The 210192-nt window shown below is 43.8% G+C and overlaps 2 protein-coding genes and 4 non-coding genes across 7 annotated transcripts; 5 read left to right on the top strand and 1 right to left on the bottom strand.

The window, feature by feature from the left end:
* Positions 1 to 4670: 4670 nt before the first annotated feature.
* Positions 4671 to 8381, bottom strand: LOC142741323 (uncharacterized). The gene is made up of 3 exons (XM_075850699.1): positions 8219 to 8381; positions 5636 to 5789; positions 4671 to 5523 (listed from the first exon to the last, which is right to left on the bottom strand). Exons 1-3 carry the CDS (start codon positions 8247 to 8249, stop codon positions 4821 to 4823), a joined length of 888 nt encoding a protein of 295 aa, XP_075706814.1. The 5' UTR covers positions 8250 to 8381; the 3' UTR covers positions 4671 to 4820.
* A 7114-nt stretch (positions 8382 to 15495) lies between these two features.
* Positions 15496 to 138348, top strand: ETNK2 (ethanolamine kinase 2). 2 transcript variants are annotated; one of them, XM_075853729.1, is made up of 8 exons: positions 15498 to 15783; positions 73804 to 74063; positions 90625 to 90756; positions 109268 to 109410; positions 109700 to 109783; positions 117297 to 117457; positions 132515 to 132588; positions 134706 to 138348. In XM_075853729.1, exons 1-8 carry the CDS (start codon positions 15619 to 15621, stop codon positions 134776 to 134778), a joined length of 1092 nt encoding a protein of 363 aa, XP_075709844.1. In that variant the 5' UTR covers positions 15498 to 15618; the 3' UTR covers positions 134779 to 138348. The 2 variants fall into 2 exon arrangements, with proteins under 2 accessions (XP_075709845.1, XP_075709844.1); XM_075853730.1 differs by lacking the exon at positions 90625 to 90756 and having other exon boundaries at positions 15496 to 15783.
* Positions 138349 to 177206: 38858 nt separating this feature from the next.
* LOC142747561 (U2 spliceosomal RNA) lies at positions 177207 to 177391 on the top strand. The gene has a single exon (XR_012881859.1). It is a non-coding gene; the product is annotated as a U2 spliceosomal RNA (small nuclear RNA).
* A 5661-nt stretch (positions 177392 to 183052) lies between these two features.
* LOC142747548 (U2 spliceosomal RNA) lies at positions 183053 to 183243 on the top strand. Its single transcript, XR_012881850.1, has one exon. It is a non-coding gene; the product is annotated as a U2 spliceosomal RNA (small nuclear RNA).
* Positions 183244 to 194163: 10920 nt separating this feature from the next.
* LOC142747549 (U2 spliceosomal RNA) lies at positions 194164 to 194354 on the top strand. Its single transcript, XR_012881851.1, has one exon. It is a non-coding gene; the product is annotated as a U2 spliceosomal RNA (small nuclear RNA).
* Positions 194355 to 209740: 15386 nt separating this feature from the next.
* LOC142747550 (U2 spliceosomal RNA) lies at positions 209741 to 209931 on the top strand. The gene has a single exon (XR_012881852.1). It is a non-coding gene; the product is annotated as a U2 spliceosomal RNA (small nuclear RNA).
* The last annotated feature ends 261 nt before the right edge of the window (positions 209932 to 210192 follow it).

Below are 210192 nucleotides of genomic sequence, written 5' to 3'. Positions count from 1 at the left end.
ACACATGTAAATGCCATCTTCCATAACTAGTATTATAGTAACTCTTATTTTCTAGTGTTTTGCAAATTTACCTATGTCAAAGATTTACAGGTGTCTTTTGCAATAAAGGACAGAGTGCTCTATTTTTCTTATTCTTCTTCTAAACTGTCATGTTTCTAAAACATAGATCCAGGATAGATGTGTCTCCCTTGCTCAGTTCCTAAAGTGTCACAAAACCCAATTCTTATGATTTCTTATTTAAAGAGCATCTGTCATCAAAATGCTGTGTTAGCAGAAATCATATGGAATTATTTAATAAATATATTTTACACTATATGAAGGTTATTTTTGTTAAATGTCTTGCTTTCTGATACCCTACAAATTTGGTGGTGTTTCTTAATCAAAATGGCTGCTTGTGAATATTAAGTAGGGTTTCTATTCCTGCTCAACCCCTGTAAAATAATTTAAGTGCTTCCTCTACAGCTCCTGACTGCCTCGTCAAAATGACAAAACATATATAGCTGAGCTTAAAGTGGCTCTGTCACCAGATTTTCAAACCCCTATCTCGTATTGCAGCAGATCGGCGCTGCAATGTAGATAACAGTAACGTTTTGTTTGGTGACAGAGCCTCTTTAAAGATTCTCTGTCACAACATTATAAGTGCCCTGTCTCCTACATACGGAGATCGCCGCTATAATGTAGGTGACAGTAATGCTTTTTATTTAGAAAAACGATCTATTTTAACCCCTTAAGGACACGGCCAATTTTGGCTTTGAGGACAGAGCAATTTTTTTACATTTCCTCTCTTCGCATCCCGACGCTCATAATTCTTTTATTTTTTGTACGACGTAGTTGTATGAGACTTTGTTTTTTGCAGGACGAGTTGTACTTTATGTAGGTACCATTTTTTGGTACAAATACATTATCGTTTAATTTCTAAAAAAATTTATTTTGGCGAAAATGCAGAAAAAAAGCAGTTGCGCAGCAGTTTTAATATTTTTTTTTTTACACCATACACCGATCATCATAAATAATGTTATACATTTGTTGTACAAGTTGTTACGGTCGTGGCGATACCAAATATGTCTATATTATTTCATGTTTTGGGACGTATATTTTAAAAAGTTTATTTATTATAAAAAATGTTTGTGTATTTTTTTTACTTTTTATTTATTTATTTTTTTATCATTATTTTTTTTTTACATTCATTTAACTTTTTTTTTTAATCCCATAAAGGGATTTATCATTTTGATTTTGTAACTGTAATGTACTGGCATAGATCTATATGCCAGTACATTAGCCTGTGCACTGATAGTACACAGGCAGTTGTTAGGGCATACCTCAGTATGCCCTAACAACAGGAAATATGTTCAGACAGCCCTGGGGTCCTTCAATGGACCCTGGGCTGTCTGGCCATATGAGGCTTGGGCTTTGATCGTGTCACAGTTATATTCTGTGACGCGATCAATGTGCAGTCCCCCCTCTTTGAAAGCCGCAAAGATGTTTCTCTTCTCTCCGCTGTCAGAGCGGGGCCGTGGCTGTGGATTACAGCAGATGCCCCGCTCTCGATCGCGCGCACAGACGCGCGCAGGTACGGCTGTCACACAGGACGAGTATGCTCGTCCTAATGCGCGAAGTGCTCGCCGCTCAGGACGAGCATACTCGTCCTGTGTCGGCAACCAGTTAAACCTCTTTATTAGCGATTTTTAGCTTTATGCAAATGAGCTTTATACACTCCTCTGTACAATGCCCACTTGGTCTAAAGTAAAAATACGCCCACTTGGGCATTAAGCAACTCATTAGCATAAATCTAAAATCACTAATAAAGTGGTCAAAATAGATCGTTTTTTTAAATAAAAAGAATTACTGTCACCTACATTGTAGCGCCCCTCTCCTTATATAGGAGATAGGGCACTTATAATGTGGTGACAGAGCCTCTTCAATATTACTGTTTAAACTCTCAAAAAGGCCATATTCACACGAACGTGTCTGGATCGCGTCCGCAAAAAAACTGACTGTTTTTCATCCGTATGAATGTCCATTTTTTTCTTTCATATATCATACGTTTTTCCCGTCCACAAAAAAACGGAAGTAGGTCTAGTTTTGTCATAACTTTGTCCCAACCCACTATAAACACAGACAGAAAGGTCACATAATTGCTCAGACACCATTTTCTATTACTTTTAGGCCGGATTCACACAAGCGTTTTGCGCACGCAAAAAACGCGGCGTTTTGCGTGTGCAAAAGGCACTTAACAGCTCCATGTGTCAGCCCCGTATGATGCGCGGCTGCGTGATTTTCACGAGGCCGCCATCATTATAACACTCCGTTTGGATGTTCGTAAACATAATTTGACAGCTGTTGCGCGAATCACGCTCGTACCACGGAAGTGCTTCCGTGTGGCATGCGTGATTTTCACGCACCCATTGACTTCAATGGGTGCGTGATGTGCGAAATACGCACAAAGAACAGACATGTCGTGAGTTTTTCGCAGCGGACTCACGCTGCGTAAAAATCACGCAACTGTCTGCACGGCCCCATAGACTAATATAGGTCCGTGCGACGCGCGTGAAAATCACGCGCGTTGCACGGACGTATATCCTGTTCGTCTGAATAAGCCCTTACAGCATAAGGCCGGATTCACACGAGCGTGTGCGTTTAGCGCGCGCAAAAAAAGTGACGTTTTGCGCGCGTTGTAGGTGCGTGTGGCATGCGTTTATGCTGCGTTTCTGCGTTTTTTATGCGCGAATGCCATGCTTTTTTCACGCGTGTTAAAAAAACGGAGGGTGGAGTAATGGAGAGGCCAGCCTACAAAAAGGCACTCTTCACAAACATATGCTTGATGTGAGCACATGTTCTCATCCGTTTTGCACGTTGCAAAATACTTTGGGTCGTTTACAGTGTTTCTTGCCTTGTTGACGTCTAAGCCAAATTATGCCGTTGACTCCGCTGGGACGTGTGCTGCTATCGTGGATAGTTTCTCTGCGATTTGGCGAGCGCCGTCCCATGCTACAGGATGGAACACGGAGAAGAAGGAGGATTTGGGTTCATCCTCTTGTGGCACAGCGCACCTCCAAAGGCCACTTTCATACCCTCTATGATGACCTCCGCCGTCACCCAGAGAAATTTAGGTCGTTTTGCCGCATGTCTGTGGCCACGTTTGATATTCTGCTGGAGCAGATTCGTACAGGAATCATCTACCAGGACACAAACATGCGGCGCTGCATTTCCCCCGAGGAGCGACTCCTTGTGACCTTGAGGTATGTGTGTTTTATACAATGAGTGCTTACAGGATGGTGTATGGGTGTCATGTCCTACAGAAAGTGTATATTTGTTTGTGTGCTTTTTCCTCACCCATGTAGATTTCTTGCTACAGGAAATAGCTACCATTCTTTACATTTTGAATTCCTTCTGGGAGTGAGCACAATTTCTGGCTTTGTGACAGGCACATGTGTCGTGCTGTGGCAGAGATTAAAGCCCACAGTGATGCCTCAGCCCACGGCAGAGCACTGGCTTACTATTTCCGAAGATTTTCTGACCGCCACACAATTTCCTCATTGTATTGGTGCTCTAGATGGGAAGCACATTCGTATGAAGAAGCCCCCCCACTCTGGCTCAAGATACTATAATTACAAACAGTATTTTCCATCGTCTTGTTGGCCTTGGCCGACAGTAATTATTGTTTTACAATAGTATATATTGGGTCATATGGAAGCTCTGTTAATTCACGCATATTTTGCTCATCCTGAATGGGCCATCGTCTTATCAGCAATCAACTTTCTGTGCCGGTACCGAGCATCCTCCCTGGCTCGCGAGGACCACCAGTCCCATATGTCATCGTTGCAGATGAGGGTTTTGGCCTCACAAGCCAAGTAATGCGTCCATTTGCAAGAAGGGGCTTGGATCACCGTAGGCGCATCTTCGATTACCAGCTAAGCCGAGCTCGAAGATGTGTTGAATGTGCGTTTGGCATTATGGCAAACAAATGGCGGGTGTTTCTCACAACAAAGCAACTGAAGGCGCAGAATGTGACCCGTGTCATACAAGCGTCTGTCGTTCTTTATAACTTTAGCCGCATACATGGCGCAAGTTTTGATGCTGAATATATTCGAAGAAATGCTACCACATCAACCATTCTGCAACAAATTCCACTAGGAAGGGCACAAACATCTGGTATCCGAGTACGCAACATTTTTGCCGAATATTTTGACAGCCCCGATGGAGCACTGCCATGGCAGGATGATTCTCTGTGAAGGGTGGCATCGTGGAGATTATTGCCACAATTTATCATTAGTGAGGGCAATGTTAGTAATTTTGGGGGGGATTTTAGTATTAGGGACTCGCAAGACATGAGGACCTTTGACGTGGGTTGCGAGCTTATATCTTTTGGGGTTTCGCCATATTGTTTTGCTGCCAAACACGTAATTGTATGTGAAGCACATTGGCAAATCCAATGTTCGCAAATACAATCACAAATGTCCTTAGTGCGTCCATTATCATAGCACTGCATGGCCGCAGAGAAGTCTATTTGGATTAGAGCAAAAGCGCAAAAGATACACTAATACCTCAATTATGGCATGCAACTATCTTGAGCCCTGGCCAGCATGTTGCAACGTTACCTAAGGACATGTTTGGGAAAGATTGTTACACCACATATATGTAGGAAAACACACACACTTTTGTTGCTCCACAAAACAACACTTTATGTGTAATGGCACAACAAAACAGTACATACATATACAAAAGTCCGCCAAAACATCACACCAACATGATGCACAATCGGGATACATAACCAAAATTAGGGCTAAATTCGCAACACAAACTATGCTGCGGCCACAGCACTACAACTGCTGATATCGGTGGGGTGGGGAGTTGTAGCTGCCCATTTCAGCACCACTATGCTGTCCATGGGCCTGCAGAGGATGTTCCTCAACAGCATAGTGGTGCTGATGCTGAGTGTGGTAGCCGTGAGGTGGGACGTGTGGAAAGGTTTCCTCGGGTCGGCTGTAGGCAGGTAAAGGACGGTCACGCACCTGCACAGGAACAGGTGACATGCGGGACGGCATTGGGCGGTGGTAATGTTGGCGTGGCAAGGGGGTGGCAGGCTGGGAAGGGCCAGCTGCAGTGAAGGGCACCGACAATCCCCGCCAATACTCCATTGCCTGGAAGCACTGGCATGGATTGTTTGGAGGTGTGGCAGAGTCTATCAGGCTGATTATCGAGCCTTGGAGGCGCGCCATACGGTGGTCGGGTACTCGCCGGAGTAGCGGGGCAATGCTGCGGCCAAAGGCGTCACAGCCGTCCTCCTCGGCGCAGCGCCGCAGGTACTCGATTACCCTGGAGTCCACCTGGGCACATGCGGAACCCATGTGGCTGCGCCTGCGCCTGGCTGCTGCGGTCGTTTCAGGCATTTCAGACGCCTGTGGGGATGGTTCGGGAGCAGTCGCCTCTGGGGTTAAGGGCAGCAGGGGATTTTGCTCTTGAGGCGCGTGCGCCTCTTCATGGCCAGCCTCCTCTTCAGTGTCGAGAAGATTGTCGCTGCATCTGTAATAAAAATGTACAGTTATTCGTAACATTGCCACAAGGGACAAACAAACTTTTTTGGTTGAATGACATGTGAGCACAGACATTTATTCAAGGTACAGTCATTACTTACGGCCGCATCTCCATAATGTCCTTGAGGAACATCAGCTGCTGGGTGTAGATATATTTGCGCTTTTTGGAGGCACCGTCACCACTTCGCCCTCTGGCCCCATATTCCCGCCGGAATTGATCCCGGCAGCTCCTCCACCGGGTTTTGACATCATCAACTGTACAAAGGAACAAAAAAACTAAATTACTGTCACCAGGTGACATACCCGAAATCTGCACTTGTTGGAAACGTTGCCATTCCCTTACACACCAAGATACATTATACACAAGCTGAATGATGCTGTGACACACCCGCTACATTTTGAACATGTTAACACAAGGATACACTACAGCATGTGTGTTTTACATGACATATATAAAGCAATGTACTTACCAATGCTCTTTCTGTCTCGTGTGCTGCCTTTAGCCCACTCATGGCTGAAGAGGGTCTGCGCAACTTCATCCCAAGCGACCTCCTTGCCCGTGGGGTCGTGGTAGGCCTCTGCCCGCGTGTCCCACAACTGTGGCCTCTCCTGGACCAGGCAGATGAGCTTCTCCACGTCACAAGCGCGAGGCATTCCAGCAGTTGTCGGTGTCCAGCTCAAGCATGTGCCCAACAAGTGCAAAGCAACTTCCTGGTTTTCTCAACTCATTTACATAGACTTAACAAGTCTTGCGTGAAAAACGCAGGTCCCACGGAAGTGCATGAGTGCTTTTCACGCACCCATTGACTTCAATGGGTGCGTGAAGCGCGAAATACGCCCAGAAAACTGACATGTCGTGACTTTTTTGCAGCGGACTCACGCTGCGTAAAAATCACACAACTGTCTGCACTGCCCCATAGACTAATATAGGTCCGTGCGACGCGCGTGAAAATCACGCGCGTTGCATGGACGTATATCCCGTTCGTCTGAATAAGCCCTAAAGAGCTTTTTTTTCTGCATCACTTAGCAAAGGATTTGTGAAAAATGGACACTGACACATTCATTTCTATTGGGCCATGCACACTTCCGTTGTTTTAACGGAACCGTGTGGCCGTACCGACAAAAATAGAACAGGTCCTACTCCTGTCTGTTTTTGACGGAATAGTCTCATCCATTCAATTAATTTGGTCCGTTGAAACAACCGACTGCACGCGGAAGCCATCCCTGTGCGGTCCGTGTTTTACGGATCCGTCATTAGCAGTCGTACGATGGGCAACGGATGTGTGCATGAGGCCTAACCTGTATATCCCCCTTTAGCAGCAATTACCTCCACCAAATGTTTCCTGCAGCTGTAAATAAGAATTCTGGAACATTCCTCTCTGCACATGTGTTTCAGTTCATCAATATTACTGGATTGCCTTGTGTGCACAGCCCTCTTCAGGTCATGCCAGTGGCGTAACTACCGCTGTAGCAGGGGCCCGCGGCTTGAGGGGGCCCATGCCGCTCGCTGACACGCCCCCCCATATGCTCGGTGGCCACTAACATGTATGTGTTGGGTGATACGGGCCCTCTCTTGCCCGGGGCCGTTACTAGCACCGGAGGGGGCCCCGGTGCTAGCGACAGCCACCCCCTCTTCAAGTAATTGTACCTGCGTCTATAGCACGCAGGTACAAATACATGCATTAGCACTGAATGGCCGGGCACGCTCCATGCCCGACCATTCAGCGCCTTACAATGACGCTGATTGGCAGGGCAAAATTACTTCCCCCGCCAATCAGCGATGACGTCATCGCGCCACTTCCGTGCTTGAAAGGGCTGATTAACGGGGCAAGTCATTCTTCCCTGCCAATCAGCGCATTTGAATGACGCGCCGCAGAGAGCAGATCCGCATTGCCACTGGACGGCATGGGAATGGGATCAGGGTGAGTATGTAATTTTGTAATTTTTTTTCTACTAAAACTGTGAGTGGCATTATCTACAGTGGGGGTCTATATGTGGGGATGTGGGGCACTATATACAGGGGGGGTTTATATGTGGGGATGGGGGGCACTATCTACAGGGGGATCTGTATGTGTGGATGTGGGGCACTATATACAGGGGGAGCAATATGTGGGACACTATATACAGGGGTGGGCTATATGTAGAGCACTAGATTTAAACAAAAAGAACAATGATCTCTGGACTAAAGAGCTCAGTATATGTAAATATATATATATATATATATACGGTGCCAACCAGACATGGAAATGTGAGGAAAAGAAAAAACAAAAACCTGGTAAAAAAGGCACTCGGCTCAATAAAGTCGCAATTTAATTATCAAAAGTTTATTAATATATATTTAAAATTATGCAATCTTGCACAAAAACCTACAAACAGACATCACAAACCCGGCCGGGTAATGAATGGCAAATAAATCAGTTTTAAGAATAATTCTCATTTAGCATGGCCATATAACAAATAGTATCAAGTAATAAGTTACTTCAATACAGGCCACACAAGTGGATGAATCAGATACAATGTAGTAAGTGGAGGCAACATACTAGCCAAGGTAATTTACAAATGACATAACATCCATGGATATAAGCGATCCTGCTGATCAGATAGCAGTATACAGATGGGCTTACTAGCAAGGATATACATGCAATGAACCCATAGAGCACATGAATAGATGCAAGAGTATATACTTATCAGTAGGTAGTATATGTGGAAGTCCATAGGGTTCTCTACAGATGAAAACGACCAGGTCACTCCATGAGAAGATAAAGCTCTGGTGTCTCCTCAAAGCTCCAGTGTAAAGTAACTGCAGGCAGCAGATAGAGATCTGTCCACTCCGTGTCGTTCCTCTGTAACCTCCCAGCACTGGGAAAGATAATCATGCAGCAGGTGTGTCGACACTCCAACATGCGAGAGTCCACAGGACCGAATCCCCTCCTGGGATAAGCAAAAGCAGGGAGTGGCAAGTCAGAGCCGTATCCTCCACAGCAGGGCAAGTGCTAGCAATGCGTTTCCCAGCTTTGACAGCTTGTATTGCCAGTAAGGTTCACACTTAGGTGAAATATCCTTGTGTCCTTGTATCCAGCTCAAAGGAGTCTTAACTCCAAATAGGAGGGCAGGAGTGCGCAGCTTCCCAGCTTTCCGTCCATTCATCATGTGCTACGTCCAAGTCTCATGCATAGTATCCATGTGGGTTAGTTACCTCCAAGTTGCCATTCACCGGTATGTGACGTCACAGAATTGCCAACATGTTTCGTCACAGACATGACTTCCTCAGGGCGTGTATTACAACATCAGAACCAACCCTCTATATGTAGAGCACTATCTATAGGGGGAGCTATTTGTAGGGCACTATCTATAGGGGTAGGCTATATGTGGAACACTATATACAGGGGTGGGTTACCTGTGGGGTACTATCTACAGGGGGGCTATATGTAGGGCACTGTCTACAGGGGTGGGCTATATGTGGGACACTATATACAGGGGGAGCTATATGTGAGGTACTATCTACAGAGGTGGGCTATATGTCGAGCACTATCTATAGGGGGAGCTATTTGTAGGGCGCTATCTACAGGGGTGGGCTATAGGTGGGACACTATATACAGGGTGGGTTACCTGTTGGGCACTATCTACAGGGGGGCTATATGTAGGGCACTGTCTACAGGGGTGGGCTATATGTGAGGCACTATCTACAGAGGTGGGCTATATGTGGAGCACTATCTATTGGGGAAGCTATATGTAGGGCAGCACGGTGGCTCTGTCGTTAGCACTATTTCCTTGCAGCTCTGAAGTCCATATGTGGGCAGTGTCTACAGAGGGCTGTATGTGGGGCACTATCTACGGTGGCTTCTATGTCGGGCACTATCTACAGAGGCCCTATGGGGGTCACTATCTACAGGGGGCTATGGGGGCACTATCTACAGAGGGCACGGTGTATGTGAGACACAGTATATGGTACTATTATAATCAGGGACACAGTGTAGTGGTGCAGTGTATGGCGCTTTATTATAGGTGTTGAGAATTTTAACTTCGTTTATAGGTGCAGAAATGTTTTAAAAGTGAGAAGCTGAAGACATTGAGCGGAAAACTGCAGAAATGGGTTGTGGCCGGGAGAAATCTATCATAGAGGTTTGGACCGGATGGTGAAGAAAAGAACTAGAATCTGAGATATCACCGGTGAGTCACTTAATGTAAATATTTATTCTGCCTCTAATCAGTAGTGTAGTCACTGTATGATCTGCAGCGAGATGATGGGTGGTATGATTGTTTTTTTGTGAAACAGCATCTCCAGGTATATCCTTACCATTGTTCGGGCCATGCTGGGAGCTGTAGTTTTACTACGTACAAACCTATACGGCAGGGGTTGCAATCAATTGAGCTGTATTTGTTCTGGTGCTGTATATATATGTACAGATCTTGGTTCTGATGCTGTATTTAAGTACTGAGATTTGTTCTGGTGCTGTATATATGTATTGAGCTCTGCTCTCGTTCCGTATATATCTACTGAGCTTGGTTGTGGTACTGTGTATATGTTAGAGCTTGGTTCTGGTGCTGTATATATGTCAGAGCTTGGTTCTAGTGCTGTATTCATGTACTGAGCTTTGTTCTGGTACTGTACATATGTACTGAGCTTGGTTCTGGAGCTGTAATTATAAAGGATATATTTATAATAACAAAATTACAAGGCAGATGGAATTGTTCTCAATTGTTCATTGTATATTTAATGGGAACCTGTCTGGTAGTTTTAATGCCTTGAACCGCCACGATGCGGTGATACATGACCTGACAATATTTCCAAATGTAAGTTTTTTTCAGATGCAGCAAAAGCTTTAAATTTAACTTTTAAAATGGAGCACACTATATGCTAATTACTCATTAAAGGGTCATTGGGCGGTGCCGCTATGCTGAAGAGTCACATAGTCCTGCCTCCAAACCCACCTTTCCATGTTTGATTGACATCCCCCTGGCTGATACAACTTTCTCGGATGCGCCATTGCCTTGTACTACTTGGGGGGCTGTGTAGCACTATATACAAGGGGGGCTGTGTGGCACTATACACAAGGGGGGCTGTGTGCCACTATACACAAGGGGAGCTCTGTGGCACTATACACAAGGGGAAGCTGTGTGGCACTATATACAAGGGGCTGTGTGGCACTACTAAGTGGGGGCTGTGTGGCAATATCTACTAGGGGAGCTGTATGGCACTATTTACAAGGGGGAGGGCTGTGGCTCTATCTACAGGGGGCTGTGTGTGGCGCAATCTACAGGGATCTGTGTGTGGCACTATTTACTAGGGGGGCTGTGTGGCACTATATAAAGTGGGAGCTGTATAGCGCTATATACAGGGGGGGGGGCTTTATGGAGATATCTACAGGTGGCTGTATGGCACTATCTACAAGGTGGAGGTGGGAGGCGCTATTTACAATTGGAGTGTGACACGGTCTATAGGCGGGGCTGTAAAGCACAATCTACAGGGGACACTATCTAGAAAGGTGGGCTGGGTGTGCCACCTGGGGGGACCCAGTCAAGAGTTTGCTATGGGGCCCAACCTTTCCTGGTTACGCCCCTGGGTCATGCCACTGTATTCCGATAGGGTTAAGTTCAGGGACTCTGACTTGGCCATTCCAGAACACAAATCTTCTTTTTCAATCATTCTTTAGTTAATTTATTTGTGTTCCATCACCAATAACTCTCAGTTTGAGATCATACACTGCTGCTAAGGCTGGGCAATTAGTCGAAAAATAATCAAAATCAAAATTCAGCGCAATGAATCGATGTCATCTTGCGAATTTCGGTTTTATCAATTATTTTCTCCCGGTTTAAACTGTATCTGCATCTTCAGGATGCAGATACAGTTGAATCCAAAAGGTAGTGCAGGGGACGTAAGGTCCCTGCTCTACCATTCAGAGCGTATTGCTGTATGCGAGGCGGTGACATCATCGCGCCTGTCTGGGCCAAGCTGCACAGACCAGAGGAGCACAGGGATCTCCTCCACTCGTCATTGGAACGGGATTAGGTCAGTATGTATATTATTATTTTTTGGGGGCAGCTGTGGGGGCATTAAACAGCGTGGGGGTAGCTATGGGGGACTTTATACTGTGTGGGGGGCAGCTATGGGGGCAGTAATAACGGCATTATACTGTGTGAGGGCAGCTATAAGGGCATTATACTGCATGGAAGTCAATTATGGGGGCATTATACTGTAGGGAGGGCAGTTATGGGGTATTATACGGTGTGGAGGACAGTTATGGGGGCATTATACGGTGTGGAGGCAACTATGGGGGTTAGTATACTGTGAGGGCAGCTATGGAGGAATTATATTGTGGGGGGCAGCTATGGGGCATTATACTGTGTGGAGGGCATCTATTGGAGCATTATACTGTGTGGAGGCAGTTATAGGGGCATTGTAATGTGCGAGAGCAGCTATGGGTCATTATAATGTGTGGGGAGCACTATGGGGCAATATACTCTGTGGGGGCAGTGTCGGGGTATATTATATACAGTAATATACAGCAGGCTCAGGGGATAGATATTAATTAAATGGCGTAGCATGCAAATAGGGGGTGTGGCATGTAAAAAGGGGTGTGGTCTAAATAATTGGTCAATCATCCTAATCGAGGTTATATCTTCAATTACTCGTGATTTTCGTATAGGTCATAATTGCCCAGCCCTAACTGCTGCCCTTACATTCTACTGTATATTTTTATGATACACCATTTAAGTTAATTGTTCCCTCAGTGTTAGCCAGGCGCAAAGCAGCCCCAAACCATTTTAGTCCCTCCACCATGCTTCAAAATTGTGATGAGGTTTTAGGCCTAGTTCACACTGAGTATTTTGCAGGCAGATTTTGACCTGCAGGCAAAATACACTTTTTGCGGGCCAAAACCGTAGCCAAAAACGCGATTTCTGCTTCTGCTTCAATGGTAGGTCAGAGAGGGAAACGCCCGAGGAACGGGCATTGGGAAAAGAATGCCTCTGCCTCCCATTGAAATCAAAGGGAGGTGATTTCAGGCATTTTTTGGCCAAAATACTTTGTGTGAACTAGGCCTTAGTGTTGGTGTAAAGTATCTTTTTATTTCTAAATAGCGTGCATTTGTCGTAAATAGTTCCACGTTTATCTCATCTGTCCATAGGACAGAGGCTTTTGCAGTTTGTAGAGTATTCAGTAGGTCTTTCTGCTGTTACCCTCTCTTAATAAGGCCTCATTCACACGGCAGGGTTTCCTGGCCGGGTGCCGGCCGTTCATAAATCGGCCGGCACCCGGCTGCATCAGGAATAATAGACCCCTAATGGGGCTATTCACACGACCGATTTTTTGACGGCCGGAAAAACCGGCCGTCAAAAAATAGGACATGCTCTATCTTCGCCCGGGTACCCGGCCGCCCGGCTCCCATAGAAGTCTATGGGGCCGGGTAATACACGGCCATCACCGGGATGTGTCCCGAGTGATGGCCGGGTTTTCCGGAGCCTGCGCTCTATCTCCTCCTCCTCACAGCGCAGAGTTCATGTGAGGAGGAGGAGTTGATGCCATTCTGACGAATGGCTGTACGCTGTACACTGTGTGGCAGGGCTGGGGTGTACAGCAGGTGGAAGGGAGCGCTGCGCTGGCTCCCTTCCCCTGCTTGAAAAGCACCCTGGCCCGGCGACACCTTCGATGGCGCCGCTAGCAGCTGCAGCTGCGGCTGCTACTACTGCAGCGACGCCACTATAGCAGAGCAGGGAGGTATCTCCCCGCTCTGCTATGTGCTAGCCGCACTTTAGCTCCTTGAAGGAGCGGAATCCCCGTGTTTTCGGGGATTCCGCTCCTGGACAGAGCGCTTGATGTCTCTGTCCATATCTGGGCAGTGACATCAGGGGAAACTCCTGAAGCAGAATCCCCGAACACATGGGGATTCCCCTTCAGGAGTTGCCGCTGATGTCACTGTCCGGATCTGCCCGGCCCGGCACGGATGCAAAACTGAATGCAAACCTGCCGGGCAAAATGGCCGATTTTACCGGCCGACACTCGGGCTCGGGAACGACCCGGTCGTGTGAATCCCGCCTAAGACACCCACTCCTAGGAAGAGTAGCAACAGTCCCTTTTGTAGCCTTTTCCAGCTTCATGCATCTACAGTATAATAGGTTTTGCGGAGCTTTTCTGAAAGTTGTTTGTCTCGAGGCATGGTTCAAACTAACCAATCTTTCTTGAGAGGATTTGTCAGTAACCAGACTTTGTGTGCCTTTAGTCAATGGGCAAAGCACCTGTGAAACCCACACTTCCAATGTGATATTAATTGAGTTACCTTGCTCTTTGAGAAGTCAATAACACAGAGGTTTACGTACATTTTCTCCCTGCACTGTGAATGTTTATTCAATGTGCTAAAAAAAAAAAGACATGAACAGTACAATCGTTCGTGTGTTATTTGTTTAGTTAGATTGTATTTGTCTATAATTGTGACTTAGATAACAGACCACATGTTATTAGTAGTCAATGCAGAAATCCAGGGTGTCCAAAAGGACACTAAGTCTGGATTCACACGAGCACATTACGTCCGTAAAGGACGGAACGTATTTCGGCCACAAGTCCCGGACCGAACACACTGCAGGGAGCCGGGCTCCTAGCATCATAGTTATGTACGATGCTAGGAGTCCCTGCCTCTCCATGGAACTACTGTCCCGTACTGAAAACATGACTACAGCATGGGACAGTTGCCCCGCAGCGAGGCAGAGACTCCTAGCGTCGTACATAACTATGATGCTAGGAGCCCGGCTCCCTGCAGTGTGTTCGGTCCGGAACTTGCGGCCGAAATACGTTCCGTCTATTACGGACGTAATTTGCTCGTGTGAATCCAGCCTTACTTTTTCTTGCAACTGTAGTGATATTAGTTATGTGCACTGTATGGCATCATAAGTAACGCACAATGTATGGTGACATTTATTCTGTTTTTAATGAGGGCCATGACCTTGTCTACCAAGTGTGTATGTATCTGTGTGTGTGTTTCTGTTTTTATCTCTTTGTGCATATAACCATAACCGTGAAATTACCCCTTTACAAAATTCTGTGTATGGCCCCTGTAGATGATCACAGTGATGCAGGTTTTGTGCATGTTGTTATACTCACTAGGTCAGCAATATTTGCTTTGGGGTACGCAGGACTCTAGTACCAACCTTGGTGTAATAGCCCCACTGAAGGGTCATTTTAAAAACAACAGAGAAAGAAAAATTTGGGAATTCAAGATGATGATAAAATTCCAGTCATTGACACAAGGCCTCAATCTAACACCAGGATTTATGAGCCACTACATGGACACACGTCACGTCCCCCATCAGACTGACTCCAGATGCCTTAACTCCTAAGTCATCACCCCTATAACCTCAGTTTTATTGCCCCGGCTTATCTTAATGATGTATCACCTCATGTACTAATTGTCTTTGTGTAACATCTAAATGTTGTGCTTTTTTCTAAGTCATTCATTTGTAAATTGCCTGAAGAAGGGGCCTCTGTGCTCTGAAAGCTTGCATATAGAACTTTTATGGTTAGCCAATAAAGGTATCATACCTATTATACTTTTGTCTTTTTTGACACAAAAGTATTTAACATTTCATATTGTCTCTGGCTAACACGGTACTACACAATTTTTTACTGTACCAGGATGGAGGCTAGTAATGTAAGGGCCCCAGATGGATGATTACTTTGGCACCCCTCCATGTCTCCAACCACAATTAAAAAAAATTATATTACACTCATATGAACCAGATATACACAGGAATATAAATATAATGTTTTACACAGACAGATAGTCCCTGAGGTGCCATATATCTCTGTCTGTCAGGCAGGAGACAATCTTTGTCCTGTACTTGTAAACTCAGTAAACTGTATTGCACATAGCTGCCAGCAGGGGGAGCTCTCTCGTCTGTGCTGCCGGAGTCGTTCTGGTAGTGCGCTCTTCTACGTAGTTCTTCACACCGTGCTCTCCTCCTCCCTCAGACAGCCCTCTCATTGCACTCTGACAGGGAAGGGTGACACTGTGTGGCAAGTGCCTGCCCACTCCCCCCTCCAGTGGGTATTTCCCACCTTAGGAGGGGGCCCAGGTCTCAGAACGAGCAGGGAATGGGTGAGCAGCAGTGTCATAGCCGGTCGCTGCACTCTCACAGTGACAGCCCTACAGTGCGCTCTCTCAGCATTTCTGTGGATGAACAGAACGTCATTCCAGGCGCCCTGAGTCTTATCCGGGAGCTGAGACCTGACTGGGACCTCCGTCATGTGCAGACTAAGGTAAAACAATAATAAAGGTGACTCATGAGGCACGTCTATCATGTGCTGTAATGTGACAGGACTACTAATCTCAGCAGGCCTATTGTGTACGGAGGACTCCACATGTCAGGACCGGAGCTGCTCTCCTGTAGGACGGCTTCCATTGACAGTCATAGAGTAACGTAGTAAGTGCACAGCGCTGACACAAGTGTCACTGGAAGCGTGGCCCCTCACCCCTCCCATCTGTCAGAGCCCTGCCAGTCTTACTCTGGCACCACCCACTCATGGATTCCTTACATCTGCCACTCTGCCTTCACATAGCGCCTGTAGTTTATATACAATATATAGGAGAATCGCTCATATGCCTTGACATATACCTCCAGGAATCGCTGCTTTTTGGATAGTGTAGCAGAGGAGGTGCAGTTCATTTAAGAAGTTGTCTGGGATTTTTACATCTGGGAACCTGTAAAAAGTCTCCCTCTCCCCAATAAAAACCTTGTAATATACTTACCATACTTATTCTGGTCACCAAATTGTCTATGGCTGTCATTGGGACGTTACTTCATTGTGGATAAAACATGACAGTCATTGCACAATATGGTCATGGGTTTAACGTGGCTGCGATCTAGTCATCATACAAGATATGGGGATATCAGTTGCCAGAACGCCAACAGTAAAAACATCTGAATATTTTTTTCCATATGTTTAAGACAACCCCTCTTAAAAGACCAGCCAGCCCGATGATCATTTGTTTTGCTTTAGAAACCCAGGGAGATCAGCAGTTCTCATCAGCGGTGGCCACGTCTCGCCATATCGACTAGTAATACATACCTGTCATATAATAATACATGGACGGGCCAGCTCTGACGCTGGGTCCAATTATCACTAAAGTTGTTAGTAGATAAAAATACTGTAAGTGTCTTACCTAAGTAACTAGAGAAGTAAGAATGAAAGCATGATCGAAGTGTAAACCTGGAGAGGCCATAGTAACTATGTGAAGTAGTAGTAATGGATAGTAATAGATCCTCTTTGGATCAGGATCCTGGAGTCCTCGAGAGTCCAAATGTCCTATTCTGAATTGTACTCTACGTTTTTTTTAAATAATGGTCTTGTGTAGTGATGGAGGTCCCGGCAGCCATAAGAAAGTGACAGATGATCTCATCATAAATAGATGCAGGTATCCCAGAAAATGCCTCTTAATAAGTCCACCGCTTTCCTGTCAGCCCGTCATTAGACACGGGGCACACATATAAATGTCCTGTCTGAGGGAATTCTGACAAGTAAAGGATTGACTTGCCGGACTTCTACAAGCTCTTGCGGAATCTTTCTCTCATTTTGCAGCTGGTGGGAGTTTGATCCTGGTTGGGGGTGTAGCAGGACATGGGCAAACATATTGCATATGTCTCACCCTATTTATAACATTAACATTTGTTTTAAGATACATATGTTACATCTGTCATTCAATGGTGGACAGGAAGGGCCACCTTAGGACTCATGTACGATGCCGTATCTTGGCTTCGCTTTTCATGACGCTGTAATATGGCTGCAAGAGCCCTTTACAAAACCTCCGTATGTCTTAATTTACAAGTTACCCTAACATTTTCAGTAAGCCCTAAATGCTAAATCTGCATCCGTAGGTTGATCTATACACCGGTCAGCCATAAAATTAACACTTTTAAGACAGAGGATGTTTTCAGGTTGATGCCCAGAGCAAAATGTCAAATGCTGCAATATAAAGGTGATTTTTTTTTTAATTAGGATACCCGAATTATTTTTTTTTCAGGATACATAAGGTTTTTCAATATTTTCAAAAAAATTTTTCTATTAAAAGTTTTATTTAGGTCAAATAAATCTCAATTATTGTCATATACTGTTTCCTTGGTAGTGGGTTCAATCAACATTATTTACAAATATCTGTCCCCTAATTTTGCTGTGAAAATGATGCCAAATATAGGTTCATTGTCTAACATATGACGCCGCTATAGTGCTACAAGATTTGTCTCAATGAGCTTTAAAGACAATAAAATTATACTTCAGGTCACTATCACAGCATAAGGCCCCATGCACACGGCCGTAACAATCATCCGTAATTGCGGACTGCAATTACGGTCCGCAATTACGGACCCATTTACTTCTATTGTCCACGGACACCTTCCCGTTTATTTATGGGATGTCAAAATGACAGTCTGAACCAGTTCGAGCAGTGCCGTCAAACAGAGCCCGTAAAATGGCATAGTACTTAAAATTAAGTGTAGCAGGCAGAAAGGGGTTAATAGCTAATTAGCTTCAGCCATATATATATGACTGTTCTATGTAACAATTTCCCTACTCTGACAGGAGACGTAAAGAAAGTGAGGTTTTTATATGGCACAGACCCTTAAACAGTGTTTTTCTGTTGGTGCCATGATCATGGTGATCATGTGATTGGGACTTCAACACTATTGTGTCACCAGGACCAGAGGCTGCTAGTAACATCCAGAATAGGGTGTTAGAGCTGCTGTGGGGGACGTAATCAAAAAGAAAATTAATGGACGTCACTGTAAATCGGTTCAGCAAAACTTCCAGCAAATGTGGATGTATATTTACAGTGGGTGGTCCAAAAGTGGTAAAATGCCTAATATTGTGCAGGCCTCCCTCGTGCTGCCAACACAGCTCCTACCCCTTTGAGGCATGGACTCCACAAGATCTCTGAAGGCGTCCCCTGGTATCAGGCACCAAGACGTTATCAGCAGATCCTTAAAGTCCCATAAGTTGTGAGGTGGGGCCCTCATGGATTGGTCTTGTTTTTTCAGCACATCCCACAGATGCTCGTTCTGACTGAGATCTGGGGAATTTGGAGGCCAAGTGAAGAACTTTAACTTTTTGCCATGTTCCTCAAACCATTCCTGAACAATTCTTGCAGAGTGTCAGGGCGCATTATCCTGCTGAATGAGGTCGCTGCCATTAGGGAATATTGTTGCCATGAAGGGGTGTATTCTGTTTGCAACAATGTTTAGGCTGGGGGTACATGTCAAAGTAACATCCACAAGTATACCAAGACAAATGTTTCCTAGCGGAACATTATCAAGAGCATCACATTGCCTCCGTCGGCTTGTCTACTTTCGTCTGCATCCTGGTGCCATTTCTTCCCCATAGTAGGCGCTTTCTGCAGTGGACCCTGTGTCAGATTACCCAATGCACATTGTGATTCTGTAGTCCGAGACACTCTCCCCACCTATCTGATTGGCTAGCACTGCTCACGTGAGCAGCGCTAGCCAAATGGATAGCACATAATTTGTATTTTTGCAATAATAGAGACCCATAGAATAAAGTTAAAGGGGTATTCCCAGATACAAAAATGATCACCTAGCCACAGGACAGTTGATAATTGTCTGATCGCTGGGGCCCCACCGCTAAGACCAACACCGATTTAAAAAATGGGGTTCCTGGACCCCCTGTTCCCCCTTAATGCTCAAACGCAGTGAGGAGGAGATTAAATGTAGCGGTGGTAGAGCATGCACCTGCCACTCCATTCATTGTCTATAAGAATTACTGAAACAGCCGAGCTCCGTAATAGACTGTAAATAAAGAGGCAGCGCACATTCTCGACCGACGCTGCATTTAATGTATTTTTTATTAAGGTCGAGCAGTGAGGGGGAACAGGGGATCCAGAACCCCTGTTTTATCGATCAGTGAAGGTCCCAGTGGTGGGGCTCCCAGGGATCCAACAATTATCCACAGGATAGGTGATAATTTTTGATTCTGGAATTACCCCTCTAACTTTATTCTATGAGTTTTTACGATTGTGGAAGCACCAAATATGTATATTTTTTTCTATTTCATTTTTTTATTTAAAAAAACCCACATTTTTGTGTTTGCACATATTGGGAACCAAAATGTTTTTATTTTTCTGTTGACGTAGCCGGATTAGGGCTTGTTTTTGGCGGGATGAGTTCTAGTTTAATTGGCATAATTTTTGGGCGCATAAAAATTATTGATTTACTTTTAATACAATTTTTTAGGAGGAATGAGAAAAAAAAGTAAATCCACAATAGTTTTTTTTGTATAAATGATGTGTTATCTTTATTTTACAGTTCGTTACGATTACGGTGATACATTTTGTTAATTTTTTCTTAGTTTACTATTTTTACTAAAAATAAAATAATTTTGAATGTAATAAAGGGGGTTATTTTATTTTATTTATTTAACATAAATTATTATAATTTTTTTTACACTTTGTAACTTTTTTATTAGTCCCACTTTCTGGGCAAAAAAGGATAAAAACAGCAATTCTGCAATTTTTTTTGCTTCTTCAATTTGTGCTATTCCATGTGCAGTGTAAATAACATGTTACCTTTATTCTATGGGTCTATACGATTACGGGAATACCAGATATGTATAGGTTTTTTTGTGTTTTACTACTTTTGCACAATAAAAACACTTTTTTCTTTAAATAATTTGTTTTTGTATTGCCATATCCCAAGAACTTTAGCTTTTTATTTTCTGTCGATGCAGCCATATGAGGGCTTGTTTTTTGGTACCATTTTGGGGTACATGGGACTTGTTGATTAACTTTTATTATTATTTGGGAGGGTAAAAAAAAACACAAAAACTCTGCCTTTGTTTTTTTGCATTTTTTTTAATTACGGCGTTCATCTTACATTTTAAATAACATTTTAACTGTGGCATAGCCTAATAGGCATATAGCATTTAAGGGGTTAAACGTCTGAGATCATAGTTATCCCCGGCTACTGCAGTTGGAGCCAGGCTGTCAGTCAACTCTGGGCTCCCGCGGTTATCGCTCAGGCACTACTGTGCCCACGCAATCGCCATAAAATAACTAAACATAATACCAGACAAATGACGACCTAGCCACCGGACAGGTCACCAGTATACGTTCGGTGGGGGTCCGACACCTGGACCCCGCACCGATCAGCTGCATCGGCTGCCTCTGGACACTGGACGTTCATGCCGAAAGCAGATGGCTCCGGCCATATTCAAGTGAATAGGAACAGAGCTGCAGTTCGGCAGCACAGCCGATATGCAATGTACGGAGCCAACTGCTTCCGGCTTTGTACATTGCATACTTCGAAATGACATCAGGTGCGGGGTCCGGGTGTTGGACCTGCAGCGATGATATACTGCGCTATTGATTTCGTCACAAAAACTGAAACTTTACGGAACGGAGACAAGCGGAAATCATTAGCAAAGGAAGCATTACCATTGAAATCAACGGTTATGCTAACGCAAAGCTATGGTTTCCGTTTGCCTTTCCATTGATGGGTTCCCCGGACAAAAAGGTCTGACAGAACCCATCAACGGAAACTAACGCTGATGTGAACAGGCCCTTACTATGATTGACAAGTTTCTTTCTATTTACGTATAGGGAGAAACCTGTTTATTGTGAATACAGCCTGAAAAAGAACATTGAATGTGCAACGATAATAGTTTTCTGCCATTCCAGAAACCATATACCAGAGTAGAAAGAGAAGTGGGAGGCCCCGCTGCACAACTGAGCAACAAAACAAGTACATTAGAGTCTCTAGTTTGAGAAATAGACGCCTCACAGGTCCTCAACTGGCAGCTTCATTAAATAGTACCCGCAAAACGCCAGTGTCAGCGTCTACAGTGAAGAGGCGACTCCGGGATGAGTGGAATAAAGTACTTGATCATGTAGTGTGTGCTCGTTTGAGTGGAGATATAATACAGCAATGGCCGCCATGAGATGGAATCAAAGACATGTAACCGCCCATGTGAGAATGCCATAGTAACCTGTACGTCATGACGTAGTGGGCGTGTATTAGCGGACCCACAAGTGAGGGGTGCAGAGATTCTGTACATCCATAATGCACAGGCATCAAAGGTGCAGAATGCGCACGCGCCAACTCAAAGTGACGCCGGGAGCTGTGACATTGTCTATATATATACAGGGTGGGCCATTTATATGGATACACCTAAATAAAATGGGAATGGTTGGTGATATTAACTTCCTGTTTGTGGCACATTAGTATATGGGAGGGGGGGAAACTTTTCAAGCTGGGTGTGGACCATGGCGGCCATTTTGAAGTTGGCCATTTTGTATCCAACTTTAGTTTTTTCAATGGGAAGAGGGTCTTGTGACACATCAAACTTATCGAGAATTTCACAAGAAAAACAATGGTGTGCTTGGTTTTAACGTTACTTTATTCTTTCATGAATTATTTATGTCATTATTGGTGTCAGGCCCGAGCATTCCTAGATGAACAGTTTCCTGGAAAGTGGATTGGTCGTCGTGGGCCAGTTGAATGGCCCCCTAGGTTTCCCGATCTGACCCCCTTAGACTTTTATCTTTGGGGTCATCTGAAGGCAATTGTCTATGCTGTGAAGATAAGAGATGTGCAGCAACTGAAACTACAGATACTGGAAGCCTGTGCTAGCATTTCTTCTGCAGTGTTGCTATCAGTGTGTGAAGAGTGGGAGAAGAGTGTTGCATTGACAATCCAACACAATGGGCAGCACTTTGAACACATTTTATAAGTGGTCAGAAACTTGTAAATAACTCGTGAAAGAATAAAGTAACGTTAAAACCAAGCACACCATTGTTTTTCTTGTGACATTCTCGATAAGTTTGATGTGTCACATGACCCTCTTCCCATTGAAAAAACTAAAGTTGGATACAAAATGGCCAACTTCAAAATGGCTGCCATGGTCAACACCCAGCTTGAAAAGTTTCCCCCCTCCCATATACTAATGTGCCATAAACAGGAAGTTAACATCACCAACCATTCCCATTTTATTTAGGTGTATCCATATAAATGGCCCACCCTGTATACATATATGTATTTTTTCACACACACATTCATAGTGCACACACTACATAATCAAGGACTTTATTAAAATCAGATGGAATGGTCTTCTGTGACTGGCTGAGTTCTATGTAAATATTAGGTGATCCTCCATCTTGGTATCCCCTGGACAAAGCTTTGGGCGAAACGTACGTTGGGGCCAGGTGGTGGGCCGTGTATGTTATGCATCTTCTTGTCTTATGATGTTGCTACATTATCCCTATTCTGATAGATATTTGTACTAAGCCAAACCTACTGTCACAAACAAATACACGGTAAACAGTGAGGTCCCTGTTCTTCCCAAACCTCTCTCCCTACCTACTTGTACGACCCGACCTAAACGACGGCGCACAACTGGGTGGTGTTCCCTAAACTAGTACAAGTGGAACTGACAAACGCAAATCCGGGCGCAAAATTGCGGAGGCAGGCAGGGTCAAACCGGGAGAGTTCGGAAAAACAAAAGGTCAGAAGGCAAAGAAAAGTCAGGAGTCTAGCCGGGTCAGGGTACATAAAGGAGTCAAAATGCAAGTCGCTCTGGGGAGTCTGAAACAAAGGAAAGCACCAGGCAAGGTAACTCTAATTACAGGCAAAGGCCTAATCCCCCAGGCTGAACTAAATAAGGAGAAAGCGGGAGCTCAGGAACATCAGCCAAGCTTTGATTGGCCTGACGTTCTTGACCTCCTATCGGCTGCAGACTGCCTCCAGTCTGCCAGGCCGGGCGACGCCCGAGCGAGTAACTCTCGAACGTCCTGGAGACCCAGGAAGCCGCAGGAGGGGAGTACGTGACAGTACCTCCCCTTTTACGAGGGGCCACTCGACCCTCCACCCCCGAACCAGGTTTATTCAGAAATTTTTTATGAAAGTTTTTTTATAAGGGTCCGAGCATGGATATCTCGGACTGGGACCCAAGTCCTTTCCTCTGGACTATATGCTTTCCAATGGACCAGGTACTGTACAGACCCCTGAACCTTACTAATCTCCAGCAACCTGGCCACCTCGAACTCCTGTCCCTTGGGTGTCAATACTGGGACGGGAGGTTTCCCTATGGGAAGTATGTGGGGAACAAATCTCTTCAGAAGGGAGGAATAAAAAACACATCATGGATGCGGAAGGAGGGGGGCAATTTTAAGCGGAAGGAGACCGGGTTGAACCTTTCCATGACCTCATAAGGACCAATGTACCTGGGGGCGAACCTTATGGAGGGTACCCTCAGGCGGAGGTTCTTGGAAGATAACCAAACCTGATCTCCTACCAAGAAATCAGGATTGGCCGAACGACTTTTATTGGCTTGAAGCCACTGGCGGTCCTGGGCTGCCCTGAGATTACTCTGGACCTGGTCCCAGATGACCCTCAAGTTCCCAGTAAGAAGCTCCACTTCAGGGTTATCTGATACACATGGGGAAAATGAAGAAAACCGGGGATTAAAACCATAATTAGCAAAGAATGTAGAAACTCCTGACGATGTGCTGATGTGATTATTGAGGGCAAATTCCGCAAGCACCAGAAACCTGAACCATTTATCCTGAGCGTCGGCCACGAAGCATCTGAGATACTGTTCCAGAGACTGATTGGTCCTCTCAGTCTGTCCATTAGTTTCTGGATGGAAGGCCGATGAAAAGGACAAGTCTAGTCCTAACTGCTTGCAGAATACCCTCCAAAACAACAATACAAATTGGACCCCCCTGTCAGAGACGATGTTAACAGGTACCCCGTGCAAACGTAAAATATGTTTAATAAAGAGGTTAACTAGCTCTTTAGCATTGGGCAATTTCTTCAGGGGAATGAAGTGGGCCATTTTACTAAACCGGCCTACCGCTACCCAGATCACCAACCTGACCTGGGACGAAGGGAGATCGGTGATAAAATCCACGGCTAGAGGCTAGATGGGTTCAGGGTCCTTTGGGCACCGGCAAAGGACACCGCAAGCCTGCAGGTCAGGATCTGAGAATTTTAGAGCGGGACGCAGGTCTCACATGAGACCACATAGGCTCGGATATTCCGTAGCAGCCCTGGCCACCAGAAACCACGGGTAACAAGGTCCCTGGTACCAGAGATGCCTGGGTGACCTGACAGGACCGAGTCCTGACACTCCTGGAGAAGCCTCAGCCGGAGGTGTAAGGGTACAAACAGTTTGCCCTCTGGAAGGGCTTCAGGGGCAGAGTCCTGGCTGGCAGTGACCTCTGTGGTCAGGTCAGAGTCTATGGTTGACACTACCACACCAGGAAGCAATACTCCTTCGGTTTTGGTCTCAGGCGGAGGGGTGGCCAGAAAACTACGGGACAGAGCATCCGCTTTAATATTCTTTGAACCAGGCCTGTAGGTAACAACAAAACCTGGTAAAAAATAGAGCCCCTCTAGACTGTCTAGGATTGAGTCTCCTGGCTGATTCAAATAATATATACAAAGAATATCCAAATAGGAACCTCTGACTAATGTAGCGAAAAAATAGTACACGGTGATGTCACAGAGAAATACAACTGGAAAAAAAAAAAGAAAAAATGCATCCGGGACATATCCAGCACTCATCAGAGTTAGTAAAAAATTATATAAATGTTTAATTGATGTAAATATATGAAATAAGGTAAAAATTCATTACCGAACAAAGTACAATTTGGATAAATATAATTTTAAAATACAACCTGGCCAGATGTATATGTAAAGTACCAGAAACAAATTTAGGCAATGTTCATACAGAGTTCCTGTAGGAAAATATCCCCACATACACATACACTAATATCATCAAACAATGTGTACAAATAAACAGGATTGATTTACTGGGTATAAGAAATGTAGTGGTATAGAAGCCCTACAATGTACAACATGAAATCATTCAGATGTAGTCTATCCACATAAAGATGTGGAGATAAAGTAGTCGAGGAACCACAAATTCCGTAGGATTATATAAGACAAATTTGACGATCCACTTTGTTTGAATTTCAAGGTGCATTTGTTTCACAAACAATCCTATTTCAAGAGGTGAATCCTATTACATCCACAATGTTTAAAGGGGACAATATACAAACACCCTTATCGGCCATAAATTCCTGCAAAGAATGAATGCTCAGCAGTGGAGGGTTAACGAATACTCATCTGTCGATGTTGTCCATTCAGCTCAGGACAGAGCGGGACACAGCTCCTATGTTTGGCTATTAGTTACATAGCTATGTTCGTCCAAGCGTATCGTTAAATCTTCCACTTAAGTAACCTTCATGCCCTTTGAAATAAATTCCTTCTGTTGAAGGTAGCAAGGCACTATATATCTTGGTGTGGTCCCGAACATATGGTGATTCTAAAAAGACCAAATTTTTATGGTCAATGAGGACCGTGACCCGCGTTCTTGCCCCTTCGAGAAAATGGCGCCATTCCTCCAAAGCCCATTTGATGGCCAGCAGTTCCCGATTACCCACATCGTAATTTTGCTCAGTGGGAGAGAACTTACAGGAAAAGAAGGCACAGGGTCGGAGGTGAATGTGAGAAGTGGGACCCTGAGACAATACTGCTCCCACACCCACCTCGGAAGCATCCACCTACACAATAAAGGGTTGAGTTTGATCCGGTTGGATTAGTACCGGGGCGGAGGAAAATCACCCCTTAAGGAGCTCGAAGGCTCGTACCGCCTCCAGAGACTAGTGGAGGAGATCCGCACCTTTGCGGGTGAGGTCGGTAAGGGGTTTGGCGATTAATTTAATTTTTTGGATAAAACGTCTGTAGTAATTTGCGAACCCTAAAAACCTTTGGAGGGCTTTCAGGGAAGCAGGCCGGACCCATTCAGATACCGCCTGGACCTTGGCAGGATCCATGCGGAAATCCTCAGGGGTAAGGATGTGTCCCAAGAAAGGCATCTAATTTTTCAAATTTAGCGAACAAATTATTCTCCCTGAGAATGTGGAGGACAGTCCTGACATGTTTGACGTGTGAGTCCCAGTCTTTGGGAAACACCAAAATGTCATCCAAGTATACCACCAAGAAGAGCCCCAGATAGTCTCTAAAAATATCATTTACGAAAGTCTGGAACACAGCTGGCGCATTACATAGACTGAAGGGCATCACCAGGTACGCAAAGTGCCCTTCGAGGGTGTTAAAGGCAGTTTTCCACTCATCCACCTTACGAACTCTAATCAGGTTATAGGCCCCCCGCAGGTCAAACTTAGAGAACAATTGGGCCCTCTGAACCTGATTAAAGAGATCGGGGATGAGCCAAGTAACCAGTTCCCCCATCACCCAATCTAAGATGGAGTTATGCTTGCGCAACCAGGGGAGACCTAATAAAATCTCGGTGGGTAGCCCCTTAAGGACAAACATAGTACATTCCTCAAAGTGAATTTAACCAATCTTTAAGCAAAACACGGGTAGACTGGAAAACGTGCCCGTAAGCTAACGGGAAGGAGTCTACCCCTGCCAGGGGAATAGGAGCAGACATCAATAAGGGGTAAACCAATCAACAAAGCAAAACTGTGGGAAATAAAATTGGCAATGGACCCTGAGTCCACAAACGCAGAACCTATCCCAAACTTTCCCAAAAATGACACCTGGGCTGGCAACAAGACCTTATTAAAACGAACGGGAAATACCTGTGCGCCTAAGTGACCTCCCCGATGACCACTTAGGCGCGGATGTTTTCCGGAGTCTTCTTTTTGCGTTTGGGACAGGCGCTGAGTAGATGCTCCGCGTCTCCACAGTAGAAGCATAAGGCATTTTTGCGGCGGAACTCTCTGCGAACTTTCGGATCTCCATCTGTTTCTCCTGGCAGTCATCTGAAGAGAAAGATGGCAGTGGGACAGCTCGAGGCCTTGGAAGAGCGACTGGAGTAGGAGGACTGGACCATTCCTGCCGACGCTCCTGGATGCGTCGGTTGAGAAAGGAAAGCGAGATTCATGAGCTGATCTAAGGAGTCGGGAGGGGGTAACCTACTAGCAGGTCTTTCAGGGCGTCAATCAGTCCTAGCCTGAAGTGGTACTTCAGGGCTGAGTCACCCCAGGTAGATTCCACTGACCACTTCCTAAACTCAGAACAGTACTCCTCTACCGGCCTCTTACCCTGACGAAGTCCCCCTAACGGAGTTTCAGCGAACGTTGTCCTGTCGGATTCGTCATAGAGATGTCCCAGGGCGGAAAAGAAAATGTAGACAGAGGAGCTTTGGGGACTAGTGGGAGATAAGGAAAATGTCCAATCCTGAGGATCCCCCAGCAGACGGGATATGATGATCCCCACACGTTGAAACTCAGAGCCAGAAGAATGGGCCGTAACTGAAAATAAAGCATGCAGCTCTCACGAAAAGATGCAAACAAATTTTGATTGCCAGAGAAACGATCAGGTAACTGGATTTGGGGTTCCAGCACAGGTGCGGGAGGGTAGGCTGCCACGGGTAACACAGGGGAGGCCACCTGCGGGGCATGCTCCTGCTGGTAGACTCTCTGGGCCAGATCCTGCACCGATTGGGTTAGACCCTGCATTTGCTCTGTTAATACTACCAAGGGGTCCATGGCAAACAAAGCCAGACAACAGGGAAGAGCAGGTAATAGGCCAGTAATTCTGTCACAAACAAATACACGGTAAACAGTGAGGTCCCTGTTCTTCCCAAATCTCTGTCCCTACCTACTTGTACGATCCGACCTAAACGACGGTGCACAACTGGGCGGCGTTCCCTATACTAGTACAAGTGGAACTGACAAACGGATAAGACAGAGACAGTACGAAATAACAAAGGGTCACCTGGGAAGTACATGGAGGGAGAGGCAGGGTAATTGCGCCACGGACAAATCCGGGCACAAAAGGCAGAGTCAGGCAGGCAGGGTCAAACCGGGAGTGTGCAGAAAAACAAAAGGTCAGAAGGCAAAGAAAAGTCAGGAGTCCAGCCGGAGTCCGGGTACAAAAAGGAGTCAAAATGCAAGTCGCTCTGGGGAGTCTGAAACAAAGGAAAGCACCAGGCTAGGTAACTCTAATTACAGGCAAAAGCCTATTACCCCAGGCTGAACTAAATAAGGAGAGGGCGGGAGCTCAGGAACATCAGCCAAGCTTTGATTGGCCTGACGTTCCTGAGCTCCTATTGGCTGCAGACTGGCTCAGTCTGCCAGGCCGGGCGACGCCCGAGCGAGTAACTCTCGACGTCCTGGAGACCGAGGGAGCCGCAGGAAGGGAGTACATGACACATACATTTTGTAGCTGTTAACTCCGTATTAGCGGGGGGTTGTGAGCAAATGTATACCAGTACTTGGGAAAAAGGATATCTGTTCCCTAATACATTTATATGTTGTCGTACTCTTGCATATCATCCCAATCCTACCACGCTCTATTGGGGTTTATTCCTTTCTATACGGGAGGGGGCTGAATGGCGTTATCTACAGGGGGGCTGTATGGTGTTTTCTTCAGGGGAGGGGGCTGTATGGCGCTTCACCGTCAAAGAATCTATTCTGTGCAAGGCGCGAGACCATGGGGACATTATACTAGATGGTGCCAGGATCCAATTGCTCTCAGATCTATCCAGAATGAGTTTGGATAAATGCAAAGTTTTGCGTCCCTTGTTGGGGTTATTAAGAGAACTGGAGATTCCCTACTCGTGGGGCCATCCATTTCAGCTCCAGGTCCGTAAAGAAGGTGCCTTGTTGTTCATTAGAGATCCAGACGATATACCTAGCTTTTGTGCTGATCTCGATTTGCCGAGGGTCACGATTTTGGATTGGCCTTATGTTCCACCTCCTCCTCAACGCGCACAGTTGCGCCATCATGATCGCTCTCCAGTGGCTCATGGAGGATCCGGAATGATTACCTGAATTGATCTGCTCTTCTGATATTCCCAAGCATCGTCTCTCATAGTACTGAGATTACATACTTGCCTGTTCTATTGCTATATTTTCTTCTTTATACTTAGATGTTTCTCAGATGTGATTGACTATGATTTCTGTATACTCTGAGAATGGTATCCTTTTTTACGAATTGCTTATGATCGTTTATGCTTAACCCCTTCCCGACATTTGCTGTATCCATACGCCAAAGTCTGGTAGGGGAAGTATGGAGCGGGCTCACGGAGTGAACACGCTCCATACGATGCGGGTGTGGGCTGTTTGTTAAAACGATCCCACTCGTTTAACTCGTTAAATGCTGCGGTCAATAGCGACCGCAGCATTTAAATCGTTAGAAAGAGGGTGACAGCAAGCGTGATCTCGCGAGAGTAACTCCCACACAAGCATTACCGTAGTGTCGGGATTGTGAATAGACATCACATCCTGGCTGAAAGCGATGTCTATTCACTCTCAAGACACTTCAGTAACGTTAATGTGTAAGTAAGTGACAGCACATCATGATCTAGAAAGATCACTATGTGCTGAGTACCTGAATGGAGAAAAGTGTATGATGCTGATTGGTCAGCGTCATACACTTCTCTTTACAACGCCCATTTGGTCAAAAGCTAAAAAACGCCCAGTTGTCTATTAAGAAAGTCATTAGCATAAATCTAAAATCGGTCATAACTCCGTCAAAATTGATTGTTTTTCTAAATAAAAAACACTGCTGTAATCTACATTACAGCGCCAATCACTTTATGTAGAAGATAGGACACTTATAATGTGGTGACAGAGCCTCTATAACGACATGCCAGTTCCTGCTCAGGAGGAGAAAATTGGTCAATAGATTCATAAGACGGCATCGCCGACTTTGTTGGCAGAGGACGTGTCAAACTTGGATTCTGATTTCTGAGATACAATATGTAGTTAAGGATTTTCCATTAAGCAAAATTCCTTGTCCGAATGGTTTTAACAACCGCTTTTACAAGATTTTTGGAGAGCACCTAGCTCCGTTTCTAGTCAAAGTATTTAACTCCATCTCACGCCCTTTTGCTTCTCAATCCTTGGTAGCTCACATACCACTCCTTCTGAAACCTGCTAAGGAACCCACAGCATGCCCTAATTTTCGCTCTATTTCTTTAATTAATATGGACCTCAAGATGTATACCAAAATAATTGCCTCTCGCCTTTCTCCTTTACTACCCTTTCTGGTACATGAGACAATACCAACTAGTCCCTTCTTCTGATGTACTATGCTCAGAAGCGTAGAGTGCCAGCTGGTTTATTGTCCATAGATGCTGAAAAGGCATTTGACCTTTCTTCGCAGTGCTTTAGCACAGATAACTCTTGGACCTAATTTGTTTGGGAAGGTTATGGCTCTTTACAACAAACGTCAGGCTCGTGTACGGGTCAATGGCATCCTCTCTGATTCAGTGGGGATAGCGAATGGCACTAGACAGGGATGCCCCTTGTCACCCTTGTTATATGCACTTACTATGGAACACTTGGCTGCGGCACTTAGGGGGAATCCCAATATTCGTGGCATAGAGGTCGGTCCCCATTCTCACAATCTGGCACTCTACGCAGATGATCTCCTGTTATATTCTACGGATTCCTTGATTTCACTGCCATCATTGATGAGGGAGTTTGAGCGGTTTGGTCAGCTTAGTAACTTCATGGTTAACTGTTCCAAATCGGAGGACTTGAACGTCTTTTTGCCGGATGCTGTGGCTGAGCATGTCGCTCGAACATTCTCTTTCAAATGGCGTACTACTACTTCTCTTAAATACTTGGGAATAGAAATTCCTAAACAACATGTTGACTTATTTTCTCTAAACTATGCCCCTATCCTTAAATGTACTCTCAAGTATTTGGAAACTTATAGCTGCAAACGTATGTACCGGTTTCGCTGAATTAACGCCATAAAAATTTACGTTTTACCTAAATTTTTGCACATATTTCAGACTGTTCCTATTATGATTCCCACTTTGGTTTTTTTGCAAACTTAGCAGAGCCATTAGTAAATTTGTTTTGGGAGTTCATCCAGACCAGGCATTAGATTCTCGGTTCCCTGTCGACCTAAATTGGATGGGGGTACTGGATTACCTGATTTTGCACAATTTCACCGTGCAGCGATTCTTATGAGGGTGGCAGACTGGTTTAGATCGTCGGTCGATAAGCAATGGGTCAGGATCGAGAAAGAAATGTCGTCCCTGGCCCTAACTCCGCTTTCGTGGTTAAATAATTCACATAGATGGGCTGATTCACTTCCTTTGTTAACTCATCAATTTTTGTTGGCATAGGATCGCATGCTTAAAACTACAGACCTTTCTCATAGACCAGGCCCTCTCACTCCACTTTTTGACAACCCTGCCTTTGTTTTTATGTTGGAGCGGAGGATTTTCTGAGTTGACGGAGATCCGACAATGTCTGCTTAGCAAAAACTATATCTTTAACTGCGGAGCTCCCTTCTCTTAGTGTTTTGGTGACTGACTGCCCAGAGAGGAGATTGGGGTGGTTACCATATTTACAACTAACGTCATGCATATCTTCTATGAAGGACTGTACTGTCCTCACTCAGGATAAGACTCACATGGAGTGCTTTCTACATCAGTTTTCTTCTCCGTCTCATTTGCTCTCTTCATTCCGCACTTTCCTCCAGCCCTCTTTTTCTCTAACACAACTCACTTATACGAAGTCCTGGGAAAAAGAACTTGGACTTCTGATTTCGGATGAAGATTGGTGAAAGGCATTCATACTTACACATAAACTTCCTTGCACAAGAGAAGAATTATAAAATTCTCACCAGGTGGTACAGGTATCCATCTTTTGCATAGGATTTTCCCCTCTGTGTCAGATCTTTGTTGGCGTTGCGGGATGGCCCCCGGGACTATGCTACATATTTGGTGGGACTGCCCATTATTGCATCTGTTCTGGATAAGAATATTTGACCTCTAACAAACTTACAGCATCTACAGTTCCTGCTACTCCTGTAGCATGTCTATCAACTATTATACCTAGGACACTTTTTGGCCTTAAAAATGGTCTTCTTAGACATTTCCTGACTGCAGCCCGAACTGTAATTCCTCACCATTGGAAATCTACTCAGGTTCCTTCTCTAGGTGAGTGGTCCATAGAGATGAACCTTCTTATGAGAATGGAAGAACTTATGTCGGATGATCATGGCAGTTCTGCGAGATTTCTCCAAACCTGGGCCCTATTGGTTTATTTCCGGGACGGTGATGGCCTCAATGGTTACCAGGTGTTGATTGAATTATTTTCTGTTACAGTACATAATAACCCACAGTGACTGCTGAAGTGCATTCAGTTGATCCCTTATTCCTCTCCTTCCCCATCCTTTATTATTGTCTGTCTCCCCTGTCTGTGAATTGTCTTTTCTTTTTATTTCAATTTTATTCTGTAATTTTGGATTATTGCACTGACACTTGTATTATGGAATATTTGCCATACGTATCTTGTATTACAAATACATTGTTCTTGTTCTTCCTCTACCTTCATTACTTCGCATATGCTGCTACCGCATATTTTGTATGCCTGTGCTGATACCGCATATCTTTGTACTTTTTGTATTTACTTGTTTTAAAAATAACAAACCCAATAATGAAAAAAAGGGGTGCCAGTACTCTGCTCTTGCTCCTCAGTGCTAGTACTAGGCTGACTCTTCAAATTTTGGTCACTGGCTTTGACTCTTTTTGCACTGGTTCAAAGGCAATATCTCTCTCTGAACTTTACATACTTTTCGTGCACAAGACTGCATATGCCTGTTCTACAGAATACATTTTGCATGCCATTTTTATTGATGTACAGATTTTTTTATGTGTATTACATTTTTTCATGGAAAAATAGAATAGAAGCTTTAGGCTAGGCTCACATGGGGTGGATACACTTCGTAATTGCTCGCAGAGTATCCGCCCTGTGCGCCGCAGGGAATTCTGGGTGAAAAACCCCACCAAACTGGTGCAGATTTTCGCGCGGAATGTCCGCTGCGGAAAACTGCTGCATGAACCGGCTTGCTAGCAGCCCGGCCTCCAGGTATTACATTTCATCCCAGGAGACAGCTGCAGCCTATGGTTGGCTGCAGCGGCGGCCACATGGGATGAAGTGTCATCCCAGGAGGCCGGCACTCTGTCGTCATCCAGGCAGGCCTCTTGGGATGTCGTTTCATCCCATGTGACCACAGCTACAGCCTGTGATTGGCTGTAGTGGTCATGTGATGAAACGTCATCCCAGGAGGCCGGCCTGGAGGAAGAAACACAGACTCCTAGGTAAGTTTTTTTCCAGAGTTGATTTTTTTTGCGACAGATTCGCTGCTATTTGTTGCGGGTTTTACTTCCCCATTGAATTTGCAACTCTGAAAAATATGCAGTGTTTACGCAAATACAATTGACATGCTGTGGAATAAAATTCCGCACCGCAGGTCCATTTCTGACTGGTTTTTTTCCGCCCTGTATTTACACATCGTGTGGATGAGATTTGTTCAATCTCATCCACTTTGCTTCTACTGTATTCTGCATTTTTTTCGTCCGCAATTCCGGACAGAAGAAACGCAGCAATTCCGCTACGTGTGGACAAGCCCTTAAAGTGCCAGTATAGGGTACTGCCCTGTGGCGGTAAAGGCTGATTAATTATAAACTTATAAAAAAGGATGGTTAATTATAAACTTGTATATATTATCAACTTTTTTTGTAGTTTTTATATATATATATATATATATATATATATATATATATATATATAGCAACAATTCCAAAAGACAAGACAGCACTCCAAATTCAGTGATAAATAGGATCACTTTTAATCACCTGGAGTAGGGTTGAAACGTTGCAAGAGGTGATTAAAAGTGATCCTATTTATCACTGAATTTGGAGTGCTGTCTTGTCTTTTGGAATTGTTGCTGGCTATTTGGGACACTGGTCGAGTGTCTGAACAGGAACCTGTTCACCAGATACTTCAAATTACGGTGCTGCTTCTATTTTTCTTTTTAATATATATATATATATATATATATATATATATATATATATATAATTTATATTTAATAATTTATATAAATATACTCATGTATAATCAAATGCGATTTACTCGCAAAACCGCACCAGAGGATCTCTACTCAAACCACCTTAGAGCAATTGGAAAAAAAAAAAAATTTGCGAAGAAAAATAATTAATAACCGAAATAGTTGATGTAACTGTTAAGGATCTGCCAGGCTGTGATCTGTAGGTAATCAGTCTGCACCTGCTTCTATGTCTGTGAGACTGACTCCATCTTCCACCACTCAGGATGGCAGGCTTAGGAGTGGGAGAGCCTATCACAGCCTGGCCAGACGGAGCTAGCTCCCGCCCTCTGTCTATTTATACCTGCCTTTCCTGTTCCTCCTTGCTTGTGATTCTTCTCTGTTGGTTTCCTGGCCCTGTTGCAGCTTCTTGAACTACTTGTCCCTGCTTCGTATTGACCCTGGCTTACTGACTACTCTTCTGCTCTGCGTTTGGTACCTCGTACACTCCTGGTTTGACTTGGCTTGTTCACTACTCTCCTGCCCTGCGTTTGGCACCTCGTACTCTCCTGGTTTGACTTGGCTCGTTTACTACTCTTGTTGCTCACGGTGTTGCCGTGGGCAACTGCCCCGTTTCCCTTTGTTCTGTGTTTCCTTGTCTGGTTGTCTGTCGTGCACTTACTGAGTGTAGGGACCGTCGCCCAGTTGTACCCCGTCGCCTAGGGCGGGTCGTTGCAAGTAGGCAGGGACTGAGTGGCGGGTAGATTAGGGCTCACTTGTCTGTTTCCCTATCCCTGTCATTACAGTAACACTAATCTAATTCCTGCCTGCCTATTATAATACTAAGAAGCACAAGGAAAACAAAGTATATACTCAGATTCACTTCCCATCTGCATGTGAATCTACAGATTAGTGGCGAGTAGGGGTTAAGAAATGGATACACTGTGATCAGTCAAAGTGAGATTTTGACTGCTGTGTGAGACTTCCTGCTTCTGAGCTATCAGTATTAGGTTTAGGTGATGTCCCAGGAGTCGCTTTCAACCAATCCTTCAGTCAGTGATACAATGAAGAAGCGGAAATGTACCGGAGAAAAATTTTAAATAAAAGTATATTTCAAAAGTTATTTTTATGCTAAAACACTTCCATTTTATAAATATATATAAACCGCATCAATTCTTCTAGGTACGCTTGCACAAAGTCATGGATTCTGTAGGATTATAGTCGGGTGTATGATTAACCAATTATACCAAACAGATGATAATTATCATTCTCATATGTAGGTTGAAACACAGTCGTTAACTGTAACAGAAACAGCTGTGTAGGAGGCTTAAAACTGGATGTGAAACAGCCAAACTCTGCTACAAAGGTGAGGTTGTGGAAGACAGTTTCATGTCACAGGTCCACCATGGCAAGACTGAGCACAGCATCAAGACACAAGCTAGTTGTACTGCATCAGCAGGGGCTCTTCCAGGCAAAGATTTCAAAGCAGACTGGGGTTTCAAGATGTGCTGTTCAAGCTCTTTTGAAGAAGCACAAAGAAACTGGCAACGTTGAGGACCATAGATTCAGTGGTCGGCTAAGGAAACTTTGTGCAGCAGATCAAAGACACATCATTCTTACTTCCCTTCAAAATTGGAAGATGTCAGCAGTGCCATTCGCTCAAAACTGGCAGAAACCAGTGGGCCCCAGGTACTCCCATCTACTGTTTGGGGAAGTCTGGCCCGACGTGGTCTTCATAGAAGAATTGCGCCCAAAAAGCCATACTCTTGATGTGGAAACAAGGTCAAGCGACTCAACTATGCATGAAAACATATGAACTGTGTTGCAGAATAATGGCAGCAGGTGCTCTGGACTAATAAGTCAAAATGTGAAATATTTGACTGTAACAGAAGGCAGTTGGTTCGACCAAGGGCTGGAGAGCAGTACATCAATGAATGTGTGCAGGCAACAGTGAAGCCTGGTGAAAGTTCCTTGCAAGTTTGGGGCTGTATTTCTTCAATTGGAGTTGGGGATTTGGTCCGGATTAATGGTATTCTCAATGCTGATAAATATAGGCAGAGACTTATCCATCATGCAATACTATCAGGGATTTATTCTGCAGTAGGACAACCACCCCAAACATACAGCCAATGCCATTAAGTACTATCTTCAGCATAGAGAAGACCAAGGAGTCCTAAAAGTGATGATATGGCCCCCACAGAGCCCTGATCTCAACATCATCGAGTCTGTCTGGGATTACATGAAGAGACAGAAGGATTTGAGGAAGCCTACATCCACAAAAGATCTGTGGTTAGTTCTCCAAGATGTTTGAAACAACCTCTCTATTGAGTTCCTTCAAATACTGCGTACCAGTGTACCTAGAAGAATTGATGCTGTTTTCAAGGCAAAGGATGGTCACACTAAATATTGATTGATTTAGATTTCTCTTCTGTTCATTCACTTTGTATTTTGTTAAAGGGGATGTCCAGGCACAGACAACTGATGACTTATCCACATGATATGTCATCAGTATATGACCGATCAGCTGCTCAGGCTGCCTCCGGGCGCCCGATGTTACGCAGGCTATGCAGTATTCAGAGTCGGAAGCAGATGGCTCTGAGCACTGCATAGCGGCTGTGCTGCAGAACAGCACCTTTGCTCCTATTCACTTGAATAGGAGCAGAGTTGCAGCACTGCAGCTCGGTCGTTATTCTGTGACCAGAGCCATCTGCTTTCGGCATGGACATCTGGTACCGGGAGGCAAACGGAGAAGCTGATCGATGCAGGGTCCAGGATAGGTCATTAGTTGTCTGTTTCTGGACAACCCCTATAATTGATATAAAAAAAACGACAACTATTTAACACTTTTATTTTTGAGAGCATTCTTACTTTGCAGCATTTTTCCACAACTGCCTACAATTTTTGCACAGTACTGTGTATATATATATATATAAGCCACCAAAGTTTCCATAGCCTTAAAAGCTCTGGACACCAACCTCTGTTCGTAGTGGAAGCAGAAACTCAAGCCAAGGAGGGTCATGCTACATTTATTAATGCTTTGGAAGCATTAGTATTTCAGAAAATAAAAAACTGATTGGAAGATATTTTTTTTCAGTACATATTTTCAATTAGTAAAACAAAATAATAATGTGATACATTCACTTTCAATTCAGAAGAAAGCAGCAACATGAATGTAGCTCTGAGCTGTCCATCTATAAATCAGGAAAAGTACAAGATACAAGATAAGCATTAAAGTTGTCCGGGACAGTTAAAAGACTGTCAGCAGGCAGGGGCTTCGATAAAATAACAAAATAAGTATACTCACCTGGTAAATGCTCCAACGCTCTAGCGTCCCCACGCCTGTGGTTTCCACCAGTCGGTTTACTTTTACAGGAAGTGATGACATCCCGTTCCATCCATGTAACTGCTGCCTCAGCGGTAACGTACTATTCTTGCCACCCTCATCACTGACGCCAGTGATTGGCTACAGCAGTCACATGGACGGAACACAACATCATCACTTCCTGTGAAAGTAAACAGATTAGCGGAGACAACCAGGGCAGTGGGACATTTACCAGGTGAGTATTATTTATTTTGTCATTTTATCACATTCTCTGCCTGCAGCCTGCCTTTTTAAAGTCCCAGACAACGCCTTTAACCGGTTCAGGATTGGGCTATTTTGAGCCTTCAGGACCAGATACCGTTTAGCCATTTTTAGTACGCGTTAGTCAAACAGCTATGACTTTTTTGATTTGTTTGGCTAGCGACGTGATTTTTGCATTGTTTTTTTCCATAGACAATGCAGGTTTCATTTTTTATACACACCCTTTTTTGCTATTTTAGAATTTTTAGGCTTAAAGTTTGAAAATAATAGTAAAAAAAATAAGCTTTTTTACTTTTAGCTATTTTTTTTCTGTTAATAACATAGTTTTACCCTAAAATAGACCTTTTATTTGTGATCATCCTTGTCTACTGTAAATTTTAATATATTACATGTCTATATTAGGGTAATTGGGTCAGGGCTAGCGTTACGACAATGATTGGAGGGAAATAAGCCCTCTAAGGGTATGTGCAAACACTAAATTAAAAACGTCTGAAAATACGGAGCTGAATCGCGTTTTTTACGGCCGTTTTTTGGAGCTGTTTTTCTATGAAAAATGGCACCAAAAACGGCTCAAGAAGTGACATGCACTTCTTTTTCGCGGGCGTTTTTTTAAGCGGACGTTTTTTAAAACGGCCGCGTGAAAAACGCCCCGTCAAAACAGAACGCCGTGTTTCCCTTTGAAATCAATGGGCAGATGTTTGTAGGCATTCTGCTTCAGATTTTTCAGCCGTTTTCCGGGACGTTTACGGCTTGAAAAGTGGCTGAAAACACTACATGTGCACATACCCTTATAGTGACTATTGTCACTAATAGGGCAGGGCTGGGTCTAGTAAGACCCAGCAGCAGCCTGCCACTAACAGCACCTGGCAATCATGTGACTGCTTTTTCTATTCATATACACAGAGCTCATTGACTGCTGTGTAGAAGAGATCAGAGAAGATAGAAGCAGCGAAAGCGCTCTATACGCTGCGGGTGTTAGATGTGTTTTACTAATGGCCATGAACAGTGGTCGCACTGTTCCTGGCCGTTTAAACCCTCAAATGCTGCGGTCAATCGTTACTGCAGCATCTGAGGCGATAGAAAGAGGGGGGGAACCCCCACCTCCAACAGTTCATCACCACCCCCTGCAACGCAATTAAGGGGTTTAGATAGTTGTCATGGCAGCCCAGGGGCCTACTGCAAACCCCCAGGACTGCCTCCCTTAAAGTGTAGCTAAACGTTTAACAAACTTCTGACATGTCATAGTGACATGTCAGAGTTTTGATTGGTGGGGGTCCGAGCACTGACACCATCACCAATCGCTATAACGAAGCATCTGAATCGCTTGTGTGAGTGCTCAGCCGCTTAGTTTCTTTTTGGCTTTTTCCGGAAATCAATGTATCGGAGGACGGACTCAATAGATAGTCTATGAGCCCGTACTCCGTTACATCGGCTTTCCGGAAAAAGCCGAACAGAAACTAAGCAGCTGAGCGCTCACACGAGTTCTTCAGCTGCTTCGTTTTAGCGATTGGTGGGGGTCTCAATGCTCGGACCCCCACCAATCAAACTTCTGACATGTCACCATGACATTTCGGAAGTTTGTTAAACATTTAGCTACACTTTATGCCCTTAACAGAAGCCTGTAAAAATGACAATATACTGCAATACATTAGTATTGTACCAGCGATCTAACGACCGCTGGTTCAAGTCCCCTTGGGGGACTAATAAATTGTCTAAAAAAAAAAAGTGAAATAAAGTTTTTAGTAGTGAAAAAATTTTTTTTTCACATTTTAAAAAACAAACATTTTCCTCTAAAGTAATGTAAAAAATAAAAAAAGTAAACAAAATTGGTATCGCTACGTCCGTAAAAGTCTGAACTATTACAATATAGTGTTATTTAAAGCGCATGGTGAACGCCGTTAAAAAATAAATTTAAAATGCCCAAATCACTATTTTTTGGTCAACTTATGTAGCTGTAAAAGAACATGTAATAAAAAGTGGTCAAAAAGTCTTATGTACCAATAAAAACTACAGCTCGTCCTGCAAAAAATAAGCCCTCACATCGCTCAATCCATGGAAAAATAAAAAAGTTATGGCTCTCAGAATGTGGTGAAACAAAACAATTTATTTGTAAAATTTTTTTTTTAAAGTAGCAAAATATTAAAAAAAACTATATAAATTTGGTATCACCGTAATTGTATTGAGCCACAGAATAAAGTTAAGTCTTTAGCACACAGTGAAAGGCGTAAAATGAAACCCAAAAAACAATGGAGGAATTGCAGTTTTTTCCAATTTGAGCCCGCAAAGAAATTTTTGGGGGTTTCTCAGTACATTATATGCTACTTTAAATGCTACTAATCGAAACTACAATTCCTCCCGCAAAAAATAAGCCCTCACACCACAAAAAAATGGCCGTGCTTAAAAACACTAAATACATACATATAATAACACCCCACCCCCCCCCCCCAAAAAAAAATAACAAAACAAAACAGGTGTACATAGCCTTTAACAACTTTTATCCATAAACTTTTAACATCATTTTACCATTGACAAATATTGCAAGAGGCTTTTGTTAGCTGAACAAAGATAACAAAAGGCCTTGGTTTTACCTGCATTTTACTATTAATGACAATCTGTTGTTTGTTCAGTGTGATCTATGCATTCATTCACTCCTCCAAGTACCTCCACCTAAACTGCACTTTAGTGTTTCATGGAAATGAATAAAAACATAAATGAATACTTGCTTCTCTCCACTTGTCTGATTGGTTTGTCCATATGTTCACAGCTCTCTGAAGCATTCTGGATACATAGGCAGATCAATCAGACAGAAAGAAGAGGCATCTTCGGAGGCTTGTGTTCAACTCTAAAATGAAAACTGGCCTTGTTGCCTATCAATGCAGCTTTAATTTTTCCACAGAAAATTGCTGCGTATTTTTCGTTGCATTTTTCAGAGGAAATGTCACCATCTCCCAACATTGAGGAAAACGCCGGAAAATTCACACCATTTTCTGCAGTAAAAAACGCAGGAAATGGTGTGGTTTTTCCGCTGCGGAAATCCTGCTAGTTTTTGCGGAATTGCAATAGCAATTCCGATATGTGTGGACAAGCCCTAAATGTTACAGCATACAAAGACATTTTAAAATATTATCTGCTTTGTGGCAACAGCTTGGGGAAGGCCTTTTCCTATTCCAGCACGACTGTGCCCCAGTGCACAAAGCAAGGTTCATAAAGATATGGTTTGATGAGAAGGAACTAGAGTAATCCGCACAGTAGTGAGATTACGCTGTGCTGTAAATCGAGCTGGGCTGGAATAAAGAGAAGTGTATGGCGCTGATTGGTCAACGTCATACACTTTTCTATACAACGCCGACTTGGTGAATAGAAAAAAGACGCTCATTTGGGCATTTATCAAAAAATGTTCATACCTTTGTCAATAATAAACATTTTAAAAACGCAACAGTAGTTATCTACATCAGAACGCCTAGTAGATTAGGTAGGAGATAGGGACGTTATAAACTGGTGACAGAGCCTCTTTAAATCCTCTGTGAGATATCATTGTATCAGAGAAAATGATCTAATGATCTAATAGCATGCTCTAAATCTGAAACATAGAAGTGGTGGGTAAGGTACAATTTCCACTTCCAAAATATTTTTTTAGCATGAGATTCTTTAGTTTTAAATATCTCTGTCCGCTCATGGTAATATAACGTTTTGAGTTGTTGGATCAAGACCGGTTTTACCGGTATGTTCGCTGTCAACCATTCATTTAGCAGGCATTTTTTCCACTACCATCTATATTGTATGAGCTATAGTGGGAAGATAAGTTATTACAGTATTACATTTAGCATTGCGGTGTTTCGAATGGAATAAAACCTTCATTGGGCCTAGATTTAATTTAAAGTTACTTGTCTGAACAGTGGCCAGTATGTCTGAACATTTGTACAAGTCCATATGCCATGGAACAAATCTGACCTTGGATCATCACATCTTCATGTCATCTTCCTATCTCGTTTTGTGTCTGTCTGTCAGTCTCTCTACATTTTTCGCCATTATGTTTACGAAAGTAAATTACTCCATTCATGGTATACTTAATAACCTCGGAACTCCCCAAAATCTTCTTCGCTTTAAAGGTTAATCTCATCTCCCCAATTACTTTTTTTCCCCCTCAGATCACTTATTTATATAAAAATAAACATAGTGCATGCTTATAAATGAATTCTTTAGCCCATCTCTGTATTTTTTCTCCTTATGCTCTGCTCTTCTTTCCCGGGCTTCCCCAGCTAGTTGGGCGGTACTAAACCCTTCCCTCACATGACAACTTCTCAACAATACTTGCCTATGCAAGCGTGCTCCCATTTTTGCCTTGCAATATTACTATTAGCATTGGGAGTATAAGACATTAGCCTTTTCCCTGCAGTAACAATGTGAGATTGCCCCGTTACCCCTAACATTCACCCTCTGTCTTTGTCGGCACATTTTTGCAGAGCCCAGTGTAAATGCCTCCCATTGATTTCAATGGGAAGCGGAGGCGTTTTTTTCAGCAGAGGCAGCGTAATCTCGCGAGATTACGCTGTAGATGACAGGTTACAACGAGATTACGCTTGTTCTGCTGTAACTACCACAGAAACAGTAACGAAGTGCAGAGATTATGAATAGACATCCCGTGGAATGTCTATTCACTGTCTAAACACATCAGTATCGTAAATGTGTTAGTATAAGACAGCACATAGCGATCTAAAAGGATTCCTATGCGCTGCCTAAATGAATGGAGAGGAGTGAATGATGCTGATTGGTCACTGATTGGTCAGCGTCATACACTCCTCTGTACAACGCCCACTTGGTTTACAGTAAAAACAAGCCCATTTGGGCTTTAACAACTCATTAGCATAATTCTAAAATCGCTAATAAAGTGGTGAAAACAGATCGTTTTTTTTTAAATAAAAAGCACTGCTGTCATCTACATTATAGTGCCGATCTCCTTATGTAAGTGATAGGGCACTTATAATGTGGTGACAGAGCCTCTTTAAATCTACTGGGGCCATTAGATTCCAAGGGTAAGCTAGTTGCTGTTCTAGAGAGGTATTAGAATGGTATGAAGCATCATGCATGCAGTCTAAGGTCTCCTTAAACATGCTAGATTATATCCACGGATAGGATAGGAAAATTATGCCCCATTTCCCAAGGGAATGGTTTGTAGGGAGTATAATAATTTTGAAACACAGGACATTTTTACCAAACCTCTACCAACGACAAATAAGGGCAAACTCTACCATTTTTAGAGATCAGTTTCCATAGGAGAAATGAAAGGGGGGTAATTAAGATCATATGTAGTTTTAGGAATCCAGACAATTTTGATCCCCTTGGGATCGTAAAGTATTCACCCTACCAGACCCAGTTATTAAAAGGTCTAGCAGTAGTCACATTTACCCAATAATCACAATATATTCCAAACTATTTTATCTGGAATATCTGGTGTTCTGGATTAGATAAAAATGATATGATCGGCGAATAGAGCTATTTTTACCTCTGTATCTCCAACTGATATTCCTTTAAGTAAATTAGAGAAGGTAAGGTATCGTGCCAAGGGCTTCAACGCTAGGTTGAATAATAAGAGAGACAATGGACAACCTTGCCTTGTTCCCTTTTAAAGATCAAATTGATGGGATAAGAAACCCACTGTATATATCCTGGCGTTCGGTGCAGCATATATCTGGCTAGAAGTTTTCTGAATGCCCTCGTCACCCACATTTTGTCCAGCAGTGACCCCAAACACCCCCCAGCACTGTCCTAATATTTGTAACCGCTATTCATCCCTTTAACCCCTTTAGGACGCGGCCTAGTTTTGGCCTTAAGGCTCAGAGGGCATTTTTCAAATCTGACATGTCTCACTTTATGTGGTAATAACTCTGGAATGCTTATACCTATCTAAGCGATTCTGAGGTTGTTTTCTCGTGATACATTGGGCTTTATGTTAGTGGTAAAATTTGGTCGATATATTCAATGTTTATTTGTGAAAAATTGCAAACTTTAGAGAAAATGTGGAAAAAAAATAGAATTTTTCTGAATTTAAATGTATCTGCTTGTAAGACAGATAGTAATACCACACTAAATAGTAACTAGTTCACATTTCCCATATGTGTACTATATGTTGGCATCATCTTTTATTTTTCTAGGATGTTACAAGGCTTAGAACATAAGCAGCAATTTCTCATATTTTAAAGAAAATTTCAAAAGCCTCTTTTTTTTAGGTACCTGTCCAGTTCTGAAGTGGTTTTGAAGGCCTTCTTAATTCGAAACCCACATAAAACACCCCATTTTAAAAACTAGACCCCTCAAATTATTCAAAACAGCATTTAGAAAGTTTCTTAAAGGCCGAGTGTGGCGAAAAAATTTTTTTATATCAATTTGCTTTTAGTGTTTTATTTTAAAAAAAATTATTTATTTGTGTGTTTGTGTTTTACTTTTTTTTATTTTTTTCACTTTTTCTTGTCCATGGGGGCTGCCATTTTTTTTCCATCTCTGTATGTGTCGATTAACGACACATACAGACATGGAATACGGCACATACAGTCCCATAGTGAATGCGAACGGGGCCCGTTCCATCCACTATGCTGTACGCCGTCTGTGTGGGAACGCCGCTCCCACACAGTCCAAATTGAAGGTCTTCGGCCGAGCGACGTCCGGCGCCATTTTCTTGTGGACCGGAAGCCGCGGCCGGACAGTAAGATTACTACTTCCGGTCGCGGCTTCCGGACTTTTGCACTTGGAGCGGAGGTAGCAGACGGAGCGGACGGACCGGAGGGAGCGGCGGCGGCAGGAGCAGGTAAGTTAGGTCTGTGTATGTACGTGTTTTACTGTGTGTTTACTACTGTACGTTAACCTACTACACTGTGTGTTCGCTCAAAAAATGGCGACACACAGTGTAGGAGGTTTGACTGTTCAATCCCCTCCTTTCTCCTGGCACTAGCCAGGATAAAGGAGGGGGGATTCTGTGAGCTCACTAGAGCGAGTGAGTATTCTCAAATTTTGCAGCATAAAGCAATGTGGTTGCTTTACCACGTGCCAATGCAGCAATTTTGGGAATTGCTCCATCTAGTGACCAGCACTGGGAAATGTTATAAATTATAATCTAATTTATAATATTTCCTAACTCGTGAAAAAATTTAAAAAATTAGAACAATGTTTAATCTCTTATACACTAACTGTTTAACAAAAAAAAAATGCGACACATTCCCTTTAACCCTTTAGGCGTTTCACAGGAATTTAAAGCAAAGTAGAGGTGAAATTTAAAAATTTCTTTTTTTGTCAGAAAATCATTTTTATTCAATATTTCTCTGTAAAACAAAAGGTTTTACCAGAAAAACGCAGCTCGTTATTTATTGCCCAGATTCTGCAGTTTTTAGAAATATCCCACATGTGGCCCTAGTGTGCTAATGGACTGAAGCACCGGCCTCAGAAGCAAAGGAGCAACTAGTGGATTTTGAGGCCTCCTTAAGCACCATGTCCGGTTTGATGAGATCTTGTGGTGCCAAAACAGTGGAAACCCCCCAAAAGTGACCCTATTTGGCAAACTACACGCCTCAAGGTTCTTATCGAGGGGTATAGTGAGCATTTAGACCCCACAGGTTTTTTGCTGCATTTTGTGCAAATTAGGCTGTGCAATTGAAAATCAAATTTTTCTGATAAAAGGTACAAATTTGTATTTTTTACAAGGAATAAAGGAGAAAAAGTACCCCAACATTTGTAAAGCAATTTCTCCCGATTACGGCAATACCCCATATGTGGTCATAAACTGCTGGTTGGACAAACGGCAGGGCTTAGAAAGGCAGGAGAACTACTTGGCATGTAGATTTGCTGGATTGGTTTCTGGGCGCCATGTTGCATTTGCTCTGAGGTACCAGTACAGGGGAAACCCCTTAAAAGTGACCCCATTTTGGAAACTAGACCCCTTGAGGAATTCATTGTAGTATTCATGGGGTGCATGCGACTTTTTTTAATCAGTTTTTATTCTATGTTTTAAGAGGCGTGGTGACTAAAATACAGCAACTCTACTATTGTTTTTTTATTCTTTTTTTTACAGCGTTTACCGTGTGCTATAAATGACATATTGAATTTATTTTGCCTGGCGATATGATTACGGCGATACCATATGTTTATAGTTTTTTTTTAGTCTTATGGCGTTTGCACAATAAAATACTTTTTATAAAAAATCTTTTACTTTTTGTGTTGCCATATTCTAAGTGCCATAACTTTTTTATTTTTCCATCAAGTGTGAGGGCTTGTTTTTTCGTGTAACAAACTAGTTTCGATCAGTACCATTATAGGGTACATGCAACTTTTTGATCACTTTTTATTCAATTTTTTGCACGGTGAAGTGACAAAAAAATTGTGATTCGGGTATGGTTTATTATTTTCTTTTATGGAGTTCACCGCCCCGGATAAATAATTAAATACTTCGATAGCTCAGGCCGTCACAGACGCGTCGATATCAATTATATTTAGTTTATTTATTTATTTTAATAACAAAGGACTGATAATTGAAAAAGGGAGATGTTTACTTTTATTACTGTAAAATTTTAACTTTGTTATTTTGTCCCACTAGGGGACTTGAAGGCAGGAGGCCATGATCACAATTCTAATGCACTGCACTACATGCATAGTGCAGTGGATTAGAGCTGTCAGCTACTCGCTGACAGCAAGCATAGTGGAGTCAGGACCCACTAGACTTCCGTAGGTGGCATAGCCAGAGGACATTTTTATGCCTCCGGTTGCCATAGCAACCATCGCCGCCCGCTATCATGTAGCGGGACGTCGATGGTGGTTTAACCCTTAAGAAGCCGTGATCGCTATAGAACACGGCTTCTAAGGGGTTAATCAGCGGGGACATCGCGATTGGTCCCGCTGACGGAACTGTGGCAACTGCTGTACGAGACAGCAGCTTTCACAGCTCCTGTATGTGCCAGAACGATGGCCAAAATTGCCGATCCCCCCGTGACGTACTATTAGGTCATGGAGCACGAATGATGCACTTACCATGGCCTAATAGTACGTCCAGGAGCGGGAAGGGCTTGAAAAATGTAACCTGTTCTGGGGCAATCAAGCTTGGCATAATGTTTGATACGCAATCAGCCATTGTCTTAGAGAGGAGTTTTGCATGTACATTCATAAGTGAAACATGCCTATATGACCCAGATGATGTAGGATCCCTGTATCATCGAATAATTGCACAATAGACTTTCTTTATGTTAAATTTTGCGTTCTTTATATATTATATTGCAAAACATAAGAAAAGGGCCAGTCTCATTGTCACCCTTCCATAAGAACAATGTCCTTGTATTATAAAACACTTATCCGTGGTTCCATATAGTTCACTTTCCTGCGGAGATGCTGCTAGGAGATGAATAGGTGTAGCACCACACCTGTGCGATGTTTGAGGGACCTCCCCTTTAAACCCCTTAATGACCAAGCTTGTTTGGACCTTCATGACCAAGCCAGATTTGTCAAATCTGGTATGTCCGACTTTGTCAGAGAATAACTCTGCAATAGTTTTGCATATCCAAGTAATTCTGGCATTGTTTTTTCGTCACATGTTGTACTTTATTTTAGTGGTTAAAGTAGACTGATACGATTTGCAGAAAGTAATCCAAAAATTTAAAAAATTATGAAATTTAGTAAAAATTAACATTTTTCCCTATTTGGAACTGCAATATGTCACATATGTACATACATACTGTACATTTTTTTAATTAAATATATATTTCCATCTCTTTTACTCTATTTTGGCAGCACTTTTGAAAAAATAAAATAAATTTTGAGCACATTAGAAGATTTACAAATGTAATAATATTTTATACATTTTGAAGTACATTTTGTTTTCCTGCACCAAGCCAGGTTTTCAGGACCTTGTGGGTGTCAGAATTATGTAAACCCCCACAAATTACCCCATTTTGAAAACGACGCCTCTTAAGGTATTTATCTAGGGGTGTAGTGGGTATTTTGACACCACAGTTTTTTTGTAAGAATTCATGCAAAGCACGTGAAAAAAAAAATTATTTAGCTTTTTTCACAAATGTGTCATTGTAAAGACAGATTTCTTTGTAAAGCCAACATAAGAATGAAGAAACGCACCCCAAAATCTATCACCCTGTTTCTCCTGTTTTTAAAAATACCCTGCTTGTGGCCCTAATACGCTGCCTGGACACATGGTAGGGCCCAAAAGGAAGGGAGCACCTGGAGGCTTTCAGGACACATATTTTGCTTGAAAATGTTTTAGGCCCCACTGCACATTTGGAGAGGCTTTAAGCTGCCAGAACGATAGAATCTCTCGACAAATAATTCCATTTTGAAAACTAGACCCCTTAAGGTATTTATCTAGGGGAGTAGTGACTATTTTGACCCCACAGTTTTTTGCTAAATTTAATGCAAATCAGGTGGAAAAAAATCTAATTCCACTTTTTTCACAAATGTGTTATTGTAAAGACAGATTTCTTTGTAAAGTGAACATAAGAATGAAGAAACACACCCCAAAATCTATCACCCTGTTTTGCCTGTGTTAAAAAATACCCCCATTGTGGCCTTGATCTTGTTACTAGATGTGTGGCTGGGCCAAAAAGAGAGGGAGCACCCTTTGTCTTTCAGGGCGCAATTGAATAAATTCTGTCCTAATATAAAATCAGTCAGAGAGGAAAAAATAAACTGTACTGGAGTGATGAGCAATATTGTAAAAAAATAAAATGGAGGAAAATGTATGCAACTATGTTGCAAACGCAAGTCTGTTCACTAGATAGAAGAACACCTGCAGGGCTGCCATGACAAGCTTCTTTTTTTTTTTCAGTGACTGGTTGTACAACGTCTCTTTAGCTCCATCAATCCCTATATGAGGGACGAACGTGCCAAGTGACGCGGTACACCATAACAAGCCCCTGCCCGGCAAGGTAGGAACCGCTATGTGCACAAAACAACCAATTGGTTAAAGAGGCTCTGTCACCACATTATAAGTGTCCTATCTCCTATATAAGGAGATGGGCGCTGTAATGTAGATGACAGTAATGCTTTTTATTTTAAAAAACGATCTATTTTCACAACGTTCGGAGCGATTTTGGTTTATGCTAATGAGTTGCTTAATGCCCAAGTGGGCGTATTTTTACTTTCGACCAAGTGGGCGTTGTACAGAGGAGTGTATGACGCTGACCAATCGGCATCATGCACTCCTCTCCATTCATTTAGACAGCAGAATCGCGTTCTTACTAGAACATGATCTGCAGCCACATACACAGCGATTCTGCTTGATTAACATTAATCCAGTGTCCTGATAATGAATACACATGACCATCCAGCCTGGACGTCATGTGTATTCAGAATCCTGATACTTCTGAATCTTTTCTGTGAGATTCCAGCAACGGATACGAAATCTCGCGAGATTACGGAGGTAAACGAGATTTCGTTTCCCTTGCTGTAAATCTCACAGAAAAGATTCAGAAGTGTCAGGATTCTGAATACACATGACGTCCAGGCTGGATGGTCATGTGTATTAATTATCAGGACACTGGATTAATGTTAATCAAGCAGAATCGCTGTGTATGTGGCTGCAGATCATGTTCTAGTAAGAACGCGATTCTGCTGTCTAAATGAATGGAGAGGAGTGCATGATGCCGTTTGGTCAGCGTCATACACTCCTCTGTACAACGCCCACTTGGTCGAAAGTAAAAATATGCCCACTTGGGCATTAAGCAACTCATTAGCATAAACCAAAATCGCTCCTAACGTTGTGAAAATAGATCGTTTTTTTTAATAAAAAGCACTGCTGTCATCTACATTATAGCACCGATCTCCTTATGTAGGAGATAGGACACTTATAATGTGGTGACAGAGCCTCTTTAAAGTTTATATAGAGGGGCAGTGTCCAAAACCAACTATAGGAACAGTAAAGGATCACTAATCCCCAAAATTATGTCAGTATTTCCAGAAGCATTGTCGGGTGCAAGAGGTCCTGCGAAAACCAGAATGTAGTAATGCCGATAAGTGTATTGATTAGGAACAGCTCGATTATTAGTGATCCTTCAAATGAAAAAAAAAAGATCATGCCTGTATCACCATACAGAAATATTAATAAAAATAATAGCTTTATTCAGCAGGACGTAGTCATAAAAACAGCCAAAAGAAACAAAATGATGAAAGGGGTAAAATATTTTCTGAAAAAAATTAACTCTACTACCTCTCCCAAAATAATTCCTCCCCACTTGGAAAGCCCACAAACTAAAATGAAAATATATATTAAAATTGACTCCCTAAAAAAAACCCCCCCTCCCCTATTTTGGCATTTCCTAAATAAGATTAATAATTGTAAACTGTGTGGTACGTTTCAAAACAGGGGTAGTTGCAGAGTCTTGATTGAGATGGGCACATCGGGCAGTAGAAGCGACTATCCCTCCTCCTTCCATGCTTACTGCAAACCCGGCACCTTTTTTGCGGATATATTTGCATCTCGGTGGAAGGGACAGGGTGAAGAAAGTTGCGCTCTGAAAGTCTTCGCACATCCTCAGGCTCGTAGGGTTGTGCAGGGGCATTGGAGTCAAGTAGGAGACGCTCAATAACCTCCTCCTGGAACTGGAGGAAGGTGAGCGTTCCTTGTTTTTTTTTATACAGTACAAACCTATTATAGGTAGCAATCTGAAGTAGGTAGATTTCTTACTTTTTTGTACCAGGCCCTAGTCTTCCGCTTCACCAAATATGGTTGAAGCACCTGGTCCGACAGATCTACACCCCCCATAAACTTATTGTAGTCTGTCACACAGACAGGTTTATGCTTTTCCACGGTGGTCCCCCTCTTTCTAATTGCCACCGTGGCGGTTGGATGCAGAGTGGACATCATATAGACGTCCTTCTTGTCATTCCACGTTACTGCAAGTAACTGCACGCTTGCCAGTGTGAATGACGCCCCCCTTTCCCTGTCCTTTTTCTGGACACCAATTGCTTTGGGAATCCCACCCTGTTTTCACGGACTGTCCCGCAGGCCCCTCTATTTGCAGCATGGAGGGATTTAAAAAGGGGGACACTGTTATAAAATTTATCAGTGTAAGGCTGGATTCACACGAACGTGGCATTTTTGCGGATGCAAAAACCACTTGACTGCTCCGTGTGTCATCTGTGTATGATGAGCGGCTGCGTGATTTTCGCGCAGCCGCCATCATAGAGATGAGTCTAGTCGACGTCAGTCACTGTCCAGGGTGCTGAAAGCGTTAACTGATCGGCAGTTAACTCTTTCAGCACCCTCGACAGTGAATGCCGATCACAGTATCGAGCAACCTGTTAAAAAAAAAAGAAAAAGTTCGTACTTACCGAGAACTTCCCTCCCGGCCGTTGCCTTGGTGACGCGCCTCTCTTGGCATCTAACCCCACCTCCCTGGATGACGCCGCAGTCCATGTGACCGCTGCAGCCTGTGCTTGGCCTGTGATTGGCTGGAGCTGTCACTTGGACTGAATTGTCATCCCGGGAGGTCAGACTGGAGGAAGAAGCAGGCAGTTATCGGTAAGTCAGAACTTCTTTTTTTTTACACGTTCATGTATATTGGGATCGGAAGTCACTGTCCAGGGTGCTGAAACAGTTTAACTCTTTCAGCACCCTGGACAGTGACTATCTCCTGACGTCGCGTACCGGAATTTTTTTTGCCGGGTTCGGCCAAAACGAGTACGGCCGATCCCGGTGAAGTTCGGTTCGGTTGTCCGGGTTCGCTCATCTCAAAGACACTCCGTTTGGATGTTTGTAAACAGAAAAGCACGTGGTGCTTTTCTGTTTACATTCATCCTTTTGACAGCTCTTGCGCGAATCACGCAGTTCGCACGGAAGTGCTTCCGTGCGGCATGCGTGGTTTTCACGCACCCATTGACTTCAATGGGTGCGTGATTCGTGCAAAACGCCGAAAGAACGGACATGTCGTGCCTTTTTTTCAGCCGACTCACGCTGATGCAAAATCACGGACATGTCTGCACGGCCCCATAGACACATATAGGTACGCGCAACGCGCGTGCAAATCACGCGCGTTGCACGGACGTTTTTCCCGTTCGTCTGAATAAAGCCTAAATGTGGTACCCTTGGTGCAGGAATGACACCATTAGGTCCCGCACAATTTTGCCGGATGTGGCAATTGTGTCTGGGCAGCCTGGGGGGATTAATTTGGCGGTCTTTGCCTTCATAAATTAATAAACCGCAGGTGTACCCTGTTGTGCTCTCGCACACTTTATATAATTTAATGCCATATTTTGCACTTTTGGATGGGATGAACTGCCGGAATAAAAGACAGCCTTTGTAGCATCTAATCAGGGATTCATCCACCGATAAATTTTGATCTGGGGTGTAGGATTTGAGGAAAGATTCTTATAGGAGGGAGATTAACGGTCTCAATTTATTAAGGCAATCGTAGCCTGGGTCATTTCTTTGGGGGACTTGGGAGTGATTTGTATAATGCATGAAGCGCATTATAGATTCATATCGGTGTCGGGACATAACTGCTGCAAATACACGGGTAGCGTGGATAGCTCTTGATACCCAGTAGGAGCGGATAGTTGATTATTTGACCAACCCCATATTTAGCGTTAGGTCTAAAAAAAATTAAGCTCAGGGACACTAGTGGGGGTCTATGATGAGTAGGCGGATGTGGGTTTCTGTGCAATGAATTGTCTTGCATATATATTTGTCTGTTGGACAATTAACTCCAGTACTTGGTCAGTGACAAATATGTGGAAGAAGTCCAAAGGGGTAAAATTGGCAATATCCACTTTTATTCCTGAGGTTGCTGACAGTTTCGGGGCCTGGGGGGAAAATTAAATTGCAGGATCCCAGAACACTGGAGGGACTGCACCACTAGGCCATGCAACTCTAGCCCCTGCACCACTATGCCCTACACCTGGGGATTTGACAGCGACGACTGACTCCACCACCATAGGGATATGGGGTCCAGAGGTAGAAGTAGAACTTGAGTTGTCACTGTCTGAATAAAGTTCTACCTCTGAAGCAGAGTCGGTGTCACTACCTGAACTGCCGGAGCATAGCAAAGTGTACGCTTGCTCCGCAGTAAACATTCTCCGAGCCATTATTTAAGTAGAAATGTAACCGCACATGCGTGCGCCATTTTGATTATCAGGGGTTGGGGGGTGATCGGCGGTCTAATTTCTGTGAGAGAAGAGAGAGAACTAACCGCCGCTGTTTTTACAGTGATCGCCGTTATTTGGTGAAGAACGGCGATCATGTGACCGGGGACCGGATAAAACGGTCCTCAGTCTGTGCTCCGAGGCCTCAGCTACTTCCGTAGCCGAGTACACAGAGTTTAAGCGCCTCCTGGGGGCGCTATCTTATGCCAAAGCACTGCCATAAAAAGGCGGTACTCTGGGATAAGTACCCTTAATGGTCGCCGTGAAAACGTATAGGTGGTCATTAAGGGGTTAATAAAGTATGGGTACTGCACAATCTAGGTGGAACAAATACCGACCTCCATGTGATAGATAAAACCTATCAAACACAAGTGAAAACCAACATATAGAGATATTGCATTAGAAAAGAAGATAGATTAGTAGCAATCAGTTCATTAAACATACATCAATATTTCCAGTATACATGAGTAGTTTACGTCAACATTATATTTAGAATTTTAATATTCTAATTATATTTGACATACCGATAAGTTAATAACATCTCTCCGTCCATGTGTGGATCGCGAATAGCATAACTCCACAGCTATGAAAACACGCTGAAACAGCAGGTTTTGTTTAGCCCCTTTGGGCTTAATTTACTTATAGTGTATATCCAAAATACTTCATGTTGGAGCAGCCGTATCCTAGTTTATTTATCATCAGTGCCCTCTATCTGTTGGAGTAGGCACCATTTTAAATCGAAGACTTTAACGCGGTTTAACGGCCGGGATCTCTGATTCTGGCCGTTAGTGTGAGGTGTTAGCTGTAATATACAGCTAACACACGCTGCATATGGAGCCGACTTAGCATTATAGTCCGTACCATACTCCACCGCACCAACTGTTACATAAATTTACGTCAAATGCTAGTAAGAGGTTAATAACCAGATGGAGCAGTCACCCTTCATCATCAGTGTCTGAGTTACTTCATGTGCATAGGAGAATGGAGCCCTTTACATTCCGTGAGGTTAACTTCATAATGACATGTTTATTATAGTAACATGAGATATAACAATCGTTAGGTGTATATGTAGCTCAAAATTTTCCTGTAGGACATCATTGATGCCATTGCAACTGCTCCATTGCGAAAAAACTTAAAGGGTAAGTAAACTTTTAAAAATCTTATGACATGTCATAGCGACATGTCAGAAGTTTTGATAGGTAGGAGCCTGAGCACTGAGAACCCACCGATCGCTAAAACGAAGAGGCAGAAGTGCTCGGTTGAGCGCTGTGCCAATTAGTTTCTGATTAGCCCTCTTCGGAAAGCAGAGCGAGCAGTGTACGGGCTCAGAATAAAAGGAAAGAGTAAGAAAAGGTGCCGGGTTTACCACACCAATTTCCAGCTCCTTTCTGAGCGGATACGCTGCGTAAAAGCACCCAGCATATCTGCCCTGTGCGCCGCAGGGAATTCCGGGCGAAATACCGCACGAAATTGGTGCCATTTTTCCGCATGATGTCCGCTGTGGAAAACTGCAGCACTTAACCAGCCTGCTAGCAAGCCAGCCTTCTTGAGACAGCTGCAGCGGCGGTCACATGGGATGAAGGAGCCCGGCCCTCTGACGTCACCCAGGCCGGCCTCCTGGGATGACTTTTTTGTGATTGGCTGTAGCGGTCACATGGGATGAAATGTCATCCCAGGAGGCCGGCCTGGAGGAAGATACAGAGACTCCTGGGTAAGCATAATATTTTTTTCTCTTTTTTTTTTTGCAGAGTTGCGTTTATTGCGGCGGAATCGCTGCGAACCCGCTGCAAAAAATGCAACAAGGTTTCACCTCCCCATTGAATTCAATTAGAATAGCGATCAGGGCCTCCTGCTCTCATGTCCCCTAGTGGGACAAAGTAATAAAGTAAAAAAAAAGTTAAAAAAAGATGTGTAAATAAAAGATTTAAAAGTATTAAAAGTATTAAAAGTATTAAAAGTAAAAATCCCCCTTTTTCCCTTATCAGTCCTTTATTATTAATAAAAATATATAAACAAACAAATAAACTATACATAATTGGTATCGCCGCATCCGTAATGGCCTGAACTACAAAATTATTTCATTATTTATCCCGCACGGTGAACGCCGTAAAATAAAATAATAATAAACCGAACCACAATCACAATTCTTTGGTCACTTCACCTCCCAAAAAATGGAATAAAAAGAGATCAAAAAGTCGCATGTACCTAAAAATGGTACTGATCGAAACTACAGTTCGTTACGCAAAAAATAAGTCCTCGCACGGCTTTATTGATTGAAAAATAAAAAAGTTCTGGCTCTTAGAATAAGGTAACACAAAAAGTGAATGATTGTTTACAAAACGTATTTTATTGTGCAAACGCCATAAGACATAAAAAAAAACTATACAAATCTGGTATCGCCGTAATCGTATCGCCCCGCAGAATAAAGTGAATATGTCATTTATAGCGCACGGTGAACGCTGTAAAAAAAACCGAAAAAAAAACCAATCATACAATTGCTGTTTTTTAGTCACCACGCCACCTAAAAATAGAATAAAAACTGATCAAAAAGCCGCATGCACCCCAAGAAAACTACAATGGATTCCTCAAGGGGTCTAGTTTCCAAATTGGGGTCACTTTTGGGGGGTTCCCAATGTTTTGGCACCACAAGACCTCTTCAAACCGGACATGGTGCCTAATAAAAAAGAGGCTTCAAAATCCACTAAGTGCTCCTTTGCTTCGGAGGCCGGCGCTTCAGTCCATTACTGCACTAGGGCCACGTGTGGGATATTTCTCAAAACTGCAGAATCTGGGCAATACGTATTAAGTTGCGTTTCTCTGATAAATCCTTTTGTGTTATAAAAAAAATGGTATAAAGAGGATTTTATGACAAAAAAAAAATGTAAATTTCACCTCTACTTTGCTCTAAATTTTTGTGAAACACCTAAAGTGTTCATAAACTTTCTAAATGCTGTTGTGAATACTTTGAGGGGTCTAGTTTCTAAAATGGGGTATTTGATAGGGGTTTCTAATATATGGGCCCCTCAAAGCAACTTCAGAACTGAACTGGAACCTAAAAAAATTAATAAATGAGGCAATACTTAGCTTCTTACATTATACTGATAATAAGCCGTGCCCACCCCGAGATGACCCCAGTTTTGACCGTTTGTATAAACGGAGACCCCTATTAGACCGTTCCAGTGCCCGGTTTTCCCAAGCATACACCCCCGAGAGTGTATTTCTATTGATGAGTCCCTGGTACATTTTAAAGGGAGGGTTCAATTCCGCGAGTACCTGCCGGGTAAGAGGGCAAGGTATGGCGTGAAGATGTATAAGCTGTGAGAGTGCATCAGGGTATACCTACAGGTTTAGGATATATGAAGGAAAGGCCACCCCCAAACCAGACTGCATCCTGGACTACAATAGGTACATGGGAGGGATGGACTTGTAAGATCAAGCCCTGAAGCCCTACAGCGCCATACGGTGTGGTATAAGAAGCTGGCCGGGCACATCATACAGATGGCATTGTACAATGCGTACATGCTACGTCGATGTGCAGGCCAGACGGGAACTTTCCTGGAATTTCAAGAGGTGATTATCAAGAACCTAATCTTTAGGGACCAAGAAGGGGGCACCCAGTACTTCTGGAAGCGAGCCCACACGCATCGTACCAGGGCAACACTTTCCAGGAGAAGTTCCCCAAACTGGCAAGAAGGGAAAAAGTCAAAAGAGGTGCAAAGTCTGCTATAAGAGGGCGATAATGGATGACACAATATATCAATGTGACACGTGTCCCGAATAACCAGAGCTCTGTATGAAAGTGTTTTAAAATTTATCATACATCCCTTGGTTTATAATTTACCCCAATTTTATTTACCCTGATGCACTCCACACAGCTTATCCCCCCTTGTCTTTCCCCTCTGGGCCCTGCTGTGTGTCCAGGCAGCTGATAACAGCCACATGTAGGGTATTGCCATACCCGGGAGAACCCACATTACAGTTTATGGGGTGTAGGTCTCCGGTCAAAATGCTCACTACACCTCTAGATGAATGCCTTAAGGGTGTAGTTTTTAAAACGGGGTCACTTCTTGCGGGTTTCAACTGTACTGGTACCTCAGGGGCTTCTGCATACATGACTTCGCACTAGAAAATCCCCAGTAGGCCAAATGGTGGTCCTTTCCTTCTGAGTCCTCCCATGGGCCCAAACGGCAGTTTATCACAACAAATGGGGTATTGCGGCACTCAGAACAAATTACGCAACAAAATGGGGTATTTCGTTTCTTGTGAAAATAAGAAATTTTCAGCCAAAACGACATATTATTTGAAAAAAATAATTTTGTTTTCATTCCCAGCCCAATTCAAATAAGTTCTGTGAAAAAACTATGGGGTCAAAATGGTCACAACACCGATAAATGAATTCCTTGAGGGGTGTAGTTTCCAAAATGGGGTCATTTGTGGTGGGTTTCTATTGCTTTGATACCTCTGGGGCTCTGCAAATGCGACATGGCACCCGAAAACCAATCCAGCAAAATCTGTACTCCAAAGAACACACAGCACTCCTTTCCTTCTGAGCCCTCCCATGGGCCCAAACGGCAGTTTATCACCACAAATGGGGTATTGCCGCACTCAGGACAAATTGGGCAACAAAATGGAGTATTTTATTTCTTGTGAAAATAAGAATTTTTTAGCTAAAATGACATATTATTGGAAAAAATATATTTTTTTTTAATTCCCAGCCCAATTCAAATAAGTTCTGTGAAGAAACTATGGAGTCTAAATGGTCACATTACCCATAAATGAATTCCTTGAGGGGTGTAGTTTCCAAAATGGGGTCACTTTTGGTGGGTTTCCATTGCTTTGATACCTCTGAGGCTCTGCAAATGCGACATGGCACCCGAAAACCAATCCAGCAAAATCTGGACTCCAACAAACACATAGCGCTCCTTTCCTTCTGAGCCCTCCCATGGGCCCAAACGGCAGTTTATCACCACAAATGGGGTATTGCCACACTAAGGACAAATTGGGCAACAAAATGGGGTATTTTGTTCCCTGTGAAAATAAGAAATTTTGATCACAAATGACATTTTATTGGAAAAAATGACATTTTTTTCATTTCAGAGCCCAATTCAAATACGTGCTGTGAAAAAACTGTGATGTCAAAATGGTAACAACAACCCTAAATGAATTCCTTGAGGGGTGTAGTTTCCAAAATGGGGTCAATATTGGGGGATTCCTACTGTTTTGACACCTCAACACCTCTTCAAACCTGGCATGCTGCCTAAAATATATTCTAATAAAAAAGAGGACTCAAAATGCACTAGGTGCTTCTTTGCTTCTAGGGCTTGTGTTTTAGTCCACGAGCGCAGTAGGGCCACATGTGGGACATTTCTAAAAACTGCAGAATCTGGACAATACATATTTAGTAGTGTTTCTCTGGTAAAACCTTCTGTGTTACAGAAAAAAAATGAATAAAATTGAAATTCAGCAAGAAAAATGAAATTTGCAAATTTCACCTCCACTTTGCTTTAATTCCTGTGAAATGCCTGAAGGGTTAAAAAACTTTCTAACTGCTGTTTTGAATACTTTGAGGGGTCTAGTTTTTAAAATGGGGTGTTTTATCAGGGTTTATAATACATAGGCCCCACAAAGCCACTTCAGAACTCAAGAGGTACCTTAAAAAAAAGGCTTTTGAAATTTTCTTAAAAATATGAGAAATTGGTGTTTATGTTCTAAGCCTTGTAACGTCCAAGAAAAAGAAAATAATGTTCAAAAAACGATGCCAATCTAAAGTAGACATATGGGAAATGTGAACTAGTAACTATTTTGGGTGGTATAACCGTCTGTTTTACAAGCAGATGCATTTAAATTCTGAAAAATGCAATTTTTTCAAAATTTTCTCTACATTTTGCAATGTTTCACCAATAAACACTGAATATATCGACCAAATTTTACCACGAACATGAAGCCCAATGTGTCACGAGAAAACAATCTCAGAATCGCTTGGGTAGGTTTAAGCATTCCGACGTTATTACCACATAAAGTGAAATATGTCAGATTTGAAAAATGGGCTCTGAGCCTTAAGGCCAAAACTAGGCTGCGTCCTTAAGGGGTTAATAGCTGCAAAAATTTCTGTTCCTTTGTTTTCATTATAAACATGCAGTGGAATGGCTGTGTTCACATCATCTGAGGTGTTCTGTCTGAGGTTTCCATCAAGTTAACCCCTCCGTTTCCCTCACCATTGAACTTTTGATGGAATCAATAGTGCAGTCGACTGCGCTATTGGGTTCATCAAGAACAACGGAACCCTGTCACAATGGTGACAAATGGAAACCATTAGCTAGGTTTCCGTCACCATTGAGTTCACGTTACGTGTGGACAAGCCCTTATGCTTTATTTAGGAGAACAAGTGTAAACTTGGACGTGAAAAACTGTAGTTTTTCACGTCCGAGTCGCACCTGTGCGGGACCCTTTATCACGGATCCCTCATAGACTTGAGTCTATTGAGCAATCCGTGAAAACAGCCGAAAGTAGTATATGTCTTATTTTTTCACAGGCCCTTCACACAGTCTGTTAAAACAACGGCCGTGTGAACAGCCCCATTGAAATACATGCGCTTCTATGACGGCCATTAAAAAAATGTCCATCACACAGTCGAGATTTTAATGAAGCCTTAGAGCAGGGGTCAGGAACCTTTTTGGCTAAGAGAGCCGTAAACGCCACATATTTTGAAATATAATTCCGCGAGAGCCGTACAATATGTTTAAAGGGCCATTGACAGATCAATCGCTCCAATGTTCACTTAGTACAGCAAGGAATACTCCTCCCTGCTGTATAAAGCCACAACTGGACTGAAACAATGGTAATTAGCAGTAAAAAAATTAAATAAATAACTTACATTGTGAGCTTGCGATGCATGACATCAGTCCAGCAGTCTGGCTTCTTCTTTTTCCTGCGCATGACTGGAAGCTGGCATTCTTCCCACCTGATGTTGAGAGAATGCCAGCTTTGAGGCATTCGCAGAAGAAAGAAGCTGGAATGTTGGACATGTCACACAACGCATTGTCAGTTATGTCAATTATCTATTTTATTATTTTACAGCGAATTATTGTTTAGGTCCAGCGGTGGCTTAGTGCAGCAGAGAGGAACACTCCTTTGTGTACTAAGTGACCGCTGGAGCAATTGTATCTGTCAGTGGCCCTTTTAAAAGTGTTGGTCTTACAGAAAATGAACAAAAAAGAGAGGCTCAGACCCATAGGGAACTAAAGCATTTACTACTTAAAGTGGTACATACAAGCAGGCACACCCAGCGTAATAAATAATTGAACTTTATTAAATAGTCTCACTGTACATAAAGTGCACACATTGACTTGTATTTAATTTTAAAGAACAACAAATCTCCGAACTCTTTTTTTTATAACATAATAACGTTTTAATGCTGTTGCTAACCAACGATGAATAGAATACTTCCTACCATTAATGTGACTTCTGGTGCTGCATGGATTTGCTGATGGCTTTGTAATCTGGTTCATACGTGGTGAGGTTTAGCTTCATGCAGGCGTTGAGACTTCCATCCGTTAAACGTGAACCTCCAGAGCTGTAAAGAAGCGCTCAGAACAGATTTTTGCCCTGATAGTAGTCCTTTAAATCAGTTTCTTATGCCCACAAGAGATTAATTTAAAGCCCCCAAGAGTGTAATATGGGTGGCAGATGTTTTTTAAGGCCATATTTTTATTTTTTTGGGGGGGGGCTATATAATGGATTATGTGGGATTATTTTCAGGGTGAAGTGGGAAGGGGGGGTTGGTGGGACACACTGTATTACACAGCCCCTTTATTGATGCAGCTCACTGCTGCTGACCATGAGGCTGTGTAACAATTTCCATGTTATAATGTTCACCTTCAAAGCAGCAGCACAGCCAGGGGTTTCTGGAACGTCCAAGGGAAACACAAGGGAGGAGGCAGATGCCGCTTCACTAGGGGACGCAGGTGCGTGCTTGCAGATGGTGCGGCTATGCAGGGAGTTATGGGAAATGTAGTCCATGCTCCCTGCCGCTCACCACTGCCGCCAATGCTTATCAGGCCATCAAAGAACTAGGGATGTCACGATACCAAAATTTGGACTTCGATACCGATACTTCGTTTAGTATTGCGATTTCGATACCAATTTCGATACTTTTGCCAACAGTAATAAAAAAAAAAATCTTCAGTTTTCTGATGTGAGGTGCGACGTGTGATGAATTTTGAACGCGCCTCACATTAATAGTAATTAATCCCATCATGTTTCTCAGTCATAATGGGTTAATGTGTAAGGTACATGATGGGGTTAATTACTATTAATGTGAGGCACGTGTAGGTGAAATTCATTGCACCTCGCGCCTCACATTAATAAGTGATAGAGAGCAGTGTTTATTTTATTTTTTTACAGCGCACACATCATAAATGATGCAAAAAAATTCTTGTGTGCGCCATTACTGAATGTATATTTTATGTATTGAGACTTATTTTAATGTTTATTGTAAAAAAGGTGTATGTGTATTTTTTTAAATTGATACTTTGTTTTTACTTTATTTTTAAACTTTAATGTACTGACATATATCAGATATGTGCCAGTACATTAGCCTGTGGACGGATAATACACAGGCAGTTGTTAGGACATACTTGGGTATGTCCTAACAACATGAAATATGGTAAGACAGCCCTGGGGTCCGTCAATAGACCCTGGGCTGTCTGCCCATATATGGTATGGCCCTCGATCGCGTCACAGGAATTCCCTGTGACGCGATCCAGGGGCATCCCCCCTGCTCATTTTCTCCTGAATGCTGCAGTCAGCTGTGATCGCAGCATTCAGGGGAATAACGGCGGAGATGAGCGGTTTCTCTGATCTCCGCCGTTATAGAGCGGGGCTGCGGCTGTGTAATACAGCCATTGCCCCGCTCCTGACAGGAAGTGCACGCGCGGTCAGCATAAGGAGGTGCGGCCGGCGCTGCACTAATGAGCGGCGGTTCAGGCACTGGGGACAGAACATGGGGGTGTTTTGTAGCGCGCCCGCCATGTTCTGTCTCCAGTGCCGCCGCTCATTAGTGCAGCGCCGGCCGCATCGCATCATCCTGACCCCGCGAACTTATCATGACTCAGGAGCGGGGCTGTGGCTGAATTACACAGCCGCAGCCGCGCTCCCATACATTCATGTATTACTATACTGAGCTGTGCGGCTGCGCAGCCAAGTATCGAAATACAGGAAATAGCGGTATCGAACCGTTTAGGGATGCACAGTATCGAAACAGTATCGAAGTTTCGATGCACCGTGCATCCCTACAAAGAACTACCAATATCAGCGTGCACCGCGGCCTGATGGAGCGCGGTGCATGCATCCTTCCCATAGACAGGTAGGAGCCCTGTCTGCGAGCCAGATACGGCCATCAAAAGAGCCATATCTGGCTCGCGAGCCATAGGTTCCCGACCCCTGCCTTAGAGCATAGACACACGTAGCAGTTGAGGTGCAGTTAAAAACCACATCAAAAACGTATATGCGGTTATGTGCTCCACCCTGCGGGGTTATGTTAACTATATTGATTTTAATGTTTCTCTTGCTTATTATGTGAATGTATTTCGCATTTTCTTCAATAAAAACAATTGGCACAAAAAAATAAAAGATGTAACTTTAATGAACAAGGTGCATTTTTACCACAACCGCTTCGAAAATCGCGCCAAATCGTAGTAAAAAGGGTGTACAAATATGACTTGGACAAAAAGAAAGTGGTTGACATTGCAGGGGTCAGATCCACGTATGAGATGTGCATTCCTTGTTCTTTCCTACCCTCAAAGAAATAGAAGAGACTTGAAGGATTTTAAGTGTATACATTTTTCTGTTATTTCTCCCTTTTTGTTTTGTAACTGTTTCGCTTGTTTTGTATGTCATTTTATCTTGTCAACTTTATAAAACTTTTTATAATAAAGCTTAAAACTTTAATAAGTTTCATTCTTGTATGCTTTGAAGAATCCATAACCGTGTGCGCCGGCCGAGTCCCGCCTGTGATCCGAGGAAATATAGAACATGTCCTATCTTTTCTCGAATCGGAGACTCGGATCATTTTTCATGGACCCGATTCACCCGCTAAAGTGAATAGGTCCGTAAAGACTATCGGGTGCCACTCGGATGCCGTCAAAAACGGCCCGAGTGGCACAACGATCGTGTGCATGAGGCGTTAGCAATGTGTCTGTGTTGGGTATCTGTCAGCCCAGAACTCAATAGGTGGTGTTCGTTGTATACCTGGGGCATGAGTACTGTGTTGGAGTGTTATTTATGTTCCATTTGCAACCTGAGTGGAAGGTGAGTGTAAGATTGAGTGAGTTCAAATAAATTGACCGCTTACAGTCACACTCACGTCACGTGCTGTGAAGGTGTGTACGTGACAGGACACTATTATTATCTTATGGACACTGTTGTGTGACAGCTGTATTATACAGGGAATACTATGAGACTTATTGCATAGGAATTACTATTTGCTTGGCTACTGCTCTTGGGTCACTGCCATTTCTGTTTTGGCATAGCTCTGCAAATGCACTACGATGATTAAGGTGTATTGCTATGTCTAGTCACCTGGGCTAAGAAATAGTATTGTCCTGAAGGTAAATAATATAAAGCAATTCCAAGACACTTAAAGGGGTTCTCCACGCACAGACAACTGATGACCTGATATATCATCAGTACATGATCGGTGGGGGTCCGACACCCGGATCCTGTACCGATCAGCTGCTCCCGCACTGGATGTTCATGCCAGAAGCAGATGGCTCTGGTCACAGAATAGCGGCCGAGTTGCTATACTGCAGCTCTGCTGTTGTTCTGCAGTATGGTCACTATGCAGTGTACAGAGCCATCTGCTTCCGGCTCCGAATACTGCATACCCTGCATAACATCCGGTGCCCGGAGGCAGCCGGAGCAGTTGACTGCTGCAGGGTCCGGGTGTCGGACCCCCACCGATCATATACTGATGTCCTATCCTGTGGATAGTTCATCAGTTGTCCGTGTCTGGACAACCACTACATTTCTACCCCAGTACATGAGTCAATAGTCTGCAACCAATTGGTAGACTGCTGTAAACTGATGTGCATCCTAATTTTGTCCTTTGTCAGCTAAATCCCTCTATCACTAAGGGTCTATTCATACTGCAGTTTACGTTTGTCGTATGTGCTGGGAAATGCTGGAGGCGCATATGCCGAAGGCGTACATAGAACCGTACGGGCCTGACATATGCCAAAAGTGTGTCCATTTGGCATCCGTCAAGCTGGTATATTTTGGTATATATTTTGTTTTGCAATACAGGAAAGCGGAAAACGTGGTAAACCATTTTTTCTTTCTTTTTTCAGTTAGTGTCTATGGGCAATGTATGCAACTGTATGGCATACAGTTGCATACGTCATAGGCATCCATCAGAGGTCTACGCTATGAATATTTCTCTGCATATACGTTAAACTGATGCCCCAAATGCAATGTAAATTCTGCCATTGACTTAGGCTTCGTTCACATGTGCGCCATGACTAACAACATGGCGTATTTTGACGGAATCAACTACGCTATTGATTCCGTCAAAACGACAGAACCCTTGCACAACTGAGACAAACGGAAACCATTGGCACCGGATCCGTCACCATTGAAATCAATGGTGATGGAAACGGAAACCTTTGGTTTCCGTTTGTGTCAGTCAGGGTCACGTTCCGACGGAAAGCTCAGACAGAACTTCGGAACGGGACCCTGACACAGATGTGAACGAAGCCTTAACAGTACATTTATTCTGCTGGCTGTTTTCTTAGACAGTTAGGGTATGTTCACATGCTTAACCAAAAACGTCTGAAAATACGGAGCTGTTTTCAAGGGAAAATAGCTCCTGATTTTCAGACTTTTTTTGAGCAACTCTCGTTTTTCGCGGCGTTTTTACATCCTTTTTTGGAGCTGTTTTCAATAGAGTCTATGAAAAACCGCTCCAAAAATGTCCCAAGAAGTGTCCTGCACTTCTTTTGACGAGCTGTCATTTTACGCTCTGTATTTTGACAGCGACGCGTAAAATTACACCTTGTCTGAACAGAACATCGTAAAACCCATTCCAAGCAATGGGTAGATGTTTGTAGGCGTAATAGAGCCGGTTTTTCAGGCGTATTTCGAGGCGTAAAACGCCTGAATTACGTCTGAAAATAGGTTGTGTGAACATACCCTTACCTGTCAGTGGGTGCAGCAACACAACTATGCAGAATATAGGTCTAAAACGCCTGAATTACGTCTGAAAATAGGTTGTGTAAACATACCCTTACCTGTCAGTGGGTGCAGCAACACAACTATGCAGAATATAGGTCTATGTTGTGAACATGACACTGAATAGACCTTTCAACCCTCTGCTGACACAGTAGATAATGTTACAGTGAAGCGAGCACAAAGGTCTATTAAAAAAAAGTTATTTGGCATTTCTCCAGAATTCCTGTACACGGTGTCCCCAATCATAGGCACACTCATACAGTTCAAGGCAACTGTGCTTTAGCTGACCTGTTTGGAGCATCCTGCCACTGATGAATATAACTGGGTGGAACCGACAGCAGCCAATCAGATCATATTATGGTGGGGAGTACTAGTGTTCACCTATCACAGAAGTGAGATTAAAATAACAGAGAGATGGAAGGACTGGCGATATAATGTCAGACCTGAGAACAGTATACAATGTCAATATGCACATTTTTTTAAACGTCAGCATGTTTATACTTTACAAAATACAAATCGAAATACAAAATATTTATTACAACTATGTATTACTGCATAGGTCCTACAGGTACAAAGCATGCCGTTTATATCTTATATATGGAAATAAACTGTCATGTAGTTTGTATCTCCACATTTAGGTAACTGGCTACATAGTAATGAAATGTAGAATCAAACATCTTTGTAATATGTCTCCATTATATTTTCACAAATTTTTCTGTTTGATTTTACGCTATGCATTAACTGGTAGCCATGATGCACCCAGTGTCAGGCATTTATTTATGTATTTCCCTATCAGTCCCGGTCCCCAATGTGACTCACAATCTAATTTTACTATCTTACAGTCTTAATGCCTTCAGTCCGCCACACTGCCCCCAGCTAGCCACTATGACCCAGTGAGCCACAGACTAGCGTAGAACTCCTCCTGTCTTCTGCAGCAAGCAGGGACTTTAGAAGGACTTATCTGCGGACTTATAATTTAAGGCCCTTTTACACCGGCTGATAAACAGCCATTGCAGTGAGCGCTGATCAGCTAGACATCATTGATTGGCGTTCGTTTGCTCCGGTCACAAGGAGCTATGGAGACGAGCGGTCGTTACTCCGATCTCTCATCCCCATACATTATTATCATGTCGGCAGCGTGTCTGCCTGTTTACACAGGGAGATGTGTTGCCGACAACGATAATATTTAACTTTTTTTTTTAAATTATACGACCAGCAGATGATCGAGCGTTTCTCGTTCATCTTCAATTATCGGCAACGAGTGTTATAGAAACGCTCGCCGATGATCGCACAGTGTAAAACCCCGTTTACTGTTCCAATGTCCATCTGCACATCAGGTCTGTCTGGTTTAAAGAGACTCTGTCACCACATTATAAGTGCCCTGTCTCCTACATAAGGACATGGGCGCTGTAATGTAGGTGACAGTAATGCTTTTTATTTAAAAAAACTATCTATTTTCACAACGTTAGGAGCGATTTAAGTTTATGCTAATGAGCTTTTTTAATGCCCAAGTGGGCGTACTTTTACTTTCGACCAAGTGGGCGTTGTACAGAGGAGTGCATGACGCTGACCAATCAGCATCATGCACTCCTCTCCATTCATTTAAACTGCACTAGCGATATAGATATATCACTATGTGCAGCCTCATACACAAGCCCTAACATTACTACAGTGTCCTGATAATGAATACACATGAAATCCAGCCTGGACGTCATGTGTACTCAGAATCCTGACACTTCTGAATCTTTTTTTGTGAGATTCCGGCAAGTGAAACCAAATCTCGTTTAGCTACGAGATCTCGCGAGATTTCGTATCCGTTGCTGGAATCTCACAAAAAAGAGTCAGAAGTGTCAGGATTCTGAGTACACATGACGTCCAGTCTGGATTTCATGTGTATTCATTATCAGGACACTGTAGTAATGTTAGGGCTTGTGTATGAGGCTGCACATAGCGATATAACTATATCGCTAGTGCAGTGTAAATGAATGGAGAGGAGTGCATGATGCCGATTGGTCAGCGTCATGCACTCCTCTGTACACCGCCCACTTGGTCGAAAGTAAAAGTACGCCCACTTGGGCATTAAGAAAGCTCATTAGCATAAACTTAAATCGCTCCTAACTTTGTGAAAAAAGATCGTTTTTTTAAATAAAAAGCATTACTGTCACCTACATTACAGCGCCGATCTCCTTATGTAGGAGATAGGGCACTTATAATGTGGTGACAGAGTCTCTTTAAGCAATCCTGGTAGATTGATTCTGCCCGGACACAAGTGTGGCAACATGGCACAGCAGGAAAGTGCTTGTAATCCGGGACTGATGAACTTGAAACTATTGTTTGTAAGAGATTGGTCTGACTAACACCTGGTTAACACCTTAACCCCTTAAGGACGCAGCCTAGTTTCGGCCTTAAGGCTCAGAGCCCATTTTTCAAATCTGACATATTTCACTTTATGTGGTAATAACGTCGGAATGCTTAAACCTACCCAAGCGATACTGAGATTCTTTTCTTGTGACACATTGGGCTTCATGTTCGTGGTAAAATTTGGTCGATATATTCAGTGTTTATTGGTGAAAAATTGCAAAATTTAGAGAAATTGTTGAAAAAATAGAATTTTTCAGAATTTAAATGCATCTTCTTGTAAAACAGACGGTTATACCACTCAAAATAGTTACTAGTTCACATTTCCCATATGTCTACTTTAGATTGGCATCGTTTTTTGAACATTCTTTTATTTTTCTTGGACGTTACAAGGCTTAGAACATAAACAGCAATTTCTCATATTTTTAAGAAAATTTCAAAAGCCTTTTTTTCAAGGTACCTCTTGAGTTCTGAAGTGGCTTTGAGGGGCCTATGTATTAGAAACCCTGATAAAACACCCCATTTTAAAAACTAGACCCCTCAAAGTATTCAAAACAGCATTTAGAAAGTTTTTTTTTACCCTTCAGGCATTTCACAGGAATTAAAGCAAAGTGGAGGTGAAATTTGCAAATTTCATTTTTCTTGCTGAATTTCAATTTTATAATTTTTTTTTCTGTAACACAGAAGGTTTTACCAGAGAAACACTACTAAATATGTATTGTCCAGATTCTGCAGTTTTTAGAAATGTCCCACATGTGGCTCTACTACGCTCGTGGAATAAAACACAAGCCCTAGAAGCAAAGAAGTACCTAGTGCATTTTGAGTCCTCTTTTTTTATTGGAATATATTTTAGGCAGCATTCCAGGTTTGAAGAAGCGTTGAGGTGCCAAAACAGTAGGAATCCCCCAATAGTGACCCCATTTTGGAAACTACACCCCTCAAGGAATTCATTTATGGTTGTTGTTATAATTTTGACCGCACAGTTTTTTCACAGCACGTATTTGAATTGGGCTGTGAAATGAAAAAAATGTCATTTTTTCCAACAAAATGTCATTTGTGATCAAAATTTCTTATTTTCACAGGAAACAAAATACCCCATTTTGTTGCCCAATTTGTCCTTAGTGTGGCAATACCCCATTTGTGGTGATAAACTGCCGTTTGGGCCCATGGGAGGGCTCAGAAGGAAAGGAGCGCTATGTGTTTGTTGGAGTCCAGATTTTGCTGGATTGGTTTTCGGGTGCCATGTCGCATTTGCAGAGCCTCAGAGGTATCAAAGCAATGGAAACCCACCAGAAGTGACCCCATTTTGGAAACTACACCCCTCAAGGAATTCATTTATGGTTGTTGTTAGCATTTTGACCGCACAGTTTTTTCACAGCACCTATTTCAATTGGGCTGTGACATTAAAAAAATGAAATTTTTTCCAATAAGATGTAATTTTTGATCAAAATTTCTTATTTTCACAGGGAACAAAATGCTCAATTTTGTTGCCCAATTTCTCCTGAGTGCGGCAATACCCCATTTGTGGTGATAAACTGCCGTTTGGGCCCATGGGAAGGCTCAGAAGGAAAGGAGCGCTATTTGTTCTTTGGAGTGCAGATTTTGCTGGTTTGGTTTTCGGGTGCCATGTCGCATTTGCAGAGCCCCAGAGGTATCAAAGCAATAGAAACCACCCACAAATGACCCCATTTTGGAAACTACACCCCTCAAGGAATTCATTTATGGGTGTTGTGACCATTTTGACCCCATAGTTTTTTCACAGAACTTATTTGAATTGGGCTGGGAATGAGAACAAAATTATTTTTTTCAAATAATATGTAGTTTTGGCTGAAAATTTCTTATTTTCACAAGAAACAAAATACCCCATTCGGTTGCCCAATTTGTCCTGAGTACCCCAGTACCCCATTTGTGGTGATAAACTGCCGTTTGGGCCCATGGGAGGGCTCAGAAGGAAAGGACCACCATTTGGCCTACTGGGGATTTTCTAGTGCGAAGTCATGTATGCAGAAGCCCCTGAGGTACCAGTACAGTTGAAACCCGCAAGAAGTGACCCCGTTTTCAAAACGACACCCTTAAGGCATTCATCTAGAGGTGTAGTGAGCATTTTGACCGGAGACCTACACCCCATAAACTGTAATGTGGGTTCTCCCGGGTATGGCAATACCCTCAATGTGGCTGTTATCAGCTGCCTGTGCACTCAGCAGGGCCCAGAGGGGAAAGACTAGGGGGGGATAAGCTGTGCGGAGTGCATCAGGGTAAGTCAAATTGGGGTAAATTATAAACCAAGTGATGTATGATAAATTTTAATACACTCTTTCATACTCTTTCATACAGGTTCCAGAAGTACTGGGTGCCCCCCCTTCTTGGTCCCTAAAGATTAGGTTCTTAATAATCACCTCTTGAAATTCCAGGAAAGTTCCCCTCTGGCCTGCACATCGATGTAGCACGTACACATTGTACAATGCCATCTGTATGATGTGCCCGGCCAGCTTCTTATACCACACCGCATGGCGCTGTAGGGCTTCAGGATTTGATCTGACAAGTCCATCCCTCCCATGTACCTATTGTAGTCCAGGATGCAGTCTGGTTTGGGGGTGGCCTTTCCTTCATATATCCTAAACCTGTAAGTATACCCTGATGCACTCTCGCACAGCTTATACATCTTCACGCCATACCTTGCCCTCTTACCCGGCAGGTACTCGCGGAATTGAACCCTCCCTTTAAAATGTACCAGGGACTCATCAATAGAAATACACTTCTCGGGGGTGTATGCTTGGGAAAACCGGGCACTGAAACGGTGTAATAGGGGTCTCCGTTTATACAAACGGTCAAAACTGGGGTCATCTCGGGGTGGGCACGGCTCATTATCAGTATAATGTAAGAAGCGAAGTATTGCCTCATTTATTTATTTTTTTAGGTTACAGTTCAGTTCTGAAGTGGCTTTGAGGGGCCCATATATTAGAAACCCCTATGAAACACCCTATTTTAGAAACTTAGACCCCTCAAAGTATTCACAACAGCATTTAGAAAGTTTATGAACCCTTTAGGTGTTTCACAGAAATTTAGAGCAAAGTAGAGGTGAAATTTACATATTTTATTTTTTGTCAGAAAATCCTCTTTATACCATTTTTTTTTATAACACAAAAGGTTTTACCAGAGAAACGCAACTTAATATTTATTGCCCAGATTCTGCAGTTTTGAGAAATATCCCACATGTGGCCCTAGTGCGGTAATGGACTCAAGCACCGGCCTCCGAAGCAAAAGAGGACCTAGTGGATTTTGAGGCCTCTTTTTTATTAGGCACCATGTCCGGTTTGAAGAGGTCTTGTGGTGCCAAAACAGTGGAAAACCCCCAAAAGTGACCCCCAATTTGGAAACTAGACCCCTTAAGGAATTCATTGTAGTTTTCATGGGGTGCATGCGACTTTTTGATCAGTTTTTATTCTATTTTTAGGTGGCGTGGTGACTAATAAACAGCAATTCTACTATTGTGTTACCTTTATTCTAAGTGCCAGAACTTTTTTTTTTTTCAATCAATAAAGCCGTGCGAGGACTTATTTTTTGCGTAACGAACTGTAGTTTAGATCAGTACCATTTTTAGGTACATGCGACTTTTTGATCTCTTTTTATTCCCTTTTGTGGGAGGTGAAGTGACCAAACAATTGTGATTGTGGTACGGTTTATTATTATTTTCTTTTGCGGCGTTCACCGTGCGGGATAAATAACGAAATAATTTTGTCGTTCAGGCCGTTACGGACGCGGCGATATCAATTATGTATAGTTTATTTGTTTTTTTATATATTTTTATTAATAATAAAGGACTGATAAGGGAAAAGGGGGGATTTTTACTTTTAATACTTTTAAAACTTTTATTTTCTTATTTTTACACATCTTTTTTTAACTTTTTTTTTACTTTATTACTTTGTCCCACTAGGGGACTTGAGGGCAGGAGGCCCTGATCGCTATTCTAATACACTGCACTACATGCGTAGTGCAGTGTATTAGAACTGTCAGCTACTCACTGACAGCAAGCATAGTGGCTTCCGTCTATGGCATAGCCGGACGCCATTGTTTGGTGTCCGGTTGCCATAGTCTCCATCGCCGGCCGCTATCGCGTAGCAGGCCGGCGATGGCAGCTTAACCCCTAAAAAGCCGCGATCTCTATAGAACGCGGCTTTTAAGGGGTTAATCAGCGGGGACACCGCGATCGGTCCCCGCTGTAGGAGCTGTGACAGCTGCTGTACGAGACAGCAGCTGTCACAGCTCCTGTATGTGTTGGTAGGACGGCCGAAACTGCCGTTACTCCCGAGACGTACTATTAGGTCATGGAGCGCGAACGATACAGCTGCCATGACCTAATAGTACGTCCAGGAGCGGGAAGGGGTTAATGACGGCTGCTCACAAGCACGTTAAGTCCATAATCACACGCACAGTTTTGATGCAGTTTTTGTGGCAGTTTTTTACTCAGTATTTTGAACCAAAGCCAGAAGTGGATTCAAGAGGAAAGGAAGGTATAAAGTAGAGACTGATGCATCGCCTTTCTTTTGTGTCTACTTCTGTGTTTTATTCAAAATACTGAGACAAAAACTGCCACAAAAACTGCATCAAAACTTTGTGTGATCTTGGCCTAATTTTTAAATCAGCCCTATTCATTATCTCCTGAATATACAAATAGCCAGATTAACACATGTATATGTATAACATTCATTGTGTGGTAACTAGCTTGGTTCCAGCTGGTAAAAGGATATGAATGAGGCGATCAGACTCAGGCCTTATTTACACGAACGTGTTTAACGTCTGTGATACGCGCGTGAAAATCACGCGTGTCGCACGGACCTATGTTAGTCAATGGGGCCGTTCAGACAGTCCGTGATTTTCATGCAGCGTAAGTCCGGTGCGTAAAACTCACGACATGTCCTATACTTGGACGTTTTTCACGCATCACGCACCCATTGAAGTCAATAAGTGCGTGAAAATCGCGCATGGCACACGGAAGCACTTCCGTGTGTCGCGCGTGATTCGCGCAACAGTAGATAAAGAAATGAAGGAAAAAATAAAAGCACTTCCTTAATTTCTTTTTCTAAACAGCAAAACCGCGTGTCATAAGGATGGCATATGTGTGAAAATCACGCAGCAACGCACCATTCGCTGATGACACACGGAACTGCAACGCGTGCAAATGCAGCGTTTCTTTGCGCGTGCAAAACGCACACGCTCGTGTGAATACGGCCTCACAGCCATTCAGAACAGTTTACCAAATAGAGTCGCACGCAACAAAAATAAATTCCAACAACAGCAACCAACCTCCATGTTGATGGTTTCCATGTAGCACCAAGGGGTTCTTTTATATATGCACAAATAAAATAAAAAATAAGCAGATGATGTAGAATGTTATGTGGGATAACATATGATGTTCTATAGGGGGCACTCCCTCCGTCTGGAGAAAAAGGTTCAATAACCAAAGGCGACAAGCGTTCTTTACTGTGAGAACTGTAAGGGTATGGTCACATGGCTTTCCGATAAACGGCCGAAAAATTGGAAGCCGGACGCCTCCAAACATCTGCCCATTGATTTCAATGAGAAAATGTTCCGATGGGGCGTTTTTTGTTACGCAGCCGTTTTGAAAAAGAAGTGCATGTGACTTCTTGAGCTGTTTTTCATTTACTCTATAGAAAAACAACTCTATAAATGGCCGTAAAAAACGCTGCGAAAAACGCGAGTTGCTAAAAAAAAACGGCTGAAAATCAGGAGCTGTTTTCCCTTGAAAACAGCTCTGTATTTTCAGACATTTTTAGATAGGCGTGTGAACGTAGCCTGAATCTATGCAATAGCCTACCGCAGGAGCTGGTCACAGCAGGGACAGTAGATGGCTTTAAAAAAGGCTTAGATAATTTCCTAGAACGAAAAAATATTAGCTCCTATGTGAATGTGTAGAAATTTGTGTTTCATCCCTTCCCTTTTTCCCATCCCTTAGTTGAACTTGATGGACATGTGTCTTTTTTCAACCGAACTAACTATGTAACTATGTAACTATAGCTGACTAAACAATTATTCATAAGGTACGGTAGTTTGTTTATTGTTTTTTATAAATAGATTCATGACTTGTATTGATCACCAAAACTTTTATTTCTATTTTTTTTTCTATATCCACAGTTGTTTACTGATGGCATCACAAACAAGCTACTTGCCTGCTATTTGGATACGTCTATGAAAGATGCAGTACTTGTGCGAGTCTATGGCAAAAGGACTGAGCTGTTTGTGGACCGTAAAGATGAGGTGACAAGTTTCGAGATGTTGCGAGCTCATGGTTGTGCCCCAGAGCTATATTGTACTTTTCAAAATGGACTTTGCTATGAGTTCATGCGTGGCTTGGCACTGGGACCAGAGCATGTGTGCCAACCTCATATATTACGGTAACATTTAGCATTCATAAAGCATTGACTATTTATTAGAGCAGGACTATGAATTATAGGTTTAAAGGGGTTTTCCGAGTTTCTGCTTTTTGGGGTCGCTATATCTAGGCTCTCCTCCATACTTACTCTTTAACAACATACGATTTCAAAAGTGCCCTGTTCCTCTGCTCTTGCCGTTCGTCTTGTAACCTCTGATGTCACGTTTCCTTCAATTCTCTAGTGAGGTCCCGTATACCGATCCATGCTGATAGTCCTTGCCCAGTATACGGCACGGCACTAGTGAGGGGCCGTGCACTTTCACAGCAGGGGAACGCGCATACGCGGTCCCCACTGTACTCTTCATGGGGCAGGATTTTGGGCGGTGACAAGCGGGAGGCTACACAGGAACAATAATGAATGCTGCTCAGAGAATGCAAGGAAGCAGAAGTAAACAAAATGCCCTCAAAGCCATGTCAACAAACGGTGTGCGACGGGAACACGAGTCATTGTAAGTAATTTTTTTCATAGAAATATGGTCAAGTTGCCTACAGTTGGGGAAATTTATTTTTATAGGTTTTTATTTTTAAGGGATCTTGGAAAACCCCTTGTAATACGATTGTTGTTTTGAACTTTATTTCAGTTCACTGATTTTCATGCATAAACCCCATTATATACAGGGGTCAACATATTAACAACATTCCACAGTTTATATCTATGTGACGAAGTGTTGAATATATTTGCCAATAATTTGATTAATTAAATAAGGTTTTTTTCTGCATTCAGCTAGAACGCTAAATTTAAAATTCTACTGGATTCCTATTACCAGAGAGCAGTGCATTGTAGGCGTTTTTTGTATGACAGTGAGGGTATGTTCACACGGAGTGTTTTCAGCCGTTTTTCGGGCCATAAACATCGCAAAAAACGGCTGGAAAATCGGAAGCAGAATGCCTCCAAACATCTGCCCACTGATTTCAACGGGAAAAAACAGCGTTCTGTTCCGATGGGCCGTTTTTTTCATGGCCGTTGTAAAAAACGGCCGCGTAAAAAAATGGCCGCGAAAGAGAAGTGCATGTCACTTCTTCAGCCGTTTTTGGAGCCGTTTTTCATAGACTCTATAGAAAAACAGCTCCAAAAACGGCCGTAAAAAACGCAGTGAAAATCGTGAATGGCTTAAAAAATGTCTGAAAATCAGGAACTGTTTTCCCTTGAAAACAGCTCCGTATTTTCTGACGTTTTTAATTTTGTGTGTGCACATACCCTTACCCAGTTAGAGCACAATAATGTATGCAGACTGCAGATGACCTATATAGATTCCAAGAAGGGCATGGTCAGATGTGGCGTATTTCTGCCGGCACTGTCCGCATCAATGCCGCACATAATCTGTGTTGCAGATTCTGTTGCGGCTCTGCCTAAAGTGTACATTAAATTGATGCGGATTAGCCATTTCGTATTCAGGTGAAGAGTACTTCCCTTCTCTCTATCAGTGCAGGATAAAGAGAAGGGGCAGCCCTATCCCAAGTAAAAGTAAAAGAAATTCATACTTACCCGGCCGTTATCTTGGTGACGCGTCCCTCTTTCGACATCCAGGCCGACCTCCCTGGATGACGCGGCAGTCCATGTGACCGCTGCAGCCTGTGATTGGCTGCAGCCGTCACATGGACTGAAACGTCATCCCGGGAGGTCGGACTGGAGGAAGAAGCAGGGAGTTCTCGGTAAGTAGGAACTTCTATTTTTTTTTTACAGGTTGATCTGTATTGTGATCGGAAGTCACTGTCCAGGGTGCTGAAACAGGTACTGCCGATCGTTTAACTCTTTCAGCACCCTGGACAGTGACTATCTCCTGACGTCTCCAAGCAACGCTCCCGTAATTACAGCACGGTGGCTCATTGGTTAGCACTGTTACCTTGCAGCGCTGGGGTCCTAGGTTCAAATCCAACCAAGGACAACATCTGCATGGAGTTTGTATGTTCTCCCTGTGTTTGCGTGAGTTTCCTCCGGGTACTCCGGTTTCCTCCCACACCCCGAAATCATGCCAATAGGGAATTTAGATTGTGAGCCCCAATTGGGGACAGTAAAAGAGGACCTCTGTACAGCGCTGCGTAATATGTTGGCGCTATATAAGTAACTGAAATAAATAAATAAATAATACAGGTGCACACACGTAGTCACCCGTAATTACGAAAGCCCCATTGACTTCTATGGGCCTGCCCGTGCCGCGATAACGGCCCGTGATTATGTTCGTGTGCATGTTGCCTCAGTCTGGCTATAGACCTAGAAATACATAGGTCCAGCCAGAATGAAGAAATATCATGTTCGCAAAACCAATACGCAACGCAACACACATAACATCTGCGGATTTCATTGCGGAATTTTGAATCTCCATTGAAGTCAATGGAGTGAGTCCGCAGCAAGTCCGCTACACGTCCGCAACAGCCAAATTCCGCACCGCAGCCTATGGTCCGGACTGGCCGCAGCGGACTGGCCGCAGCGGAATTCCAGAGCAATTATGCCACGTCTGGCCATGCCCGAAGGCACGTGCACCTGATTTTACTTTAGGTGTATATAGTGAAGAAAATTACATGTACATCAAAATCAGTGACGGAAAGTATTTATTTAACCTTTTCTGGTGATTTCAACTGTGAAATATTGTACTTAAAAGGGCTTTCTGTGTGACGGTCAGCAACAGAAATATTGACGCTTTGTCTGTCCTTTAGGACAGTGTCACGCAAGTGTTATATGAATGCATTTTTACGTCCATATTACAGCTGCAAATTCTGGCCCGACTGCGGATCTTATGACCCGAACTAACAGCATTATAGCTTGTGTGAAACTGGCCTTATACAAATTAACAGTAAGGGTATGTTCACACGAGGTCATTACGTCCGTAATTGACGGACGTATTTCGGCCGCAAGTACCGGACCGAACACAGTGCAGGGAGCCGGGCTCCTAGCATCATAGTTATGTACGATGCTAGGAGTCCCTGCCTCGCTGCAGGACAACTGTCCCGTACTGAAAACATGATTACAGTATGGGACAGTTGTCCCGCAGCGAGGCAGGGACCCCTAGCGTCATACATAACTATGATGCTAGGAGCCCGGCTCTCTGCAGTGTGTTCGGTCCGGGACTTCCGGCCGAAATACGTCCGTCAATTACGGACGTAATGACCTCGTGTGAACATACCCTAATAGAGATGATAATTTAACCCCTTCCCGTCGTAAACAACTTTCAGATTTTCATTTTCGTTTTTTCCTCCCCACATTCCAGAAGCCATAGCGTCTTTATTTTTCCGTCGATATAGTCCTATGAGGGCTTGATTTTTGCGGGACGAGTTGTAGTTTTTCGTAGCACCATTTATTTTCCCGTATAATGTACTAGGAAACGGGAAAAAAAATATTTGTGGGGTAGAAAATGAAACAAACAGCGAATTCTCCATGGTTTTTTGCGTGCCGTTTTTACGGAATTCACAGTGCAATTAAAACAACATGTTAACTTTATTCTGCGGGTCAATACGATTACGGCGATACCAAATATGTATAGTTTTTTCTATATTTTACTATATTTTACTACTTTTACAAGTAAAAAACTAAGTGTAAAAAAGAAAAATTATTTTGCGTCGCCAAATTCCGATAGCTATAACTTTTTTATTTTTTGGTCGATTAAGTGGTATGAGGGCTTATTTTTTGCGGGATAAGCTGTCGTTTTTAATACTACCATTTTGCGACGGTTTGATCACTTTTTATTTCATTTTTTGTGGGAGATTAGGTGACCAAAAAATAAAGATTCTGGCGTTTACAATTTTTTTTTTTTACAGCTTTCACCGTGCGGGTTAAATAATGATAAATTGTAATAGTTCAGACTTTTGCGGACGTGGCGATACCAATGGGAAAAGGGCGGTTTTTGAACTTTTAATATTTATTTATTTTTTTTGACCCAAAAAAAAACGTTAACTAATTTTTACTTTTTTTATTAGTCACCCTAGGGGACTTCAACCAGCGATTGTTAGATCGCTTGCACGATATACTGCAATACTAATGTATTGCAGTATATCGTGATTCTGAAATATTAAGCCTTGAGGCAGGGCTTAATAGGTGTACAAAGATGGCGGACCTGGGGGTCTTCATTAGGCCCCAGGCAGCCATATCAACCATCGCCCCCCCCGCGCGATTGTGTTGCGGGGGCGCGATGAGCTGTTAGAGGGGGTCGCCCCCCTCTTTCTCACGATTTAAATGCAGCGGTCAGTATTGACCGCGGCATTTAAATAGTTAAAATAGCGGGATCGCGCTCGAGCGCGATGCCGCTAGTTACTCTGAAGTGTCGGCTGTAACATACAGCCGACACCGGCATCGTATGGAGCGAGCACACTGCGTGAGCCCGCTCCATACTTCCCCTTCCCGGCTATGACGTAATTGTATGTCATATGTCGGAAAGGGGTTAAATTGATATTAGCATTCTCTAAGTTACCTATGTTATTTTTATATCTAATTAAGTCTATAAATTCTGTGCTGATTAATATATATCTTTATAGGGATCAGAGCTCCAATATTCTTATACAGAGATCCAAATTCCCTGCTTCCTACAAAGCCATAGAGCTAAATGTTAAACTTCTACTAGAACATCTTACTAAAGCAGGCAGCCATCATTTTTATTATTTAACACTGGCTGTCTCAAGGGAAGCAGGCGATTTGGAGTTCTATATTAGATAACAGAGGGGTGGCTAGGTTCTCCAGCACCCGGGGCAAAGATTCAGTTTGCCCCTCCCCCGAACCTCTTTCCCAACATCTCCTTCCCCCTCGCCAGGTTTGCTTTCTCTACCAATCAATGAGATGTCATTTTTTTTTCATCTTTTTTTTTTTTTTTTTTTTATGTAACTCGAGCATAAAATCATTTGTACATTTTGCAAGCAATATAGTTATATAAGAGAGTTAACATAACAATAAATTAAAAGAAAATAAATAAAGAGGTCAGTGTGCCTGACTAAAACAAATTGCATAACTGAGGCTAGTGAGACTATATGGTGACATAATGAACAGCCCCCCCCCTTGTAGATAGTGCCACGCACAGCACACGGTAGATAGTGCCACCCCTCCCCATGTATTTAGTGCCACACACCTCCTCTTGTAGATAGTGTGACACAGCCCTCCCGGTAGATAATGCCAAATAGCCCCCCTGTAGATAGTACCACACAGTCCCCCTGTAGATAGTGCCACAGTGCCCTCTATAGATAGCCATCCCCCTTTGTAGATGGTGCCGCACATCCGCCCTGTAGATAGTGCCATACAGCCTCCCTGTAGATAGTGCCACATCCCCCTTGTACATAGTGCCAAACCCCCATAGTGCCACACACACTCCCCTTGTAGCTGCCACCATACAGTATAATGCCCCCATAGATGCACCCATACAGTATAAAGCCCACACAGATGCCCCCATACAGTATAATGCCCACACAGATGCCCCCAAACAGCATAATGCCCACACAGATGCCCCCATACAGTATAATGCCCACACAGATACCTCCATGCAGTATAATGCCCAATCAAATTGCATAATGCCCCTATAGCTTCCCCGTTACAGTAGAATGCCCCCGTAGCTGACCCATACAGTATATTGCCCATAGTTGCCTGCATACAACTTAATTCCCCCAAAGCTGCCCCATACAGCTTAATGCCCCTATAGCTGCCCCCATACAGTAGAATGCCCCCACAGCTGCCCCATACAGTATAATGCCCCTTTAGCTACCCCATACAGTATAATGCCCCCATAGCTGCCCCATACAGTATAATGCCACCTTAGATGCCCCATACAGTAAATGTCCCTGTAACTTCCCCATACAGTATAATGCCCCCTAGATGCCCCTAGTGCCAGTGCCCACGTAGATAGTGCCACAGTACCCATGTAGATAGCATCAGTGTCCCCTTTAGATAGTGCCCCTGTGTAGTGCCACAGTTCCCATGTAGATAGTACCACACCCCCTTGAAGATAGCACCACAGTCCCTGTAGATAGTGCTACCCCTCCCCCCTTTAGATAGAGCCATTGTGACTTCCTCTAGGATCGGAATCCCCAGCCAGAGTATAGGCTTGCGATTCCGCTCCTAGATGCTACTGTTCATATATGGACAGTGACGTCACTGTCCGTATATGGACAGTAACGTCAGGGGCTACTCCTGGAGTGGAATACCCTTCCATAGAGTCGGCAACGGGGATTCCGCTTCAGAGGAGTCACTGACGTCACTAACCATGTTTGGACAGTGACGTCAGTGGCTCCTCTGAAGCGGAATCCCCATTGGCGAAGCTATGGCGGGGGATTCCACTCCAGGAGTAGTGATGTCAGTGGCTCCTCTGAAGCGGAATCCCCGTTGCCGACGCTATGGCATGGGATTCCGCTCCATGAGTAGCCCCTGACGTTACTGTCCTGGAACGGAATCCCCTGCCATAGCGTCGGCAACGGGGATTCCGCTTCAGAGGAGCTACTGACGTCGCTGTCCATATGTGGAGAATATTGTCAGGGGCTACTCCTGGAGTGGAATCCCCTGCCATAGCGTTGGCATCGGGGATTTCGCTTCAGAGGAGCCACTGACGTCACTGTCCATATATAGACAGTGACATCAAGGTCTTCCTGGGGCAGAGTTCTCTAAGTAGCGCTGTGCTCGGGGAGCCCTCGGCGAGCGGAGGAGCTCCTTCTGCTCCTCCGCTCTAAATTAATGCTGAAGCAGGGAGCTTACTGTTCCTTGCTTCAGCATTAAGTTCAACTGTATCTGCGTCCTGAGGACTGTACCTGTGCACGGCCCGGCGCCCCCCCCCCCTTACTGTCTCTCCCAGTTGCGCCCCCGGCACATGCCCCGCCTGCCTGCCTGCCTAGATTTAAAAAAGCAGAGGAGCACTTTAACCCCTTATTGACCAGCCTATTTTAAACCTTGATAACCAAGCTATTTTTTCAATTTTTCTATCATCGCATTCCAAGAGCTATAACTTTTTTTTGGGTCGTAATAGAAAAAAAACAAGCTATTTCACCACTCTCTTTTTTTGTGTCTTTAATTTATACCAAATTTATATCGTTTTCTTGTGTTTTACTACTTTTACACAGTAAAAAAAACTGTTTTTTCAAAATTGTGTTTTTGTGTCTCCATATTTGAAGAGCCATACCTATTTTATTTTTCCGCCAATGCAGCTGTATGAGGGCTTTTTTTTGCAGGACGACTTGTAGTTTCTATCGGTACCATTTTGGAGTACATGCGACTTTTTGATCACTTTTTATCACTTTTTTTAAGGCAGGATGAACAGAAAACAGCAATTCTGGCATTGTTTAATTTAATTTTTTATAGCGTTCGTCATGCGGGTTAAATAATATAATAGCTTTATAGTTTGGGTCGTTACGGACGCGGCGATACCAAATATGTGTAACTTTTTTTTTTTCATAATAAAGCATTTTGTAAGGGGAAAAAGTGGGTTTTTTATTCTTTTTCCCATTTATTTATTTATTTATTTATTAATAACTTCATTAAACTTTTTTTTTAAACTTTTTTACTAGTCCCACTAGGGGACTTCACTATGCGATAGTCTGATCGCTTTTATAATACACTGCAATACTTCTGTATTACAGTGTATTACTCCTGTCCGTTTACAACGAACAGGCATCTACTAGGCCATGCAGGCTTCCACTACAGGCAGACCTGGGGGCCTTTATTAGGCCCCCAGCTGCCATAGAAGACATTGGCACCCTGCGATCTCATAGCAGGGTGCCAGTGGGGTGAGAGAGGGAGCTCCCTCCCTCTCTCCAAAACCACTTAGATGTGGCGCTCGCTATTGAAAGCCGCATCTAAGGGGTTAAACGGGCAGAATTCAATCCACCCGCTCGGGCTGCGCTGCCCCAAGTTCTCAGCTACCAGAGGTAGCTGAGAACAGGGAGCTTTAACTGCTCCAGGCGCCGCAGAATTATTCTGATGCAGCCGCGTGAAAAGACGTATGCATCAGAATAAAGCACATTAGTGGCCGCTGTGAAAAGGCAGATTGGCGGTCACTAACGGATTAAGTAATTTTCTTGTTCTACTTAAAGGGGTTTTCCCACCATTAAATATCGTATTCATTGTATAGATAATAAAAAATTAACAGTGTTTGCTATTATCCAGTGAAGAGTTATGACATTTACTTACATAGTATGGTGCCACCTGGTGTTCAAAGTGTATAGCAATGTGCATGTCCACTTACTCTGCCGAGTTCTGATAGACACGCATACAGTACTCAGTCACTTTTCCCACAACCAGTTCTCTGCAAAGTAATCTTCTGTTCACTGTAGAGCAGCCAATAGAAAAAGGTTTCTTCTCTGCTTGTCAGGGAAGGAGCGGAACCTCTGCAATAGCATGGCAGTATAGCTGAGGAGACTCCTTCTGCAGGGAAATCAAGAAGGGACTATATCATCAGCTGCCAGAGGATGGAGAAGACTGATTGTTCTCAGAGCCCCTTCACCAGCAGCACAGATTAGCAGCTGCATTAAGAGGGACACATGGAAGAAAAGAAGGTGATTTTTGTTTTTATTTTTTTTTATACTAGAAACCCTGCAAATTACTTTAAAACAGCCATTATCAACATTTCAGGACTTTTGGTATGAAAATGATTCATGGAATAACCCCTTTAAAAGGGTATTTCCCATTGCATACTGTTATGGCATTGAATAAGAGCCCTTTTTCTGCACAGCGGCGCTTCCGACCTTCTACTGTGTAGGTACTGCAATATAGTTCCATTTAAGTGAATAAGGCCGAGCATGCTGAGCACATGGCTGAAAGAGCAGTAGCGCTAAGACCTTATTCACACGAACATGTTTAACGTCGCACGGACCTATGTTAGTGAATGGGGCCGTTCAGACAGTCCATGATTTTCACGCAGCGTACGTCCGCTGCGTAAAACTCACGACATGTCCAATACTTGGCTGTTTTTCGCGCATCACGCACCCATTGAAGTCAATGGGTGCGTGAAAATCATGTACCGCGCACGGAAGCACTTCCGTGTGTCGCACGTGATTCGCGTAGATAAAGAAATGAAGGAAAAAATAAAAGCACTTCTTTTCTTTTTCTAAACATCAAAACCGTGTGTCATAAGCATGGCATATGCGTGAAAATCACGCAGCCACGCAGCAAACACTGAGGACACACGGAACTGCAACGCGCAAAAAACGCAGTGGTTTTTCCGCGCGCAAAACGCACAGGTTCGTGTGAATAAGGCCTTACTAGCGTTGTGGCCCCTTGATTCTGAGGATTGGTGGGTGTTCCAACAGCCTGATCCCCACAGATCAACAAAGGGCATATCCTAGCGATCAGTGAATGCCCTAACAGATGCCTGTGCATTTCTATATGCACAGGCAACAATGTACTGTCGTATATGTACCGCTTTATTTTCATGCATTCTGCCATTATAATAAAATTCATATAAATTATATTCTACAATATATATAAATATGTGATTGAGCCTTAAAAAAAAAGTTATGGCTGATGGAATGCGGGTAGGCAAAACCAAAATATTGGCATGGAATTTAAGTGGTTAATGACTGTGACCTGCTAGAGCAAAAGCTGCTGTGTGTAGCACTATGTCATATGATAAGTGATGAAGTGATTATTTACACCCAGTTCATCCACCTGTTAACTACAGCAACCAAGATCAGAATAAAGACTGCATGTGTGCACTAGCCCAAAGAATTAATAGCATCTCTTTTTATATATGCCTTCTGCCTTATCAAACGTGGTACACTATAGTTTTTATAGCATCTGTGTTTGATAATATCCTAGAACTGATGTATATCATTGGATTATATCTCCCTGGGCTTCATTTATCTGTAATTGCCTTTCACTACATGAGTAAATTACATCTTTATCTTTTAACGTTCTACAGTTTTGCTTTCCAAGGCTAATTGTTCTTTAGGTCCTTGACCTATCAAAGGGCGGCAACTAAAAAAAATAAATCTATATTTTGTCCTTTAGGCTACAGTGTCCCACAACAGGTTGTATCCTGTCTTAGGCTATGTTCACATCTGCGTCAGGGCTCCGTTCCATCTGATCTTTCCGTCAGAACGGAGCCCTGACTGACACAAACTGAAACCATAGGTTTCCGTTTCCATCACCATTGATTTCAATGGTGACGGATCCGGTGCCAATGGTTTCAGTTTGTCTCCGTTGTGCAAGGGTCCTGTCGTTTTGATGGGATGAATACCGTATAATAAAGTATAATAAGAAATTTTAATTAATATAGTTCCTTAAAATTTGAGCTTGAATAACTTAAAGAGGCTCTGTCACCCGATTATAGGTGCCCTATATCCTACATAATCTGATCGGTGCTGTAATGTAGATAATACACAGCACAATCACGCTGGGCTGGAACAATGAAAAGTGTATGACGCTGATTGGTCACTGATTGGTCAGCGTCATACACTTCTCTTCACAACGCCCAGTTGGTAAAAAGTAAAAACACGCCCAGTTGGCTATTAAGAAACTAATTAGCATAAATCTAAAATTGCTGATAACTTGCTAAAAAATGATCGTTTTTCAAAATAAAAACCCCTGTTGTTATCTACATTACAGCGCCGATCAGATTATGTAGGAGATAGGGCACTTATAAACTGGTGACCGAGCCTCTTTAATTGAAAAGATATTCTTTTAATTCTTAAAAGTAATTTTGAAATGTGTGTTCAGTTCATCATCTGACATCATAAGCATGCTGCAAAAAAATTAAGCTTGCAAGGGAATCTCATGCAATTTAGGGAGGATTTAGGGTATCCCCTTCAGGACCAAGCTCATTTTGGCCTTCAGGACCAGACCCATTTTTTAAAATCTGACATATTTCACTTTATGTGGTAATAACTCCGGAATGCTTTTACCTATCAAAGCGATTCTGAGATTGTTTTCTCGTGAGACATTGGACTTTATGATAGTGGAAAAATTTGGTCGATAAATTCAATATTTATCAGTGAAAAACACCAAAATTTTGTGAAAAATTGCAAAAATTAGCATTTTTCTAAATGTAAATGTATCTGCTTGTAAGACAGGCAGTTATACCACACAAAATTGTTGCTAATTAACATCCCCCATATGTCTACTTTATATTTGCATCGTTTTTTGAACGTCCTTTTATTTTTCTATGACATCACAAGGCTTAGAACTTTAGCAGCAATTTCTTACATTTTCAAGAAAATTTCAAAAGGCTATTTTTACAGGGGCCAGTTCAGTTGTGAAGCGGCTTTTAGGGCCTTATATATTAGAAACCGCCAAAAAGTCACCCCATTTTAAAATCTTCACCCCTCAAAGTATTCAAAACAGCATTTAGAAAGTTTCTTAACCCTTTAAATGTTTCACAGAAATTAAATCAACGTGGAGGTGAAATTTTCAAATTTCATTTTTTTTTTGCAGAAATTCATTTTTAATCTATTTTTTTTGTAACACAGAAGTTTTTACCAGAGAAACGCAACTCAATATCTATTGCCCAGATTCTGCAGTTTTTAGAAATACCCCACATGTGGCCCTAGTGCGGTAATGGACTGAAACACAGGCCTCAGAAGCAAAGGAGCACATAGTGGATTTTCGGCCTCCTTTTTATTAGAAAATATTTTAGGCATCATGTCAGGTTTGAAAGGCTCTTTCGGTGCTAAAACAGTGGAAATCCACCAAAAGTGACCCCATTTGGGAAACTACACCCCTTGAGGAAATTATCTAGGGGTCTAGTGAGCATTTTGACCCCGCAGGTTTTTTGCAGAAATTATTGGAAGTAGGCCATGAAAATTAAAATCTACATTCTTTCAAAGAAAGGTTTAGCTAATTTTTTCTAATTTCCACAAGGACTGAAGGAGAAAAAGCACCGCAAAATTTGTAAAGCAATTTCTCCCGAGTAAAACAATACCCCACATGTGGTCATAAATGGCTGTTTGGACCCACGGCAAGGCTTAGAAGGGAAAGAGCTCCATTTGGCTTTTGGAGCTCAAATTCAGCAGGAATGGTTTGCGCAGGCCATGTCGCATTTGCAAAGCCCCTGAGGGACCAAAACAGTGAAAACGCCAAAAAAGTGACTCCATTGAGAAAACTACACCCCTTGAGGAATCCATCTAGGGGTGTAGTGAGCATTTTGACCCCGCAGGTTTTTTGCAGAAATTATTGAAAATGGGCCATGAAAATGAAAATCTACATTCTTTCAAAGAAAATGTAGGTTTAGCTAATTTTTTCTAATTTCCACAAGGACTAAAGGAGAAAAAGCACCGCAACATTTGTAAAGAAATTTCTCCCGAGTAAAACAATACCCCACATGTGGTAATAAACAGCTGTTTGGACACACGGCAGGGCTTAAAAGGAAAAGAGCGCCATTTGGCTTTTGGAGCTCAAATTTAGCAGGAATGATTTGCGGAGGCCATGTCGCATTTGCAAAGCCCCTAAGGGACCAAAACAGTGAAAACGCCAAAAAAATGACTCCATTGAGAAAACTACACCCCTTAAGGAATCAATCTAGGGGTGTAGTGAGCATTTTGACCCCACAGGTGTTTCATAGATTTTATTAGAATTGGGCAGTGAAAATAAAAAAAATCCTTTTTCTTCAATAAGACGTAGCTTTAGCTCAAAATTTTTAATTTTCTCAACAAATAAAGGAAAAATAGAACCCCAACATTTGTAAAGCAACTTCTCTGGAGTACGGCAATACCCCACGCGTGGTCATAAACTGCTGTTTAGACACACGGCAGGGCTCAGAAGGGAAGGAGCGCCATTTGCTTTTGGTGTACAGATTTTGCTGCATTTGGTTTCTGGTCGCTATGTTGCATTTGCAAAGTCCCTGTGGAACCAAAACAGTCCCCCCCAGAAGTGACCCCATTTTGGAAACAACACCCTCAAGGTATTCACCTAGGGGTGTAGTGAGCATGTTAACCCCACATGTGTTTTGCAGAAATTCGTGTGCACACGATGTGGGAGAGTGAAAATGGGAATTTTTCCTTAGATACGCCAATATGTGGTGCCCGGCTTGTGCCACCATAACAAGACAGCTCTCAATTTTTATGCGGTGTTTCCCGGTTTTAGAACCACCCTACGTGTGGCCCTAATCTTTTGCCTGGACATTCGACAGGGCTCAGGAGTGAAAGAGTACCATGTAAAATTGAGGCCTAATTTGGCGACATATAAAGTATTGGTTCACAATTGCAGAGGCTCAGATGTGAAATAAAATAAACCCCTGAGAAGTGACCCCATTTTGTAAACTACACCTCTCAAGGCATTTATTAAGGGGTGTAGTGAGCATTTTCACCCCACGTGTCTTTTCCATAAATGATTGCGCTGCCGAAGGTACAAATTAAAATTTTGCCCTAGATATGCCAATTCATTGTCAAATATGTCGTGCCCAGCTTGGGCCACTGGGGACACACACCTCAAAAATTGTTAAAAGGGTTCTCCCGGGTATGGCGATGCCATATATGTGGACATAAACAGCTGTTTGGGCATGCTGTAGGGCTCAGATCGGTGGGAGCGCCATTTGGCTTTTGGAGCGTGGAATTTGCTTGGTAATAGTTTTGTTTGGAGTATCACTGTTGTTTCCGTTTATAATGTGGGGCATATGTGAGCTGGGCAGAGTACATCAGGGGCATAGTCAGGTGGTATAATAATAAGGTAAAAAATATAATAAAATGATCCATAGACGAGTGTTACGCTGTGACACAATTCTTTCTGCACAGGCCGGTGTCGCACTGATAACTGCCGTCCTTCCTTATCCCCCTTTTGGTCCACACTCTGCACCTTTGCAGTTTGGGGAATTTTGCCGGGAAAGTGTTGTCCTGGTATAATACGGGCACCCTCGCTTCCAGCAGATATGTTTGGGCCCTCCCCTTCCTGGTTCCCTAATTTTAGTGCCTTCATACATCGCCTTTTGAAACAGAAGAATTGTTCCCCTCGGGCCGGCACAACTGGATATTTTTCTTTCCTGAATTATTGGAGCCTTAACTTATTTTATTTTTTCATAGACGTAGTGGTATGAGGGCTTTTTTTTACGGGACGAGCTGTAGCTTTTATTGGTACCATATTGGGGTACATGCGACTTTTTGATCACTTGTTATCCTTTTTTTGGGAGGCAAGGTGACAAAAAAACAGCAATTCTGCCATAGCTTGTTTTTTTTATATACAGCGTTCACCGTACATTATAAACTACATGTTACCTTTATTCTGCGGGTCAGTACGATTCCGGCGATACCTAATTTATAGAACTTTTTTATAACTTTTTGCACAATAAAATTACTTTTGGAAAGAGAATGTATTTCTTCTGTCGCGATGTTGTGAGAGCCATAACTTTTACATTTTTTTCGTCGATGGAGTGGTGTGAGTGTTTGTTTTTTGCGAGACGAGGTATAGATTTTATAGGTACCGTTTTTGGATACATGCGACTTTTTGATCACTTTTTATTTCAATTTTTGGAAGACGGTGACCAAAAAAACAGTAATTATGGCAGTGTTTTTGAGGTTTTTTTTTACGGCGTTCACTGCGCTGGATAAATAACATAATATTTTTATAGTTAAGGTCTTTACGGTCGCAGCGATACCAAATATGTATGGCTTTATTATTTTTTTCAATAATAAATGACTTGATAAGTGAAAAAGGGTGATTGTGTTTTATTTTATTACTTGAAACTTTTATTGTATGTTTTACAACTTTTATTTTTCCTTTTTTTACACTTTTTTTTAGTCCCACTAGGGGACATGAATGTCCAAATGTTTGTTTGATGTTCTAATACATTGCACTACCTATGTAGTGCAATGTATTGGAACTGTCAGTTGTTCACTGACAGCAAGCCGATCAGGCTCCGCCTCTGGGCGGGGCCTAATCAGCTTACGTAATGGCAGACAGGAGTCCATTGTTAGGGCTCCTGTTGCCATAGTAGCAGTCGCCAGCCTTGCCATCGCGTGGCAAGGCTGCCGATTCGCTACAAACCTCTAGGATGCAGCGATCACAATGGATCGCTGCATCGAAGGGGTTAATGCCAGGAATCGGAGCTAGCTCCGGTTCCTGGCGATAGATCGGGGTGTCCGCTGTAACATACAGCGGACACCCACTGCTGATGACGCCGGCTCAGCTTCTGAGCCGGAAGCTGAGCCGGCGCCATCTTGCCGATGGTACCGGAAGCCTCCTGGGCCCCGCCGACGACGGGGCATAGGAGGATTCCGTTACAGGCTGATCGGGAGGTAAGTATTAGCCCTCCGATCGCATTTGCAGCCACCGGCAACCCAGCGATCACGTTGCTGGGGTGCCGGTGGCTATAAACTCCTCACATGCTGCGATCTCTATTGAACGCAGCATGTGAGGGGTTAATCGGCCGGATCGGATGCTAGTTCCGGTCCTGACCGATACCTCAGGGTGACAGCTGTATGTTACTACTGTCACCCGGCGGTGATGTCGCTGGCTCAGCTCCTGAGCCAGCTTCATCTCCATGACGTACAGTTACGTGAAAAGGCGGTAAGCCACCGGCTTTAATCACGTAAATGTACGTGATTGGGCGGGAAGGGGTTAAAGTACACAGGGCGTTTACAAAGTGACACGTCCCTCTGTTCCCCGTGCATCCTGGCCTCCTGGGATGACGCAGCCCATGTGACCGGTGCAATCTGTGATTGACTGCAGCAGTCACATTGGATGAAACGGCATTTAGTTATTTTTTCTGATTTTTGCGGCGGAATCACAGCTTTTCAGCTGAAAGAACATGCAACATGTGCTATTTGTTTTGCATGTTTTAGCTCACCATTCAATTCAATGGGCAAAACCTGCAACAAAGTAGCAGTGATTCCATGGATTAAAATACACACCGCAGGCCAAAATATGAACGGTTTCTCAAAGGATTCTGTCCGCAGCATGTGAATGAGATTTGTTCAAATCTCATCCACTCTGCTGCTACTGTAACATTATGCAGATTTTGCTCAATAAAAACCGTTGCGGAAAATCCGCCCTGTGTGACCATACCCTTGCACAGTTTTTGGCTTTTTTGGTATGGTTTTTTTCAAATTTTAGATCAAACTCGTGATCTCATGCACACAAGCAGACTGCAGCTCCTTACGACCTCTGCTCCGAGTTCTATGAAGTTGTAAAATAGCACTGTTTTAGACTTCTTTGGGGCACTACAAAGGCAAACAGATTATTTTTTCTGCTGGATTCTGTATATGAATTACGGATACCCCATTTCATAACTCTTTTACCCTAGATGCATTGATTCTAGGGTGGGATATCTCCATAATAAGGCATTGTACGGAGCACCATATTGCGACATTGAGCGGTACCTGCGGGTGTGTAGTATGGTACCACAGGGGCTCCATGTGCCTTTGTACACCCTCCTTACACACAGTTCTTCTGTGTGCATAAGGCCTTTATTATACATGTGTTGGCAAATCCTAATATTCATCCTTAGATCATGCAGAAAGTCTCCTGCATGAACAGAAGTAAGAGTAAATAAAATATGAAAAATGACAATACAATAATTGTACTAAACCTGCATGTTACAAACAGATAGTAGATATACTATGATATGAATCCATGGGAAGTATATAGTAACTATTTAATTATCTGTCATCTAAGATTGGATTCTCTTGTTTTTTGACAGCTTGATTGCATATGAGATGGCCAAATATCATTGTATCCCAGCCCATAATGGCTGCCTTCCAAAGGCAGTTCTGTGGCAGAAATTGAACAAGTACCTATCCATCCTGCATACTGAAGAAGGAATTGAGGACAGGTATGACTGCATATAGTTCAAGTGAAAATAACAAATGATGGTCATAGCAAAGTGAGCCCCGGGTAGAACACAGGAAGTTCTGTAATGTCCTACAATTAGGAAGTTAAAGATTGGAAAGCATTGCCTAGTCTGATAAATTTAGATTCTGTTGCACCATTTTTATTGTAAGGTCAGTATTTGGCTGAATGTGAACCATATAAATCAGTTTACTATCCCAGCTTATGTTAAAAGGGTTAAACAACTATAAGAAGTGAAGGCATATCATTAGGATTCATGTCGGCCCAACTGTAGGTACCCCTACGGATCTTCAGAGTGAAGTGTTTGCCGCACTAGTTAAACGCTGCGGCACATTCACAGTTTTTCCCTGCAGGGTGGGGAAATGCAACATAACCACATTCCCGCCTATCAGGTCCTAGAGGTTGGACCACCACTGATCCTAATACTGATAACAATATTCTTGCAATATACCATATCATAAGATGGGAATCTCCTTTTTAAGGATGATGACAATATAATGGTGTGGGTAATGTTGTATTGGCCCTTTAATACCAAATGAGCATCCTTTAAATGGCACAGCCTACTTGAGTATTGTTGCTGACCACGTGAATCAACTTTTACCTTCTGTCTGCACATCTTCTAAGACCTAATTTCAATAGAATAACGCGCCATATGACAAACTACTTGTCATCGCAAGCTTGTTTAGCAAACATAATGATTCAGTGTAGACTGAATGGTCTGAATAGTTAGGGTCCTATTACACGGCCTGATATGGGCAGCTCGTTGGTCGGCGCTAATTTGTTCTTTTCACAAGGAGCTATGACCAGTAATGTATGGGGACGAGTTCTCGTTACTATGACCGGTCATCTCCATGCATTTCCATCATCTCGGCAGCACATCTCCATGTGTACTTTTGTGGTACGTAAATGATATGATCAGGCGATGAATGAGCATTTACGCGTTTTTCGGCTGATCGTTGCCCTGTTAACACAGGGCAATGATCGGCAACGAGGGTTCATATGAAGTTTAGGTGTGAGGTGGAGTGTTGGTGCCAAGAGTCTCTTCTGCCATCTATGTGAGAAGGGAATAAGCATTATCTTAGTTGACCCTGCCTCAGAATAGAGCATGTAAACTTTTCCATTATCTAATCTTCATACAGTCCATATAGAAATCTACATAAAATTTTGTTATTTGTCAAAGGTTCAAATCTCAACACTGTAGACCTTGTGTGTAGCTACTAGAACAGACAAAGATATGAGCTGTCGTCCATGGCAACTTATCAGTCCATTTTCTAACCTAGGTAAAAATAAGAACTGTAACTTGATTGGTTGCTATGGGCAACAACTCACAAGTTTTTATATATTAGGCTATTACTGGTGATAATCATTTGTGTTACATTTTATTAAATTTGTCCAATGTCGTCCATCATTTTAAATAAAAAAAATATTTATTGATATATAAGCAAAAAGATGGCGATTACATTCGCAACAATGAGCTCTTCGCAGGGGGAGCTAGAACAACAAAAAGTCTATGACTTTGTAACAAATAAAGAACAGGTAGGAATACAGAACTTGGAAGTAATAATTTTCACAATGACAAATACACAGCTGAAGGTTCAAGTCTAAGAAACCGAAAAGGATACTTCATGTGTAGGCAGGAAAGGGACCTTAAGGGCACGTTCGGACGTGGCAGAGTTTTTCCGCTGCAAATGTTGGTGCAGATTCGGGGCAATTACGCAACGAATCTGCACCAACATTTGCATATTTGACAGGTAATAAAGACATTTCAGAAATTCCGCTTCTTCTCCGCAACAGACAGTGCATGCTGCGGACTGAAAATTCCGCACCGCAGCCTATGGTCCGCAGCGGAGTTTTCCGCAACGTCTGAACTAAGTTTCTTAAAAATGTATAGAAACAAATGTAAAAAACAGCCGCTGGATAATTCCACTGCGGACTGTCCACAGCAGAATTCCACAGCAATTCCGCCACGTCTGAACCTGCCCTTAAGGTTCTATGAAGAACCTTCAGGGAGGTTTCAGCTAAGGTAGCCTGCCAGCTGCCTTTGCGAATGAATTCATAGCAATGTTCCCATTTTGGAAGTAATAGTTGACACAGAGAGACAATATACAAATTAGAAATTAACCCAACCATCTGCATTAAATAAAGAATACATCTTTCTAGAGAAGTATACACGTAGGCGAAAGCGGATCATCGGACACTTTGGTGGGCGGTGGACTTTAGTTTTAAAATAGGAGACTTCCATTAATTTGTTATTATAGAGGAAATCATTAAGATGTTTGAGTTTGACAGTCAGCCACCAAGCAAATAAGAGAATGTCCAACCCAGGGAAGAATGACAGATTAGAAAATAGGGGGTTGAGCGGGGAAACAACTGATTACAATCTGACCACCCTCCATACAAGTATAGAGTAATAAGTAAGAATTAATTAGTGCTAAACGTTTTTCGGAATTAGATCCGTATTCCAGAGGATTGAAATCTAAGAGAGGAACTCAGACTCCACTGTAACCCACAATTGTGTGTAGCAGAATCGTGGAACAACATCAGTTGTGCTAATCTGGTAATATTTGATAAAGTTGGGTAAGCAATGTTTGAAGGCTTTAATGCGCGGGGTGGGGGTGAGGGTAGTTTTCCAGCCCCTATAAGGTGGTAGCAACTCTTTTGAAAATTTCGTAGTTCAGATAGGAGTACCAGTATGGGTAATGTTCTGAACAAATATAGTAGTTGGAAAAGAACTTCCATTTTAGTTGTGTGTACTCTACCCAACCAGAAAAGAAATGTGGAGTCCAATCTTTTCAGGTCATTTTTTATAGATTTAAACATCTGCGAGTAATTTGGAGAATAATGGCTGTCAATTAGTGGGAAGTGGGATTCTTGCAAGCAGATTATATCTTCCAAGTGCTTTAAATAATCAATAAATGCTTTCTTGCGTTTTTGAGAGGCGTCAAAGCCCTGTACAGTGTGCAATAATACTCTACACAATTATCCGAGGTATCAAATACGTGTAGGCGAAAGCGGATCATCAGAAACTGTGGTAACAGATGAAAAAGTCCCTTAATTCTAGGATTGCCATCCTGGAAGAGAAAAAACATGGTTAGCAAGATAACCTAGCCAGGTGGGGCATTAGGGGCCTAATAAAGGGTTCTCTGTAGTGAGGGCACTGAAGCCACATATTCCTTACCTCATCCCGGATCTAGTAGTGGTAGTGAGGACAGCAAATCTCCATTTAGGAGGCTGGTGCATTGGTGGTCTGGTTGTCCAAATTCTGTACTAGGTTGTAGGTCGATAGAAACCCCACCTCTACAGAGTGCTTCTTTACCATCTTTCAGTGACCTTATCATATAGGGGTTGGAGCCCACTTGGAAAGCAAGAGAGAATGAAAAACTCAAGGTGTACCGCAAATGTGCACTTTAAAGTGCTGCATTTATGGGTCTCATCTTTCAGCAGCAGCCCAATATGCAAGGTATTAATTCGGTAAATAATTTGACGGTAGGCTGTACTCCTAGTAGGACTTATAAATTCCATGGTAGCTCCTAAAATTTGATCTCGCACCTCCAGGTAGTGGAGTTTAAGGAAAATGACCCTAGTAATCGATCCACTAGTATCTGGACAACAGCACACATCTCCAGCATAGTCTAAATTATATTTATTAGTGAAACATCAATAGCAAAACAACAAAGTTTCGACCCATCGGCATTTTATAGTCTTTCTTAAGAATAACGTTATGTTCAAAACAAACTAGGGTGCATTGCAACTTACAATAAGAAACATCCGATTCTGGCAGCAGGGCTTTGAATAAGTCAGTGGCCATTTTTGTGCAGCAATTTAAAATGACTATATAAACTAACTCATTTATAGTCCCCAAAGGAATGGTTACAGAATATTCAATAAGATTATTCGCCTGGCTTATTGGTTACCTGAGAAACTGAATTGTCTTTATCCAGATTATCCTAATGAGTGTTAGAGATTTGGTATGGACATGTTAGATAATATAATACTAAACTAAGCCGTGCGAGGTATATGCTGCAAAGCGGAGGCAAACGTAAAAAAGCAAGATTATTGAAATCGAAGTCATCTATAATTTATTGTAATATTTAAATGGTCCAAGCTAGATTAAATAAAATAAATGTGCACAAGGCCCCGGGACCAGATGGGTTACACCCTAGAATTCTTAAAGAGCTTAGTTCAGTTATTTCTGTCCCCCTTTTCATAATATTCAGAGAATCTCTAGGGACTGGTATAGTGCCAAGGGACTGGCGCAGCGCAAATGTGGTGCCTATTTTCAAAAAGGGCTCTAGGTCTTCCCCGGGTAATTATAGACCAGTAAGCTTAACATCCATCGTGGGGAAAATGTTTGAGGGGCTATTGAGGGACTATATACAGGATTATGTGACAATAAATAGCATTATAAGTGACAGCCAGCACGGTTTTACTAAGGACAGAAGTTGTCAAACTAACCTAATCTGTTTTTATGAAGAGGTGAGCAGAAGTCTAGACAGAGGGGCCGCTGTGGATTTAGTGTTTTTGGACTTTGCAAAGGCATTTGACACTGTCCCCCATAGACGCCTAATGGGTAAATTAAGGACTATAGGTTTAGAAAATATAGTTTGTAATTGGATTGAGAATTGGCTCAAGGACCGTATCCAGAGGGTTGTGGTCAATGATTCCTACTCTGAATGGTCCCCAGTTATAAGTGGTGTACCCCAGGGTTCAGTGCTGGGACCACTATTATTAAACTTATTTATTAATGATATAGAAGATGGGATTAATAGCACTATTTCTATTTTTGCAGATGACACCAAGCTATGTAATATAGTTCAGACTATGGAAGATGTTCATGAATTGCAGGCAGATTTAAACAAACTAAGTGTTTGGGCGTCCACTTGGCAGATGAAGTTTAATGTAGATAAATGTAAAGTTATGCATCTGGGTACCAACAACCTGCATGCATCATATGTCCTAGGGGGAGCTACACTGGCGGATTCACTTGTTGAGAAGGATCTGAGTGTACTTGTAAATCATAAACTCAATAACAGCATGCAGTGTCAATCAGCTGCTTCAAAGGCCAGCAGGATATTGTCGTGTATTAAAAGAGGCATGGACTCGCGGGACAGGGATGTAATATTACCACTTTACAAAGCATTAGTGAGGCCTCATCTAGAATATGCAGTTCAGTTCTGGGCTCCAGTTCATAGAAAGGATGCCCTGGAGTTGGAAAAAATACAAAGAAGAGCAACGAAGCTAATTAGGGGCATGGAGAATTTAAGTTATGAGGAAAGATTGAAAGAATTAAACCTATTTAGCCTTGAAAAAAGACGACTAAGGGGGGACATGATTAACTTATATAAATATATTAATGGCACATACAAAAAATATCGTGAAATCCTGTTCCTTGTAAAACCACTTCAAAAAACAAGGGGGCACTCCCTCCGTCTGGAGAAAAAAAGGTTCAAGCTGCAGAGACGACAAGGCTTCTTTACAGTGAGAACTGTGAATCTATGGAATAGTCTACCGCAGGAGCTGGTCGCAGCAGGGACAGTAGATGGCTTTAAAAAAGGCTTAGATAATTTCCTAGAACAAAAAAATATTAGCTCCTATATGTAGAAATTTTTCCTTCCCTTTTCCCGTCCCTTGGTTGAACTTGATGGACATGTGTCTTTTTTCAGCCGTACTAACTATGTAACTATGTAAGTATAGTAGATATAACTACCACTATCTCCTCTACATAGTGCATCAGTAGAATGGCACATAGTCTCTCTGTAAAGTAGAGGGAGGCATAGACACTGAAGGACCTTTTACACTGGCCGATTATCGTGCAGACGAGCGTTCATATAACGCACAGTTGCCAATAATTGCCCTTTGTAAAGAGGGCAGCGATCAGCAGATGAACGAGCAAACGCTCGATCATATACTGGTCGTATCGTTTTAAAAAACTAAAAGATTATCGTTGTCTGCAGCACATCTCCCTGTGTAAACAGGGAGACGCGCTGCCGACATGATAATAATGGATGGGGATGAGCGATCGGAGTAACAACCGCTCGTCCCCATCCATAGCTCTGTGGACAGGAGCAAATGAGCGCCGATCAACGATGTCTCGTTGATCGGCGCTCGCTGCATCGGCCTATTGTCGGCCGGTGTAAAAGGGCCTTAAAAATAACCTTTTAGCAGATATCCCAGAAAAAAAAACCCACCTTCTCTTTGTTATGAACTATGGCAGAATATGCATGTACGATAATTTTTGTGTATGTTTTTGATACATCTACACCAATCCCAACAAATGTGAATATAACCATAACTGGGGAGTTTTGTCAAAACTAGTGCAAGGTTGAGTGGATCAGTTCACTATAGCAACCAATCAGGTCATGGCTTTCATTTTCCAAAAGGCCATTGAAAAAGAGAACTGGAAGCCTATTGGTTACTATAAGGAACTGCTCCACTTTTTCTTTGCACTAAATTTGATAAGGCTCACATCTTTTCCTGTCCTGCTCTCTTCTTTTTCCTCTCACAACCATCAGACAGCAGCAGAGCACATGGCAGCAAAGCATATAACGGAAACACTGCTCTAGGGTATTTTCACACAGTGCAGTTTTGGAGGAGTTTTCAAAGCTACAACCAGGAGTGGATTCAAAACAGGAGGAGAAGTAGAATCTTTCCTATATATTTCCCTCCCTTTGCATCCACTTCTGGTTGTGGCTTCAAAAACTGCACCAAAACTGCAATGTGTGAAAATCCTAAGGCTGTGTTCACACAGAGTTTTTTGCAGGAGGAAAATTCCTCCTGCAAAAACTGCTCCAGTAGGTTTTTGCACAGTGGTTTGACAAAAACTCGTCAAAACACTCGTCGAGGTTTTTTTTTCCTCTTTCTGACTGATTGAAATGGGGTTTTGCAGGCGGAAACCGCCTCAAGATGGGTCATGACGCTTTTTACCGCGACGCGTTTTTTTTACTCGCGGTAAAAAACTCGTCCAACTCCCATTGAAATCAATGGGAGGCATTTTCGGGCGGTTTTTGAGGAGTTTTTTGGCGCGGTTTCCGCGTCAAAAAACTCTGTGTGAACAGGGCCTAATAAAGCTGAAATGACACATGCCGTTTTTGATGCAGCTTTTGCTGTAGCTTTTAAGGCTGGGTTCACACAGAGTTTTTTACAGGAGGAAAATCTTCCTCAAAATTCTATTTGTAATTTTGAGGCAGATTTTACTCTGCCTGCATGCCTATTTTCACTGTGTTTTTCACCTGCGGCCATTGAGTGCCGCGGGCAAAAAACGCTGCAAAATACGCTTTCTCTGCCTCCCATTGATGTCAATGGGAGGTCAGAGGTGTAAACGCCCAAAGATAGGGCATGTCCCTTCTTTTTCCCGCAAGCCAGTTTTTCCGCTCGCGGGTAAAAAACGCCTCCGCCTCCTATTGAAATCAATGGGAGGCATTTTCGGCCGTTTTTTTGGCGCGTTTTGCGGCGCGGTTTCCGCGTCAAAAAACTCAGTATGAACTGGCCTTTACCCTGTGGAAACCCATTCAAAAGAACACATCGATAATTGAATGTAACCGTTTTGTTACTGGTGTGTTTTGGGCCTTGACGTCCAGAGCAAAATGTGATCTTTTGAAATGCTGTATTCTAAAAGTATTTTTTTTTTACTTTCTTAACAGGACACATAGGGCTTTCTTTTTTTAAAACTTCAGCTGATATCTTTGCATTTTGTTGGCCTTATTCAGGGAAAATATTTGTTTGGCATGGGTACCATTCATTAACATGGGGCACAGGAAGGAGTTAAAGAAGTATTCCAGGAAGTTTTTTTGGAGGACATATGATACTAACTCACCAGCAATATTCTAGAAGTGTAATTTGTTTTATTCCAGTTACATCCATACATTTTGAACCATTCCATTATTGCCAGCTGTGTCATGTGATCCCCAGTCTGACTACTAGTCCAGATCTTGCTTTCCTATGTAGACGGGATGTCAGTCTCCCCTGTGTGTGGGACTGCCTGTGAATTACAGGATTACATTATCACCTATGAAACCCCTTCAATCAGTTCTCTTCTTCTGTGGGAGAGTTTTCTAGGCATGCTCTTTGAACTGTGCAGAGGTCTTTGTGCAGGAAGGGATAGGAGGTGAGCTGTGTCCATCATCTTTTGTGAATGGTGGATCCTATGTTATCTTTATATAGTCATACCTCACTCCACTGCATTTTTTTTTAATGTTAAGCCATGCCTCTAACCCCGCCCAATTCCTGTCCATGCATGCATAGTCCCCTTTGTAGCCCCACTCACAGTAAAAGTGCCCTTCTTTGTATAACAAACAGTAAAAGTGCTTCTTTGGGCCCCACACACTTTCATAGCACCCTCTTTGTGTGGCACACTGTAATAGTGTCCCCACACAATGATTATACCTTCTTAGTGCCGTCTCAAAGAAATGATACCCCTTCACTGACCCACACACAGTATAATGCCACCACAGTGTCACCCACACATTATGATGCTGCCATAGTGCCCCCACACAGTATGATCCTCCCATAGTGCCCCGCACACAGGATAATGCCCCTAAAGTTCCCGCGGACAGTAACATGCCCCAAAATGCCCCCACAGTATCATGTGCCTGTAGCCCCCCACATAGTATAATGCCCCTATAGTGCCCCCTACATTGTATCATTTCCCCATCACTATCATGCCCCCACACTGAATCATGGCCCCATTGTGCCCTCTACAGAGTACAATGCCTCAACAGTGCTCCATACACAGTATTATGCCCCCATACATTATCATGCCCCATACAGAAAAATGCTTTCATAGTGCCCTTACCCAGTGATGAAACCTCCTTATTGCCAACTTACAGTAATGATCCTCTTTTAGTGCCCTTAGGACTGGGCGATTTTGCAAAAAAATAAATTCACCCCTATGGCTGATTTATGATTTGAATCTCGATTTTCTTATGGTTAGGAGTAATTAACCCTTTCATGACCAAGGGTCATTGATGCCCCTGTGTCCAGGTCAAATTTTCCATTTTTGATATGCGCTTCTTTAAACAATAATATCTTTGCAACCGCTTCGAATATCACAGCTATTTTTGCTTTTTTACTAGTTTTGCTTTTTAGAAGACTTATGAGGCGTTTTTATTTTCTAGATTAGGTTATTTAATTCAATTTTTTTAATTTTTATAATGAGCAGACAATCACTAAAAATGTGAAAACGAACACACTGTTGTAATTTATATATATATATATATATATATATATATATATATATATATATAGAGAAAAATGTAGAGCGTAGTAACGGCACCAGGACTTCAAGATGGATGAAAGCAAAAGTGGATTTATTTCACCTCAACACAGCAACGTTTCGGTTCAACAGGAACCTTTCTCAAGCCATCCTTGAGAACCGAAACGTTGCTGTGTTGAGGTGAAATAAATCCACTTTTGCTTTCATCCATCTTGAAGTCCTGGTGCCGTTACTACGCTCTACATTTCTCTCTATCTGGATATTGGGGAATTGATTCACCCCCAGGTAACGAGCACATGGCCTGATTTGTTGCATTTGGAGTGCTGTGTTCATCCACCCTGGACTGTGTATATATATATATATATATATATATATATATATATATATATACACACATATTTATCTATATTATATGTTTATAGATATATACGCTGTTGCAGCTCTGTAACAATTAGTCTTCTTCTCTCTCCATCAGCCTAAATCACTGTGAGGGGAGAGTGAAGAGGGCTATAAGGCTATATTCACAAGACAATTAACAATGGATCAACTGTCGGTTTTTCATGGCTGTTTTGCATCAGTGTGTCTCAAATTTTTAATCTACTTCCTGGCCGTTTGACCGTTTTTAACCACGATTTTCCATCCATTTTTCATGGCCATTAAAAAAATAGATGAATTTTATTTGTTAGTTTTTTTTTGTACCAACCCCCTGAAAACACCACAGTGCCCATGTAGATAGTGCCACAATACCCCTGTAGATAGTGCCATATTCCCCACTGTAGATAGTGCCAACTGTAGATAGTGGCCACATAGTGCCACAGTTCCCATTGTAGATAGTGCCCACATAGTGCCACAGTTCCCACTGTAGATAGTACCCACATAGTTCCCTACACAGTGCCCATGTAGATAGCGCCACAGTGTCCCCTATAGGTAGTTCCCATATAGTGCCACAGTAACCATGCATGTAGATAGTGTTACACCCCCTGTATATAGCACCCCCTGTAGATAGCACCACGCCCCCTATAGATAGTGCCACTACCTGCAGATAGTGCCACCCCCCTGTAGATAGCACTATCCCCTGTAGATAGCACCATCCCCCTGTATTTAGCGCCTTCCCCCTGCAGATAGTGCCACCCCCCCACCCCCATGTATGGGCAGTGACATCAGGGGCTCCCTCTAGGAAAAGAGTCCCCGGCAGAGTGTTGCCGATGCTCTGGCCAGGGATTCCGCTCCTAGAGGGAGCCCCTGATGTCACTGTCCATATATCGACATAGATGTCAGGGGCTTCCTCTAGAAGCGGAATCCCCGGCCAGAGCGATCTGACTGGGGATTCCGCTCCTAGAGGGAGCTTAGATGGAAATATCTACAGGGGGTTCGTGCCATCTACGGGGTGGTTGTGTGTAGCACTATCTGCTTGAAAATGCCTTCATTAAAGAAGGTGAAACGTTGCAGACTTTGTTTAGTGAATAAACCACTTCATTTTGAGTGCTGCGTCGCTGTCTTTTTTTGATCTACGGGGGGGGGGGGGTGTATTGCGGGGCACTCCAAGCCCTGGCAGACATGAGAGTGCAGCGCTGCTTACACTAGAGCAGCACTGCACTCGTTAAACCCCGTTCCAGGCTGCCAATGTTTATATACGTGACAACTGCATGGGGCATCGTGAAGGGGTTAAGGCAGGGGTGCGGAACCTTTTTTCTGTCAAGGGCCATTTGGCTATTTATAACATCATCCGCAGGCCATACAAAATTATCAACTTAAAAATTACCCTGCTACAGTGAAAGAAATAAGTATTTGATCCCTTGCTGATTTTGTAAGTTTGCCCACTGTCAAAGTCATGAACAGTCTAGAATTTTTAGGCTAGGTTAATTTTACCAGTGAGAGATAGATTATATAAAAAAAAATATAGAAAATCACATAGTCAAAATTATATATATTTATTTGCATTGTGCACAGAGAAATAAGTATTTGATCCCCTACCAAGCATTAAGAGTTCAGCCTCCTCCAGACCAGTTACACGCTCCAAATCAACTTGGTGCCTGCATTAAAGACAGCTGTCTTACATGGTCACCTGTATAAAAGATTCCTGTCCACAGACTCAATTAATCAGTCTGACTCTAACCTCTACAACATGGGCAAGACCAAAGAGCTTTCTAAGGATGTCAGGGACAAGATCATAGACCTGCACAAGGCTGGAATGGGCTACAAAACCATAAGTAAGACGATGGGTGAGAAGGAGACAACTGTTGGTGCAATAGTAAGAAAATGGAAGACATACAAAATGACTGTCAATCGACATCGATCTGGGGCTCCATGCAAAATCTCACCTCGTGGGGTATCCTTGATCCTGAGGAAGTTGAGAGCTCAGCCGAAAACTACACGGGGGGAACTTGTTAATGATCTCAAGGCAGCTGGGACCACAGTCACCAAGAAAACCATTGGTAACACATTACGCCGTAATGGATTAAAATCCTGCAGTGCCCGCAAGGTCCCCCTGCTCAAGAAGGCACATGTACAGGCCCGTCTAAAGTTTGCAAATGAACATCTGGATGATTCTGAGAGTGATTGGGAGAAGGTGCTGTGGTCAGATGAGACTAAAATTGAGCTCTTTGGCATTAACTCAACTCGCCGTGTTTGGAGGAAGAGAAATGCTGCCTATGACCCAAAGAACACCGTACCCACTGTCAAGCATGGAGGTGGAAACATTATGTTTTGGGGGTGTTTCTCTGCTTAGGGCACAGGACTACTTCACCGCATCAATGGGAGAATGGATGGAGCCATGTACCGTCAAATCCTGAGTGACAACTTCCTTCCCTCCACCAGGACATTAAAAATGGCTCGTGGCTGGGTCTTCCAGCACGACAATGACCCGAAACATACAGCCAAGGCAACAAAGGAGTGGCTCAAAAAGAAGCACATTAAGGTCATGGAGTGGCCTAGCCAGTCTCCAGACCTTAATCCCATCGAAAACTTATGGAGGGAGCTGAAGATTCGAGTTGCCAAGCGACAGCCTCGAAATCGTAATGATTAACAGATGATTTGAAAAGAGGAGTGGGCCAAAATTCCATCTAACATGTGTGCAAACCTCATGATCAACTACAAAAAACGTCTGACTGCTGTGCTTGCCAACAAGGGTTTTGCCACCAAGTATTAAGTCTTGTTTGCCAAAGGGATCAAATACTTATTTCTCTGCGCACAATGCAAATAAATATATATAATTTTGACTATGTGATTTTCTGTTTTTTTTTTAAATGTAATCTATCTCTCACTGGTAAAATTAACCTAGCCTAAAAATTCTAGACTGTTCATGACTTTGACAGTGGGCAAACTTACAAAATCAGCAAGGGATCAAATACTTATTTCCTTCACTGTATAATTTGTCAAATATTTAATTAACTCACCCCTAATGTGATGGCTGGAACTGCTTCTCTTTGGTGAGGCGTGTGATGGTAGCTGGTATTGATGATGTTGCTACTGCGCCAGTCAGTCTGGAGTGCAGTGGAGTCTTTGCAATGGGAAGTTTTGAAAAGAACTGCTCGGAGAAGTAAGTTGTTCCGACTTACTTACTTACTTGAAGGGGTTTTCCCATCAGACACATTTATGACATATCCACAGGATATGTCATAAATGTCAGATAGATGCGGGTCCCACCTCTGGGACACCCGCACCTATCTCTAGAACGGGGCCCCCTAAACCCCGATCTACCTCTCTGTGTTCCAGCTGATTTTCGAACATGAAGAAGAAAACAGTGTAGCTCAGCGAGCTGTTTCCGTAACTCCCATAGTAGTGAATGGCAGTTACGGAATCAGCGTAGCTTGCGAGTTATGCTGTTTCCGTAACTACTATTCAGTTCTATGGGACTTACGGAAACAGCGTAGCTCAGCGAGCTATGCTGTTTTCCTCTTCATCGTCGGAATTCACCTGCATCAGCTGCAACACAGAGAGGTAGAACAGGGTTTAGGGGGCCCCATTCTAGAGATAGGTGTGGGTCCTAGAGGTGGGACCCACATCTATCTGACATTTATGACATATCCTGTGGATATGTCATAAATGTCTCTGATTGGAAAAGCCCTGACTTGTAGTACAAAACCCACAGCGGCGGTCAGAGTAAGGTCAGTGCGTGCTATGACGGAAGTGTCACAGCACGACTTGTCATTGACCTCACGCCACTGACGTGAGCTCAGGTTACTGGACTGTCCCGCAATGCACCGACCTCACTCAGACTGCGCCCGCCATACTTGGCTTCGTCCGCCCTCCTGCTCCTAAATGTAGAGTGAGTAGGGCGTACAGAGTCATGAAGCGAATGAGGCGGTGGCAGTGCGGTCTGAGTGAAGTCAGGCCAGACCATTGATCTTGCGGGCCTTATACGGCCCGTGGGCCGCAGGTTTCCCACCCCTGGGTTAAGGAAACCATGTGCATGCATTTTCCTTATTTAAAAAAATACCAAGACACAATTCTTTTACATAAGGGAACTGCATAAAATATACTGATTGTCAGAATTGTCCCTTAGGTGCTATGTGTGATCACGCTCACTTGTAAAAGGAACAATCTTGATAATCTGTATATATTATGGAATAGTTCTGCGTGCAATTCCCTTATGTAAAATAATTGTGTCTTGGTGTATTTTTTAGATAAGGGAAATACATGCACAGTAATTCCTTAATTACTCCGACTACTAAGCAGGCTAAAAAAAAAAAGTATCTACTCTTTGTATATGAGACAGACTCTCTCATCCCTGTATATCCAACGGAAGAGAGACTGTCTAATGTAAATAGAGGAGAGAGAAAACCATTGCATGTGAGACAGTCTCTCTTTGTATATTAGACAGTAGAAAGACTGTCTAATGTAAATAGAGGAGAGAAAGAAACACTGCATGAGACAGTCTTTCTCCTCACTCTAAATAAGATAGGAGAGAGACTGTCTAATGTACATAAAGAAGAGAGAAACAGTCTCCTCTGTTTACATTAGACAGCCTCTATCTCAGTCTACAGCGTGTGGGGTATTTCTCCTTGTCCTTCATACTTACCTGGCTGCAGTGACTCCTCCGTCCTCGTCCCTGGGTCTCTCCTTTCCCCTTAATAGCCCGCAGGGTGCAGTGTGTGTCCTCGGATTCCTTATCCTCTTGTTTTCTCCTCAGTACATGGGGGGCAGGGCCAGGCAGCAACAGTTGTGTTTTGCATGGTGAAGTGGCCTGGCAGGTGTGCAGAGGAGGGTGAAGATGTCGTGGGAAGCTGATGTTAAACAGGTCAGGGGTCAGGGAGTGTGAGTCCAGAGAGCCTGCTGATGCTGGACTCGCTGCTTCTCTAGCGGCTTCTTCCTCCAGCGACCCTCCCACCATAATGAGAAGCCGCTGCCGTGGAGTCGGAGCTAGTATCGATTTCACGATTCTGATCAAAATCAGAATTGTGATTCAATAAAAGGGCAAATTAATTTGATTAATCTGCCAGCCCTAAGGGCCCCTCACACAGTATGATTCCCCCATAGTAGCCCATACACAGTATCATGAACCTATAGTGCCCCTCACAGAGAATCATGCCACCATAGTACACCTTACACAGTATCATGCCCCAATAGTGCCCCTACCCAGCATAATGCCCCCATAGTCCCCCCTACAGAGAATCATGCCCCCATTTTGCACCCTATGCAGTACAATGCAACTATAGTGCCTCCCACAGTATAATGTCCCCATAGTGCTCCCATACAGTACCATGCCCCTATAGATCCCCCACACAGTATAATGCACCTTGGTGACCCTACAAAGTATCATGCCCCCATACTGCCCTCCCACGGTATAAAGCCCCCATAGTGCCCCTACACAGTATAATGCCCACATAGTGCCTCCCCACAGTATAATGCTCCTGTTGTGACCCCCACAGTAACATGCCCCCATAGTGCCCCACACACAGTATCATGTCCCCATAGTGCCCCCACACAGTATTATTCCCCCATAGTATGGAGTATTATATATATAATACCCTGTCAATCCTAACCTACGGTATAATGCTGCCATTTTGCCCCCGACACTGAAAAATGCTCACATAGTGCCCCCATAGTATAATGCCCTGATAGTTCCCACCCACAGTAAAATTCCCCTATACAGAAACAGTGCACCTAAAAGAGAAACAAAATAAATATTCACCTCGCCCCATTCCCACGACAAATGGTGCTCCATCACTTTGCAGATCACTTCCGGTCTATGGCTCGGTACAGGCAGGCGCGATGTTGCCACTGAATCGCGCCTGCCTCTGCCAAGCTGCTAACAGCACAGTCACAGTGTGAATAGTGAAGAAGAGAGCTCATGGCACCAATTTATTCATCTGTATCTGTGCACTGAGGACGCAGATGCAGTTAAAATTGGGACTTGCGGCAGGCGTCCCAGTACATCTCCCGTAAACCGTGACTGTCCTTTGATCCGGGACATTTGGGAAGGCATGTATAGGTGTTTTCTTTCATTGAAATCGTGCCTTTGATAATGATAATAATAATAAGAATCTATATTTATATAGCGGCAACATATGCCGCACCACTTTACAATTCAGGGGGTACATTGTTAGGCCTCATTCACACGACAGGGTCCGAGTGTCGGCCGATAAAATTGGCCATTTTGGGCCGTTTTTCCCGGCCGGTTTGCATCCGATTTGCATCCGTTTCGATTCCGTTCCAGGCCGTGTTGCCGTTTTTAACAGCCGATTTTTACCCGTTTTGCATCCGTTTTCTTCCCTGTCCGTTTTAAAATCGGATGAATTTCATTTAAATTTGTTGCCACACACAGCCCTTTGTAGATAATGCCACAGCCCCCCTGGTAGGTAATGGCACCCAGCCCACTGTTGGTAATGCCACCCAGCCCCCTGTTGGTAATGCCACCCAGCCCCCTGCAGGTAATGCCACCCAGCCCCCTGTTGGTAATGCCACCCAGCCCCCTGTTGGTAATGCCACCCAGCCCCCTGCAGGTAATGCCACCCACCCCCCTGCAGGTAATGCCACCCAGCCCCCTGCAGGTAATGCCACCCAGCCCCCTGCAGGTAATGCCACCCTGCCCCCTGTAGGTAATGCCACCCTGCCCCCTGTAGGTAATGCCACCCAGCTCCCTTTAGGTAATGCCACCAAGTCCCCTGTAGGTGATGCCACACAGCCCCCTGTAGGTGATGCCACACAGCCCCCTGTAGGTGATGCCACACAGCCCCCGATAGGTGATGCCACAGAGCCCCCTGTAGGTGATGCCACACAGCCCCCTGTAGGTGATGCCACACAGCCACCTGCAGGTAATGCCACACAGCCCCCTGCAGGTGATGCCACACAGCCCCCTGCAGGCGATGCCACCCTGCCCCCTGCAGGCGATGCCACACAGACCCCTGCAGGCGATGCCACCCTGCCCCCTGTAGGCGATGCCATCCTGCCCCCTGTAGGAGATGCCACCCTGCCCCCTGTAGGCGATGCCACCCTGCCCCCTGTAGGTGATGCCACCCTGCCCCCTGTAGGCGATGCCACCCAGCCCCCTGTAGGCGATGCCATCCAGCCCCCTGTAGGCGATGCCACCCAGCCCCCTGCAGGCGATGCCACCCTGCCCCCTGTAGGTGATGCCACCAAGTCCCCTGTAGGTGATGCCACACAGCCGCCTGTAGGTTGCACCCATCCCCCCCCCCTTCCAGGAGAAGTCACTGACTTCAATGTCCATATATGGACAGTGTAGTCACTGACTTCTCCTGGAGAGGAATTGCCTGCCACAGGTCGGTAATTCCGCTTCAGAAGTGAGTGACGTCACTGTGTCCATATATGGACAGTGTAGTCACTCACTTCTCCTGTAGCGGAATCCCCGGTCATAGAGTCGGGGATTCCGCTGCAGAAGTGAGTGACATCGCTGTGTCCATATATGGACAGTGTAGTCACTCACTTCTCCTGTAGCGGAATCCCCGGCCATAGAGTCGGGGATTCCGCTGCAGAAGTGAGTGACATCGCTGTGTCCATATCTGGACAGTGTAGTCACTCACTTCTCCTGTAGCGGAATCCCCGGTCATAGAGTCGGGGATTCCGCTGCAGAAGTGAGTGACATCGCTGTGTCCATATATGGACAGTGTAGTCACTCACTTCACCTGTAGCGGAATCCCCGGCCATAGACTCGGGGATTCCGCTGCAGAAGTGAGTGACATCGCTGTGTCCATATATGGACAGTATAGTCACTCACTTCTCCTGTAGTGGAATCCCCGGCCATAGAGTCGGGGATTCCGCTGCAGAAGTGAGTGACATCGCTGTGTCCATATATGGACAGTGTAGTCACGCACTACCCTTGTAGCGGAATCCCCAATCCCGGCCAAAAATAGGGCATGTCCCATTTTTTGACGGCCGGTTTTCCCATTAGGGGTCTATTGTTCCTAATGCAGCCGGGTGACGGCCGATTTATGAGCGGCCGTCACCCGGCCGGGAAACCCTGTCGTGTGAATTCCGCCTAAAGACAATATCAGACATTACATATTGACAAAACTAATTTTCAATTCAAACAAGAGGAGTGAGGACCCTGTTCACAAGAGCTTGCAATCTATGAGGAAACAAGGGAGACACAAAATTTAAAAAAGTGCTTGTTAAGTACAATGGTCCAGCCATCTTTTATACATATGGGGTAGTTCACATAAAGCTGCATGAGCCGGTCACCAGCCAGTATCTATGGATGACAGACATGAAGTGCATTACATTAGGGTGCAAGGAGTGTGGTGGATACTGCTGAATGAGGGTGTGAAGTCCTCATGACTAATGTAAAAGGGGGGCCGGGGAAAGGAGTCAGATTAGGGAATATTATAGGCCTGTCTAAAAAGATGTGTTTTCAGGGCACGTTTAAAACTGTGGATGTTGGGAATTAATCTGGTTGTCTGGGGTAGCGCATTAGAGAGGACTGGTGCAGCACGAGAAAGATCTTGGAGAGGTATTAGTGGGATAATAAGATGACTGCTGAGAAGTTATCTCTACAAAACAAGAAGTGTTGATCTATTGTGAAGCTCACTGCTCAGTGTGAATACTGCTAGATTTTAGCATTCTTTTTTAATATAGCAAATGACAGAAAATAAAAAAATATCACAAAAAATTCTTTAATCAGTTTTAACCTAAAAACTTGATTTAAACTCTAGGCCGTTTTCGGATGACACATTGCCTTTAAGGTACTTTTTTTGTATGAAATTGCATTACATGATTTAGGGTATAAAATACCTACAAATTCGAACATGTAATGAAAATGTTAAATATGGCACAATGAAGTTATGATCATAATAATAATATTTCATCTTTATTTAATCATCTTTAGACGTCTAGCAGAAATTCCCAGCTTGAAGGTCCTGGAACAAGAACTTAACTGGTTGCAAAAGTACTTGCCCACCTTTGAATCTCCTATTGTTCTTTGCCATAATGACTTACTATGTAAGAATGTCATCTACAATGAAGAAGAAGGTAGGTACACTGCAGAGTTAGGACAGGATTACACACACTTTTTTATGCTGTTTTTGTGGCAGTTTATAGCTCAGTTTTTTAAGCCAAACATAGGAATGGACAAAAAAAAAAATGCATCAGTCATTTCTTTATACCCTTCCTTCCTTTTGGATCCACTTCTGACTTTGGTTCAAAAGAGTGAGCGAAAACTGCCACAAAAACTGCATCAAAACCGTGTGTGCGTGTGTGTTCTATTAACCGTTTTACTAATGTGTGACCAACTGTAATTCTCTTTAATTTATATTGGCAGGTCATGTCCGATTTATTGATTATGAATATGCCGGATACAATTACCAGGCCTATGATATCGCTAATCATTTTAACGAATTCGCAGGTAATATAAATATTTAGTTAATAAAAAAGATGCTTGTTGTTATACATGTTAGCAATATGGACTGCTGTCATCACTTTTTATGGAACCCTCTATGCATTAAAAACACGTGACTAATCCGCTGCAGAACTGGCATGCCTTGAATTCTGGTTGGGTTTTTTCCGATACATGTGGATGGGGTTTTTGTACTGTAAGTTTATGCTAATTTTCAGTGTGTAATACTCACCGAAAATGCTCAATAAATGCACCACATGAGAATTTCCCCTTTAAGGCATAAGAAACATTTGATTGTTCTGCTGTCAGTTATAAGCCTCGAATCAACTATTAAAAGTGTATCTGCAGACAAAAATGAAAAATTGCGCTTTTGGCCAGGCTTATTGTGCTCTATTTGTCCTCAAAGTTTAATTTGTCCTAACGGGAGTCCTTTGATAGGCTGCATCTGAAGCTTGTGCTGCCCATGACAGCATGACTACCCATCAGGGTAATCATGAGGCTTGCGGGAGCTTGCATACTACAAATGTCAGCTACCACTGACTCTAAATATTGTGTTTATTACATGTATATGCAGTGTGTTCACCAAAAAAGGAGTCACATACAGATTGGCAGATTTGATTTTATTGCTGTTAGATACCAAAGTGGTTTTGAGGTGAAGTCAGGCATGCTCAGATGAATGTGCATGTTCAGGGGCGTAACTAAAGACCCTGAACACTGGTGCAAAAGTTCAGCTTGGCCCCCCCCCCCCAAGCAAATTTTCTTCATGGCCGCAAATCGGGACCTATCAATGTTTCAATAGCAGCTAGGGGTGTTGCTATGGTTTTTAAAAGGTCAAGGGCATATATACAACGGAGACAGCATATCTATAAGACAACTTTCCTAACTGGGCAGACTTAGGCCTTGTTCACACGGTGCTCAAAAAAAACGACGTGTAAACGTGTCAAAGCAAAGCACTTTTTAAAATACAGGCATTTTTCGACATGTTTTGTACGCATTTTTGGCACGTTTTTTTGATGCGTAATTAGGACTTCCATTGACAATGAAAATTAGGCGTGTTTTTGGCGCGTTTTCGTCGGGTTTCACATGCTAATAATTGACGGGACACTTCTTATTAAACACGCGTGCTCGTAATTTAAAAAAAACGTTGTATGCACTACAATGCTCTTTCCCATTGATGTCAAAGGGAAGCTAAAAGCATGCGTTTTTGACGCATTTTTCATCGCGCAAAACGTGTTAAAAAACTTGTCAAATACACGCCGTGTGAACAAGGCGTTCGGTACAGCAGCTCAGCTCTGTGTTTGAAAGTATAGCTCTAATAAAGCAGTCACCAAATAATGGTCAGATACCAGTTATCACAGTGAAAAGTGAACACAATACAGTTACATCCAGTGACTCACATGTGACGTCACCTCTGATTGTTGTAGTTCGCTATCCCTTTTACTCTCTATCCGGATCCAGACCGGCATACTGACTTCTTCCATCCACATCTCCTCTCTTCACACAAACTTCCCATCCTATTGCTACCTCCAATACCCCTCTAAGTGCTGCCTTTGTACCCCACACAGAGTACTAGTACTCCCTTTTGTGTCAACGTCGTAGGGGGGCTTGTATATGCCATTGCCATCTGCAAGAGGCTAAAAGCACAGTTTTTATTGCAATAGTGAGGGTATGTTCACACGTTTCCGTAAACGCCCGAAAAAGATCAGAAGCAGAACACCTCCAAACATCTGCTCATTGATTGCAATGGGAAAAATGGCGTTCTGTTCCGATGGGCCGTTTTTTTACGCGGCCGTTTTTTTGCACGGCCATTTTGAAGAACGGCTGAGACGAAGAAGTGCAGGTCACTTCTTGGGACATTTTTGGAGCCGTTTTTCATAGACTCTATTGAAAACAGCTTAAAAACAGCTCTGTATTTTCAGACGTTTTTGACGTGTGAACATACCCTAAGGCTGGATTCACACAAGCATGTTACGTCCGTAATGGACGGAACGTATTTCGGCCGCAAGTCCCGGACCGAACACACTGCAGGGAGCCGTGCTCCTAGCATCATAGTTATGTACGACGCTAGGAGTCCCTGCCTCGCTGCAGGACATCTGTCCCGTACTGAAAACATGATTACAGTACGGGACAGTAGCTCCATGGAGAGGCAGGGACTCCTTGCATCGTACATAACTATGATGCTAGGAGCCCGGCTCCCTGCAATGTGTTCGGTCCGGGACTTGCGGACAAAATACGTTCCGTCCATTACGGACCGAACATGCTCGTGTGAATCCAGCCTAACTTTTGCAAAACAGTGGCAGTCTACAGGAATGTACTGAACTCAGTTATTCTATGTAAGAGGAGTAAAGAGTGTAGAAAGCTGTTAAAAAAATCTGTCCGCTGAATACATGTTAAAATACCAAAAAGGCAATAGTCACCTGTTAAATCCCTTTCTGCTCCAACATGGATGCACCCCTGCCTGTTGCTGTTGTTACATATTCTGCACCCATATTTTTTCTAACAGCTGGACGATCCCTTTACAGATGGAAGCACTAGATGCCTGTGCCGTTAGGAGAAGCCTAAGAGGTTATAGGGGCACTTCTTAGCTGTAGTCTAAAGAGGGAAGGAAATGGTTAAGACAAAGGGATGGTTAAGGCGAAGAAAATGGTTATGACTATATAAATATATATATACTGTATATATATATTTATTTAGGAGAGGGGTTGCACGGGAAGGCTAATGTGTAAGGACATGTCCCATTACAAGGGGAATTGTAACACCCAGTTGTCAGTTTATTTCCAGAAGGAATAAAAGAGGAGCGGCAGAATGCATAGTTCTAAGGGTATGTTCACACGTCTTAACAAAATACGTCTGAAATCACGGAGCTGTTTTCAGACGAAAACAGCTCCTAAATTTCAGAAGTTTTTGCAAGTGCGCGCGTTTTTCGCGGCGTCCATTACGGACATAATTGGAGCTGTTTTTCAATGGAGTCAATGAAAAACGGCTCCAATTACGTCCCAAGAAGTGACATGCACTTCTTTGAGGCGGGCGTCTTTTTATGCGCCGTCTTTTGACAGCGACGCGTAAAAATACACCTCGTCTGAACAGAACATCGTAAGACCGATTGCAAGCAATGGGCAGATATTTGCAGACGTATTGGAGCCGTCTTTTCAGGCGTAATTCGGGGCAAAAAACGCCCGAATTACGTCTGAAAATAGGTCGTGTGAACATATACAGGAGATCTAAGGGTAAGGCCACACGGTGCAGTCACGGTGCGTTTATGTTGCGTTTTTAAACTGCAGCAAGTCCTTTTTCAATAGAAGTCAATGGTGACATTTTTGTTATGGACAGACTGCTGCTATTATATTACAATGTGTTTTTATGCGGTTGAACGCATCTTCATAATGTCCGACCGCATGCGGTTAATTAATGACCGCGCTGCCAATGTTGTTGCTGAACTGCTTGCGTTTTTGCTAACAGTTCTGCAATGCATTGTAATGAACTATATATAGGAAGCACCTAACAAACTTCAACACCAGTGAAAACTGTGTCCATAAAATGTGCGTAAAAAAACAGGCCAGATTCACACGAGCGTGTGCGTTTTGCGTGCGCAAAAGGTACATAACAGCTCCGTGTCAGCAGCGTATGATGCGTGGCTGCGTGATTTTCACCTAGCCGCCATCATTATGACACTCTGTTTGTATGTTTGTAAACAGAAAAGCACGTGGTGCTTTTCTGTTTACGTTCATAGTTTTTACTGCTGTTGCACGAATCACGCGCGTCACACGGAAGTGCTTCCGTGTGCTGCGCGTGATTTTCACGCACCCATTGACTTCAATGGGTGCTTGATGAGCGAAAAACGCACAAATATAGGACATGTCGTGAGTTTTACGCAGCGGACACATGCTGCGTGAAACTCACCGACTGTCTGAACGGCCCCATAGACTAACATAGGTCCATGCAAGGCGCGTGAAAATCACGCGCGTTGCATGGACGTATATCACGTTCATCTGAATAAGCCCTAACTGTAGCATTACTGAGACAAAAAACGCATGCAGTTGACCGCATGCGGTTTTCAAACGCAACAAAACCGCGTCAACGCCGCACCGTGTGACCTTACCCTTATATTACAATGTGTTTTTTGTGCAGTTAACGGCATCTTCATAATGTCCGACTGCATGCAGTTAATGACCGCGCTGCCAAAGTTGTTGCTGAACTGCTTGCGTTTTTGCTAACAGTTCTGCAATGCCTTGTAATGAACTATATACAGGAAGCACCTAATAAACTTCAACACCAATGAAAACTATGTCCATCAATTATTTCCTTTAAAAACGCAACAGAACTGCAGCATTACAGAGACAAAAAACGCATGCAGTTGACCGCATGCGGTTTTCAAACGCAACAAAACCGCGTCAACTACGCACCGTGTGGCCTTACCCTAAGGCTATGTTCACACAGAGTTTTTTGCAGGCGTTTGGAAGTTTGAGGCAGATTTTCCTCTCCCTGCACGCTCAATGGCCGTGGGTGAAAAACGCTGCGAAATACGCTTTCTCTGCCTCCCATTGAAGTCAATGGGAGGTCAGAGGCGTAAACACCCGAAGATAGGGCATGTCGCCCCCGCCACCCATTGAAATCAACGGGAGGCATTTTCGGGCCGTTTTTGATAAGTTTTGCGGTGCGGTTTCCACGTAAAAAAACTCGTCAAAAAACTCTGTGTGAACATAGCCTGTTCACACGGAGTATTTTGCAGGAGGAATATCTGCCTTAAAATTCAGTTTGGAAGTTTGAGGCAGATTTTCCTCTCCCTGCACGCCGATTTTCGCGGCGATTTTCGCAGCGTTTTTCGCCCGTGGCCATTGAGCGCCGCGGGCATAAAACACTGCGAAATACGCTTTCTCTGCCTCCCATTGAAGTCAATGGGAGGTCAGAGGCGTAAACGCCCGAAGATAGGGCATGTCGCTTCTTTTTCCCGCGAGGCAGTTTTACTGCTCGGGGGAAAAAGACGCCGACGCCTCCCATTGAAATCAATGGGAGGCATTTTAGGGCCGTTTTTGCCGAGTGTGAACATAGCCTTAAATTAAGCTCCAAATTTCATTTTCAGCTTCAAAAACGTGTGAAAATCAGAGGCTGTTTTCTCTGAAATCAGCTCCGTATTTTCAGACGTTTTTTGTTAAGCATGTGAATATACCCTTTAGGGTATGTTCACACGGCGGGGGTCCGTAACGGCTGAAATTACGGGGATGTTTCAGCCTGAAAACATCCCCGTAATTTCAGCCGTACCGGCATGTGCAGGCGCTTGAACGCCGCGTCAATTACGGCCGTAATTAGCGCTGCTATTCATTGGAGTCAATGAATAGCGGCTCCAATTACGGCCAAAGAAGTGACAGGTCACTTCTTCTACGCGGGCGTCTATTTACGCGCCGTCATTTGACAGCGGCGCGTAAATATACGCCTCGTGTGAACAGACAAACGTCTGCCCATTGCTTTCAATGGGCAGATGTTTGTCAGCGCTATTGAGGCGCTATTTTCGGGCGTAATTCGGGGCAAAAACGCCAGATTTACGTCCGTAAATAGGCCGTGTGAACATACCCTTAAGGTTTCTTTTCAGGCGTTTTTTGAGGCGTTTTTCATAGTGTTCAAAGGAAAATCAGCTCCAAAAAACGCCTCAAGTGACATGCTACTTCTTTTTATGGAGTATCTTTTTAGGCTCCATTTTTTGAAACAGAGGCGTAAAAAGACGCCCTGTATGAACTAAATGCTGTTTTTCCCATTGATTTCAATGGGCAGATGTTTGTAGGTGTTCAGCTTCCGTTTTTTCAGGCGTTTTTCGAGGCGTAAACGCCCCAAAATACGCATGAAAACACTGCGTGTGAACATACCTTCAGGTATTTTTTTTACGCCCCGCTGTCAGAAGGCGGGGAGTAAAAAAGACGCCCGCGTCAAAGAAGTGCCTGTCAATTCTTCAGACGTAAATGGAGCCGTTTTCCATTGACTCCATAGAAAAACAGCTCCATTTACATCCGTAATGGACGCAGCAAAATAGCGCCTCAACATGCCATTACGGCTGAAATTACGGTGCTGTTTTCTCCTGAAAACAGCCCCGTAATTTCAGCCGTTACGGATTCTGCCGTGTGAACATACCCTCACAGTTCCTGTTTAAACTCTACAAGGGACTTAAAGAGGCTCTGTCACCAGATTTTCAAACCCCTATCTCATATTGCAGCAGATCGGCGCTGCAATGTAGATAACAGTAACGTGTTTTTTTTTTCAAAAACGAGCATTTTTGGCCAAGTTATGACCATTTTTATATTTATGCAAATGAGCCTTTCTTAAGTACAACTGGGCGTGTTTAAAGTTATGTCCAACTGGGCGTGTATTGTGTGTGTACATCTGGGCGTTTTTACTTGTTTTACTAGCTGGGCGTTGTGAATAGAAGTGTATGATGCTGACGAATCAGCATCATCCACTTCTCTTCGTTACCACCCAGCTTCTGGCAGTTCACAGACACACAGCGTGCTCTCGCTCATCCGACGCGATGAAGTTCCTGTGGGAGGAAGTGAGTGACGTCACAGCGTGATCTCGCGAGGACACGCTGTGTGTCTGTGCACTGCCAGAAGCTGGGTGGTAACGAAGAGAAGTGGATGATGCTGATTCGTCAGCATCATACTCTTCTATTCACAACGCCCAGCTAGTAAAAGAAGTAAAAACGCCCAGATGTACACACACAATACACGCCCACTTGGACATAACTTTAAACACGCCCAGTTGTACTTAAGAAAGGCTCATTTGCATAAATATAAAAATGGTCATAACTTGGCCAAAAATGCTCGTTTTTGAAAAAAAAAAACAACACGTTACTGTTATCTACATTGCAGCGCCGATCTGCTGCAATAGGAGATAGGGGTTTGAAAATCTGGTGACAGAGCCTCTTTAACTCAAATCAGCAGATATCAATAAGTGTGTGTCTTGCAAATCAGAGATCATACTTTTCAAACATAATGACCAGCCTTATGTTGCAAATAGATGCTCTTTAATGCCAGCCAGTACATCTATATATCCATTATTGTAAGCTTCAATATTGGTGAGAAAATACTGAAACAGATTTATTAATGCTGTATAACATTTAGACAGTGTAAACTTAGATGTCAGAAAATGTGCCAAATTTATCAAAGCTGTATGATAAATTTGGTTGGACACTATTCTCTTCATTTTAGCACCACTTAGTCTGCTTACTTTCCACCAGTCTTTCCACGCCAAAATTTAGGTGCATAGCGCATTTTAATCCACGCCTCTTTTTATAGACACTTTTGGGTCTAGCGAGTTGCAAGCATTTGTTCTTTTTGGCGCAAATCAATAATAAAATTTGACTAAATTGATTTCCACACAAATAAAGGCACCACTTAGGTCAGATTTCTGGCGCAACAACAATAGTAAATTTGCCCCACAGTCTTTGAAACCATGCAATATATAGTTATAATGTTCAAGGCAGTAATATTATAGATGTAAAAAAGATAAAAGTTTAAACTTTTGCCTGCATTTTTAGGAGTGAGTGAGCCAGATTATCGATTGTTTCCTGACAGAGAGACTCAACTAGAGTGGTTACGGCATTACTTGGGTGCCTCCAGAAGATTGAAAGGAGAAGAGGGAGAGGCACAAGACAAAGAGGTGGACGATCTTTGTATCCAAGTTAATCAGTTTGTACTGGTGAGTTTGAAGTGAAAGAGTCTAGATGTCTAGTCCAGCAATAAATTGGAATATTTCTGCTTGATGACCAGAGACAAAAAGCACAGGTAGTAAAATAATACAAACACTGCTCTGTGCTAGTAATTTTAACAGCAAAAAAAAGTGCATTAGAAAAAAAGAGACGTTTGGAAAATGTAGTTTTCCATTCGTTTCATTGTGGGGGACAGGAACATTGGGTGTAGACTCACCACTAAGAGGCTGGCACTAAGAAACAAAAAAGTTGGCTCCTATGCAGTCACTGAGCCAACCAAGAGATTTTACTAGTGAGTTAAAAAAAATTCTATTTTTTCATTGGCTCCTTCTATTCACACTTTACCCAACTGCCTACAATCACTTAGCTAATTAGTTATGGCTTACTGTTAGTAGGAAGCAGACACAGATCTGGGTTCTTCAGGTCTGTTTCTACCTATTATGTTCTCTCTATATTTACCTTTTTCTCTTTAGGTTTGGGAAACAAGGCGGGTTGGGATTTCCTTCCCTCACCGATTCAAGACATTGGTACAGTACTGAGAAAATCACACTTCTTGCTCGCTGACGGTCGGATACAGGACAATTCTGGCTACCCTTTTACCACCAGCTGGGGTCGCACTCCACAGTAATCGCCACTGCCCCCCTACAAGAGCATGGCGCATCGCATTGAGGCTTCAGACCGCCCCTCTTCTTGTTGGCCTATGGGCTCCCACTGCAGGTTCTGAGGCCCCTATTATAGGGCCCTATCTCTGTCCCAGTCTGTTGTGGAGATTACCAGTATTGCACTATCCATCGTTTTGGCTGTGGAGCGCCTACCCGTTTACTCGGCCACTTCTGTTCCTGTGTCCCCCTCCCAGGGTGTCCGAGAGTCCGAGCAGCCAGAAAGGAACTCTCATCAGGCAGGTTCCGCAAAAAACACTCCTGGGCCCTGGCTTTCCGTTCTCCCTTAGGAACCCCCATGACCAGGCCACTTCTCAGGTACTCTCATCTGATTGTATGTCTTCTCCAGGTGAGCCTTCCTTCCTTCCTTTGATTCCTCAGAATCTGAGTCTGACCCAGACCACTCTTCTATATTGGGAGAACAGTATGGACAGCCTTATCTTCCCTATATTTATCCTCCTAAATTCAAGGATGCAGAAGCCTCTACCTCACAGGGGAGATCTCCTTTAACTGCCCTATAGTTCCCCCAAAAGCTTCAGCAGCACCCTGAAAAATGGTTTCAAATATCCAAATGCTTGAACAGCCTTTACCCCTTCCTGACCTTTGTCCAAAGATGTCTCGGTTCTCTAAATCCACCACGCTCCCTTAAGCAGTTGCAGTGGTCCTTAGGGATCCTACGGGCAGGTGCTTTGAGGCCCTCAATAAAACTGGTTTATATATATAGTAGCAGTGCAACTACTAAGGGGCAGGACTTGGGCCCAGAATTATATATAAAAAAGGTCTGGGTTGCTGGAGTGGAAGAGAATAGTAAAAGTTCCACTCCATCTTCAGGATAGTCCAATGTTTGGGCTGCCTTATGAGTCTCATTAGCTGTCAATTGTTAAGGCTCCTTTAAGAAAGGTGTGGTCTATTCACACAATGCTCCCAGACTGAGGAAGACAGGTATTGCCAGCCTGTGGGAGTCAGAAATTCTGGTAAGAACATATGTTTGTTGTGAGGTGCTGGGCAGAAGGCTTTTCATCTTGATAACTAGGGAAGCTATATGTTTAGTTAGACGCTGAACGGCCTAGGATTTATTTTTTAACTGTTTTGTAAAACCGCTTATCATGTGTGAAGACAATAAAGCTGGTTGCGGCCAGTTTCATATCGAATCCACTGTGTTGGAGTGAAAATTCTTAAGTGTGCCAACCATCTTACCCTGGAGATGGTGATCCTGTGTTATGAACTTAGGTGTGATCGGTAACAGCTCGATCCTGCGTGTCAGAGACACTAAGTACTCGCTGTCACTGTACCCGTCAGTCCCGCTGAGCAGACGGATACAGGATACACATTTTCATTTTAAAAAAAAAAATGTTTTGAAAGGTGTACATAGCCTTTAAGAAGCTGGACATATTGTGTCTATTCACAGATTGTTGTGGCTGAAGACATGTAGCACCGAAGCATCTTTTATCAAATCTATTTGCCACCAGACTAGTCTCTTCCGCTGCCCTCTTTGGGTCCTTTCGTATATTTATTACCTCCCGATCGGAGAGAACATTCGCCTCCCAGGACAAGAAGTGTCTTACAATTAAACCACACCCCTTGAGAAACCCGTTTCCATCCAGATCGCACTTCTGCAAAGTCCAGATCTTATAAACTCTCCTCCACCTGAAGGGACTCTCCCATCTGAGTCTCCCACTTGAATGGGAGGTTCCCTCTCTTTCAGGATGTAAGGATTTATTGAATTACAATAAAAGTTGGATATACAATACGCATTTTACATATACAAATGGTAAAGTGAGACTTCACGCAGGAAGTCAATAAATGATATCCAGCAGGGTATATTATTTGAAAGAACATATAAAAGCAAAGGATCTCTCTTTCAGAACACGCGTGGGTAAAGGACGTAATTTCAATTGGTTACAAAATAGTTTTCTCCTTTCCCCCCCCAGTCGGTTCTTCCAGTTCCATTCTCCCTCTCCTGCTTCACGTTTTGACCTAGCTCTGTTTTGTCTGCTAGACTGAGGCTTAATTTTTTCTATTAAAATCCATTTGTTGTTCAATCCTGGACCACTTTCGGGTGGTCTCTCTGCTCTGTCATAGCCTCCATGGAACCCAAGTTTTTGTCGTCTGTGAACATACAAGACGCATACCTCCACATCCCTATCAGCCCCCCCCTCATTAGCGTTTGCTCTGCTATGCGGTCCAACCCGCACATTTTCAATTTATTTATTGCCCTACGGTTCGTATATGTCACAGCTCCATGTGTCTTTACCAAGGTTATGCCAGCAGACATGGCCTTTCTCACGTCCGAAGGGCTAATGGTCAATCCCGTACCTGGACAACATTCTCAAGGCTCCCTCCAGGGACACATATCTGGAGAGACTCAGGATCAATGCTGAGACCGTTACTCGCTTTGGCTGAATTATCAATTGTCAAAGTCATGTCTTTCTCCTTCGCAATATATTATTTTTCTAAGGGGTGCTGTTTGACACAACATGGGTACATGTCTTTCTCTCAGATGACAATAGAGCGAATCTTCAGGCCGGAGTCCAGTCTCTCCGACGACCAGCCTCTCTATCCTTACGGTTCTGCATAAGGATCCTGGGCAGGATGGTAGCTACTATGGAGGCAGTCCCCTTTGCTCAGTACAACTGTAGGCTCCTACAGATGACCTTCCTTTTGAAATGGGACAATTCCCCTCTCTCTCTGGTCTGGCCCATCCACTTCCTTGGACCAGTTAGTCGATCTCAACAGTGAGACTTAGTTCCCTCCAATTGTTGTGCGGTTTATGTTACATTGTTTTTGGCAGTGTTATTCTTCAGTTTCTCCGGTTTATCTGACATCTATTCTTTTTGCTTCTCCTACTGCTAGGGTACAAACTGATTAGCTCAGTGACTGTAGGCTGGGCAAAGCCTGAATAGGAGGAGTCAACTCTTTTGTTTCTTAGTGACGGCCTCCTAGTAAATGCTTGAAAAAGGGGGAGGTTCCCTTAAATGTCACACAAGTGTGATACAATGCTCGTTCCTCTTCAGCAGCGTTTCCACATGTAATGCAGACTGGGGTTTACTGGGTCTATGGACTATTGCAACACTGTTTAAAAGTATTCAGGACATTGGGTGAATATAGGTTTTGATTGTATCACATGAGCTGTATATTTGTACTTTAAAGAAACTTATAATATAAAAAAAAGAAACATTGGAAAAAGTACAGGGTGTACTTTGTATTTTGAAATACATGTATTGGATCGAGGGTGGAGAGATCCTTTTAGGCCCCATGCACACGACCGTAAAAAACCTCAGGCCCCATGCACACAACCGTGCCCGCAATCACGTCCCGCAATTGCGGGCACGGCCGGCCGCAGACTGACAGCACGACCCGCAAAATGCAAAAGAACGGACATGTTCCATAATTTTCGGAACATTTCCATGGAACGGACAGCCTTCCGTAGTGCTACGGAAAGGTGTCCGCGTTCAATGAAAGTGAATGGGTCCGTATTTGCGGACCGCACTTGCGGTTCGCAAAAACTGAGGTTTTTTACGGTCGTGTGCATGGGGCCTTAGTTTTTGCAGACCTCACTTTCATTGAACGCAGATACCTTTCCATATCGCTACGGATGAGTGTCCGTGCCACAGAACTGTGCCGGGAATTATGGAGCATGTCCGTTCTTGGTCCGCAATTGCGGCACGGACTCCTCCATAGAAGTCTATGGGGGAAGCCAAAATTGCGGATGGCTACGGAGGTGCGTCCGCAAATACGAATTGCCATCCGCAAATACAGAAGTGTTTCTAAGCAACACAAAGGGGATTTCCCATCAACCAGGCATCTTCTTTTTTTTGCGGATCCGTATATACGGATGCAATACGGATGCAGAAATGGGTATGTTGCTAATGATTTGCTGATGACTATAAAGCAATACGGAACCGTATTTACGGTCTGTATTTGCGGATGTGGTCGTGTGCATGAGGCCTTATGCCCCATGCACACGACCGTACCCGCAATCACGGCCCGCGATTGCGGGCACGGCCGGCCGCTGACTGACAGCCGCATTTTCGGGCCGTGCTCCCATACAAAGTATGAGAGCACGGCCCGCAAAATGCGAAAGAACGGACATGTTCCATAATTCCTGGAACATTTCCACGGCACTGACACCCTTCCGTAGTGCTACGGAAAGGTGTCAGTGTTCAATGAAAGTGAATGGCTCCGTTTTTGCGGACCGCAATTGCGGTCCGCAAAAACTGAGGTTTTTTGCTGTCGTGTGCATGGGGCCTTAGGCCCCATGCACACGGCCGTGCCCGCAAGCACGGCCCATGATTGCGGGCACGGCCGGCCGCCGACTGCCACCCGCATTTTCGGGCCGTGCTCCCATACAAAGTATGGGAGCACGGCCTGCAAAATGCAAAAGAACGGACATGTTCCATAATTTTCGGAACATTTCTACGGCACGGACACCCATCCGTAGCGATACGGAAAGGCGTCCGCGTTCAATGGAAGTGAATTGAGGTTTTTCACGGTCGTGTGCATGGGGCCTGTGTGTAAGGATTGAATATGTTTTGTAATTTACTTGTCAAGTTCTATTGCATGTTTCGAAATAAAAGACAGTAATAATATAGATAAATATTCTGGCACTCTAAACAAGGAAAGAAAAAAATAATCTTGTGAAAGAAGATTTATACCAATAAAAACATATTCTCGTATATAATAAATTCAAAGAGGACATGATATGAATTCAATAGTCTTGTGTCTTTTATTGTTCATTTTCTTCCTAAATTCAAGATTTTGCTGCTGTAGTGTCTGTGTAACCTTCACGTAGCAAAAACAGAAAACATTTTGGAAATCGGTGCTCAGGACAGATGATCTCTGCAGCAGATGAAGTTATAAGTAATCGTGAAAAAGATGTGTCATCCAGCACTCGATCCGATAAAATCAGAAGTTTATTTCATCGATTAAAACAATCCTAGAAAGGACACTTACGCGTTTCGAACCAGAGGGTTCTTAGTTATAACATGACTAATTCAGCAACCAATTCGTTTTGAGATACCAGTTCTACACAGGCACTCTGCAGAGTATAATCACGCTGTCCAGTACAGTTAAGTTGGTCATACACATTAGATGTATATCGGTCTAACCTGCTGCGGAACCAGCCTACAATTTAATGTGTATGGCTATGTTCTCACACAGTATTAGATACTCCCTCACCCCACACAGTAATAGTGCCCCCACACTGTACTAACACCCCTCACACACTTTAATTATGCTCCCCACACTATATTAGTGCTCCCTTTAGCCCCACACAGTAATACTACCCCCATTAGTTCCTACCACACAGTAATGATGTCCGCTTATTCCCCCCCCCACAGTATTGGTGTCCTCTTAGTGCCCCCTGTCCCCCATTATTTGTGCCCCCTCAGTGCCAGCCAACAGTGATGATGTCCCCCTACTGTCCTACACAGAGTAATAGTGTCAGCTTACCACCCCCCCCCCCACAGTATTGGTCTTTTTAGTGCCCCCATCATAGTATTGCTGCCCCTTAGTTCCCCCACAGTATTTGTTCCCCCTTAGTTGTCCTTAAAATAATTAAATTTATACTCACCTAGCTCCGTTCCCAAGATGAATGAAACGGAGTAGTCCGAAGGCCTCCTCCAGCCTGTATAGTTGAAGGTTCATTTCCTGCGATGCCGTTACTTCATAGCGCCAGCCTGCGTTAGTGTTTTGTCCCATTATCATTTTGGCGACAGGCCAGTTTAGCTGGCGGCTCCCTGCTCCACTAAAGTATTTAACTATATCTGTGTCCTGAAGAATCGGGTACAGTTGTGCTCGTCTGGGGATCTGGGACACCGGCCAAGAATCCGGGTTTTGTTCCCTGGATGCCCAGTGCTGGGGATGCCACTACATTATAGCAACAAAATCTTAGAACTTTTTAATTAAGAAAGTTGCTTAATTTTCCATTGTAAAGATGTATGAAGCCTTTATTATGCTTAGGTACAATAATCAAACATTTAGGGCAGTATGCAATAAAAGAAAAAAAGTGTAAATTAGCCAGTCTTTCTAAGCATAAAATAGCAATATGATTAGATCGACCCAAAGATATATATACATCTTTGAATTTCTAAATGTCAACACCTCAAAAGCCTTTGTACTGTAGATTTATTACACACGTGGTATTTCTATAATGCGTCATAGAAAGAATCAAGATATATTGAATATCATGTGTAAATAATTTTAAAAAATGTTTAAAAACTCATAAAAAAAAGCATCCAAATTTTACCCATAGCCCATATACTTGAAGGGGTATTTTTATCATTTACATTTATGGCATGTGAACGGGATATGCCATAGATGTCTGATAGATCTGGGTCACCTGCAGCTGCCACATCCAGGCGTAGCAGAGGCATAGCTATGTTCTCCTGCACCTGGGGGAAAGATTCAGTTTGGCGTCCCTCCCCCCACAAGTTCTTTCCCGACATCTCCTCCCCCTTGCCATGTTTGCTTTCTCTACCAATCAGTAAGGTGTATTTTTTGTTCCCACATTTTTTTTATGTAACTTGAGCATAAAGCCATTTGTACATTTTACAAGCAATGTAGTTATATAAGGTAGTTAACATAACAATACATTTCAAAAAAATAATTTAAAGAAGTCAGTGTGCCTCACTAAAACAATTGAATAACTGAGGCTAATGAGACTATATGATGACATAATGATCAGTCCCCTCTTGTAGATAGTGCCACACCCCCACCCTTCTAGATAGTGCCACACAGTCCCCCTGTAGATAATGCCACAACCCCCTCCCTTGTAGATACTGCAACACTTTCCTGCTTGTAGATAGTGCCACACAGCCCCCCGGCCACAAGGGGATTCCGCTCCTTCAGGGAGCTACAGTGACGCTATCTACAGGAACGGGGGCGTGCTATGTATAAGTGGGCTGTGGACTGTGTGGCAGTACCTACAAGGGGGCTTTGTAGCACTACCTACAAGGGGGCTGTGTGGCACTACCTACAAGGGGGTTGTGTGGCACTACCTACAAGGGGCTGTGTGGCACTGCCTTCAAGGGGGCTGCGCGGCGCTACCTACAGGGGGTGTGTGGCACTACCTACAATGGAGCTGTGTGGCACTATCTACAGGGGGGAATCTGTGAGTTGTGGGCTGATGGTCATTTTAGTAAAAGTGGTGGGCTGATGGTCATTTTACTGTGAGTGCTGGGCTGATGGTCATTTTATTGTCAGTGGCAGGTTGATGGTTATTTTACTGTGCAGCTCAGTTCGTCGTGGGAACGGGCCTAGGTGAGTACAATTTTTTGTTTGGGGCACTGTCTACAAGGGGAGGTGGGGGGGCTGTATGGCACGATCTACAAGGGGGAGGTGGGGGACTGTATGACACTGTCTACAAGGAGGAGGTGGGGGATTATGGCACAATCTACAAGGACGAGGTGAGGGATTATGGCACTGTCTACAATTAAGCTGTATGGCACAATCTACAGGGGGCACTATCTACAAGGGGGGGCTGTGTGTGGAAGCCAGGGGAAGGGGCATTATACTGTGTGGGGGCCACTAAGCAGACATTATACTTTGTAGGCGTCCAACAGGGGGCAATATACTGTGTGTGGCACTTGGGGCATAATACTGTGTGGGCACAATTAGAGGACAAAATACTGTGTCCTTGAAGGGGTTATAATATATTATATTATTAAATACTATTATTATACTGAATGGGGGCACTAAAGGGACATTATACTGTGTGGGGGTGTGATATAGGGCATATACTGTGGGGAGCATTATACTTTTTTTATGTTTAGTATTTACTGTTTTAGACAGATATTTTTGGTGACAGAAGTGGTTTCTGAACATTTACAAATTGCCTGCAGTCAGAAAAAGGGGAACTACAAGCTGCTGGAAGGTTAAGAAAATGACACTTTCCTCTAAGAAAAGATTTTACAAAGTTTCATATATTCACATGTACTACAGACTAGTAGCAGTGATTTAGAAAGTATATTAAATGGGTTGTCTCATGACAAACATTTGTCATATCCACAGGATATGCCATAAATGACTGATAGATGCAGGTCTTACCTTACTCCCAAGTTACAGAAACAGCATTACTCGCTGCGCTACGCTGTTTAGGCTGGGTTCACATCAGCGTTGGTTTCCGTTGAGGGGTTCCGTCTGAGCTTTCCTTTGGGGGAACCCCTCAACGGAAAGGCAAACGGAAACCTTAGCTTCCGTTTGCATCACGATTGATCTCAATGGTGACGCATACTTTGCTAATGGTTTCTGTTTGTCATCGTTGTGAAAGGGTTCCGTTTTTTGGACTGAATCAATACCGCAGTCGACTGCACAATTAATTCCGTCAAAAAAGGAAACCTTTCACAACTGTGACAAACAGAAACCATTAGCAAAGTATGCGTTACCATTGAGATCAATGGTGTTTCAAACTAAAGCTATGGTTTCCGTTTGCCTTTCTGTTGAGGGGTTTCCCCGACGGAAAGCTCCGAAGGAACCCCTCAACGGAAACCAATGCTGAGGTGAACAGGCCCTTACATAACTCACAATCACTTCTATAATTGTTTACAGATTTTCCATTCAGCTCTGTACTGATTCCCCATCTGATTCTCCATCACCAGGCGGGACAGGGTTGGGGAACCGCCATCTGGAGATTAGTGCAGGTTCCAGAGATAGGACCCGAATGTATCAGATGTTTATGGCAAATCCTCTGGATATGCCATACGTTAGTGTATAAATGATTAAACATTGATCTAATTTTTTTAATTTTTTCACGAGTCAGGAAATATTATAAATTAGATTCTAATTTATAACATTTCCCAGTGCTGGTCACTAGATGGAGCAATTCCCAAAATTGCAGCATTGGCATGTGGTAAAGCAACCACATTGCTTTATGCTGCAAAATTTGAGAAGAGACACTCGCTCTAGTGAGCTCACAGAATACCCCCTCCCTTATCCTGGCTAGTGCCAGGAGAAAGGAGGGGAATGAACGTTCAAACCTCCTACACTGTGTGTCGCCATTTTTTGAGCGAACACACAGTGTAGTAGGTTTATATACAGTAGTAATCACACACTAAAACACGTACATACACAGAAATAACTTACCTGCCGCCGCCGCTCTCTCCAGTCCGTCCGCTCCGTCTGCTCCCTCCGCTCCAAGTTCTTGCATTAGAACACAAGTCCGGAAGCCGCGACCGGAAGTAGTAATCTCACTGTCCGACCGCGGCTTGCGGTCCACAAGAAAATGGCGCCGGACGTCGCTCGACCGAAGACCTTCCATTTGGACTGTATGGGAGCGGCGCATGCGCCGTTCCCACACAGACGGCGTACAGCATAGTGAATGGAACGGGTCCCGTTCGCATTCACTATGTGGCTGTATGTGCCGTATTCCATGTCTGTATGTGTTGTTAATCGACACATACAGAGATGGAAAAAAAAATGGCAGCCACCATAGACAAGAAAAAGTTCAAAAATAAAAAAAAGTAAAACACAAACACACAAATAAAGAAACATTTTTTTAATAAAACACTAAAAGCAAATTGATCTAAAAAAAAAAATTTTCGCGACACCCTTCCCTTAAAGGGAGGGTTCAATTACGCGAGTACCTGCTGGGTAGGTGGGCAAGATATAGCGTGAAGATGTATAAGCTGTGCGAGAGTGCATCAGGGTATACCTACAGATTTAGGATATATAAAGGGAAGGACACCAGTAGTCAACCCCCATAATGGGGCAAACAAGAAGGGGTGAGTGTAGGGCACATTCTAGCAGCAACATATTGTGTGTCAAGTACAAGACAAGAGAGATGCCACACTGGTACCCATGTACCTGTACGATGTACCAGTACAGAGACCACCAAACCAGACTGCATCCTGGACTACAATAAGTACATGGGAGGGGTGGACTTGTCAGATCAAGTCCTGAAGCCCTACAGCGCCATGCGGTGTGGTATAAGAAGCTGGCCGTGCACATCATACAGATGGCTTTGTACAATGTGTTCGTGCTACGTCGATGTACAGGCCAGAGAGGAACTTTCCTGGAATTTCAAGAGGTGGTTATCAAGAACCTAATCTTTATGGACCAGGAAGGGGGGGGGCACCCAGTACTTCTGGAAGCGAGGCCACACGCATCGTACAAGGGCAACACTTTCCAGGAGAAGTTCCCCAAACTGGCAAGAAGGGAAAAAGTCAAAAGAGGTGCAAAGTCTGCTATAAGAGGGGGATGAGGGAGGACACAATATATCAATGTGACCCGTGTCCCGAAAAAACCAGAGCTCTGTATGAAAGAGTGTTTTAAAATTTATCATACATCCCTTGGTTTATAATTTACCCCAATTTTACTTACCCTGATGCACTCCACACAGCTTATCCCCCTCATCTTTCCCTTCTGAGCCCTGCTGTGTGCCCAGGCAGCTGATAACAGCCACATTGAGGGTATTGCCGTACCCGTGAGAACCAACATTACAGTTTATGGGGTGTATGTATCCGGTCAAAATGATCACTACACCTCTAGATGAATGCCTCAAGGGTGTAGTTTTTAAAACGGGGTCTCTTCTTGCGGGTTTCAACTGTACTGGTACATCAGGGGCTTCTGCATACATAACTTCTCAGTAGGCCAAATGGTGGTCCTTTCGTTCTGAGCCCTCCCATGGGCCCAAACTGCAGTTTATCACCACAAATGTGGTATTGCTGCACTCAGGATAAATTGCGCAACACAATGGGGTATTTTATTTCTTGTGAAAATAAGAAATTTTCAGCCAAAACGACATATTATTGGAAAAAAATAATTTTGTTTTGATTCCCAGCCCAATTCAAATGACTTCTGTGAAAAAACTATGGGGTCAAAATGGTCACAACACCCATAAATAAATTCCTTGAGGGATGTAGTTTCCAAAATGGGTTCACTTCTGGTGGGTTTCCATTGCTTTGATACCTCTGGGGCTCTGCAAATGCGACATGGCACCCGAAAACCAAACCAGCAAAATCTGCACTCCAAAGAACACACAGCGCTCCTTCCCTTCTGAGGCCTCCCATGGGCCCAAACGGTAGTTTTTCGCCACAAATGGGGTATTGCTGCACTCAGGAGAAATTGGGCAACAAAATGGGGTATTTTTTCCCTGTGAAAATAAGAAATTTTGATAAAAAAATGATATCTTATTGGAAAATATATCATTTTTTTTTCATTTCACAGCCCAATTCAAATAGGTGCTGTGAAAAAACTGTGCGGTCAAAATGGTAACAACAACCATAAATGAATTCCTTGAGGGGTGCAGTTTCCAAAATGGGGTCACTATTGGGGGATTCCTACTGTTTTGGCACCTCAACACCTCTTCAAACCTGGCATGCTGCCTAAAATATATTCTAATAAAAAGAGGCCTCAAAATTCACTAGGTGCTTCTTTGCTTCTGGGGCTTGTGTTTTAGTCCACGAGCACACTAGAGCCACATGTGGGACATTTCTAACAACTGCAGAATCTGGACAATACATATTTAGTAGTGTTTCTCTGGTAAAACCTTCTGTGTTACAGATTTTTTTTTTTATAAAATTGAAATTCAGCAAGAAAAATTAAATTTGCAAATGTCACCTCCACTTTGCTTTAATTCTTGTGAAATGCCTGAAGGGTTAAAAAACTTTCTAAATGCTGTTTTGAATACTTTGAGGAGTCTAGTTTATAAAATGGGGTGTTTTATTAGGGTTTCTAATACATAGGCCCCTCAAAGCCACTTCAGAACTGAACAGGTACCTTAAAAAAAGGCTTTTGAAATTTTCTTAAAAATATGAGAAATTGCTGTTACCATACAGTCCCCCCTGTAGATAACGCCACACAGTCCCCCCTGTAGATAACGCCACACAGCCCCCCCTGTAGGGAACGCCATACAGCCCCCCCTGTAGATAACGCCACACAGTCCCCCCTGTAGATAACGCCACACAGTCCCCCCTGTAGATAACGCCATACAGACAACACCATACAGCCCCCCTCTGTAGATAACGCCACACAGCCCCTCCTGTAGCTAACGCCACACAGTCCCCCCTGTAGATAACGCCACACAGTCCCCCCTGTAGATATCGCCACACAGCCCCCCCTGTAGGGAACGCCATACAGACCCCCCCTGTAGATAACGCCATACAGCCCCCCTCTGTAGATAACGCCATACAGCCCCCTCTGTAGATAGCGCCATACAGCCCTCTCTGTAGATAACGCCATACAGCCCCCTCTGTAGATAACCCATACAGCCCCCTCTGTAGATAACGCCATACAAACCCCCTATAGATAACGCCACACATCCCTCCCTGTAGATAACGCCACACAGTCCCCCCTGTAGATAACGCCACACAGCCCCCCTGTAGGGAACGCCACACAGTCCCCCTCTGTATATAACGCAATACAGCCCCCCCTGTAGATAACGCCATACAGCCCCCCCCATAGATAACGCCATACAGTCCCCCTCTGTAGATAACGCCACACAGCCCCCCTGTAGATAACGCCATACAGTCCCCCTGTAGATAACGCCATACAGTCCCCCTCTGTAGATAACGCCATACAGTCTACAGGGGGGGCTGTATGGCGTTATCTACAGGGGGCGCTGTATGGCGTTATCTACAGTGGGGACTGTATGGCGTTATCTACAGGGGGGGCTGTATGGCGTTATCTACAGAGGGGGACTGTATGGCGTTCCCTACAGGGGGGGCTGTGTGGCGTTATCTACAGGGGGGACTGTGTGGCGTTATCTACAGGGGGGGCTGTGTGGCGTTATCTACAGGGGGGCTGTATGGCGTTATCTACAGGGGGCGCTGTATGGCGTTATCTACATGGGGACTGTATGGCGTTATCTACAGGGGGGGCTGTAAAAAAGGCACTATCTACAAGGGGGGGTTGTGTGACACCCAGGGGAGGGGGGTGCCCCAGTCAAAAGTTTGCTATGGGGCCCAGTCTTTCCTAGTTACGCCCCTGAAAACACATGTGATGTGTTAGCAGCTGATGTACCCTCATTTAAGAGGAACACAATTACTACTCAGTCTATTAATAGGAATTATATTTAAACTCCTGGATTAATTATATGATAACATCAGGAATTATTTATTTTTAAGAATAATATGCAAACATTTCTTGGTCGTCAACATTCATTGGGAAATTCTCAAGTGATAAAGATACAGTTGGCCTCACACATTAAATATTCTGTCCGGATTAACATGTTCACATGTACCCCATCACATGTTATGGAACAAATATGTGCGGAATCATCAATTTGCCGCAGATTCTGCTGATTCTGTGTTTAAAAACTGCAGATTAGCTCATTGAGCTTCAGTAAAGCTAATCCACATGTATCAGTTGCAAATCGGCAGCAGAAATCCTGAGCTTCAGCTGCAGATTTCAGATGCGGATTTCACTGAAAATCCACTGCAGAATTTGCTTTCATTTCTCAAAACCGTCTAACAGAAAAACTAGCCTTGTTTCCAATAACAACCAATCACATTGCAGTTTTAATTTTCCAGGACAGTTCAAAAAATTAAAGCTCAGATCTGATTTGTTACTATGGGCAGCAAGGCCAATTTTTCTGTTATACACTTAATGAGACCCTGTGTGTCTTGCACCTCATTACAGACACCCATAAACCCAGAAAGATGGTGGTGTCTTTAGGCGGCTATAGACGCATCCTTTTTGTCATCGGACAATGTTTATGATTCCTGCCCGATGGTCCTCATTGAAACTACTATGGGTGTTCTTAATAAGTATACATAGAAACAGTAGAAAGAGGATTCTTCTTTTAGGTACTTGGTATTGGTTGAACCAATTGCATTAAAGCACAAAAGGAAACAACCAAAGAAAACAATAATTTATACAAATCAATACCTCGGGTCAATGTTGGTACCATACGAAGGCTCTATCTGGCTTCAAGAAAAGTATTTAGGTCATTTTCTAAACAAAACTCAAAAATTGGGTAGTCTGATACTGCCCCTCACCATTCTGTGTCGTATCCCTTCCTGCTGTTCCAGAGGCTCACAAGGCAGTCCTTGCAGCGTGATGTGTGTAACACCCGTTACAATACAGTAGTGTGAGGGGTGCAAAGAGGCGTCAGCTCTGTGAAATGTTGTAAATGTTTTTTATAAAAGGTATGTCGTGATATGTGATGCCCATGTTAGGTCCTTCAATCTAATGGAAATCTACACAATAATATGTAACTAAATAGCAGTGTTCATGTGAAATTTCCATATTGCTACGTTTAGGTAGAAATATGGAAATCTGAACCAGATATCTTGAATTTCATCACATATATAAATAGACAAATGACTGGCGATCTCTGTAAATTCCACCACTACTTTTCATTGTATCGATCCACAATGCTGGGCATATCAAGGTTTGTGAGGCCAGTATAATATTTCAGCATTTGTAATTACAATTTTTGTTTCTTTCCAGGCATCACACTACTTTTGGGGTCTATGGGCTCTCATTCAGCACAGATATTCAGATATTGACTTTAACTTTGCACAGTAAGTATCTTATTGTAGTTATAGAAATCTTTCGGAAGTACAAGTTAATATAGAGCTTGAATGACCTCTGGTGTGCAAATGTGTTATTACATGAATAATGCAGGACATAAAAAATTAAACCTTTCAGGAGCAGACTAATTTTTGTTTTTATGCTTTTGTTTTTTCCTCCCCACCTTTAAAAAATCCTAACTTTTTTTTTTTTCGTTGACACAGCCATATGAGGGCTTAATTTTTACGGGACAGATTGTACTTTCTGGTGGTACTATTTAATCATTTGTGTTATATACTGGGAAGCTGGGAAAAAAATTCAGATTGTGGTGGACTTGGAAAAAAAACAGCAGTTCCACCATGTTCTTATGGGTTTCTTTTTTACGGTATTTGCTAAACGGTGAAAATGACACATTACCTTTATTCTGGGGGTCAGTACGATCACGGTAATACCAAATTGATATAGTTTTTGTTATTCTTTCGTACCTTTACAAAAATGTAAATGTTTGAAAGAAACAAAAAAAATTTGCATCGCCATATTGTGAACCTTGTAACTTTTTTTTATATTTCTGGATATAGAGCTGTGTAAGGCGTATTTTTATACGTGGGAAGATGTCGTTTTTCGTAATACCACTTTGGGGAATGTCTGCCATTTCAATCACTTTCTATGAAAATGTTGACCTTTTTTCCCGCTATGGCTTTCCCCGTATTGGAAAAAATATTCTTATATTTTTATAGTTTGGACCTTTTTGGACGTGGGGATACCTATTGTCTTTATGATTATTTTTGTTTATTTATTTCTATGTGATCTAGGGAAAGGGGGGGGGGCGATTTTTAAATTTTTATATTTTTTAATATTTTGAATTGAATTTTTTTTATTAATAGTTTTTAGCCCCCCCCCCCCCTAGGGGGCTTGAACCTGCGATCATTAGATAGCTTATGCCATAGACTTCAATATCACAATATTGCAGTCTATGGCAAATATCAGGCAGGTCTCAATAGCAATATTCCTATAGCAGGGCTGGGAGCGTTCACAAGCTCCCAGCTGCTATAGGAATAGACCAGCCCCCCCTGATCTCGCCGTGCTGGAGCCTGGGACCGGCCCCGAAGTGAAAGGGGCAGTAAAAACCCCTCAGATGCTGGTGGTCACATCTGACACCGGCATCTGTGGGGTTAAATGTTTGCAATCAGAAATTTTTCAGATCGCAAGCATTACTGCTGAGTCCCTGCTGTTCATCACAGCAGAGACCCAGCGGCTATGCGCCCACTCGGCTTCTCAGCGGGCGCCGCTTTTTAAAACACTTTTAGGGTATGTGCACACACACTAATTACGTCCGTAATTGACGGACGTATTTCGGCCGCAAGTCCCGGACCGAACACAGTGCAGGGAGCCGGGCTCCTAGCATCATAGTTATGTACGATGCTAGAAGTCCCTGCCTCGCTGCAGGACAACTGTCCCGTACTGTAAACATGATTATACTACGGGACAGTTGTCCTGCAGCAAGGCAGGGACTCCTAGCATCGTACATAAGTATGATGCTAGGAGCCCGGCTCCTTGCACTGTGTTTGGTCCGGGACTTGCGGCCGAAATACGTCCGTCAATTACGGACGTAATTAGTGTGTGTGCACATACCCTTACAATGTAAACAGGAAAGGTTTAAGATCACTAATGAACAGTTCTTAGTAACATAGCATGTAAGGCTGAAAAAAGACAGAAGTCCATCCAGTTCAGCCTATTATCCTACAATATTGATTCAGAGGAAGGCAAAAACCCAGTGCGCACAACTTCTAATATTATTACACTCAAGGAAGACATCCAGGCCCCTTTTGAACTCTTTCAGTGAGTTCGCCATGACAACATCCTCTCCGTCTTTTCTAAACCTCCTAATTCTACAATTTGTAAATGAATGGTAGCCTAAGCACAGATTTCACCCATGTGGTCTCCACATGTATCTATAACATTTTAGAAGATCATGTTGACTGGATGAACCCCAATGCAGTTGACAGGATCTATTCTAAAATTCTAGAATATTTGTTCTGCTTTTGCTGTGTAGGTAGCATGGCCTGTCGGCAACATTTTGCAATTCATGACCACTACAAACATTGCTTTCTCTCTTTTTCTTCATCAGGTATGCTATGTTACGGTTCAAACAATACTTTCATGTGAAGCCACAAGTGACTGCACTTCAGCCCGCCAAGTAAAGAACAATTATCACTGGAAAGAAAAGCAAAATCTGGATAGGCTGAAAAGTCTGCAGCGTGTTCTTTCCAATATAAACATTAACATTGGATCAATGACACTACTATATTGGCTAATAATGCAAGGGTTCCCTATTAGAAATCCTGCTTAATTAACCACATTTTTAGTTAATATGAGTTTAATTCAATTTCTCGAAAAATTACCAATAGAATGGCACATATTTTTCTGTAGGTTATGAGTCAAGTATATATTTTTTAGACAGCAGTGTACACCGACCAGTTAAGCTGGCCGAGTTCAGGAGAATACGGTCTCAATCTCATATTTTTTGCTATTGAGACACTCATTGGTAAATGAGCATATTTCCCGTTGAGTGCACGTCGCATTCTGACATGACATCACTGGAGACTGGAAGGTGAGGGAATACCCTAAACCATCTTGTATAAACCCCCTATTTTGGCTGCTTTCAAACAAGCGTGATACGGCTGCTCTTACGTCTCTAATACAGGCTCAAAAATGCAACCATGTTACGCTTGTGTAAAATCGGCCTTACATTAAACCACCGTGGAACAATATACCGTAGACAACCAGGTATAAACTCCCACTTTTACAGTAGACCACAGAGAACAATAACTTGAACAATATATTTAACTAGCCTGTGTAGCCCAGGACAATGTGGATGGTGCAGGCCTGTCTCAGTTTATAAGTACATGAAGCCTACAATACATGATAACAATGCCATTGCAACACCAAAGTGCTTTAACCCCTTAATGACCGTTGATACGCCTTTTCACGGCGGTCATTAATGAGCTTTTTTCTAGGCCGCCGCCTTTTCACGGTCTCCCGTGCAGGCTGGGGCTCGGCTGTCTGATGACAGCTGGGCTCCTGCTCCAACGGTAGCGATCGAAGTTTTTAACCCCTCATTATCTACCGCTGCATTTGAGTTGTTTACAGAGGGAGTGAGCTCCCTCTGTCACCCATCGGCGGCCTGCTAATGCAATTGCGGGCATCCGATGGGGTGCCATGGCTGCCGGGGGCCTAGCAAAGGCCCCCAGGTTTGTCCTGGCTATATACCTATTAGGACGTGCCAGATTGCATAGTGAAGTCTCCTAGTGAGACTGAAAAAAGAATTAAAGTGAAATAAAAATGAATAAGGTACACATTAAAAAAACAAAACATTTTTGGGCATAAAAAAATGGTTTTATTTAGTTAAAGTAAAATAAAATCTACACATATATGGTATCCCCGCAATCATAATGACCCAAAAAATAAAGTTATATTATTTAAACCGCAAGGTGAACCCTGAAACAGAAACGCAAAAAACCAACGGCAAAAATTATATTTTTTCCCATTCCCCCCAAAAAAATAATAATAAAAAGTTAATCAAAAAGTCCCATGTACCCCAAAATGGTAGCAATGAAGTCCTGCAAAAAACAAGCCCTCATATGGCGACATTGACGGAAAAATAAAAAAGTTATGGCACTTGGAAAGCGGCGATGCAAAATACAATTATTTTAGTTCAAAAGTGTTTTTATTCTGCAAAAGTAGTAAAACATAAAAAAAACTATGCAGATTTGGTATCGCCGTAATCGTACCGACCCATAGAATAAAGGTAGCATGTTATTTACGCCGCACAGTGTTCGGCGTAAATATAAAATGCATAGAATAATGGCTAAATTGCTGTGTTTTTTTTATATCCCTCCCAAAAAAAGTTAATAAAAGTTAATAAAAAAATTCTACATACCCCACTAACGGTGCCATTGAAAAATACAACTCATCCCGCAAAAAACAAGTCCTCATACAACCATGTCAACGTGAAAATAAAAACGTTATAGCTCTTCGAATGGGATGATGGAAAAACGAAAAAAATTGCTTGGTCATTAGGGCTCAGAATGCATTCAGTGGGAAGGGGTTAAAGTTTATTCTGTATTCCAATCAAAGTAGTCGTTTACATTTAGAAGACCATACCTGCCTAAAATATGTGTTATCTGCTAAGCAGTATTAATTGCCATCCCGATAACTTTTATTATACAGTGACCTGATGTCTAAATCTTACTTCAGCACCTGGGACTCTGGGCTTGAAATGTTCTTTTCCAGTATTAACCTGCTTCTTGGAGCAATTTTCTTTTACCCTGTGTATTGGCTAACTGTAATTTATGGTAGTATGTGGTCTTGTATAACAATATAAAACCTATTGCATATTAGGGCTACTTGTACAGGCTAAATAATGGTGCAGTAGAGAGCAGCACCATTGTTGCAGTGTGAAAACCACATGGAAGTACTTAGGCCTCATGCCCACTTTCGTTTTTTCCTTCAGGGTGCTAGCCGTTTTTTTCACGGCTAGCACCCTGACCCATTCATTTCAATGGGGCCATGCACACTTCAGTTTTTTTGACGGTCCCGTTGCTCCGTTCTGACAAAAGTAGAGCATGTCCTATTTTGGTCCGAGATTCAGTGACCGTGGGGCCCATGCAAGTCAATGGGTCTGTCAGTTCTGGATAGAGAGAAGGGGCAGAGATAGAAAGAAAAAGCAGATCATACGTACCCTGGCCGTTGTCTTGGGGACGCGTCCCTCTCTTGAAATCCAGTCCTACCTCCCTGTATGACGCGGCAGTCCATGTGGCCACTGCAGCCTGTGATTGGCTGCAGAGGCGGTCACATGTGATGAAGCATCATCCCAGGAGGCCGGCCTTCTGTTATGACTTTTATCCCATGTGATCGCCACTACAGCCTGTGATTGGCTGCAGCGGTGACATGGGATGAAACGTCATCCCAGGAGGCCGGACTGGAGGAAGTAGCAGGAAGTTCTGGGTAAGTATGAACTTATTTTTTATATTTTTATTTAATTGGAAATGTATATAGTGAATGCCGAGCATGCTAATCATTGTTCACACCTAGTCACTGTCCAGGGTGCTGAAAGAGTTACCGCCGATCAGTGCAGCCCATTCTATCCAACACTTAACTCTTTCAGCTCCCTGTACAGTGACTAGCGCTAAACAACCATGCTCTTTCAGCACCCTGGACAGTACCATGCTCGGCGCTCGCGAACGGAAACACGGAAGTGTACACTGAGTACACACTGATCCAATCACGGGCAACACGGATCCTTGAAAAACGGCCGTGAAAACGGTGATGGAAGTGTGCATGAGGCCTTACGGTTTTGCTGGCAAATTTTTCAGTGGAAACATTCCTAGAACGGTCTCTGGAAAACTATATTGCGGTACAATTGAAAAACCTGCAGCCATGTCTCAAAATCTGCGAAAAAAAATGCGGCAAACCATGACCAATAAAGCATACTGCAGTTTCTTTGATTTCTTTTAAAATGCAGCATGCTCTGAAAATCAGGCGATTTTTAACCACACTGTGTGAATGGGTTATAATGAAATCCCATCAACTAGAGTGTAACATCTAGTCGCTGCAGAAATTTAATTCACTAATTCACTACAGACTGCAGTGTTGAACACTCAGGTCCACTGAGACAGTACCATGCAGAATATGCTTATATGCTCAACAGTAGACTTCCTTTTGATAACACCGACAATTTGAAAGTTTTTTTTAAAAATTTCTATACACTATTTCTATGTGACTCAGAATTAAAGTTATTTTAGTTTGTAAAGTATAAGCACTAAGAAAGAGGTACCTGGAATGAGCTGTATGAATGTGTGTCTTTATAGCCTTTATAAAGAAGGATTGTATGTGATGAACTGTAGATACGCATCATGCCCTAGAGTCTGCTGTATGGATGGGCAGCTTAAATTAGACATAGATTATGGGGTTGGCACTGTCCCCAAATCTTGGCTTAATAAGTACCTTTTTAGTGGCGGCACTTTTGTTGATGAGTAGAAGATCTGTAGGCTAGTATCTCATAAGTGTATTTACTGACTGTAGAAAATTAGAAATCAATTTGAAGAGTTATTCCCATCATAGAAAGCGAAGGTATATCTCTAGGCTATGCCATCACTTTTTGATCTGTTGAAGTCCAACTGCGCTAGTTTTTACCTGCACAGCAATGTTCAAGGCCATCCAACTCCACTCAAGTGAATAGGGCAATGCTGCAGATTCTTACACAGCCAGTGGATGGAAGTGCTGCAATATAGGAAAAAAAATGTGATTGGACGCAAAGCTAAAACAGCGCTGCAGCCCTTTTGATATCAAGTTTGGTCAGGGTCCTAGCAAACCCCCACCAATCAGAAAGTGATGACATATCCCACCCATATGGCTGAGTTCACACGGGGCCGATACGCTGCGTAAAAAGCAACAGCGTGTGCGCCGCAGGGAATTCCGGGGGAAAAACTGCACCAAAATGTGTAGCAATTTTTCGCCCAGAATGTCCGCTGCAGGAAACTGCAGAAACACAGACTCCTGGGTAAGTAGAAGATATTTATTTTTTTCTGAGATGAGTTTTTTGCGGCGGAATCGCTGCGAACCCGCCGCAATAAATACACAACTGCGATTTACCTCCCTATTGAATTCAATGGGGAAAACCTGCAACAAATAAGCAGCGTTTACGCAAATACGATTGACATGCTGCAGAATGAAATTCCACACCGCAGGTCAATTTCTGAGCATTTTTTTTCTGCTCAGTATTAACGCAGAGTGTGGATTTGTTTTATCTCATCCACTTTGCTGCTACTGTATTTGCTGCTGATTTTCCGCAACAAATTCTGTTGTGGAATATTTATACAACGTGTGAACTGACCCTTTTAGTGTAACTTTCTGTGATGGGAATAAACCTTCAACTATGTTATGAGCAAATTAAATAATTGATAGAATGATTTGCAGTCACTTGGGTACTACAACAATAATGCATGAAAATACAGATATATGTACAGATGTCATAAAATGTCTGATATGCACAATGTATCAAAACACCTGTACGAAAAGCATCGGTTGCATGTACAAAACAAAATGTTTTAGCAGTTTTTTCTGACTGAACGTACAGTGAAGGAAATAAGTATTTGATCCCTTGCTGATTTTGTAAGTTTGCCCACTGTCAAAGTCATGAACAGTCTAGAATTTTTAGGCTAGGTTAATTTTACCAGTGAGAGATAGATTATATTAAAAAAAACACAGAAAATCACATAGTAAAAATTATATATATTTATTTGCATTGTGCACAGAGAAATAAGTATTTGATCCCCTACCAACCATTAAGAGTTCAGCCTCCTCCAGACCAGTTACACGCTCCAAATCAACTTAGTGCCTGCATTAAAGACAGCTGTCTTAAATGGTCACCTGTATAAAAGACTCCTGCCCACAGACACAATTAATCAGTCTGACTCTAACCTCTACAACATGAGCAAGACCAAAGAGCTTTCTAAGGATGTCAGGGACAAGATCATAAACCTGCACAAGGCTGAAATGGGCTACAAAACCATAAGTAAGACGCTGGGTGAGAAGGAGACAACTGTTGGTGCAATAGTAAGAAAATGGAAGACATACAAAATGACTTTCAATCGACATCGATCTGGGGCTCCATGCAAAATCTCACCTCGTGAGGTATCCTTGATCCTGAGGAAGGTGAGAGCTCAGCCGAAAACTACACGGGGGGAACTTGTTAATGATCTCAAGGCAGCTGGGAGCACAGTCACCAAGAAAACCATTGGTAACACATTACGCCGTAATGGATTAAAATCCTGCAGTGCCCGCAAGGTACCCCTGCTCAAGAAGGCACATGTACAGGCCTGTCTGAAGTTTGCAAATTAACATCTGGATGATTCTGAGAGTGATTGGGAGAAGGTGCTGTGGTCAGATGAGACTAAAATTGAGCTCTTTGGCATTAACTCAACTCGCCGTGTTTGGAGGAAGAGAAATGCTGCCTATGACCCAAAGAACATCGTCCCCACTGTCAAGCATGGAGGTGGAAACATTATGTTTTGGGGGTGTTTCTCTGCTAAGGGCACAGGACTACTTCACCGCATCAATGGGAGAACGGATGGAGCCATGTACCGTCAAATCCTGAGTGACAACCTCCTTCCCTCCACCAGGACATTAAAAATGGCTCGTGGCTGGGTCTTCCAGAACGACAATGACCCGAAACATACAGCCAAGGCAACAAAGGAGTGGCTCAAAAAGAAGCACATTAAGGTCATGGAGTGGCCTAGCCAGTCTCCAGACCTTAATCCCATTGAAAACTTATGGAGGGAGCTGAAGATCCGAGTTGCCAAGCGACAGCCTCGAAATCTTAATGATTTACAGATGATCTGCAAAGAGGAGTGGGCCAAAATTCCATCTAACATGTGTGCAAACCTCATCATCAACTACAAAAAACGTCTGACTGCTGTGCTTGCCAACAAGGGTTTTGCCACGAAGTATTAAGTCTTGTTTGCCAAAGGGATCAAATACTTATTTCTCTGTGCACAATGCAAATAAATATATATAATTTTGACTATGTGATTTTCTGTTTTTTTTTTGTTTTTTTTTATATATAATCTATCTCTCACTGGTAAAATTAACCTAGCCTAAAAATTCTAGACTGTTCATGTATTTGACAGTGGGCAAACTTACAAAATCAGCAAGGGATCAAATACTTATTTCCTTCACTGTATGTGCCAAACTGGATTCTTGTTTTATATGAGGCGATTTTGCAAGAGCTGTGAATAGCATAGTCCACTGGATATTGTAATTAAACTGTGAAAATAAGGTAGAATAAATATAACATCTGCTTTGTGATGAGGACAAAATCTAAATAAATACATTAATAAAGAGTGTACATGTGACTTATTTTCATTAAAGCTGATTTAGGAAACTCAGGAAGATTTGCAGGCCTGTATTATTATGTGCCCTGGTTCTCCCATCCACATGCAGTACAGTCAAATGGATTGTCTCATCACACACAACCCCTTTATTCTCAGTGTCACTTCCGAAACTCCCGGCAAAACCAGTTGGGATATTTATCCAGCTATGGTGCTGATTTACTACTTTGTCCACCTCGGTGGCGGATAAAGTAGGCCATGGGCCCTGAGCTGTTACCCAAACTTGGGCCCCCCATCCGCACCGCCGCCCTGCCGCGCCGTAACTATTTTTAACACTACCTTTTTGGGCAAGCATTAACAAATGGGTGTTACAATTCCCCTTGTCAAAGTGCTGTGTCCCCACATACTGACTGTATCACACTGTGCAGGGACACGTCCTCCTGACAAGGGGAATTGTCTATCAGTCCTGGACTGCAGAAAGACTTTTTGTGAAATACAAGGATTTCCTATAATAAACATGTCAGGAGAGGTGACAGATTCTCCATAAATCTAGTGACTCACAGGTGACGATGTCTCAGATTCTAGTAGTTTTTTTCCTCTTTTCTTCTCCATCCGGTCCAGAGCTCATGACGACTTCTCTTCGGCTCCTCACTTTTCCAACATTTCCACACCTATAAACGAAAATAAAGTTATCATGGTGCCGCATACTGTGCCCCTAAATATAATAGCACCAAACGCTGCGCGCCTAAATATAATAATACCACACACTGTAAAACACCACATACACACAGCCCCCTGTACATAGTGCTACACACAGCCCCCTGTACATAGTGCCACACACAGCCCCTGTAGATATTACAGACCCCCATAGATAGCGCCACACACAGCCCCCTATAGATATCACACATCCCCCCGTAGAGAGCGTTACACACAGCCGCTATAGATAGTGCCATACAGCCCCCCTGTAGAGAGCACAACACAGCCCTCCCCCTCTTGTAAATAGTGCCAAAAGTCCCCCCTATAAAGAGCGCCACACACATACCGCTGTGGATAGCGCTACATAGCCCCCCTTGTATATAGTGCTACACAGCCCTCCCTTTGTACATAGTGTCACACAGCGCTCTCCCCCATGTAAATACTATCACACAGCGCTCCCCCCTTTGTATATAGTGTCACATAGCGCACCCCTTTGTATATAGGGCCACACAGCGCTCCCCCTTGCATATAGGGCCACATAGCACCCCCCCTTGTATATAGTGACACAGAGCACTCCCCCCCCCTTTGTATACAGGCCCACACAGCGCTACCCTCCCCCTTGTATATTGGGCCACCCAGCACTCCCCCTTGTATATAGTGTAACGGAGCAACCCCCCCCCTCCTTGAATATATACTCAGCGATAGTCCCCACCTAAAAAATATATACAGTTTACTTACCTTACCCCGTGGCGGCCGCTCCAGCTGGACGCGTGTGAATCCTCCAGACTAGACGCATGCGCAGACCGGAGTGATGCAGTACCTCATCACGCCGGCCTGCGCAGGGAGTCTTCCCAGTGCCTTATAGGTTGCAAGCCGAACGTGACCGGCTGCAGCCTATAGTATTAATTTGTATCTAAGTCCTGTGGACTCGGATACAAATGAATGTGGCTGCCGCTAGCACCAGGGCCCCCTCCGGTGCTAGCGACACCACCGGGCATGAGGGGGCCCGTGCGATCATATGCGGTTCGGCCGGACATCTGCTTCCCGGGAGCCCTACCGCCCTAATGATATTCCGCCACTGGTCTGCCTTGGCAATGTGTCGCAAAATACATCATTGTGGCAGATTTAATTTTAGATTAAAATAAGTTTAAGAACAGATGTTCTATAAAAGGGGGCTTAGCAGGGAAGGGGGCATGGCTTAAAATGTGCCAAAGTGCACCAAATGAAAACGAAGTCAATCAAGTGTTGATTTAGACCTCTTTCACACATATAAGTTTTCTAGCAACTTAAAGCGAAGGTGACATGATTATTTTTTTTTTTATCATATTGCTTTTAATATGATATTAAAATAAATTTTATTTATTTGTGTTCTCATGTTCTACTTTTTACTTTGTTCTTTTACTTCTCTATGGGGGCTGCCATTTTTTTCGATTAGCGACACATACAGAGATGCAATACGGCGCATACAACCCCATATAGAATGCGAATGGGAGCCGTTCCATTCTCTGTCTCGTACGCCGTCTGTGTGGGAACGGCGCATGCGCCGCTCCCACACAGACCAAAACGAAGCTTGTTTGCAGAGCGAAATCCGGCGTCATTTTCATGTGGACCGGAAGCTGCTGCCGGACAGTAAGATGACGACTTCCGGCCGCGGCTTCCGGCCATATGTTCAGGTGCAAGGAATAGGAGCGTAGACCAGCGGAGGCGGCAGGAGCAGGTAATTTATGTTCGTGTATGTGATGTGTGTATTATGTTCGTGTTATACTGTCTGCTGAGCACTGTATCTAATCCTCCTACACTGTGCAGTCGCTCAGAAAATGGCGGCACACAGTGTAGGAGGTTTGAAGATTCAAACTCTTCCTTCTCCTGGCACTAGAGAGAATGTGTCCACCCCAAATTTGCAACATAAATCAATGAGGTTGCTTTACCACATTGACCATGCTTCAATTTTGGGAACTGCTCCATCTAGTGCTCAGCAAATGGAAATGTTATAAATTAGAATCTAATTTATAATATTTCCTGACTTGTGAAAAAATTAAAACAACGTGTAATCACTTAAATAATAATTGTTTAACTAAAAAAAACAAAAAACATTTTCTAGCGACACATTCCCTTTAACCTGCATCAAAAAAGCCTTCTAAAAACACTAGCATTAATAAAATGTATAATGTATAATTTTTTGAAGGCCCTGTTCACACAGAGTTTTTTGATGTGGAAACCGCGTTGGAAACCATGCCAGAAACGCCTCCCATTGATTTCAATGGGAGGCAGAGGTGTTTTTTCCCCACGAGCGGAAGAAAACGCTCGCGGGAAAAAGAAGAGTCATGTCCTTTATTTGCGCGTTTCCATCTCAGACCACCCATTGACAATGGGAGGCAGAGAAAGCTTTTCTTTGCCCGCGACGCTCAATGGCCACGGCCGAATAACGCAGCAGAAAATGCCACGAAAAATGCGGCAAAGAGAGTGCAGGCAGGTCAAGATCTGCCTCAAAATTGCTGAAGCAAAAATGCAGTAAAATGCGGTTTATGAATCCAGCCATTAGGATTACAAAAGTATTTAACAATTTATACATCGTGTGCCACTGTGATACATTTTGCGCATTCACAGACTGCCTATACTGTATAAATCTTAGACGGCTTAGTAAATCTGCCCCTATGTGTTTTTGTACATGCATTTTTTTTATACGTTTCTTTTAGGCATAATTTTAAAAAAATGTGGAGAAAAACACCACGAAAAGAAAATTTGCTCTGACCACAAAATCGCCAAAACAAAAACACCATAAACCAAAACTGATATACAGAGATGTACAGTATTTAGAGAATATCAACACGTATCTGGACATAGGCGGAATTCACACATACAGTTTTGGATGCAGTGTTTTGAGCCAATCAAACCAGTGTATAAAAAAACTGAAGTATCAGTTTCTCCTTTATATTTTTCCTTCCTTTTGAATCCATTTCTGGCTTTGGTTAGAAAAAAAAAAATAACATTAAACGTTCATTGCAGTAAAATCTCACTGCTTGCCTTTAATTTTACCGTGTAAAATATTATTTTCTAGGATATGAAGAATCAGAAACATGCTGTTTGTGATCTTCTCCATATTGGTAAGATAAAGGTCATGTGTGTGTGATACCCTAAGGCCTCATTCACACGACAGGGTTTCCCGGTCGGGTGCCGGCCGTTCATAAATCGGCCGGCACCTGGCTGCTGTAGGAATAATAGACCCCTAATGGGGCTATTCACACAACCGATTTTTTGACGGCCGGGAAAGCCGGCCGTCAAAAAATAGGACATGCTCTATTTTCGGCCGGGTACCCGGCCGCCCGGCTCCAATAGAAGTCTATGGGGCCAGGTAATACACGGCCATCACCGGAATGTGTCCCGAGTGATGGCCGGGTTTTCCGTCGCTTGCGCTCTATCTCCTCCTCACAGCGCAGAGTGCATGTGAGGAGGAGGAGTTGATGCCATTCGGACGAATGGCTACGCTGGAGATACTGTGTGGCAGGGCCGGGGTGTACAGCAGGTGGAGGGAGCGCTGCGCTTGCTCCCTTCCCCTGCTTGTTTTAAAAGCGCCCTGGCCCGGCGACACCTTCCATGGCACCGCTAGCAGCTGCTGCTGCTGCGGCTGCTACTGTAGCGACGCCACTATAGCAGAGCAGGGAGGTATCTCCCTGCTCTGCTATGTGCTAGCCCCACTTTAGCTCCTTGAAGGAGCGGAATCCCCGTGTTTTCGGGGATTCCGCTCCTGGACAGAGCGCTTGATGTCTCTGTCCATATCTGGGCAGTGACATCAGGGGAAACTCCTGAAGCGGAATCCCCGAGCACATGGGGATTCCCCTTCAGGAGTTGCCGCTGATGTCACTGTCCAGATCTGCGCGGCCCGGAACGGATGCAAAACTATGCAAACCGGCCGGGCAAAATGGCCGATTTTACCGGCCGACACTCGGGCTCAGGCGGGACGCGGTCGTGTGAATCCCGCCTTACAAAGGTAAAACCCCCTTTTGTACGGATTTACAGAGCCAAACACAGGAGTGAACACAAAACAAAGGAGACATAACAGTCTTTCCTTTATACTTTTCCTCTATTTTGAATCCAATCCTGAATTTGGCTTGTAGAAAAAACTGCAAAACCGCATTTGGGACTTCAGTCTGTGTTTTCATATTCAAAATTGTAATTAATTTTAATACAAACAATTACACACACAATCGAAAAAAGTGTCACTCTAGTAGAAAGAACATGCAATAAGGGCACAGCCCAAACAGGAGAGTGAACATCACAAGCCATAACCAGCGCAAAATACAATCACAGCAGTCTGAGGAAGCTGAAAGGAAATGAGCATTGTAACAAAAAGGAACGAAAATACACCAATCCAACCCCCCAGACATCCTAAAATGCAATGGTAAGAACATGTATGCGCAATCACAGGAAGCAATGATCAGCCACAATAGACACATGGAGAAAAGGAAAAGATAGAATGGGAAACAAACACGGGCAAGGAAAAAGAAAGGGAGGTCGTGGCGAACCTGGACTCCAGCACCTGAACATCCTAGATAAAATGAGAAGAAGCAGCCATGCGCCTGTCAGAGACGAGATTAGAGCAAACAAACCCCACAACACCACCCCGCAGTACAAATGTTAACAGAGTCTCATAGGAAAGGATGATTTTCTCAGTTCACTGCAGTGCGATAGGTGGAAGAAGAGAGAAACGCATGCCAGTGAGACGAAGTATCCCGGTACCGCAGAGAAGTGCCGGGGAATGAGTCATAAGGTGTTCCATCTCTGTATCAAAGCAACCTCCTGTAACCACTCATGCAGCAGCGGAGGGACTGCCGTTTTCCACTTACGAGGTATAACCGATTTGGCAGCCTGGAGGAGATGTCTAATTAAAGAACATTTGTAAATGGGTAGCGGCATAGGGAACATGAACAAAAGGGCCACCTCGGGGGAATTAGGGACCAAAACCCCAGTAACTTCCATTATAATTTTAAGAACCGCCTCCCAGAAACTCTGCAAACTAGGGCAACTCCGCCAAATGTGAGACATGGAACCCTCCGACACCCCAAACCTCCAACACTCGTCCGGCACAGATGGGTACCACCTGTGTAGGGCAGCAAGAACTCGATACCACCTAGAAATAAGCTTGTAGCTAGTTTCCTGGGCTTGGATGGCTATTGAGGCCTTCTGGGAAAGGTAGAAACACCGTCTCCATTGAGCGTCAGAGAATGTCGCGTCCAATTCTGTCTCCCAAGCCCTGCAGAAGGCCGGGAGATGAGGGAATCACTGGGATAGGAGTAGTTTATAGAGTGTGGAGAGGGCGTGTGCAGGGGACCGGGTGGAAACACATAACCGCTCAAAATCAGTAAGTGGCTGGTGAAGATGAGCCCTTCGCTTAGTGACACTGTAAAAATGTTTTAACTGGGAGTATGCATAAATGTGACGCGGCGATGGAGTATCAGCGGGGCAGATCATAGCCAGTGGGAGCAGAGAAACATCAGAGAGAACCTGAGTGAAATACATGGGGTTGGTGGAAGACCTACCCAGGAAGGAGAGACGCGCCTCCCCAGCCGGGAGTCAAAGGACCCAGTAGGTCAACCAGTGAGCCCATCCTCCCAGGGGACTGCAGTGCCAAGAGGGTATGGAAAACGACAAAGGAGACGGAAGTTGGCCTATTCCCAGGCAGGGTCCAAGGCAATGTAGAAAGGGTACGCGTACACAGCTGTTGGGCCAAATGGACCCAGAGTTTAGAGTCATGATTGTGGAAAAAGTCTAGTACTCGAGCATGAGTTGACGCCAAATAATAAAGGCGACAATCCGGCAGACCAACCCCACCTACACCCCTGGAACGAGTAAGAATCGTCCTACTTAAACAGGGACGACCAACTGGCCATATGAAGGAACCAAAGCACTGTTGGATGCGTAGCCAATAAGAGGATGGGATGGAGATAGGGCTAGTCTGCAGGAGGTAGAGCAGTCTGGGGAGCAGTGACATCTTAATAATATTAATACGGCAAAACCAAGAGAATTCCTTTTTATTCCAAGAGGCGAGATCTGTGCGAAATTTGGCTAACAAAGGGATAAAGTTATTGGAAAACAATTGGGAAATATCAGAGCTTATATGTGTACCCAAATATATTATACCCCTAGCAGGCCAGGAGAAGGGGAAATTATTTTTGAGGTGCGATAGCGTTGAGGCTGAAAGGGATACATTCAGCGCCTCAGACTTGGAGAAATTAATCTTAAAATTTGACCATCCTCCAAAGCGGGACAGCTCGGCCATCAACGAGGGAAGCGAGATATGCGGGTCCGTGAGATAAACCAATAGGTCATCAGCAAAGGCAGAACACTTATATTCAGTCCCACCTATGACAATGCCCTTAATGTCCGAGCTGTTCCGAATGGAGGCCATAAGATATTCCATAACGAGGACATACAACAATGGGGAAAGAGGGCAACCCTGTCTGGTACCATTATGAATAGCAAATGGAGCAGAGAGGGAGCCGTTTACTTTTAGTTGGGCGGATGGAGAATGGTAGAGGGCCATTATTTTACTCATAAAGAAAGGTATGTTGAAGAGTTTGGTGAAGGGCAGGCCAGGATATCAATGGAATACTAGTGACCAATCAGTGTCATACACTTCTCATTGTTCCAGCCCAACTTCTTTCACTGCACAATCACACTATCAAAATAAAAACCACTGTTGTTATCTACATTACAGCACCGATCAGATTATGTAGGAGATAGGGCACTTATAATCTGGTGACAGAGCCTCTTTAATAAAAACCCAAAATTTAGTCTCTCAGAAAATTAGAATATTATACACTACCGTTCAAAAGTTTGGGGTCACCCAGACAATTTTGTGTTTTCCATGAAAACTCACACTTATATTTATCAAATGAGTTGCAAAATGACTAGAAAATATAGTCAAGACATTGACAAGGTTAGAAATAATGATTTTTATTTGAAATAATAATTTTCTCCTTCAAACTTTGCTTTCGTCAAAGAATGCTCCATTTGCAGCAATTACAGCATTGCAGACCTTTGGCATTCTAGCTTTTCATTTGCTGAGGTAATCGGGAGAAATTTCACCCCATGCTTACAGAAGCCCCTCCCACAAGTTGGATTGGCTTGATGGGCACTTCTTGCGTACCATACGGTCAAGCTGCTCCCACAACAGCTCTATGGGGTTGAGATCTGGTGACTGCGCTGGCCACTCCATTACAGATAGAATACCAGCTGCCTGCTTCTTCCCTAAATGGTTCTTGCATAATTTGGAGGTGTGCTTTGGGTCATTGTCCTGTTGTAGGATGAAATTGGCTACAATCAAGCGCTGTCCACAGGGTATGGCATGGCGTTGCAAAATGGAGCGATAGCCTTCCTTATTCAAAATCCCTTTTACCTTGTACAAATCTCCCACTTTACCAGCACCAAAGCAACCCCAGACCATCACATTACCTCCACCATGCTTGACAGATGGCGTCAGGCACTCGTCCAGCATCTTTTCAGTTATTCTGCGTCTCACAAATGTTCTTCTGTGTGATCCAAACACCTCAAACTTCGATTAGTCTGTCCATAACACTTTTTTCCAATCTTCCTCTGTCCAATGTCTGTGTGCTTTTGCCCATATTAATCTTTTCCTTTAATTAGCCAGTCTCAGATATGGCTTTTTCTTTGCCACTCTGCCCTGAAGGCCAGCATCCCAGAGTCGCCTTTTCACTGTAGACGTTGACACTGGCGTTTTGCGGGTACTATTTAATGAAGCTGCCAGTTGAGGACCTGTGAGGCGTCTATTTCTCAAACTAGAGACTCTAATGTACTTGTCTTGTTGCTCAGTTGTGCAGCGGGGCCTCCCACTTCTCTTTCTACTCTGGTTAGAGCCTGTGTGTGCTGTCCTCTGAAGGGAGTAGTACACACCGTTGTAGGAAATCTTCAGTTTCTTGCCAATTTCTCGCATGGAATAGCCTTCATTTCTAAGAACAAGAATAGACTGTCGAGTTTCTCATGAAAGCTCTCTTTTTCTAGCCATTTTGAGAGTTTAATCGAACCCACAAATGTAATGCTCCAGATTCGCAACTAGCTCAAAGGAATGTCAGTTTTATAGCTCCTCTAAACAGCAAAACTGTAATGACGGGGTAGGGAGACAGACAGGTGAGCCCTAATCTACCCGCCACTCAGTCCCTGCCTACATGCAACGACCCGTCCTAGGCGACGGGGTACAACTGGGCGACGGTCCCTACGCTCAGTAAGTGCACGACAGACAAACAGACAAGGGAACACAGAAGCTAGGGAAACGGGGCAGCTGCCCAAGGAGACACCGTGAGCAACGAGAGTTGTGAACGAGCCGAGTCAAACCAGGAGTGCACGAGGTACAAAATGCTGAGCAGGAGAGTAGTGAACGAGCCGAGTCAAACCAGGAGTGTACGAGGTACCAAACGCAGAGCAGAAGAGTGGTCAGTAAGCCAAGGTCAATAACAAGCAGAGGATCAGTAGTTCAAGAAGCAGCAGCAGAGCCAGGAAACAAGCAGAGCAGAATCACAAGCAAAGGAGGAACAGGAAAGGCAGGTATAAATAGATAGTGGGCGGGAGCTAGCTCCGTCTGGCCAGGCTGTGATAGGCTCTCCCACTCCTAAGCCTGCCATCCTGAGTGGTGAAAGATGGAGTCAGTCTCACAGACATAGGAGCAGGTGCAGACTGATTACCCACGGGCATCGACACAGAAGCTGTGTCTGGCAGATCCTTTACAAAAACTGTTTACAGTGGTGCTAACATAATTGCACAAGGGTTTTCAAGTGTTTTCTAATCATCCATTAGCCTTCTAACACAGTTAGCAAACACAATCTACCATTAGAACACTAGAGTGATGGTTGTTGGAAATGGGCCTCTATAGACCCAGATATTGCATTAAAAACCAGACGTTTGCAGCTAGAATAGGTATTTAGCACATTAACAATGTATAGAGTGTATTTCTGATTAATTTAATGTTATCTTCATTGAAAAAAACTGTGCTTTTCTTTCAAAAATAAGGAAATTTCTAAGTGATCCTAAACTTTTGAACGGTAGTGTATAAGCCTAATTTAAAAAATTATTTTTTGAGCCGAAATGTTGGCTTACTGAAAAGTATGTACAGTATATGCACTCAATACTTGTTCGGGGCTCCTTTTGTATGAATTGCTGCATCAATGCGGCATGGCATGGAGGCGATCAGCCTGTGGCACTGCTGAGGTGTTATGGAAGCCCAGTTTGCTTTGATAGCGGCCTTCAGCTCGCCTGCATTGTTGGGTCTGGTGTCTCATGTTCCTCTTGACAATACCCTATAGATTCTCTATGGGGTTTAGGTGAGGCAGGTTTGCTGGCCAATCAAGCGCAGTGATACTGTGGCTATTAAACCAGGTATTGGTACATTTGGTAGTGTGGGCAGGGGTCAAGTCCTGCTGGAAAATGAAATTGGCATCTCCATAAAGCTTGTCAGCAGAGGGAAGCATGAAGTGCTCTAAAATCTCTTGCTAGACGGCTTCCTCTCAACTCTCCATTAATATGCTTGGCTACAGCACACTGTGAACAGCCAGCTTCTTTAGCAATGTCCTTTTGTGGCTTACCCTCCTTGTGGAGGGTCTCAATGACTGTCTTCTGGACAACTGTCAAGTCAGCAGTCTTCCCCATGATTGTGTAGCCTACTGAACCAGACTGTTGGACCATTTAAAGGCTTAGGAAACCTTTTCAGGTGTTTTGTGTTGATTAGCTGATTAGAGTGTGATACCATGAGTCTACAATCTGGAACTTTTACCAAATATTTTAATTTTCTGAGAGACTAAATTGTGGGTTTTCATTAGCCATAATCTTCAACAGTAAAATAAAAAAAAATACTGGAAATAGATCACTCTGATTGTAATGAATCTATATAATATATGAGTTTGACTTTTTGAATTGAATTACTGAAACAAATTAACTTTTTGATATTCTAAATAATTAAGAAGGACCTGTATACATGTGCCTGTGTGATTATATATGTGCCTAGATGTATGTGTATATTTGTGTGTGTGTGTGTGTGTGTGTGTGTGTGTGTGTATATATATATATATATATATGTCAACTTGGGGTAAGTTAGCTCACAGGATCGCCATCTCCAGGGTAAGATGGTTGGCACACTTAAGAATTTTCACTCCACCACAGTGGATTCGGTTTGAAACTGGCTGCAAACAGCTTTATTGTCTTCATACATGAAAAGCGGTTTTACAAAACAGTTCAAAATCAATCCTAGGCCGTCCAGCCTCTAACTAAACATATGGCTTCCCTAACTATCAGGGTCAGTGGCGTAAGTACCGCTATAGCAGCCGTAGCGGCTGCTACGGGGCCCGCAGCAAGAGGGGGCCCGTGCCACCCGCCAGCACGGGCTCCCCCATGGCCGGTGGCTCCGCTAGCAGCCGCTATGGCTGCTACAGCGCGACGCCACTGAAGGGGTTGTTCCTACAAAAGACATGCATCCCCTATCCACAGGATAGGGGATGCATGTGTGATCGCTGGGATGCCCAGCGCTAAGGAGAACGGGGGGACCGAAAGTCCCCCGAAGTTCTCTATGACAGACCTCGGACTTCCGGGGTCTGTCTGCAGCTCCATAGAAATGAATTGTGCACTGGTCGCGCTTGTGCGCATGCGTGACCAGCACACCTTTCATTTTTATTGAACTGTGCAGACTCCGGAAGTCCGAGATTTATCATGGAGAACTTGGGGGGACTTTCGGTCCCCCGTTCTCCTTATCGCTGCCAGCGATCACACATGTATCCCCTATCCCCTACAGGGGGGGGGGGGGTCTGTATGGCGTTATCTATGGGGGGGGGGTTCTGTATGGTGTTATCTACAGGGCAGGTCTGTATGGCGTTATCTACAGGGGGGTTCTGTTTGGTGTTATCTACTGGGGGGGGTTTGTATGGCGTTATCTACAGGGGGTGTCTGTATGTTGGTTATCTACAGGGGGGTCTGTATGGCGTTATCTACAGGGGGGTCTATATGGCATTATCTACAGGGGGGTTCTGTATAGCGTTATTTACATGGGGGATTTGTATGGCGTTATCTACAGGGGGCTGTATGGCGTTATCTACAGGGGGGTCTGTATGGCGTTATCTACAGGGGGGCTGTATGGTGTTATCTACAGGGGGAGTCTGTATGGCGTTATCTACAGGGGGCTGTATGGCGTTATCTACAGGGGGCTATATGGCGTTATCTACAGGGGGGATTGTGGCTGTAAGACGTTATCTACAGGGGGCTGTGTATGGCGTTATCTACAGGGGGGTCTGTATGGTGGTCTGTATAGATATATAGGGGGCGCTGTGTGGTGGAATCTATAGGGAGGCAGTATCTACAAGGGGGGGGTTGTGTGATACCCAGCGGAGGGGGGGCCCCAGTCAAAAGTTTGCTATGGGGCCCAGTCTTTCCTAGTTATGCCCCTGATCAGGGTGAAAGGCCTCCTGCCCAGAGCCTCACAACAAACATGTGTTCTTACCAGAACTTTTGACTCCCACAGGCTGGCAGTGCCTGTTTTCCTCAGACTGGGAGAATTGTGTGAATAGACCACACCTTTCTTAAAGGAGCCTTAACAGCTGGCAGCTAATGAGACTCCTAAGGCCGCCCAAACACTGGACTATCCTGAAGACAGAGTGAAACTTTTTTACTTTTCCCTTTCACTCCAGCAACCCGTACCCCTTATTCCAGGTTTCTTGCCTAATAAGTAAGGCCCCATGCACACGACCGTGCCCGCAATCGCGGCCCGCGATTGCGGGCACGGCCGACCGCTGACTGACAGCCGCATTTTCGGGCCGTGCTCCCATACAAAGTATGGGAGCACGGCCCGCAAAATGCGAAAGAACGGTCATGTTCCATAATTTCCGGAACATTTCCACGGCACTGGCACCCTTCTGTAGTGCTACGGAAAGGTGTCAGTGTTCAATGAAAGTGAATGGCTGCGTTTTTGCGTGGGGCCTAAGGAGAAAGGACACTTTCTCTTGTAACATTCCTTTTAATTATATAATTCTGGGCCCAAATCCTGCCCCTTTTAGTAGCCACACTGCTGCTATATATTTTATATATATATATATATATATATAATTTCAATAGTGATTTTTAATACCGAAATGTTGTCCTACTGAAAAGTATGTACAGTATATGCACTCAATACTTGGTCGGTACTCCGACTCTGCATGAATTGCTGCATCATTGTGACGTGGCATGGTGGCGATCAGCCTGTGGCACTGCTGAGGTGTTATGGAAGCCCAGGTTGCTTTGATAGCGGCCTTCAGCGCGTCTGCATTTTTGGGTCTGGTGTCTCTCGTCTTCCTCTCAACAATACCCCATAGATTCTCTGTGGGGTTTAGGTCAAGCGAGTTTGCTGGCCAATCAAGCAAAGTGATTTTGGAGCAGTGTGGGCAGGTGCCAAGTCCTGCTGGAAAATGAAATCAGCATCTCCATAAAGCTTGTCAGCAGAGGACAGCATGAAATGCTCTAAAATGTCCTGGTAGATGGCTGCGCTGACTCTGGACTTGATATTAGGGCTTATTCAGACGAACGTATAATACGTCCGTGCAACGTGCGTGATTTTCACTCACCTCAAACGGACCTATGTTAGTCAATGGGGCCGTTCAGACAGTCCGTGATTTTCACGCAGCGTGTGTCCTATATGTGTGCGTTTTTCGAGCATCACACACCCATTGAAGTCAATGGGTGCGTGAAAATCACGACGCAGCTCACGGAAGCACTTCCGTGTGACGCGCGTGATTCGCGCAACAGCATTCAAAACTATGACTGAATACAGAAGTGCTTTTTTGTTTACAAACATACAGAGTGTCATAATGATGGCGGTTGCGCAAAAATCACGCAGCCACGCATCATATGCTGCTGAAACACGGAGCTGTTATCGACCTTTTGCGCACGCAATGCGCTGCATTTTTTTGCGCGCGCAAAAAGCACACACTCGTGTGAATCCGGCCTTACACATAGGACCAACACAGTTGCTCAGTGGTCCAAAGTCCTGTTTACAGATGAAAGTAAATTTTGCATTTCATTGGGAAATCCAGGTCCCAGAGTCTGGAGGAAGAGTGGAGAGGTGTCAATCCAAGTTGCTTGCGGTTCTGTGTTGTTTCCACAGTCAGTGATGGTTTGGGGAGCCATGTCATCTGCTGGTGTTGGTCCACTGTGTTATATCAAGTCCAGAGTCAGCGCAGCCGTCTACCAGGAACTTTTAGAGCACTTCATGCTTCCCTCTGCTGACAAGCTTTATAGAGATGCTGATTTAATTTTCTAACAGGACTTGGCACCTGCCCAAACTGGCAAAAGTACCAATATCTGGTTTAATAAAGCACCCATTCTGCCCTGGGTGATTTTAATTAGTTTAATGCTGGTTACTACCATCCCCAAATATATGTAGGCTTAGTCCCAGTTCTGGGTGTATGTGCATAGTAGGTTCCCACCTCATAGAGGTCGCCTTGTCGTGGCAGGTGGGCTCACACAATTTGATCAAAATGTGCGCTAAGAACCCTCCTATTGTAAGTAGATTTAGCAGTAATGCATAGTTATTTATATTTAGCGGCTTAGGTGGCATTAGTGTGCTGTTGTCTATTTCTTGTGTGCTATATACGTGTATATATATATATATATATATATATAAATATATATATATATATGTTGTGTGATATCACGCTGTAGCAAGTTACCAGAGTCAAGATAAAGATGGCTACATCCATACAGTATGTATGTGGTTCATTTTTGGTTTGTGCAGGCAGCAATAGTCTTTCACAGGGTGCCATCCAACTTGAGGCCGGCCTTGCTCAGACTTATAGTTTATGCAGCAGTGCATTTCTGTACAGCACTGGGGGAAACAGCAGATCCACGGCACAACTGGAAGACACCAGGTAAAGTATATATTATTAAACAATATTGTATGTCCCATCCCCGGGACCAGAGGGTCGCTTCAATTGTATCAGCGTTCTTAGGATGCAAACTCAATTGAAAGCGCAGGCGAGGCAAGTGAACCATCAGTTCCCTTCCTCGTCGTTCGGCACTTATCTTGTGGCGCAGGCGGCACGACTACGTCATCGCGCCATATGGCATTGTTCCACTGGAGCAGGTCCGATCAGAAAAGACCAGGCCTGCATCAATGGCAAAGGTAAATGGTGATCCCGAGCCGACTCAAGTAACTCCTAGCGTGGGGATTCCTTTGTATCTAATGGAGTCCAGCACTAGGTTCATAGTGGCACACGCACCCGATATGTGCCAAAATTCTGGTGCATCTCGGGTGATCATGCACCACTTACAAGGCTCGGTGAACTGAGCAGTGACAGCTCTAAGCTGTCGATGGTTAGTTTACATCATGTGGTAAAAGACTAGCAGTAAGCCCCCATTATTACACCAGTGCCCACCACCACCAGGCGTACTAGGAAGTGACGGGTACGATCGAGTACCCTACAACAGATTGCTGCAGTGATGGTACGGCACTGGGACCACCGCTGGCCAGTATTATTGGGCTGGGAAAGCCCAAAACAGTGTCCCTTCCCACACTGGTAATGCTAGCCGGCTGCTGCTATGTTGTATCTACCTGGTTATGAAAAATTGGGGGACCCCACATTGTTTTTTTTAAATAAATATTTGAAAAAAAACAACATTGGGTTCCCTCCATTATTCATAACCAGCCAGATACAACATAGCCGCAGTAGGCTAGTTCCTACCAGGATGGGAAGGCCCATGGATTTGGGCTTTCCCTGCCTATTCCCCATCACTTCAGATGGTCAGGTTCTAGATCGTACCCGGCTCTTCCAGGTACCCCTAATGGCGGTGGGTACGGGATAATAATGGGGGAGGGGGTTACTGCTAGCCTTTTCATCGGCTAACACTAAGCCCCACCTTAGTTATGCATGCTGTCAATCAGAGTGTGGCCATTACTAAGGCGATAGTAGTAAAATGAAAAAGAAACACACACACAGAAAAAATATTTACTGAAATAAAAAACCTACACAACCCTCGTTAACTATTTTATTGGCAAAAAAAAGCCTTAATCGAAATAGTCCTCGAATCCGAAGTAGTTTAACAACTGAACCTGTAAAAAAAACAACAATCCAACACAAAATAAAACCATTAGTAACACATAAAAAAGCAAAACACTGAAAAAAAAATTACCTTTCCTAAGTCTAGCACTGGAGCTGCAATGTCAGCGAGCTACTCTGTTTCCATAACTTCGGGAGTTCTAGGCAGGGTTGTGAACCCCCCCCTTCAGAAATTTCTGGATAACTGAGCTAAAAATCATGGACAGACCAAAGTTTTTACGGACACATTACAAAATCAAGAGTAAAGCCCCATGCACATCACCGTAGATTTAGTCTGTAATTACGGACCAATTCATTTCTATGGCCGTAGAAACCTTCTGTAAAAAATAGGACATGTCCTATTTTTTTATTTTACGGACCGTGCTCCCATACTTTATAAAGGGAGCACAATCCGCAAATGCTGAATGACTGTCCGCAGCCGGCCGTGCCCGTAATCACGGACCGTGATTACAGGCACGGTCGTGTGCATGGGGCCTAAGTAATAATAAAGAACATAACTATCAGCTTTTATAAGTGATCACACGAGTGGGATAGTAAAAAGAAGAGTACTGGCACAACTCAAGTTGAATTAAAAAATGATTAAAGTAAGGCTTCTTTCACACTAGCGTTGCTATACGTTTACCTCTCTTCTGTCAGAGGAAGAGGGGATCGATACAATAAACGGAAAGCAACGGTTTTGTTAGAATTACCATTGTTTTCAATGGTAATACTTTTGTATCAGTTGCTTTCCATTTATCTCCATTCGCTAGGTTTCCATTTTTTTGAACGGAAACAAAAGTGTATTCTGCAGAACTTTTGTTTCCATTCAAAAAAACGGAAACCTAGCGAACGGAGACAAACGGAAAGCTACTGATACAAAAGAATTACCATTAAATTCAATGGTAATTCTCATTAAACCGTTGCTTTCCGTTTAATGTATCGATCCTCTCTTCCTCTGACGGAAGAGACATAAACGTATATTAATGCTAGTGCAGGGGTCTCAAATTCGGCCAGGAAAGTGGGCCACATATAGAAAAAATGGGAAGTTGACGTGCCGCATTACTTTACAAATTTGATACAATACAAAATTATTGTTAATCAATTAGTTATTTGAACTACTATAACACTATATTACTATAATAATTGTAACGACGGGGGTAGGGAAACGAACAAGTGAGCCCTAATCTACCCGCCACTCTGTCCCTGCCTACTTGCAACGACCCGCCCTAGGTGACGGGGTATAACTGGGCGGCGGTCCCTACGCTCAGTAAGTGCACGAGACAAACATACAAGGGAATACAAAGCAAAGGGAAAGGGGCAGTTGCCCACGGCAACAGCATGAGCAACCAGAGTGGTGAACGAGCCAAGTCAAACCAGGAGAGCACGAGGCACCAAACGCAGAGCAGGGAGTAGTCAGCAAGCCAGGGTCAGTATGGAGCAGGATCAAATAGTAGGAGCTGTAGCTGGGCCAGGAAACCACACGGAAAGATTCATAAGCAAGGAGGAACAGGAAAGGCAGGTATAAATAGACAGAGGGCGGGAGCTAGCTGAGTCTGGCCAGGCTGCGATAGGCTCTCCCACTCCTAAGCCTGCCAGCCTGAGTGGTGGAAGCTGGAGTCAGTCTCAGAGACATAGACTCAGGTGAAGACTGATTATCTATGGGCGTTAACCCCGAAGCTGTGCCTGGCAGATCCTTTACAATAATACTACATTACTATAATAATTCTGCTAGGTTTAAAATTTGAGATATTTCTCCACGTGCTTATTTCAACAATCCAGTTTTCCAGTTTAAGTGTCGCTAAATGCAGTCCGGCGGCTCAGTTAGCAGCGTTTGGCAGATACACGTGTCAAGATTGGGCAGCCCCTTTTTAGATAGTGACATAGTGCCCTCGGTGGATGCTGCCGCAGTGCCCTCTGTGGATGCTGCCATAGTGCCCTCTGTGGATGCTTCCGCAGTGCCCTCTGTGGATGCTGCCGCTGTGCCCTCTGGATGCTGCCGCAGTGCCCTCTGTAGATGCTGCCACAGTGCCCTCTGTAGATAATGCAACACACCCCTAGATAATGCCACAGTGCCCTCTGTAGATAATGCCACAGTGTCCTCTGTAGATAATGTAACACACCCCTAGATAATGCCACAGTGTCCTCTGTACATACTGCCACAGTGCCCTCTGTAGATGCTGCCACAGTGCCCTCTGTAGATGCTGCCACAGTGCCCTCCGTAGATGCTGCCACAGTGCCCTCTGCAGATGCAGCCACAGTGCCCTCCGCAGATGCTGCCACAGTGCCCTCTGCAGATGCTGCCACAGTGCCCTCCGCAGCTGCTTCCACAGTGCCCTTCGCAGATGCTGCCACAGTGATGTCAGGGGCTTGCCCAGAGCTGGAGTCCCGGAGCAGAGCCGTTTCTAGCACTCTTTCTGGGATTCCAGCTCTGCTCTTGACATCACTGTCCATATATGGACAGAGATGTCAGGGGCAACCCCAGAGCTGGAGTCCCGGGCAGAGCACTAGTAGGCTCAGGAAGAGGACTCCAGCTGTGCTCCTGACATCACTGGGACTCCTGCTCTGGGGAAGCCCCTGACTTCATATGGACAGCGATGTCAGGGAATTCGACAGAGTCCCGGAGCAGAGCCTATACTAGTGCTCTGTGCGGGACTCCGGCTCTGGGGAAGCCCCAGACATTGTGTGTCCAAACATGGACACCAATGTCAGGGAAATCTACGGAGTCCTGGAGCAGAGCCGATACTAGCGCTTTGCCTGGGACTCCGCTCTGGGGAAATCCCTGACACACTGTCCATATATGGACAGCGATGTCAGGGAATTCCACAGAGTCCCGGAGCAGAGCCTGTACCAGCGCTCTGCACGGGACTCCGGCTCTGGGGAAGCCCTAGACATCGTTATTAATATGTGGACAGCGATGTCAGGCAATTCACAGAGTACCGGAGCAGAGCCTATACTAGAGGCTCTGTGTCCCGCGGGCTGCAGATGACAACCCCAGGGGCCGCGTGCTTGAGACCCCTGTGCTAGTGTGAACTTAGCCTAATACAATTAAGATATTAATAATATTTTAAAAAAAAACAAACTCAAGCTTTGAAGAAATCCCAGACAATGTTTATTTCTGCCGGACGCTACGGACGTCAGAAAAAAACACTTGGTATTTGCGGACTGTCTGAAAATTTACAGACGGTTGGCAACCCTGGTTATAGGGGGCGTTAGCACTAAAAGTGCCTAGGGCAGCATCAACTCTAAACATGGACCTGACTATGTTACCTGGAAAACTAACAAACTGTGGAAGAAGGTGTTAGCGATTTTTTTTTGGGATGCTTAATTCCCATTTTGCAGTCCTCTGTCTCCTCCTTTTGACCTTCAGGAGGCAGCTGCGCAGAAGCATGTCTTGCTTGGTCAACATCATGGAGATTGACCGACTGCATTGGAAGGCTCTTGCGGAACTCTGCGTGTGTCACAATGCGGGCTCTCAGCCAGAGGAGGTGATGTTATAAAGGGACCTCAGCCAGACAAGCATAGGCCCAGGCACAGACAGTGTGCTGCTCATAGGCGTAATATTATAGACTGATATTTGTGATGTTATTTTCTATGTTATGTAATGCATGTAATTAGTGCTTCAGGTGCCATCTAGTGACCAGTGTTAGTAATTTCCTCCATTGTGTCATTTCTTGTTTTCCCCACCCATGAGAAGGTGAAAAGGATTCTGGAGGGCAGTCTCTTCCATGTCTGCACAGAGAGAGGACCTATTCTTTCTAGTCCATCCCTATGTAGTAGTATAGCCGGTAAGCAGATAGATGGTTTATATTACTGGCTATCAGCAGCCACAGGAATACTGTTAGGCCAGTATTCACTCTGTTACTCGGGACTGTAATATATCAATTGGTGTAGTTGTGAAGCTCGGCCTAGCCTCATGGTCGGCCATGTATGGTCCTATACTGTATTTGTACTGCTATACACGGTTCATATTGTACTATAAACTGTTATCTCTACTGTTTATTTGCAGATGGGCTTAATATATGTTAGCCTGTTACCTGTATATGTAGTACATTTATACAATGTGCCCTTGTTCTTATGTATTACTGTAATCTAATGGCACGTATATTCTTGTTTGTTCCTCATTTTTACCCTAATCCTATGACCAGTTAATAAAGCTACAGACTTCCAGCCAATTTCATTTATTGGCTAGTAGGATGGTGTTTAACTGCCTGTCGAGCTCCACATAGACCCCGGGGGCACGTGAAGTGGGGGCAGGAAAGTAAAACGGCTACTGGAAACAAGTGGGAAAAGATTCAGAATACACTGAGGTCTGCTACTGTCTACGCAGTCACCTGAAAACAGGCAACACGGCGATCTTACGGTCAAACTATGTCACGAAGCCAAGCATCTTCTTGCAAGACAAGATCACAAGTCAGTTCTTCCAAGGCATCATCTGTTGGCAATGCAGCTGCCATCGCCCGCGCAAAGGCTGAAGCAGCAAATACATGGACCACCTTTGCTGAGTAAGAAATGCAACTGAAATTACGATAAGCAGAGAGGGCACAACAACAAGCATCCTTGGAAGCGGAGAGGGCACAACAACAAGCATCCTTGGAAGCAGAGAAAGCGCAACAACAAGCCTCGCTAGACCTGGAAAGGGCGCGCCTGGAAGCGACACTTGCAAAGCTCACCATTGAAAAGGAAGCAGCAGCTGCCATAGCTGAAGCAGAAGTCTTAGAAGCAGCCGCATACCCTGACAGTGAGCACAGCAGACATAGCAATGTGCTAGGCCTAGAACAGGATCCCAAAGATGCACTACATCGCACTTCAGAATATGTCCTTCAAGACTCCATCAGTAACCCTCAGACTGCACAAGAAACAAAAGAGATCATTAGAGAGCCAAGTCAAACACACCAGACCATGTGTCAGGAAGCTGACCTCAGACCACAGTTCTGCAAGCAAGAGAAGGACACAGCTCAAGTCAACTTCCCTGCTCACCAAAGAACCCAACCTTCATTCCAATATACAGGAAGTTTCTTCACCCCAAAACGGTATGGCACGGGCGAGCCTGAAGCAGAGACTCCTAACAGGTATGACAACACATCATACTCTCGCAATGGCAATGCTCCGCCAACCTGTCTCAGTACTAACCAAGCCACAATAGACTTTGCTAAGTTCTTTGCTGGGACTTGTAAAGTTCAGCGATCATCCTGAGAACTATAGAGCTTGGCGATCCTCTTTCCAGAATTATCAGATACTTAGACTTGTCTTGCAGAGAAGAGCTAGATCTCCTAGTGAAATGGCTTGGAAATGAATCTGCTGAGCATGCTAAGCTAAGAGGATCAGGGCCATCAACATAAACTACCCAGAAACAGGTCTTAAGATGATCTGGCACAGACTTGATGAGTCTGTCCCAGATCATCACGTCTGTCCCAGATCATCTGGGACAGACTTGATGAGTGTTATGGCTCAGCAGATGTTATAGAAAATGCATTATTCAAAATAATTAATGACTTCCCTAATATAGCTACCAAAAACTTAGGGAACTAAGTGACCTGTTAATGGAACTACAGGTCGCCAAGGCAGAAGGAGATTTATTGTGACTTGCATTCCTTGAAACAGCCAGAGGTCTCAACCCTATAATCCAAAAACTTCCCTAAAACCTGCAGGAGAAGTGGGTCACACATTGCTCTAGGTACAAGCAAAATACACAATCTACCATTCCCTCCTTTCAGTGTGTTTGTGGAATTCATTACACAGTAAGTAAGAATTAGGAATGAGCCCAGCTTTGATCTTACACCATCCTGTGTCACTCCTTCTGGTTTCAAACAGCATAAAACACCAGTGGCAGTTCACAAAATGAATGTTTCTCTTTGAAGGTTATCCCTACAGGTCTTCAAGCTCCTCTCACTAAGAGGATAGATTCCAGGATCCCAGTAAGCAGTGTCCCCTGCACAGGAAGCCACATTCCCTACTGAAATGCAGAGCCTTCAGGGAGAAGTCCATAGAGGACCGCAAAACCTTCCTCAGAGAAAACAAGATCTGCTACAAATGCTGCTTAGCGACATCACATTTCGCCAAGGACTGTAAGGTCAGTGTAAAATGTACAGAATGTGACAGCACAGATCACAACACAGCTTTACACCCTGGGCCACCACCATGGACACATGCAGTAAGTTGCCAGGAGCAGGGCGGAGAGGAAAGGAACACTGGTACAGAGACACCAGCAGTTACTTCTTAATGTACTGAGGTCTGCAAAGGACTTATAGGTGGCAGGTCCTGCTCAAAAATCTGCCTAGTCAGAGTTTACCCAACAGGCCGCAAAGACAAAGCTATTAAAGTCTATGCAATTCTCGATGACAAAAGGAACAAGTCTCTAGCCAGATCTACCTTCTTTGAAATTTTCAACATTAAAGGACCCATCTCTCTCGACTCCCTAAAGACTTGTGCCGGTACTGTTGAGACGGCGGGGAGGAGAGCTACTGGTTACCAAGTCGAGTCTGTAGATGGTCACACATCCTTGCCTTTACCAACTATAACTGAGTGTAACCAGATCCCTGATAACAGGTCTGAAATCCCTACACGGGAGGCTGCAAAACACCAACCCCATTTGAGGCGTATAAGTTATCTCATACCAGAATTAGATCCTCAGGCTCAGATAATCCTGCTTTTTGGGAGAGATATTTTACGAGTTCACAAAGCTAGAGATCAAATCAATGGTCCTCACAATGCTCCATATGCCCAGAGGGATGTCTCTAACCTGCAGAGGGTTGACAGAGACAATGCAAGATGGGTCAATAATCCTTCGTGGAGACTCCATGGTGCCCTCTGTCTTGAACGACCTGGACAAGGCATCGGCCCTCACATTCCTGTCGGCCAGAGTTCAAACTGGAATTCAAACTGGTACCAGGCAAAGAACAGCGACCACCTGGCCTGACGGCGATTCAGTCGTTGGGCCGTCTGGAGATAGGTGAGGTTCTTGTGGTCTGTGAATATCAAGATGGGATGAACTGTGCCCTCTAGAAGATGTCTCCACTCCTCCAGGGCCAATTTGATGGCCAATAACTCCCGATCCCCAATCGAGTAGTTGCGTTCTACGGAAGAGAAGAGTTTAGAGTAATAGCCATATACCATTGTCTTGCTCTTGGACCCTCTCTGGAACCGGAGTGCACCAGCACCAACAGAGGAGGAGTCCACTTCCAACGAAAACTGTTGAGATGCATCTGGATGATGGAGGATAGAGGCTGACGTGAAGGCACTCTTCAGGCAATTAAATGCGGATTCCGCTTCTGGAGTCCACACCTTGGTGTTCATGCCTTTCTTGGTGAGGGTAGAGATAGGAGATGTCAGTGAGGAGAAGTTTGGAATGAACTGTCTGTAGACATTAGCGAATCCCAAGAAGCGCTGTATGGACCTCAGGCCTTGAGAGCGTGGCCATTCCAGGAAGGCCTTTACCTTCTCAGGATCCATCTTGAGGCCTTGATCCGAGATGTAGCCCAGGAAGGGTAGAGCATTTTTCTCAAACACGCACTTCTCCAACTTAACGTACAGGCAATTCTCCCTTAACCGCAGCAAAACTTGACGAACATGTCTCTGATGAGTCATAGGATCTGCAGAAACAATCAAGATGTCATCAAGGTAGACCACAACATAAACATAGAAAAGATCACGGAAGATATCATTAACAAACTCTTTGAAGACCGCGGGAGAATTACACAGGCTGAAGGGCATTACTAGATATTCATAGTGTCCATCACGGCGGTTAAATGCCGTCTTCCATTCGTCTCCCCGGTTATAAGCCCCCCACAGGTCTAGCTTCGAAAAAATCTTGGCTCCTCGTATGCGATCAAACAGTTCAGAAATCAATGCCAACAGGTATCTATTTTTTACCGTGATCTGGTTGAGAACCCGTTAGTCGATGCAGGGGCGCAGAGAACCATCCTTTTTCTTGACTAAGAAGAACCCGGCTCCTGCCGGGGAGGAAGACTTCCGTATGAAGCCCCTCTCCAAGTTCTCCTTAACATAGGCGGACATGGACAGGGTCTCTGGCAAGGAGAGAGGATATACCCTACCACGGGAAAGGGATGCACCAGGAACCAGCTCGATAGGACAGTTATACGCCCAGTGTGGGGGCAGCGTCTCCGCCTCTTTCTTGCTGAAGACATCCGAAAATGCAGAATAATGACAAGGCAATCCTGCCAAGGATTGAGGCAGAGGAGACTGAGACAAATCTGTACCAGACAGCGGTTGAGACACTCGGAACCCCACTGGAGAACCTCTCCCGAATTCCAGTCCAGGACTGGGGCATGTAATCGGAGCCAGGGCAGGCCCAGCAGCACAGGGCTGATGACCTTAGCCAAGACAAAGAACGAGAGGAGCTCAAAATGGAGGGCTCCCACTTGGAGCCTCAGTGGCTTGGTCACAGCTACAACCGGGTCTGGCAGAGGTATTCCATTCACAGGTGCAATTATCAAAGGCCTCTCCTGAGGGGTTGTGGGCAACTGGAGAAGATCTACCTGGTCTCTCTGAATGAAGTTAGATGCAGATCCAGAGTCCAGATAGGCAGAGATTCGGTGCGTTTTTTTGCCGGACATTATGGTCACGGGAATGAAAAATTTAGAAGAAAGACCTTCTTCACCCAGGGTTGTCTCTCCAATCAACCCTAGGCCCTTGGGCTTTTGGGAGCACAGATGCACAAGATGACCTCCGAGGCCGCAATACAGAGTCCAGAAGTGCGTCTGTGTTGTCTCTCCAGGGTAGACAGCTTGATATGGTCCATCTCCAAAGACTCCTTTGGAGGAACAGCTGATGAGGACATCAGAGGTTGCTGCAAAGTAGGAACCGGGCTGGTAGTCCTCCATCCCGGCGAGCCTCTTGCAGCCATTCTCGGATCCTTATATCAATCCGGATGGCCAGAAGGATGAGGTCATCCAGGGTAAACGGCAGAGCTTGCATACGCACCCTATGGGACACAGCAGAGCGAAGCTGATCCATGGCTGTGGCCAGGGCTGGCCTTAGGATAGATTGCCGTGCAAAATGATCTTACGGCGCCCCACCCCCATCATTAAAAAAAATGCCCCATAAAAAAAGTATAATGCCCCTTCAGTGCCCCATACAGTATAATAATAATATTTAATAATATAATATATTACAACTCCTTCAAGGACACAGTATTTTGACTTCTAATTCTGCCCACAATATTATGCCCCCTGTAGTACCCCTACACAGTGTAATGTCCACTTAGTGGCCCCCACACAGTATAGTGCCCCCTGTAGATTTTGCCATACAGCCTCCCTGTAGACAGTGCCATAATCCCCCACCTCCTCCTTGTCGATCGTGCCATACAGCCCCCCCACCTCTCCCTGGTAGACAGTGCCCCAAACAAAAACAAAAATTGTACTCGCCTAGGCCCCGTTCCCACGACAAACTGAGCAGTTCCATGACAGGATCCTTGCGTAGGCCGGCGTGATCTTGTAGCCTAGTAGAGAGTTTCCCAACCTTTTTGGACTCGAGGCAACACTGGAAAAATAAAATTTACACACGGCACCCCTACCAAAAATTGTTTTGAGAAAGACAGAAAACGGCTAAAAACAGGCACTACACTTGTAGGGTATGTTCACACAGTGTTTTTTGTAACGCAAAAAAAATCTGCTTTAAAATCCCTTCAGGAATTGGCAGCGTTGTTTGATTTTTTTTTTGCGTTTTTTCTTTAGCCGTTGAAGCTAATGCAAAAGGCGCAGGCAAAAAAAGCTCCAAACGGACGACGCAGGTATTTTCTGACTCCCATTAATTTCAATTGGAGGTTAGAGGTGGAAACCACTTGAAGACCATCATCCCCCCCACTCACAGTAATATATCCATCAGCCCCCCACTCACAGTAAAATGACCATCAGCCCCCCACTGACAGTAAAATTACAATCCACCCACCACTCACAGTAAAATGACAATCCGCCCCCCACTCACAGTAAAATGACCATCAGACCTCCACTCACAGTAAAATGACCATCAGCCCCCCACTCACAGTAAAATGACAATCTGCCTCCCACTCACAGTAAAATGACCATCAGCCCCCCACAGTAAAATGACCATCAGCCCCCCATTCAAAGTAAAATGACCATCAGCCCTCCACTCACCGTAAAATGACCATCAGTCCCCCATTCAAAGTAAAATGACCATCAGCCCTCCACTCACAGTAAAATGACAATCCGCCCCCCACTCACAGTAAAATGACCATCAGCCCCCCACTCACAGTAAAATGACCATCAGCCCCCCACTCACAGTAAAATGACAATCTGCCTCCCACTCACAGTAAAATGACCATCAGCCCCCCACTCACAGTAAAATGACCATCAGCCCCCCATTCAAAGTAAAATGACCATCAGCCCTCCACTCACAGTAAAATGACCATCAGCCTGCCACTCACAGTAAAATGACCATCAGCCCCCCACTCACAGTAAAATGACCATCTGCCCGCCACTCACAGTAAAATGACCATCAGCCCACCACTCACAGATTCCCCCTGTAGATAAAGCCACACAGCCCATTGTAGGTAGTGCCACACAGCCCCTTGTAGGTAGTGCCACACAGCCCCTTCTAGGTAGTGCCACACAGCCCCTTGTAGGTTTCACCACACAGCCCCCTTGTAGATAGCGCAACAAAGCCCCTTGTAGATAGCGCCACACATCCCCCTTGTAGATAGCGCCAGGCAGCCTCCTTGAAGACAGCGCCACTCAGCCCCCTTGTAGACAGCGCCACACAGCCCCTTTGTAGGTAGTGCCACACAGCCCCCTGTAGAGAGTGCCACACAGCCCCCTGTAGGCAGTGCCACACAGCCCCCTGTAGGCAGTGCCACACAGTCCCCTGTAGGTAGTGCCACACAGCCCCCTGTAGGTAGTGCCACACAGCACCCTGGTAGGTAGTGCCACACATGCCTCTGGTAGGGAGTGCCACACAGCATCCTGGTAGGTAGTGCCACACAGCCCACAGCCTCCTTGTTGGTAGTGCCACACAGCCCCCTTGTAGGTAGTGCCACACAGACCACAGTCCTCTTGTAGGTAGCACCCACCCTTCCTGTAGATAGTGCCACTGTAGCTCCCTGAAGGAGCGGAATCCCTGTGTGGCCGGGGATTCCCCTGCTGGAGCGCTCAGCTTGATATCTCTGTCCATATATTGACAGTGACATTAGGGGCAACTCCTGAAGCAGAATCCCCATCCACAGCGTTGCCTACAGTCTCCTTCTGATTGGTCCAGTGGATTTAACCCTTTGGCACAGAATCACATAAATGCACAGCACAGAATGCAGCCATTAGCGCATTCCGCAATGCGTGTAAATGTGGGAGATCGTGCCGGCACAGAAGCTGTGCCCGCACGATCGCCACGGGAGCCCGGTTGTGACTGACAGCCGAGCTTCCGCTGCAACGGCTAGGATTGGAGAAACCTCCAATCCTGGGCGTTTAACACCTTAATAGCGACCGCGACATTTAAGTTGTTTGACAGAGGGAGCTCTCTGTCGCCGATCGGCGGCCCGCGAAAGCAATCACCGACCGCCGACGGGTTGCCATGGCAGCTGGGGGCCTAACAAAGGCCCCCAGGCCTGCCCTGGCTGTATGCCTATCAGGCCGTGCCAGAGGCATGGCCTAATAGATTGACTGTTAGTTTTACACTGAAAGGCAATAATGCTTTGGTATACTAAGTATACCAAAGCATTATATAAGCAATCAGAAGATCGAATGTTAAAGTCCCCTGGTGGGACTAATAAAAAAAATATTAAAACAGTTAAATAAAGTTTCTTAAAAATGAAAAAAAAGATTGCAGTAAAAATTTAAATAAAACCACTTTTTCCCATAAAAGTGGTTTTATTAACTAGAAGTGCAAAAAAAACACAAAAGACACATATATTGTATTACCGCAATTGTAAGGACCCAAGTAATAAGTTAACACAAATGAATTAAACTGCCAGGGAAACGCGGTACAAAAAAACCCACAAAACAGTGGCAATGTTTTTTTTTTTAATCCATTCCCCCCAGCAAAAAATGTAATAAAAGTTTAGCAATAAGTCCCATGTACTCCATGTACTCCAAAATGATGCCAATGAAAATCACATCTCGTCCTGCAAAAAACAAGTCCTCATATGGCGACATTGACTGACAAAATAAAAAGTTATGGCTCTTGAAAAACAGCGATGCAAGAACAAATAATTTTGGTTTAAAAGTGTTTTAATTGTGCAAGTAGTAAAACATAAAAAACTATACATATTTGGTATGTCTGTAATCGTACTGACCCAAAGAATAAAGTTAACATGTTATATACACCACATATTAAACGGCGTAAATTTAACCTCTTCCAGAGATTTGTCGTAAGTATACGACATGGAAAGCCAGTGCTTCCCGCAAAATGTCGTATACTTACGCCAAATGTTTGGCACCGGCTCAGAAGCTGAGTCGGTGCCATAATCGCCAGATCTCAGCTGTATCTTACAGCTGACATCCGGCTGTAATGGCGGGGACCGAACTTAGCTTCGATCCCCGCCATTAACCCCTTCAATGCAACGTTCAAACGTGATCCACATGTAAGCTGTTTGCAGCTCATCGGAACCCCAGCAATGAAATCTAAAGCGATTGCTGCAGCATAGCAGTTACTAGCAGATCGCCAGCCCTGACAGGCAATCAAGACTGGCGACTGCTGCTATCGCAACAGGAGACACAATGGTCTCCTGCTCTGCCATTACGGAAGCCGATTAGGCCCCGTCGGGAGGCGAAGCCTAATCGGCTTGCTGTCAGTGAATAACTGACAGATCTACTAAATTGCACTACTTTTAACAATTTTTGGGGTGTGTGTCTCCAGTGGCATAAGCTGGGCATGACATATTTGTCACTGAAATGGCATATCTAGGGAAAAATATAAATTTTTAATTTGCACCATCCGCAGGGCAATTATGGAAAAGACCTGTGGGGTGAAAATGCTCACTACACCCCTTAATAAATGCCTTGAGGGGTGTAGTTTCCAAATGGGGTCACTTCTCAGGGGTTTCTTTTTATTATTTCACATCTGGGCCTCTGCAGTTGTGAACCAATACTTTGTAAATCGCCAAATTAGGCCTCAATTTTACATGGTACGCTTTCACTCCTGAGCCTGGTCGAATGTCCAGGCAAAAGATTAGTGCCCCATGTAGGGTGTTTTTAAAACCGGGAAACACTGCATAATAATTAGAGAGCTGTCTTGTTATGGTGGCACAAGCTGGGCACCACATATTGGCATATCTATGGAAAAAATCCCATTTTCACTCTGCAACATCGAGTGCACACTAATTTCTACAAAACATATGCAGGGTTAAAATGCTTACTACACCCCTAGGTAAATGCATTGAGGGGTGTAGTTTCCAAAATTGGGTCACTTCTGGGGGGTTTTCACTGTTTTGGGCCCACAGGCGCCCAGAAACCAATCCAGCAACATCTGCACTACGCTCCTTCCCTTCTGAGCCCTGCCGTGTGCCCAAACAGCAGTTTATGACCACATATGGGGTATTGCCGTACTCGGGAGAAATTGCTTTACAAATGTTGGGTTCTTTTTTTCCTTTATTTGTTGAGAAAATGAAAAATTTTGCGCTAAATCTACGTCTTATTGAAGAAAAAGGATTGTTTTTATTTTCACTGCCCAATTCTAATAAATTCTATGAAACATCTGTGGGGTCCAAATACTTACTACACCCCTAGATGAATTCCTCAAGAGGTGTAGTTTCCTAAATGGAGTAACTTTTTGGGCATTTTCATTGTTTTGTCCCCTCAGGGGCTCTGCAAATGCGACATGGCCTCCGCAAACCATTCCTGCTAAATGTGATCTCTAAAAGCCAAATAGCGCTCTTTCCCTTCTAAGCCCTGCCGTGTGTCCAAACAGCCGGTTATTACCACATGTGGGGTATTGTTTTACTCGGGAGAAATTGCTTTACAAATTTTGCGGTGCTTTTTCTCCTTCAGTCCTTGTGGAAATGAGAAAAAATTAGCTAAACCTACTTTTTCTTTAAAAAAATTTAGATTGTCATTTTCAGGGCCTACTTCCAATAATTTCTGCAAAAAACCTGTGGGGTCAAAATGCTCACTATACCCCTAGATAATTTCCTCAATGGGTGTAGTTTCCAAAATGGGGTCACTTGTGGGGGGTTTCCACTGTTTTGTCCCCTCAGGGGCTTTGTAAATGTGACATGGCCTCCGCAAACCATTCCTGCTACATTTGAGCTCCAAAAGCCAAAAAGCGCTCTTTCACTTCTAAGCCCTGCCGTGTGTCCAAACAGCTGTTTATTACCACATGTGGGGTATGGTTTTACTCGGGAGAAATTGCTTTACAGATTTTGCGATGCTTTTTCTTTTTTCGTCCTTGTGGAAATGAGAAAAAAATCGCTAAACCTACATTTTCTTTGAAAAAGTGTAAATTTAAATTTTCACCGCCTACTTCCAATAATTTCTGTAAAAAACCTGTGCGGTCAAAATGCTCACTATACCCCTAGATAATTTCTTTGAGGTGTGTAGTTTCCCAAATGGGGTCACTTTTGGGGGATTTTCACTGTTTTGGCACCGCAAGAGCCCTTCAAACCTGACATGGTGCCTAAAATATATTCTAATAAAAATAAGGCCCCAAAATCCTGTAGGTACTCCTTTGCTTCTGAGGCCGGTGCTTCATTCCAGTAGCACGCTATGGCCACATGTGGGATATTTCCTAAAACTGCAGAACCTAAGCAATAAATATTGAGTTGCATTTCTCTGGTAAAACCTTCTGTGTTATAAAAAAAATTGTATTAAACATTTATTTCTGCAAACAAATAGGAAATTTGTAAATTTCACCTCTACTTTGCTTTAAATCCTGTGAAATGTCTAAAGGGTTAAGACATTTTCTAAATGCTGTTTTGAATACTTTGAGGGGTGAAGGCTATCAAAGCCACTTCACAAGTGAACTGGCCCCTGTAAAAATAGCCTTTTGAAATTTTCTTGAAAATGTGAGAAATTGCTGCTAAAGTTCAAAGACTTGTAACGTCCTAGAAAAATAAAAGGATGTTAAAAAAATGATGCCAATCTAAAGTAGACATATGGGGGATGTTAATTAGGAACAATTTTGTGTGTTATAACTGCCTGTCTTACAAGCAGATACATTTAAATTGAGAAAAATGCCAATTTTTGCAATTTTCCGCAAAATTTTGGTGTTTTTCACAATTAAATACTGAACATATCAAGAAAATTTTGCCAGTAACTTAAAGTCCAATGTGTCACAAGAAAACAATCTCAGAATCGCTTGGATAGGTGAAAGCATTCCGGAGTTATTACCACATAAAGTGAAGCATGTCAGATTTGAAAAATCAGGCTCTGTGAGGAAGGTCAAAAGTGGCCAAAGAGGGAAGGGGTTAAAAGGCAAAAAACTATTCTGGAATAGCGGTTTTGTTTTTTTTAATTCCTTCCCTAAAAAAATGAAAAGATAAGCAATATAATATATACACCCAAAAATTGAGCAATTGAAAAATACAATTCGTCCTGCAAAAAACAAGCCCTCATATGGCTATGCGAACATTAGAATAAAAAAGTTATGACTCTTGGAAGGAAAAAACAAAAGAGAATGCTTGGTCCTTAAGGCCGAAATAGACCTGCTCCTTAACCCCTTCATGCACCATTACGTCTGAGTGCGGGGGGGGGGGGGGTGATGCTTGGAGCGCGCGCTCCAAATGATGCTGGTGTTGGCTGTATTTGACAGCGGACACCCGGGACTAACAGCCGGGAGCAGCGATCGCGCTGCTCCTGGCTGTTTAACCCCTCAAATGCTGCGGTCAATCGCGACCGCAGCATCTGAGGCTTTGAAGAGAGGGGGCAGCCCCCTTCGACAGCTCATCGCGAGTGAGATTGGGGGGTGACGACGGTTGTTATGGCAGCCCAGGGGCCTAATGAAGGCCCCCAGGGCTGCCTTCACTCTGCCTCTGCTAAGCCCTGCCTGTTGCAGGGTTTAACAGATGCCTGTAAAAATGACGATCTACTGCAATACGTTAGTATTGCAGTATATTGTACCAGCGATCTAACGATTGCTGGTTCCAGTCCACTAGAAGGGGTAATAAAGTGTGAAAAAAAGTTAAAAAAACTTTCTAGTAGTGAAAAAAAAAATATATTAAAAGTTCAAAAACCCCCCTTTTCCCATTTTCCCCCTAAAGTAATGTAAAAAAATAAAAAAGTAAACAAAATTGGTATCGCTGCGTCTGTAAAAGTCTGAACTATTACAATATAGCGTTATTTAATACACACGGTGAACGCTGTAAAAAAAATTATTAATTAAAACCCAAAAATCTCAGTTTTTTGGTCAACTATGTAATGAAAAGTGATCAAAAAGTTCTACGTACCAAAACATGGTACCGATAATAACGACAACTTGTCCCGCAAAAAAGAAGCCCTCACAACACTCTATTGACATAAAAATAAAAAAGTTATGGTGATGTGCTCAATCGGTGAAAAAATACAAAAGTTCTGGCTCTCAGAATGTGGCGACAAAAAACATTTATTTTCTTTTAAAAAAAGTTAAAGATCAATAAAAGTCTTAAAATATATAAAAAAACCTATATAAATTTGGTATCACCGTAATCATATTGAGCCACAGAATAAAGATAAGTTGTCATTTTTACCGCACTTAGCCGTAAAAACGAAACCTAAAAAACAATTGAGGAATCACAGTTTTTTCCATTTTCAGCCCGCAAAGAATTTTATTTCAGTTTCCTAGTACATTATATGGAACTATAAATGGTACCAAAAGAAACAACTCCTCCCGCAAAAAAATAAGCCCTCACACCACTCTATTGTTATGGCTCTTGGAATGCGGGGAGTGAAAAACGACAATGAAAAATCAAAAAATGGCTTCATCCCGAAGGGGTTAAGCGGGAAGATTGAAATGTTGTATAAGCCCTGCATTCCTGTCATAGGATCAGCTGTTACCTCACACATCAGCTGGGAAGGAACTCCGACCCCCCCTCCTTCATTTTATTTAATTCCCCTTATTGTTGTGTGCTTATTAGTGGGCTGAGTCACCCAGCACTTGGGCTGGGTGGACGTAGTTTATGTTTATGGTTGTGCTTATTTAGCTTGAGATTATTTATCTAAACCAGAGTTTCCCAACATTTCCGGACTCGAGGCCCCCCTGGAAAAAAAAACATTTCCTCAGGGCATCCCTACCAAAAATTGTTTAAGAAAAAACAAAATGGCTAAAAACAAGCACTACACTCTTAAGCCCCATGCACACGAACGTAAAAACGCCCGTAATCACGGCCGTAATTACGGCCCATAGACTTCTATTGGCCACGGGTACCTCCCCGTATGCTTACGGGAAGGTGCCCGTGCCGTTGAAAAATATAGAACATGTCCTATTTTAGGCCGTAATTAAGGCACGAGCAGGCCCATAGAAGTCTATGGGGCTCCTGTAATTACGGGTGGCTACGTGTGTGCACCCGTAATTACGGGAGCGTTGCTAGGCAATGTCAGGGGATAGTCACTGTCCATGGTGCTGAAAGAGTTAACTGATCGGCAGTGACCCTTTCAGCACCCGGGACAGTGACTACCGCTGGAGTTAATAGTATTAAAAGTTAACTTACCCAGAACTCTTCTTCTTCTTCCTCCAGTCCGGCCTCCCGGGATAACGTTTCATCCCATGTGACCGCTGCAGCCAATCACAGGCTGCAGCGGTCACATGGACTGCCGCGTCATCCAGGGAGGTCGAACTGGATGTCAAGAGAGGGACGCGTCACCAAGACAACGGCCCGGGGTACATATGAACTTTTTGTTTACTTTCAAACGCTGTGGAAACTCTGCCCGAAAGGGCTGTCCCTACTCTCTATCCTGATAGAGAAGGGGCTGCCAATTAGTGAAGAGAAAACGGGTCCGTAAATACGGGTGGAATACTGGTAACACCGGACCCGTATTTACGGGCACGGGTCCGTAAATACTGGTGGAATACGGGTCAAATACGTGTGACAATGGACCCGTATTTACGCCAGTATTTACAGGAGGAAAAAAATATGTTCGTGTGCATGGGGCCTAACTTAGGTAAAGTTTTCTCCGATTAGATTAGTTCACCTTCCCTTTTTTTCTCCATCCGGCCCAGACCGCTGTGATGACTTATTCCAGCCACGACTCGTCTCTGCAGAATTTGACACACAGACATGTTGGTTTCTCGCTTTTCCTGCATCCTCCACACCTTTACACCATCCGCTAAACAATCTCGTAATCCAGTGATCCAGATGGTAATAATGATCCCTCAGTGCTCGACACAATAAGGGTATGTTCACACTACCTATTTTCAGACGTAATGGAGGCGTTTTACGCCTCGAATTAAGCCTGAAAAAACGGCTCCAATACGTCTGCAAACAACTGCCCATTGCTTGCAATGGGTCTTACAATGTTCTGTCCAGACGAGGTGTAATTTTACGCGTCGCTGTCAAAAGACGGCGCGTAAAATTACGCCCGCGTCAAAGAAGTGCAGGACACTTCTTGGGACGTTTTGGGAGCCGTTTTTCATTGACGCTCTGTCTGACACGACTCATTGTCAGGAGGAGGAGGTGGTCTTGCGGCCAAGCGGCAAAGGATCACTTTTGACTGGGGTCAGTGACGGCACAGGACTGGACCAGTCCAGTCACCTGACCTGAGTCACCTGACCTCATTTCAGGTGACTGGATTGACCTCACTTGGCCACAGCCTAGCACTCCTTTGCACTGCGCATTCACATGCACATTTTGGCGCACGCGCAGTGCAGTGTTCAGGGAAACTCCAGAAAAATCCTGGACGGTGCTTTTTTCTGCCGGACGCTACGAATGGCAGGAAAAAACACCCATTTTTGCGGACTGTCCGTAAATTTACGAATAATTGGCAACCCTGCTGGTACCTCAGAAGCTCTGCCAATGCGACATGGCGCCCAGAAAGCAATCAAGAAAAATCTACATGCCAAATAGCACTCCTGCCTTTCTGAGCCCTGTCGTTTGTCCGACCAGCAGTTTATGACCACATATGGGATACTGCCATAACCAGGAGAAATTGCTTTAGAAATGTAAGGGGGCTTTTTCTCCTTTATGCCTTGTAAAAATAAAAAATTTGTACATTTTATCAGAATTTTATTTATTTCAATTGCACAGCCTAATTCCACAAAATGCAGCAAAAAACCTGTGGGGTCTAAATGCTTAATTTTCCCCTCAATAAGTTCCTTGAGGGGTGTAGTTTGCCAAATAGGGTCAATTTTGGGGGGTTTCCACTGTTTTGGCACCACAAGACCTCTTCAAACCGGACATGGTGCCTAATAAAAAGGAGGCCTCAAAATCCACTAGGTGCTCCTTTACTTCTGAGGTCTGTGTTTCAGTACAGTAGTACACTAGGGCCACATGTGGGATATTTCTAAAAACTGCAGAATATGGGCTAAAATAAAAAGGATTTTTTCTGACAAAAAAAGAAATCTGTAAATTTCACCTCTTCATTGCTTAAATTCCTGTGAAACGCCTAAAGGGTTAAGAAACTTTATAAATGCTGTTTTGCATACTTTGAAGGGTCTAGTTTTTAAAATGGGGTGTTTTATGGGGGTTTCTAATATAGAAGATGCTCAAAGCCACTTCAGAACTGAACAGGTACCTAAAAAAACAAGGGCTTTTGAAATTTCCTTCAAAATATGAGAAATTGCTGCTTACGTTCTAAGCCTTGTAACGTCCTAGAAAAATAAAAGAATGTTCAAAAAATTACATATAGTAAACAAATGGGAAATGTGAACCAGTAACTATTTAGTGTGGTATTACTATCTGTCTTACAAGCAGATACATTAAAATTCAGAAAAATTCTATTTTTTCCACATTTTCTCAACTTTTTTACAAATAAACTCTGAATATATCGACCAAATTTTACCACTAACATAAAGCCCAATGTGTCACGAGAAAACATTCTCAGAATTGCTTGGATAGATATAAGCATTCCAAAGTTATTACCAAAAAGTGAGACATGTCAGATTTGAAAAATGGGCTCTGAGCCTTAAGGCCAAAACTAGGCTGCCTCCTTAAGAGGTTAATAGCTGGTACATCCCCTATCTGGGGACTATATAATAAATTGATTTTTAGAACAGGCAGATGGAAAGAGAGCTTGCTCTGTCCACTCCACGCATTGACCTGGTATTGCAGTACCTCTAGGTCTGGTGCACCCCTTCCTGATCCAATGAGCAAAAGCAGAATCTAAAAGCGCTTTGCCCTTTTCCTTTCTGACCACAGTGCAGCTTTTTTTTTTTTTTTTAAATCAAACAACTGTTTATTGAAAATATATAACATACAGCTTTCATCTATTACAGTTCCACATTGTTAAATATAAAGACTCAAAAGGTTTAGGTAAAGGGTTGGGTGCCACTAACAAGTGTCCGGGCACCCCCACTATAGAATTAAAGGCAAACTTCAAATAGTAATGAGAACAACTTATATAGAACCAAGAAGTCAAAAAGCCATAGAAATAATGAAAAAGTACAAATTTTTATTAGGACATACAACCCAAAATCGCAAATATTAAAACTCCAAGGAGATCTAAAAGAACAGTGTGGGTAATGAAAACAATTAATTAGGGTATCCTGCAAAGAATGGATTCCATGACGTGACAAGTGACAGTGTATCTGTCAAGAAAAAAGGGGGAAGGGAGGGGGGGAGGTTTAACATGGAAAAAAAAAGGGAACATGGAAAACATACGAAGTACGTGTAAATCCAGAGGGATCTACTCAGAGAGCAGATCGCTTATATGGCAGGCTTACCCATAATAATGATGGTGTGTGTGGTCCCACACTGCGGCCCAAAGTATTAGCGCTAATACTTTGGGCCGCAGTGTGGGACCACACACACCATCACTATTATGGGTAAGCCTGCCATATAAGCGATCTGCTCTCTGAGTAGATCCCTCTGGATTTACACGTACTTCGTATGTTTTCCATGTTCCCTTCTTTTCTTTGACTCTAATACTGTCGGTTGTTTTTACACCTAACCTCATCTTGGATTGTTAGGATCTCTAATCCTTTGACCCTGGACACTCATAATATTTATTGTACATGGTAATGAATGCACTAATGTCCAGGGACAGGTGCTACCCTGATAGACCGATCATATGTGCTTTAATTATTATTGTTAAACCTCCCCCCCTCCCTTCCCCCTTTTTTCTTGACAGATACACTGTCACTTGTCACGTCATGGAATCCATTCTTTGCAGGATACCCTAATTAATTGTTTTCATAACCCACACTGTTCTTTTAGATCTCCTTGGAGTTTTAATATTTGCGATTTTGTGTTGTATGTCCTAATAAAAATTTGTACTTTTTCATTATTTCTATGGCTTTTTGACTTCTTGGTCTTACAGTTCCACATTGGCAGAAAAATAAAAAGTTACATTATATATAACAACATTTCTTATGAACTCTGTACATACATTATATATTTTTCCCCCATACATTTCCTTAAGAACATCCCCACCCCCCAACATTAACTCCCGTTCGCACCCCTTCCTTCTGCCCATTCCCCTCCCTGCGCGTCCATGTCCCTATCCCTTGGTATATCTCACTCCACTTCTACTGACCTGCCAATCCATAGTATTGTGTCCATTTACCCCATTGTTTATCATATTTATTAATCGCTCCACGTTTCATATAAATTCTTCGTTCCAAAGTCACCGTACAAGTAACATAACTCACTAGTTCAGAAACCTCCGGGGGATCCCCCTGTAACCAGTATTTGGCAATTAGTTTTCTTGCGTGATATAATACTTTTTTAATGGATAACAGTTAAGCCCTATCTTCTTCCACCCCTCCCATGCAGCCCAACAGATATATCTTAGGATCCAGCGGGAATTCCCTGCCATATACCCTAGACACCATTTCTTTAACCTCTCCCCAATATCCGTGCAGCCTCGGGCAGCTCCAGAACATATGTTTCAAATCCGCCCCATCCAATGAACATCTCTGACACTCCATCGTAGATCTAAGCCGCATTTGCCAGAGCACCTTAGGTGTTCTATATACTCTGTGCAGAAGAAAAAGTTGCGACCTCCTATGCGCTGCACTAAGGGAAAGGACTTTTGATGATTCCAATATTTCCCCCCACTCGTCCTCTGTCAATGTTCCCACATCCCTTTCCCATTTTCTTTTAACTTCTTCCATCGGATCCCTTAGAAATTTGAGAAGCAGCGTGCCATATAGCAAAGATATAAGCCCTTTTGTGTCTTTTGCCCCCAGTATCTGCTCCACCACTCCCATACCGGAACAGCCTAAATCTAGCACTCGTGCCTGGGCTTGTGCCGCATGCCGCAGTTGAAGGTATTGATAGAACAACCTATGAGGGAGGTCAAACTCTTCCTGGAGCTGCGAAAATAGTTTAAAAATTCCCTCGTCATATAACTGACTCACCAATCGAACTCCATTTTGCTCCCACTCCTGAAATCCCTCCAGTGTGTTAAACTCCCAGAGGTATGGGTTGTTCCAGATGGGCATATAGTTGGAACACCCCACAACTCCCAGTATGGCCTTACATTCCCACCAAACCTTATGAAGCAATAGCAAGGTAGGTTTTCGTCTCGCCTCCGTCTTCAATTTGTGGGATTCCAAGGCCTCTAGCATACTCATGCGCTGTCCCAAGTAAAATAACAGCTTCCCCCTAGAGTCCCAATCTTCTCTGTCTTTCCAGCCTGCAAAGTGCTGCAACTGAGCCACCAAGTAATATATCCACGCATTTGGAATAGCCAACCCGCCCTGCTCCTTTGGTAACTGCAATTTTTCCATTTTAATCCGAGGGATCCCCCTTTTCCACACCAAGTCCCTGAACAGGTTATGAATCCTCCTGAACCAATACTTAGGCAACCACACTGGAGCATTATGCACCACGTAAAGGATCTGAGGCATTAAGATCATTTTTATTAAATTCGCCCGTCCCATTGCTGAGAGCGGTAACCCCAGCCAAATTTTGGATCTATCTCGGATTTTCTCCAATAAGGGTTTCACATTTAGGGCAACAAAGTCCTGCACCCTTGCCGAGACTGTAATCCCTAGGTATTTAAATTCCTTCACACAGGGTATATTCACACCTCTCACTACCAACGGCAAACTCAGAGGGGTAAGTGGCAATAGCACTGACTTATTCCAATTGATTGTTAACCCCGAGAATTTTCCAAAGCTCTCCAGCACATTCATAACTGCCGGTAACGACCGATCTATTCCCCTCAAAAATAACAAAACATCATCCTCATATAGGGCTATACGTTCCTCTAAATCCCCATACCTAAATCCTTCTATATCCCGATGCTGTCTCACGACGTTCGCCAAGGGCTCAATTGCCAGAGCAAATAACAGCGGGGATAACGGGCATCCCTGACGCGTCCCCCTCTCCAAAGCAAAGATCTCTGACATCCTCCCATTAGCTCGAATTCTTGCCACTGGCTGATTATATACTAGTCGTACCCAGGTGATAAAGTTGTTCCCAAACCCCATGTGCTCCATCACCACCCACATATATCCCCATTCCACACTATCAAAGGCCTTAGCGGCATCCAGGGACAACACTGCCCTAGACCGTGTGTCATCAGTATCCGCCTGTATATTCGAACAACCTCCTCAGATTAACTGCCGTAGATTTTGATGGCATAAACCCCGACTGGTCTGGGCCAACAATGGTGGTCACTACTTTCGTCAGTCTATTGGCAAGAATTTTTGCGAGAATTTTCACAGTGCAGCTTTAAATCCCATTACTTGCAATACTATACAATGTCTTTATTTCATTAGTTAATTACTGAATGAATGTATGACTCCACTAATCCGGCAGCAGCAGCAGTGGCCGCTACCTGCCTCTCACCTAGTCTTTTGCTGTCCTGTACTCGTAACTGCAATGTCCCTAGTGCGTGTGAGCGAAATTCACTGACCCAGTCCCTGTTGCCTGCCCCCAGGACTATTTATAGAACTTCGACTATCTACTTGGTGGGTGCCTGAGCAACATCGGAACAACATAATTGTATCCTGCAAAGGTACCTGTGTGCATCAGATTCCCATCTGCTATTGCTCTCTGGTGTAAGTCAGTCAGTACCCAGTTGACCAAAAACAGCTTGGATCCTGTCCGCTTTTGCTGTTTGCCTGTGGGTTCAACTACCTGCCTGTTTTTGGCTAGGCTACTTTCCCACTATCACAGCTACCTGGCAGTTTTTGGCTAGGCTACCCGCTATCAACTTCCCACCACTGCTCAGGTGTTTGCAACATGGCATATATAATGTTGCATGCAACACTGCTTCGCTTAAAGGGAACCTGTCACCAGCATTTCACCTATTAAACCAGCAATACCTGGTGGTAGTGGGTGAAAAATAATTTCCACATAACCTATAATTGTTTTCTTAGTTGGCTCTGTAGCTTTAGTATTCAGTTTTTTAGTGTTCCCACACCGTATGCTAATGAGCAGAAAAGAGTCAAATCTTCGTTTGAAAAGCGTCAAATCTTCATTCCTCAAGTATTTCCGAGTTTACCCCGCCTCCTTACTTTTGATTGACAGCTCCTTGCCACACAAAATCCTGAGCTTGCGCAGTGATGTCCTATTCTGGTATGTTCGTATAACGGGACACCGGATTATTACGATAAAAGGCGCGAAATGTTTGCAGACCATTATTTACAGTCAGAGGAGGAGTTTAGGAGAGGGGATAACGGCAATGAACTTTTGATAGCAGCGGCCAGTGAGGGATAAGTAAAGTTCAATAGGTGAAAAGCTGGTGACAGTTAACCTTTAAGCAGATAAAAACAGGAGCATCTGAGTGCAAAATGTCGGGACGTTTACTCCTGTTAGCTGGCCCATCATGCAAATGGATTCCACTGCATGACAGGTCAGGCAGGTTGTTGTAACAGAGGGAAAAAAAAATATTTTTCCAAACAGGCTTTCTGCATAGGTGTCATGGCCACCTCCTGTGTGTGTTTCCAGCATTTCACCTGCTCTTCCACCTCCCTCTCATCCCAGGTAAGGTAAGGAGCTGCACCTGATCCAACCACTGATTGATGCACCTGAGTGGAGTAGTGGGTGGATGTTCCTAATGAACAGCAGCAGATAGGCGCTGCATGCAGCAGTAGCAGCGTTCGTAGCATCCATCCAACCCGCCATCATGGAACCGTGCGCGCTTGCTGAATAGATGGATGGAATGAGCCCCCCTCCCTGCATTTCCAAGGCCGAAGCACTCAAGTTGCAACACACACTCGCCTACAAAGATACATTTTATGTTTCACTATGTTACCTGGAAAACTAACAAACTGTGGAAAAAGGTGTCAGCGATGTTTTGGGATGTCTAATTCCCATTTTGCAGTCCCCTGTCTCCTCCTTTTGACCTTCGGGAGGCAGCTGTGCAGAAGCACGTCTTGCATGGTCAACATCAAATGGATACTGACCGACTAAATTGGAAGGCTCCGGCGGAACTCTGCACGTGTCACAATTGGAGCCCATAGCAGCCAGAGGCAGTGACATCATAAAGGGACCTCAGCCAGACAAGTCTAGACCCAGGCACAGGTAGATTTGGACATTCAGCAGTTGGACAGCAGTCAGTGTATTGAAGGTGATCCAGGCCGTGAAGGGCCGGTCAAGGGCATGCACTTTTGGCAGGGTGTGCGTGAGAGCGAATGGGCGCGGCTAGGATGACGTTTTAATGCAGATTCAGATGTTGCTTTCTGCAGAGCATTGTGTTGACCAAACTATGTCTATCTCTCTCTCACCATGTATGAGGGTACCCACGGGACCCCATGGGGGTGCCTAGACATAGCCTCCATCTCTTCCAGAGGTGGTAAATTTTAGAACCAAAACTGGTGCCAACGCGCTCCACTTTCGGATTATCGCTTCTCTGCCTTTTGGCTAAGATCAAGTGTAGTATCTGTTCTTATAAGTTTAATATCTGGTACGTCTCCTATCTGGGGACCATATAATAAATGGATTTTTAGAACAGGCAGATGGAAAGAGAGCTTGCTCTGTCCACTCCACGCATTGACCTGGTATTGCAGTACCTCTAGGTCTGGTGCACCCCTTCCTGATCCAATGAGCAAAAGCAGAATCTAAAAGTGCTTTGCCCTCTTCCTTTCTGACCACAGTGCAGCTTTTTTTTTTTTTTTTTTTAAATCAAACAACTGTTTATTGAAAATATATAACATACAGCTTTCATCTATTACAGTTCCACATTGGCAGAAAAATAAAAAGTTACATTATATATAACAACATTTCTTATGAACTCTGTACATACATTATATATTTTTCCCCCATACATTTCCTTAAGAACATCCCCACCCCCCAACATTAACTCCCGTTCGCACCCCTTCCTTCTGCCCATTCCCCTCCCTGCACGTCCATGTCCCTATCCCTTGGTATATCTCACTCCACTTCTACTGACCTGCCAATCCATAGTATTGTGTCCATTTACCCCATTGCTTATCATATTTATGAATCGCTCCACGTTTCATATAAATTCTTCGTTCCAAAGTCACCGTACAAGTAACATAACTCACTAGTTCAGAAACCTCCGGGGGATCCCCCTGTAACCAGTATTTGGCAATTAGTTTTCTTGCGTGATATAATCCTTTTTTAATGGATAACAGTTAAGCCCTATATTCTTCCACCCCTCCCATGCAGCCCAACAGATATATCTTAGGATCCAGCGGGAATTCCCTGCCAAAACCCTAGACACCATTTATTTAACCTCTCCCCAATATCCGTGCAGCCTCGGGCAGCTCCAGAACATATGTTTCAAATCCGCCCCATCCAATGAACATCTCTGACACTCCATCGTAGATCTAAGCCGCATTTGCCAGAGCACCTTAGGTGTTCTATATACTCTGTGCAGAAGAAAAAGTTGCGACCTCCTATGCGCTACACTAAGGGAAAGGACTTTTGGTGATTCCAATATTTCCCCCCACTCGTCCTCTGTCAATGTTCCCACATCCCTTTCCCATTTTCTTTTAACTTCTGCCATCGGATCCCTTAGAAATTTGAGAAGCAGCGTGCCATATAGCAAAGATATAAGCCCTTTTGTGTCTTTTGCCCCCATTATCTGCTCCACCACTCCCATACCGGAACAGCCTAAATCTAGCACTCGTGCCTGGGCTTGTACCGCATGCCACAGTTGAAGGTATTGATAGAACAACCTATGAGGGAGGTCAAACTCTTCCTGGAGCTGCGAAAATAGTTTAAAAATTCCCTCGTCATATAACTGACTCACCAATCGAACTCTATTTTGCTCCCACTCCTGAAATCCCTCCAGTGTGTTAAACTCCCAGAGGTATGGGTTGTTCCAGATGGGCATATAGTTGGAACACCCCACAACTCCCAGTATGGCCTTACATTCCCACCAAACCTTATGAAGCAATAGCAAGGTAGGTTTTCCTCTCGCCTCCGTCTTCAATTTGTGGGATTCCAAGGCCTCTAGCATACACATGCGCTGTCCCAAGTAAAATAACAGCTTCCCCCTAGAGTCCCAATCTTCTCTGTCTTTCCAGCCTGCAAAGTGCTGCAACTGAGCCGCCAAGTAATATATCCACGCATTTGGAATAGCCAACCCGCCCTGCTCCTTTGGTAACTGCAATTTTTCCATTTTAATCCGAGGGATCCCCCTTTTCCACACCAAGTCCCTGAACAGGTTATGAATCCTCCTGAACCAATACTTAAGCAACCACACTGGAGCATTATGCACCACGTAAAGGATCTGAGGCATTAAGATCATTTTTATGGTGGCTTAGCGGCATATGTGAGAGGACGCAGGAACCGGAGCTCCCGCTGCCGATATCCTGGAAATCATCCTGAGACTCCACTATACTAACGAGGACATACCTGAGGTGATAGGGGAAACGGCGGTGATCCTGCAGGCACGATTTTGGATCCGAAGGAGGCTGTTATGACCCGGTCCAGGAAGTCTAAGGCGGCAGAGGACGGTGAGCTGGGGCTGCAAGATGGCGTCGACATGTGCTCGTATGCAGAGAGTAGGGATGTGAGAGGGGCGGCGGCATCCAGGCTGGAGCGCTTTGCCAGGAAGACCCCTATGAAACCTGAGGCAGATGGAGGAAGGTTGGATGGAGGGAAGGAGCAGGCTGGCCGTTCAGGCTCGAGATATGAGCCGCTGCGAGCACAGATGGAGTCAGAGGAGGAGGAGGAAAATGGAGGAGACGCTCCAAGTGATTCAGGAGGAGGACTGGATGGAGGTACGCAGAACTTGGACAAGCAGGGCCCCACACTGGCAGATGTTTTTTCGGCGGTAAGCCTGAGTAATACTACGCTGACTAAGCTTACTTGTCAGGTGGGGGGAATCAAGGAGGATCTGTCTATTATACGCCATGACTTACAGAAGGTGTCAGAGCGCACAACAGCGGTGGAGGGCCGAGTCAGTAACTTAGAAGATGGCATGCTGCCCATGAGACGAGATGTAAATGCGGTGGCGGAGGATGTAAAGTACCTCTTATCTAAAGCTGATGATTTGGAGAATCGTTTAAGACGAAACAATGTGATGATGGTGGGAATTCCTGAAAATGTGGAAGGGTCCAATCCGGATTCCTTTTTTGAAAAATGGCTATTGGAGGTTTTTGGAAAAGATTCGCTGACCCCATTATTTGCAGTGGAAAGAGCTCATAGAGTACCCACGCGTCCTGGCCCACCTGGGCGGCCACCGCGACCTGTTCTGGTAAAGCTGCTCCATTATAAAGATAGAGATATAATTCTTCGACAGGCCCGGGAAAGGCAAGATATTCGGGTGAACGGTGTGAAGGTGTCATTTTATCCGGATTTTTCTGCAGAAGTCCAGAAGCGGAGGATGCAATTTCTGGACATAAAAAGGCGGCTGAGGAACCATCGGGTTCAGTATTCTATGTTGTATCCTGCAAAGCTTCGGGTGGCGGCATTGGGATCCGTGCAATTCTTTGAAAATCCAAAAGATGCACTCAGATGGCTGGACAATCATGAAGATCGCTTACGGCAGGATCGAGAGGAGGCGGCGGCGTGATCAACAGGCGGAGGATTAAAGAGGGGACTCTGCTTTGCAAGGAGGAAGATGAGTTATATGAGGGCATAAGGCCTTGTTGTTATACATTTATATGTTGATATAAGGTTGGGCTACGGTCCATATGTCATTGATGGTTGCCGGAGAAGAAAGTGCTGTCAGTTCAAGGGCAGAATGGGATGTTGGAGTTATAAAAATACTAATTGTTTATTGAGGAGGAGGTAGCGGGAGGTTCTTGGTTCTGAAGGATAAAACTGTAGGGAAACAGAATGTGTCTCTACAAAGTGAGTGGGAAGCTGTGGGGTCATAGCGGTGAAGGTTTCTTCGCTAGCCCGGGCCCTCTTAGGAGGGTATGTTTATGGAAAGTTGGGGGGGGTAGGGTGGGGGGAGGGGAGAGGTTTTGGCGGGAAAGGGAGGTTGAAACACAGTACGCTCTGATGGTCACTGGAGGTAACAGGAATAGCCACTGTCAAAAGCAAGAAATGTTCAGATGGGGGTAGGGTAAATTTGTTGTCCTGGAATGTGAGAGGTATGGGGGAGATAGCTAAAAGGCGAGCTATATTTGATTACATGAAAGGGCAGTCCGCTGGAGTGATGGGCTTACAGGAAACCCATCTTACTGCTGATACGGTGCACCAGGTGCACAGGGTGTGGATACAACACAGCTTCCATTCTTTCCATTCTACATACTCAAAGGGGGTTAGCCTCCTAGTTCATAGAGATGTGCCGTTTAGCTGTTTAGACTCCTTTAAGGATAGGGAAGGTAGATATGTCGGGGTGCATTGTAAATTGTTTAATTGGGAATGTATAATTGTGGTGCTGTATGTACCTCCCCCGTACTCTGTGGTCCCAATAAGAGAGGTGTTGGAGAAACTGGCTGGATGGCCTATGATACCGACCATATTGATGGGAGATTTTAACAACATAATGGATAAGGGGTGGGATAAATTTCCAAACGGGGGGGGGGGAGAGATATTTGTCTAACGAGGTTTGGTAAATACATGACGGAAGTAGGGCTCACGGATATTTGGCGGGTAAAGTGGCCTTCTACTACGCAATACTCGTGTGTCTCATCTACATATGGATCACTGGCCCGAATAGATCTAATGTTTAATAATGGAATGGGGATGGAATGTGTGGAGGGGGTGGAATATTTACCGCGATCACTGTCTGACCACTCTCCAATGTTGTTAAAGCTCCGAACAGGTTTACAGACGGGAGGGCTGAGAATGCACTGGAGGCTCAACCCATTTTGGATACGCTTGGTGGGAGAGGAGACCATAACTATGAGCCTGAGAGAATATTTTGAATTTAATAAGGGTACGGTTCCTACAGATATTCTATGGGATGCTATGAAGGCGAATATAAGGGGGGTGTATATAAGGGAGATCACACACATAAAAACTAAGACAAGGCAAGTGGGTCAACATTTGACAGACCGGGTGACAATAACAGAGGTGAGCCACGTTACCAATAACACTGCGGAAACCTTAGCCCAATGGAAGGCTGCTCAAAAATTGCTTAGGGAACATCAGATGGAGCAGGCAGCTAATAAAAGATTGTTTCTGCAACAAAAATATTACGAAGAGGGTGAAATGACGGGCAGATTGTTAGCAAATATTGCACGGCCGGCGCGGGAGAGTGCGTTCATCCATTAGCTACAGACAGCAAGTGGGACTCTGGTTGGAGAAACAGGGGATATATTAGGTGTGTTGACATCATTTTATAAGGAACTATATCGCACTAAGGTGGACTATTCGGAGGATCTTCTGTCAGAATATCTGGCAGAAATGACATGGGTTACTTTGGGGAAGGAAGAAAGGGAGGGGTTGGAGGAGTTAATTACTTTAGAGGAAATACAGGAGGCGGTGAGCTCTATGGCGAATGAAAAGGCTCCATGGATAGATGGTATACCCACTGAATTGTATAAAACATATGGAGAGACGGTTTTGCCGGAGTTACTGGAGGTGTTCCAGGATAGTTTTGCCAGAGGGCGTTTACCGCAGACAATGTATGAAGCTGCTATAGTGGTTTTTCCTAAAGATGGGAAAGATCGGACGCAACCTGACTCTTAGGGTATGTTCACACGGCCAAATTTCAGACGTATATGAGGCGTATTATGCCTCGTTTTACGTCTGAAAATACGGCTCCAATACGTCGGCAAAAATCTGCCCATTCATTTGAATGGGTTTGCCGACGTACTGTGCAGACGACCTGTTATTTACGCGTCGTCGTTTGACAGCTGTCAAACGACGACGCGTAAAAATACAGCCTCGTCAAAAGAAGTGCAGGACACTTCTTTGGACGTTTTTGGAGCTGTTTTCTCATAGACTCCAATGAAAACAGCTCCAAAAACGGACGTAAAAAACGGCGCGAAAACGGCGCGAAAAATGCCGCGAAAAATGCGAGTTGGTAAAAAAACGTCTGAAAAGCAGGGTCTGTTTTCCCTTGAAAACAGCTCTGGATTTTCAGACGTTTTTGTTGACTACGTGTGAACATACCCTCACAGACCGATATCTCTGTTGACTGCAGACATAAAAATTTTAGCTAAAGTACTAGCTAATAGGTTGACGCGAGTAGTGACTAAAATCGTAGGGATGGATCAGTCGGGATTTATGCCAGCTCGTTCTACAGCAGTTAACTTACGTAGGCTTTTCTTAAATTTACAGACAGACGATCCGGATGAGCGGGGTAGAGCAGTGCTGTCGTTGGACGCCACTAAGGCGTTTGATAGTGTGGAATGGGGGTACTTGTGGGCTGTATTGGAACGGATCGGTTTTGGACGGAATTTTATAAAGTGGGTACAATTATTGTATAAGGAACCGGTGGCTCGGGTTAGAGCAAATGGAAGGATGTCGGACTCTTTTAGGTTGGAGAGGGGGACGCGACAGGGATGCCCACTTTCTCCGTTGCTGTTTGCACTGGCAATTGAACCCCTAGCAAATATGGTAAGACAACATCCGGGGATAGAAGGGTTTCGTTGTGGAGAGCTGGAAGAGCGAATAGCACTATACGCGGACGATATACTGCTGTTCCTGGGGGAGATAGATCATTCATTGCCAGTGATAATGACGATATTGGAGAGGTTCGGCAGATTTTCAGGGTTAAAAATTAATTGGAGCAAGTCGGTGTTGCTACCACTCCAGCCAGTAGTTACGCCATTGATAGTTGGAGGAATTGAAGTACCGTGTGTATGGAAGTTTAAATATCTGGGAATTACGGTATCAGCAAGGGTGCAGGAATTTGTTGAGTTGAACGTGATACCATTAGTGAATAAATTAACAGATAGGACTAAAATATGGCTTGGGTTACCGCTGTCAGTACTGGGACGAGCAAATCTCATCAAAATGATTCTGATGCCCCAGGTACTCTATATTATGCACAATGCCCCAGTGTGGTTACCTAAATACTGGTTCAGGAGAATACATAATTTGTTTAGGGACTTGGTGTGGAAAAGGGGGATCCCCAGGATTAAAATGGAAAAGCTACAATTACCAGCAGAACAGGGGGGGTTAGCTATTCCAAATGCGTGGATATATTATCTAGCAGCCCAAATACAACACTTCAAAGGATGGAAGAATAGGGAGGAGTGGAACTCTAGTGGGAAACTGGTGTACTATTTGGGAAAGAGAACGGATTTATTAGAGGCCATTGAGTCACATAAATTACGGAGGGAGGCGAGAGGGAAACCGACTCTGTTATTACTACATAAAGTTTGGTGGGAAAGTAAAAAGATATTGGGGGTTACAGGATGTTCCAATTATATGCCTCTATGGGATAATCCATATTTATGGGAATTTAATATTTTGGAAGGATTTCAGGATTGGGAACAAGCAGGAATCAGATATGTACACCAGTTATACGAGGGAGGGACTCTCAAGCTTTTTGCACAACTTCAGGAAGAGTTTGGACTCTCACATCGACGGTTCTACCAATATCTCCAGCTAAGGCATGCGACGCAGGCACAAGAGAGGCTGGTGGACTTGAGCTGCTCCACTATGGGAGGGATGGAAAGGGTGCTGGGGGCACAAGACACTAAAGGGATTATTTCGGTGCTATATAGTATGCTACTCGCCAAATTCCTAGGAGACCCACTGGTGGAGACTAGACGTAAATGGGAAGAGGATGTAGGGGCTATAGCGGATGAAGAATGGGAGGAAATACTCGGATCGCCCAAAATAGTCTCTATTAGTGTAGCGCACAGGAGGTCACAACTCTTTCTATTGCATAGGGTGTATAGGACACCTAAGGTGCTGTGGCAAATGCGAATTAGAACAACAAAGGAGTGTCCCAGGTGTATGTTTGATGGGGCGGACATAAAACATATGTTTTGGAGCTGTCCGATGCTAAATGTATATTGGAAAGCAGTTAAAGGAATGGTATCTAGAGTATATGGTAGAGATTTTCCACTGGAACCTAAGATCTTTATATTGGGATGTATGGGGGAGGAAGGAGGAGATGGAGTGGAATTACTGGCTATTAAAAAGGTTCTGTATCACGCTAGGAAATTAATTGCAAAATATTGGCTGCAGGCGGATCCCCCGGAGGTGGCTGAGTTAGTTGGATATGTTAACCACGCGGCATCACTGGAACACCGAATATATCTGAAAAGAGGGGCAATTCATAAGTATGATAAGCAATGGAGTAAATGGATTAACAATTATAGTAATGTGACACATTAGATGAGATTTGAAGGTGGGCTAACGCATCTATCTGATCAAGATATGACGGGATCACTGGTTGGAATACAGAACGGATGGAAAGGGTGGAGGGGACTGGCGAATCAGGAGACAACGGAGGTACTGTGAGGGGGGGGAGTTCGGTTGATAGGGGTAGGGATGGGGATGTATGTGAAGGTGCAACTAAAGATGATGAGAATACAAAGTGTAATGTAATTGCAGGAATTTTGTATCAAGAACAAGATGCTATACTGTTACTTTGTTTTTTCTTCTGTTTGTAGATTTCTCTGTACTTTACCAGAAATGCAAAAAATGTATAATACATGTTGTATTCTCAATAAAAAAAGATCATTTTTATTAAATTCGCCCGTCCCATTGCTGAGAGCGGTAACCCCAGCCAAATTTTGGATCTATCTCGGATTTTCTCCAATAAGGGTTTCACGTTTAGGGCAACAAAGTCCTGCACCCTTGCCAAGACTGTAATCCCTAGGTATTTAAATTCCTTCACACAGGGTATATTCACACCTCTCACTACCAACGGCAAACTCAGAGGGGTAAGTGGCAATAGCACTGACTTATTCCAATTGATTGTTAACCCCGATAATTTTCCAAAGCTCTCCAGCACATTCATAACTGCCGGTAACGACCGATCTATTCCCCTCAAAAATAACAAAACATCATCCGCATATAGGGCTATACGTTCCTCTAAATCCCCATACCTAAATCCTTCTATATCCGGATGCTGTCTCACAACGTTCGCCAAGGGCTCAATTGCCAGAGCAAATAACAGCGGGGATAACGGGCATCCCTGACGCGTCCCCCTCTCCAAAGCAAAGATCTCTGACATCCTCCCGTTAGCTCGAATTCTTGCCACTGGCTGCTTATATAATAGTCGTACCCAGGTGATAAAGTTGTTCCCAAACCCCATGTGCTCCATCACCACCCACATATATCCCCATTCCACACTATCAAAGGCCTTAGCGGCATCCAGGGACAACACTGCCCTAGACCGTGTGTCATCAGTATCCGCCTGTATATTCAGGAACAACCTCCTCAGATTAACTGCCGTAGATTTTGATGGCATAAACCCTGACTGGTCTGGGCCAACAATGGTGGTCACTACTTTCGTCAGTCTATTGGCAAGAATTTTTGCGAGAATTTTCACAGTGCAGCTTTAATCCCATTACTTGCAATACTATACAATGTCTTTATTTCATTAGTTAATTACTGAATGAATGTATGACTCCACTAATCCGGCAGCAGCAGCAGTGGCCGCTACCTGCCTCTCACCTAGTCTTTTGCTGTCCTGTACTCGTAACTGCAATGTCCCTAGTGCGTGTGAGCGAAATTCACTGACCCAGTCCCTGTTGCCTGCCCCCAGGACTATTTATAGAACTTCGACTATCTACTTGGTGGGTGCCTGAGCAACATCGGAACAACATAATTGTATCCTGCAAAGGTACCTGTGTGCATCAGATTCCCATCTGCTATTGCTCTCTGGTGTAAGTCAGTCAGTACCCAGTTGACCAAAAACAGCTTGGATCCTGTCCGCTTTTGCTGTCTGCCTGTGGGTTCAACTACCTGCCTGTTTTTGGCTAGGCTACTTTCCCACTATCACAGCTACCTGACAGTTTTTGGCTAGGCTACCCGCTATCAACTTCCCACCACTGCTCAGGTGTTTGCAACATGGCATATATAATGTTGCATGCAACACTGCTTCGCTTAAAGGGAACCTGTCACCAGCATTTCACCTATTAAACCAGCAATACCTGGTGGTAGTGGGTGAAAAATAATTTCCACATAACCTATAATTGTTTTCTTAGTCGGCTCTGTAGCTTTAGTATTCAGTTTTTTAGTGTTCCCACACCGTATGCTAATGAGTAGAAAAGAGTCAAATCTTCCTTTGAAAAGCGTCAAATCTTCATTCCTCAAGTATTTCCGAGTTTACCCCGCCTCTTTACTTTTGATTGACAGCTCCTTGCCACATAAAATCCTGAGCTTGCGCAGTGATGTCCTATTCCGGTATGTTCGTATAACGGGACACCGGATTATTACGATAAAAGGCGCAAAATGTTTGCAGACCATTATTTACAGTCGGAGGAGGAGTTTAGGAGAGGGGATAACGGCAATGAACTTTTGATAGCAGCGGCCAGTGAGGGATAAGTAAAGTTCAATAGGTGAAATGATGGTGACAGTTTCCCTTTAAGCAGATAAAAACAGGAGCATCTGAGTGCAAAATGTCGGGACGTTTACTCCTGTTAGCTGGCCCATCATGCAAATGGATTCCACTGCATGACAGGTCAGGCAGGTTGTTGTAACAGAGGGAAAAAAATATATTTTTCCAAACAGGCTTTCTGCATAGGTGTCATGGCCACGTCCTGTGTGTGTTTCCAGCATTTCACCTGCTCTTCCACCTCCCTCATGCCAGGTAAGGTAAGGAGCTGCACCTGATCCAACCACTGATTGATGCACCTGAGTGGAGTAGTGGGTGGATGTTCCTAATGAACAGCAGCAGATAGGCGCTGCATGCAGCAGTAGCAGCGTTCGTAGCATCCATCCAACCCGCCATCATGGAACCGTGCGCGCTTGCTGAATAGATGGATGGATGGAATGAGCCCCCCTCCCTGCATTTCCAAGGCCGAAGCACTCAAGTTGCAACACACACTCGCCTACAAAGATACATTTTATGTTTCACTATGTTACCTGGAAAACTAACAAACTGTGGAAAAAGGTGTCAGCGATGTTTTGGGATGTCTAATTCCCATTTTGCAGTCCCCTGTCTCCTCCTTTTGACCTTCGGGAGGCAGCTGTGCAGAAGCACGTCTTGCATGGTCAACATCAAATGGATACTGACCGACTAAATTGGAAGGCTCCGGCGGAACTCTGCACGTGTCACAATTGGAGCCCATAGCAGCCAGAGGCAGTGACATCATAAAGGGACCTCAGCCAGACAAGTCTAGACCCAGGCACAGGTAGATTTGGACATTCAGCAGTTGGACAGCAGTCAGTGTATTGAAGGTGATCCAGGCCGTGAAGGGCCGGTCAAGGGCATGCACTTTTGGCAGGGTGTGCGTGAGAGCGAATGGGCGCGGCTAGGATGATGTTTTAATGCAGATTCAGATGTTGCTTTCTGCAGAGCATTGTGTTGACCAAACTATGTCTATCTCTCTCTCACCATGTATGAGGGTACCCACGGGACCCCATGGGGGTGCCTAGACATAGCCTCCATCTCTTCCAGAGGTGGTAAATTTTAGAACCAAAACTGGTGCCAACGCGCTCCACTTTCGGATTATCGCTTCTCTGCCTTTTGGCTAAGATCAAGTGTAGTATCTGTTCTTATAAGTTTAATATCTGGTACGTCTCCTATCTGGGGACCATATAATAAATGGATTTTTAGAACAGGCAGATGGAAAGAGAGCTTGCTCTGTCCACTCCATGCATTGACCTGGTATTGCAGTACCTCTAGGTCTGGTGCACCCCTTCCTGATCCAATGAGCAAAAGTAGAATCTAAAAGCGCTTTGCCCTCTTCCTTTCTGACCACAGTGCAGCTTTTTTTTTTTTTTTTTAAATCAAACAACTCTTTATTGAAAATATATAACATACAGCTTTCATCTATTACAGTTCCACATTGGCAGAAAAATAAAAAGTTACATTATATATAACAACATTTCTTATGAACTCTGTACATACATTATATATTTTTCCCCCATACATTTCCTTAAGAACATCCCCACCCCCCAACATTAACTCCCGTTCGCACCCCTTCCTTCTGCCCATTCCCCTCCCTGCGCGTCCATGTCCCTATCCCTTGGTATATCTCACTCTACTTCTACTGACCTGCCAATCCATAGTATTGTGTCCATTTACCCCATTGCTTATCATATTTATCAATTGCTCCACGTTTCATATAAATTCTTCGTTCCAAAGTCACCGTACAAGTAACATAACTCACTAGTTCAGAAACCTCCGGGGGATCCCCCTGTAACCAGTATTTGGCAATTAGTTTTCTTGCGTGATATAATACTTTTTTAATGGATAACAGTTAAGCCCTATCTTCTTCCACCCCTCCCATGCAGCCCAACAGATATATCTTAGGATCCAGCGGGAATTCCCTGCCATATACCCTAGACACCATTTCTTTAACCTCTCCCCAATATCCGTGCAGCCTCAGGCAGCTCCAGAACATATGTTTCAAATCCTCCCCATCCAATGAACATCTCTGACACTCCATCGTAGATCTAAGCCGCATTTGCCAGAGCACCTTAGGTGTTCTATATACTCTGTGCAGAAGAAAAAGTTGCGACCTCCTATGCGCTACACTAAGGGAAAGGACTTTTGGTGATTCCAATATTTCCCCCCACTCGTCCTCTGTCAATGTTCCCACATCCCTTTCCCATTTTCTTTTAACTTCTGCCATCGGATCCCTTAGAAATTTGAGAAGCAGCGTGCCATATAGCAAAGATATAAGCCCTTTTGTGTCTTTTGCCCCCAGTATCTGCTCCACCACTCCCATACCGGAACAGCCTAAATCTAGCACTCGTGCCTGGGCTTGTGCCGCATGCCGCAGTTGAAGGTATTGATAGAACAACCTATGAGGGAGGTCAAACTCTTCCTGGAGCTGCGAAAATAGTTTAAAAATTCCCTCGTCATATAACTGACTCACCAATCGAACTCCATTTTGCTCCCACTCCTGAAATCCCTCCAGTGTGTTAAACTCCCAGAGGTATGGGTTGTTCCAGATGGGCATATAGTTGGAACACCCCACAACTCCCAGTATGGCCTTACATTCCCACCAAACCTTATGAAGCAATAGCAAGGTAGGTTTTCCTCTCGCCTCCGTCTTCAATTTGTGGGATTCAAAGGCCTCTAGCATACACATGCGCTTTCCCAAGTAAAATAACAGCTTCCCCCTAGAGTCCCAATCTTCTCTGTCTTTCCAGCCTGCAAAGTGCTGCAACAGAGCCGCCAAGTAATATATCCACGCATTTGGAATAGCCAACCCGCCCTGCTCCTTTGGTAACTGCAATTTTTCCATTTTAATCCGAGGGATCCCCCTTTTCCACACCAAGTCCCTGAACAGGTTATGAATCCTCCTGAACAAATACTTAGGCAACCACACTGGAGCATTATGCACCACGTAAAGGATCTGAGGCATTTAGATAATTTTTATTAAATTCGCCCGTCCCATTGCTGAGAGCGGTAACCCCAGCCAAATTTTGGATCTATCTCGGATTTTCTCCAATAAGGGTTTCACGTTTAGGGCAACAAAGTCCTGCACCCTGTAATCCCTAGGTATTTAAATTCCTTCACACAGGGTATATTCACACCTCTCACTACCAACGGCAAACTCAGAGGGGTAAGTGGCAATAGCACTGACTTATTCCAATTGATTTTTAACCCCGAGAATTTTCCAAAGCTCTCCAGCACATTCATAACTGCCGGTAACGACCGATCTATTCCCCTCAAAAATAACAAAACATCATCCGCATATAGGGCTATACGTTCCTCTAAATCCCCATACCTAAATCCTTCTATATCCGGATGCTGTCTCACAACGTTCGCCAAGGGCTCAATTGCCAGAGCAAATAACAGCGGGGATAACGGGCATCCCTGACGCGTCCCCCTCTCCAAAGCAAAGATCTCTGACATCCTCCCGTTAGCTCGAATTCTTGCCACTGACTGCTTATATAATAGTCGTACCCAGGTGATAAAGTTGTTCCCAAACCCCATGTGCTCCATCACCACCCACATATATCCCCATTCCACACTATCAAAGGCCTTAGCGGCATCCAGGGACAACACTGCCCTAGACCGTGTGTCATCAGTATCCGCCTGTATATTCAGGAACAACCTCCTCAGATTAACTGCCGTAGATTTTGATGGCATAAACCCCGACTGGTCTGGGCCAACAATGGTGGTCACTACTTTCGTCAGTCTATTGGCAAGAATTTTTGCAAGAATTTTCACAGTGCAGCTTTAATCCCATTACTTGCAATACTATACAATGCCAGGGCCCCCCATAGCAATCGCTTGGGGGACACATGGTATCACAGCCCCACATAATTTTTATGATTTAAAAGTTGGTGGTTTCTGGTTTGGTTTCTTCCTCCCCACCCCTCTTTTATTATTACAGTTGGTATTTACCTGCATGGGTCAGGTTCAGGTCAGCTGTACAGGAATGTACGAGCAGGTTCTGGAATTTTCCACCTTGCGCTCGTGAAGCCCGCACTTTTTACTGATTGGATAACGAGCAGCAACGGCGGGAAGATTTCCTGTTTAAATTCTGGTGTCCGGCAGTGTTCCGGGCCATTTGAAGAAGATTCAAGACAAGCCATGGAGGACCTTATGCAACAGCTACTACAGAGAGCGGAGTCAGCGGGAGGTGAGGAATGGCTAAGAAAATGCCTTAATGTAGCAGAGCTGCCACCGGAACAAGGAGGAAGACTACCACAGGATGTGACGGAGCGGAGTGAGGCGATACTTACAGAGGAGGAGCCGGGCCTTACAGAGACTGACAGGAGGCCGACCAAGAGGACAAGGAGGAGCCGGTTAATTTACTCACCGCCTCCTCATTGCAGCAGGAGCAGAAGCAGTGGTCGTTCAGTCGGCCAAAGGGCGGATTTTTGCCTGTCAGCAGAGGGGAGACAGCGTCAGCGGTCGGTGTCGTCAGAACGACGTGGGACAGTGACGAGGCAGAGTTTCCAGGGTCCTGCAGAGTCAGAAGGGCGGGAAAGCGCCTCACAGCAGCAGCGCAGTACAGCTTCCTCAGGACGAGCTGCACAGCCTAGAGAGGGATTTCGTCAGGACCAGCAGGGCTTAGCTCCACCTGCCGGTTCAAGGTCGGGAGAAAATCAGCCTGCAATGGACCCAGCGAGTGGTGAGATGAATGCTAACCAAAATGTCTATCTTTTTAATTTTATGAAGGTTTTATCAGATTTTATTGCTAAAGCTGCAGCTCCTAGTACAGCAGCTGGAGTATGGAGTGAACAGAACAGCTCAAATGATAAAGTGACAGAGAGTAATAGTAATACTTCTGTCATTTTGCCACAGGTTGCTGAGTCTGTTAGTGTTGTTCCTTTATTAGACAGAGGTGCAGGAGTTGTAGAGACTTGTGTTAAGGAGGCAATTTCGTGTGAAGTGTCACCTTTAGGTTTTCATTTGTTGAAGAATATTAAGGAGCGCATTTGGCGTAATGAATTTATTGAAGTCTTATCACTATTGCCCTCAGCTAAGGAACATATTGTTCGTAGTGAGAAGAAAGATGAAAAGTACGAGGATGATAGGAAGCGTAGTATGCCAAGATCTTTTAATAATTGGTTACAGGCGTTTTGTATTTATTCTGCAGTTTTAGGTGAGAAATATCCGGATAAGTGTTGTGGATTATTTCAGCATATTGACATTATTCTTGAGGCTTATCGCAATTTTGGCGGTATGGCATGGTATAACTATGACAAAATGTTTAGACAGAAGTTGGCAGTTTACCCGTCCATTAATTGGGGGGTTAAAGATGTGGGTCTTTGGCTCAATCTATTGTTACCACAAAGAGCTGCGCCGGTTAAACAGCAAAATGCTGCTCAAGGTAACCTTAGGAAAGGGGTATGTTTCGCTTTTAATGAAACAACTTGCAAATGATTTAGTAGTTGTAGGTATAAACACAAGTGTTCCTGTTGTGGGGGCGCTCACCCCATGTGTAGATGTTTCAGGAAAGCGAGTCAGTCAGCGCAGCAACAGCCAAGTACCAAGGAGTTGTTATCAAAAAGCATGGACGCCAGTGATGCTAATAAGAATGCGCCCATGGCTCGAGCGTTACCCAGACAGGGAGAAAGCTGAGCTCATTTTTAAGGGTTTCAATGAAGGTTTTGAAATTCCAATGTTTATTGGTCATGGCTGCTGCTGGGTTGAAAATTTTAAATCAGTAGATATGCATAAAGCTATTGTTAGGGAAAAGTTGTGTAAAGAATTAGAGTCAGGCAGGATCGCTGGCCCATTTAGTACTCCTCCATTTAGTAATTTCAGGTTATCACCTTTAGGTGTAGTGCCTAAAAAGGAGGCCGGGTCTTTTAGACTAATTCATCACCTTTCTTACCCGGAGAAGACGTCTTTAAATGACGAGATAGATAAAGGAAGAGCGTCTGTTACATACGCTTCATTTGATCAGGCAGTGGCTTTATTAACCCCTTCCCGACATTTGCCGTACATGTACGTCATGGAAAGCATTGACTTCCCGCATCTTGTCGTACATGTACGCCGAATGTTTGGGACCGGCTCAGAAGCTGAGCCGGTGCCATCATCACCGGATCTCAGCTGTATCTTACAGCTGACATCCGGCTGTAACGGCGGGGACCGAAATTAGCTTCGATCCCCGCCATTAACCCCTTAAGTGCAGCGCTCAAACGCGATCGCTGCACTTAAGGTGTTTGCAGCTCATCGGAACCCCAGTAATGAAATTGCCGGGGTTCCGGTGGCTGCAATGGCAACCGGAGGCCTAATACTGGCCTCCCGGTCTGCCTAGCACCGAAGCCGGTCAAGATCCGCCCGGCGGCGGAGCCTGATCGGCTTCCGTAGCTGCCGGCAAGATGGCGCCGGGTCAGGAGCTGATCCGGCGTCATCAGCGGTGGAAGTCAGCTGTACTGTACAGCTGACATCCACCTGTAACGGCAGGAACCGGAGCTAGCTCCGATCCCTGCCATTAACCCCTTCGATGCAGCAATCGAAAGCGATTGCTGCATCGTAGCGGTTACTAGCAGATCGCCAGCCCTGACAGGCAATCAGGACTGGCGACTGCTGTTATGGCAACAGGAGACACAATGGTCTCCTGCTCTGCCATTACGGAAGCCGATTTAGGCCCCGCCGGGAGGCGAAGCCTAATCGGCTTGCTGTCAGTGAATGACTGACAGATCTAATACATTGCACTACATAGGTAGTGCAATGTATTAGAAAAAAAAAAATCTGACCGTTGGACCTTCAAGTCCCCTAGTGGGACTTGAGAAAAAGTGTAAAAAAAAAAGTATAAAAAAGTGTAAAAAAAAGTGCAAATAATAAAAGTTTGAAAACAATAAAAGTTTCAAGTAATCAAATAAAACACAATCCCCCTTTTACTCTTATCAAGTCCTTTATTATTGAAAAATAATAATAAACCATATGTATTTGGTATCACCGCGACCATAACGACCTGAGGTATCAAAATATTATATTATTTATTGCACGCGGTGAACAGCGTAAAAAAAAACATAAAAAACGTTACCAGAGTTTCTGTTTTTTAGTCACTTTGCCCTACAAATGTTAGAATAAAAAGTGATCAAAAAGTCGCACGTATCCAAATATGGTACCTATAAAAACTATAGCTCGTCCCGCAAAAAACAAGCCCTCATACACCTCCGTCAACAAAAAAATTTAAAAGTTATGGTTCTCACAACTTGGCGACAGAAAAAATACATTCTTTTTACAAAAGTAATTTTATTGTGCAAAGTTGTAAAACATAAAAAAGTGCTAAAAATTAGGTATCGCCGGAATCGTACTGACCCGCAGAATAAAGTTAACATGTAGTTTATAACACATGGTGAACGCTGTATAAAAAAAAACGAAAAAAGCTGTGCCAGCTGTGTTTTTTTGTTTACCTGGCCTCCCAAAAAATAGGATAAAAGGTGATCAAAAAGTCGCATGTACCCCAAAATGGTACCAATAATAACTACAGCTCGTCCCGCAACAAACCAGCCCTCATACCACTACGTCTATGAAAAAATAAAATCAGTTATGGCTCCAATAAGTCAGGAAATAAAAAAATATGCAGTTGTGCCCGAGGGGAATATTTCTTCTGTTTGAAGAGGCGATTTATCAAGGACCTAAAATTAGGGAACCAGGAAAGGGAGGGCCCAAACATATCCGCTGGAAGCGACGGTGCCCGTATTATACCAGGGCAACACTTCCTAGCAAAATTCCCCAAACTACAAAGGCGCGGAGTGTGGACCAAAAGGGGGATAAGAAAGGACGCCATATATCAGTGGGACACCGGCCTGTGCAGAAAGGATTGCTTAACAGCGTAACACACATCTATGGATTATTTTATTGGTTTTTTTTACCCCATTATTATACCACCTGACTATGCCCCTTATATACTCTGCCCAGCTTACATATGCCCCACATTATAAACGGAAACACCAGTAAGACTCCAAACAAAACTACTACCAAGCAAAATCCACGCTCCAAAAGCCAAATGGCATTTCCTCCCATCTGAACCCTACAGCGTGCCCAAACAGCAGTTTCCTTCCACATATATGGCACAGTCATACCCGGGAGAACCCTTTTAGCAATTTTTGGGGTGTGTGTTTCCAGTGGCATAAGCTGGGCACGACATATTTGCCACTGAATGGCATATCTAGGGAAAAATATAAATTTTTAATTTGCACCATCCACAGCGCATTCATTTATGGAAAAGACATGTGGGGTGAAAATGCTCACTACACCCCTTAATAAATGCCTTGAGGGGTGCAGTTTCCATAATGGGGTCACTTCCCAGGGGTTTATTTTTATTATTTCACATCTGAGCCTCTGCAGTTGTGAACCAATACTTTGTAAATCGCCAAATTAGACCTCAATTTTACATGGTACGCTTTCACTCCTGAGCCTGGTCGACTGTCCAGGCAAGAGATTAGGGCCACATGTAGGGTGTTTCTAAAACCAGGAAACCCAGCATAATAATTAGAGAGCTGTCTTGTTATGGTGGCACAAGCCGGGCACCACATATTGTCCACATATCTGTGGAAAAAATCCCATTTTCACTCTGCAACATCGAGTTCACACTAATTTCTACAAAACACCTGCAGGGTTAACATGCTCACTACACCCCTAGGTAAATGCATTGAGGGGTGTAGTTTCCAAAATTGGGTCACTTCTGGGGGGTTTCCACTGTTTTGGGCCCACAGGCGCCCAGAAACCAATCCAGCAACATCTGCACTCCAAATGGCGGTCCTTCCCTTCTGAGCCCTGCCGTGTGCCCAAACAGCAGTTTATGACCACATATGGGGTATTGCCGTACTCGGTAGAAATTGCTTTACAAATGTTGGGTTCTTTTTTTTCCTTTTATTTGTTGCGAAAATGAAAAAAATTGCGCTAAAGCTACGTCTTATTGAAGAAAAAGGATTGTTTTTATTTTCACTGCCCAATTCTAATAAATTCTATGAAAAATCTGTGGGGTCAAAATGCTCACTACGCCCCTAGATGAATTCCTCAAGAGGTGTAGTTTCCTAAATGGTGTCACTTTTTGGGCGTTTTCATTGTTTTTTCCCCTCAGGGGCTTTGCAAATGTGACATGGCCGCCGCAAACCATTCCTGCTCAATGTGATCTCCAAAAGCCAAATAGCGCTCTTTCCCTTCTAAGCAAAGCCGTGTCTCCAAACAGCCGTTTATTACCACATGTGGGGCATTGTTTTACTCGGGAGAAATTGCTTTACAAATTTTGTGATGCTTTTTCTCCTTCAGTCCTTGTGGAAATGAGAAAAAATTAGCTAAACCTACATTTTCTTTGAAAAAATTTAGATTGTCATTTTCAGGGCCTATTTCCAATAATTTATGCAAAAAACCTGTTGGGTCAAAACGCTCACTATACCCCTAGATAATTTCCTCAATGGGTGTAGTTTCCAAAATGGGGTCACTTGTGGGGGGTTTCCACTGTTTTGTCCCCTCAGGGGCTTTGTAAATGTGACATGGCCTCCGCAAACCATTCCTGCTAAACTTGAGCTCCAAAAGCCAAATAGCGCTCTTTCCCTTCTCAGCCACGCCGTGTCTCCAAACAACCATTTATTACCACATGTGGGGTAGTGTTTTACTCGGGAGAAATTGCTTTACAAATTTTATGGTGCTTTTTCTCCTTTGGCCCTTGTGGAAATTAGAAAAAAAATCACTAAACCTACATTTTCTTTGAAGAAATGTTGATTTTAATTTTCACGGCCTACTTCCAATAATTTCTGTAAAAAACCTGTGCGGTCAAAATGCTCACTGTACCCCTAGATAATTTCCTTGAGGTGTTTAGTTTCTCAGATTGGGTCACTTTTGGGGGATTTTGACTGTTTTGGCACCGCAAGAGCCCTTCAAACCTGACATGATGCCTAAAATTTATTCTAACAAAAATAAGGCCCCAAAATCCACTAGGTGCTCCTTTGCTTCTGAGGCCGGTGCTTCAGTCCAGTAGCACGCTACGGCCACATGTGGGATATTTCCTAAAACTGCAGAAACTGGGCAACAAATATTGAGTTGCATTTCTCTGGTAAAACCTTCTGTGTTATAAAAAAAATTGTACTAAAAATTTATTTCTGCAAAAAAATATGAAATTTGTAAATTTCACCTCTACTTTGCTTTAATTCCTGTGACATGTGTAAAGGGTTAAGACATTTTCTAAATGCTGTTTTGAATACACAAAAAACAGTAGGTGTGATCCAGCGCAGGAAAAAATAAATCCAACTTCCAGGTGAGTTAAAACGGAAACTCGTTCCAATTTTATTGGTAAGACATAAAAACGCCAGGAGACTTGGCTCCTGCAGAGGAAAGGTGGATGAAATGATTTTTCAGCCATGATTAAGGACGAGGAGATCGTCTGAAACGCGTAGGCTCCACACACCTACTTTTTCTCCATTTCATCCACCTTTCCTCTGCAGGAGCCAAGTCTCCTGGCGTTTTTATGTCTTACCAATAAAATTGGAACGAGTTTCCGTTTTAACTCACCTGGAAGTTGGATTTATTTTTTCCTGCGCTGGATCACACCTACTGTTTTTTGTGTCTCTACTGACGTGTGCCGACACGGGGATCCTTGGCGCAACGGGCACTAGACTCATTCAGTGCCCTAAGGTGAGCTGGAGGTTCCCTCCTATCTTTTTTCTCCATTTCGCTGTTTTGAATACTTTGAGGGGTGAAGTTTTTAAAATGGGGTGACTTTTTGGGGGTTTCTAATATATAAGGCCCTCAAAGCCACTTCACAACTGAACTGGCCCCTGTAAAAATGGCCTTTTGAAATTTTCATGAAAATGTGAGAAATTGCTGCTAAAGTTCTAAGCCTTGTAACGTCATAGAAAAATAAAAGGATGTTCAAAAAAAGATGCCAATCTAAAGTAGACATATGGGGGATGTTAATTAGCAACAATTTTGTGTGGTATAACTGCCTGTCTTACATGCAGATACATTTAAATTGAGAAAAATGCTAATTTTTGCAATTTTTCGCTAAATTTTGGTGTTTTTCACAATTAAATACTGAACATATCGAGCAAATTTTGCCAGTAACTTAAAGTCCAATGTGTCACGAGAAAACAGTCTCAGAATCGCTTGGATAGGTTAAAGCATTCCAGAGTTATTACCACATAAAGTGACACATGTCAGATTTGAAAAATCAGGCTCGGTCAGGAAGGTCAAAAGTGGCTAAAGAGGGAAGGGGTTAAGACAGTTTGGCCACAAAGCTCTATTAGCCAAGGCTGACATAAAATCAGCTTTTAGATTATTACCAGTTAAGCCTAGTGGCTTTAACTCTTTAGGTTTTCAGTTTGATGATGCATTTTGTTTTGACAAATGCCTCCCGATGGGATTCTCAGTATCCTGTCATTATTTTGAAGCTTTTTCTACTTTTTTGCATTGGGTAGTTCAGGAACAGATGCCTAGTGGAGGTATATTACATTATTTGGATGATTTCTTGTTTGTTGGTTACGCTGATTCGTTTTCATGTTTAGAGTTATTAGATACATTTATTGAAGTTGCTAGTTATTTTGGAGTTCCATTTGCTAAAGAAAAAACGGTTTTGCCCTGTTATTATTTAGAGTTTTTAGGTATTGTTATAGATTCGGTTAATATGGAATTTAGATTACCAGTAGATAAGTTGTTAAAAATCAGAGTTTTGTTGGTTGAGCTGTTAGCAAAAAAGAAAACTATGCTACAGGAACTACAATCTTTACTTGGTTTATTAAATTTTGCTACCAGAGTTATTCCAATGGGACGCGTTTTTTCTAAGAGACTTTATTTTACTACGCGGGGTTTGAAGTCGCCTAGGGCTCATATCAGATTATCGAGATACTTGAAAGACGATCTGGGAATTTGGCTTGAATTTTTGAGCAAATTCAATGGTTACAGTTGCTGGCAGCAAGATTTTGAAGATTCAGATTACGCTTTGCTTATTCACGGATGCAGCAGGTAGTAGTGGCTATGGAGCATACTGGTGTGGTAGATGGTCGGCAGAGACGTGGCCGGATTCTTGGATATTGAATAAAGTTAACAAGAATATAGTGTTACTCGAACTTTTTCCTGTGCTAGTTGCTATTGTAATTTGGGGTTTTGAATTTAAAGATAGAAGAATTTGTTTGTTTACAGACAACAAAGGAGTTGTATTTGCTATAAATACGTTGTCATCAAAATGTGATCTTACCACTAAGCTGTTAAGACATTTGGTACTGTGTTGTCTATCTTTTAATATATGGTTGAAAGCGAGTTATATTGAAGGAAGAAGTAATAATTTAGCAGATTCTCTGTCTCGTTGTCAGTGGCAGAAGTTTCGAGAGCTGGCTCCGGAGGCAGAGGAAGAAGGGATCCCATGCCCAATTCATTTGTGGGACTTGATCTGGGATTGATTTCTTCTAATATTAGAAATTCATTAGCACCTAGAACATGGGCTGAGTATTCAGCTGCATGGAATGATTGGCTTTCCTTTTGTGCAAATTTAGAGGTCGATTATTTACATGATGATGTTGGTCTATTTTTATTATTTATCTGTGATTTAATTCAGAATGAATTTTCTGCGTCTTACATTTCAAAAATCCTGGCAGGAATCTCATTTTTTAGGAAATTATTGGGTTCACAACCAATCAATTATTTTCCAGTCAGGCAATTACTGAAGGGTTATCGGAGGAATTTTTCTTGCTCAGATGGTAGGAGACCTATTTCTGTTGATCTTTTGGGTAAATTGTGGTCTTCTTTGGAGCAGATTTGTTTAGACAGTTTTGAAGTTTGTTTATTTCGCACAGCGTTTGTAGTCGCCTTGTTTGCAGCATTAAGAATAGGTGAATTAGTATCGATTAATAAAAAAGTTAGTCCTGGTTTATATTGTAAAGACGTTCAGTTGAGAAGTTCGTTTGCATCTATTTTCTTGAGAAAATCAAAAACGGATCAGTCTGGTCGTGGTTTCTGGATTCGTCTAAATAAGTTTGAAGGCTCTGAAATTTGTCCGGTACTAAATATTCAGGAATGGTTTAAAATTAGACCTGCAGTTACAGGCCCCTTTTTGTTACACCAGGATATGTCTCCATTGACTAGGTTCCAATTTACTTCAATTTTTAAGAAATGTTTAGTTTTGTTAGACTTGGGTGATTTTAAATTTTCATCCCATTCTTTTAGAATTGGGGCTGCTACGGAAGCAGCCAGATTAGGTTTGGATGAATCAATAATTAAGCGTATAGGTAGATGGGAATCAAACAGATTTAGACTATATATTAGACCTGACTTGTTGATTATGAATTAATTATTATTTCCTTTAGGTAAAAAATTAGTGGTCTGGATAGTTGGCCACTCTTTTATCTATTGGGCTCAGAAGAGAGCAAGCAAGCAGAGTTATTAAGAGAATTTATCTTTTGATCCGAATGTTTTTAATATTTTTTTGGTTTTAGCTGTAATACAATGTATGTTTCCCAGTTCTGTTTTAATTTTTTCGGAAATTGTTCCTCGATTATTATGGACAGGTAAGGTATGTTCATATTTAGAGAAAATAAGAAAGAGAGTCAATCGAGCAATGGAGAAGTATTTACCCTCTTTAGGGGGTTTTTCATACAGACATATTGATCTGGAGGATTTTACATCAGGCCTTTATAGGTCAGATGATATTCATCTTTCTGAAGTGGGGATTGATATTTTTAATTTAGGTCTGCAAAATGTTATTGAAAAATGGCTGCGATGTTTGGGGGGGGCCATGTATCGATGATTCATGGCTTGTGGGGTTTAGTCTCCCAGCTAATGCTGGGGGGACTTGGTTCAATAATTTGATGATGATTGATTAATGAATTTTCAATAATTTTATGGTTATGTTGGATTGAATTATTTATTCTTGGGTAACCCTTAATAAACATCGCGGCCTATATTTCCAATTATAAAGTTGTGGTTGTCATTTATTTGTATGTTTATATGTTGGGGTTTGTGTTACCATGCCAGGGCCCCCCATAGCAATCGCTTGGGGGACACATGGTATCACAGCCCCACATAATTTTTATGATTTAAAGGTTGGTGGTTTCTGGTTTGGTTTCTTCCTCCCCACCACTCTTTTATTATTACAGTTGGTATTTACCTGCATGGGTCAGGTTCAGGTCAGCTGTACAGGAATGTACGAGCAGGTTCTGGAATTTTCCACCTTGCGCTCGTGAAGCCCGCGCTTTTTACTGATTGGATAACGAGCAGCAACGGCGGGAAGATTTCCTGTTTAAATTCTGGTGTCCGGCAGTGTTCCGGGCCGTTTGAAGAAGATTCAAGACAAGCCCCACCCAGCTCTCCCCTTTTATAAAAGGGCTTCCCTGTCGCGATGTTTACTAGTGGGGTTTAGTCTCCCAGCTAATGCTGGGGGGACTTGGTTCAATAATTTGATGATGATTGATTAATGAATTTTCAATAATTTTATGGTTATGTTGTATTGAATTATTTATTCTTGGGTAACCCTTAATAAACATCGCGGCCTTGGTCCCATGGCAACATCGCGGCCTATATTTCCAATTATAAAGTTGTGGTTGTCATTTATTTGTATGTTTATATGTTGGGGTTTGTGTTACCATGTCTTTATTTCATTAGTTAATTACTGAATGAATGTATGACTCCACTAATCCGGCAGCAGCAGCAGTGGCCGCTACCTGCCTCTCACCTAGTCTTTTGCTGTCCTGTACTCGTAACTGCAATGTCCCTAGTGCGTGTGAGCGAAATTCACTGACCCAGGCCCTGTTGCCTGCCCCCAGGACTATTTATAGAACTTCGACTATCTACTTGGTGGGTGCCTGAGCAACATCGGAACAACATAATTGTATCCTGCAAAGGTACCTGTGTGCATCAGATTCCCATCTGCTATTGCTCTCTGGTGTAAGTCAGTCAGTACCCAGTTGACCAAAAACAGCTTGGATCCTGTCCGCTTTTGCTGTCTGCCTGTGGGTTCAACTACCTGCCTGTTTTTGGCTAGGCTACTTTCCCACTATCGCAGCTACCTGACAGTTTTTGGCTAGGCTACCCGCTATCAACTTCCCACCACTGCTCAGGTGTTTGCAACATGGCATATATAATGTTGCATGCAACACTGCTTCGCTTAAAGGGAACCTGTCACCAGCATTTCACCTATTAAACCAGCAATACCTGGTGGTAGTGGGTGAAAAATAATTTCCACATAACCTATAATTGTCTTCTTAGTCGGCTCTGTAGCTTTAGTATTCAGTTTTTTAGTGTTCCCACACCGTATGCTAATGAGCAGAAAAGAGTCAAATCTTCGTTTGAAAAGCGTCAAATCTTCATTCCTCAAGTATTTCCGAGTTTACCCCGCCTCCTTACTTTTGATTGACAGCTCCTTGCCACATAAAATCCTGAGCTTGCGCAGTGATGTCCTATTCTGGTATGTTCGTATAACGGGACACCGGATTATTACGATAAAAGGCGCGAAATGTTTGCAGACCATTATTTATAGTCGGAGGAGGAGTTTAGGAGAGGGGATAACGGCAATGAACTTTTGATAGCAGCAGCCAGTGAGGGATAAGTAAAGTTCAATAGGTGAAATGATGGTGACAGTTTCCCTTTAAGCAGATAAAAACAGGAGCATATGAGTGCAAAATGTCGGGACGTTTACTCCTGTTAGCTGGCCCATCATGCAAATGGATTCCACTGCATGACAGGTCAGGCAGGTTGTTGTAACAGAGGGAAACATTTTTTTTTTTTCCAAACAGGCTTTCTGCATAGGTGTCATGGCCACCTCCTGTGTGTGTTTCCAGCATTTCACCTGCTCTTCCACCTCCCTCTCATCCCAGGTAAGGTAAGGAGCTGCACCTGATCCAACCACTGATTGATGCACCTGAGTGGAGTAGTGGGTGGATGTTCCTAATGAACAGCAGCAGATAGGCGCTGCATGCAGCAGTAGCAGCGTTCGTAGCATCCATCCAACCCGCCATCATGGAACCGTGCGCGCTTGCTGAATAGATGGATGGAATGAGCCCCCCTCCCTGCATTTCCAAGGCCGAAGCACTCAAGTTGCAATACACACTCGCCTACAAAGATACATTTTATGTTTCACTATGTTACCTGGAAAACTAACAAACTGTGGAAAAAGGTGTCAGCGATGTTTTGGGATGTCTAATTCCCATTTTGCAGTCCCCTGTCTCCTCGTTTTGACCTTCGGGAGGCAGCTGTGCAGAAGCACGTCTTGCATGGTCAACATCAAATGGATACTGACCGACTAAATTGGAAGGCTCCGGCGGAACTCTGCACGTGTCACAATTGGAGCCCATAGCAGCCAGAGGCAGTGACATCATAAAGGGACCTCAGCCAGACAAGTCTAGACCCAGGCACAGGTAGATTTGGACATTCAGCAGTTGGACAGCAGTCAGTGTATTGAAGGTGATCCAGGCCGTGAAGGGCCGGTCAAGGGCATGCACTTTTGGCAGGGTGTGCGTGAGAGCGAATGGGCGCGGCTAGGATGACGTTTTAATGCAGATTCAGATGTTGCTTTCTGCAGAGCATTGTGTTGACCAAACTATGTCTATCTCTCTCTCACCATGTATGAGGGTACCCACGGGACCCCATGGGGGTGCCTAGACATAGCCTCCATCTCTTCCAGAGGTGGTAAATTTTAGAACCAAAACTGGTGCCAACGCGCTCCACTTTCGGATTATCGCTTCTCTGCCTTTTGGCTAAGATCAAGTGTAGTATCTGTTCTTATAAGTTTAATATCTGGTACGTCTCCTATCTGGGGATCATATAATAAATGGATTTTTAGAACAGGCAGATGGAAAGAGAGCTTGCTCTGTCCACTCCACGCATTGACCTGGTATTGCAGTACCTCTAGGTCTGGTGCACCCCTTCCTGATCCAATGAGCAAAAGCAGAATCTAAAAGCGCTTTGCCCTCTTCCTTTCTGACCACAGTGCAGGTTTTTTTTTTTTTTTTTTAAATCAAACAACTGTTTATTGAAAATATATAACATACAGCTTTCATCTATTACAGTTCCACATTGGCAGAAAAATAAAAAGATACATTATATATAACAACATTTCTTATGAACTCTGTACATACATTATATATTTTTCCCCCATACATTTCCTTAAGAACATCCCGACCCCCCAA

Source organism: Rhinoderma darwinii, chromosome 2 (assembly GCF_050947455.1).
Source record: "Rhinoderma darwinii isolate aRhiDar2 chromosome 2, aRhiDar2.hap1, whole genome shotgun sequence".
Classification (NCBI taxonomy): Eukaryota; Metazoa; Chordata; class Amphibia; order Anura; family Rhinodermatidae; genus Rhinoderma; species Rhinoderma darwinii.
The sequence above is the reverse complement of the archived record's forward strand: the minus strand, read 5'-3'. Positions and strand labels throughout refer to the sequence as shown.

Bases quoted from the DNA above. Each gene is read 5' to 3' on its own strand.
- ETNK2 (XM_075853729.1), top strand. From the start codon at position 15,619: ATGGGTGAGCAGCAGTGTCATAGCCGGTCGCTGCACTCTCACAGTGAC. The intron at 90,757-109,267 runs GTATGACTGCAT...AATCATCTTTAG, and splicing joins GAAGAAGGAATTGAGGACAG to ACGTCTAGCAGAAATTCCCA. The intron at 109,784-117,296 runs GTAATATAAATA...CTGCATTTTTAG, and splicing joins TCATTTTAACGAATTCGCAG to GAGTGAGTGAGCCAGATTAT.
- LOC142741323 (XM_075850699.1), bottom strand. From the start codon at position 8,249: ATGGACTTCCACATATACTACCTACTGATAA. The intron at 5,790-8,218 runs GTATATACTCTT...TCCTTTGTACAG, and splicing joins CATATACTACCTACTGATAA to TTGATGATGTCAAAACCCGG. The intron at 5,524-5,635 runs GTAAGTAATGAC...TTTTTATTACAG, and splicing joins GACATTATGGAGATGCGGCC to ATGCAGCGACAATCTTCTCG.